Consider the following 267,939-nt stretch of genomic DNA (forward strand, 5'->3'; position numbering starts at 1 on the left):
AGCTATAGGCTTTAATGTGATATAGGCCTATAGCCTAATCATTAGGCTACCTTATGCCCACACATTTATTTAGTTTGCTAGTTGCCGTGTAATAAGCGACATAGTTATATCGGGTCGAACACCGGTGATTATCGCAAAATACAGTGATTTTGTGGTATTAGCCGGCAAAATACATGATCTCTTACATATGCAGTTGTGAAAGTTGATATATTCCGTCGGTACAAAGGAGTGGGTGCTGTGATCTGGACAAACCTGTCTCATCTCGCCCTCATTAATATTCTTTCTTGTATTATGTCTTGTTTTAGTAATTGACTTCAGCGCTACAAAGCGCTTCAGTGACACACACGGCATGCATAAACATGTGATCAAAATACAGTTAAATGCAAATGAATAGCTACTCAGAATGAAGATCACTTTCCCAAATGGTTGTAGGCCCTACAATCATACAGACTGCCCTAGTGGCATATCACTATGAGTATAAGCCTACATTTAAAAATGAACTGCAAAATGTTGTAAGGCTGAAAAATAGGGTTTTTTTCCTCAGAAATCACTGCCTTTTGATACGATTTATTTTATGCATAAAAAAAATTGCTCAGACAACGATAGCTGTGAAGAATTTGGAAAATTATTTCTCCCTGCATTTTCCCTCTCATTCAAATTAACTCTTTTTTTCTCTCTCTCTCAACAACATAGGGAAAACTGGGGTAAAATGAGCCACAAGGTAAGATGACCCCTTGTTTCTATAGGCAGCCAAACACCAAAAGAATGTGAAAGCATTTTCATAAAGAGGCAATAATTTTTATCTGTGAGGGGATTATGTCCAAAAATGTAATTATTTCCTTTCCACATGAGTTCCAGTAATGTTTGGATGATTTGGAGGAAACTTGTAAACATCACATTGCAGTTTAGTTAGACCTTCAAGCTGATAAATAAGTGAGATGATATAGGGAATGCTGTTTGTGGTTCATCCTCCAATTTCTGTCAAAACGAAACTTGCATGAAACTTTCACAGCCACGAAGCTGTATTACATGATAGAATTCTTCTGTGACAAAGTTGTTTTACCCCAAGTGCTCTGGTTTGGGGAAATGCCATCTGCATTAATATTTAAAAAAAAGCACTTTCTGTGTTTTCCCCGAGCGTGTCTTTATACTCAACACTCCTCCCAGGTCCAGCTTCGCTCAGAGAGTATTTATTAATATTTAAGAACCAAAACAAATAAACCTGGCACATTTTTCATGCAGGTTTGTTTAAAAGGGGCCACTCTCAGTACAGCCAAGGGCACAGAAATAATGTGAAGTAACGGATTTATCAATTATTTATACATACTGTAGGCCTATAAAAAAATTTTTTTGAATAGTGGAATGGTCGTAAGTTTGCTTTTTGTTCATAAAGGGTAAAACAAGCAATTTTTGGTCATGTTGCTGTCATGCTCGTTTTACTTTTATTGTCACAACAATAAAAGAGGCTATCGGGATCCCTTAATCTCATTTAAAATAATTTTAACAGTTATATGAGAACATAATCTGGTGCATGAATGTAATTATATGATTGCTTTTATTATTTTACAGATGTGAATGTATTAAGTGCAGGTTAAAGAGAACTGATGTCATTCTGACATTTAACTAAATAACTATGAAAAATAAGGCCTAAACTAAGAGTCACTTGTTCTTTTGTCCACAGATGGCATGCCATGGTGAATAATTTAGCGCAATACCTATCTATTTGTTTTAAAATGATATCACAAGTCTGGCCAAATATAACAATTGGTTTGTATCAAATGTAAGTTTACCAGGCTTAAATTTCTTAACATTGTTTGCAGTTGTTAGTTTATTTTTAAATATACATTTGTATATGTACAGCCTTTACATTTTGACATGTAGCCAAACAGGGCAACAGATTATTGCATAGGGTAGGCCTACCTATAGTTTATTCCTATTTGCCATATTTTATTATTAGCCTATACTATATTAGTCATTCATTGTGATGAATAATGTAAATAACCTCAACCAGTAAGACATTATAATTTGTAGCACTTTATTTCATAGGTTGTTTGCACAAGTATTTAGAATACTGTTCACTTCTCACCTCGCTTTATTCTCCTGCCATCCTTCGATTCTGCGCAAGAGGGCGCTATTAATGTGCTCTATGCTATGAAATATTGCTCTTTAAAAATGTAGGCTACCGGTAACGTTACTTGAAAACTAAACTATTCGCTCGTGTAACCTGCTTAGCCTACTTCTCAACATCAAAACCACGCTCAAACGTCACCAACACGCGCTTTATTAGTTATATACCTGATTATTTACATAATGTCAAAGAAAATGAATAGAATAGCGTCGAACGGGATGGAAATAAACAGCTGAAGTTCATGCGCAGTGAATTATCTTAGCCTACATTGGACTGTCAATTTAGTCTACATTTTGATATTTATTTTATATTTAACTTTTGAACTGTTGATAATATCATACCAGTTTCTATAATTTTATCAGACGGGACATAATGTGTTCATGATTCTTTCATTAAATCCTACTTTGATGTTTTTTCTTTGTGATGTTTTGCACTTGCTTTCGCTCAACAAATGCTCACTTCTTGGAAGGTGAAATCATTAAGGAACAAACTACTTTTAAAAAAAATAAAGAAACGAATGGAATATTTGTTTAAAAAATAATAATTTTCGCGTTAGCCTACGTGGGGGGAAAAATACAACACCTGCTCGAACAGTGAAATTATCTAAGAAAAATAATAACTTTGTTCACTTGTGATCATATAAAACTAAGATAATTTCTATCCAAGTTAAAAATTAAAACTGGGTGTTGTTGTTGTCGTTGTTGTTGTTTTAATCCATAAGGAGGAAATGTTGAAATACTTCATGACAAGATTGACCCGCCCTCGCAGCTTTTGTCCAATGGAATTAAACCTGGTCTGACTAACAGTCCCTAGATTATATCGAGTAAACTTCTTGTTCTCAAGGAAGTTTATTTTCACAGCCGTCCATGCATTTCCACCCTCATCTTTTTCAGGGGGCTCAGGACTGGTGAGTCCAAACAATCAGACCTCTGATACAGAGAGACACATAAAGATGTGCTTCACTGCATGCAGGCGCAGGTGGACCAGAGAGATTTAACCGAGAGAGGAGAACTCTCGACCAACACCTTTACTTTCACCTGCTCAACTTTTTTATATATATTATAGACGTCAACAGCAGCTAAGAACTGAATTTGAAGACGAAGAAGAATAATCTGGGATAATAATATCTTTTCATCAGAAGACAGATTCAAAAAGGTAAACAATGTTTTTCTTTCTTTATTTGAGATTTTAGATAGGCATACATGCTTAAAAAATTTATCTTTATGGTTTAGATTTTAATTTAGATTAGCTATTTATAAAAACTATTTTATAAAAGTTATTTATAAAAGCTTCTTATAAAATTAGAAAACTGTTGTCTAAAATTAATGAAAATAATTAGTGTGTTATAGACATGCAGCAGTTTCACGACGAGAAGCAATAAGAGATTTTGTGAACTTCGCTCCTACTTTTTGTGTCTGGAGTTCATACATCATTATCTGCTTCAAAAATACGATGGTACTATTACGTTTGACTCGGTTTGAGCATTAAATTATGGTAATACCATACTTTTTTTGAATGTACCATGTTGTTTTTTACTTTTATACCATGGTATCATTCTACAGTAATACCATGTTTTTTGGCCATGTTATGTGTTAGTATTAAAAAAAAACTTGTACTAGGCCTACCATGCACTTACCATTGTATATACAACCACTTTACCATGGCACTGTTATAGTTTTTATGTAGGCTAAGACCGCACAGTTTCAGCCTAAATTTTTTTTTTTTTTTAAATCCTCTTTATTTAACCCTCTCACCTGTTGTTGGTCATTCAAAAGATTCATTAATGATTCATTAAATCAGACCTGTGCCGGGATGGTAAATAAGAAAGGATTCTCTTGAGGACACCTGATCCTTACAACTGTATGTGCCTGCGTAGGCACCCCCCTCTCAGAGCGGCCCAGACACTGAAGCTCTTGTGTTTTTCTTTCCAAACCTCTCTTTTTTTTTATCTCAGGCCTTTATTACCATGGTAACCATGCGCAGACAGAGTGCAGCCTTGACTTTTTGCTATAACAAAGGAGAGAAGTTGGGGGAGGCTGGGTAGTAGGTGAACACATAGTAACCAGGCAAACGAAATGGCTTATCTGCCTTTGCTAAGTTCTGAAAGTGTTGTATGCATTCTTCTGTTGTTTTCTACACTACAGTAGATACTAAGACAGAAGACTTTTGAAAGTTCTGTTATTAATTATACTCACCTTCATGTCTTTCCAAACCCATAAGACTTTCGTTCATCTTCGAAACCCAAATGAAGATCTTTTTGATGAAATCTGAGAGATCTCTCCCTTCATTGACAGCTACACAACTACCACTTTTATGAACTTTTTGAAGCGTCAAAGTGTCAGTTGCGTAGCTGTCAATAGAGGGACAGAAAGCTCTCAGATTTCATCAAAAAGATCTTCATTTGTGTTTCGAAGATGAAACGTGAAAGTCTTACGGATTTGGAACGACATGAAGGTCAGTAATTAATAACAGAACTTTAATTTTTGGGTCAACTAACCATTTAAATAAATGATAAATATATTATATTGAAGTCAGTAAAATCATGACATTACAATTTATAACATAAGGCATACGTTTAGAAAACAATACAAGGACTTTCATATCACATCTACAAATAAATCAAAAGGTATAGCAAGAATTTTTCAGGAATTTACATATTAAAACTGAGTATTTGAGTAAGAGTATTTTTTCGAATGCAAAATATCTCACTGTAGATTGTGCTGTATTTAATTAGAAATATGTATCTATCTATGGTAACATGAAACTACAACTAACATTCGACCATAATATAATATAACCTCTGATTATTAGACATATTGTAAGTCCTGTTTGTCTAGTTTTGCCCTGTTTGTGACCTCATCCCTAGACCATATGATTTGAAATTAAACAAACGGCATATTTGGCAGGAATTGAAATCTGTGCATTTCAAAGTCAGTGCTGGACAATGGCTGAGATTGAGTTGAACTCCCACGGTCGGGCCTGTAAACAGTGGCTTTGTGTGGACAGACTCTGATCCCTGGTGCCGATGTCTCCACTCTACTCTCTGTTGTTACCTCACACTGATAAACAGCACAGTGATTTCACGGCTTGTGGTTTTGGATAACGTCATTTTGGCCTCTCCATTAATTGATGTCACTGACGACGTGCTGACCAAAGACATTTAAAGGGACAGTTCACCTATAAACGATAATTCTGTCATTGTTTACTCACAAATAACCGCATACGGGTTTGAAACAAAATGTGTAATTTTTTCCAGAGTACACAAAAGGATAATTACTGTCCATAGTGGCCATGTCTGTCATTTCTGTCAATAATAATAATAATTATATTCAGCAAGGATGATATATTATATTCAGCATTACTTTGATCAATGTTATAATGTTACAAAACATTTCTGTCGAATAAATTGTTCTTTTGAACAGCACAAATGTTTTAACAAGAAATGTTTCTTGAGCAAATCATCATACCAGAATGATTTCTGAAGGATCATGTGACACTGAAGACTGGAGTAATGATGCTGAAAATTCAACTTTGCATCACAGGAATGAATTACATTTTAATATATATTTAAATTGAAAACAGTTATTTTAAATTGTAATAACATTAAACAATATTGCAGTTTTTACTGTATTATTGGTCAAATAAATGCAGCCTTGGTAAGCATAAAAAAAAAAAAAACATTTTAAAAACTGGCCCCAAACTTTAATACATTCTTGTGTAATGTAATTTCATATAATTTATAAAATAATAATATAATTAGATATAATTTAAGTTGTCAGATATTATAAAATTATTTATTTATTATTTGTTTATTTATTTCTATTCATTTTTTAAGGAGTTTCCATGGACTCTTTTCAGTTAATTATTACTTAAATTTCAATCTGTTCCATCCTTACACGAAGCTATTGTATGCCTTAGACTGGAATATAGTGCATTGTTTGAATTGGGCCTTTTATGGTGTTTTTTGTCTTAAACAGTAAATGAATAACCTAATACATTTTCTGTTTGCTTGCAATACCTGAGTGATGCTATTCATATTGACATATTCAATTGCTTCTTTTAGCAAGGTCATCATTGAGAGATGTTTGAGAAACAACCCTACGATAGTCCCCCGATGTACACTCCCCCTTCCAATGGCTTTGGGCCTCCGGGTAGCTTCCATGACCCACGGAGTGAATTTGATCCCTACCCTCCACCTCCAGGATCCTACTATATTGGCGAGGAGGTACCACAGCATTTCTACAAGTGGTTCTCCCCTCCGGGAATTGTAAAGATTATGATGGGGATAGTTATAATCCTCTGTCTAGGAATCTTCGCCTGCGTGGCCTCGACTCTGGTTTGGGACATGCAGTACGGAGTAGGTTACGGATCTGGATATGGAAGCGGGTACGGATACGGAGGCTACGGATATGGAAGTGGTGGATATGGAAGTGGTGGGTATGGAAGTGGTGGATATGGAAGTGGTGGATATGGTTACGGAAGCTACAATTCTTACCCGACCCCTTACTCGGCAAAGACCAGCATGATCGCCGTCGCTGCCATAAACTTCATCATCGCTTTGGGATTCTTTGCAGCCAGCTTCTCCAAAACAAACACGTTCCGGAGCAGGAAGTTCTTTCTGGTGGTGCTTATTGTCGGTTCCATAATGGCAGTGATTCAGGGCATTATAAACATTGTGTACATTGTAGGAGTGAACCCAATGGCCCAAAGCTCCACCAGCTCATACTACAACCCCATGCTTATGATGTGTCAGAACCTCTACGGAAGCAGTGTGACGGGAATGGGGGCCGGCTTTCCTGTCTATAACCAGTACTTGTACCACTACTGCTACGTGGACCCTCAGGAGGTACCATTTAAAGTTACAGGATGTTTGGAAATGTCTTTATTTAATTTGTGTTTTCTTTATAGTCTACAATCAAAGGATTACAACAGACCATAACTTGTCCCTTATTGTGTAGAATCTGGCAGGAAGTGCATGTACACCTACAATGGAAGCCTGATCTAACCCTAACATTGCATTTTGAAGAGCAATGTGTAGTAGACTGTAAAAAAATATTTTTCAAAGTTCGAAGTTTCAGTCTTTCTACTTAAAAATGTCATGTTTAATTCAATGCTATTCGCCGATTCTTTAATTAATTGTGAAATGTACTTGCAATTTGTGAAAAGTACTTCTACATTTTTTTCTCAGTGTATTTAGGTTGATTTAGTGATGTTAAATAGTATTTCTGGCATCATTTATTTACCCTCATGTCGTTCTAAACCCATAAGACTTTTGTTCATCTTCAAAACAGAAATGAAGATATTTTTAATGAAACCTGCCAGATTTGAAAGTCCATGTAAACAAAACTCTGTCTCTGACGAAAGAAATCCATATGAATCGAGCGCTTTAATCCAAGTCTTCTGAAGAGATACGATCTCTTTATATGATGAACAGTTAATTTAGGATTTTATTCACATAAAAACATTGATCAACGCACATACATAGAGCACATCAGATATGGTAAACAGAAGCTCAATTGTTTGCAAAATGAAAGTATAATGCATTTGGAATGACATTGGTGAGTAATTGATGACAACATTTTTCTTTTTGTGTGAACTATTCTTTAATGATACAAAATGGAATATATAGAATTAATTAAATTAATAAATAGATTTCTTTCTTAAAACAATTAAGTTGTTTAATTTAGCACAGGATAAAAAAAAATGCAGTGTATTTCGTAAGTAAAACCATAAATAAAAGTAGTCTTTCATCAAAACAACTATTTTGTTTGAGAACAGTTACGCCTCAAATAAATAAAATGTACATTTTAATGGAAAATTTAATCCAAATGCTTTAAAAATATGAATTGGGATTCCATTGTGAGTGCATTACTGTAAACACTTTTTCTGTTAATTTTAATTTTTGGAAGCTAAGAAAAAAAAAATCAGTGAAGAGTATAATATGTAGTTGTTAATAACCCAGAACTTTCATTTTAATATAGAATATTTAATTATAAGAGGGAGATGATTATTAAGATAATACTTGTAGTATACTAAATTATTATGATAACACTTTACAATAAGGTTTTATTAGTTAACATTAACTAATAATGAACAGCACTTCTACAGAATTTATTAATCTTTGTTAATGTTAATTTCAACATTTACTAATAACATTATTAAAATCAAAAGTTGTATTTTAACATTAGCTAATGCACTGTGAACTAACATGATCAAACAATGATCAACTGTATTTTTATTAACTAACGTTAACAAAGATGAACAAATACAGTAACAAATGTATTGCTCATGGTTAGTTCATGTTAGTTAATACATTGACTTATGTTAACAAATGAAACCTTATTGTAAAGTGTTACCATTATTTTAGCTCAGTATGATAAAAACATTTCTGTATGCATTGGACTTAACGATACAATTTCATCTTTCTCAGGCAGTTGCAATGGTTTGTGGGTTCATGGTTGTGTTGGCACTGGCTGTGGCAGCCTTCTTCTCCTATAGAACCAGAAGTAAAATCTGGCACTACGGGAAGCCAAACATCTACTGGGACCGACCACTGATGGGAGGAACCGAGGGCAGAGATGTGGAGGATTGGGTGAGTTTCCATATTACCACTTAGTCTTCTAGGCTGAGTCGTGCTGCATGAAAGAAGAATCACATGGTCACTAATTAAATGGCACACCCAGATCAAAGTGGCATGAAGTGTCTTGCCTAAGCTGATGAAAATGAAAGGCCAGTGTCAGGCTTATTGCTAGTCTCTAAACTTAAAGCAAACAGTATTCCAATACATTTCAATGTGCAAGTTATCCAGCATCCAAGCTCCAGCATCCCTGTGACCATACATAGGACAAGCGGTTTAATTCTGCTAAATTGTTTGTGATAGTTAATCAAGACCTTTTGTTTAGGCATGGGATCGGTTTAAGGATGTTTTGAAGCCTTTAATAGTTTCAATGGCCTGTGTGACACTGGTGATAATTCAGTCACAAGGTTGAATGAATCGCTGATACGGTCTGTTTGTTAATGGCCAGCCTAGTTTCGCTGTGATTGATCATTAACCAAACTGAAAGAGTCGAGTAGCTTTTAACTTCTTGGGACTGTGAACTGTTCAACTTTTGTAATACCCAGACGGTTTGGAAGCATACTTGAATAAGTATATTTGTTTACAATTCATTGAATAAATAAAATGATGAAGTATACACACATTTTATTAGAAGTGTTTTTAATGGTCAATATTGATGGAGATATTGAAAGAGTGTGGCAGTTTCAAATTAAAAATATATTTCGATTAAACCTTGAAATTCCGAAATACATTACAAAATATACTTCAAGGAGTAGCAGGGACATACATTGCATTTACCCAAAATGTATTTTAAGATTGTCAATCTATCTAGATTGAAAACATATTTATAAAAATATTTAAAATGGATGAAAAATAATAGATAGAAAGTAGCTAAAACTTAACAAAAACAGATTTATTCATCTACATCTATTTTAACAAATTTTTTTGCCATTTTTTTTTCGCCAAAGATTTCTGAAATTAGATGAATACTCATTTACATAGTGTTAGGGGTAAACAGTTAAAGACCCAGAACCAGATATGAAGAATGAAGACCCGGAGTCAGAATTATAATAAATTAAAGAAAAGATTTACTGAAGATAGTTTGCAGTTTCATCAGCAGAAGTCAGCTTCAAGACTCACACAGGAGTTCGTAGGCCCGCCCCCCTTACAGTGACAAAGATCACAGCAATTATACCATTCACCAAGGTCTAAGCTACGTCCTTGCTTCAGGTTGCAGTATCTGATTGGCTAAGAACACATATAGTCTAAGTAATATTCCTCACAATACAGATAGACTGAAGCATCTCTCCATAGATTATGCAGATGACACTCAGACCCTGAAGTTTAGGCACGTCATGACCTTCCAGGTCACAGATTTGGGTTGCTGGGCGCCAACATGTCGAAGAAAACAACTCAGTCAATCTCCCATAATGCCAGTGGTTCCTCAACCTGCAACCAATAAGACTATCACACACACCGACACAGCTTTTCCAAGGTTGGATTAGGCCAGGCTCTAACTATAAACAGGAGAGTCGTCTCAAAACATCAAGATAATGCGTTCCTTCTCTCAAGGATAGCTAGACTTTAGTCTACTGTAACTGGAAAGTAAGGCTTTAACAAAGAAATGGTCCCTTAAACTATTGGCTTCAATGACCCCTATATGTTTTAACACGTTGGGTCAAGGGGCGTGACATTTCAGAAAAACATTCGAAGCGGTTGACCAATCACAACACACTGGTTCAGAACACAGTGTGCTTTCCGGAAGACGGGGCTTCATAGAGACAGGAAATAAACAGGGATGTGTTTCCCAAAAGCATTGTAAGCCTAAGGTTACGTTAAAAACGGAAAACTTTTTATGAATTATGGCCGTTCATTTACACAACAACAGCGTTTTGGGGGCCTGAAAATGCTAAATTTTGAAAACGAGATTCAAAGTGCAAGTTTTTGATAACGATACTGTTATTGTCTTTGTATAAACTACAAAAACGCAAATGTATGAAAGCGGTGACATCATGCACATTACGTGTTCAGTCTATAGGTGCGTAGTGTTTTTACAAAGTGACATCGCCAACTACTGGCCTGGCATGAATAATACAGTGTTTTTAGTCGTTTTCGCAGATTTGTGTGAACAGGGATTGTTTGGACAACCTTGTCGTCCTTTGCTGAAAACGCGAAGGAAAAATTCTCTGCTTTTAGTACATCGTTGTTAGGTAAAACAAACCCTAAGTAGATAGTAGAAACTTTGCCACCAATGGTGTCTACGATCAACTTAGCTCACGATGCTTTTGACAAACACAGCCCAGAGGAAGAGTGCTGCAACAATGTCAAATATAACATTTAAGCATGAAAACCTATTCTAGTAGACCCTAGTACCTAGTCTAGACTCTAGTAAAGGGCGTAATGTGGCCTCTTTAATTGTTTTTCCTAGACAGATTAAATGGAGAGCTAATGGCTACTCAGATTGTCTCCCGAGACCCTAGAAAAATGTCTCCTTTAGCATTTCAGAAGAGATCACACTGTTCTCACTGCTCAGATTTACCAAGATACCAAAGTCTGAGATCTCAGTATAAACTTTTCTGATTACATTTCCAAAACCATCCATAATTCTAAAGCTCTGTACTTTTAATGCAGGTTAAAATGGCCTCATTTGTTTCTATTTTACTTCTGGGAATTTTAGGAGAAATGTCTAAGACAAAGTTGCTACGTGCTATAACTGAAAATCCTCCTGAGCTATAAATGAGCAACTTCTAAGCAATAAATCTTTCGTCCAGTCTGCAGGTTGTTAATGAACCTGTAGCTGCTAGTAGAGGCTCCGTAGGGTGCAGTTTGATTTTGGATTAAGTCCATTGGAAACATAATTACTACAATCTTGAGACTGGTCTGCCTCTCTCTCTGCCCTGGTGCTTTCAGTAGATCTATGAACTCTGACAGCGTTCCACACACTCCCTTTGAATACCTTTCTCTCCTTGCCTTTCTATCTCTCCTTCACCTTTTTTCTGGTGCAAAAGGAGGTCACGGGCATGAAACGACCCTCTTTTTTGTTCTCAAGCATTCTTTCCCTGCTTATGTAGCGTGATCACGGATCAGTGGTTGCAGAAGCTCATGCAGGGAAAGCATTGTTGGAATTCCTGGATGACTTGGGCTCTTCTATACAGTGGCTTTTCCCATTCTCCCCAGCTGCAAGGAAACGCTCCTCCACCCTCTTTCCTGCTGCGTCTTCCCTCCGAACACACACACGTACATTCACATACAACCTCTCCAGAACAAGACAAACAATCCCCCCGACACATACACCTGCTTTCATTGTTATAGCCGTGTACATGCTCGGCATAGTTTTCCCTTATATTCACATGGCCACTCCTTTTTACACCCCTGCATTTTAGAAACAAATATTATAAATAGGGAGTTTTTTTGACACTCATATTGTACCAGACGTCATAACTATAATTGGCATTGTGTGTTTGTCACAAAACTTACATGCCGAGAACATCCTCTGAAATCAAACTTAAACAGGAAGCACTTTTGCTTCTTATTCGCTGCGGACTTTCCTGTACGTTAGCAGAAGGAAAATAAAGTCTAAACAATGGATCCAAAATGGTTTCTGTGTTTGTAATGTTCTGCTCAGAATTCCGTTTAAAAAAACTGCATTCAAGACAGATTTATGATTGAATAATTTAGTATTACATTATAGCAATATACATAACATAGGTAGGCATAAATGATCTTTATGTATTTATTTTAAGTAACTTTTCCAAACCTCCTTAATAATGTTACAAAAGATTTCTATTTCAAATGCTTTTCTTTTGAACTTTATACATCAAAGAATCCAAAAATAAATGCATCATGTTTACCACAAAAATATTAAGCAGTTTTCAACAATGATAATAATACGAAATCAGAACATTAGAATGATTTCTGAAGGATCATGTGACACTGAATACTCTAGTAAAGATGCTGAAGATTAAGCTATAAATAAAACTGATCTTTATTTATTTATTTTATTTAGCCACTATCAAATATTCCTGTTAATCTTAAACAATCTTAATGCTGAAAAACGCAGACCTTTTGCCTGTCATTATCTAAAAAATGTTGCTTCCTGATTTTACGCACGTCAGACTCTCTGTTCAGATATGTATCGAAGTTTGCAGACTTTGTACTAAACAGGAAGTTTGTTCCTTTTTTAGGTCAACCGTGTACAGGATGGACAGAGCGTGCGGGAGGCGTCCATGGTGTTTTCAGAGAAGATGGCTCCTGTTCTGGTTTCTGCCCCCAGTGTCGGCTCCATCCCCTTAAAGACTGGCAGTGTCTTTAGCTCTGAGACCCACAATATTATCGGGTGAGTGAGTGAGTGATCCGGGCCGGCCCTGGCCTAGCTGGAGAATTTAATGCTGAGCTCCATGTAAACAGGCAATATTGCATGACCCTGCTAAGGAAATTTCGGCGCTAACTTTATTGCTTAACCCTTAAACAACATGTACCACGGGATACATACTATTTATTCTCTTGGAGGAGGCACGAGAAAAAATCTTTAATCCAATTCTGTTATCCTTATCATAGTTGAGTCTGTTTGGAGCATGTGGCTCACATGACTTGGTTCAAATCATTTCTCGTTTTATCAGTATGACCTAAAGCCAACACGCTTTCTGGATATTCTGACTTTGTAGAAAGTAGGCATATATTAATCTATCTTAAGCAAAAAATGCAAAACATTGTCTTTGTTGAAAAAGAAAATTAAGCCATATGTTACTCCTTATGTTATTTACTTCATTTTGAGTCTGTATGAGATTACGTAGTCAGATTAGGGTAAGAAAAAAGGATTATCCACAGTATTGACAATGAGTGGTGTCTCAAGATAAACTGGGCCCCCTGTGTATTATTGTGTATTATTACTGTGTTATTGTATTATTGCCAGGGGTGCACGTCACTTTTTTTGGTCTGGTTCTCGAGGGAGCACCTACATGCTGCTTGGCACTCACACTCGGCACACTCACCAGCTGTCGTCATCACTTTCCTCCTGACTGCTCTCCTCTTTTCTATCTTCTTTTCTCTCGAACATGGTAGATGATGTCTTCAGGATTACTTAGAAAATTCTATGTTGTATCATCAATTAATTACATTATATGATTGATTAGGGATGGAGCTAAACATACAAGAAATGTGTATGCCGTAATTTTAGGACGCTTAGACGTGTCATACATGCAGTATATTTTGCATATTACATATTTTTTTGCATCAAATAAATCATAGAAATATTGATGATTTTGACTTTTTTATACTCTAATAGGGCAACGTATCCTGGGAGATACATCTCATAAAATCCAAATTATATCAAACATTTCAAAAAGTCCAGATGATATAAAAAAGTGACATGAAATGATATTTTTGCTGATCATTTTCCACTCTTGCCCATTTAAAGGTTAAAGTCATTTGAAATTGCATTCCAGTTTTTCATACACTGCTGATCAAACGTTTGGGGTCTGTACGGTTTTGAAAAAATGTTTTTGAAAGAAGTCTCATGGTCAGGGCTTAAGTTATTAGATAAGATAATGTTATTAGAATTTAGCTGAATTTTCAGCATCATTACTCCAGTCTTCAGTGTCACATGATCCTTCAGAAATCATTGAAATTTATCAAAGGATTTCACAGAAATCCTTCAGAAATCTATGTCTGCTGGTTTGCTGCTAAAGAGCCCAAACTTTGGAACGATAGTGTACACTTACTACCGAGTCAAACTAGCCTGTGCTGTGGTATTTTTAGACTTTTTTTGTGACTTTTGCTAGATGAAGTTAGGTCAGCAGTGCTATTGTGCTTTTAAATTAGTTTTCCTTATTGTGCCTGATGAAGACCTGATGGTCGAAACGTTGCCTAGCTAATAAATTCTTTGGAGCAGCTTTTTCAGTGTGCGGACTTCACACTTCTTTTTTTCGCTTTTAAATTAGTTATCTTGCCCATTAGTCTGGCTAATGGTCTGGGCCATTAGTTTCATGAAGTCAGGTTAGATTACACCAGATATGACGTGTCTTGGCCTGAGATCAAACTAGCTGCATTTTTTAATCAGATGTTCTTTCACTATAATTTGTTTTTAAATTAAGTCTCTGCCTCTATGTCTGCCTCTGTCTTTCTCTTCGTGGCTCTATGAGCTTTTATGGTATTGATTCAATATAAATGAATGAATTCATATCCTTTTTCTATAGACACTGACAGTGTTGGCAAAGTCCCTGTTAAGATTTAACAAACAGGCAATGTCTCTGTAAAAGATGATTGGCTCTTCATTTCTTTAAATAGTCAACATTTATTGGAAAACAAGCTAAAAAAAATCACAATGAGGTACAATAATAAAAGCTATTTTGCTAAATACTGGGTTGGCTATACTTGTGAGGGCCATGTTTTCTAAAATGTCCTCACGAACACTAATTTATGAGGCCATTTAAAGAATTCCTCAATATTTGAAATGCTTATAAATTGAGCAAATAATATTTTACTACAATATTGCCAACAGGTTTCTGTTAATGCTATATTTAAAAACAGGGTATAGTAGCCTAAATATGAAAAAAAAAGATTTTTTTTTAAAAACCTTCTCATTAATATTGTCCTGATATGCATTTCCTCGTTCAGCTCATTAATTTCCTTATAACTACACAGTTTTAAAACCCCTTTCTTCAGATTGTCATACAGTATTCTGAAGAATATTTTGATTCTTGCCTTGATTCTCTGTTCGGATACAGTAGTAACGTTGTTTTTTCCTCCCACAGTTACCCTGAGCGCTCTTTCAGCCACCCATCTCACTCTACATCCCCGTCAGGAGAAGTGAGCTCCAGCCCCTCCGACCAGACCGACACCATCCGCAAACCGTCCGCCTCCAGGGGCAAGAGACGCAGGAGGAACCCTGAGCTGGACGAGTCCCAGTACGAGACCGAGTACACGACGGGAGGAGAGACGGCCAACGATTTTGATGAGGATCTATGGGCACGGTGAGGAGTTGTTGTAGGCTCAGTTTTAGTAATGCATTCCCTTGGACACTGCATGGAAGTCTTTAGGAGAGAATCATCTCTGCCACGCATGTCCACATGCTAACATAATAGACTAATTTTGGGTTATAGGGTCAAAGGCTGTTGCAAACGTGTGCATGTTTACATGTGTTGTTTGGTTTGAAAAAAAAAACAGACCATGTTGGACCATGAAAGGAAAATATCTTAGCAAACAATAAACCTATGGTCTCATTTGTTTTAATGATACATTTTACAGCATTTATTGACATTTGTTAATGTAAGTTTAATGTTCATTTTAGTTCACTGATGGTAACAGATACAACTGAGTGTTGAGTGCTGAATGTTGAGATTAACATGAACTAAGATTACTAAATGTCATTGTTAGTTCATGTTAACTAATGTTAATAAATAAAAACCTTTTTTGTAGAGTGTTACCCAATATAAAATACTTGTATTCACTGCATTATAACTAATTCTAGACATATTTTCTCACTAGTTTGCTTTTTATTTCCTTTTTTCTTTTTACACAAATAAAGAATATAGAGTTGAAAGTTTGGGTGGCCACATTACTCAGAGAGTAAATTTGCGCAATTTCAGCAAATACTGATATTTCATATTAGCAACATTTCTGCCAATGGTGGTATTTCACTTTAGCGAAATATGTCACATTACCTAAATTTCTGCAAATAGTGGAATTTTACAAAAGTGAAATTTTGGTTAATGGTGAAATTTTACAAAGTGAAATTTTGGCGAATAGCAGAATTTCACATTGGCGAATTTGGCGAATGGTGATATTTTACATAAGCAAAATTGTCTGGGATTGGTGGAATTTTACAAAAGCAAAATTATATTTCAGATTAGAGAAATTTCTTTGAATGTTGATATTTCACTTTAGCAAAATCTTGTAAAATGGTAGAATTTTACAAAAGCTGAATATCAGTGAATGGTAGTATTTCACACTAGCCAAATTTCGGTGAATGTTAGTATTTTACATTAAGTCACATTCATTTATATAGCGCTTTTAACAATATTAGTGAAATTTTGGCGAATGTTGATAGTTCACATTAGCAAAATGTCTCTGAGCAAGGGTAAATGTGTGCTCCTTTACTCTGTTAATGGTGGGTGTTTTTCTGCGTTGTGGCAAATAAAAGGCTGTCAGCTCAAACTCCACAGCAGTTAATCCATTAAATACCATCATTGTTGCCTTGATGATCAAAATGCTTAACTCTAGGTCGCTCCAAAGGGATTGTTGTTAAAAAAAAAGTGGATAACATTTCTTTGGATAAATGTTTATTAAATAACTACCAAATGACTAGTGATCCCCTTTATCGTTTTCTGCATTAAAGCTAAATATACATGTTCCATAAGTGGCAGCAAGTAACATCACAACATCCATGTTAACTGCCTTCTGTTTCATTCCCAATCAGTCTGTATCCAGAGATCACGTCTGATGCCCAGCGACACGAGTATAAGAAAGAGTTTGACTCGGACCTCAGGACCTATAAGGAACTGTGTGCCGAAATGGATGACATCAGCGATCAGATAAACAAGCTCAGCAGAGAGCTGGACACACTTGATGAGGGAACGTCCAAGTACGAGGTGAGTGACTGAAACATTTTGGATTAAAAGTTCAACTCCCTGTTGTTCAAATGCATGACTTTCTTTTTTCTCTCACGTTATAGGCTGTAGCAGAGGAATATAATCGTCTGAAAGACCTAAAACGGGTGAGTCTTGATCATAAAACTAAAGAATGACTAAACATTCGCATTCATAGTAATAGATGCTCTGCTTTTTTGATGTTAATATGAGGCTCTCTTTCCTTTATTCTCTCTGCTTAGATGCCAGATTATCAAAACAAGAAGCACCAATGTCGCAAACTGCGCCACAAGCTTTTCCATATTAAACGAATAGTTAAGATCTACGACCGCGGTCAGTAATAAGCTACCAATGCTCTCCTTTTTCCACATTTTTGCATTTAATTAATCATGGGCTGCCATGACGAAGCCTTTAAATGACTGTGTGACCAAAGCTGCCCGAATCCTAAACTGCTGTAACATTGGCTTCACCCGGTGCTTTTATGATTAACCTGAGCCCTAAAGATGGTTGCCTTGGAAACGAGGTCCTTTCAAAGTCTTTCCATTTCCTGGAACATGTTCTTTCACTGGAAACATCTGCTTGACTTCATATAGCCTGTAAAATGCCATAAAGCATTGAGATATTGTCATTCTGTTGTTTGTTTGTGTGTGTGTGTGTGTGTGTGTGTGTGTGTGTGTGTGATTTGGGTGTGGTTGTGAGTTCTAACCTCAAGGTCAGCTGATTACAGCGGTGCATGAGTTTGTTGCAAAAGAAATGTACTTTGGACAATCCTTTTCGACTGAGTAATTTGCACCTGCATTGACATCAATACAGTCAGTGTCCTTGTGTATGACTGTAGGTGAGTTAAGTGTGTTTTACTGTGAATGCTTGTAATTGTCAAGGTGTAACTGTTGGTCACTGCTTGTTTTCAAGTCAGAAACCATGAAAGTTCTCATTTCCGAGGTGTGCCGGAACACCTTTTTTTAAACAACTGACTGCCTCTGTGAAAGAAGATAATATTTGGAATTTTAAATCACAAAGCGAAACTGGAATTATAAATTCAGTAGTGATAGTAAAAACAGTGCCAGTGGTACACTATGCAAATTTGTACAAATATGCAAGAATTCTGGTCATGTAGCTTTAGATGTTTATGATTCATTTGGGGATATTGTGATTTTCACACTGTTTTTGAAACAAATAATAACTGCTTATTTCTAACTAATCAAATCTATGCAAGATCAAATATTGAAGCTCCATTTGTTTTATGTTGTTATAGACATCAAATAAGTTTTGTTCAGAGGTTTTTTATTTTACCCTTTTGTATGAAAACTGAAAAGATTTAAAAGTGACCTTTATAGGGCATTAATTTTCAGCTGTTAATGAGATAATGCTTTTTTGTTTTTCTCATGTGCATAACAGCATTTATGTTTATCTATATTTTTTGTCCTTTCTATTTTCAATAAAATTTTGTATTTTAAGTTTGATCTGTTTTTGAAGGATAGCTAAAGCTACAGCCAGGTTATTTACTGAGTAAAGTTTTGTTTTCATTTATTAATGCAGAACAATATGAAAATATGCAATAAATAACATCAATAGCAAAGTAGAAATGTAGTAGAGGTTCAAATTTAAGGTACTATAAAATATAATAATTATTTACGTAATTTAAAAAGTGTAAGATGAATTGAATATCAATGTCACATATAAGATTATGTATGTATTTAATAAATAAAGTACATTTTTCAACTTAGGACATGCGTCGAATGTATAAGAGCAAATGGGATCAGAAATGCTAAACAACCGCGCCCTCTGCTGGATGTCTTTTAAATAGCAAGGCCAGAAAAGGCTCTCCATGGCACTCGCCCTAGTTCGGTAATGTTACGAAAATATACGAGGAGTCCTTCGGCTTCGTTCGGAAACTTTACGGAAATACACGATCGATGAACAAGGCTTTTGCTAAAGTACCAAAAAGACGCGAGCGCCTATTGGTCACCACGAGATACAGCACACTCCAATCCTGACTGCTGAGGCGAGGCCATTCGAGATGCTCAAACATGAAATGAGGTTGTGTTGTAGAAAAACTTTCTGAGGATATTTCGAAAGGTTACACAGAAAGGTACGTGACTTTCATCTTAGTACAACTTCTGTCATTAGCAGCGGTGCTTCTGTTATATTTAATGCATTTTATATAGGAGGACCTGCGTAAAATTATGACTGCATTGCGCTTCTCTGAGTTTGAAGAGAATTATGACGTCTTCATTTATTTTATGCTTTCATAAAGAAACATAAGAAATGAATGAGTTTTTATATTATTTCGTTTTTCTAAATGCCCTGACGTCGTATTGATAAATGAGATGCCAAAACGGTTATAATGATAAAAATTATAATAAATTATGGTAACACGTTATTGTATTGTACTTATAGCAATAACAGTAAATCATGCATAATTGCAAGTAGGCTAACTAAACCAAACCCTAACCGTAACTCTATAGTCAGTGCATGTAGTTAATTAATAGCTTGCTCAGTAGGCTACCGGTACTTAATTGAGGAAGTAAGTACAATGTAAATACGACACCTTAAAAGAAGATGTAACCTAAATTATTATTATTATTATATAAAAGAACACTTATTTGTATTAATAAAACGCAAATAAGTGATATTTCCCTTTTAATGACAATGAAAGTGTCTGCCTTTAGCAGCTTTTTAACCTTCATCCAACAGCACACACTCACACTCACATTACACGCAGGGTTCCTGGTTTAATTCGCTTAAAGGATCAGTGGCTCCTTGTGTTCGTTCACGTGGTTTGTGTGTCCGAATCTGTCAAGACCTATAATCTGTCTCTATTCCCGACCTGACACGTGGTGTGATACTGCCAACACTTTGCCAGGCTGAAAACAAGTGCTTAAGTGGTTGAGTGTTATAGGCGGTTACTAGGGTGTTGCTACGTGGTTTCTTGAGTGTTCTGAGTTGCTGTTGTAATAATTAAATAATTAGAAATGGCCAAATTGGACCACTCTGTATGTTGTTAGAATGACAAATAGGGTTCAGAAGTTACATTTTTAGTCTGGTCTGCTTCAGCGGTCTAACAGCGCTCGTCAATGACAATATGATTGAGATGGCCAATCAAATCAAAGTAGGCGGGGTTTACAGTTTACAGAAGCAGAGCGTGAATTCCAGAGACCGTTCCCTGATTGATGTAGTGCATTTTTTAGGGCACCATGTACTGTAAATGTAGGGACTTTCGGCTTCTTTTATTAATCATGTTCATTCGCCTAAGTCAGCAGTTTTAATTCATCATAAATAAATGAAAGTAACTTCATTAGAGCCTAAATAAAACAAGTGCATATTGCACACCAGAGGAACATGATTGTTCAGAGTAGCTGATCATTAATTATATCAGAGTCTGGCTGAGTTGCGTTATTGGCTCCCTAAGGATGTAAGTGGTTCTCGGTGCACCATGTAAATGTAGGCTACAGACTTTAAACTCCATTTATCATGTCAATTCGACAGGTATAGTTAATCATAAATAAATGTGAGTACTCTGAAGTGGTTTTTTCCTCTTGTGTGACATTGCTTTAATGTGCCAAAACAACATAAAATGAAGGACCTTGCCTAATTTTACTGTATTTGTGAAACATACAGTATAGTGTCAATGCTTTTTTCTCAGTGTATCTTGTAAATGTACAAACTTCTTAATTTATAGGAAGCCTGTTTTATTCTTCCTTCATTCTTATTGTCAAAAAATAAATAAAAAATACAGTTAATCTGAAAAATGCATGTTACAGTGATGTCCAGAAGTCTGAACATTGACATTTTAAACCTGGAAATAAACAGTAAGTGGTACATTTTAAAGTCACCATAAAATCAAAATTATTTTTTCGTTTTCTTTTTTTATGGAACATTGCACTATTTATTATGGAAGCAATAAATAATAATAAAAATAATAAAAAGATAATTGCGACGTTTACATCTCACAATTCGGAGTTTTTTCTCACAATTGCGAGATATAAACTCACAATTGTGAGATAAAAATTTGCCTTTTTTATTTAGTGGTGGGAACAAGCTTCCATAATTTAAATCTAAATGATTTATCTGTGTAAATCATCATTTATTTTTAATTTTTTATTCATGTGCCTCATAATCTTTAATTAAAATACCTTCCCCTCCCTCTTGCAGCGACGTCTCTTCTCTTCTCGCCAGACGTGGTTAGTGGCACGAGGGTGGGATCAACCTGTCACTCACATGAGAACAACCAATAGCAAACCACAAACATCCAACCATCCAATCAATTGTTTGAGAAGTCGTTTCACTCTGATATACGTCACTCACAATAGGGAAGAAAAGATATCTCAAATTCTGTTTCATGCCAACTTTAAAACAAAGAAATATTATGACAACATTATGAAGAAATATGTATTATATTGCTCTATTTCTAGGTTACTAATCAAGTGTAAACAAATTAGATCATTCTCAAATCATGCTAAATAACATAATCATCACGTTTCTGTCATTAAAGCAAAAGACAAACCAAATTCTAAGACATCATGAAATGTATGTGTATTTTTTGCACTCAAATTGGCATGCTGTTTATATCATTTGTAATGGAAGAAATGAAGTCTTAAATTAGAGAAATTTGAAATAGAAGCCATTTCACTAGTTGTCTCAGACATTTGGGCTATGTTGCGTGTATATTATAAGCTGCTTTTGAACATTTGGTTTCTGAAGATTTGGGAACGGGCTGGGAGTTGAGGTGCTTTGGCAGGTTGTGTGGGTGTGCTGGAGAAACGCTGAGAAGACGTGCTGATTCGGCACAACCGCATCCCACTCTGTCCCCGAGCTTCCATTAAAAGTGCTCTCGCTGCTTCCGCGGGTCTCTCTGGACCTGCAGGACCCACTGTCGGAACGAGCTAAACAGAGCAGAGCCGCAGAGTGATCAAAAAATATTGCGTCGTTGCAGGTTGAGTCTGTTGAGTTTGCTGAGTTCTGAGAAAAAGGCTTTTTTACAAACCCCTCCCATCTGTCTCAGCTGCTACACTCCCTCATTTACATCATCAGATCCTAAACATCTCAAATCTCTCTTTTCCTCTCTTGCTGTATTCTACACTCCGTTACTTTCAGGTTTCTAACAGGGTCACGTCAGCCTGCCGATATGATGAAAGATTGCCTTCAGTTCCTCATTGAGCCAGCAAAGAAGCTCAAGTTTCGTCTCAAGGTACAGTGTGTCATTCATTCATTCATTTCATCAAAGGGTTTATCAGTAAAATTCATAAAAATCCGGGCTTTTTTTTTTTTTTACAGTGACAGGCACGTGTACAGTATGAGCCAAAAGTGATGTCATTGCTTTTAATGTCCCTATAAGTTCAAGTACCATCCAAATATGAGGAAAATATTTAATATTTTTTAAATTTGAGGGAATAACAAAACATTAAACTTGGTTGAGGTATTTATGTGACAAACTACATTACAGGTTTAATTTTACTATGCAAAAAAAAAAATCTAAAGAAAAACAAAAAGCTCTCAGGAAAAAGCATGCATTGACTACAACATAATCAGTTTTGCATTAAAAACTAGGTTACACTTTATTTTAAGGTGACATAGTTATTGTACTTACTCAAATAAGTATTGAGTAACATGAATTAACTACATGTACTTACTATAGACTTGAGGTATGGTTAGGGTGAGTTGTAATTATCCATGATTTACTTTTTTGTTGTTACTATAGTAGTACATGTACTAATAAAGTGTTACCAAAAATGATGTCCATACAATTTGGCATGTTTTCATTGCGTTATCACATATAAAACAATTGACTCCAAGCACAACTATGCAATATGCTTACAAAATCATTAACACATTTTTTATATATTTGAATAAAGGATGAAGATGTCCATTTTTCTAGTCCGGACATCACTTTTGGCCACTGCTGTATGTCAGATGAGTTGATTTTTATTAAAACTAACTTATTTGTCCATAATTACCACCACCACCATAACAAGTCTGCCTGCTATTAAAGTAATATACTTGTTTTTCAAAGAGATGAGACGTGTACAGTATGTATGTACAGTATGTATTTGGTCAAAACTTATGCTGAAAGTTTAATAATAATATGTTATTACTTATTTACTATGAAAATGTTATTTAATTGTGTGTGAGTAGTAGAGCTGCACGATTCTGGATAAATTGAGAATCACGTTTATTTAAATTTATTATTAATAGAGGAGATCACGATTCTCCCACAATTTTAAACAGACAATTAAACAAACATGTAATTTAGGAGAGGTTCTGACAAAATTTTAATTGCTTGTAAATTCATTTGAAATAGTTATTTTTTAAAAATCGTTTTGAATGAATGAATCAATGACTCAGTCATAAATACTTGTTTCATTACAGTCTGGATGAATCAGTGTTTTTGAACGAATCTCTTGAATGAATGATTCAATGACTCGGTCATAAATACTTGTTTCATTACTGTCTAGATGAATCAGTGTTTTTGAACGAATCTCTTGAATGAATGATTCAATGACTCGGTCATAAATACTTGTTTCATTACTGTCTAGATGAATCAGTGTTTTTGAACGAATCTCTTGAATGAATGATTCAATGACTCGGTCATAAATACTTGTTTCATTACTGTCTAGATGAATCAGTGTTTTTGAACGAATCTCTTGAATGAATGATTCAATGACTCGGTCATAAATACTTGTTTCATTACTGTCTGGATGAATCAGTGTTTTTGAACCAATCTCTTGAATGAATGATTCAATGACTCGGTCATAAATACTTGTTTCATTACTGTCTAGATGAATCAGTGTTTTTGAAGAATCTCTTGAATGAATGATTCAATGACTCGGTCATAAATACTTGTTTCATTACTGTCTGGATGAATCAGTGTTTTTGAACGAATCTCTTGAATGAATGATTCAATGACTCGGTCATAAATACTTGTTTCATTACTGTCTGGATGAATCAGTGTTTTTGAACGAATCTCTTGAATGAATGATTCAATGACTCGGTCATAAATACTTGTTTCATTACTGTCTGGATGAATCAGTGTTTTTGAACGAATCTCTTGAATGAATGATTCAATGACTCAGTCATAAATACTTGTTTCATTACTGTCTGGATGAATCAGTGTTTTTGAAGAATCTCTTGAATGAATGATTCAATGACTCGGTCATAAATACTTGTTTCATTACCGTCCGGATGAATCAGTGTTTTTGAAGAATCTCTTGAATGAATGATTCAATGACTCAGTCATAAATACTTGTTTCATTACTGTCTGGATGAATCAGTGTTTTTGAACGAATCTCTTGAATGAATGATTCAATGACTCGGTCATAAATACTTGTTTCATTACTGTCTGGATGAATCAGTGTTTTTGAACGAATCTCTTGAATGAATGATTCAATGACTCAGTCATAAATACTTGTTTCATTACAGTCTGGACTCTAGATGAATCAGTGTTTTTGAAGAATCTCTTGAATGAATGATTCAATGACTCAGTCATAAATACTTGTTTCATTACCGTCTGGATGAATCAGTGTTTTTGAAGAATCTCTTGAATGAATGATTCAATGACTCGGTCATAAATACTTGTTTCATTACTGTCTGGATGAATCAGTGTTTTTGAACGAATCTCTTGAATGAATGATTCAATGACTCAGTCATAAATACTTGTTTCATTACAGTCTGGACTCTAGATGAATCAGTGTTTTTGAAGAATCTCTTGAATGAATGATTCAATGACTCAGTCATAAATACTTGTTTCATTACCGTCTAGATGAATCAGTGTTTTTGAAGAATCTCTTGAATGAATGATTCAATGACTCAGTCATAAATACTTGTTTCATTACTGTCTGGATGAATCAGTGTTTTTGAACGAATCTCTTGAATGAATGATTCAATGACTCAGTAATAAATAGGCTACTTCACTTGTTTCATTACTGGATATACAATCATTATAATGATACAATCATTATTTGAACCGCCATCTTGATTGTTTCCGTAGACATAAGTTTATATCTGAACTATAAACTTTTATCCCAGTACTTTATCCCTGTTTGTGAAGCTGTTTCATACCTACGTGGCAGCTGCTCTCTGGCTCAGCGGCTGCGCAAACACAGATTTAAATGTTCCACAGTGATTTTTTTAATGAATTGGAATAAGATCGCGTGGGTGTTTGAATTGAGATCGCAATCTTTTAACAATTAGTTTTGCAGCTCTAGTATGGAGGATACATAATGCAGAACAAAGGAGTCGGCAGTTATAATCCAACATGTTTAACTGTCATTTCATGCTATCAGACACAATTGTATTATTTGTGATGTGGTGGAAATGTTCATGACTTTCAGAAAGAAAAGAAAAAAAAGTTCAGCCTGGTGTAGCTTTAGTTTCTCCATAGTTTCCAAATCTCTGTACAGGAGACGCGGAAAAGAGTGAAACACGTAAAGAAAGAGCCATTAACAGAGAGTCAGCTGTTTATAATGGAGCTCGCGCGAGAACTCAACAGGATCTGTCAGGTGAGACAAATACATTATTGCATTGTGCCTGGCTTTTCTTTAGCCAGGATCAACGAAGGAATTCACTGCCATCAACTCAGAGATTTCCAATAGATTTCTACACACATTTTCGAACTCTCTGTTGGAACCTCTTATGCTGATGTCTTTCAGAGGACAGATATTCTGGCTCACATCTGGACCGGAGAGGACGTGTGGCCTCCGCACGCCTGTCGAGAGTTCATTGTGGAGACCGCCAACGTTCTGGAGATGAAGGTTAGAGAACATGAACTCAATCACAGGCAGAGGAATTTACTCAGTTGCACTTTAAAGAAATTCAACACACAACAGGAATTGAATTTGTTCAACACAACACAGATCTATTCTTATGTGTCCTGTTAAAGGTTTCTATCTTCTATCTCTATCTATAAGCTGCTTCATCAAGACTAAAATAGATGACTTATTCTGTCATGGTCCATATAACTGATTACATTTATTCATGTATAACAGACTAGCTGATAATATTATAGAAAGATATTATTGAAATTTGTATTTATTAATTGTAATTTTATACTATAACTATAATTTATACTAAACTATACTATATTTATGTTACTAATATATACTAATTATAATTATATGCACTACCGTTCAAAAGTTTGGGGTCGGTAAGATTTATTTAATGTTTTTGAAAGAAGTCTCTTATGCTCACTAAGGCTACATTTATTTAGTCAAAAATACAGTAAAAACACTAATATTGTAAAATATTATTACAATTTCAAATAACTGTTTTATATTTGAATATATTTTGAAATGTAATTTATTCCTGTGACGGTAAAGCTGAATTTTCAGCTTGATTAATAAATAATTCTAATATGATTATTTGCTGCTCAAGAAACATTTTGATTATTATCAATGTTGAAAACACTTGTGCTACTAATATTTGTTGTGTAAACTGTGATACTTTTTTTCAGGATTCTTTGATGAATAGAAAGTTCAGAAGAACAGAATTTATATGAAATAGAAATATTTTGCAACATTGTAAATGTCTTTAATGTCTCCTTTTATCAATTTAATGTGTCATTGCTGAATAAATATTAATCTCTGTAAATAAAATAAAAAATCTTACTGACCCCAAACTTTTGAATGGTAGTGTATACATAATAAAAGTTTAAAATGAAGTGAAATTTATAATAAAATATAAATGTCCCTTATGTTGTGTGTATAATAATCATACTAAAAATTGTATTATTAATATTTTATTATAATATTTTTATATATTAAAAAAGCAGTTACATTCATTTTAAATGTACTTCCTTAAATTTAAATGATAATTTTTCATCAGATTTTCTACCTAAATTTAAGTTCAGGATATAAATAGAATGGTAACAAACATTCTCAGTTAATTTTTTGAATGGTGCAAAACCCTGTTCCTCAGCAAATAAACTTTCGCATCCGAAAGGAGATACACACGGTTTTTCAGACAGCTGTTATTTCTCAGGATCTGCATGACTTTAATTACAGGCTGATGTTGGTTGGTTAGAACCGTGTGTTATATTTAGATAAAATCCTGCTTTAGACTCAAAGTGCCACCAGTCCCCATAGTAACCAGATAGTCTGTTTATGTCAGGCTGACTGACAGGTCCAGTGGCTTAAGGGTTTAAAATTCTGTGTCAGTTTTCAAAGGATCAAGCTCTAATCGTGGTTTGTTTGTAAGTTATAGTATACTGTAGTCCGCAGCACTTTTGTGTCCTTGAGAAAAGTGTTGAGCTGTAGTTCGCTCCAGGGCGTCCGCCTCTCGGATTTAGTGTACTTTTAAAAAAGCTTGTTGTCAGCACATTTCTTCTGAGAAATCAAAGTAATTGATTTGAGTCAGACACGGGCTGTTTATTAAAAAGTTTACTGCGTCATAAATGTCAGCTCAAGGGGCTGAATAGGCCTCTAGTTTCTGAGGCAATTATTTTCAGAATCACTGATACTGAATCAAACATGTTGCAAAATTGAAATTGACCCTTCACAAAAAAAACCACAACCCCCCACCCCGGGCTTCCGGTGAGGGGTGAATTGCATTAAGGGTACGTTTACATGACAACGATGTACTAAAAACAGAAAAGTTTTTCTATTGGGTTTTTTCTCGTATAGACAAAAGAAGTTGAAAAGAAGTGCCATGACGCCACCGCTTTCACACCAAAAAATCACGTTTTTGTAGTTTACACAGAGATGATAACGGTATCATTTTCAAATGCCGTTGTCGTGTAAATGAACGGCCAAAATGCATTAAAAGTTTTCCGTTTTTAGTTGAAAACAGTGTTGTGTAAATGGCCCCTGAGTTTTGAATCCATCGTCATGTGTATTATGTATAGGCAGTGGCACGTAGTTTTCCTTTACAAATTGACATTGCCAACTACTGGCCTGCATAGTACAATAATACAGCTTTTATTTACATCAGTTTTGCTGATCCGTGTGAACGGGATCGTTTTGACAATGTTGGCGTCTTTTTGCGAAAAACTTTTCCATTTTTAGTACATGGTTGTCATGTAAATGTGCCCTGAATGTCTAAATGGGGTTGCCAAGGTTAAAGGAATAGGTCACCCAAAAATGATAAGCCATTTGACTGATTTTCTTACACAAAAAGATACATTTAAAAAAAAAATTTCACATTTTTCTATACAGATAATAAATGGGGACTGGAGATTTCAATATTCAAATACACCATAAAAGTATCATAAAATTCCAAGTCTTGTGTTTTTTTTACACGCTGTGCAGGAAAATACGGAGAAGCCCATGCAAGTTTATACCGATCTGCATCCCGAAAAGCGGGACTGGAAGAGTCATTTACTGAGCATGCTTGAGCAGGGAGGAGAGCATGACATGGGCTCTTATAAAAGGATCATCATGGACTGGACCAGAGGACAGCGCAACAGACACCCGGTGAGGATCAGAAACATCTGCACATACTCTACCAGCCATTTTCTCAACCTCATGAGGTGCATCCCGGGGTGCTTTTTTAACCGTATTGAAGGAGTACATGTACATGTAACACGTATTTATCTTGCGAAATAAATTCATAGGAGGGCGTAAGTTATATTTGTCTACAAAACTAATTTCAGTTATTTAAGCATAAGCCATTATATCAAAAAGTTTGTTATATCCTGAGAAACATATTCAATCAAGCATGTACAAACTTTTGGCTGGTAATGTTTAGTGGGTCTCTATATAGCAAATACGTTTATATCGGTAAATATATTAATGGTTACAACATTCTGTCTCTTTGTCAGGGGTAATTTGTTTATGAATGTGTAATTTAATATCAATCCATGCTGTAAATGAAGTGTCTGTCTCTCTCTCTCTCTGTCTATGGGTCTTAGTCTTGGGTTGCTCTCTGATTAAGTATTAGGATATTAACCTTGCTATGATCCTCTTGTCCGACTGTGTTGATTACAAACGACCTCGCTGACTGACCTGAGAGAGACATGCACAACCCGTTAAGCTGTATAAATGGAAACTCACCATTGCCTTGTACAGTTTTTCAATTAAAATAATGACAGGTTTGCCAAACACTTCTAGCTTACTGCATAGTGTACACTTTATACTACCTACAATTTTAATAGTATGTAAAACAGTATGCATTATGCAACAATACCTAAATAAATGTAGTGTACTGTGTCATTAATGCTATCCAGCTTACATGAATATGTTCTAAGAACGTTTTGTTAAAGGTCTCATGCAGGGATGACGTCAAACCCCGGGAGACTAATTTGCCACTGGTTCCCTCGAGTAAATTACACACTCCCATATCGAAAACGTCCCATATTTTGAAGCTGTTTAAAAAAAAACGCAAAAAAAAACAAACGTTTCTAATAAGTAACTATATAAGAGCGTTTCAGGTGTGAGTGTGTGCAGTTTACATTTGAGAGCAAGACGTTTAAGTACCATCAAGTTGTTTACCACAGACCTTATTTCTTTCATAAATTGAAAAAACCCACTATAAAAACCCATAGGAACATTTCAAGGGAACCAGTAGCCTGGTTTTGATGGCATCCCTGCATCCTGTCATCATTTACTCACCCTCATGTCGTTCCAAACCTGTATGAGTTTCTTTCGTCTGTTGAACACAAAAGAAGATATTTTGAAGAATTTTGGTAACCAGACAGTTTACGGTAGCCATTGACTTACTATAGAAGTCAACTAACTTTTAGCTCAGCAGCTAAAAACAGCAGCTAAAAACTTTTAACTTTTAGCTGTTAGCTCAACAGAACAAAAAAACTCATACAGGTTTTGAATAACATGAGGGTGAGTAAATGATGACAGGATTTTCATTTTTGGGTGAATTATCCCTTTTCCAGTCTTAGCCACATTGTTTACACTCTTCGAGGAAGTCAACCTTCAAATAGCTAACTAATAGTTGTCACACATTAACCTGGATACGAGAAAGCATTTAAACATCGATAAAATTACACACCTTTAAGTCTATAGGGACATGTATCCTTTCAATATAGCGTCACCTTTCTGATGCCTAATCAATAATTCATTCATCTCTCAGAGTCCTCTTAGGAATCATTTGTGTGTAACTCAATATCTGTAAATACTGTTAGTATCATCTCTCTTTCTCTCATTATGAACAACTCCACTGTGACACATGCACATAAATGAACTTCTGAAAACTTTGGACATTGACAGTTTCTGAAGTGTGTTTTAAAAAGATAATATTTTATGATTTCAGTCATTTATCAGTTTCTCTCTCCAGCACGGTATCTGGCCGGGTGAGGCGGTGTTGATGATGTTGGATGACGTGGAGCTGCAGTGGAAGCGGGGTCACCTGTCACACCTGCAGTCTGCCGTGGAGCTGCTCATTGGCCTCGTTCTTGGGGAACACCTGGACAAGGTGCGATGCCTCTGGAAACATATACAACATTCATAGACTTGCATAAAATTCAAAATCTGCGATTTATATTTTTAACTGATCTAATAACAAGCACCACCATTGACATTGCAGGAGCTCATTCCAAGACTGTGGCTGGTACAAAAACAAAAGACCCAGAAGATCGGTGAGCAGGCAATGACATTAATGCCTTTTTTTGAAGGATAATTACCTACAGCTGCCTAAGTTACCTAAGTGATTTCTGCACCACTAGTGGCACCAAATGGAATTGCAAAAACAAAGCTTATATTGCTTATGTTTATGGTAGTTTCCTTTAAATCACATACACCAGTTTTATTAGATCAGACCTGAATTTCTTTGGATATTGAGAAGATGATTGGCATGTCTTGAATGGGCTTTCTGGTAATCTCTCTCTCTGGTCTTTTTAGATTTCACTGGCTACATTCCACACATTGGTGAGAGAGTAATAGTTTCAGCAATCACACAATTATTATGCAGTATTTAAATGAACTGATATTCAGTGACTCTAGTCACTGAGACCATCAGTGGAATAGTTTCTATTATGTTATGTAGTAACACAGAAGTATTGCTCTTTGTTTCAGTGTGGAACTGGATATGTGATGCTGCAGGTATGTGTCACTGCTTAATATTTTTATTTAAACAAAAATATGATACATTTTGTTCAGGATTCTGAACGTTTAAAAGCATTTATTTGAAAAAGAAATCTTTTGAAACATTATAAATGTCTTGTCTTTACTGTCACTTTTGACCAATTTAATGCAGCCTTGCTGAATAAAAGTATTCATTTATTTTAGAAAATCTGACTTACTTTTGAATGGTGTATAAATATATGCATAAATATATATTACGAAAGCCCTGAACTGTAACGTATAAAACAATAAATCTGAAAAAAAAAAATGAAAAAAAAAAAAGATTATAAAGTCGTATCATTTCGAGAATAAAGTCGAAATATTTTGAGAATAAAGTTGAAATATTTTGAGATTAATGTCGAAACATTGCGAGAATACAGCCTTCCGTAGACGTTCTTTTTTTTTTTGTAAAGAAATGCGCTCGTGAAGTCGGACATGGATCTAAACATAGTAGCTTTTTACTTTTATATGGGCTTTCAACAAAAGGAAATTCTACAGGTGCTAATCTACCAACATGGCATTACCATTTGACTTAGGACGCCTATAGACGAGCACCACAAGTTAACGTGCCACATAAAGTTTGGACCAGGATAGTGGTGCTCATCTATCGCCATCTAGGTCGAGAACACTTAACAGTAATCGTACTGTCTTCCTCTTCACCGTAAATCCATTCTGGATACATTTTAAGTCCATAATTCTGTATCCAATCATTTTATATATATATATCAGAATGACAAATGGTGGACAATATGAGAAAAATAAAGATTTTTTTAAGTAGTGGTAGAAAAATAAAATGGGCAATTTTTCAGAATATTTGTGTCTGTATGCTGTATTTTATACTCATAACTATATTTCATTATTATTTTAGAAATATCCTAGCATCAAACTTTTTTAATTGGCAGTCTGCCATTTTTAAAAAAAAATTTTTTTTAGATGTCTAGCTTTTTTGAAAACCTTCCAAGATAAACCTAAAATCATAAATCTAACCATAGTGTGGCCTTATTTTACAGTGGAGGTGACTTTTGACCCAGAGACGGCCAACCCTGCCCTTGTCCTGTCTGAAGACTGCAAGCGTATGCAGTGTGGTCTGGAGCGGCGCGGGGTCTCCTGCAGTCTGAGGCGCTTCGACGGCTGGTGGTGCTGTTTCGGCTCAGAGGGCTTCTCGGCAGGACGCCGGTACTGGGAGGTAGAAGTGGGCGACCGTGACTGGCGTCTCGGGGTGGCCAAAGAATCAGCCGTCTGCAAGGGCTACAGACCGCTCAACACTCAGAGCGGATACCTCACCCTCAGGCTGGAGCGGGGGTCCGAGCTCAAGGCCCTGACCGCACCGCCTACCTTCTTGCCCCGGTCGCTCATCCCGCGGAGGGTGGGAGTCTACCTGGACTATGAGGAGGGGCAGCTGTCCTTCTATGACATCCAAAGGCGCGCGCACATCTACACATACAGCGAGAGGTTCACAGAGAAGCTTTACCCTGTGTTTGGGACGGTGGAGATGGTGCGTGAGATGGTGATCAGGCCTGCAGATCTGAGGGAGCGATGTCTCTGTAAGGGACAGTGTCTGTTCTTCTAACGTACATGACGAACGCGCATACGAAAAAAATCACACACCATAAAACATTCATACAGTTCATTCATTTGATCAATGCTTGGGGGTGCATAGAAGGTATTTTACATTTTTTAGAGTAGCTAAAGTTGTCATTTCTGCACCACAAGGAATAAAAAAAAAAAAAAAAAAGACTTGTTAGACAGTCTGTGATTGGTCAGACAAACAGATAGTCCCGCCCAAAACTCATGTCTTTCCTGCTGCTGCAGTGATGATGTATTTTTGTAGGTCAACCTGGTTCCCTTGATAGAAACCCAGTAGGATTTTTCCAATGGCTTTTACGAATCGTCAAGGCTTTCCTCAACTGTATCGCAAAAGGGTTTATTAATCGCAGCTTTTGGATTATTGCAGAAAATAAGCTCTGTGACCAACAAAAGTTTATGATTCTTACACATTTTGTTCATTTTCACAAATGAACAACTTTTATGAATTTTGAAGACTATCAATCACCAGAAGTAAAAAGCTAAACGTAGTCTATAAACGAACTACACCACTGTCGCATGACTTCACTGTCAACACCACGTAGCATACAAAGATGCTTTTAGTCTTTTTAAAAAATATTTTCTCTGAAAGTTTGAGTTGAGTTTGCAAGAGCATGATTATAAACACAAGGCTGTAAAAGTAAATGCGGTTTCCTGTTCGGCTCCTGACAGCTTCTTTAGCCTCATTTAGCCACTTGTTTGCAACTGCCTTTTTTAATTAAAGTTGTAAAAAGAAAAACTCATATAAAAATTCATAAGGGGTATTACTGATGTATTTGTAGTTGTAGAATGAAATGTGGAAATATCTTGATCTTGTGTTCACAACAGACCTTATTTCAAGCATTTAACCAAAAACTCATTCAAAGAAACCCATTGACTCCAGGATGATGGAACCGGAAGTGCTAAAATGATCGTTTCCATGGTTTGGCTTACAGAAATACCTCCTGCAGCCAGTGTTGGGGGTGTGCGCTGTGACGGTTACTGTAGACTAAATGTGAACATGCATTTACTCATCTCACTTGCATAAAAGTATTCCTCAAAATGAATAAAAACAATGAAATGCAAATGAAAACCTGCAATAATTAAATATCTTAAATAACACCAATATGCTTTGTTTAACCTTACTTTATTAACCAATTGCTTTGCTGCTAATCCAATTTAACCATACTAAGAAGCAAAAATTGACTAAACATCACGTGTTTGTTTGATTATTATTATTTTTATTGCTGAAAGAGTTTAACTTTCTTCTCCTGCATCCTATTCTTCTGTGATCTAAATGGCAGTGATATAAATATGCAGTGAGAAGTTTTGCATATTACATGCCTACAGCTTGAATATGACGGTGAAATGCAATTATCATATAAAAATCTTTAAAAAGAAAGAATATTTTCTAAGTCAAAAGCTGAAAGGTTTGTTTGAGCTGCGCCCTCTACTGTACAGGAGTGAATTTGCTTTCTCTTAGCCTCTGCCTGAGGCTTATTCATTTCACTTTTGGTGCGAAAGGGCCCTTTAAATTTGGCAAAAAATGTAACTGTTTTTTTTTTTTGTAATTAAAAAAACAAACAAGCAAGCCCAGCCCAGGTGAGTAAAGGTAACACAAAACTGATGCAATGCATATTACTTTCCATAAAAAGTAACTAAGTAATGCAATTATTACTTTTTTCAGGGAGTAACACATTGAAAAATCTCTTCTAATCTACTCGCATTTGATAGAATGTTCAGCATTCAAAAATGTAACCGACAGCGATTGTGTCATTGTAATATTGCATACTGAATTATGATTTATTTGCATCTGTTTACCCATTCATTATATTTACGAGTACAGCCAACAGAAAATGATTATAATTAGCCCAATCCAAGGCCTAAAATCTAACTGTTCTTTTGCTGCCCTGAATGTACCGCTCCCTTAGGAAATGCAAATCTAGTTTTAACAAGAATGGGATGTAATCACATCTTACTCCATGTTTGTTTGTTTTTCAGTTACATAAGAAAGCATATAGAGGGCACTGTCAGCTCGTACTCGTTTATTCAACGTAAAGCATTTCAGTGGGTCCACAGTGTGCTAAAAACAGTTGATTGCACCTAAATCTGTTTCTAATAAACCAAGCTAACACACAATGAGTTGACTGTGGTAGAATGATTTATTGTTTCATTAAGTGCGGTGAACTGAAATGCAGTGAGAAGTTTTGCATACTACATACCTACATACTACAGCTTGAACATGATGGTGAAATGCAATTATCATAAAAATCTTTAAAAAGAAAAAAAAATTCCCCCAAGTCAAAAGTACCGAACAGATTATTAAAGGCAGTAAAAATGTTATTTAAGGGTGCACAAGTGTGATGTCGGTAATCTTTTCTGAATTGCCAGTAGTGTACTAAACTAAAATACAGCTGCAGGCCTAAAGTTGCAACAGCACATCTTGCAACAAGGCAATAAAAAAACAAACCTCAGTAACATATTTACAATCCTAAGAATCGAGTCCATATGCATGCGCTTGGGTTGCAACATTTAATACAACCCTTAACAAGTAAAATTTGATTTAGAAGGAAAATAATAACGAGTTGAAGTGTAAACTCTAAATCATAAGACATGTCACATTTGATGTGAAAAATACATTTAGAAAACCTCTATGCTCAAAAAATGTGATACAACTTGAAAGCAACATCATGATATGAAATCTGCTAAATTCAAACCTTGTCAAAATGAAAGCAATCAAGCTCAAATAAGCAACAGGAGATCTTTAACCTATTCCATGGCGCATACGTCAATAACATTTCTCACAAACACTGTAGGAAACATGGTTTGATGCTAAAAGTCTTACCAAATACCTGTTTGGAAGCGATAACACTAAAAGGTTTTTAAGTATTTACATTCAACTAAATATTTAGGCTTGAAGACTTTGGTCTTGATGAGCAATAATCCAAGGAATCCAAGAGCTCAGCTGTTCTCATCCTCACATAAAAACCATGTGTTGTGCACATTGGTCGGTGAACTTCTCTAGTTAACTTAGTTTCGCTTGAGCGTATATATACACATTCTGTTGAAGGCAAAAGAAAGTTGGATTAGGCTTCGAAGTACTGCCTCTCCAGCTTCTTTGTGACGGTGCTGCTGGACACGACTCCTCTCTGCACCATCTCCACCTGCCGTGTGACGGTGCCGCCCGACTCCGTGATCTGCCTGCTCGACATCAACATCATACCGTCTAAAAAAACACACAAACATTAGACACATGTGCCCATATGGCGGGCAAAAATGACTGTTTTTTTCCTTTTTTTTTTCAATGAAATTAACTATATTTTAGTTTGATGTTTTTAATTTAATATTTTGTATTTTTAGGGGATTTTATGGCACTAAATGATATTTATGCAGTAGTTATAATCCATTTATTGACTTTTTGAGCATTGACCTGAAAATTAACATTTCCAACTAAAATGCAACTTAAGTTTGGTCTCTTTTTAAAGACAGCACTTGGCAGATTATTGCAGAAGTGAAAAACTAATGAAAGAAAGTTTAAAGCATTATTTTTTTTATATATATACATTTTTGTATGAAATATATATTTTCCAACAAACATGTTTAACTCTAAAACTGTGAGAAATCAATGCCATAAATCTAAACAAGTTCTAAAAAAAATAACTATTTAGTTCAGTTACATTTAATAATAATTGTAATAGAATTAGTTTGAGAAAAATGCTAATTTTAGAAAAAAATATTCTACTTATCAAAATAAATAATCATAATTAGTATGAATTATGTAATTATGTTTTGTTGGTTTATATTAAATAATATAAAATAATACCAATTTTTGTGTTAATATTTAATAATAGAAGTACAACTTTATTTTCCCACAGTGGTCTATTTTACTCCAAAGAGTAAATAAATTAAATAAATAAAAATTCAATATTTTATTTTTGTTTTCTGAAAATAATGTGTACATTTTGTGGTGCTGTACTGTAACTGTCCAGTTAAAAACTTTTGATTACGGTGTTAAATGTGACATTATTGTATAGAAATTGGCAGACTTTGTATAGAAATTTGTCTGATTTGATAAAAAAAAAAATCATCAACCCAAAAAAACCTACATATAACAAAATAAATTAGCATAATTCATTATAAAACATCCTGCGGGTCCGATTTAATTGAAATTATGAAGACCGTTCACACCAAGGACAATAATTATAACGATAAAGTACAACTAATATGTACTAACATGTAAATTCATCATTTGATACTGTGAACTTATTGTGTACATGCAAGTTTTTATATTGTACTTATATTTTAAAAACTCCTGCATGTAATTACAGCTGTAATTAATCGTTATCGTTCTTGATAACCCAGCAAGATATGTAGTCGTGTGTCTGTACCTGAAGACACGAAGGGTTCCGAGAACATGGTGTGTGAAGTAATCTCTGTTGGTAGGTTAAACACCTCTCTCTTTGTGACTGACTGACTGCTGTACTGTGACATAGAGCCTGAGGAAGAGGAGGAGGAGAAAAGAAGAAGAGATGATAAAGTTTCAACCATTCATTATCCTCCAAGACAACTTAAAATGCAATGTGATGTATTTCCAAGTAAAACAGAATATTCATCAGACTGAATCATAAAAAGCAGGCTATGATTATTAATTATTAAAACAGTGAAATAACAGTGACACTGTTCTAATGTCCCGCATACCTCCATCTTGGGATTCGATGGTGATGATGCCCTCTCGCTCCGGTCCGAAGCCCTGTGTGGTTTGGGCTTGAACTTTGAATTTGTACGGCATGTTTTCTTTCAGGTCAGACACCGTCAAAGAAGTCGCAGCGTTGCCATTCACCTGGAAGGAGCGAAGATCTCCTGCACGGACACCAAAGATAGAGTCTTACCAAGGAAGCTAAAGAACGGGGCTTGTTTTTGATTAGTGCAGTTGCGGTGATTTTGTATGTCACATGAAAAATAAAGTCAGGTTGGTGTCTGACCTCCACCGTGCAGCTGTTCACAGGTGACCACGTAGCCCAGGATGTCTCCGTTGGGTTTGCGTGGTTTCTCCCAGCTCAGCTGCAGCGTGTCTGGACTCAAAGCTGTGAAGATTAAAGGTCCTGGAGCGCTGGGAGTGCTGAGAGTGAACGGAGATCCTGAACAACAGCACACACACACATATATACATGTTTAAGAACAATTAAATGAGACATACATGCAATATTGTGGTAATATTTAATCAAGATTTCACAATAGTTGCCACTGCTACTGCTGACATTAGCTACCATAAAATAAAATGACATAAAATGAAGCAACTCACCTGGCATTGGGCTCAGGGGGCTCTTGGGGTCGACGGCAGACTCAATGGTAATGACTCCCTCTCTCTCAGGACCCCAGCCCTCTCGACTCTGGGCCTTCACTTTGAAGATGTAGGATTGGTTGGGCAGGAGATCCTGAACCACCACAGAGTTCTGAGCGGGATTGTTCACCTCGATACGCTTTACCTCACCTATAAGAGAAACACAATACAATACAATGGTAAAATAAATAGACATCAAAAAGACAACATCTGTTATCATATGCATCACATATACGAAATTAAATTATTGATTTATAGCATATAGTAAATAATTATTTGCTTAGCTTGTCTATGTATTGTACAATATACTGTATGTATATATATATATACTGTATGTATATATATATGTACGTATGTATGAAATATGATAATTTAGCAATTTATTTGTATATATAAATATATATATACAGTAGTCAACATTTGAAGTGTTGTCAAAAAAGTTGACCAGAACAGGTATTGTTCAAAATTCTTGATGAAGGGTTCTGATCCACTTCAAATGTTGACTACTGTATATATAATTTACATATAAATTGATAAATTATAGTATATAATTGAATAAACTTTAATATATTTATGAATGAATAAGTATGACAACTATGAATGAGAAGAGATGAATCACCTCCATTGATTAGCTGGTAGAGGACGCAGTAACCCAGTACACCGGTCTCACATTGGGGCTCCTGCCAGCTCACTTTCAGGGCCGTGGGCCCCAGGGCAGAGAACACCAGCCTGCTGGGAGTCTCAGGAACACCCGGGTTGAAGCGAGAGTCTGAGGGCACAAGTAGTGCAGATGGTAAAATGTCAAACCACAGAACAGACTTATTTAATTTTGCAGCCACAAATTGTTTTATTGGTTCAGCACTGGGAAAACAGCAGGGAATTGGCCGAGGTGTGTCAGTCTGCAAATGACTATGTTGTTCGCGAGTTGTGTGTCAGGGTTTAATTGGTTGCAGTGTTGGGGAGTAACTAAAGAAAAGTAGAGACGCTACTAACTTGACTACATTTTTCAGTAGTTTTCAAAATAATTTAGCCACTTCAAACAATGACAAGGATGACACACAAAAAATTCAATGCTTTTGCACAAATGAATAAATATAATAATTGTGAACTCTCTCAAAATGCTCAAAATTTATTTTAGTGAATCAGTTCATTCAGACAGTTTAAAGGTAGGGTAGGCAATTTCAGAGTGGCTAGAAATAGCAAGCTAGCTTTGTAAGCATGAGATCCCACCCTCCCTTCAGAGCGTCTCCAAAGCCACGCCTCCTCCAAAACACATGAACGCATACAGCAGGGAGCAAACAAAAGAGCCACGAGAGACGCCTTTAAACCACCTCATGTCTCAAATCACATAACATTACAATAATAATGAACTACAGAGTTCTAGTTACCACCTGACTCCTGCAGAATCATTTTGGCGTTTATAGTGTTGTTATATAGAAATGCAGATGGCTGCTGCTTGTTTGTGGAACTCTGTGAATATCGTTCTCAACTCTGTATAGCCTTAGGGAACGTGCTGATGATGTGTGATGTCAGGTGTGCGGAGGTATGGAAATACATATGTTGACAGGCAGATAGGACATGGTATCATAGCATTCGCACTGAAAGCAATGATTGGACGACCATTTTTTGTTCCCGAGACTTCCACAGAAGATATATGTACATATTTAAATTTTTAGACCACTTCTATTATTGATTGCTATCAGGATGTGAAGAGAGTTTCAACCAATATAATAAAAAGTGTTTATAAAACAAATTGCCTACCCTAGCTTTAACAAGTTCTACATATTTAGTAATAAATGATGGTGTTTTATTAGTTTTATAATTAATTGTAAAATTATATGTTTAATCTCATTTTAAAGTTGTATTGTATGTGCTAAATAAATACTGTTCTAACTGTGAAAAATGAATTACATTATATGTTTATATATATATATGTATGTATATATTATGTAATTATCTATATTATGATATAAAATGATATACTGTATATATTAAAATCTTTTCAAAATTTATTACGCCTTCTAAAAGGTTTTCTTGACTACAACTACTTTACAGTAAATGAAGCTTGTAGCTTGAGAAGCTATGGTTTCAATCAGTCCCCTGACACACTGATGGTTGTTTCCGCGTTCACTCACCCTGAAGAACACTATCCAGGTTCAGCAGTGCATCGTTGATATCTTCAGACTGAGTACGAGCTCTGGAGCTCAAGCTGTAGCTGGTAGTTGTGCTCTGACTGAAGCTAGAGCCCCCTGAGAGAACGCCAAGCCACGGCAGGGTGTGGCGGGAAAGGGTTGGCAGGCAGCCGTCGCATGACGAGAAAACAGTGAGAGAAAAAAAAGTGTAGAAAACAGACAAATGGCATAAGAAAGAGAAAAAGAAGAGCAAGGTTGAAGCGAGAGTCAGCCAAGGATTCTTGCCAAAAGCTGCACCTTGCGAGGCAATATATCAAATTTGATTGGCTTTCACACTATGTGCTGGCAGATCTATCAAGCTCACTTTACCTAAAGTGTCCAAAAATCCTCCAGGAAGGTTTCCCATGACGATAGAATCCCTAACACCATCACTGTCAGTGTAATGCCTGTTCTCCGATCGCTTCCTCAGGATCACTTCCTCTTTGAGAAGCCCGCCATCTCTAAGGTCATATCTATGTGTAGTTGAGCCCCCTGATTGAGAAAAAACAGCAATGATTGATAAATGAGCTATAAAGGCAATTTATTCAACAGTTTGGGTTTTAAAAGCATCTCAATTGAATCAAAGAATGATTCACACAAACTGAAAGGAACATTCTGTCATCATTTACTCACCCACATGTCATTCCAAACCAATTTGACTTTCTTACTATCATGGAATACAAAAATAGATGTTCTGAAGGATATTAAATTCTGCTCTTTTCCATAATGAAGTACGACAGTAAGCAAATACAAAATGAATGGCAAAAAAGTGCCATATAAGTGGTCCAAATGATGTTTGTGCTATTAATTTGTTCGAGTAACAGACTACAATTTACATTCATATTCGCTTAAAGGGATATATTTTCAGTGAATAACAACTTAAATATCAGCCTATTCCTCACACAAAGCTATCACAGCATTTCAGAATGGTTTGGACTACTTTTTTAATGGTATTATTTTATAGTGTATTTGGAGCTCAACAGCCCCTGATCACTCTATGGTGTGTGTTGTATGTCAAAATAATATACATTTAAGAGCAGCTTAAATGTTCGGCATCTCATGCTGTGTTAAACAGAAGAAAGAAGGTCATAAACATTTGGAACAACATGAGGGTGACCAATACTGACAGAATTTTAATTTATAAGGCAGGGGTGGATAGGATAACAAATTGAACTAACAGATATCAACAAACTCTCCCAAACTGAGTAATCACAGTGCATTCAGGACAATTGTTTTATATTACAAATTGTTATGAAATGTTATGCTTAACCCCCCGGTGCTCTTCTGTCATTTTTGACAGAACAATTCTATGCATTTTTTTCTCTTCATTGGAATGGAACGAAACGTGGTAAAAGTTTTGCCACTTACTATGTGAAAAAAAAATCACATTCGAAAATAATCACATTAAAAAAAATCATGGACATGAAAAGGTTAAACGGTCCTGAAAAATATTGTCACACTTGCACTCCTCGTGGTCAAAGTGACCGCATTGGAAATGAATGGGAAATAAATTGCATCTAGTGAAAACATTTGGAACTGCGGCCAAACAAAATCTTACTGAAAGCTAATTTTTTTAAATATCAACCTCAAATTTGGCATTTTTCTTAACAATACACATACAAAAAATCTATAACTTATTGTAAGTTCACTTTTTAAAACTTTATTCACTTCAGCAATAATAAGCCAGGGGTCATCTTTAAAAAGAGACCAAACTTAAGTCTGTGCACCAAAGCATTCAAGACTTACGACAGTTTAAGTTTCATTTCATTTTTTCATTTCATTTTTAAATTTCATTTTCAGGTCAATGTTCAAAAAGTGAATAAATGGATTATAACTACCGCATAAATATAATTTAGTACCATAAAATCCCCTAAAAATACAAAATATTAAAAAACCTTCAGAATATAAATTGGAATAAAACTATAAAGTTTGATGTATGTAAGTGCTGCTGAAGTGGAGATTTTTGCATTTGCATTGCATTTAAAATTTACACAAATAGATAAAGTGCAATAAAATAAACATCTAAATATTAATTATTTTGGATGTTTTGTTTCCACTACTCTGAAAATTGACCAGTACATAAACATTTTTTTTTAAGTTGTTTTGCCAATTAACTATTTCTTTGGGCATTTAATACTCTGATACCTTTGCCAGAAATGTACGTTGTGGAGCTGCTGTGATTGGTCACAGCGGGGCGGGGGGTGGAATGGCTGTACGTGGATGAGGAGGAGCTGACGTTGCGGGAGAGGGAACTGCCTCCTCCAGGGAACAGGAAATTCTGGTCCCACTTTCCATTTACAAACTGATCTGTAAGGACATATGAGAACAAGACGCCGATTTCATGAATTAGCATAGCAACATTAGCGCATTAGAAGTCACAGTTGAAGTTAGCGCTCCAGATTAGCGCTTTGAACTGTGGCCTAGAGGAGGGAATCACCTCAACAGACCCAAACTGCAGAAAGCCTCTCAGTTCAGAAGAAACAATATTTCTATGGTAGAAATGGAATTAGCAATCTACAATAAGCAAGAGAAATGATGCCAGTTAGCACTCTGAGGCTCTTGATGCCAGTTAGCACTCAAGCGACTTTGATAGCACAGCTGTGGGTTGACGTTGGGTGTAGCTGGCATGCTGTCTGCCAGGGACAGGTCTTCACCTTGTGGCAGGGTCTGTGCATGAATATCGCTGGCATCTGTGGCTGGGCTCAGGAGGTAGGGGATGATGTCAGCAGGCAGTTTCCAGGACACTTTACGGAGATCCAGATCCGAACCGACTAGCTGGACATGCTTCCAGCGTGAGCCTTCCGTAATCATGTGGGGAAGCAAGCAAGGCACAGAGGATGTATGGGCTGTCCGTGCTCAATTTAATTCCCCAAAAATGAGAATTCTGTCATTATTTACTCACCCTAATTTCGTTCTAAACCTGTATGACTTTCCTGAACACAAAAACATTAAGTCTACTACGCTTTTTCATATAAAAAAGGTGAATGTAGCTATAAAGCTCCTAATATTACAAAACAAAACATCATAAAACTAGGATAAAAGTAGTTAACTCTTTCCTCGCCATTGACAGAATTTTCCGGCTTTTTCGTGTTTTCACTGTTATACAGTAGGGGGCGCTATTACGCATCTTCTGAAAGAGTACAGAATCTCCTGATCAAAACGCCGGCGAAGAAGCAGCAGAAACAAGCGATAGCATATGTAAGCAGATGTAAAATAACGTGATCATCAGCATTAAATAGAATATGAATCAAATCTGCCTAATTTTACTGAATGAAATATCGAGCCAGGACGAGCTATAGGACTGTGAAGCTTTGGGGGTGTTGATGGACTCGATCTACTCCATCTGTTTTGATCATCGTTCTGAATCCGATCCAGACAAAGTCTTTGACAATTTTGACAGTTTTTGAAAATGATAAAAAATGACAACATGACAAAAACTCTGGAGGGAAAGAGTTAATACAACTATTGTGAAATGTTAATTACAAGTCTATTTGTATTTGATAAAAATGTATATTTCAAGTCTTCTGAAGCCATGTGATAGCTTGTGTGAGGAATAGACTGAAATATAAATCATTATCGGCTGAAGAATCTTGCCCTCTGAAAGTCTGAATAAGTGTGAATGAGATTTAAGAGTTATGGCGGATAGGAAGATATTCAGTGAATATCAACTTATATATTTTTTCTTACACAAAACTATCATTTGGCTTCAAAGCACCATATGGACCATAATCATGGTAGTTTTTATGTAATTTTTGTAGCGTCCATCCCCATTCACTGTCATTTTACAGAAAAGATTTACAGCCTCTGATGATTCTGTGCTCCCTGAAGTTAAAAGTCATACAATTTGCAACAACCTGATGACAGAATTTTCATATTTGGGTGAACTATTCCTTTAATAACTAGAGTTAGGCAAAGAAGGAAAGAAGAAAAGGTGATAAAGCTGATGTCTTCTGAGCCCATCCATGATGCTAGCGATGTTTATTTTAACTAGCAAGGCCAAGTAAATAGTTTGATCATTCTTGCCGAATGAGAGCTGAAGGAGCCCAAACGTTACAGCTGCAACATTCCCTGAAGGCTGCACAAACAATACGTTAAACTTCCATAAAGAGCCCAGTCACCCAGTTCGACAAAGCCAAAAGAAAAGAAAAAGACATTGTTCCAAGGCAAAGGGAAGTTCTTGTGGGGTCTTCAATGCAAAGGGGACTAGAAAGAGCCTTTCGATTTCAACAGGAGTTGCATACGAATGATGTAAGGACATCATTCTGTTACGCCAAAGATGGAGGCAGACCTTGACCATGTCTTCTATTGACCAATAGTTTCTATAGGTCAACGTAGCACACAAACAAAGCTTTCGAATACTTGAAACAATTCCACCAACATGTTCAGGCATGCAATACAGACAAGCATTGACATGTTTCGGAAACTTGTGTGCAAAGTCTTGTTTTAGTTTCCTGCTATCCCTGATGAAAAGACTAGCATTGTTACACCGTGTCAACACCGGACATGACAGCTGTCGTGTGGTGCCGCAACAGCTTGAGGCTGAGTACACTTGATGCGACAACACAACCATTGAAAATCCATTTGTTCTTTGTGTCAGAAGTAGCGAGAGTGCTTGAAGTACGTTAGAATAAGAACAGTGCATCAGTTTACTATCGGGAATTTGTCATGTTGCGTCACGCCACATTCAGTGTAGACAGCATCACTAATTATAATGGGTTCTATCGGCTTTTGTCACGTCACGCCACTCACGTCTGGTGTAGACACGGCATTAGGATGCTAGTGTGCTGGTGTCCCCTTTACCAAGAGTTGCAAGGCCAACCAGCTTGCCCATGCTGCTTGACCACCTTCACCAGCTCAAGTTTTGCTAGTGAACACCATGGCTACACTGGTCCACCAGCTAAACCAGAACAAAACCAGCAGCATAAATCATCCTTGAACGTCATGAAAATACATCCTGGTAATTTCAGAAGGGATGTTGAGCAAATACACTACCGTTCAAAAGTTTGGAGACATTAAGATTTTTTATGTTTTTGAAAGTAGCTAGTCTCTTATGCTCACCACACCTGCATTTATTTGGTTAAAAATACAGTAAAAACAGTAATATTGTGAAATATTATTACAATTTAAAAGGACTGTTTTTTATTTTAGTGTTTATTTTTACTGTGATGGCAAAGCTGAATTTTCAGCATCATTACTCCAGTCACATGATCCTTCAGAAATGATTCTAAAATGCTGATTTGGTGCTCAAGAAACATTTCTTATTACTATCAATGTTTAAAAAAAAACGTGTGCTTCTTAATATTTTTTGGAAACCATTAAACAAGTTTTTCAGGATTCAGAATAGAAAGTTCAAAAGAACAGCATTAATATGAAATAGAAATCTAATATTTTAAATATCTTTAATGTCACTTTTTAGCAATATAATGCATCCTTGTTGAATAAAAGTATACATTTCTTTCTTACTGACCCCAAACGTTTAGGTAGTGTACATTGGCATGACTCCAATGTGTTGCAATAGTGCACCACATCACAAAAGACACCCACCTTCGGACAGATCTGTGACGCTAGGCCTCTGGCTACTTGTTGGGGATCGTAGTACTTCATTACTGTACATCAGATAGCTGTCATAGTCATCACCAGCTTCTGCATCCACAATGGGAATGTCGGGAATGATGGGAACTGTAGGATTGATGTAAATCATAACAAACACAATCAATCCACAGTCAGTACAATGGTTTATTAAACAACTACTTGGTCTGAACTTGAGTTTGATTCCACCCCATTTTTGTGATATGCTTACTTGACATGGGTCTGGTAGGCTGTGATGCCAGGTTGATTGTGGCTTCTCTGTACGGGCCCCAGCCCACCTTATTGCGAGCACGCACTTTGTAACAATAAGTCTGAGAAGGCTGCAGATTCTCGATGAGCAGCATGCGCTTTTTGGCGTTATCAATCATCACCTTCTTAGAAGGTCCTGAAGGCTCTGAACAGAGAAAGAAATATAGACATTTGCAATCAGAGAAGCATTAAACCACAAAAAAAGTCACAATCCTGACACACAGATGCCATAAAGGGTATTTTAGGACTTTTACTTTTGTCCTCGTCGATGGGTATGTAGATGACCTCATATGAAGTGATAACACCATTTGTCTCTGCTGGCTCTGCCCAGCTGACCTGAGTGACAGTCGGGCTGATGACATTGAAAGCCAAGCGACCAGGTTCACCAGGTACTGGAAGGGGTAAAATAATGCAGTTGGACATGTTTGTGAGACAGAAACTTCAAAAAGCAACAACGGGCATGCTAGAAAAGGACAAATGTGAAAAATACGACATGCACGCTTCCCAAAAAACATAAAAAAGACCATTACAATCCCCAATTAGAACAAATACAAAATTTAAAGATTGACTTACCATCCTCCAGAGTCTGGCATTGGATCATGTCGCTGTAATTGCCCTCTCCAAGTGCATTGTAGCCACATATGCGCATCTCGTAATCGCAGTACGGGTAAAGATTAGTCAGCTCGGCTTGAGGAGTCTTCACATCCAGCACCTGAGCTTCAGCCTCAGGATCTCCATATATCCAGTACTTCACCTGGATACAGCAAATCACGGCTCAAATGTCGTATTTAACACCAGCTCCTTAGGTAAGCTAGTGTTTATTGAAATACTAACTACAGAATCAAATAATCCTGAAAAAATGTATTATGGTTTCCACAAAAAAAGCAAGAAGCACAACTGTTTTCAACATTGATAATAATAAAAAATGTTTAGTGAGCACCCAATCAGAATATTAGAATGATTTTTGATGGATCATGTGACACTGAAGATGCTGAAAATTCAGCTTTGCCATTCACAGGAATAAATAACATTTTTAAAAGGTATTAAAACAGAAAAGAGTTAATAATATTTCACAGTTATATTATAATTAAATATTTCATAAGATACTAAACTTTAATTCATATATATTAATCACTGTTTTATATATCATCCCTGTATTTCAATGTGTATACAATAGCACAATCAAAAGCAGAACAATTACATTTATTTCATAAACTATAAATGAAAAAATTCATAAATAAAGTCATATTACAACTTATAAAGCCTAAATGTTCTCCTGCATCTTTAATGTCACATTCCTGGCTTTTGCCACTACAAATTAAGTAAACAAAATCTCATATTGGTTAATGCTGTGTAAATACCGAAGCTTTCGCACATTTTAAACTGTATCTAATCAGTAACAGCATTAGTGGTCTGAAGCAGATGTTTTGAATAACGGCTGTTGCTTAACTGGGCGTCTTCGTTTATGAGTAGTTTTCAATTTTTTTATTTATTAAACTTTACAGAGGTAAACACAAAAAACAGATTATGCATGGTAAATAATACAAAAACTGATTCAATTTTGTAATTTGTTATGGAAGATATCATGTTGCATGACCTACCTTGTAACCATTGGCGTTTGTACAGGGGTTCCAGTTCAGACGGATGTTTTTAGGCCCGGTAGGGACAGCTTTGATGTTGGTTGGGGAGTAGAGGCGTCCTCCAGGAGATGTGGCTGCCTGATTAACAAATTCCATTTTCTGGAAATCCTGGATTTTCCCATCCCCTGAAATCACATCACGCAATCATTATGTGCCATTCAGCAAAAGGTAAACAAAACAATGATTATTTTTGCATTTACAAATGGTTGCAAACATGGACCCCAAACCTGACTCTAAACCCCCTGTTTTCTCACCTCTACCATCGGAGACGTTCACCAGCGTAGTCTTCCTCTCTCCAATGACTGCACTGTTGCTTGGGTCGAATAGTTCCAGTTGGAAGGTCTCGGGTATGATAGGAGATGGATACGCACGAGGATCAATGACAACATTCTTTTCCGTCTCGCCAGGAGCAAATTTGAGAGGACCGGAAAGGTCAAAGCGAGAGGCTTTCTTTGTGCGCCAGTACACAGTGGTCGGACCCTCCTGGTTTCGATTGCGTACCACAGGGATGGAGTATAGAGGATCGGCTGTATTGCAAGTTTGAGTACTCTTCTTAAACATTACGACACTGGGTTCTGTGAGGACAATTCACATTTGGGTTAGGGAATATCAACAAATTATACTTTCAGATCTGTAAACCTGATATGTACCTGGTTTATCAGCGATGGTGATGGTGGTTCGTGGGTAACGGCCTAGTTTAGCCCCTTGCCGTGGGTTACTCAGATCCAGCACAAACTGTTTGACCTGTTTGTCCTCCAGCAGTCCGTCTCCTTCCCCAAGCTCCAAGAGTTTCACTGGGACGGTCTTCTGCGTTTCCCCTGGTCCATAACTCATGTCTCCATCGACTGAGATATAGTCCTGTGAAGAGAGGTTCGAATTAGCAAGAAAGCATTACCACAATCAAACAATGAGAATTACTTCTGCATGTTCTTTCAATCCAGGAGATATTGATATCACTTCAAGAATTACATGTGGTCTTATATAGTTAAATAATAAATGGAGCAATTCCAATAGGGTCCTCCTCACACCATCGGTGCTCGGGCCCTAAATATGATCAAATCGATTTAAATACAATACAAACTATAATGATGAAACTCAAGATGTAAAGTTAGTGTATTTTACCTTCTTGTCTTTGGCAGTGAGGTCACGGGTGCAGTATGTGACCTGTGTCCGTCCATCCTCTATAATCTCACGACTGATCGGGATGTTCGCCACACCGTCCTGACGACTGTATGTGTATGATGGCTGCAGGAAGGTAAAGATGCTCCTAGCTATAGTATAACAAATAAACAAACAAAAATCTAAATGTTTGATCATGCATCACACAATTTAGCTAGATTTATGCTTAAAACAAATTTATATAAATTAACTTAATCTAATTCAAGATGTATTCTATGAAAAATAGTCTTATTATCTTCTGCAATTTTGCTTCTCAAGAAAAAGTTATGTTGTTTTAAGGATGATTAAAGACAAAAATACTCATTAAAAAAGATGTAGCAGTATTTTTTACTTGTAAAACTTCCTACCATGTTCTTTAATCACTGTAATGTTGACATGATCTTTGCCAATCTTTGCAATTCCAACTGGAACATCAACTGCTTGCACAAGCAGCTCCTTCTTTTCATCATCCTCATCTTTGACGAACAGGGGAACCCGGACATCCACTGACTCCACGCCCTCCTGAAACTCCACAGCACCTGCCGCTTCTACAGAGGAGAAGAGGACGTGGAATCAGAACATTTTTAATTTACACAACAAACTTGAAATATTCCAGAATAACAACAACAGACTTTTTTCCCCAAAAAAAACAACAGTATTTTTGTCTTGTTTCCAGTTCAAATATCTAAAAATTCTTAAATCAAGATACATGTACTAGACAAGTAAATGTCATAAGATATTATGTCTTGTTTTCTGAAGAAAAAAAAATCAAAATGAATTGAGTTTTTGCTTAAAACAAGCAAAATGATCTGCCAATGGGGTAAGAAATTTTGTTTCTGTTTGAATTAAGATTAGTTTTCTTAACCCAAATAGCAGATCATTTAGCTTGTTTTAAGCAAAAACTCAATTAATTTTTGTTTTGTTTTCAGAAAACAAGACATAATGGCCCGGTTTCACAGACAGGGCTTAGATTACGCCAGGATTAAGCCTTAGTTCAATTAGGGCATTTAAGTAGCTATAATGAATGTGCTTTAAAAAAAAACATTACTGGTGTGCTACTTAAGATAAAACAATGGCACTGACGTATTTTAAGATATGTCAGTGCAAGTTGCTTTCAGTTAAAACAGCTCAAACATGCATTTTAGTCTGGGACTATTTTAAGACTTGTCTGTGAAACCGGAAGAATATCTTATGCCATTTTACTTATCTAGTAAATGCACCTTGATTTATTTATTTTTTGGATATTTGGACTGGAAACAAGACAAAAATACTAAGTAAGAAAAATTTTTTTTTGCAGTGCAAGCAAAATGTGTTTGGGGAAAATAAGTGTGTTGTGCAAGGTTTGTACCTCTGTCAGTAGCTACGGTGTAGTAGCCTGGAACCACCTTCAGATCGCGGAAGTTTCCAGTTTGAACCTGTTTTTCAGTCAATTTCACAATATCTGGGTAACTGGCCCGAGGGGCAGTTAAAACTGTGTCCACAATTGTGTTGTTCTGTCTGTGGATTAAAATGAGAATTATTATTGCCAGTCTTAAAGTTTTGAGATTCCCTGTACCAATGAGTAAATCTCAAGAAATATTCAGGTTATATTTTACCCCAAAAAGAAAAAAAAAGGATTGCAAAGTCTTGGTAATGCTTTCAAATTAAGCCCGTTTACTGTTCATTGTTAGTTCATGTCCATGATAATTTACTTAATGCGTAATGCTTAATGGAAAAAATTTAATCTTGATGTAAAATGTTATGATTTCATGAGAAATTAAGCACATTAGTCAATCTCTAATGGTTTTTATTAAAAAAAAAAGAATAATAATTTCCCCATTTGATTTTTGGGGTGAATTACACCCCAAATTTAAAATAACAAACGAATTTGTGAGATTCGTCCTAATCAATAAACTCTCAATAGACTTAAATCAACATACAGTATTTCATAAATGTAATCAACTGTAGCTACTGTACCTTTTTCCAGAATTTCTTTGTGTCCTGGGGGAATAGAAAAGCAGTAAAACATTCAGTACATTCAGACACATGTGACTCGTCCAATACTTTAGAAAAATTTGCCCACAAGGCGCAGATTTTTATGAGTCATTGAGAGCTACTTCTCACCTGAACCGAGTCTTTTGCACTCTCTGTGCGCCAGGGATCTGCAGGAACACGTCATTGAGCTGTTTATGAAGAACACAGAGACATTCGCAGTCAGGCATGACCGTTCATGTGCGAGAAGTTGCTTCTTGGTTGTTGTTTTTTTTTAGGAATCATCACACATTCATAAGCACTCACGTTGTCCTCTACTTCTCGTCTGAGCACGTCTGTGTCCCGAGCCTCAAGCTGGGAAAGAGTTTCTGAATATTGTCGGTTTAGACGAAGAGAGACAGGGTACTGGACTATGACAGAGAATAGAGAGGGATGAAAGAATATGAATATGAGCTAAACAAACACGAAAAATGCCTGTGTGGTTTTACATGTTAACATTTGTTTAAAAATTAAAATTCAACCATCATTTACTCAACCTCATGTAATTCCAAACCTGTATGAGTTTCTTTCTTTAGTGTAACAGAAAAAAATAGATATTTTTTAAAGAATTTTTTTTTTTATCCATACAATGAAAATCACCGGAGTCCACTGTTGTTTTGGACCCCACTGACTTTCAATGCATTGACAAAAACAGTTGCAACATTCTTCAAAATATCTTCTTTTGAGTTCCACAAAAGAAAACAAGTTGTACAGGTTTGGAATGACAAGAATTTACATTTTGGGGTGAACATTTTTGGACCCTGGTCACACTAGACGACGTGATGATCTGAATCTCAGTTTAGACTCACTGGTCTCATTGGGGTTGGGTTTGATTTGGTTCTGGGGGTGGTTTGGTCCTCGATGAACATTATCCATCACTTTCCAGCGCACAATGTCTGTGCTCTTGGGTGGGCCGCTGCGCACCATCGGGGTGTCCAAATGATCAGAGGTCAACAAAGACTGACGTAGCATGTAGTGGTCTTCTTTGAATCCCACCATACGACCTGCCAATCACACACACATTGAGAACAATAGAGTATATCTGTTTCAACTGATTTCTCCTTTATGTAACTTAAGTGTAACAGAATGATTACCTTTGCCACAGCATGGGAGAAGAGCAAGACACGCCTGTTGGGGAGAAACCCAAACGTGAGTTAATTGAGATATACAGTAACATCACTATACACGTCCTAACCAGTTCCATCATAAGTTTTAAACAGCAAGTACGGTAACTTGTTTGGTTTCAACACAACAGGATCAAAGCCAATTTTTGATGTGTAATATAGCAACCTGGACAAGCAACAAGGCATTTTATTGGTTTTTATATCATGCTGTCTATCATTGCCTCTAGTAAAATCTCATTGATTGGCAGTCCTGCTCCACTTAATTGTATATTAAACATAAAACGTTCTTATTGGTTGTAATTTTGCTCTTTGTGCAGAATTTTACCGGGAAAAGAAAATAATTTAACACTGGAAACTTGTCATTTGTGTTGTTTGTGTGTATTTTGAGTATGTGAATGTGCATTTGGATTTACTTAGCTATGATTACAAAAAACACCCACAGGTTGGCCAATCACCCCAATCTGACGAAACCTCCTTTTGGGGACTTGTGTACGGAGCCCTTTTGGATTCGCTCGCAAAATATAGTTCTTCACTGAAATATAGTTTTCCCTCCCATCTCATATTATTTCCATCACAAAAGTTTTGTGAGTCAAGGCAAACTCAATGGAACGCTAAAGTTTTGCAAGTGAACTTTTTTTGAGTTTTGCAAGTGGTAAGTCTATAGTAATTATAATTATGCAGTGTACCTACCTCACAAAAATGCTAGAATCTATATTAATATTCTTTGTGTGTTTGTGTATGTGTGTGTGAGTGTGTATGTGTGTGCAGCTACCTGGCAGCAGGAGCAGTATTTCCAGCAGCAGAGCAAAAGCAAACCAAGCAATAGCATCAGAAACATAATGAGAGGAATCAACCACAGGAAACCTGCAGGTGGACAGTCTGACGCACGGAGAAACAAATCAGTTAGTTTAACCCTGACATGTATGACTTTACACACTCTTGTTCACTAGTAGGTACATAACTACAAAACATAGAGCTTTATTTAATATGAAAATCCCTTTTTAAATTTACCTACAGGCCACCCAAATGGAAAAATACTGTATAAAAAAAGGAGATTTAGAATTTTAGAATTAATATTTGTGTTTATTTCACCTTTCTTTTTCTTCACTAGGACTCTGTGTTCTTTGTCTGTGATGTTTGATGGATAATTCACAGTGTAGTGATACGTGCAGTCGTCATCTTCATCACGAAAACTGCACGTCTCTATCACGTTTTTATCTGTGTACACAAATAAATCAATCCTTCATTTGTTCATCCATCCATAAATGAATCCAAGAGTATAGCTATGTCTTAATATAAAGGAAAGATCTGACACCTTACCTTCCTGAAGCTCTTCCACCATGTTGACTTTAAAGGGGCACTCATCGCATTTCCGCCCTTTTCTCTCACCAGTGTTCCAGGCTTGGCACTGAACGCAGCTCCTCTTGGCTTCACACATACCCAATTGTTGCTGCATTATGAGAGATGGTTGGTACCAGGACATTTGTTAACTAATAGTGCTTATTAACATGCAAAGAAAAGGAATACAGACAGACAGACACACATTCACAGACATCACAGTTGTACCTGGAAGTTTGCTTCACAAGTGGGGCTCAGTGGAAGTCCAGAGTGTTCACACTCACAACGACCACATTTACACACACCACGGTCATTGCAGATGCCCTACAAAAGAGAATAACTATTTATATACACAGAGATGTGTTTTACCTGGAACACCTGTGATATTTGGTACAAAAATAGTTTTGGTACAAATTTTGTCCAACACCGTCATGATCATCTAGTTTGCCTTCGGCCTTACAAAGGCAAAATACTGTAACTACATATTTGTCAGAATCAAGTTATGAGCAAAATAAGGTCTCTTAGACAATAATCAGTCCAGTGACAAATAGGTTTTGCTCAACTATACTAGATATATAAGATTCAGAGAGAACAGATTGTGAAAATCAAATCAATTAAATATTTAATTAAATTTAGTAGTTAAAATAAAGTAGTTAATAAATGTTAACTATCAGCATCATTTTTTTGCCTGTTGGCTGTGTAATAAATTACACAAACTAATTAAATAAAATAGTCACTAAATTTTAAAAGTCTTACTGATATAATACATTTTAATATTTTAATTTGTAGGGTACAATGCCCTTTCAGTTTTTATTTTGAATTTTCTTATATATAATTTTACATGCTTCAGGTAAAAAAAAAAAAAGTACATAAATGTAATCATAAAAAAATAATGTATAATCAACAGTTCATTATCACAAAATAAACCCAAACAGGATGATCTTGCATCACCCTGAAGATGTTTTTTGAAGTATTTAGTGATAATGACTGGCTGACTGTACATTATCTAGTTTATAACATGGCTACTCAAATAACTAAATAAATGGACATGAAATAATGATATGAATTGCAATTATATTGTTATGTGAGAAGAAAGAGGCTACAAAGTGATATGAGAGACATTAAAAGGAGATAACAGTAAAATTAATAAAGTCATTCTTAATTATACTTAAATATTTTACCATGACCAGTTAGAGTCCAATAATCCAAAGTGAACTGTATTTAAAAAATAAGTAATATTTAAAAAATGAATATGAATATTGACAAATACCACAGACTTTGTGTAGCTCTAAATATAGCAAGTGAGACTTAAAATAGTATTAAATAAGTTTATTTACACTACCATTCAAAAGCTTGGGGTCGGTAAGATTTTAAAGAAGGCTCTTATGCTCACCAAAGCTGCTTCTGTATTCTTTGATGAATTGAAAGTGTAAAAGAACTGTATATATTTGAAATAGAAATCTATTGAAATATTATAAATATCTTTACTGTCACTTTTGATTACTTTTAAGGCCTCCTTGCAGAATAAACAAAAAACAAGTTACTGACCCCAAACTTTTGACCGATAGTGTACTTGCTTAGTAACTTTTTGTGAGTTTTACCCCTCTGCTGTCCAGGCATGAGTCATTGCTGATGGGACATTCACAGGCATCTCCAGACCAGCCTGGTGTACACACACATCGGCCCATACTGCAGCTTCCACGTTCTGTTGTGGCAAACAAAGGTGAAAGGTCACAAACCTCGAAGCGGTAACTATGGCAACACAACATTTTCAAATAACTGTATTTCCTGTTTTCCTTTCTTCTTGCAAACTAAATTTGGGATATATTTAGGGCTATATTTAACCAGACAGTTGATGGACCCCATTGACTTCTAGAGTAGAAAAAAAAATACTATGGAAGTCAATGGGGTCCATCAACTTTTTGGTTAGCGACATTCTTCAAAATATCTTCTTTTGTGTACAGCAGAAGAAAGAAATTAATACAGGTTTGAAACAACTTGAGGGTGACTAAATAATGCCAGAATTTTCATTTTTAAGAGAACTATTCCTTTAAAGGCTCATTATGGTTTAGTATTCCCCCCAGTATATATTTAAGTAATTAAATTAATATAAATGTGCGATTAGTCGACTAATGGCTTAAATTAACGAGTTGACTAGAAAAATCTTTAGTCGGCAGGACTAAATATATTCAAATCAAAAAATCTTTTTACTAACCATTACAGAGAAATCCACCAAATCTCTGACACTGAGATTTGTCAAACTGGCAGAAGGGCCCTTCAAACTGGTTTGGGTTATAGCACACACAGGTCCCACACATGCAGTCTCCTCTGCCCGAGCACGGCTCGGTCTTCCCAGGTTGGATGCACATGGCAGAGTCTGTGGAGGCCCCCACTGAACAGTTGCAGAAAGGGCCTAACCTATGAGGGGCGGAGCATAGACAAGAGGCGGGGTTATGGACTGCTACATATGTGATCGGCACAAACCAAAAATGTCAAAGGAGATAAATTTCCATCATACCATCCATCAGAACACTGGCATTTCCCACAGACAAGATCACCATGGCCATTACAGCGCAAAGCATTTTTAACCGGGGTCTGATGTTTAAGTAGAAACAGAGGTTTTAGATTTGAAATAAACACACAGAACAAGATGTTTTAAAGAGATGGCAAACCTCACCTTTTCGCAGTCACATGTCTGACAGAGCACTTCAGCATTGATGCTAAGTGCGGAGCTAAAGGTGGTGGGTTTGACTCTCAAGGTTCCCGTCCGGTCAACCTGTTTGGCCTTACACACATGATCCTCTCCCACCTGAGTAAGAGCCTTCAGACGGACTTTAAATTTACCCTAGAAACAGAGAGACATTTGAATCAGTGTCTTTATGACCAGGTTTTCATATTTTAAAGGATCTTAACAGTGTGTTTATAAAATTACAGTGACAACTATCATGACTCTTATTTTCTGTTGGATATGTAATAAATTACATTAATTAATTCGATAAAAAATATGTAAAAATAAACAGACAGACAGATGGATAGATAGATAGATTATGATTTTACTTTTTAATTTGTATTCAATAATTTTATGTTTTTCCTTTATTATTTATTTTCCTTCCTTTTGAAAAACTGAAACTGTGTGAGAGACTACAGTTGTAGTTGTGCATTTAAAATGCAAACACACTCACAATTTGTCCTGGTGTGATTTTGAAACTGCCATATTCAGAAAAAGTGCCAGACTGAGACAGAATCTTGGCTTCCACCGCCTTTGGTCTGTCCTCTGCACGGATACTGATCTTGGAACGAATATTCTGTTCAAAAAATGATGAAGAGTTACATCAAATTTGAAAAGAAATCCTAGCAACGTATTTGGTATGAAAATGTATTTACCTCAAAAGCTTTTTCTAAAATGCTTAAGATGTTGGAGGAATCTTCTTGTAACTGTCCCAGCTCAGCAATAGGGAAGTATTCATGCAGTTTCTAGATTCATGGCATACAAAGGAAAGCGTAACACTTGTTTCACAAAAAGGGCTATATCACATTTTCAATATAATCTTTATTTATATTGTGGTTACTGAGAACTTTTAAATGGAGATGAGATGCACTTATGTCTTATGTTTTTTAAGGCATACACACCTCATAGTATGAGTAGGAATGGTTGGTAATGGCGAAAATTGGGATGATGTTATGTTTCACCAGAAGTCGCACGAGGGTCGGTATAGATGGGTAGTCTTGACGAATGTCATGTGTGTAGTTTCCGTCTGGAGTCAGATGGCATTGCTCATCGTTACGGTCCAAGATGCCCGCAAGCACGTTGGCACCGTCTGCCTCATAATGGAAAGCCGATTCAGTGGAGAAGACAAGCAAGTGGGTGCTGTGTTGCCTCCAGCCAATCTGTTGCTGTGAAAAAAAGAAACAAGTTATACTCAACCAGGAAGAAGCAAGCAATTCATTTAGAGTACTGTAAATGCCAAGCAAGGCATCCAAGTGTATTTTCCACTTCCATCTACCAACATGTCAGTACCTGGCAGACAGCAGTCTGTAAGATGGCATCAAAACCCCCCTCAGGGGCATCCAGGTTGCCAGATATGCGCTCTTGCTGGAGCTTCTGTCTGAAGAAGGTGATGTTGTTGGTGAGAGTGATGACGTTACGGAATGAAAACGGAGGGTCACTGTTGTCCCACGGCTGAGCTAATCTATGGAAAACATATATAAAAGGAAAACATATATAAGGAGCATATGCAGATAAAGTCTAACTGTGTGGTGCTGTAATTCTGTATTGATCTTACTTGGCTGGCCTCATGTCTGTCTGAGGCTCGGTGACTTTGTCCACAAACTTGCCAAATCCGATGGTGTAATCATCAGAGATATGGCCAACAAGCTCAGCTGCATGGGGTGAGAAAATGAATGAATATCGAAACATTGCGAAAATAAACAATGTTGTACACCCAATCATAGTTTGCTCCAGGGATATTAGTTCAAAAATTAACAGTAAGACAAAGTGCAATGAAACAGAACAGATTCAAATAGGGAGTTGAACTGCTTTTAACTTGACCCACCATCTAAATAACAAGATAAAAAAAATAACAACAGCTAATGTAAAAAATTTAAATGCAAAACAAAGTTTAGTAGTAAGTATTCATTCCATTCATTCATTAATTTATTCAGAGTTCATGCATTCACACATAGCTATATAGTTAGCCTAGTTCAAAAATTGCAAGAAGTGATGCATAAAATATTATAAAATACTATATATATGGATTTTTTAAATATAAAAACACATTTTAAACCATTTCAGAGCAAATATATTGATTGATTGATTGATTGATTTGCTCTGAAATGTGCTTTTTTTCCAATCAGAGGAAGCATAATTTCAACTAACAGCCATTGATGAGCAAATTAAGTTAAAAATGTAAATGTTTAAATGTAAAAACTAAAATGTGCTAACAATATAATACATTTTTAATATATGACTCCACCTTCCTCACTCACCCAGCTTATCTCCCATTCTCTTCAGGTTGTCCAGATCGTCAGACATAGAGTTGGAGAAGTCCATGAGGATGTAGAGGTCCAGAGGTCCACGGGCTGGTTCAAACACTTCCATCTCCACCTCCTTCTCCTCCCCGGGCAGAAGCGTCATGCGCATTAGCTGAGGGGACACCTGAGAGTACTGTTTTGACACATCGATTTGCTCGTTCTGAAAAACACACAAAGACACATGAATGCGTAAACACACATGATTCCATGATATGGATTTATACCTAAAGTGAGGGACAGGTCAGTAGAGTCTGATGAAACAAACCTTTTCAATTTTCCTGGTGCTCTCAATTGTTACCATCCGACTACATTTACGGGCCACCAAGTTTTCCTTCAGGTCACAACGCTCATACTCAAAGATCTGATGAGAAAAATTAGATACAAATAAAAGCAATTACATAACTGTTCATACAAAGAGCTACAATAGGCTTTATAAACATACAAATAACTAAACACATTGTTACGGTGTTTGCTGCAAAATAAAATACACTACTGTTCAAAAGTTTGTGGTCAGTAAGATTGTTTTTAAAGAAATTAATACTTTTATTCGGCAATGACACATTCATCTGATCAAAAGTGTCAGTAAAAATATTTATAATGTTACAAAAGATTTCTATTTTAAATAAATGCTGTTTTTTTTTACTTTCTATTCATCAAAGAATCCTTAAACCTGCATCACGGTTTCCACAAAAATTAATAGTTCAGCCATGAAACTATTCACATTCTGATTGGTTTGTTCAATGTAACGTTCTCAGCCAATTGATTTCACGTATGTCATCATGACAGAAATCTTTTGTGAGCACAAAATCAGCATATTAAAATGATTTCTGAAGGATCATGTGAAAATTCAGCTTTGCCATCACAGGAATAAATTACATTTTAAAATATATTAAAATAGAAAACTGCTTTTTAAATTGTAATAATATTTCACAATATTACTGTTAATGTACTTTTATCAAATAAATGTAGCCTTAGTGCACATAAGAGACTTCTTTCAAAAACATTAAAAATCTCACCAACCCTAAAATTTTAAATGTTATTACTAATTGGAGAAGAACTGCTCACTCAAATCACCATTGAATAAGATTGTTGTATGTCATTCGATTGAATTGTGAAATTGATGTTTTGGACATTTATAATCATTTTGTAATGGTTAACATTTCAGTTTAGCTAAAACTATTCTTCAGACCTGATCTCTGGATCAATATGTCATTTTTAATATCTATTTATTTAAGAAAACATGTCAAACACATATACAACATCAGTTCATTCCACAGCATATAAGGATCATTGAATTTTCACCTCATCAGGGCAGTATGCACATCCTGTGCCGATCTGAATACATTCTGAGCAGGTTTTGGTCCTGGCAGCGGTACAGTGGTTCACTATGTAACAAAAAAAAGCATATTTGTTTGCATATAACAAAGAAAATTCTGTCTTCTTCAAATTTGGTTTTAAATGTTCGGAACTCAGTAATTAAGGTCTTCTTAGCGTTACTGTATACATTTGGGTAACACTTCTGAATTTCATTTCATTAGCAAACAAATGTTGCTTTTTAACCAGCTAGTCATTTTTAATGAATGTATGAAGTCAGTTTTTAACTGACTTGGAATTGCTTCCTAAGTAAAAGTGTTTGTAATTGAGATTTGAGGTTCAAGGGGTTTAAGAGTTGATGTTCCCACCCTCATTAGCACGGCTGACTGTCGCAGCAAGCATGAGAATGTAGATCCCCACAGTGAGACGCCGAGCCCATCCTCCCATTTCAGTCTGAAACACAAATTAAACAATAGCCAGATCGTACATATTACATAAAGTTAAACATGGTGAACAGATGTCACACATAAACACCACACACATGGAGATACAAACCAGAACTGATCGTAAGTGAACTGAAAAATTCAATGCATGCAAGACATGTGCCTTGATAAACACCATAAAAGCATGCAGCAAAAACTCCATAATGACGACTTTGATGACCAGACACACTGCAGTGTACAATTATTTTAAATCTACACCATATTTATGTGTGTCCATTAGACTTTTAGAGACTTTTTACAGACCGCTGTCCATATCTAATCTACAGAAAGAGGAATAGCATGCACTTCAGCTGTCATACCGGCGCTTAAATCACTAAAACGGCAGCAGAAATCTGATCCACCTGCTGATATCACTTTCCCTCGCTTTTCACCCACTCCCTTTCTCCCTGAAAACATCAAATGAAAGTTGAGCCCATTTCACCCCCCATAAATCTGAACTCTGACAGTCAAGAGGAGAGACAGACCAATGATTCCTCAGGAATTCCACTCATATCCTCTACAGATGGACACAGAATCCAGGGAAAAGAAAGACAGTGGAAAGTTTGAGAACACCTTTTTATATTTGTGCATTACATTTTGGTCTTTTATTCTCATTTTTCTACAATGAAAAGATAATAAGTGAGTGTTAGGACATTCAATTGATTTTCTTTCTAATTAATACTTTATATTGATATTGATATGTATAATATCAATATTTGCTGAATAAAGTCTAATTAAGGGGGAGAAACAGGACACATAATTGCATGCCGCCAACGCACATAATGCATGCAGACAGACGTTACATCACATCTGACTGTTTTTCTCTAGGTGTTCTTGAACACGTCTGAACATCTCTGTACTCATTCTGTGATGCATGCTCTCTCTAAACGTGGTGAATTTAGTGAAACATGTTGCCTGAGGTAGCAGCCGGTGCTGCAAAGACTGCAGACCTGAGAAAAACATCAAGGTGGTTCTTCAAGTTCAATATCTCCAATGGTACGAAAATCGATAACTATTCAGGGAGCATGATTAAATGTTATTTAATGACATGCTTTTACTTTTTTATAAATAATGATACTAAATAATCATGCTAAATTGAAAGCCTTGGAATTTCCCCAAATACACAAATCAGTTATTTTCCCCAAAAAGAACTGGTGTTGGCACATCCATCAACTTTACATTCACGTATATCTGCTCTGAGTTCATATTTTGACCAACATTGCTGGAATTTCACTCCAGGATGAGAGAAAACTCAATCTCATTTAAATTTCACTGTGCCTGAGACCTAAACAGACCTTAACATGCTATTGTGAACCTGTAATAACCTCACAAATGGGCAGATAAATCAAGCTTAGTCATACACAGAGAAAAACAACATAACCCAGAAGTACCCAATACAAAAATATTAGATATTTTGTCTACTATGATACATGTCATTCCTTTCATGTGAAACTTTTCCAACCAGCAAATCTTTTCCAAGCTAAAAACAAATTCTATTAATGTTATCTGAGAACAATAATGTCATTATAATACCATAAACAAACATGGTCACAATATATACAACACATATGATCCAGACACAAATGTGATTTGATGGGCACAATTGCACAACAACATTCAAATTAAAATGAACAACTGCAAATGAATGGTGGAGCCTTGCAAAAGGCATAACAACCAACAGACAAACGCCTTCTTTACCTCTCATATCTTCATGAGGATTTAGTTCGAAAAAGATTTAAGAAAAGATGAAGAACAAAAAGAGCTGAACAGTAGTGTGCAAACTTCAAAGAACTAAAACAAACTGATTCAAAGATTTCTCTTCTTCATATTGCCAGCGACAAACATCAGCAAACAAAAAGACACAAGCAAGCAAAAAGTAAAGGGGAAGTAGAGAGATAAAAAAAGTCTTACAAAATATATGCAGGACTGTGAGGCTTTACAAAAAGATTGTTGATCTCACAAACCTCTTAGTTAGTTGTTTCCCAATCCAAGTCCCAGAGTCCACACAGAAACAGCAAAGTTCTCTAAAAGAAAATCCTTAATACTCTCCCTGTTGTCCAATGATTAACCGAAAAGGGGAAAAGAACCTGTTTTCCACCTGCGTCTTCACAAATCCAAGCAACAGGCAATCCTCTTGTGCTTGCAGGAAAACGTCCCCCTCCTATCCCACTTTGTGCTGTGCAAAATCGACTGAATATTCCTCCAGATACGACTTGTGTTTAAGAGTGAATGTGTGTCTGGTCCCTCCTCTTTAACTCAAGTTGTTCAGGTGGGTTGCAGGCAACACCCTTCCTTTCTTTCTCTGGCTTTGTGAGGTAACAAGGTTGCTCCACCTTTCCCTCTGTCCTTTGCTAGCTTGCTCTCTGCAAATTCCTTTAGCAGCACCCTCACCTGTGTGGACTTGAGAACGACAGGTCAGAGCTCCTCCCCAAGGGGGAGAGGAAAAGAGAGTGAGAGAGAGAGAGAGAGGGAAAGAGTGAAGAAACCTTGCCCTAACTGACCTTGCACAGGGAGTGGCAGGCAGATATATTGCCTGCAGGGTACAAAGAATCATTGCCGCACTCATTTCTGCACATGGATACTGTGGTACACACACAAACACATGCCCTATCACACTTTAAGACGATGAGGATAGTTTTGAAAGCAACCAACTAAACCCTGAGGTATGCGCGAAAAACAATCCGATAGGCTTCACACACTGAAATGAACTCAACAGCGCTTACTGAGCATTGCCTTTGAAGTCTTGCAAATGTCACTGCCACAAAAATGTGCCCTAATTCAAGAGGGAAAAGAGAAAGTGAGACAGCAAGAGAGGAGGCGAGACATACTGGGACAGCATTCGAAACGGGGAGACAGAGAGAGTAAGTGGTGAAAACAAGCATTCCTGTGCAGCGGGAACAAAGCAACAGTTTTCCATTTACAACTTGACCAGGTCAGTGACCTCGTCCAGATCAGCTTAGAGAGAGAAAGAGTGAGAGAGGTCAGACAGACAGACAGACAGACAGACAGACAGATAGATAGATAGATAGATAGATAGATAGATAGATAGATAGATAGATAGATAGATAGATAGATAGATAGATAGATAGATAGATAGATAGATAGATAGATAGATAGAAAATTATATAAAGGGACAGATAAATGGAGAGACCGATAGAACAATGCATGATGCATCAGGCCAGGTGTCAATTATTCTTTCTAATGCTTACTAAATTCACAAGCTGAAAACACACAGTAAAAGCACATGGACAAACCATGGCAACGAGAAATCATGGGAACCACATTCCCGCAGGGCAGATGCATAACACTAAACACACAATGAGTCAGAAACAAGGTGTGTGCTTCCCCAAGTAACAATCAGACTGCCTGGCACTCAGTGAAACGTTAGAAAGGGATGTGTGTGGTACAGCTGTCCCTCGGGGATGACCTGTGGAAAACCTTAGCTGTTATTGTCATTTCTGACTGCCGGACATCAAGAAAAGTTCCAAGTGCATTTCCTCACACGCTTGAATGTTTCCCTTGGATAATTAATATTTTTAAACATCAAAGTACATTAAGCACAATTTATGGCCTGAAGGAAACATCCAATTCACATTCAGAACTCCTTTTGTTTATAAACACTGAATTCATATTATCATGTTTGCATTCAAAAGAAATTGGCACAAAGATACAAATTAATCAGTTGAAAAGGGAAATTAATTAGACTACCTACCAAATATTAGCCTACAGTTTTGTAAGTCTTGTTTATTGCCCTTGGAACATGTTTTATGTCTGCATATTCTGCCAATTTCGGACACAATTTCCAAAATAAATATTGTTTTCCTCCTTAGCGGTCAAGAGCATCCCTCTCAGGATTTCCCTTCCCCACGAAAAAAAAAAAAAAAAAAAAAAAAATTCATGGTAGTTTACAGTTACTGTTATTTTAACTCTTGCTAACCAAAAATAATAATTAAAAAAAAAAAAAAAAACACACAGAATGCAGCAAGAAAACAAACACAGGCCTTAAGTGTAAGAAGCTTTCAGAATATTTGTCATTGTTTCCTTTATTGCTGACGACAGTGGTGACTAATATCAATTTAACACAGTTTTATTGAAGTAGACTAAGAATATAGTAAAAGAAAGGTAACTCGTGGTTACCACGGTAATCTTTCATAGCAGGATATAGATGTATCTTTCAGCCCTTGAGTATGTGTTTTATTTATTATACCACATTGCACAAGCACAAATATTGTTTCCACCTCAACGGTCACAAACTTTTCTCTCAGGATCCGACCACCTACGAAGCACAAAACTGCTGCAAACAGTTTAAACATAACACTTACAATATTTAACACGACCATGACTTAACGTTACTCAAACAAAAGTAAATTTAACTCACCTCTTCACCGCTGTCGCTTGTCAAAACTCAATGTCAAAACTCATCGAGCTCCTAGAAAACATCTGTGGGCATCATTGGCGGGTTCCGAGTCAGCTCGAATATTGTATCACATTCACAAACATTCATGCATTTATAAAGTCACATTTTCCTTGCACTTGCAAACGCCCTGGACTGCATTACGCACATTTTTGGCAACCGCTCTTTTGCGAGGCAAACGTCTCCATCATTTACATGACAAAAGATTCCCTCAGAATTTATTACTTTCTTTTGTTATTTGTAATCAGGCTGGACAAATGAAAACGGCTAGCTAGCTGTGTCATTGAAAGCAGACCAAAAAGTAGCTACTCAGAAGAGTCAGACTCCAAAGAGAAAAATTCTATAGGCCTTGGCCCCGCAAAAAAGAAAAAAAAAAAAAGAAAAGAAAGAAGTTTATTGTCATCACAAAATTGGAAAAGTCCAGTAGCCCGAGTGAGATGCATGATCTCACAGATATTACCCTTAAAAAGTGCAAGGTCAGTAAGATTTTTAAAGGAAATAATACTTTTTAATTACTTTACAATTAATTTATATCACAAAAGATTTAGATTTGATATATGTTGTTCATCAAAGAATTCAAATATTTAGCAGCACAATTGTTTCCAACAACTGATAATAGGCTAATAATAATAATAAATGTTTCTTGAGCAGCAAATCAGCATATTTTAATGATTTCTGAAGTATCACGTGACACTGAAGACTGGAGTAATGATGCTAATCAATTGCTTTTTAAATTTAAAATATATTTTCACAACATTAGTGTTTTTAATGTATTTTTGATCGATTAAATGCAGTCTTGGTGAGAATAAGAGACTTCTTTCACAGACATTAAAAACCAACCCCATACTTTTAAAAAGGTGTCAAGAATAGTAACTGTAATTTATTTAATGCCATGATGCATGATGCACAAAAAAAAATCTGCAACAATAGTACAACATGAAACTGTCTGTGAGTTCATAGGTTCTTCCTATATTCATGATCCAACACCCCTCCCCCCAATATTCTACTTGCCTTTTGAAAATGAATATAGGCCTATATTTGAATAAGTGCACCAGTGCTATGTATGGGTTTACAATATTGGCAAAAACATATGACTAGTGGGTAGAATTAAATTAGCTCTCACTACAGTAACACAGGAAGGTAAAAAAAAAAATGGTCAAGTTCTAGAACAATCAATGAATCACTATGCATGTTTAAATACTTGGTAACAACATTATAATTATGTGCACTGCATGAGTAAACCTTCGTGGCCGGATTCCACCGTAGATCAGTGGAGTCAGGGCCTGTACCGGGTGTGTCTTCAATCTGAGTCACTCTGACGCACAGTTAGCACATACAGCACTCGCTCAATCCCCATCTCTCAATCTCAGCAGGCAAACTTACTCCTGTGCGTCAACTGATTTACCTGGGGCCATGAAAAAGTCAAATAATAATTAAAAAAACACTCTTTGTTACAACCATAAAGCCTTGCATTTGAACAGAAATAAAGTTTGACAGGCCAATAGGTGAGAGTGGGGTAAGATGTGCCACCATAATTTGCTTTCCTTTAGCCAGGAAGAATTAAGAAGCAGCAAAAACAAAGGCAATTAATTATATTTCTGAATGTCTGCTTAACAACTGAAATGAGAAGAAAGCATTTATAATACAATATAATATAATACGCCTAGACACGACCACAACGCATCCCTGAAGTGTCAGCAGAGGTTGTGTCTACTAGACTCTCCCCTGTAAGGTCTCGTCGACACGACAGCCATCGGCACTGATCCTCTCCATACCGGCGTGACTTTGATCTTCAACCAGATGGAACTGGATAATATTCTGATTGTTCCAATCCAATCTGACTTCTGACCTATAATGCTGCATGAATCATAATCATACACTGTTCGTTCGTTGGCCAGAGGAGAACTGCCCTCCTGACTGAGCCTGGGTTCTCCCAAGGTTTTTTCTCCATCCTGCCACCTGATGGAGTTTGGGTTCCTTGCCACCTTCGCCGTTTTCCACCTTTGTTGCTTTGGCTTTTGGCTTGCTAGTTGGGGACATTAAAATTAACATTTAATTTAATATTCAACAATAATATTGATCTGCCTGTATTGACACCATTATATGAGAACTGAACTGAGCTGGACTATGACTATGGTTTTCTCCAGAGCGGCTACAGTATATATAAATGAACTAAATTAATAACTTTTTTAAAACATAATTAAACATCACTGAACTTACTTAAGCTGGACTCTGACGCTATTTTCTTCTGGAAACAAACTTTGTTGCATTTTCCTGTTATCTCTGTAAAGCAGCTTTGAAAAAAATCTGTATTGTAAAAAGCACTATATAAATAAAGTTGACTTGACTTGATAATACGTTTTGATGAGGTTATACATTTACATTTACATTTAGTCATTTAGCAGACGCTTTTATCCAAAGCGACTTACAACTGAGGACTAAACCAAGCGAGTCATCGTGAAGAGGCAAAAGCAACGCAAGAAGTGCTCAAAATACAAAGTTCAGACATAGCTCGGAGTAGCATAAGCCAGGCAAGCGAGGATTTAGAGGAAAGGATTTTTTTTTTTTTTTTTTTTTTTTTTTTTTTTATTAAGTCAAGTGCTCCCGGAAGAGATGAGTTTTCAGTTGTCTTTTGAATGTTGTCAGGGATTCTGCATTCCGGATGAGGGTGGGGAGATCATTCCACCAGCATGGAACCGTGAATGAGAATGTTCTGGAGAGTGATTTTGTGCCCCGCTGTGATGGTACCACGAGCCGTCGCTCATTGACCGATCGTAGGCTTCTGGTAGGGATGTAGACTTGTAGTAGTGAGTGGAAGTAGGAGGGAGCTGAACCTGTGGTCAATCTGTAAGCAAGCGTCAAAGCCTTGAACTTGATGCGAGCAGCGAGTGGTAGCCAGTGCAGAGAGATGAGCAGAGGAGTGACGTGGGCCCTTTTGGGCTCGTTGAAGACCAGACGAGCTGCAGCATTCTGGATCATTTGTAGAGGTTTAGTTGCACATGATGGAAGTCCAGCCAGAAGAGCATTGCAGTAATCAAGCCTAGAAATGACCAGGGCCTGGACGAGAAGTTGTGTTGCATGCTCAGTTAGGAAAGGCCTGATCTTCCTGATGTTGTGCATAGCAAACCTGCATGATCGAGCTGTCTTTGTAATGTGGTCTGTGAAGGTCAGCTGATCATCAAAGATTACTCCAAGATTTCTGACCGACCTTGATGGGGTGATTGAGGATGGATCTACCTGGATAGTGAGGTCGTGCTGTAGAGACGGATTGGCAGGGAGGACGAGAAGCTCAGTCTTTGCCAGGTTGAGCTGCAGGTGATGTTCCTTCATCCATGCCGAGATGTCCGCCAGACAGCTTGAGATCCGTACAGCTACTGTGGGATCATCTGGTTGAAATGAGAGGTAGAGCTGGGTGTCATCAGCATAGCAATGGTAAGAGAAACCATGTGCCTGTATGATAGGTCCCAGTGATGTGGTGTAAATGGAGAAGAGGAGCGGTCCGAGAACTGAACCCTGAGGAACTCCTGTGGTCAGTTGATGTGCTTTGGATACCTCACCTCTCCATGTGACCTTGAAAGACCTACCTGTGAGATAGGACTCAAACCAGTTGAGGGAGGTTCCAGTGATGCCCAGTGATGAGAGGGCGGACAAGAGGATCTGATGATTCACAGTGTCGAAGGCAGCAGACAGGTCCAGTAGAATGAGAACTGATGATTTGGAAGCAGCTTTTGCGATCCGCAGGGCTTCCGTGACTGACAGCAATGCAGTCTCAGTTGAATGTCCTTTCTTGAAGCCAGATTGGTTGACATCCAGCTGGTTGTTCAGAGACAGGAAGGATGATACTTGGTTAAAAGCAACTCGTTCAAGTGTTTTTGCAATGAATGGTAGGAGAGAGACAGGTCTGTAGTTCTCTAGAAGTGATGTGTTTAATGTTGATTTTTTAAGCAGAGGGGTTACCCGAGCCTGCTTAAATGCTGTAGGGAAAATGCCAGTGTGGAGGGATGAGTTGATAATGTGTGTGAGAGCTGGTAGAAGTGTGGGAGAGATGGCTTGTAGAAGGTGTGAGGGGATGGGGTCTAGAGGGCAGGTAGTAGGATGACTGGAGAGGAGAAGTTTAGATACTTCTTCCTCGGTTAGTGGAGTGAAGGAGGAGAGAAGGTTATTGGCTGTGGGAGAGGTTAGTCTGGGTTCCTGTGCTGAGAACTGACTGCTGATAGTGGTAGTTTTGTTAGTGAAGAAGTTAGCAAAATCATCAGCAGTTAAAGAGTCTATGACTGGATCATTATTGCTGTGATTAATATGTTTCTAGCATGTTATTATTTGTTTGGCAACAGTTATTTTAACCTTAATTGACGGACTGTGTAGCTTTTCATTTCTTAAACAACCGTGTAGGATGACACATCATGGCCATATTCCAGAATGACAAAACCAAGATTCATCAGGGTCAAATTGTGAAAGAATGGTTTAGGAGCATGAAGAATACAAGATCTTGAACAAAAATTGACGCACCACTTGATGGAAATAACATCACATTTATTTTCATCAAGAGGTGCATCAATTTTTGCTCAAAATAAATTGACGAAATAAATGCAGTCCTGGTGAACATGACACTTCTTTCAAAAACAAACAAAAAATTTAAATAAATAGCATAGACCCCAAACTATTGAATAGTAGTGCAAGTTAACCATTATGGTTTTAAAAAAAATGAACATATGTCATATGTTCTACTGTAACATACTAATTTGATCATTTGCACAAGGTTTTACTTTTATCCGAAAGAATAGTCAACTTAGAGCAGTGGTCCTCAACCCTGGTCCTGAACTCAGATAATAAGCAAACTTAAGAAGCTGTAGAGACATTACTCGTCACATCGATGTCACGTGTCTTTATGGGATCTTTATGGGATGTGTGTGAACGCACACACAGATTCCGGAAAACCACTGGCAGCGTGAATGAACCAAAATCAAACAATCCCAGGACACATTATCAGTGTATTTTCCGGAATCTCTGTGAAAGGGGCTTTGAAGTAACCACCACTTAGAGTAAAGTGTCAAGATCAAGGGACGCAAATTTGAACCCACAACCTTCTTATTATCAAGCCCAGATCTTTAACTAGGCTGTACCCCCAACATTCTCAGCAGGTTTTAAATGTTTTAAAGTGCCAGAGTGCCAGAAAATCATCTCATTGCACAGGATTTCTTAGCTTGAACAAAAGCTTGGATGGCTCAAGGTCAGAATGGAAAAGGTATCGCTTAGATATAAATCAGTAATCCATCTAGTAAATGCACACCATCTTTCAATTTCAGAACCCCAAAACACATTCCTCATCCACAAAACATTCTTTAACACTACCCCCATTTCTACAGCTGTTTCTTCATCCCAGAGGCAGATACTTTCAGATTTGAATTAAACACAGCAGAGTTAGAGTCGTTTTAATATTTACATGTTTAAAAAAAAAAACTACTTGCATTGCTAAAATTAAATAAAAGACAAATTACAGAAAAAAAAGTGTAAAAATGAACTTGCACCAAATTATAAGACCACCTTCTGTCTACACAATAATACAGTCAATTAGCCCTGATCAGTTGTAATAAAATGCTGAATGAATACTCCAGTGATGTTTAATTGGTGTTCTGTGTGATGTGACCTATCCAAAACATGAAAATGGAAACAGATAGAAGGCAAACCTGACTGGTCATCTATCAAACAATGAATGATTACTAAAAGGAAAAATAAAAATTACTCGATAAATTGTTGCAAGTTTGAAAGTTTTCATATGTTGGACATGAAAGTTCAGATGACTTGCAATGCATGACAGCTGCAGGATAGTTTTTACATACATGAAATCAATGGAAAACATCTGGGCAAAGACAACCAAGAAGTTTAAATACAAAAAAAGTATCAACCATCGGATGAATGCATTTGAAATAGCTAGTCAAAGTTGAACACAAAATGTGTGGTACAATTATGCCGTTATGAAGATATATCCAAAATATTCTCTTTCTGAAAATGAGATAAAGACCATCTATTCCAGTTGCCAGACAGTTAAAACCGGCTGTTGCTCAAGTAAAACAGCAGGACCTGTTACTTTTCCATGTGACACTACCATTGACTATCAATCTGGCAAACTGATTTTCAACACTTTTTTTTCCATGTCATTGCTTAGCTTTTTTGAGAATGGTTCCCACTGCAGAGATGACAGTGGTCTTGGTGCCGCTGGCTGTTGTGGTCACAGAGACGACTCCAGGGAGGGTGGCAGTGGTGGTGAGGAGGGCGGGTTGTGCCAGGGTCACTGGCACTGCTGAATCCCACTTGCTCTTCCTCTTCTGAGCATCTGCTGGGTCATAGCACTTAGGTTTAATTCAACTAGACTAATGGTAGGTTTAATTCAACTAGACTAATGGTAGGTTTGTTTGCAGTAACACTAACCAACAAAGACTGAATTATAATTCAACATATGTTGGGCTGTCACAATTCCTCAATTAAATTAGAGTACTTGATTTAAAAAAAAAAATCCTCAATTGCAATTTGCCCATGTCAATTAACTGGCAAAACACGGAAGTGGTGCATTCCACGGACGAGAATCCATGAACGGCATTATTAGACCTTTACAAAGGCTGCAGGACATATCAAAACCATTTAAAGGTGCAGTGTGTAATTTTTAGCAGCATCTAGTGGTGAAGTTGCGAATTGCAACCAACAGAAGTTACGGTGGCCGACAGGAAAAGATGTCGTCGTCTGAGACAGCAGAGTATCCAGTTAAGCAATGAGGTTTCTTTACAAAGGTACATTAAGAAATTATGTTTACTTAATTATTTAGTAAAACGATATGTTACTGCGAATATTATTGTTACTTGTTCATCATTGTGTCAGTGTTTTATTCGCTGACTTTAGCAAGCTTCATTGCACAAAGAACAACAGTGACGAAACGCGCTTGTCCGTTTAGGGCTACTGTAGAAACATGGTGGCGCAAAATGGCTATTTCAATGCATGCAAATTACGAGTTTCTTCCAGCGGCTCAGAGAGGCTCCGTTCACAGTAAATGCTGCTATAACGTTCATCTGGGAATGCAACGTGCACCATTTCACCAGATATGTAACGTAAATCATTTATGAACCTTAGCCAACACAGGAGAATACATCAATACGTTTCTAAATACCGTAAAACTTCAAATAATAGCCCGGGCTTTTATTTTCCCAAATCGTCGAACTGCACCGGCTTGTATTTGAGACAGGCGTCTATATGAGACAGGCCTTTGTAATTTAGTGTTGAGATGTTGTTCATTGAGTGTAGGCGTAGAGTCTCTAATCTCTAAAAATCTCCAAATGCTCCACGTGAAACTGCGGTCTTCCGATCTTTTACTATCGTGTCAATTGATTTTGATTAATATGCGCGAGGGAGAGAGAGCAGGACAGCGCTCGTGTTGTTTGAAGACGTGAGAGTGCGCGCCCGGGTCTCTCTCTCTCTCTCTCTCTCTCTCTCTCTCTCTCTCTCTCTCTCTCTCTCTCTGCTCTCCCTGTCAAGCGCAGCAGTCATTCTATTCTACATCACTCACCGATCAAAAAAGGCTTTGGCGGGACAAAAATTTGCTTTGGCAGCCGGCAAAAAGCGGACGATCTGACGGGTTTTAGAAGATTAAAAACAACCGAAACTAAAAAACAGACCCGGCCTCTATTTGAGACCGGCTTTTATTTACCCAAACCTGCAGCCACACCAGGCGTGTAAAAGAGACAGGCGTCTATTTGGGACTCGGCTATTATTTGAAGTTTTACGGTAAGCAAACTGTTGTTCATCGTGATTTTCAATAAAAGTTCAAACCCTCGCTCTGAGTTTGCATGTTTTGATGTCCACATGTTCTTGTTCAAGAAATTACAGTGGCTGTAGCATGTCTATCATAAAGAAGTGGCCAAATATCAAAGATTAAGTGGAGATTTTAATTAAATCTTTTTCGGCCAATTTTAAACAAGGATTTGATCATGCTGTAAAGTGTAACAATAACAATCACCGTCTGGTGCCCTCTGGAGGCATTTATTATAATACATGATGAACATAAGTTGTGTATTTTATCAGTGTTGTTCAATACAACAATATGATTACTTGCTTTTCGAAACTTTGTTTGAACCAATAAGTATTGCCTCATTGTTATTACACCAATGTATTTTAAGTCATTTTAGTGGTTGTTCTTTACTTAGGTCTATTTGTATTACCACAAAAAATGTATCCGATTATTTTGATGATTAATCATGTACCAAAAGAACAAAATAATCGTTAGTGACAGCCCTAAACATTTGCATTTCATTATCATAAAACTAGAAATGGCTTATGCAACTATTATCAAAGTGGCGACACACCAGGAGTAAAGAAATATACAGACTGATTTTCTCTTTTATAAATGCTGAATAATACAGTTAAAAAAAAAAAAAGCATAGAATATATATTTTTAAAATCGTAAAAGCCTTAAACCTTGGTCTTTTAAAAAAAGACCATACTGACTTTGTTACCTAAAAACTATTTTTTTTGCATCATATTTTTGGTAATATATATATTTTTTATTAATAATAATAATAATAATAATAAGTATAATAGGCTGTTATTATACAACAATAACATTGCCTATTTATGTTTCAATTTCATCACTTTACATTTTTAAAGCCCTTATTTTTACATCAAACACTCAATCATGCATTGTACCTGTGGATGAGGCAGTTGTTGCGTTTGTGGCCAGAACTGCTGCATTAGAAGTGGTGCCTTTTTTAGTGCCTGTCACAAATTCAATCTAAAGACACATGGGTAAAACATTGTAACCGTCAGTGAGGTTTTGGCCCATATAGAAGAAAGAAACCTTTTAATATTATTAAAAATAATAATAATAATAATAATAATAATAAGTGGAGTGCCTCAAGGTTTTAACCTTGGTCTTTTCCTTTTTGGCTTTTTCCAGCTTGTCCATCTCTACCTTCTGAGCTTTGGCTGTGGAGAGAATAGCACACAAATGGTTAACAGATGTAATCAATTTAATCCATTTGAGTTGAAAATGTCAAATAAAATTTTAAGCTAAATGTACCTAGTGCCTCATAATACGAATCCTCTGACCAGCCATGGGGGTCAAACATGTCCTATGGAGAAGTAAATAAAAAGTTTTATAAAACAGCAATGTGTGTATACATGGTATTAAAAGGTAAACATTACATACTTTTGGATAATTGGTTCCAAGTTCATCAATTCCACAGAACTGGATTAGCTTCTCATAAATACTATAAACACAAACAGATGGTTAGTTTGAAAACAAATAAAACAGTATCAAAATATAATCTGCTTTAGGTTATGTCTGGTGCATGGTGGGTCATTAAAACTTGTTATCTTCAGACCTTGGGTTGCGAAACTCTTTCTTCATTTGAATATGGCTGTTTGTATCAAAGTCTCCATGAAGCTTCCGCTCGTAAAGTTTAAAGATCTTTTCCTACAAAGAAAAGGTACAACAGTCTTACTATCTAATTCTTTTTCATATCATTATTGATATTAAGTGCATGCATGATCTTGCTAAATAAACAAATTGTCTTTTTTATTTTAAATGCAAGTTCATATAAAATGTGCACTACGAAACAAGAAAAATACTGTTTCCTCTCTCCAAGTGTTTTGAGACACTAGGAATGAATAAAGTCTTTGTACGACTGCGAGTTTCTAGAACTAGAGGGTGATTTTTGACAACCGGACTCCAAGAAGCACTTGGAGATGTGCCATTTTCAGTTTTTCTTCACATTCCAAGAAGTCAAATAAATTTAAAAGTCCTTTGTTGACAGTTAAGACACTGATCTTCATTTGTACAAAATGTACTAAATAAAGTTAGCAAGAAGACCAACTGAGGTGTAAAGGGAATGATGATCATGTCTGAGCAGTGATAAAAGCACAGCCACAAGGACAGGATATTAATCATGATGTGGAAAAGCACAGCCCATCTATCAGTACTAGGCTGTAGAATACTGAGTGTGAAAACCACACCCGGGCACACCTGCCCCAACAGCTCACGAGAGACAGAGCCACAACAGGAAGTGGTATTATCAATAAGAATTTGACAATGAGATTGAAAAATGTGGTTTGTTAATATTTATTCATAATATGTTCAAATATGACCTCATCATCAACATGGTTTTGACATCACTGACCTCAAATGTTTAAATCCCTGGACATGTTCTGACAGGATGCAAGTTGCATGATTTAGGGCAAACTGCCAGTCCTTACCCCCGGGTGAGGCAAAACACCTGAAAGACTGACACCCACAACCTTCCACCCCCTTGAGCTCCCCAGTGCCACACCCTGAGATAAAACATGCCAGCCAGGATCTGAACATGTGCTTTAAAGATGTTGCCAAGAACTAAAACAATGAATTCACATGATCTCTTTTTATGACTGTTGACAAAGTGTAGCAGTCCAACCAAAACAGAGCAGCTGAGAGAATGTTTTTCAGCGGATATACGGAGAAAAAAAAAATCTAATTCTTCGGAAAATTCAGAATTTACCAAGAATGAGAAGCACCAATAATATTGTTTATTTGCATGCATAGTCTATGTTGTTTTAGCCTGTATAATTTTAATTTAAAGGGTTAGTTCACCTAAAAATAAAATTTCTGTCATTAATTACTCACCCTCATGTTGTTCCAAACCTGTAAGACATTTGTTCATCTTCAGAACAAAAACTAAGATATTTTTGATGAAATCCAAGAGCTTTCTGTGCCTCCATATACAGCAACGCAACTACTAATTTTCAAGGCCCAAAAAGGTTTTGTTTTATTTTCTGCGAACAAAATATTCTCGTAGTTTCATAAAATGAAGGTTGAACCACTGTAGTCACATGGATTATGTTAACGTTGTCTTTACTACCTTTCTGGGGCTTGAAAGTGGTAATTGAGTTGCTGTATGTATATGGAGGCACAGAAAGCTCTCGGAATTAATCAATTATTGAAGATGAACGAAGGTCTTACGGGTTTGGAACGACATGAGGGTGAGTAAGTATTTTCATTTTTGGGTGAACTATCCCTTTAATTAAGATACTATTATTAGTATTTTGTATTTATTTTTGTATTTCCTGTTTTCATTTTAATTTCAGTTAAAGGTTTAGTAATTTTGTTGTGCATTTTTGTCAGTTTTATTCGTAAAACTGTATGTCTATATAATTTGCATTATACTATATTTCTGTTTGTTATTTTAGTACATCAAGTTAAATTAAATGAAAATGAGATATTGTCTTATTGTCAGCTGAAAATAAAAAACTTAATTTTTTTAGTTAATGTTTCTTTTATTTGAAGTAATGGAATTTATGGTTTTAGTTTTAGTTAACTATAATAACCCAGACTTTAGCTTCAAGTATTTATGCAAATAAAAGTAACAGACAGTGTTTGTTTATACGGATGATGACTTAATTAAAAACCTATTTCAGCATGAGAATACAATCGGCATAAAGTCAGGTCTACTTTGCAGCATACATCCTAAACTAACAACGAGCGAAATATTTTTTACAGCATGCATAATCCCTTTTATTTGAAAACATTTATTAGTACATGATGAAATTACCTTTACCTAAGGCTATGTTTACACGGAAACGATCTGAAGAGAAAACGCAAAAGTGGCGTTGCGTTATCACTTTTTATTCTGCGTTTAGACGAGCGTTATGTTTTTTGGGACGAGCGTTTTATGGTTGGGAAATCCGCGTGCATATGGTGACGCAAAGTGTGTGAAATTCAATGTAGTATGCACTCCAGGCGGCTAGGTGGCAATGTGAAGCACTGCCACACAACAACACCAATATCTTAGAATATTTTGTACAACTGCTGAAAAGACTCTTGTATGTTTTTCAGAGCTGCTAGGGCAACTTGAAGGTCCGACGTATGGAAATAATCTGACATGTTGGTTGTTATTTTCCTGTACTGGCGCATGCATGTGACGTAAACGCGTACGCGACGAGAGCCACCGTGAGCAGATTTGCGTTTTTACCGTTTAGACGGGAACGCGACGGTTGAGCGTTTTTAAGATTTCCACTCTGGAGGGTGGTTTCACTTTTTTGCATTTTTAAGCCCCCAAAACGCCGTTGCCGTGTAAACGAAAGGCACATCCGATAAAATATTTTTACGTGTTCACCCGGAATCGTTCTCGTGTAAACGGGGCCTAAGACTAGCATAAAAATTCTGTAGTCATGTTAACTAATGTAGTTCATGTAATGAGACGTTATTGTAAAGTGTTACAGAAAAGGCCATCTGACTGACATTTAAATTGACCAACTACTTTTTAACATCGGGTTTATGTACAAATTTGAAATTATTGTACAGCAGCCTATTATCAAAGTCAATAAGCACTCATTCAAATAATCATGCAACAATTTCCGCAAAAGGAGTGGAAAATGTGTTGACTTCTGTCAAAAATTCTGTATGTCCAAAAACCATTGGTTAAGTTCAGATTTCTCACAAATGTAAGTGTCCTTGAGGATCTAATTTATAACGAAAAGGACTTCACTAACATGTGATCAGTGCAGAAGTCTTTAACACAGCTTTGCGTGTAAAAATGTGACTCCTGGAAATTGCATAGCAGCCAACCAATCAGATTATAATAGATTTTGGCCCAGTCTTGTAATTTGTTTGTGCAATATCCATAAGCCTGTGAATGGTCAGCGGACAAGCTACCTGATAGCGGCTGAAACTAGCATCTATCAAAAACAAGTTCTCTCATTGGACCCCATGGCAGCAAGTCAAGAACATCTCAAACAGAACAGAGCAACAATCTCACCTGCAGATGACTGGAACAACGCCCGGCAGGTTCAGGAGGAATTCTGATCTCGTCAGGAGACATGTTCCGAACCTTCTCCGAAAACTGTGCTATAAAGAAGAAGAAAATACTCATTTGAAGAATTAAATACATGAATATTACAATTTACTTCACAGTATAAACAGGTGTGTTGCAATAGAGTAATGACGATCATATGCTCATAAAAACAAACTACATTTTTTCAAGAAAATATAGTTATGCTTGCCCATGCAAACTCTTTGCTAGGATGCCACGGCATTGTTATATCTAGCATGTTGCTAAGGTGTGATGTGTGTGTATATACTGTATTATTATATATATATATATATATATATATATATATATATATATATATATATATAGTCCAAGCTTATTTATAATTATTTAAGTTAAAATTATTCTTTGGTATATTTTTTTAAATAAAAAATATTTCGATAGGCCTGTATATTGTGCAGTTAAATTTTTCTTTGATTTAGATTTTTACATATTTCAAACAAACGAAAATTATTGCCAACTTAAAAAGTGAGCACATACTAAAAACTATAAATAAAAATAAATAAAAATCATGAAGAAAATCCTTCTCCTATCAGCAGTATAAAGTTTCCAAACACACATATTCTGGATTCCGTATGCAACTTTAACCTCAAGCTAAAAAAATGTTCTTCACATTTTTAAAATGACACTAATCCACTACAATTTCGCAAGCATGTGCAAGAACTGTATTCTGTATTTTTTCTTTATTCCTTCAAACTAGAAGTGTCTATCAGCAGTCTGTCAGACATCTCTGGAGCAAATTACGGAGAAATGGAATTTGTGGTTGCGTACACATGCAGCAGTGAACACTATTCAAACCATACTGGTTGGAACAGGCTACTGCCGAATTCCCTTTCACCTCACCTCCTCTCTTCTCAATCCCACACACACTTCCTCCCCCATCTGCCTCTCTCACACCCCCTGGCTGCTGTTCTGGGCAGATCTGAGGCAACGACTGTGGGCCAAAACATGCCTCCGTTTGTTTTAAACACATGACAGACACACACACACACACACACACACACACACACACACACACAGAAGCAGGGAAGGGCTGGGTGGAGCACTCTAGAAGTGGCACACTTCCCAAAGCAATGTACAGACATAAACATGTAGAAACAGGCCTTCTGGCGATGGAAACCTACTCGGAATTTCAGAAAGGTAAAATTATTTTTCATCAGTTGCCTTACGCAAACTGAACATTTGAGAACAACCCTTTGGCAAAACAGGTCATGCACACCTGTAGAGCTACTCTAAAGAGAAAGAATATAACACAGATATAGCATTTAAAATAATCAGATTCATTATTATTATTCCTATATACCTAAACCTCTGGGTAGGAGAGGATCCTTCTTGTCCTTTGTGTTCATCACCTGCCACATTAAGGCACATTTTGACAGGATGTAAGGTGGCTCTTAGCCAAGGTCAGTTTACTTGGCGCCATGACCAAGTACTGCGATGTTTGGCTTTAGCATTGGAAGGCAAGCGTAACATGACCAATAAGTTGCCACCTGTTCTAGCAAAACATTACACGCAGAAGACAATATTCCTCCACCCGGGCGAGCAACCACCAAGAAAAGGTGTTAACACCAATTCTCGCCCAGGACAACTGGAAGCTGCTAGGGACTGGAAGATGCTGGCTGATCTTGATCAACGGCTTATTTTTCCACCTGAGATTGCCACCACTAACCTCCGACCAGATATTGTTTTGTGGTCTGGATCAGCACGCATTGTTCAACTGATAGAGATAACAGTGCCATGGGAGGATGCGGTAGATGAGGCATATGAGAGGAAGAAACTGCGGTATGCTCATCTGGCCGCTGAAGCAGAACAGCGAGGATGGAGAGTCCAGGTTTATCCAGTGGAAGTGGGTTGTCGAGGTTTTGTGGCACACTCTACAACCCGGTTCCTCAGAGACGTCGGATTCAGTGGCCAAGCGTCGCACAGTAAAGAACTTATCTGAAGCAGCAGAGAGGAGCAGCAACTGGCTGTGGTTGAGACGGAAAGATTCTAGCTGGCTGAGTACAGGCCGCCACGCTACGGTTTCGTAGAATTCTTGAAAAACTTGAAGAGTCTGTCGGTTTATTTGTATAGTTTGCATAGTAATTACAGTTATTACGTTCCTGTGTATATTGCGTGAATGAGAGTAGGTGTTTGGGCAGATATTGTGTTTTGCGGTAGGTAGTATGCCATACGGAACCGTTGCCACTGAACCTACTTTAACGAAGACAGTGGGGCTCGACAGCCTTAGTCAAACGGGTTGGCGCGTGTGGTTGGGTTGCGGAGAGATTGTGAGATTGTGGTTAGGTCTCAGCAGCAGGAGGGATGTAGAGGTCAGTAAGCTGGGCTGAGTTGAGTGGGGGACGGAGGGGGGTGACTCTGGGACGCCAGAGTCACTGTCGAGCCCTCTTGAGGTGTCGTGGGCTAGTCGACGAAACACTGAGGACGGAAGATGCCCACTTGAAGACCCTAGAGATGTCCCTTACTCGGCTCAATCCAGACGGTTGTCGTGCTGGTCCACTGGGGAGACCACACTGTAGTTGCAGCCGTTGTGTGTGCTGACGCGCCAAGTACACTGCATCCGTTAACGCCGGACAGAAGGAGATTCACATCACCATATGTAAAGAAGCGTAAATGGATGGAGAGAGAGAAGCATAGGTTACTGTAAAGCTACGTCTTAGTTTGTGCTTATCTTGGCGAAAGCCGAGTACAAATCAGCATGAAGTTTTAACATCTACTCTCGTGTAATGGAAATCATTCCTCATAGTTATGGTTTGGAGTTCCTAAAATCCCTAACCATAAGTATTAAAAGTCGATTCATAACTCCTACATAAATGAAACCTCAAATTATGCAGTTTCTCAAGATGACAGGCTTTAGGACAAGTGATCAGACTTGCCATTTTTCACCTGGCGGATGTTAAAAAAGGGAAAATAAGTCCCATAAGCTTACATTTAAAGGGGAACTTGGCAACTCTAGTCATTTCTTTGCTGATTTTCACTTTTGTTGTCACATGTTTTTGTCATCGAGCTCCCCCTACAGCTGTGCGGCGTAAATTTTCACAACACTGTCATAAAAAAGCTCACTTGCGACTTCCTCCCGCTTTCTACCACTGCTCATGTGCATTTGTTATTATCGGAGCCGGCCAACTTTATCGTGTGGAGCTATGTCTGCCGAGGTGGGTAATACATCATACACAGTATCATAGAATTATGTCGAATTGCCATAAAGCAGTTTGTGTTTCTCGCTCGTTCTCGCTTCTCACGAGACTTCCTATTTCCAACTTACCGGGACGTTAGTCCCCATGTTGCAAGGTTGGTTTTCTGCCTGGAACGCTGGGGGGAGCGGGGAAAGTCACCATTCTTCAGGTTATTGAACCATTCAAATGATTTCTAAACGGTTTTATTAAGTTGAAATAGTTGCCAAGTTCCCCTTTAAGAAGAAACCTGTGTCACAGAGTTCAACAGTGCCATTATGCCTTATTCAGTGACCGCGGTATTTTTCCCTGGTCTTTTAAGGTGAATAACAACATTATAAACTATGATTTGAAGCAAAATCTGACAAAAAGTATATTTGAAAATAAGAGAAAAAGACAAAGGTAGGAGGCTGTCTACTTAAAGGTGCAATGTGTAAAAATTTGGAGTATCTATTAACAGAAATGCAATATAACATCCATAACTATGTTTTCAGAGGTGTATAAAGAACTTACTTAATAAACCGTAATGTTTTTATTACCTTAGAATGAGACATTTATATCTATATAACCGCGGGCACCCCCTTCTATGAAGGTCGACATATTATGACGTCATGTTTCTACCGTAGCCGACAGCAAACAAACAGCGCGTTTCGTCACTACCTTGAAAGAGAAGCCGCAGAAACCTAGAAGCTAGCCATAAACACCGTGAGTAGTGACTTTTCTCTTGTCAGTGGTGTAAAATATGTAGTTGGATTGTTTCATGTAACTTAGTTCTTCTCCCTCGCTGTGTTATGGCTTTGCTATGTGGGGATAAACTACCCAGAACACCCTAGCAACTAGGGCTGGGTATTGACATAAATTTCAGGATTCGATTAAACTTCAATTCACAATCTTGCGATTTGATTCCTATTCAATTTGATTTTGATTATTCTGGATATTGTTTATAAGCCATTTTATTGACGTCTTTCCGCTGTTGAAACCTGATTGAGCGATTACATGAGATACAGATTTCGTTAAGTTGTACTCTTTCTTTTAACATACCTTCTGATGTTCATTCATGTTTATTTCGCGCTGTAGTAGTAAAGCGGAAGAGATGATCCGTCCGTGACACGTGCTGCTGCTTCGCTTGATCTGTGATCTGTCACGCCACATTAAAGGGTGCCAAAATGGTATTGTTTTAATTTCATAAATAAAATGGACAGAATTTGAAATCTGAGACTGTGTTTCATATCAAAAGTAACAAAGCTCATTGCGATTTATTGAACGGTACTGTAGGTGAGCTACAATGTTCTGAAAACAGCATAGACTAAATGATCGATTCTTCGTAATTTAAGAATCGGTTTCGGTTCATAAAAATGAGAATCGATTAAAATCGAAAAATCACAATTTTTTCCCCAAACCTATTAGCAACCGCCATGGCAGCCAACTAGAACAAAGGCAAACACAACTAATACTTTCTTAGAAAGTGTACACACTTTGGTATAAAATTGTCAATTTACAGGACTTTGCGATTTTATGTGTGGCTGTCATGGATTAAACTGTAGTTGGTCTGAAAGCTGTGTTTTATAAAGCATTCACACATGTTTTAATTACAGTGTGATTAGAGTAAATGTGGTAGCAGCAGGCAGCAAGTGCGCACAGGAATGTTGGCAAGACAGGGGTCTTCTATAAACCCCTAAAATCCCCACCGTTGCTCTCAAAGCCAGCTTTCTTATTCCTGATATGATTTAGTGCGACTTTAGCTGATTTTTGAGCAGTAGATCTCTCCCCATTTGTCATTTCCTCTCCATCAGAGTAATCACGCGTTAACTGTACATGACTCATTTCTTAGGCATCTTCAGAGCTCAGTGTTCACCCAAACAAGTGGCACCATCACACACAAAGCCCATACACCAACTCCAGTCTCAGAAAGACTCCAAAAAAGAGAAGGAGGGAAAATTAGAGCCGAATGTAAAGATCTTCTGTCTCCCAACCACAAAGCAAATCTTTGAGTCTCCAGCAAGACCTTCCTTTCTACGGTCTTTTCACATTTTAATGTGAAGAAAAACAAGACAGAGTGGAACGTTCAGTTACTCGTCCAAATGTCTTGTTTACTGTAACTCCCAACAATTGTAAAAGTAGAATATTCTGGCTCTAATTGCATCAGAAAGATATGTGGCATTATAAATACAGTTTTTATACATAAAACACCCAAACTTCTAGTGCAGGTTGCATGTATTACGTTGTCTATAATGTTGCACATTACAATGTTTTTTTCATGAAGAACGTACTCTCTCTACGTTCCAGCTGATGAACGATAAACATTGACAGCCAATCAGAATCCACCCAACTATAAAGAGCTTGAGCATTTAAAGCAGTAAGTGAAAACTGCAGGGCACGCTTATTATAATCAGAACATTTTTATCGTGCATGAAGTGGACACTAATAGTTTTTGTCATAGTTAAGGTTATAGTTATCATTCTTGGTGTGAATGGGCCTTAAGTTGGAAATTAGAATCGCTTCCAGAACAATTTTTTCCCAGCTGTTGAACGATAAAAACATTGACAGCCAATCAGACTTTAAAAAGCTCTAGCGTTTAAAGCGGCAAACAACATAACTGTATTGGGAGCTCATTATAAACAGAACGATATCATCTGTTGATGTGGGCGCTAATAGTCATCGATCTTGGTGTGAATGGGCTTTAAGAGGAAAAAGAAAAATACACTCATAGAAAAATTAAAGGAAAAATCATGACTTTGATAAGCATTAAAATTGAAGTGCTTTATGCATCTTAAGTTACTAATGCTATTAATTTTTAGCCTTTTATTCTTATTACTTGAAAAACTCACAAAATATAATGACAGTCCTAAATCAGATATCACTGATGACTTTAGAAAGTGACGATCCTGATGTGTCACTATAATCAAACTGATATCACACAGAGTTGCCATAAAACAGAACTGAAGCAATCCAACCTGGATCCCTCATTTCCTGGGCACGGCCAAGGTACACAAACACACACCTCAGCAACTTTCTTGCACCATGTTGGCTGGAGCACAAACACACATCAATGCTTTCTACCATCTCTTTGGAAAGATATTTTAATTGAAGATGAGGGAATGCTTGATTAATTTGATACTTACCAACAAGCTCATTGGGGTCTTTAACCTCCACTTCCAGGACATCCTATAATAGAAAAAAAACACATATTGAAAATCAATAATACATTTCATTTCATAAGTGCTTTCAAGTAAGCTTGTACATCATCCACATAAGATGAATTATGATAAACCAAGTGATATATTGTTAAAACCATTTAATCAGATGATATTTGGCCATTTTGGCAATATCAGCATCAAATAATAACTGTGCCTGCTTGTTGATTTAACAAAAGTGTTAGCACCCCCTTGTGTAAGCTCCAAAAACTTCCAACAGAAGAGTCAAAGGATAAACAGTTTTTTTTTATTTTCACGTAAATATAGCGTAATATAAGTGTGCATAAACGCATATCTTTATACACTACTAGCTATTCAGAAGAGAATAGGTTTAATCCTTTGCTGTAGCTTTTAAAACACAAAATGTCTCTCCTGGGAAGCTTAAAAACCAAGGCGTGATGAAATCTGCACCAAAGTGCAAAAGCCCTGAATAGTAAAACTAGGCTGAAAAAATACACTGGGCCTCTATTCACTGTCCTCTTTTACACAATCTCAGATACAGTCACTCAGCAACAGAATGTGCAGATGGAAGAATCGTCTCGTAAAAGCGCCCAAGTAGAAAATATGTCTAGGACAGCACAGAGAGAAAGATATTACTCACTGAGAGAGGAATCTCTTGTAGCCAAAAGCGCAAATCCTAACAACAGTCCTTTCACTTGAAAACTCACTATGGCAAAACAATGTTAGACACAAAAAAAGGACCCATCCATCTCCACTGAGGCAGGGGGCCTGCCTAAAAAGGGGTCTTTTTCATTTAGATTAGCCCAAAAATGGGACAACGGGTTAAAGGACAGGGATTAAAGTGAAAAAAATTCTTCTGACTGAAATTTTTTTCAGGCCAAGTCATATTCCTGTAACTTTATTTAAATAGTCGAGACCAATAGCGTTTTAAGGGAAGATGTTTAAAACCGATCTAATATTGAGTAATTTAAAAGCTATTTTAATCTATGAAAAACAATTACTTATCTTGACAAATAATCAACCATCTACATAACTTTTCAGTGCATGTTTTTATTTATCTTATGAGACCAAACAATGCTAAACTATATTAATATATAGTTTGTGCCATGGCAAATTGTTTTGGCTGAGGGCAAAGTGAAGTTTTATAACTTTATTATGTAGGCTATATTTAACTTTAACTTTGTAGCCTATTACAGAGCTGACTTATGTTTAATTGAATTGTTTGCTTTATTTCTCATTGTATAGCTTATTATAGCCTATCTATTAGGCTACTACTTTTGAACGGGATATTAGCATTAAAACTGACATTTAACAAAAAAGAGACATGGTTGTGTAATTTTATATATTCTAAAATATATAAAATATTATATTACTATGCATTCTCTTCACTGTATGTGTACGCATAATACAATAAAACGATACAACCCTGTCTGTTTGTTAAATGTCAGTTTTAATGATAAATAATGTTTCATATTTTTAAAATGAAAACAAAAAGAAGCAGGTTTGTGTTTTAGCTATATTTCGTGTTGTTATAACTATATGATAAATCAATGTGCGTTGCCTGAACCACATTTGTGTGGCCATTTATATGTTTATGATAATAATTATGTTCATTTATAAAAGAAAAGAGGCACAGTGGTGTTGATGAAAAAAGGCAGAGTTGATAACCGGAGTAGCCGCGTGCTGAGTGACGCGATCAAGAACGCGCTGTTAGCAGCGTCCTCGGGAGTTTGTTCTCCTGAGTCGAACTTGGCAAGTCCGAACTACCAAGGACGCAAGTCCGAAGTTTGCATACTTGGTATTGAGAAACGACCAATATTGACCCGCGTTCTGTTTTCTATCATGGGACCGCAGCAAACGAGCTGTAGCCTCGCCTGACAAGATTGAGTGAACAGGGTCCAGGGAGCAGTTTTTCCGTGAGCGGGAATTGAAAAACCGGAGTGGACCATGAGCAAAGTGATTACAGAATGCTTAGAGTGGAGAGAGGAACGTGCTTTTGCTCCACTCCAGGCTTTATCACATCCCCCCTCAGCAGGGTGAATACGCATCATCTTTCCTTAATTTAAGACCTATTCAAACTAAAATTAAGACATTTATCACACTGTTTGCGAAATGAAAGCCTATTTACGGCCTTAAAATTATGAAAAGTTAATTTAAGACATAAGGACAGACGGGAACCCTGCAATTGACGGATATCCGTCATAGACTCGCTGCAATTAACGGAAATCCGTCGTAGCGACGGAGAACTTTAATCCCTGAAAGGAGCTACCCCTCGCCATTTCATTGTCATGTCCCTGCATGCACTTTAACAACACTGAAGACAAAAAAAAAAAATTCTGAATAATAAAGTTATAAGACACTTAAGCAAGTGAAGATTACAGCCTGCGCTTAAAAGGAATTGTTACCTTCGTGCCATTCCAAACCCAAATGCTGCTTTTTTTTATTTTCCTTTTTTTGTGTGGAAAATAGTTGTAAAAAAGATTCTTTAAAATTCCCCTTTTCGGGCCCTAATGGAAAACAACACCATATGAGTTTGGAACAACAAGAGAGTAAATGAGAATTGTATTTTTTTTGGGATGAAAAACAGTCAAGGACAAACATGAACTGAACCCACATAAAAAGAAAAAGCACTACAACTCTTACATTTGAAAACGTTCTATTAAACAATCATAATTTTCATTACAAAACATGTCTTATATATCATTCAGTGATTATGAAGAACAGCGTTCTCTCTCTGGGGTGTGGCTCTAAATTGATGCAACATCACAAGCTACTATTGTGAAAAAGTCATTTCAGTGCATGAAATAACTTGCCACACATAACTTGCAGTGCTTTGCACATCAGAATTCCTTTAAGATTACTTTAGAATTTAGATTCTAGGTATTCAAACTAATAATGAGAAATACTGGTAATAAAACAGCAACATAAATTTGTTTAAACTATCATGAAAGCACCATGTAAATACCACACTACCATTCCAAAGTTTGGGGTCAGTCAGATGGGTTTTTTTTTTTTTTTAAATGAATACTTTTCTTCAGCAAGAATGTATTAAATAGACAGTCAAATAACAGTCAATACGTTTACATTATATTCAAATAAATGCTGTTCTTTTTAACTTACTATTCAAAGATTCAAATAGAAAGTTTCCACAAAAATATTAAAATATTATTAAAGTTTTAAATAATAAGAAATGTTTCTTGAGCAGCCAGCAAATCAGTATATTAGAATGATTTCTTAAGGATCATGTGACACTGAAGACTGTAGTAATGATGCTGAAAATTCAGCTTTGCCATCACAGGAATAAATTACATTTTAAAATGCAAAAATATTTCACAATATGACTGTATTTACTGTATTTTTAATTAAATATAAAACATTTAAAAACGTTACTGTACCAAACTTGTAAATGGTAGTGTACATTCAGTTATGTTAGTTACTACAGCAACAGTTACTACATTTACAAAACATTAAAAATATTATCATCGAGTACCCATGGTATTATCATTGAATATCATCAAAATATCAAGGTACCAACATAGTACTGTTGTTGTGTAAGGGATAAAAAAAATCAGGGCGAATCTGTAAACTTTAAACACACTGACAACAGCTCCGTACATTTTAAAATGATTGTATAACATAAGTACCTGCAGTGTGCATAAACCTGATGTTTAACAAATAGGCAAAAAATATATATTACGGACATGCTGTATTACTCATACGACCCTTCTATGCAAGTTCAAACACACATGTTCCTCAGATGGAGTGATGCGGTGTTCTCTTGGTTTGAGACCAATCATAACACTGCAGTAAATTTAGGAAGGGTGTGTCTTGAGTTTGATACACAGAACAGGCAATTTAGGTGGGGTCAAATACCTTCACATCATCTTGGGGCCGCCCTGAGTCCGACTCCTCCTCTTCCTATGAAAACAAAAAAGAACAGGGTCACCAAAGTCACATTACCATATTACCAAACCATATCAAGAGCTCCCCCTTCAGGTGTGCAACGTTTCAACCATGGTTCTCAGAGAATGACTGGGAATTCAGTTCTGACTGTGAACTTTTTATGATGAATCCAATAATGACACAGACCTTAGGAAATAGCATCAATCAGATAATCAGAGTTGAATTAGAGGGAAATAAATTAAAACCAGAAGAGGGGCAATATTAAATTTACTTTGATATATTTAAGATAAAAAGCATATATTTGCTAAAAGTACCTATATGCCAGTTTGACAACAAGGCTTAAACCTAGTCCCAGACTAAAATGCATGTTTGAGCTGTCTTAACTGAAAGCAACTTGCACTGACTTATCTGAAAATATGTCAGTGTCATTGTTTTGTCTCAAGATGCACACAAGCAATGTTTTTTTCTAAGGGTGAGTTTATAAAAGCTATTTTAATTTATCTAAGGCCTACTCCTGGCTTAACCTAAGGCCTGACTGTGAAACCAGGCCTTAATGACTAATAATGAGAAAAACTAGACCATAATATTTAATTTAATACAAAATGTCAGAGTGTAGTCATATTATGAAATAGTGTCTAACCTTTATATGGCATTAAATCTATTACCTGTCAGGAATTATGTGCATTTAAAACAAATGGTAATTTGCCTACATTGTAATTATCCACATATATATATATATAGGAAAATGTGACAAGAATTATTGCAAACAAAAATGAACAAATTACTAAGATTACTTGCTTTTCACTTAATTTGAAATATTTATATTTTCCAGTCCATTAATAGGGCTGTCACTTTTGTGAAAAAATCCTGATCGATTTTTGAGACATAAGTGTTCATTGAATTGATTGTAAAATCGATTTTCCATGTCTAAAGACGTTTCTATTTTCAACGCCAAATATAGGCAAATCCACGGACAACTACCAGGCATTAGGACGAACGTAAAGAGTGCGCTTGAGACGCGCACAAGTCAGCAATATTTCTGATGATTTATTGGCGTAAAGTTTTGTGCACAATGACAAACAGGAGTGCAACATTCTCGAAAAACAATAAGCAGAGTGGACTGCCATAACATCAATGAAAAACATTACTGCAGGCTTCAACATGGCTGTGTATACGATTAGAAATGTCAAACAAATTTCACCTACGTAGGCGATTGTAGCCCGTAGCCCTAATCTGTCTGATTACCGGCAGAATTCACATTTCTGTTGTAAAGAGACACATTATGCATAAGTATAATCTGTGTTTGTCAGAGCCTGCAGTTGCTGTGTGACGCGTGTTCTGACGAGCTGGACGCGCTCCGAGAGAAGGCCGTTAAAATCGATTCCCTATTTTCGTTTTCGATACTTGTGTTGGTTGGTCCGTTCGATTGTGCAATCGATTTTCGAACGTAAAGTGACAGCCCTATCCATTACTATATTATATGTATACGTAAATATATATATTTATATATTCTACTAATGATACTGATATAATAATGGACTGAACAATTTTTAATATTTCAAATTAAGTGAGAAATCAAGTAATCTCTTGACTCATTTTTGTTTGCAACAATTTTTGCCACAATTTCCTTTTGTTACAATTGGCTCTAGTCTCCTCTATTTAAAAAAATAATAATAAAAAAGGTCCTATAAATATTGTGAAGGATAATTTTGAGGAAAAGGATTTCATGTGAATGTAATGGTCTGACACTAGAAAAACCCTACACTGAAAAAGATATGGTGAAAACTGACCGAATTTCTAGTGCTGTCCTCATCACTATCCTCATTTTCCGAGGGCTTCTCATCTGCCTCCTCCACACGACTCAAGTCATCCTCTCCGTAACTAGCCGACACCAATCCAAGATGAGATTCTGATTCTGCAGAACAAAAAGTAACCATTTTCAGTTCCACTAAGTCAAGATTTTCACAAGAACCTTGACTTCCATTCCTGATGATAGCAAGGGGTGTTACAACATACTACCAGTTTATCATCACCTTAAAATTAAACACTGAAATGTATTAACATTATATAACATAGAACAGAAAGAGACAAACTGAATAAGAAAATTCATAAATACATAAAGGCAGAAGTATGATTTTCCACATCACATGAAACAAACGATGAGCCAAATACGGTTTAAAAAATTTGGGTTTAATTGGATATAGTTACAACGGTAGGGTAGACTATTCTATAGTTAAAAGTTATTGTTGCTACTGTAAATCCATAATACATTAATATGAGATCTTTTTGATGACAGTATAGGTTAACACCAAGTTACAATCGTTTTACAGTCGTAACAAAGAACGTCACAAGCATAAAATTACTAGTGCTGGGCAACGATTAATCGCATACAAAATAAAAGTTTGTGTTTACATAATATATGTGTGTGTGTGTGTGTGTGTGTACTACTGTGTATAATTATTTTGTATTTATAAATAGAGTATATATTTAAGAATTTGTATTTATTTATAAAGTATTTATATATCATATACATTATGTATAAATGTAAATACAGTATATACACATTTCTTAAATATATACATGCATATTTCTGTATTACAAAATAATTACACAGATATATTATGTAAACACAAACTTTTATTTTGGATTCGAATGCGATTAATCGTTGACCAGCACTAAAAAAATACATAAAGTACCAGAGGAACATAGCATTAAAAAGAAACTTGATCATAAAGTAAATTAAATAGGGAACGAGTCTCTTTATGCGTAGTGCCCTCTACAGCACTCCACGGCCAAGTGTTCGTCGTAATAATAATAATTTCTTACTGGCCAACCATCAAGAAATAGCTAGTTCAGCTCATGACAGTAATATATTTCACAAAATAAGCTATTTACATGTAAATATTGTCTATTTCATCGCATTCGCTGTCATTTGTAGCAGCCCACACGTTAGCCTAACCACAACAACAAAGCCATCAGTGTTGTTACCAACCCCCGGTATTTACATGCTTTTTCTAACATTCATTAGAGCTTATACCTTGATCATCTGTGTCTGGATCTGAATCCTGCTCTGAATCATCCCCATAAGCAGCTAGTGAAGAGAGAAGCGCACTTCTTTTACTGCTCGCCATGTTCAGTGCTGGCGCACATCAGTGACGTTATGGTCTATATTTCATCTGCGCACGCTCGGCGTTGCGAAACGCGCGTCGCGTAGAACACGCAAGCCTGTTTGGTTTCCATAGGTTACCACGACGCTTTTAAAAACTTTGATCAGACATGCAAACTTTTGCATGAATTTACACTGTAAAAGTAATAGAACAATAACTGATTAATTACTTATTGGCAGTATTTTTGACAAGAGGCGCTATATTCAGTGTGTAATTAGTCAGTTAATGAATTTTAAGTTGATATGCCCCCCAAACGGAATAAAAGCATTACTCCGTCTGGAGTAACTCCAACTGGGACTGCTGCTGCTAACAAAAGCTGGGAAACGGCTCTTACTGATGCTGTATTTGACGAGGTAACATTTAACTTAAATTATGCTTAATAAACTGTCATGTTAAAACGTGTTTGAAATTTCTAACGTTACTTAACTGTGCTCAACTTAATGTTGTTGTTGTTCTTCTTCTGTTCTTCTTCTTCTTATATAACTCTGTCCTTTCTCACCATTATGTCCTTTCTCACCATTATGTTGTTAGGCTGAATGACAGTCACAGACACAGTCACTATTCACTTTCATTGTATACAAAAAGGTTCAATGAAGTGAATGGTGACTAAGGGAAGGTTCTTAGTCCCTGACATCCATCTGTTTTTGTGTACATCCCTTTAAACAAAGAAATGCTAAATCTTATAGCAATAGCCAACAAGCCAGTGCACAGCTTGTAAACACTGCAGAATATAGAATTGCTTCATCAGACAAAAAAATAAGTATTTTTTTCCCTCATCGGAATCATCTGTGACTCTAGAATGACTGGAGGGCCAGTCTGTCTATGGTGCAGGCAGAGAGAGCCGAGGACGAACAGCTCATAAACGCCCTCCAGCAGGCCGTCCAACAGCCCCTGCGCAAGCTTTTCAGTGTGCTGTCCTGGGAGGACACTCTGGAAAAGGTTTCTGATCAAATTATATTTCATTAATGAAGTAATGAAATATAAGAAATAAAATAAAAGAAATATTAGAATCAGTCGCGTAAATAAACCAATCTTTGGCATTTTTTGCGTAAATAAACCAATCTTTGGCAAACCAATCTGTGACACAGATCAATGAACTTGGAAATCCAAAGACCAGAAAGACTAAAGATGGTCCCATGTTTTTTGAGGTGGGTATTGTTATTACCATGACAAATTGTAATCTCAGTATAGCGTTAAAAATAATGTATAGATTTGTATTTTAGAATCATAATCATAATTTTCATAATGTCTTGTCTTTTGAGACCTTTAACCAGTTAGAAAGTAAAAATGACAAAATAATGTCAAATTATGTCAGTAATTTGTGCTTCTGTAGGTGACTGAACTTGCAAAGTCTATGATGGATGTTGGAGAGGAAATTACTGTGGACCTGATGGCAAAATTAATCAAGTTCCAGCTTCTGACCATCAAAAACAATGACTTTGCAAGACAGAAGGTGAGAGGTGAGCTTTTGCTGAGCAGAAGGTGAGAGCTTTTCACCATTAGCTAAAGCATGTATTGCAATGTATGTTGACTCATGTCATGGTTATTCTATTATTTCTCTTTATAATAAACAGATTGACACTTGATTTGTGTAATATTGTATACAACTGAAAGCTTTTAAGACTGATAACCAGATTGTGAACAATAATTTATGGAAAAAATACTATATTATGCAGGGGAGAATTACATTTACACTTAATATGTGATGACACAGATTTACTCTGCAAAATTCTAATCAAATATACTATGCAAACATTTTATCATACCTATGTTTTCTGATAAACAGTAACACAGAGTGTGTATTATTTAAGGCTGTAGAGGAGAATGCTCATGTTAAAGCGGGCCTGAATTCTGCCAGCAAGGATCAGGGGGGTAAAGGAGCAGCAAAGGGGAAAAAAGCTGCCGAGCCTCCAGTTCCAACTAAAGACACCAAACTCAAACGCAGAGGGGAAGAGGAAAATACTCTCAAATACATAGGTGAGGCCTGATCACAGTTACTTAAAAGGTTAAAACTAGGAATCCAGTTACCAAAAAAAAAACAAAAAAAAAACATTGCTTCTGGTTGAATATCCTGGAAATAGGTCAGATTTGAAAGTGAAATGGGTTGCAAATAGTGTTTTAATATTGAGTTTAAACATATCTGTCCAGATGATGAGCCTGATGACGGGCCAGAGCACTACATCCTGATAGTGGGATTCTACCAACCTCATCTGATCTCTGCACTGGACTCTCTGGGTATCCATGTGTCCAATGTTATAAAACTGAACTTAGAGAGAGAAGACCAATCAGAGGCAACAACGGAAACAGCGGCAGAGGAGAACCATCACTCACCTGAAGATCAGGGCAAGTTACTAAGAATTTCATTGAACTTATTCCTTTCAAATTATATTACATAGTGTATGTGTAGTGTATACAAAGGGTATACCTATACATCAGGATTTAAAGTCACCAAATTTGAACTTGTCCTGTGTTCAGAAGTTGAGATTCTTAAGCAAAGAAGGCAGCAGGAGCTAGATGTGTTCTGGGAGCAGTTGGATCAAGTCTTGAACAGTGGGAATATGGGATCCAGACTCAGTGATGTGGCCAGGTTGAACTATAGCGTGAAGATCCATTTGCTGCCGCAGGACAAAGACAATGCTGAAGAAATGGTGAACATGTACAATTTCTTATACCACACTGCACTTTACGCAGAATTTTTGTCTTTTTTTTTAGTACAAATATCTAAACATTCTTAAATCAAGATACACTGGAGAAGCAAAATGACTTAAGATATTAAATTTTACTCTCTGAAAAATGTATCCAAATGAAATGAGTTTATGCTTAAAACAAGAAAAAAATATCTGCCAATGGGTTAAAAAAATAAACTTAATTCGAAGGGAAAACAAAATTGTTTTTCTTACCCCAATTGCAGTTTTTTTTCTTGTTTTAAGCAAAAACTTTTTTCTTTTTTAGAAAACAAAACTAAATATCTAATGTCATTATGCTTCTCAAGTAAAGGTGCGCATAAGACCAGTGATTCAGCTTTTATTTAGTGTGCTTACCCCCAGTTTCACAGACATGGTTTAAGCTATCCCAGACTAAAATGCATGTTTGAGCTGTTTTAATTGAAAGCAACTTGCACTTACATATCTTAAAATATGTCAGTGCCATTGTTTTGTCTGCAGAAGTTTGCATATTACATTATAGTACTATCATCCACTACTGTCTGTAGCTGGCGTTTGGAGCTGCTATATTTAAAAGTGTGGCGTGTCTGGTGTATGACAGCCTGGACTGGAGGAGACAGTACAGCCATTATCTCAGCTGCATGAGGTTGATCCAGGTGCCTTTGTCCTGCAGATCCATCCCACAGTCCCGACCGCAGAGCTCCACTGAGGTAGACGACTGCCTTTACTGATAGTAGTGCTGATAATATGCCAAATAAACTAGCCAGTGATAAAAAAAACACTTTTTAATCAGTTAAAGTCCCCCTGTAGTCAATAATTTATCTCTTAAAACTAATCTTTGATCACCAAAATTACATATTTAAAAAAAAAATCCTTGAAAAAAAATCTTCTTGCCCTAAAAATAGCTTGAATGCAACTCTACACTCTTGCCTCGTGGTTCTATGAATATGTAAATTTGCCCCGCCTCCACTTATTCACACCAGCTCAGAGATCCACTGGTTGACGATCACAGGTTGACGTTATTGGTTACAAGGTAGTTTGTGATGTCAGAAATATCAGGGATTTCAAACTGCGTTTTTGAGACTGTCTTTGGTTCACTGCAGTTTTAAGGAGAAAATACTCAGCAATGGTGTTGACTTATGAATTTGCACATGATTTGTCTTAAAAACACCACATAGACATAAACAACATTAAAAGCTTGATTTTCACAGGGGGACTTTAATTTCAGAAGTGTATTGTGGCAGGATGTACATGTTGGTTTCTTGGTGCTGATATTTATCATGGTTTGTGTTTTAGGTTGTACAAACTCCAAGGAAGAAAGTAGTGTCAGAGGAAGACCCTGGTACAAGACATGTTACACTGATTCTGAGCTTTGGTTTTACCAATACATCCTTTACACACACACACACGTTGTGTTTTCATGTTTTATGGGGACTTTCCATAGACATAATGGTTTTTATACTGTACAAACTGTATATTCTATCCACTTACACAAAACCTACCTATTACAGAAAACTTTCAGCATATTTACATTTTCAAATTACTGTTTTCCTCACGGGGACCAAAAAATGTCCCCAGAAGGGGATATAGCCATCTTTGTGGAGACATTTTGGTACGACCGTACGACTGTTTGATTGACGCACTTACAGTCCAATAATTCTAGGTGGTCTTGGAAATGATTGGCTGGAGTTTTTCGAGTCCTACCCGTTCCACAGATGATTAAATTGCTTAATTTTTATTTCAGTGCTTCTAACTCAGTGGCTGTAAGTGGGTTAGGAATAGGATTTCAAGTGATTTTGAAAAAATGGTCAAAAAAGAAAATCACATACCCCACCTTTAATGTATTAACTAACATAAACTAACAATGAGCAATACATTAGTAACAGTATTTATTCATCTTTGTTAATGTTAGTTAAAATACAGTTGTTCAATGTTGTCCAAAGACATGCAGGTTAGGTGGATTGAACATGCCAAATTGGCCCTATGAGTGTGTGTGTGACTGTCCCAGCATTCTCAGTGAAGGAAGTCAGAAAGGGCATCGGGTGTAAAAGCTGTGCCAAATGCAATGTGTGTGTGCAGATAATTCAGATGGAGCGGACCCTGCAAATGAGCGGGACTAACACTAGGAAAATATATTCAAAATAAGAGCACAAAATCCTGTGCTCATTCACACATATTGTTCTCTGTTGTGTCAGTGTGTGCTCCAAAACTGACGTCTTAAACTGACTCTTTGAGTTTCCTCAGCAGAGCCAGAGTCTCCTGTTCAGAGCACAGAGGTTGATATGAGATACTACTGTGACCTACTGGACAGGATTCCTACTGAAATCACATCTGTATCTCTTGTATTACATTGCATGCTGGAGCAGGTGAGGGAACTTTGTAGGATTCAATATAACCTTTAATTTAAAGAGATAGAAGACTGTTAACCTTAAACTGTATTCGTAACATGAGTGAACAGACTAAAGAGACAAAAATTGAAGTGCAGACATTTCTGTAAACAAGCTGTTAAGTTCTTTTAAAATTTGTCAGCTAAATTTGTCTTGTTTCTTCCTGTGTGATGTATAGGTGGTGGCCTCAGAACAGGAAGTCAATGCAGGATCAGTTGATTCAGAGCAGCACTTTGATAGAACAGACCAAGATCTAATCAGTTATATGCTTTCATCTGTGTTGAGTCTGCCACAGGATGAAGAAGACAAGAAGGTAAAATGCCTGCTCACACCAATGGTACAACAACAAAAGTCACTGGGTTTCTAAATCAAAATCAATCTTTATTTGCCATAATCTGTGTTTGTTTGATGGCAGGAACTTATGAAGGATCTTGGGATGCAGAAAAGCCCAATGAATGCAGATCAGAAACACCCTCTCTTGCTCAATCACCATGATGAGAGAGCAAGGAGACTCCTTCAGCTTCCTGTGAGCATGTGAATATGCAAACTGTTTCCCATAAATGCTTGAAAGCACACACAAATGTTTTATTCTGCACATTTGCCCTCTTGGATATATCGATCATGTTTCAAACAAGCACATTTAAGCTTTAAGTCACCTATAAACAGTGTGTAAATACATAAGATGCAACTGACACAACTGTTATAAATAAAATCCTTATTCATATGTTGAATTCAGATCCTGGATGGTTTTGATGTTGTCAAAATTGAAGCGGACATCATGAAGCAAAGCCTTGTGTGGACCAACCTGATGTTCAGACACACTGAGAGCACCACTGTTAGACTGGCCAGATCACAGGAGCTAATGCACTTCTGCACTGATGGTGAGAAATAAGGACAATGACTTGCTGTTTTAATTGGACCTATAGTCCAGTTTTCTTCCTAATGCAATGACTTAATGTGTATCTCCAGAGTCACTGAGCTGGTCTGAGCTACAGAGGCTTCTCCAGCTGTTTGTGTTTGAGAGCATGCTTTTGACTACAGTGGATGAGAACGGCTGTATTAAAAGATCTCAATGGAACCTTTCAAACCCCACACCATGGGACAACCCTGTTGAATTCACCAAACACCTGTATTGGAGCAACAGCAGGACACCAGGTGTGAAACCAGCACAAGATCATTCATTGCAAATTCATTCAATTTCTAAACAAATATTTTTAAAGCAGCGTTGAAGTTTTTAATTGTACACATCAGTTGTTTTATTTTTAAAGGATCAGCAAAAAACAAAGCTGGGACTGACAAACCAACGGTATGATTGAAGTTTTGAAATAAAAAAGCTGAAGTTAAACATTTATCTTGACACTATCATTAACGAGTGATTGGTTTTTAATATCCTAATAACTTATATAGGATAATGAAGTAACTGTAACAGATCTCCAGAAGACCTTGATTCGTCAGCTGGGACACTGGAACTTTGTAGAGAAGCACAGTGCTTCTGTATTTCCCCAGGTACCCACCTTCAAATCTCTGCTTATAATATTTTTGCGATATAATTATAATATAATATTGTAATAATTTCAATATAATATTTTGAAAATCTGAGAAATTTTTATTAAAAAATGACAAATGAGTAATCTCTTCTCATATTCAGGTCCTTCAGTCTGCATCTGAGACTTATAGATGTGTGGACACATTTCACTGTACCAGAGACAATGCCACATATATCATCTGCCACAATCCCATGAGCCCTCAGAGGAGTTGCAAGGAATTCTGGGATACATCACTTCACACAGATGTGGGCTTCAGGTACTTTGTCTCATCTTAAAAGTTTTACATGGTACAATTACCCAAAGCCAATTTATTTCAACATTTATTTGCTTAACATTTTTTTAATAAACATTTTTTTAATAAACATTTTTACACTATCAAAATGTAAAAGATTTATTTATGGATTTCAAGTTTTCCTATATGTTGACAGTACTGGAATGAACTAAGAACAGTGAAATAATTGTATTTAAAAATAATTATATTTTGATATAATATAAAATAGTTTTTTATATTATATTATATTATAATATTCTTGTAGGAATTATTTGGAATATGTGGCAGACTCAATCAGTGAATGGACCAGACAGGAAGAGGAAAAATGGCAGATGGAGCAGGAGAAGAAAGAAGCGGAAAGAACTCCCATCCAAACCCCTTCAGAGGCTGACAGAAATACAGGCAACATATCTAATGTCTAATATATGCGTCTATAAGCAGGATCATGTAGATAACATCAAATATATATTAAAATATGTTACTATGGATATAATGATGTGCATGCTTATAATTGAATTTCTTTCTATTAGACTCTTCAGCGAAGTCCCCAATCTCAGACACATTAGAACCATATATAAGAGAGGATTCTCTCAAAGTGAGCTCAGATGTTGATTGTAACATATAAATATTTTAGTTATACACATTTTCAGATTTCATGATCCTTACACTGGTCCTTTTTCTGATGTATTTAGGCATGGAAAATTGACCAGGAGAGATTAAGGGAGGAGGAGCAATCCAAAAAGACAAAGAAAGAAAAAGGAGGAAAAGCAACACCAAAAGTAGAAGAGAGAATTGACTCAGTAAAGGAGAACAAGAAGACTTCAGTGTCCTCAAGAAAGAGTAGAGACAACATGTCCAAAACACCCAGCTCGGCTACTAAAGACAAAACTAGAGATGTTCCAGAGACGCCTCAAGAACCAGCAAATGAGAGAAAAACAGATGTCTGAAAATATATATAACCACATAAAATGCCCATAGTCTAGAATTGATGATGCTAAGTTTGAAATTAATTGGCTAAATGTTTGTGTATTTCACATAGGTATTCACAGGCTACAGTTTAAATGGGAAACTGGTGCAGGTCACTGGCAAAGTTCAGTCTCTCTATCCCTGTGATGGAGGACAAATAGATGTGGAGAGTTTTCACTTCATACAAGGTTTGAGAAATCAAACATGCCATGCACAATATACATTTGCTATTTTAGAGCTTCTTGTACATCATTTCTGTTATTTTAGATCTTTTATACCTTAATTATATGATTGGTTTCCATCTTAAGGAATGACACAAGTGAAGGTTTGTGTGAAGAAGGATGGCCATCAGTTCTACACAAACATTTCAGAGAGAAAAAAAGAGGACAAACTAAAGGATTTTGACATGTTCACTAAACAAGGTATGTGTTGCAAACATAATGTAACGTAATTTAGCCAATTTCATTCAGTAAAAATCACTTATATATATATTTTAATATTTACACATATTGTTTTGCCCAATTCAGCCACTCTTGGAGTCAAACCAGATTGTGAGATGGAGAAATATGGCTCTTTTTATGCTGTACTGGCCAATGGCATTCGACTCTCCTGCTGTCAGAGCAGCCCGAATAAAACAAAAAGTCAAGCTCTCCAGCTCACTGTGCCTAGTGCCTTCTGTACAGACCAACAGGAACAGGTGATTGGACAAACAATAATAATGGAAAAATGTTGGTTAGTAAGGATTTACATTAGTTAGGTGTAAGCTAGTTTAGCATGCAATTTATTTTAGGCTGATTATCATAACTAAATAGCCATTTTCTCCCTTACTAATGTTTCCTAGGTACCTGAGGTACATTGTGAGCCGATGGACGATTCCTCTCCTCCACCATTCCTGAATCTACATGTATCTCTTCCCAATGGACTTATCCTGCATTTTGATTGTGAGGACTCAGCAGGTGAGATATTTTCATTGATAAAAAGCTTGAGTACATAAAATTCATGCACCATAAGTTTCTTTCGATGCAGTACTTTTTTATGTCTCTAAATTATTTCTTAATACAATGAATAAAAGGAATTTATATTAGTTTTCTTTTATCATAAAATAACATTTTAAATAACTTAATAAAAGACACTGCACAGCAGGAATGACCCATACAAAACATTTTATTTCCAGTCTGTATTAATCATTGCAAAAGATCAATAAAAAAACCCCCACATTTCATGAAAATATATTTTGTAAACTGTCTATAAATGTAGAACCAGCGTTTAAGATTGAAGAATAGGCCTACGCTGTTTCAAGCATAGAGAGCAGCTGTAAGGTCATATCTTTGTTTTTTAGATGGGGAATCTTGTGTCCGATCTCTTCTGATACGACAGAGATTTTATAATGCTGGATCTAGTTCAGACCTGACCCCAGACTTCAGCACACACACTGAGGTCTCAAGGGTCATCACCGGCACAGGGACTGTCATCAAACACAAGAGAGATGGATCTACTGAGGTATTCACATATACACACGATTGCACGTCAAAAATGCACTTTTTTGCTACATAATACAGATAATATAGCACAAAAAGCACACTCCTAATGAAATCATGACTTCAGAGGAAGTATACAGTATATATGTGTGTATGTTTCAGGTCCTGTTTGCAGACGGAACCGTCAGTAAGAGTCCAGACTCTGGACCGGTGTGTGTGATGGTTCTACACATGCCCTTAAAGAAGGCGGAGCCTATCAAAGAGCTGACAGTGGACACCAAAGACACTAAAGACAAGAAAGGTAGCAATTAGCAAACACATGTACACATCTCTTCGAATATTGAAAATCTCTATGCATACTGATTTATTTATTCACACTATGTATGCACTACCATTCAAAAGTTTGTGGTTGTAAGATTTAATTTTTTTTGCCAAAAAACTCTCATGCTCACCAAAGCTGCATTTATTTGATCAAAATATTAAAAACAGTAATATTTGTTAAATATTATTACAATTTAAAATAACTGTTTTATATTTTAATAAATTTTAAAATGTAACTTTATCTGTGTTGGCAAAGCTGAATATTCAGCATCATTACTCCAGTCTTCAGTGTCACACGATCCTTCAGAAATCATTCTAAAATGCTGGTTTGCTGCTCAAGAAACATTTCTTATTATTATCATTGTTGAAAACAATATTTTTATGTAAACCATGATACATTAATGAGCAGAAAGCTGAAAAAGAACAGCATTTATTTGTTTATGTTTATTTATAAATGTCTTTACTGTCACTTTTGATCAATTTAATGGATCCTTGCTAAATAAAAGTATCAATTGCTTTAAAACAATGTCTTTTGTGGTTCACAGGCAAGGCTGATTCTAAGGTAAATATAGAGGATGAGCAACACATCTCTATAGAAAATGAAAAACCAAAAAACTCCGTTGAGATTACTGGAGGCTCTTGGACCACCACCACCCCCTCTGGCCTAAGAGTTGCCACTGTGGCAGGAAAGGAAGTCCAAGTACAGCCGATACTGGCCTATCATGCTACAGATCCCTTTAGTGGGACAGTGAGTGCCTCGTCAATTAGAACTAACATCTTCTGTGTCAATAGATGATTGTTGTAATACAAATGTTTCATGTATAGGTTGTGGTCACAAGAGAGGACAAAATGTTGTCTGTGTTGAAGAAAGATGGAACCGTGATAGTAGATCACGCAGATGGAACACGTATTACCACTTTCTACCAGCAGGGGAAGCTACAACAACAACTGCTCCCAGGTGCAAGAGTCTTCTTCATGCTGTACTATCACAAATAGTTCATACAATCTCGTCAGTAAGTAAGAGTTTAAAATCTGATTTCAGGAGAAAACCTGGTTAGAGTGGAGAAAGCTGATTTTGCAACGGTAATAATGAACTGTGAGGGAAGAACATGTGATGTTTTTTTCGGGGATGGTACTTCAATCACCGCAACTGCTCATGGATCATATAAAGTAAGAAGATGGATGGAAGAATATCTGTGACATATGTGTGAAGTGTGAACATCATTTGTAAATCCTCTCTCTGTCACTTTAATGTAGATTTCTCCTCGTGATGGCGGTGTCCTCCATATTGATAAGGATGGTGGAGCGGTGTACACATCTCATCAGTCTAAAGAGGGACCGGAGAAAGACCCACCAGGCCAATATGTAATGAACCACGGAGCAGATGTCCTCTGTCACGTGACGGACCCCGAGGGGAACTACTTTCAAGTACTTTCCATGATAATGTCTATAGTAAACATAAAAGCCAGGTTTCATTGGCAGGGCTTAGATTAAGCCAGGATTAGGCCTTAGTTCAGTTAGGGCATTTAAGTAGCTTTTATAAACATGCCCTATATAAAATTACTGGTATGCATCTTGAGACAAAACAATGGCACTGACATATTTTAAGATATGCCAGTACAAGTTGCTTTCAGTTGAAACAGCTCAAACATGCATTTTAGTCTGGAAACCGGGGGAAAATGTTTCACATTTTTTATTTTATATCATATTAACAATTTTAGGTTCCGCATGGTCATGAAAAACCTTCAAATTTTAGGTATTACATGACAGGACAGTAAATACACTATATATATATATATATATATATATATATATTAGTTATGGTCAGCGCTAAAATATTTCAGTTGGTTATTTCATCAACTATTTTTGCAAGCACAATCTTTATAAACCTTTTGTGTGTGTGTGTGTGTGTGTGTGTGTGTGTGTGTGTGTGTGTGTGTGTGAGTAAACCCTGTCAATTAAAAGTGTAGCTAACAAAGTCAAGAATATTTGTTTTTTGTGAACATATTGCAATTGATGTTACAGCTAAAATGATTTTTTAAACATTTGAGAGGATGTAAACATGACAGTGTTAAATATTTTGAGTTGGCTTTTATTTTTATATTTTGTTATGTGCTTTTCTAGTATTAACTTTCATCAAGGTTTTTAAGTTAAAGTTTTTCATCTGCTATTTATGTGTTTTTTTATTTCAGCTTCATTTTCAATAATGGGAAACAATTTTTAACAGACTCTTGTATCCTAGTCATTCTGAATAAAAACCCAGAACATGCTAATGCTGTGTGCAGGTTAATGCAGATAGTCAGATCACTGTCACGACTAACGGATCAGAAATGAGAGAGACAGAAACAGAGCTCCAACAGAATGCTGGCTCTAAAACACACCCACCCAGGTAAGTCCCTCAGAAAACACACCCAAGGTCACTTAAAATTAAAGGGATAGTCCACCCAAAAATGATGTTGTAACCAAACATTTTATGGTCTCCACTGATTCCATAGTATTTCTTATACTATGGAAAACAATGGGGACCAGCAACTGTTTGGTTACCAACATAATTTTTGACACTTCATGCAGGTTTAGAGTGTGTAAATTATGACAGGATTTTCGTTTTTTGGTTAACTATCCCGTTAAAGAAAAGCAGATTTTCTTAAGAGATTATTAATGGCTAAAGACATGAAACTAGAAGAGCTGTGTAGGAAATCAGGGACTACAGTTTGAGGTCATTTTAGAAAAATATTGGCTGCAGAATGCAGTGATCGACCAGTCAGAATCGAGTATTACAAGGCGTATTATATTTTGTTATTTTGAATGTTGACTTTTTTAATGTAGTTACATTATGTTATGCTTATGTTGTCACTCACAGATCTGTTGTGCAATCATTGGCTTTTCTTGTCCATAAACAGTACCGTACAAATGTTTTAGGCCACAAGAAAAATATATTTAAAACAGTTACGGCAGATTTTTTTGGAACGAAATTATTGCTTTTATTCAGCAAGGATGCTTTAAATTGGTCCAAAGTGATAGTAAAGACATTTATCATTTCAAATATATTTCTATTTCAAATAAATGCTGTTCTTTTGAACCTTCTGTCCATCAAAGAATACTGAAAAAGTATTCACACATTCCACAAAAATAACTGTTTTCAAAGTTAATAAGAAATGTAATAATATGAAATCAAATCAGCCTATTAGAATGATTTCTGAAGGATCATGTGACACTGAAGACTGTAGTAATGATGCTGAAAATTCAGCTTTGCCATCACAGGAATAAATTACATTCAAAAATATATTTTAAACGGTAATATTTCACATATTACTGTTTTTACTATATTTTGATCAAATAAATGCAGCCTTGTTGAGCATAAGAGAACTTTTGAACATTAGTGTATTTACTTAAACAAATTACATTGCATTTTATTATTTGCATTCCAAGTGAAGAATGAAAAACCGACTTGTTACTTTTTCTTGGGTTGTCATTTTGAGGTTGTTTGTGGTACACGAGGATGGTTCAGCTTCAGAACTGCTGAGAGCACAAGATATGGAAGATCTCCTACAGAAGGCTTACTGTGACTCTTCTATCGCCGTTCTCACTGACCCACTACCAGACTCACAACGTGAGGACAGTTTACATTCATCCTGTGCATATTATAAATGTTGTTTAAGGCAAGTTTGCATAAACGCAGCAAGTAAAATATCGAAATTATTTTTCTCCTGCATTGATTTCTCTTCAGAATCATTTGGCATCACTCTGCTAAGGCCCTGCCCAGAGATCAGCACTCATTGGCTCTCATCCAACCAAGATGATGACATCATTCCCACCAACCTCAAATCCAGGAAATGGGAGTCATTCCCTGCATCTGAAGTAATTCGTAATCTATAGGTGTTCCATCTAAACTTTCTTTTAGTGAATCTTTCTTTGGCACAAACAACCAGTATGTGTTATATTGTCAAAACAAATCCACATTAAATATCCCTTTTTTTAGCCCTCAAACATGTTTGGAAATGCCTATGTGTTTGAGTATGCAGTTTAATGTGAATCATCTATTATTTCATCTCTGGTGCTTAGAAGAAGACTCCAGGCCCCCCTTTTGGGACCACTCTTGGTTGTAGTCTCGAATTAAAGGAGAAACCCTTGAAGTCTTGTTCCATCCGCATTCAAACAGTTTTGGAGTGCCCTGACTTGCTGCTGGTGCGTCAGATTACCCAGCACCCACCTGTCACTGAACCACTGCGCAGGAAACTACAAGACAAAGTCAAGGTGCTCTAATTCCTGTCACAAAGTTAACCTTTTTTAACCTTCCTGTGTTAATATAGTGTGTCGTTAAAACCACAATATTACCAGACCTCACTAGTGTTCTCTTTTCACTTCCCTTCAACCTACTTTGTTTGTCAACTGACCAGTTACTAAATGTAATTCTTTTTTTAAAGTGTACGCAGTGGTTTGATTTAAACATTTATAACCATACCTATTTATATATCACTATTTTCCCATATGGTTAAAAAAAAAAAGTTCTGACCTGAATATATTTCAAACTAATGCTAAATATATGTTGAAAACAGTGTGGCTTAATAAAATCGGTTTTGTTTAAACCTTCAAATGCCAAAATATTTTATAAAATGTACTTTAAGGGTCAAGAAAATACCATTTCCAAATTTTAAAATACATTCAGGGTAAATGCTAAATGTTTATATATATATATATATTGAACGATTTAAATATATTTAAACGGACAATATATAAAATATATATTTATGTAAATATATTTAAAAAAAATATATAGCATATATATATATACTGTATATGTATATTTGCTCTATGGGTTTACTCAAACAGGCATATTTGGAGCAGCTGCTACAGAGAGAGAATGAATGGGAGAAGATGCAGTTGAAGGACCTTCGGACAGCAGTGGAAAAGGTTCATCAGAATGATCTACTGCAGCTTGTACTGGTCAGACAAGATCCAACGTCATATTCTTAAATGAATTACTGAAATTCAGATGTCTGTATTCTAGTCTGGCTTACATACATTTAAACTTTGTTTGTTTTAGTCCCTGTCTGATGCTGTAGATCCTCCGGTTGAAATGGAAATTAAGTCTCTTTCAGGTGAGAACATTTATTTATTAGAACATACATTCTAAATATAATTATAAAATAATATTTATTGTTTAAAAAAGAAGTTAAAGGTATCCACCCAACATAATTTACTCACCCTCAATTTGTTCTAAACCTGTTTGAGTTTCTTTCTTCTGTTGAACACAAAAGAAAATATTTTGAAGAATGCTGGTATCCAAATAGTTCCTTGTCCCCATTGACTTCCATAGTATTTTTTCTCTATACTATGGAAGTCAACGGGGACCAGCAACAGTCTTTATTTATGTTCAACAGAAGAAAGTACTTCATGCAGGTTTGGAACAACTTGAGGGTGAGTAAATTATGACAGGATTTTCATTTTTGGGTGCATCCCTAAAAAATAATAATAATAACACTTTATTTAATCATTCATTAATGGTTTAACCCTCCGATGCACGGATTATTGAATTACAATATTTTAAAACGTATTTTTATATCAAAAATAATAATCATCAAAAATAATCCACAATTTTGTTTAAATTATGAGTTTGGAGAGTGTTAAAGATCTGTGCTCTGCAATATTAAACAGCAGTAAAAAAGTAAATATATGATTTTTAGCTCTGTTAAGCTCTGTCATTGGTCTCACCTTCACAGTTTGTCTGTTTTTGTTCCTGTTCCAGCTGATGTGGCGTCTCTCTATACACAAGCAGTGCGAGCAGCTCAACACCCCCACAAGCTACAGGAAAAGACAGAACAGAAAGTTTTGTTGTAAGTGGTATTGTTCAGTATTTACTCATCTTATCTACACATGTAATATCTGTAAATGTAGACCAGAATGAGAGTTATTAAAAACATGCTTATCGCTCAACATTTTAATGGGTAAATTTGCTCAGCCAATGGATTAGAATTCATAGATAAGATGCGACTGAAAGCGGGAAAGCTTGTGGTGACTAATTGCACTTGTACGGTTTGCTTTCAACTTCTGCTTTAACAGTGTCAGTAAAAAGAAGCAAAAGTCAGTGTGGGAAAAAAGGCTTAACCAGAACAGGTAAACAGTTATTCTGTTTGAACGGTTTCGGTTTGAGAAGCTCAAAGCAGGTAATGCATAGATGTTTTGTTTGTCCAACCTTCAGGCAAGAACTCCAGGAGCAGAAAAGACACCGAAATGCACTCAGACACCATATTGTTACTCCATACTTTCACCCTGAGCTGAAGGAGATTGCACTTTTTACAGATGAGGCTAGTACCACCATATGAATATTTAATCGTAATCATTTTGTCTGATTGTCTTTGTAACTTTTTCTATCAAATACTGTTTATTTAGAGCAGGGATTCCCAAACTTGTTTGCCAGTCGAACCCCTTTGACGTAAAATATTTACTCAAAGTCAAGCAGAAATAAAATTTGAAATGTTGCCTTGGCAATAAAATGAAATGTTTAAGTTGAAGCACTAAAATTATTAACTGGAAATAAATTCAAACTAAAACTGATACAAGAATAAATGAAACCTAACCAATAAAATGACAAAAGCACATAATGAAATTACTACAAATTAAACTAAAATTAACATGAAAACTAAAAATATAAAAATATAATTCAAATTATTAATAAGAAACTATAATAAAAATTCAAATAACGCTGCTTGAAGTTCATCCAGACATTTTAACTTATTTCAGTGCATTTCATATTTTTAAGAGATTTATTTTGAATGTTTGTATTTAAAAGTGATTTATTTAAATTTTTAAGATTGAATTATTAGCTGCCATTAAATGGGTGTGCACGGAAATGCTTAGTAAGCTACATGTGATAACGAATGATTCAGCAGAATAACTGCACATAAAAACTGCACTTGCTGTGCTTTGTAAACAAGTCTGTGTGCTCATGAAGAAGTGCTAATTTTAAAATTGCAATTAAAACCACAAATGATCACCTTTCAGTGATGGCAATATTTTTTTTATATAATCTCAGACTCAGTGGACAAACTTTATGTGGTAAAACATGATTTCTGTAAATGATACACCTGTAGCAGAAAGGCCAGTGTTTGAAACAAGGAAATCCCCTCACTGCTGTAAGTCAGTCCGCTTCGGTTCTTCTATTGCAAGAACACTTCCTCTAAATGAAAGCAGAAGCGGCAAAGTGATTCAAGACTCATACACCAAAGCAAACACACATGCAATGCAGTTGTATAGTGACTGAGAGAGGACAAAGGCTGGTATTGAGATGACTAGTTCCAGGTGGGTCTAGAGAAAGTAAATAGAAGAAAAAAAATAGAAATAGAAGAAACTGGTTCAGCTGGTAGAACAGCATGAAACGTATTTTTCTGTGGACCTGTTTGCTAACACACTGAGGTGATGTGGTAAATATTTAATCAAATCAAACCGAGGATTTTCAACCTTCTCAAGCTACAAATCGGAGGCACAGGAGCGAGTTTGCAAGGTAAGTCACCTTGAACATGTTGTGTTTCTGTCCTACAAGCCACATGAGCGTGATATCCTTTGATGTCCCATAATGCTTGCTTTCATTTCGTAGAAACACCTGTTAGACGTCAGTTCACAGCATGAAAGCTATTGTAAGTTAGCAAGATGTGTTTGAAATTAATAAACAGGAAACATTAAGGAAATGCTTAGCAAACTTCTACTGAAATGCCAAGAAATGTAGAGGCAGTAAGTGTTCATATATATATACAGTAGTCAACATTTAAAGTGGAAAAAATTTTTAATCAAAGTTGTCCTAAGACAAGAACGGGTATTGTTCAAAATTCATGTATAAATTTGATGAAAGGTTTTGATCCACTTCAAATGTTGACTACTGTGTGTGTGTGTGTATATATATATATGTGTGTGTGTTTGCTCTTAGCAGTCTGAACAAGTTTTTATCTGCACAAAAACTCAGATTAAAGGCAATTTATGAAAATTTCACATGCAAAATAAAATATTTGCCTATGTTGCATTTATGGAGAAACTGTCTGTTGAAAGACTTGAGTTTCCGGAGTTACAGGAAGAACTAGTAAAGTAAAAAAAAAAAAAAATGACTGATGCAACGTATTTATTAAAACATAAAAATATATATATAAAAAAGCTTCAAAACTGAGTTTTACTTGTACCACAAGATTCTTTTTATTTCCTATGGTGAGAACAGCTCAAATTCAACAACTTCCTCTTAAAGGGATAGTTCACCCAAAAAATCAAATGCTGTAATTATTTATTCACCCTCAAGTTGTTCTAAATCTGTATGAATTTCTTTCTTGTGCTGAACACAAAAGAAGATATTTTGAAGAACGTTGGTAACCGGACAGTTTCAGGTCCCCATTTATATCTATAGTATTTCTTTTTTTAAATTCCGTATACTATTGAAGTCAATGGGGACCAGAAACTGTTTGGTTACCCACATTCTTCATAATATCTTTCTTTATGTTCAGCAGGAAAAAGAACCTCATGCAGGTTTAGGACAACTTGAGGGTGAGTAATGACAGATTTTTATTTTTGGGTGAAGTATCCCTTTAAGAACACATTTTAGCGTTGATGTACTGGAAGCTCACTGGATAATTTACTTTATGTTGCATGATGCCATTAACATTTTTCAACAATGTTCTTGCTTGCTAGCATATTATCCATATATGAAGGTTGTTACTTTACAGTATCCAAAACTATGGAAAAGAAGAAATAAACATACAGTGACTTTCGTACTTATATTGCCCTCTAGAGGTTGGGGCAACATTGGTTCTGTGTTTTTATTGTTTAGTGAATTGGTCTAAAAAAAGTATAGTCAGTCCCTCTTCTAGACCTGAAAGGTAAGATGTTATTGTAAAATGATCAACTGCCTTGGGGTGTGTTTCCCAAAAGCATCATTGGCCAACTATGATAGCAATTTCCATTGAACTCTATTGGTTACTTACGATGGAACTTGCGACCATAGTTGGCTTTGGGAAACGCACCCCAGGTCATTTTATGACTTGTGTCAAAAGAAAACGAGACTGGGGTGTAATGTAAGAATTATTTCCTGTTATAAGCAGGATCTTTACACAGAGCGCCAAATTTGACCTGTTTTGTCAATGCCGGGCTGAACAACAGCCCTCCTGCAGAAAGGAGAAAGTAACGTTAGGCCTATCATTAAATAATAGCCTGCTTTAAGGTAAGGGTGTGTACCGCACACGTGTCGATGCTTGTCTGTGTAGCTGCTAACGTTACCGCTGCACTCCACAATACATTTAAAGCACTTCTCAAATTCCAATGCAGTTTATGTCATGGTTTATAGTTCGTGCGGAGTAAAATATGTATGTGCATTTACATGCACTTTAAAAGCTCAATATCAGTCTAACTAAAGCAATTATTTACTCGGACCTAAATCGTACCAGTCTGTACTAGTCTGTTTTGTAAACAGGCCTAGAAATTGCACTGGTAGGCTATTAATAGCCTAATATTCTAGTAACTCACCTTCGTCCAGCATGGTGTTCTGCGCATGTTCAGAAAGCAGGATTCAGTTTGAGGATGATCCTCACAAAACTTTTCCTGCAAGCTTTTTTCCAATGTAAATTTAAAAAATTCTTTTTAATAATTCACATTTGTTGTATACAGTGCAATGTGCAACAGAAGAAACTGTGAGGAAAAATAAATGTTACATTTGTTTAGAGCTACAAGTGGCTGCGATACCAATGAACCGGACCACATGGAGATGCCATCAGACCACTAACTTATACCAGCCTTGACCAGACTGCAAATAGATAGTATAGTGATCCGTTCAAGAATTATTAAACACACCAAAACACAAATGAAAAACATTCTGAATGTGTCGAAACTGTCATCAGTGAACAGTTCCTCTGTCAGAGTGAGTGTTCGTGTCTATGCTTCAGTGTTTGATATGTAGGCCTACATAAACACCACTTACGCTCGCAAGCTCATATACGCTTCTTCAGCGAATATCCATTATAAAACATTCATCAGAGATGCGACCATACTGAAAAGTGCTCGTGCAAGTAGCAAGTACACGATGCATTGATAATAACGGACTCACGTGTGCCTAATGTACGACAACTGTATGTCACTTTAATCATTCTTTACCTTGATTACTATCGTCATCCGTCGAAACTTTACAAGTGACACTCACTGATTTGCTTATTATCCAAAAAAAACCTACAGACGACGTCGACGAGTCCGGACTCCGGACTGGAGACTAACCCCCAATTTCCACCAACTGCGGAACGGCTGCGGATCCGCTCCGGAACGGCGGCGGAGTCAATAGGTTTCCATTCAAGTCAATGTGTGTATTTTCACTGACTGCGGAACGGCTGCGTTCCGACTCCGTCCCAGCTCCGGCGACCGCAGCCCTCCAGAGCAGATACGCAAAGTTTCTATTTTTGCCGGATGCCGGAGAGCGCCGCAGGAAGTCGATAAACAAAGATAACAGAACAGAACACAGAAACTAAATAAAACATCCGGTAATTTCCAAAATAAAAATATAGTTTTCCCTTTTCCAACAAGAACGTCTCTGGTTACTCACGTAACCGTAGTTCCCTGAGAGGAGGGAACGAGACATTACGTCTGGGGAAATCCATTTTCCTCGAATCATGAAGTCTGATAGAATAACTCTTTTGCTTGCAAATAGCCAATGGCGGTCCCGCCATCACCTGATTGGCTGACACTGCTCAATATAGGTGACGGCGGGCGCCAAAAACCTCAGAATCTTAGCTGAACGAGAGTAAGGAGACTAAGAGTCCCTCCCACACGGCAGGTTACGTAATGTCTCGTTCCCTCCTCTCAGGGAACTACGGTTACGTGAGTAACCAGAGACGTTCCCTTATCGAGTCGGTCTCTCGACATTACGTATGGGGAACAATAAAACCCCCGCCGCGTGGGAGAAACCCCGCCCAGCTCTCAGGAACAGACACCGGACCTGGTTGAAACATCTATTGGCACAGAGCCAACTCGGCATCTGCACCAACGAAGGCCCCTCCCATCAAGCTAAGCACGCTGAACTGAATGGAGGGAGATTGCAGCAAGTGATTGGTGCTTAGGAAAATACTGCCGGCTATGAATGCGGACATAACAAAGGGCACAATATAGTGAACATGATAGCTATGCTAATAATAACTCGCACTGTCTGACGACTAGTCGAACCGTGGCTAGAGCGCGCCATCGGGGCAGTCTAGCCTAGTCCAACGACAGCTCAGCTTTCTCTCCCTGCACTGACAGAATGAAGGGAATGAAGTGCGAATGAAGGGATATTCAAGTTATAGAATCTCGCGAAGGTATTACGAGACGACCAACCTGCCGCGAAACAAATGTCTTGAATAGACATGCCTTTCGCCCACGCCCATGATGACGCCAAACTCCTAGTGGAGTGGGCGTGCACCCCTATAGGGAAACGGCTTCCCGTGAAGCATAAGCCAGCCAGTGCACAGCCTCCACTATCCAGTGAGATAGCCTCCGTTTCGACAGCGCAGAGCTGCTCTGAAGTTCGAAACTGGCTAGTTCTGTTCACATAAGCACGCAGTGAACGCATGGGGCACAAGCGTACTTCTGAGACTCTGAAACACTGACCTCATCCGGGCAAAATGCTGGAATTGCAACCACCTGGGCTCTGATGAATATACGCAGTAGATAATAGCCCCATAATAGCATAGCACCTCAGTAAACAACAAACACATAGCCGTAGCTACAACTGTGAGTAGACGAGTTAGCACAGAATAGCCAGTTGTACTGAAGGAAACGGGGCAACATAACAGCATAGCACATGTACGTAACAGCATCGGTCGCTGTAGCGCATCCATGCATGTACATAACGCAGCATAAGTCGCCGTAGCGACAGAACTGCGTAGAGACAGAAACTGAGATGTACAGTTCGATCAGGATGGCTAGCTGCACGGAAACGGGGCAGCATTACAACATAACACATGGTAAATTGCACATCCGTGTACGTACATACATTCAGAAACTGTGAGTATGCACAGTAGATTAAGATAGCTAGTTTTGCACTGAAAGAAACAGAGCAACAAAATAGCAACACGCGTCCTTATACGTACATAAGTGCAGTGTAGTCGCTGTAGCGACAAACTGAATATGCAGTTAGATAGGATAGCTGGTTGTTGCACTGAATGATAGAGGGCAACATAACAGCATAACACATCAGTTTGCACATTTTAAACATCTGTGTGTATAATGCAGCTCAAGTTGCTGAAGCGACCGAAACTGAATGAATATGCGTACACAATGGTCCATTACATTGAAGGGAGCATAACGCTTCAATATCTACACAGATGCAATGCAAGTCGCCGTAGCGACGACTGAGACTATGCACAAGCATAGTTACATTTTTGTGTACAAAAAACACAGTGTCAGAGGCATAGCGACATCGACTGTAAATACGTAGTTAATCGGAATAGCCGGCTGCACTGAGGATACAGGGCAACATATAACGGCATAAATCATAGACACATATCAATGTACATAACACAGCGTCTGTGGCATCGCGCAACAACTGTGACTACACAGTAAAAGAGTAGCCAGTTGCACTGAAGGATACAGGGCAATATATAGTGGCGTAATAGTTACACATATCAGTGCGTTGTGTGTACACAGCGTCAGTTGCATCGTACAACAATTGTGAATATGTAGTGATCAGAATAGCCATTTGCACTGAAGGATAGGGCAAAATATGACCGCATAGATCATAACACATATCAGTGTGTAGTGTGCACAAACACAGCGTTAGTTGCATTGCACGACAACTATGAATACGCACTGCGTAGTAATCAGGATAGCCATTTGCACTGAATGACACAGGGCAATATATAATGGCATAAAACATTACACATAACAGAGTGCGGTGTGTACAGCGTCAGTTGCATCGCACGACAACTGTGAATACGTACTGCGTAGTAATCAGAATAGCCATTCCACTGAAGGACACAGGGCAATATACAACGGCAAATTCATATAGTGTGCAGTGTGTACATAAACACAGTGTCAGTTGCATCGCGCAACAACTGTGAATACGTACTGCGTAGTAACCAGAATAGCCATTGCACTGAAGGATACAGGGCAATATATGGCATAAATCATTACACACAACAGTGTGGTGTGTACGTAACACAGCGTCAGTTGCATCGCGCAACAACTGTGAATACTTACGGTGTAATAACCAGAATAGCCATTGCACTGAAGGATACAGGGCAATATATGGCATAAATCATTACACACAACAGTGTGTAGTGAGTACGTAACGCAGCGTCAGTTACATCGCGCAACAACTGTGAATACTTACGGTGTAGTAATCAGAATAGCCATTGCACTGAAGGACACAGGGCAATATATAATGGCATAAATCCTTACACATAACAGTGTGGTGTGTACGTAACACAGCGTCAGTTGCATCGCGCAACAACTGTGAACACGTACTTGCAGTAATCAGAATAGCCATTGCACTGAAGGACACAGGGCAATATATAATGGCATAAATCCTTACAACAGTGTGGTGTGTACGTAACACAGCGTCAGTTGCATCGCGCAACAACCGTGAATACACACTGTGTAGTAATCAGAATCGCCATACAGGGCAATGAATGCTGCGGCGGGGGCTGGGCGCCAGCCACCGGGAAAGCATTGACTGCTATATGAAATGGTATAGCTCGTCCGCGGCATCATGCACGGGGACATAGATAGCCATCTCCTCGGGTTTCCCCGAGCTTCCGCTCTGCGATGCGTCTCCCGTCTATGAGGCGGGTAATAATGTTGGGGAGAGAAGCTCTTTGCTGAGACATGTAATGTACCTTGTTATTGAAACAGAACACAGCGGTTTCAGAAACACATTCTCGTCGAACTCTGGGCGGGAACACGCCCTCTTCGCACGGGTCCGACGAACACGTCCCGCGCTCTTTCCTCCCTGACACGCACATCAGGAGCGCTGTTTTTTTTTTTTTTTTAGCGACTTCCTGAACTGCCTCTCGCTTCAGCTTTACGGCCCGCGCCGAGGCCACCTTTCCGACGGCAGCTCCTTGGGCGCTGTCCACTCCAGCACCATATCTGCCACCGCCTCAGTGAGAATGGCCATAAGCTCCGCATCCAAAGAGGCGAGGGCGCCTTCAGACGGAGACTCGGACCATTGGCGTCGTCATCGTCGTAACCGAACGAGATAATTCCCGTGCTTCCTCAAGAGGGCGGTAAATGGCCTCAAGAGTAACTCACGGGCTCTGCCACGTGAGGATGGCGTGGACCTTGGGCCGACGTCAGCGCCTCAACAGAACCCGCGAATGGAGATCTCTGCCGTCTCCCGGTCCGCGGCTCGAAGGCGGCAGACTGGGGAGAGGCAGGAGACACAAGGTCGTCGCTACGTGTAACGGCCAGCCTTGCACGAAGGATCTGATGGGAAGCTCCTCACAGGCGGGACATCCCGATCCCTCGAGTGCCGCCTCTGCGTGGTCCCGACCCAGGCACAGCACACAAGTTGTGTGCGTCCGGGGATCCGATGGGTCCACCACACGGGCGACAAAGAGACATAATATAATCCACCGGAACGCGAGAGGGGAATTAAAACTCCTTAATATACTCCGCTCTGAATGCGTACATCAACGGTGAAAACAGACTCGAGTGAAGAAAAAAGATTCTGAGGTTTTTGGCGCCCGCCGTCACCTATATTGAGCAGTGTCAGCCAATCAGGTGATGGCGGGACCGCCATTGGCTATTTGCAAGCAAAAGAGTTATTAGGCTTGTTTGAGATGCGCCTTGCCTCGCCTGAAATGTAGTCGAGAGTAGGCGGCTGCAGTGAGAGGATGAGTGAAAAAAGCGCAGGCAAGCCGGACAGATCGCTCTTCTCGCAGTGGATCTGACACCTGTGAGATCAAAGATGGATATCGCGGGATTCACACTCGTGCACGGTGTTGCTAATAAACTGGATGTATTTTAAGTTTTGTTGCTTGAATATGGAAATAAATATAATGAACAAGACACCCAAAGTACTTATTTAATTCCATTTTAAATAGGCCTATATGTTTATGAATCATTTTTTTTCTTTACAGATATGTGTTTTTATTTTTTTTTAAATTACATCACATAGATCGCACTGTCAGAGAGTTTGGGGATATCCACATACATAAAACATGATATCAGAGTTTTAAAATCAAACATTTTAAAAGAGAACAATACATCACGGTTGTTTAAACCAATGAGCATTAAGCTGTGCCGTCAGCAAGTCGTTTCCCATCATGCTTTTGATCAGCGCAGTCGGTGGAGAGCAACTGCGCGCGACTGCAGAATCCGACACGTGCGCCTTGCGGTCGCGAGAGTTTTTTGACACACGTCAGCATGACATCAGAGCAAGGCGGACCGCACTCGGACACATTTCTAACCGGCATGCATCTCGCGCTGATCACCGGTGATCGGTTCTGCGCAGATTTTGCTCATCTCAAACAAGCCTATTCTATCAGACTTCATGATTCGAGGAAAATGGATTTCCCCATACGTAATGTCGAGAGACCGACTCGATAAGGGAACAATAGTTAACTTTATTTACACAGCCTACTACTTTCCCAATACATTCAAAAAGGAACCCAAATAAACATTTAGCATTTTATAAGTTGATTATATTTAATTATAAATATAGTATTAGAATCACAATAATCTCCACAAAAAAGGGAGATCAGCAGGTCAGCACATAGTTGTTTCCCCTGTACTCCTCTGGATGGAAACAAACTGTTGCTGGTTTTGTAGTTCTGTTTATAGAAACTAAATCCTGTTATATCGCGCGATCAAACGTAAATTCGCGAGATATCGTGTGTCCTCGTGACTTCAGCTGTCAGTCATGGCCGCAGCCGTTCCGCAACAAATCCGTATCTGGTAGGTATGAAGGACGGCGGAGCACGGATCCGACACGCAGCGGAGCCAATCCGCAGCCGTTCTGCAGTTGGTGGAAATCCGGGGTGAGAGCCGAGCAGTGGCTCGTTAGATTTAAGGACGCTGATTGGTTAAATTTTATGTCATATCGTGAACATGTTCACAGCATTGGCTAAACTACTACACCGATTTCTCTATCAAAGACTGGTTGAACTTGAGGAATGCAGACAGATGGAAAATCATATTTTGCACAGATGAATTTCATAAATGAATCATATAAGATGATACAAATATCAATGTAGCCTATAGCCTATAATTTATAATAATAATTATTATTTATTATGATTTTGCGTGTGTAAAAATGTTGTTGTTTTTTTACAGTCTGTGGCTCAGTTAGGGCGGCGCCCTCTATTGACCAGCCGGCTGTCATAAAATACAAGTGATAACAAATCCAACTGTCCAAAACATGACCATAAAAGCAGTCTATAATGCGTGTGCCCTGTTTTACTTCCAATCTCACACGAATACTTTAGCAATAATTACCTTGGATGAACAATCCTTTTAACTTCTAAAAGTTCAAACTAATCCTGAAAAGCATTGCCGCCTGCAAGGTACTTCTAAATGAACATGTTATTCCAGTAGGCCTAAGTGTCTTTTTAGGGTCAGAGTGTGTTTTAGGTGTATGAGACATGCGGGAACATTTGTTTGCTAAGTCTTCTTTAAACGAGAATTGCATTCCTCAGAGCTACCGTATTCTTGAGTAAACATTACCTTTCATAAGATGATTTGAATGTTGGGTCAGCCTGATCTGAGGTCAGATCTTATCATTAGTTAATTTTTATGTTGATAAAGAGACAAACAACTGGACAAAAGGTATAGAAGTGTTTTTTGATCAATGTTGACCAGCTAACAAAAATATCTTCTAAGAATGTTTTGCTATTCATTTATGAAAACGTTATTTCTGAATGTTCTCTGAAACCATTTGTAACAAGTAACATTTAAAAAACGTTAGACGAACGTCCAACTAAAATGTTTCAGAAATACGTTCCATGAACATATGAGTAGCGTTTTTGTGCTAACGTTTTGAGAAAGTTATTAAAGTCCAGATAACTTTTAACAAACATTCTATTAACGTTACTGGAAGAATGTTTGTTCATAATTTTTAAGAGATCCTTGCCAAAGTTCTGAGAACGTTCCCTGTTAGCTGGGGCAGAGCTGTAGGATAAAAACAGCTGTGTAGTGTGAAAAGTTCAGATGTCATCTACTGTCCCACCACATTCTTTACATGATGAATGGCCTTTCGTTTTGAATAATGAGAGAGGGAGAATGAGTGGATGATTGATTGATGTTTGAAGAAGGAATCAAGGAAGATGATATGATCCCTTTCTCAGCAATCAGCACAACCCCTGTATATTCAGTTCTGAGCCATAAAGGACAGAAAACCAGGATTCTCTGACACCTTCATTTGTCCAAGCATCATTATTAGGTCAAAAGAGATTTGACAAAGTTCTATTATAAAAGGGGATCTTGGACAAAAAGGTGCATAGAGGAACATTTCTGAACTACACTGAAATTATGGCACCCAACAACAGTGATGTCTGAATCTGAAATAAGATAAATCTAAAGTCCAAATCTACACTAGGTTTGAACAACCACCACATAGAAAAGTCCTGAAGTGCATCCTCAAAATATTCCCACATAACTGCTGAGACGGAGTCATTGGGGCAACAGGAAGACCTACTGCTGACCTGAGGTCATCCTGTGGGGAATACAGTAAGCTATAAACAGACCCGGAGTATACTAACGGCCACGTCTTACACGAAAACATGGCAATAAATGTATGGGAGAGGATGGGGATTCTTTCTGGGAATAAACACGAGCTTTAAAACGACAGAACTTTATACAAAGCAAATGAACTATTTATGAATTAGTCAATTAAATTAACAATATTATTGCAGTGACAATGTTTCAGGCAGTTTTGTAACTATATTTATTAACAATATTGATGATAATGATAAATTATACACCACTGTTCAAAAGTTTAGATTTATTTGAACAAAAATACAGTAAAAACGGTAATATTGTGAAATATTATTTTGCTTTAATATATTTTAAAATGTAATTTATTCCTGTCATCATTTCTCCAGTATTCAGTGTCACATGATCCTTCAGAAATCAGTCTAATATGCTGAAATGTGAAATATTTTCTTTATTCAGGATTCTTTAATGAAAGTTCAAATAAACAGCATTAGTTTGAAATAGAAAATCAAAATCAGGTTGAGGTCAGAAACCAACATCAGTCGGGTTCTGATGTCAACCCGACTTTATTTTCCAAAATGCAACCCCTGCAGCCAAAACCATCCCCTGACTGACGTTACTACTTTCTACTCAAAGACCTTGACAGAATTGTAGTGGAGTAAAAAAGTACGATATTTGTCTTTCAAATGTAGTAAAGTTAAAGTAAAAAGTTTCCAGAAAAAATAATACTCGGTCGGCTACAGATCTCAAAAAGTGTATGTAAGTACAGTACTAAATGTACGTTGTTACTGTTCACCTCTGATTGAATGCATAAGTAAAAAGTAATTATTTTAAATGTAAACTTACATTTATTGCCTGAATAAATGTACAATTATTTTCACTGACAATTAACAATTGAACAGTTTTTTACTGATGTATTTCCCCCAATATAGGTTTTTACTGATTTTTTCTGTTACATTACATTGGTGTACAAACCATTTATATAAAACTATTCTTATGCAGATAGATTGTTTTACCAGTGCAAGTGGCTTCATAGCATGCATGTAGAAAGTCCTATAAAGCCACTGCACACCACAAGTCTGATACTTCCTGTGGTAACGTGGTCTCGAAGTGTGAAAGTGTTGCAGTGTAAGCAAAAGCAGTTACAACTTTCATGTCATTTAATTTTGTTAAGCTTTCTCCTCTACAACTGGTGCATGTTCATGATGTATTTGTGGTGAGCTTTTCATAAAATAGGAATATGGCGTATCTTTTGTCGTCGCGATGGAGCAGGTATGAGGTTAAGCATGTCTGTGATCTCTGCACACCTGCATTAGGGTGTGTTTTAAAGAGTTGCCAAGTTAATATTTACTGAAGGACCCAAAGGACTATGACCTTAGTCCTTGGGAAAATACAATGGAAGTTTCTCACATTTAAGGAACAACGACATTAACATAAGGCACGGTTCTCTATGAAATATTTTTAGCCAAATTGCAACAAATTTTCTTGCTTTATATTAACTGAGATAATAGATAGCTATTGCACTGTGGTAATGAGAAGGAACTTGATGATTAAGTGTGTACATGTTTTTTTTTTTTAGGTGACACAATGACATCATCCAGGAGCTGGATGTTCTCCTCTGTGCGTTCTAAGAGTAAGTAGAGTTTATTTTTATTTTAATAAATCATAATATTCTTCATTTTTTTTTATTAACATGTATGATATGAGCAGTATAAGGTGCTCCAAATATTCTCGCATTACAAGGTCAAGAAAAGATTCCTGATCTTTTCATTTGTTCCTTTGACTGCTATAGCTAGACTGGATGAAGGGGAAAATCCTTTCAGGAGAAGATTATTTTCTTCTTTCAGAGCCGATCGACGTGAACGTGAGTCGCTCAGTTTACACACCTTTCTTTACCTAGCCAAATGTTCTTTGCCTTTGTAAATAGACTGCAAGGCTAAACGAGAAGCGTACAGATGAATTAACACACTTTTAGACACTAGCACAAAGTTCAGCGGTCTGTCTTGGCCTACAGAAAGGTCTGAAGAAGAAGCTGGTGTCGAAATAGATAAGAGACGAAGCTTCTCAGATGGAGGACTTGAGACCAACAAAGGTAAAACTTTCACCTTTTGAAGTTTGACTTTCATGCCAATGCATTTGTTTCATCTTGTCAGCTTGGGGTAAAAAGGGATGTCTACTTTTGATATGTTGCAATAAATCTCTTTTCAGATGTTCATTAAGGCTCCTAATAAGCACTTGTGGTCAATATAGCCTAGTACATAAAATTAGTCTATAACTCCTAATGAGGGGATGGAAAAACATGCCTTAAGAATGTTCTTGTGGATTACTATACCAAAGTATCAATCTAAATGAAGCCATCAGATAAGACAACCAAGTAGCATTAACTTAGTTAGCAACCTTTATTTAACCAAAGACTCACTGAAAGGAAAATCTGTTTTACAAGATACACATGGGAAAGAAGGCAGCAAATGTCTTTTGAATGATGACCGCTGTGTCATTATGTCACACCAATGTCGCCCAAAAGTACCTGCAGTTAAATGTTAAAATAATCCTCCACATAAAATATATTGATATTTCATAAGGACAAAGAAAATAATAAAATAATGTTGAATGTAGGCTATAGTCGGCCATGTTTAAGCCACATAGCCATATGTTTCATAAGCAACGTCTGAGAAGAAACACTGCACACTTTAAAGAACTGTATAATGAACCTATTGAGCAGAGAAAAGAAGCAACTCCCACTAAAGTTCGAACTCTTGATTGAATCGTCAGTGATTCCGATCTGCCCTTGACTTCAGTTCACTGAATCGGTTCGTTCAAACAGTTCAGTTCAATGAATCAGTTAAAATGATTCACTCTTTAGTTTGAGTGTTCTGTAGCTTTTACACATACATCCCCGTCTGGAATTCTTTTTTTCCCCTGGTATTTGTTTAAATTAAGCTACTTATCACTATGTTTTCGATTACGTAAAATTAGGCTTGTTTGTACATCTCTCTAACAGTAGATTGATTCACGAACGCTTGCGAATAGGTTCGAATGAACATCCGTTTTAAAACGGAACAATTGATTCGCAATTCAGGAATCAACAGCAAGCATACATGCAGGCTGCGTGCCGCTCACTCACTCAGTAGTAGCTAACGTTACCGTGTGCTTGCACCGTCCGTGGGAAAGACTGCCGTGAGACCACGACATAAATATTTACGCAAAGAGATTCGAAAATGAACGAAATTAATGTCAAAAGAAGAGGAACGAAGGCAAACTTGCGTAAACACCGGAGTAAGTTCAATCACAATATGCTTTAGTGATTCTGTATAATGAAAATTGTAAGAATTTGTTTAAATTATGTTCTTTTAATCCACATAATGGACCGATAGAAGTTTGCCACCTTTTTCTATAGCCTATTTTATCCTATTGTTTTCTCTTGCTGTAATCTATCTAACTTATCTATGGCTGTACAATGTTGTGTTAGAAGCAAAACGTGATAGTTTTGTCAGTTAGGTTTATCGGGTGCTATTGACTAGTTGAATAGTTGCTGTCACAGTATTGAATCAGGTATATTGATGTTTTACTGTTAATGTGGAAAGCTTCTTAGATGACAACAAAGCAAGTTTAGCAAGACTGTGTTTTTTTGGTGATATCTGGTGAAGAACTTCTAAAAAGAGTAATGTGGGAAAGAATAAATTACATTTGTTGAAATTACAATTTACACTGCAGCTGTGAAAACTAACATATTTGGCTAAAAAAGTGAATAAGCAAATTATTTGTTAGTTATCAGTGCATTTCTGGGAACATATCTGAGCTTTCCCGAATAATTGTGTGTTTGAAATTGATTAATTGTTGTGTTTTGAACTGTCGTTTCTCAGGTGTCTTTCATCCAGGTGAAGATCAACAAGACATGGGAGCCATGAAGAGGTTTAGTACCCTATTTACGTCTTTCCGTGGGAAAGTCAACAAAGACAGTGAGGAAATGTTATTTAAGTATTGCTTTATAATCTTTACAAACACATATCTTGCTACTTTAGCTCCTTCTATTTTTATAAATTTAGTTGTATCTTACTCTATGTATGTTTTAAGTGCCAAAAAGCAGTTTTAATGAATGCACAACAAACGTTGTTATCTTTAGCTGTGGTCATTGGCTTTATATTGCATATAAAAGTAGTTAACCTTGTCAAAACATTTCACCATGACTCATTCTCCGGTCTCGTAGTGTAAGTAGGGCAAAATGCCTAAAAGAAAGTCTTTCGAACTGGTTTTGACTTGATTTGCTTGCAATGTGTTGTTCATTTGAAATTAATTTATGAAGTCACGAGGAAGTTCACAAAGTCAGTCAGTGCACACAATTTACATCTGTTCCTTAGTGCACTTCTTGTCTTTTCAGTTACGAGCTGCAGTTATTGTTCTGTTGTGTATAGAAAGGCACATTGGGGGTTTCTATGGTGAGGCAAGTCAAGCTGGAACAAGACTTTCTGACTTAGTGGACTTCTAAGGTATTCCTGTCAGCTTTGTTTGCTCTCTGTTGGGGGAGGCTGCCAAAAAGCAGGCTCAAAAGGAAATGTTGAGGAAATTCACAGAAGAGCTCCTTCTTTCTCATCTCTTAATTTGTTTGGTTCGGCGTTTCAAGTGCTGTTTCTGAAGAGCCGCATTTTTTAGATCATTCAGAAATCGTACGCTTATAAACAGTTGGTTTTTGTAGTGTTTTCTCTGCAATGACATGAAAACAGCCTCAGTAAATACATCACCGAAGCTAACGTACGTTTGTTTTTCCAGGAACTAGTAAGGAACCAGATCTACCTGCTAGCACAGGGCTCTCTCCCGTGGAAGAAAAGGCAAAGGAGCAGCGCTACGCTAGCGGGCAATTCTTCTTTGAATATCTGGTGGTTGTTCGGCCTAAGAAGACTACAGATGGGATATATGAGCCACAGATCATCTATCAGTTCCCTAAGGTGACACAGACAAACCGAGTGCTCTGCATGCAGACACATGTATATAATGCCTGAAAGAAGAATTTACACTTCAGCTGTGAGAACTAACCCCTCTGGCTAAGAATGTGAATAAGCAATCGTGATTAGTTATCAGTGCATTTCAGAGCTTTCTTACTCTTCAGTACTTTCACAGCATTGTAGTAGCAACTATTTCCATTCAATAACAATTCGATACAATTTTTATGTTTGCATTACATTTATTGTTTTATTAAATATTTAAATCAAAAGTGACATACAAATGAGGAATGTTACAACGGATCACGATCCACATTCCCAGCTAACAGGGAATGTTCCCAGAACTTTGGTTAACTTTGGTTCTGGCAAGGTTTTCGCAAAGTTATGATCAAACATTTTTCCAGTAACATTAATAGAACGTTCCTTCAAAGTTATGTGGTCATTAATAATGTTCTCAAAATGTTAGCACAGAAAATTATTTATACATCGTTTCGGTTGGACTGTTGTCTAATGTTTTTTAAATGTTTCTGAATGTTCAAACATGTTTAAAATTATAAAAATTTAATATTCCTTTATCGTTCGCATAACCAGAAAAACATTAACGGGACATTTTAAATGTTTTCAGAAATAACATTTCATAACCTATTGGGAATGTTAGCAAACTATTCTTAGAACATATACGGTACGTGTTAGCTGGGTTATTAGGGGCCGTTCACATGTGTTTTTGCTTTCCACCGCGCTGCTTTTCCATTGATTTTATTCCGGACCCTGGCTTGGTTCCATCCGGTCCACGGGACACAATTGCGGCATTTTACAGATTCTACAGGTTAAAATGAGCAGTGCGTCAAAACAACGGAGCGGTACACACCACAAGCACTATTATTTAATATGGGTCTAGTTCTTATGAAGGTAAAAAATATATAGTGAAAAATTATAGTGTAAAACCCAGCACAATATAAGCAGGTAAAATTGTATTATAGGATTTTTAATATCTATTTTTATTATATATATTTATATATATATATACACACACACACTTCATTATTTAATATAGGGCTAGCTCTTAAAAAAAAAAAACTATTATAGTGAAGACACTGCCATTAGACATTACAATAAATACTCTTTTTTTTTTTTGATTAAATGACAACTTCAGGGCAGAAATCTGTGAAAATAATATGTTTAAATAGCTCATTCATTGTCATTCTGATATGAATTAGATCTATATGAATTAATGATAAAGAGATGATCATGAAGACGTGGGAAATCCTTGCATTTTCTGTCCCTGATGCATATTAATTTAGTGTTTTTCACTTTGTAATGAGCACAGAAAGATGGAATGGTGCGATTTCAGAGGGAGGAGGAGGAGAAGACGTTAAAGGCGCTCACACTCTTTTGCTTTCCAGAGGGTGTTAACTGGGCACCCCTAACAGAATATCCCAGGTACTGTGACCACACACATTATTTCTCCCAGCATGCCCTGTGGAAGCAGAAACTGCATCTTTCATTTTCTCTCTTTTTCTCTATTTCACAGTGAAACATTCTCTTTCGTGCTTACAGATGTTGATGGGTCGAGGAAGAATGGATACTGTAGGAGGCTGCTGGTAAATGTTGACTGGTCTTATTTATAATAATTTCTCTTATTCTTGCTCATACTTACGGTTAATGATTTGAACAAATCCCTAACCCTGTTCATCCTGTGTAACCCTGTAAGTGCTAAACCTGCATAACAACCGCTAACAACCACCCACATCACTCTAGCAACATAGCAACAGGGAAAGCACCATTTTTCTTGTTTTGTAATGCATGAGAAGACGTAGAAATAAGGTCAAGAAATATATGCATATGCAATTTAAGTGTGTGCTCACTTCTCTTGTTGTTGGTGTTTTCTTGTTTAGCCTTGTGGGAAGGGTGCTCGCCTGCCTGAGGCCTACTGTATCATCAGTAATTTAGCCTGCTTTGGACTCTTTTCCAAGGTAAAACAGTATAATTTAATGCACAGTCAATGTAAATGTCTTTGTACTTCATTGTTTTGATCTGTATTTTAGAAATTAGCCATTTGTTCTGACTACGTACTAATTCAGAGTCTGAAAATGGGTTGTCTAACGTGTTGAGCTGTCCATTGAGCTTAACGCTTCAGTTGATGGAGAATGTTTTGTTTGTTTAAGTTGAACTTTGTGCAGGTACTTTTTTTTCGGGGTGAATGCTCTCTCATGACTGGAAATGAGTGTTTGTTCAGGACAAACATCAAAGACAAGCTAATATGATCTTAAAGAAATGGACATTCCAAATTTGGGTGTTTGTAAAGTAGTTGTTGCTTATACTTCAGAAATATATGGTGTTATTTATATATTTTATCAAAATATATTGTGAAATATTATTACAATTGAATGGTTTTCTATGTCAATATATTTTTAAAATGTAATTAATCCCTGTGATGGCAAAGCTGAATTTTCAGCATCATTACTCCAGTCTTCAGTGTCACATGATCCTTCAGAAATCATTCATGATGATTTTTGTGCTCAATAAATGTAAAAATATATTTTTTCTTATTATTATCAGTTAAAAACCGTTGCGCTGCGTAATGTTTTTGAGAAATAGAAATATTTAGTAACATTCTAAACGTCTTTACTGTCACTTTTAATTAGTTTAATGTATTTAAAAAAAAAAAAAAAATTCTATGAAAACTGATTTCTCTCAGTGAAAAGATATTTTTTGGCTTTTTCTTGAATCCTGCATTCCCTGCATTGTTTAATCTGTCTGCTTATTTTTTTTTAGATTTTTGATGAGGTGGAGCAACGCAGAAAGATCTCCATGGCGATGATTTACCCATTTATGCAGAGCCTGAGGGAGGCGCCTTTTCCTGCCCCTGGACACACTGTTAAAATCAAAAGCTTTATTCCAGAAAGAGGCACAGAGGTAAGAACTAGAGATAAAACTACAATTTGTCTGAATGGCTACTCAGGCTGCATGTTTCTTATGGGATGTTCTTGCATAGAAAAATAGCTGGATAGAGAGGGATCCTTGCGTATATTCATCCCTTTTATTTTTTTATTCTAATAAAATACAAAAACATTTTTTGGTTTTGGTTAAAGGCTTGAAATAAGGTCTGTGGTGAACACAAGCTCAAGATATTTTCATGGTTTATTCTACGATATAAAATACATCAGTAATACCCCCTTATGTTTTTTAAAGCTTTTATGTGTCTTGAAAAGGGCAGTTGCTAACAAGAGTCTAAATGGGACTACAGAGGCTGTCAGGGACATTAAACGTCATCAGCCGAACAGGAAAACTCATTCACTTTTACAGCCTTGTTGTTACGCGTTTATAATCGTGCTCTTGCAAACTGTTATAACTCGAACATTTTCAGGGAAAATGTTTTCGGTAAATAGTAAATGGACTGCATTTATATAGACCCAATGGCCAAGTCATGTGACCGTGGTGTAGTTAGTTTATAGACACTTTCACAGACCCAATGGCCACCAAAGCGCTTTACATATTGCCTCACATTCACCCATTCATACTCTCATTCATACACCGACGGCGGTGTCAGCCATGCAAGGCGCCATCCAGCTCGTCGGGAGCAGCTGGGGTTAGGTGTCTTGCTCATGGACACTTCGACACTTGGTCAGGTGGAACCGGGGATTGAACCACCAAACTTCCGGTTTGTAGACAACCTACATGAACCACTGAGCCACTGTCGCCCCCATTTTTAAACTAAAGCCCCTTTCACACAGCGCTTTGAACCCGGCAAATTGCCAGAGTGCCTTCTGTGTGAACGCAAACACGACCCGGGATTGATGCCGGGATCGATGCCGGGTTGGGGACCTAGTAACATTGCCGTGTTCAGACCCGGAACGCGCGCTGTGTGAACAAAAGTCAGAACCAATGCCGTATAAGGGGTGTGTCGTAGTGAGGATTCTCGAGCCTTTGCAATGACGTAACGTTAGTTATCGTGCGACTCAGTTACTCTAGAAGAAAGTTTGTGTTCGTCATCGATACAAGAATGAACGAAAAAATGTCTGCAAACTGGACTGAAGTAGAGACCCGTCACATCCAACGTCACGCGTCTTTCCGGAACATACACGGGTTGTGTGTGAACACGCTCTCTGATTCCGGCAAATCACTGGCAGTGTGAATGAAGCAAAATCAAACGAAACCGGGTCAAATCCCGGGTCACTTTATCTGTGTATTTTCCGGAATCTCTTTGTGAAAGGGGCTTAAGACTGAAAGAGTCGGTGGAAGCTTAGTGATGGCCGTGATGAAGTCATGTGACCGTGGTGTAGTTAGTAAGTTTATAGCCTACGTTTAACTTTCGACTTCTTCCGATTGTATTTATGCTTTAAAAATTAATTTGTGAAGATTATCACAATGAATAAAATGTGCAAAAATCAGAAGCTTTTGTTAGTGACAGACCTTATTTTCTTGCAGTATCCCAAAAGCCAATGGAAAAATCCTATTGGTTTTTTGTCAAGGAAACCAGGGTGATGTTAACTTCAGCGTTGGCCAACAAAATTATGTAATCACTGCAGCACTCTATTGTACACAAACACCATTTTTTGCCACAATTTTAGTCCTGAAATCATTGACTGAACAATGACTCACACAACCAATATGTTTATTTGCAAGAAATTACATATCGAGGCGAAGTTGGGCAAACCAGCAGCAGCTGCTACACTTTCCATTTCCACAGTATTTACAGCAGTTGGGTCAACAGCAAAGACTGAAAAACTGGTATTTGCCAATCATTTCCAACCAAAAAGGAAGTGGAAATTAAATGAGGGTGTAAAATCGTGCGAGATAATAAAAGTTGGTTTTCCATGTTTTTTCCCAGTAATTATAAACCATTGAGCGTTAATTACAGTACATTAAAAGAGGGGTAAAGTAATACATCTCTAATTCCAAACAAGCAGAGAAGCAGGCAGAGACATGCTATCCACAAACACACACCTCATCTGCTCTGTCAAAGCTGTAGGAAATTAAAGTAAGTGAGGTAATAGTTCAGGGGAAAGGGTCAAAGATGAGCTGTTTCATGCAGGTATGCCCTCATGCCTTGTACAAACTTGACTTGGTTCTGCTTGAATCTTTCCTCCAGCACATTTTCTATGTAACATTCCTATGTAACATTTTCTATGTAACATTGGTATAACACATTTATTTGTGATATATTATTCTGTCGTTCTATCTCTGTCGCTCTGTCTATCTATCTATCTCTCTGTCATTCCGTCCATCCATCCATCGGCAAGAAACTAACTTGAAAAAATTCAGGGTACTCATAATTTGTAAAGGTAGTAATTAAATAACACATCAGACACACATTACTAGACTATGGTTTATTTAAAATTTTGTATTTAGCGCAGCACAAAAACAGTTTGGCTTAAAACATAAAACGTGAACAGTTTACACTATATACAACTAAACTAACCCAATTTATATTACTGTATTGAAAACGGTGACAAAAACATCGTTTAGCAATGATTCGAATGAATCAGTAGATCATTTTGTACCAGTTCATTGGGGTAAACCATCAGAACAAAATAGCTGAAGACGAATTCTTTTTGCCTCAAGTCACAAATACAATGTCACAAAAAATGCTTAATTTAGTAGCATCAATACTTTTACTTATCCCTCAACACTGTTTTTATAATAAAAAACAAAAACTTTAACAAAGTATTGAAGCACACACATTATTCACTTTGCAACATTAATACTTTATAAAGAAAGAATATAACTGCACACTCACGTTTATTTTTGAAAAATACACTTTTAAGTAAGTGCAGTTATATTCTCTCTTTATAATAAAACATCTACCTATAATGAAGTATAAATATATCTCTCTATAGATCATCAGTTTGACTCGTCCGACAGACTCCTGGCTGGAGCATGTAGATTTCAGCGCATTGTTCAGATGCCTGTCAGATGAGGCGGTGCTCAAGGTCTTTGCTGCTGCTGTACTTGAGCGGAGGATCATCTTCATCGCCGAGGAGCTTGGGTACAAAAACAAACATACATGCACACACAAGGTTCAGGTATCGCTTTGATTTATATGTATAACATTGATCAAACCCATACCATGTGTCTGCAGTACATTGTCTCAGGTCATCCATGCAGTTGCTGTTCTCCTGCATCCATTCATCTGGCAGCACACGCTCATTTCCATCGTTCCCGAGATCCTAATTGACGTCATCATGGCACCCACACCATATCTGCTGGGTGTCCAGAAACGCTTCGCAGATCAGGTCACTGACCAGACTGAGGTGAGTGACCAGACTCCTGACACTGGTACAACATTACAAGCGATTTACATTTCAAACCCTGCAAGCTGACATCTGAATTCATCTACTCACCCAGCTGCTTGTTGTTGACTTATCAGAAGGCAGGAAGGAGACATTTATCAAGTGTGTAAGTTCATGTGTACATCTTAGAGGACATCTTTTATTTTGTTGCCATGAAAAGTGACTGATGAATATAGTGTGGGTGACTGTGTTTGAAATGTTTCTCCAAACAGATGGGAGATGAGGACACAATATTACCTCACAAACTCAAAGAGGAAATCAAGCAGGCCCTCAGTGCCAAAAATGAGAAATCAAGTAAGCAACTTTTCTGTATCCTACTTTATATTTAGTGGAGTTTGCTTGGGGAAGCTTTTTTTTCTCTCTCAATGTTTATATGTCACCATGAAGTCAAAATCGACAATTCTTATTTTTGTAGAATGTTGCATTATTTATTATAAATGATTTATCTGTGCACATCTTTATTATTGTTATTATTCATTCATGTGCCTTCATTATCTTTAATCAAAATAACTTCCCCTCCCTCTTACTGGTGCAAGGACGGGTGAACCTGTCACTCACATGACATCAAAGCAATAGCAAACCATTTAATGATCCAATCAATTCCCAATGGACAAAAATCAAGTCCCACCCTACATTTTTTTTCTTGTTCGAGAAGCTGTTTCACTCTGATGTACATCACAATAGGGAAGAAAAGACTCGCAACGTTCGTATCATGTCGACTTTGTCAGCTAAGTATTTGGATGAACCCCTAATAAGACATTGACCATGAGCTCGGATGAAAATGTTTGCTGCATACACACTATCTAGTGGACCGTTCGAGTGCTCAATCACTCGTACATGCGATGGGAAGACTGGATCATTTTACTAACTTGATTTTTGAATCTCACTCAACCAAATAAAGTAATTCCGTTCATTTATGTTATATTTTCAATATAAAATTTCTCCGAACATGTCCAAATACGCAATCTTTGATCTTATTTCAAGTTAGGAAATCATTATAAGATAAATTATGAAGACATGTGTGATTAGTTCAAACCCCAACGGTGCGTCTGGAATTGCGTACTGTCTGAGTAGGTATTTGAATTTGAAGTAGTAGGTCATCCGATGACTTTTCGCCTACTGTTTTTCGAATACTATTGCTGCATCCGAAATCGCATACTTCCCTACTATATAGTAGGCAAAAAACAGTATGTGACAAGAGCAGTATGTCCGAATTCACAGTACTCATAAAAGAGTAGGCAAAAAGTACCCGGATGACCTACTACTTCCAGCGAGATCTGAAGTGTGCATACAGTGGACACTTAACTATTCCATGAGGCCACGGGAGAGGATTTATGAATGGCAGTTAAGCGACGCAACTGAAGCTGGGAGGTCACATGATAATGACAACATGGCGGGTTATAGTATGTCCAGATTTAATTCATACTACACACAATCATACTATATAGAACATACTTTTTTAGCGGATGTGAAGTAATTACTTATTCAAAATAAGTACCTACTCAAGAGAGTTTGCGATTTTGGACAAAGCCTTTGTATTAGGATATAATGCTCAGTTGCCGTACTGTTTTTTGCATACTATATAGAAGGGAAGTCTTCTTCGTTCGCTTGTCATGTGACAGACACAATAAACAAATCAGCGTGGATGGTGGCGCGTAAAATTGACCCACATCGTTTGTGCTATAGACATGAATTATCAAATCTTACCAAATACATTACGGTCTAAAGAGTGTTGCCAGATCTCGCTAGGAAATCCAGCACCCAAGTCTAACAAATAAGCTGAAAATAAGTTACTTACCACATCAAACAAGCCTAAGTTATCCCAAATAAGCCTAAAAACGCAATCCACAACCTGCAATATTTACAAGTGATTTTGTTATGACAAAAATTAGACAATGTTACAAGCGAAAAACAAAACATTATTTAACATTATTATTATTTTATAAACTAATGCTCCATGTATTTGTGTCATTCATCACTTCAGGTCTTGAGGAGTTGAACCGAGTGGTCCCAGAAGCTTTCCTGCCTTTCTTTATCAAGACTGTGGGCCACTTCGCTAAATACATCGTGCGGAATGGCAAAGACAAGCAGGGCGAGTTCCAGCGAACAAATTTCTGTAAAGCTATAGAATCCAAGGGCACGCGGCGGTTTGTAAAGAAGTTCGTACAGACGCAGATGTTTGACCTCTTCGTTCAGGAAATGGAACAGAGGCCCGTCTCTCAGGACGGCACAGGTGAGACCCCTTTGGTTTACTGTTATTAGCAGTGATCAGTAAATTAGTAGTTTGACATGCATGACATGTTATTGATAGTTCTTTTGTAATTATTATACTTTTAATGACCTATTCATTACGAGGCCGCATGGAATATTTGTCACACTGCACGATTCTGGATCAGGATTCTGATTCTGCTAACATCACTATTTCAAACAGAGATCATGATTCTCCCACGATTCTGAACAGACAACTAAACAAAATATAATGTCATTTACTAGAGGTCCTGACATTTTTGCTGCATTCTATTTAAAATGTTTAATTAATCTGAATGAATTATTAATTAAAACGGGTTGAATGAATGATTCAATGACTCTCCGTAAATACGTCACTTTTTTCAATACTGGAAGAATCAGCCTTTTTGAACGAATCTGTTGAATGAATGATCCAGTGACAGATCATTTTTTTAACAGTCACTTGTCACAGAAATAACGATACTGTGTGGTTGAAAAGACTGAGAAGCAGCCGTTTCATACCAAAACACGGGTCATACCTATACATTCTCTGGGTCAGCGGCAGCGCAAACACAGATTTGAATGTTCTGGTGTCATTTTGTCAAATGTTTAATAATAGACACAGCAGAATCGTTGTCATTTTAAGAATGAGATCATGTGGGTGTTTGAATCGAGATCTTTTAATGATTAATCGTGCAGCTCTAACTGCGAGACTGTGGAGGCAATAAGGTGAAAATGGGGATTTTGCTTGAGAAGAGGATGGTTCAAATATAAAATGATCTTGAATAGTAATAAAATATTTAATAATAAAACTATTAACTTAATAGTTATTTTTCCTTTTCTTCCAGGATTTTTTGACAAAAAGATTGCTGAATACCAGAAAAAGATGAGAGAGAAAGTCAAGAAACACTAGTGGAAGCACTCACCAAAGTACCAGCTTGTAAATCTTGTGTGAAATACATCAGTTTGTAGTAAAATAATTTTAAGGAATGTAGATAGAATTAAATGTCCGATTATGTTTTATTTATGTTCTCATGTGTACGTTTTGTCAGACCTTTACTGCTGTTTGTCATTTGTGTTGGGGTCTTGTCGGGTCTCGGGGGGGTAATTATTTTGTGATAAGCTGCTGTATTTATGTATGTAAGGCTTGTTTTAGCTAGAAACGTTTTGATTAGAAGGTTTAATGTTACAGAAACTGAGCCAGTGGAAACATGCTGAATTGAAAAACATGCATTTTGAATGGAAACCACAGATTCAGTCTATGAAATTAAATTGAACATTTCATCTCCATAGATCATCACAAATTACTGTAAAAGCACTGAAAGATGTCCAAATTTGCAATGTGTTTATTCTAAAAATTAAAAGGAAAAAACATTTACTTTAAAGTGATTATTTCGCATTATTAACATTTGTGATGTAACTATGCTGATAAAACTTGTCAAATATTTATACATGGAAAAAGTCTCCCTTGATATTTTCAAAATATTACATAAAAGCATGGCAAGAAAATGTAACATTACAGAAGCTTATCTGGGAATATTCAGATTCGTGAAGTGAATGTCCACTGAATGTCGGCTGCAGTGTTCGATGTCAGACGCAAGACGGAAGAGTGTCTGTCAAATGGTACCAGCCAGTAGAGGAGAGCGTTCTTCATGATGCACATGCTCTCGCTCTTCATAGTGAGGATAATCGTAGAGATGGTTACTCTGAAGTACAGGCTGAACCCTCAGAGTGATTTTCTGGTCAAAAACACGGTTTGTTCAAACTTTACGATAATATAGAGACAAAAATATACAGAATTTAACATACAGTGTGTGTATGTGTTTAAATTGTATGAGAAGATGACTTAAAAAAAACTGGTGAACTGGTGATCATACCTGGAAATCATGCATGTACGTGAAGAAAAAGCAGATGAAGGAGAATGCCAGAGACCACTCTGCTGAAGCACTGACCTGGTGCGGTATAAAACCCTAAAATACAGTACAGTTTACATTTACATCTACGCATATCCATTAGCAATGCTGCAGAGCTGCAGTTTTATACACTCCTGGGCAAAAAAATAAATAAATATATATATATACATGGCAAAATATTTAGTGGTCTTTTAATGGTCTTAACCATTTTAATCACTGATCAGGAAATTAACAAGAATTGCACAGATAATGTAGATAAATGACCTTGGAATAGCCTTCCCCTTTATTTTCTTGAAATGTGTAAGCTGTGTGGGTAAACTTGCAGACAGCTTTTTACAGGAAGTTGTTCAAGAGTGTTGTTCCACCCAATTTTAACGACTTCAAATAGTTCATGAGTAGTTGAAAAATGTCTCCCGGTTCGTTTAAATTTAATTCTGAGCGACCAAATATTCCCTATACGATTCAAGTCTAGGCTCTGACCAGGCCAAAACTTGAGCCTGATTGGTTGATCTTGGTTGTCTTTGCAATTTGGGCAGGAGCGCTGTCTTGTTAAAAAATAACATCTGATCATTCCTCTTTAGATAACTTTTCATTTCTGGGAAGCAAGCCATTCTCCAATATTCTCCTGTACTCCAAACAAAGCATTAAATGAATTTTCACAGTGAAGTTGCTCACCAATACCAGCAGCTAAAAAGGCTCCTCTTCCTCTATCCTTCACTGTGCTAGAGATGCATTTATTATTATATTTCTCACCAGGCTTTCGAAGACACCGCTCTGGAGCATCATCATGCAACACGTGTTTTATTGTGATGGGGTAGTATATTTGAAATATTAAAAGTAAAGCACATCATCTGTCTTACTCTCTCCCAGTGTAACTTATTAGGGACATCCACACCAGGCAGGTCATCATACATTAGCACAAAGGATATGAAAACTGACAGATTTAGTCAAAGAAGCAGAACAGGTGTATAACTACTGGCACAACTGGCTAATAATAAATATAGACAATCATATATTGAGGAAAAGGATACGTGTAATTATGCTAATGAGCGTCCACATTCCCACAGCCATACGCGCCCATAGAATTCCTCTGCCATGGAAACGCGGCTGCATGCGGTATGACATGCCGGTCTGAATCAGGATATACGATGTCCCAGGGCCGAAGGTCAACCCCGCCCCAAAAAGGTGGATGGATATCATATCTGTTTTCTGAAAGAATAAAAAACAAAAACATAACATCTCACAGTTTCAGAGAAAAAAATATTAAACGGATTGACCATAGAATCAAAAGTGTGTGTTTCACCTGGAAGTTGGCCACAACACACATCCCTACAGTGCTGAAGATGCCCATCAGGAGGCCTGTGTAGTTCAGCAGCTGTAAGCCCGACTCAGAGGCCGAAATTAAAGCCTCAACTTGTTTATATCGTACATACATGGTGCCCAACCCTGCAAACACACAAATGGGAGAGCGGGAATTATGTAGTCCTCTACATCCTCCCAAAATATCCGCGCTGACATTTTTTTTTTTTAAATCTTTGGTTTTAGTTTTTGACAAAAAATGAATCAAACATACATAATTCTCAAGTTATCTCCCCTTTAGAAGTTACATATGTTTTATGTGTGTTGCTTTTGGCCTGATTTGGTTGCAAAAAAAAAAGTTTCATTTTGTCTCCATTTTTAAACAAAACATTTAATTTTGTAATCATTTTGTTGAGATTTTTAATTTACAAAGCATGGCTGCAATGAATACATCTGCCTTAATAAATTGTAGTTCATTTTTATCCGACTCCATTAAGTTATAATTGAGCTGTTCATATGTCAAAGATGCTTGAGGCAACATTTCAAAGTAATTAAACTCTCACAGCTGCGATGTTAAGAGAGAGAGACTGAAAAGACGCAGGTAATTCACACACTAATCTCTCATCTCTCTCGATAATGATTTCAAATAAATATAATTCATTCATTCAAATAAATGTAATCTTACGCACTACTTTATCTCTGTGTCTGATTAAAAGCAGGCAGAATGCTAATCTAACCAGTAACTGACAAAACTAACCATCATTTTTACCCTTCTGGTCGCATATTGCGCTGCAAACATCAACACTTCAACTATAGGAACACTATTAAAAGTTATTTCAAAATGTAAAAAAAACAACAAAAAAAACAAGTTAACTTATTATTGAACTAAAACCCTTTGGTAGCAATTTGAAGCAAAAATTCAGAACTCTAGTGGAAAAGATGCGCCGCATTACCTAGGAAAGCTGAGATTGACAGCATGAAGCCAAACACACAGCGTTCAGGAACCTCAGTGCCCGTGTCACTACAAGCAAAATGAGAAATGCAAAGTATGACAGATGGAAATAAAAACAGATTTTGAATCAGTCAACAAAATCTGGAAGAAAGAGGTGGTGTTTCACAGAATGTTTCTGATCTACAGCCATCAAACTCTTAAAAGTGAATACTATAATATAGTGAATACACACAAAATGCAAGATTTTTCACCCCATACATCCATCCCAGGTATTCATTCTAGGATTGTCACGTTACCAAAATTTCAGTAGTAAGTAGGCTACTAATACCAGCCAAATTTCATGGGGATTTTTTTTCGTACTAATTTTTCTTTAAAAAAATGCTAGGTTGCAAATAAGGAAAAACCCACACTTGGGTTAAAAAAATATAGTTAAAACATTGTAACCAATGTTTTTATTGTTTTTTATAGCAAAACAAACTGTAACTGTTTTGTTTTAATAATTTTTTAAAAAACATTTAACAACTTGAAAATAATGTATAGGCCTATTAACTAAATTAAATTAATAAATAATACATTAAAAGGCTGTAATTGTAACATTTTCGTATAGACTTGGTACTGAAGTACAGATACTTGACAACCCTAATTCATTCAATAAGGTTGCTCTCCATAAAATGTTTCTCACTGACCATTTTTAAATCTTAAAGGGATAGTTCACCCAATAATTAAAAATTTTGTCAATCATTTACTGACCCTCCAGTTGTTCCAAACCTGTATGAATTTCTTTCTTCTGCTGAACACAAAAGAAGATATTTTGAAGAATGTTGGCAACCAGACAGTTTACGGTAGCCATAGCTATTTTTTCCCCATACTATGGAAGTCAATACCATTGACCGTTTGGTAACTGACATTCTTCAAAATATATTCTTTTGTGTTCAGCATAAGAAAGTAAATGATTACAGAATTTTCTTTTTTTTTTAGTGAACTATCCCTTAAAATGATGCATGACTGCTCATAGACATCTGGTACTGAAAACTGAAAAAGCAGTAATCTTTCAGGATCTTACCTTATGTATGGAAAGAGCAGGTCAGCATGGCCCAACACGACCGCTGTGGCATAAGAGATGAGGAACGTAGCAGATGACCAGGTCACCAGAGCCACCGGTAGAGCACAAAGCCCCCGCTGAAACCACCACATACTGCCCTCACATAGGGCCGGTCAGAGGAAATTCACTTACTGAGGTCACCAACATGAAGAAGAATCACTAACACATGAAACATGGAGCTTAAAGGTCAAATCAACCCAACAGATAAACAGAGAAAGTTACACACACATTGAGGACAGGATACACATCAAAACTGAACAAAACCAACGCACTTATTTCCTCATGCAAACACAGAAATCAGGGGACGACAGGTCCAAACGAAAAGGAGATGAACATCATCTGATGAAGCTGAATTAGTTACACAGAAGTTATTGTCCACAAACACAGAAACATAGAGAAGAAACATGTTAGTAGTTCAGAGGGGGTTAGTGCCCGTGGAATCTGAAGTCTTACACTGGTCGGGTGTGTTTTTGTGAGATGCTCTCCCTAAAGTCCTGTGACCAAAGTCAGCTGACTACGTCAGCGTGATTTCACTTTCTGCACTCAAGAGAAATGAACACTCACACACACTCACTGTATCCTCTGCACACGGTCACCTCTGAAGGCCGGTGTGTTAACCACACTGGATATAGCTCACATATGCTACACTGACGGCCTAAAGTTTGGAATAATTAAAAAAAAATGTAATGTTTGTGAAAGAAGTCTCTTATGCTCAATCTATTTGATGAAACATACAGTAAAAAAAAGTAATATTGTGAAATGTTTCAGGTTTGTTGAAGGCGATTATATCAACAGTTTTATAGTAGGCCTATTGTAGAATAAGTGCAGGGATTTTATTTTGGATTAAAAAGTCTTCCACTTGGAAAGAGCCACTGTGGTCAGAAAGGCCTCACAAAACACTATAGGTTGGTTAGTGTTTGGGGCAGTAACTGCTCCACAGTGCAGATGATTCATTTGTGAAATACTGTAATTTCTTGAAACACTGTTCATTTACAAAAAGCAGAGTAATACAGAGTTTAATAAAATACCAAAGTGGTTATGAAATTCCAAATACATGCATGACTTAATAAAGAGAATATGAACTGGTTATTTAGAATAAAGGCCCATTCACACAAAGAACGACAACTATAAAGATGGCTATAACGAGGACTATATTAGCGTTCACACCAGCAGACAGCATCGTAGCGCGCGCTGCAGATATGTCGTCTGCCTCTTTAAATGCTCGCGCTCTTAAAGCGGGATGGATTCTGATTTGTTTTTAGCGTTCATCACTCAATTGGAAAAAAAAATGTTCTGAAAGTGATTCCAGCCATACCGTTTCTCTGTGCTGCTATTGTAGTTGTGGTGCGAACTCTGCTATTCTTTTCTATTTAGAACGACTTTTAAAACTGTCTTTGTGGTTACGCTTAGTTATCGTCCTTGGCGTGAACGAGCCTTAAATCTGCACTACGCATATTTAAATATCTTCCCATGTTAAAAATACAGTAGCCTACTTGCCATATCACTACAGCCCTCACCGAATACATACTTCTGCTTTTATATTTACATGATTTTAATGTTTTACCATTTATTTTTACACTATGATGCTCAAAAAAACCAAAACACATTTGCATTGCACTCCAAGGTACTTCAAAGAATACCACAGTACTACTATGGTACAAAAACCATGGAATGTTTTTGCTAGTATAAGAATTATACTAAAACAAACTGAGGCAGTGATCAAGAAATCTGCTAACATAAATATAACAATCTTTATTTCATGACCATTAATCTATTAAAAAGAAAGGTATTTGCCGTAAATCAACAAAACAACAAAATCCTGGTCAAAGTACAAATTAATACAAATATGCAAATGCAGTTGCAGCGACAGACATCATTTTCTTCAACTATGTGTGTCTTGCAACTTTGGTTGACCTCAGCGTGTCCCCGGTGAACGGATGATGCTTAAAAAAAAGGGAGAAGCACAAATACACAGAAACCCACTGACATAAGATTCACAACAGGATTAAAACATTTCCAATCAAAGACTCGCACCCATAGACTAAAATAACATGTACAAGCAACTGCTCAGAGGTAGATGCAAAACAATAACGCGTTTTGAGAAATTTACATTGAGCTTGGCCACTCTGTTCATATTCTACCCTGGGAAGCACCCGATACAGAACTGCAGGGTTTATGTCTATTGTTTTGCAAAAATCCAGTTTCCTCTGAAACAAATTAGCATGAAGGTAGAAAAAATAATATATATAATGACTGATTTAGCTATACGAACTCAATGAAACAAGCAGGTATATGAAATTGCATCTTTGTCGAGTTTGATGCTGTGAACATAATTTACTTGCAAACAAAATACGATTTACACGAGAGGCTAAAAAAATATCAAAATCGCTGAGTCCAACTTTTACTGTGCATAGGAGTATAACGACAGTGACAAATAAAAGGCACAAAAATAATTTAGCACAGGTTATCACATTAACTAAAGTATTTAGTCCACAAACACGATTTTTAGGTTTTAATAATCTATTATTAAAGGTTCACATATGTACAGTGTAACTCATAACCATTCTAGACGTCTTCCTTGGCCCCAGTTATTATTAGGAAAATATGGCACTATCAAAAAACTGTTTCTAATACAGTTTTTATTATTTAGTGACATGGGCATACCTAAGTAATAATAATAGTTCCCTCCAAAACACAACACACACAAAGAAACATATGCATAGAAAGAAAAACTGTATCTATACATAACGTATAAATTAGTTAACCGAATGACATCAGAGAGGCTGAATTAGCATTATGTGAAATTCTTGATGTTTCTGCAATATTGATGGAAACACCTGTGGCTTGTTTTTCATGTCAATGTTATCTCTTACCTCTCTAAAAGCTCTCTGCTCCTCTCAGACAACAGCACAGCTTTGTATTGGCAACAGTGATGTGTACTGGTGTGTAAGTTTGTAAGTAAATGGCCGCAAAGTTCACAATTAATACCTATGGCATTCTGTAATTATTACATAATTACATTCAGATGTATCGTTGGTCGTAAACGGATTAAATTATACACTGCTGGCCAAAAAAAAAAAAAAAAAAAAACACAAAACAAACATTAAAACTGAAAAATATAACAACTTTGGACATTCGTAGTTGTGGCCTCTGTGGCAGATCTTCTATTCTTCGACTTACAAACAAACTGGCAAAACAAAACTGGTCATCTAACATTGCAATACTGGCAACTGAATGGTGTTATAACCGTTGGATGCCTATTCTTTTTAACATTCCCTTTCAGCCTTCAAATATCCTCTCTTCATTACGAGAACAAAGTTTGTAAATGCAGCCATTTGGGCTCGGTCTCTGTGAGTTGTGTTTTACATTCACTGAAGTGCGTGACCTACTGGAGGTGTTTGAGGAGCAGGGGTTAGTGGTGATTTTTGCTGTCTGCCTGAACTCTGGATGGAGATGGAGGCTGGATGCTGAAGACACGGATGTTTAAGTGTGTGGCGATCTGGTTACACACACTCACGCAGTACCGCACCAGATCAAACGCTGACAGCACCTACGAGCAAAAAGGAAAACGTTCAAGCATGGCAAATGCATTTTTGATACTGCAAGATGAAAAATTTTAAAGCAGCAAACCGTTTGAGCTTTTTAAGAGGTATGCTTTTTGAGGTTAAATAAAAGGTGAAGATCATGATCAGAGCCACGATCTACCAGGCTCAGCTACAACTACAGTGTTTGAGGGCGGGTCGAAGTAGACAAACCTCATTCACAATCAATTTTGCTTCTGTATTCAGACATATTTCTAAGTGAAACAAGATGTTCAATGAGAGGTGGAAGTTTTGCATTTGGTGAGCTAATAAAATATGTAAACTCAAATCAATATTTTGTGTAGTTATTTAATTATGTCATCCGGGAGACATTTATTAAGAAAGTAAATAGTGTCAATTTTAGTATCATGTTTGTTTGTTTTTTATGTGATTTTAGTTGACGGTATCTGAATGACCTTTTTTTCAACTTAGTTTCAGTAGACCGTGGAAGTAGCTTTGCGATGTGAAAATTAAAGCATGTCTGCATACTACACTGAGCTCTTTATTTCAAAAGAGCAAGGAGAATCAATGTTTTCGGACAGATCCTGAACGTACCAGAGCGACCCACAGAAGACAGTACTCATTAATGAAACTGTTGAAGTACTGATTCAGAAACAGCAGCGCTGGTCCGGTGAAGGCCAGGTCATTACGCGGCATTTCACTTTTTGTCATATGAGCAACCTGGAAAACAAACCAGATGTGATTTTAGTGACATTTAGATTAACTGATACTAATGCTGACAGATATTTAAAAGATATGAACTACAGACAACAATGTCAATTATTTATGCTAAAATGTGCAGAAAATCTTACTAACTGCAATGTTATGCTTGCGTGCAGCTCAAGGCATAATTCTTCCTACCAGTTATAAAAAGCAAGCTAAGACCAAAAGTTCAGGTAGAGGCAGGGCCTGACATTAACTTTTTTGCTCACCAGCCAGTGTGGCTAGTGGTTTTCCAAAGTCACTAGCCACAATTTTAACATAAATACCATGGAGGAAAATAGGCATTTTTAATATTATCTCAAAATTTGGCAGCAGGGATATTATGCTGCTGTCAGTTTAAGACCTGACGCACAGATCCATTAGCCTGACTACGTCAGACTTCATACTTCCGCTCAATTTCAGTTCGCTTCTGTACTCAGTCTGCGATAGCGACCTATCTCTCAGTTTTCCTCCGGCCTGAAAACAGCCGGCCAATCAACGAACAGAGGGCGGGCTGAGAGCTGTGACGTAGACACTAAGCGCCGAGTTTAAGATTGTATTTTAGGTTAGGGAAATCGAAAACGACCGCGGATATGGAGATACGGGATGAAATTCGCTCTGTTGTGGAGAATATTTCCGGCATTTGCAAACTGAAGCCTGAACAAGAAGAGTGTTTGTTAAACATTTTGAATGGAGGTGATGTTTAAGTTGGAGAGAGAGGTGATTGCGTTATGTGATTGGCTTACGGGTAACCAATGATTTTATACTTCAGACAAGAAAACATTGCACTTATTGTTTCAGATGCCTTTTTAAAAGACTACAATTAAAACATCTCTATATTATATATCAAATTCAACCCGTCAAAGGGGCTAGTTGGAGTGACTGCGTTACACGCCACTGCTGAAATAAACCAGCATTTGGCGGGTGTTAATGTCGAGCCCTGGGTAGAGGTATATCAATAATCTGCCAGTAGTATTCATGTCTTAGGAGCAATTTATTATAGTACTTATTTAGTGAAGCTGAAATAAATACAGTATACTGATGCCATAAACTTACCACCAGTCTGTTGGTGATTTTGGCCGAGACAAACCCAAAAGCTAAGATGTATAGACAGGGATGTCTCTCAAAGAGCTGCACCGATGACTTCTTATAGATCATTAGAGCAAGTGTGATGACCACTCCTATATGGAAGGATGGAGACAAAACGCTTGTTCCCTAATAAAAATAAAATAAAAAAGGTTGTGCCACTAATTTAGACTTCATATAGTAACAAGCTTTTTTTTTTTTAACTCATAACATATGTATTTATAATAAACAATGCAAATGCCTGACACATACTATTTAAAAAATATATATTTATCAAATGTTAATTCAATTTAAAAAACAGGTTACTTGTGGAATTAAACAGAAATAAAATTAAATTAAATAACAGAAAATTATTAAAAGACATTGCCATTTTTATTTTTAATCTTTTTGCATTTTTTTTCACACACCTTAGCTTTAACTTACCGCAATAGTTGATCCATTTTTGCCCATTCCACCTGTGAAAATGACCCGGAAGTAGTTTGTGCAGGAGAAAACGGCACCCAGAAGAGTGAAAATGGCTGGTATTATTTTAGCCTGGATATTCATCACAGGGATCTGAAAGATTAAAAACAAATCCCTGATGTCCTGTTTCATTATAGCAGCATATACTGCAGCATGTGCTAATAAACAGAATGATATCATCCGCTGGTGTGGACAATATAGTTATCGTTCTTGGTGTGACCGGGCCATAAATGTTTAAAATGTAAGGGATTCTGCATTTCCCTCAACACATGCAGCATGCTAGAGATTTCCTGATCATGATATATAGATTAAGCACATTTGTCCTTGAGCATATGCTTTAATCAACTGACAAAAATGTGAAAGAATTAAGATTGATTTAAATTACCACAGACTCCCAAAAAGCTGTTCCTCCAATGGCAGCCAGTAAGTACATGGTTATAATGAAGATTTGTACTTCAGTCACATCAATTCTGCACAAGCAGAGAGCAAAGAGAGATTAAAAGAAGAAATGAAGTTAGTTATGTATTAATCTCATTCTTTCTATATGTAGTGCTTTATCAATAGTACAACAGCTGTCTGAAAACTGGCGGTTTCCCATGAGTAGACCAGACCGTTCAAATATAATATTTGGGTAACACTTTCGATTAGGGAACACATATTCACTAATAACTAGGAGTTTTCCCCTCAATAAACTCCTAATTACTGCTTATTGATAGTAAGTTGTTGTTGTAGTGGTTATGTTTAGGTATGGGGCAGCATTAAGGGATGTAGAACATGGTCGTGCAGAATAAGGCATTATTATGTGCTTTACAAGTACAAATAAACAGCCAATATGCTAGTATAATGCATGCTTATAAGCAACTAGGTAACAGTGAATAGTGTTCCCTAATCTAAATCTTTGTGTACTGAAAGTAAAGGACAGGAGCCATGAATTGTGATTAAAAGGTGAGTTTTCACTCACATGCCAAAGCGCAGTGTTCCAGAAACATACGTCTGCCAGTGGGCACAATAAAACATGAACATGCCCACAAAACAACAGAAAAACATCCAGTCAGGGTGAGTACCCATCTGAACTGCTATACATGTGCCCAGGATCACAAACACTGCATCAGAGAAAGACAGGAAACAACAATACAGGCGTCAGTAAGACATTCGCATGTACATATGGCCATCTATCGAGGGATGCACAGAAATCTTGCCAAAAATATGACCAAAAACGTACTTTAACATTGTATAAGAGATGGAAAACAAAGCAGTGTACATAAGATCCATGCAATCATTGCCTTAACATACTCATTGTTTAGCTAACCAGCATAGCTAACCCCATGATTTGTATTATCTAAGAAGTGTACCTTTCTGGAGATTACATTGAAACAGTCACCTCTGATAACAGATTACTCTTATTTGTAATGTAGAAACATGCATTTTCTGTAAAGCTGCTTTGAAACGATATGTAATGTTATGTGAAAGCGCGATTCAAATAAATGTGAATGTAACTGGATCTAATAGAAATGTCTGATGGAAAAGAATTAGCAAAGTCATTTTTCCACTATATATATATATATATATATATATATAAATAGTCTAGATGTTATTTTAGTAATGCCAAGAAATATATTATAATAGTAGCCGACTGTATTTGCATACACAAACGTGAGCCGACCTGTAGAAAGGGAGTCACAGCCGTGGTCAAACAGCTCGCCGAGTGGCGTGCTGCTATTGGTCCGTCGTGCCTGCTTCCCATCTATGGCATCCAGTGATTGGTAGATGAACAGACCCAAAGCACAGGCTAAGTATGCCCACGTTGGTGCCTGAAAAAGACAGACTAATTTAAATAAAACGGGCTTAAATTTCTGTCGACTTGGATGCTTTTCACAGATTTTGTGAGCCAATGACCAACATTCAACTTCATACTAACAGCCACAAAGGTGGTGGACATTAAAGTTGTTCTTTTATCCCTAATAAATACGAATGGTACTGGAGAGAGAGAGTGTCGTATTGCAGACTTTAGCAATGTGGTTGTTTTTCATAGCAGCAGGACTCATAAGACCGTTATATCTGATAAACAGAGACTGTTACAGCCGACAGAACAAGCTGTCTGACAATACACCGTATCTCATCACGCTGTTTAACAGACCACAGCAATTATCTCCTCAGTAGAGCTCAGAATATAATCAATTATGGCCTTCATAGACTACATGTGAGGCAGGGTAAGATGTAAAACCAAGACTTTATTGCAATCGCATATTCATAATTACATTAGAACTGATATTAAAAGACCACATCCTACTAGTGACTATTTCAATAGCTAGGCTATTAAATATTCATTAGTGGAATTAAACTGATATAAAAATTGACAAAAAGGTCACGTCCTAATTGTGACCCCTAAATCAATTTAAAAATGATAATGAAACTAAAACTAAAACTGACATAAAAGGACAAAAAAAGAGAGAGACAGTGTTCTAATGGTGACCACTGTAACAGAAGTTAAATATTCATAATTAAATAAAACTGATTATAAATCATCAAAAAGGTCTTGTCCTAATGGTAACCACTGTAATAGCCACTAAACAATCTAAACAAACTAAAAAGACCATATTCTCATGGTGACTACAAAAATAGCTTCTAAATATTCATAAGTGGACTGAACTGATATTAAAATCAACAAAAAGACAATGTCGTGATGATGACCACTGCAATAACTATTTAATATTCATAATTATTAGACTGAAAACTATATTACAAAAAACATTTCCTAATGCAATAGCGGGTTGTTAAATATGCATAATTAAAATAAAACCGGTTGAAATCTATTGAAAAAGTCCACATTCTACAATAAAAGCTACTAAATATTCATAAGTAGGCTGAACTGAACAACAACACCAAATGGTTACCACTGCAACAGCTACTAAATATTCATAATTAGATTCAAATCAATTTTAAAATGAACAAAAAGACAATGTCCTGATAATGACCACTGCAATCACTACTAAATATTTAGAATTAGACTAAAACTGATATTAAAACTAGCAAAAGACCAAATGCTACTGGTGACTACTGTAACACCTACTAAATATTCATAACTGATATTAAAATCAACAAAAATGACTAAGACCTAATGGTGACCACTGCAAATGCTGCTAAATAATTAATAATAATTCAAATAACTGCTAAAAATTCTGCTAAACTCCTTTAAACTTAACTATGATGATAGTCTGCATTTTACCGCTGTTAGTAGGTGAAAATAAAATTAATTAGGAGGTGATTTGTAGTTGATTCATCTAACCAATAATGCAATATACTGAAACAGTGATAATTTAAATAAAGCATAAGCATACCTGTTCGGTGGCAGTAGGGCAGTAGTATACCAGTATCAGAGTGGTGATAATATTGGTAGCAAGTCCCACTATAGTGATGAGGTTCGGAGCCATCCAGAGAGGCACTTTGCTCACCAGCCAGCACCAGTATCCCTGCATGAAGGACTCCATGACGGACCGTCCCGCACTGCTGTACTGATGATCCTCCAGCCGTTTCAGCTGCTGCCGGGACAGACGGGATACGGGAAGCTCCATCAGCTTGGTCAGGAGGCCGGAGCACTCTTCTCCAGTTGCCACGGTCAGGTCACGGGCCACAGAGGAACTGGTTTCAGAATCGGGCTGAGCCCGGACAGGTCTCTTGTGTGAGCTCATGCTTCTCTGAGGATCTATGTGGATGTGGTGAGTGCCTAATCCACAATGAGTTTATGGGATTAGATCTATGGGAACACAACCATTAGCATGCAGAAATTAATATGGAACAACTCTGACACCACTGGAAAACAGGAATTGATATTTAACTAAATGTTTTTGTGGGGTGGAGTAATAGGTAACTGCCATTTAGTAAATGATTTCCATACAAAGAACAAGTTGCACTAAGATCTGAAAAAATCTATAGTTAAATGTATTACTCAGGGACAACAGAGAATATCCATTTGGACAAAAACAATCTGCATGAACCAATTCAGTCTGGCTTTCGTCCTCTCCACAGTACAGAGAGTAGTGAAGGACCTCCTCCTCGCCTCTGATACTGGTGTCCTCCGCCTTCTGGTCCTCTTAGACCTGAGTGCAGCTTTTGATATGGTTTGCTATTCTGTACTCCTGTCATCTAAATGCTATCGGTATTACTGGAACTGTCCTTCAGTGGCTAAGCTCATATCTCTGACATGCAACAATTCATTAGCATTAATAAACACAAATCTCGTTCTGTCACAGTTTCCCGTGGAGTGCCTCAAGGATCTGTTCTTGGTCCACTTCTATTTTTAATCTACATGCTTCCTCTGGGTCAGATCATCTGGCATCATGGTCTTAAGTTCCACAGTTATGCTGATGATACACAAATCTATCTAGTCTAATTCTGTTTTTCCTCCCCCTTCAATTACATCTAATTACAATTACAAAACTTCTTAAAACTGAATACTGAAAAAAAAGAGAAAAAAAAACATCCTTTTAGTCGGCCCTAAATCCCTTGTCTCCTCCCAACATGACTTCTCAATTCAAATTGAAGGTGTTATAGTTTATCCTTCACCTACTAGAAGCAATACGGGGGTACAATTTGATTCTAAATGATGCTTTAAACCCCATATCAATCAGCTTGTTAAGTCTTGCTTTTTTCCATCTTCATATTGCCCGTATACGACCTTCGTTAAACCTCAAAGATGTTGAAACTGTTGTCCATGCTTTTATAACCTCACGTCTGGACTATTGCAACTCTTTGTTTTACGGCCTACCCACTAAAGTTTGCAACTAATTCAAAACTCAGCTGCTCGTGCTCTTACATTTAACAAAAAAACAGCTCACATCACTTCCATTCTACAGCAATTGCATTGGCTCTCCGTTATCTTTCGCTTTCAGTTTAAAATACTTGACCTAGTTGTCAAGGCTTGTCGTGGTTTAGCACCTTCTTAACTTTCAGAATGAATACACCCTCATGTCCCTGCCCGTACTCTGAGATCGAGTTCTGAGAACTTGCTTGCAGTACCTAAGTTCAAACTATCTACTGTTGGTGGTAGGGCATTCAGATCACTGTCTGTCTGCCTGTTCATATTGTTGTTTTCTGATTGTATATTTGTATTCATCAACATTATGTAAAGTGTCCTTAGGTTCTTAAAAGAGCTATATAAATATATGTATTTTTTATCAGTCTCTCAGATCATTGTAGATGAATTTTGGCCCACTCTTCTTCACAATGTTGCTTCAGTTCATTGAGGTGTGCTGGCATTTGTTTATACACAATTCTCTCAAGGTTCCCGCCACAGCTTTACATCTGGTTGAGGTCTGGACTTTGACTGGTCCATTGCAACATCTTGATTCTTTTCTTTTTCAGCCATTCTGTTGTAGATTTGCTGGTGTTTGGGATTCATTGTCCTGTTGCATGACCCAATTTCAGCCAAGCTTTAGCTGTCGGACAGATGGCCTCACAATTGATTCTAGAATACTTTGGTACAGAGGAGTTCATGGTCGACTCAATGACTGCAAGGTGCCCAGCAGGCCCTGTGGCTGCAAAACAACCCCAAATCATCACCCTTCCACTACAGTGCTTGACAGTTGGTGAGGTGTTTGCGCTGATATGCTGTGTTTAGTTTTCGCCAAATATGGCGCTGTGCATTTTGGCCAAACATCTCCACTTTGGTCTTGTCTATCCAAAGGACACTGGAGGCGTTCTCCTGGCAACCCTTTCAAACATGCCAAACTTGTCCAGTCTATTTCTAATTGTACTGTCATGAACTTTAACATTTAACATGTTAATCGAGGCCTGTAGAGTTTGAGATGTAGCTCTTGGGTGTTTTGCGATTTCTCTGAACATTGCACGGTCTGACCTTGAGGTGAATTTGCAGGAAAGCCCACTCCTGGGAAGATTTTCCAAGTTTTCCACTTGTGAATAATCCTCACTGTAGAATGATGGACTTCAAATGGTTTAGAAATGGCCCTATAACCCTTCCCAGATTGATGGGCAGCAACAATGGCTTCTCTAAGATCATTGCTGTTGTCTTGAATGCACCAGACCAGCAAACTGCCAAAAACTACAGCTTTTATATAGTTGGTCACGCTTGCTGATGATCAGTTAATCAAAGGCATTTGATTAGCAGCGCCTGACTGCAACTTACCCTCTTAATTCCTATGGAAGGGTGTACTTAGGTTTTCACACATGGCTTCTCCATTTTGGCCTAATTTTTGTTGAATAAATAATGACACAGTGTAATATGTTATGTGTTGTTGTTCATCTGAGGTGGTATTTACCTAACTTTAAGACCTTCCAAGGACTAGATGATTTTTGTTATGTCCTGATTTGAAAACCATAGAATTCAAAAGGTTGTACTTTCTTTTACACATGACTGTGTGTATATATATATACATGCACAATTCAGATTTCATTATAGCAGATGTCCTACCATGCTTTTATACTTTAAGTGAGGCCTCTTAAAATACTAAGCTCAACAACAACAAAAAATGATGTGTAATTTAATATGATCTTCACGGTCAAATTCCCTATCACAGTCCCTATCAAATTTTACATACATTTTTATTTCAGGCAATATAATAAATGTGATATAAATAATTCAACAGTAAACCCATTTTAGAGTCAGTGTGATTAATAAAATTCGGTTGAGCTCAACAATACATGCCACCCCAATACACCTGATACTAAAGAAAAAGGGCAGGACAGAAAGATAAGAGAAATGATTCATTGGGATCTAATAAAACCAAACCCTTGCAATGTGGCATTGATCTGTCTTGTATGTTTTATGAAGTACTCACCACTTGACTGTATTTATGAGATCTGTAACAGCCCATTAAAATCCTTCTACTGGATGATGACGTCAGCTTGATAACAGTATGAGTGACGTCGTCAACTTGATGGCGATCTGTCAAACGTGTCAGGCAATATTAGAAATGTGACATACGTTTATAATTGTAATTACATTAAGCACATGTTTAGAGGCAGCGTTATTAATAAAGTTGTGAGCAACAGTACCTTTGTTTACGTGGTGAAGATGCCTTCTCTTCTCGCAGCATTACCCTGGAGATGCCCGTGTGATGCCAAAAGTTGAATTCTTAAATAAATGATAAATAACTCAGATGAGGAAATGCCAAGACGAACAACCGTTCGCTTGAAGGGGGAGAGGCTTTGGTGAAGGGTCGTTAACCGACGGCAGCGCAAACGGCGTAGATGAGATGCAGAGGCGTGAAAAACGCTTCGATAAAGAAACGACAACACCTTCCGGAAGTAGGCATTTCAAAATAAAAGAAAAATATCAAATTTAAATTAAATTAATCAGATATGTTCATTTTTAAATTTCATAATTTAAATGTGGAATTAAAAAACGAACAGCCATTAATTCGTACAGAAATAAATAGTGTTAGTTAGGTTTCTTATAGATGTCAGCAATGAGTACAAACCATATTGCTTGAAATGAAAGGCTAATAGAAACTAATAGTGAAAATGTGACGGTACTTACACAGTTTGTTCTAGGGCTGTTATTGCTTTTCATACTGCCCTTATTGTTTTATGTACTCTGTATTTGTTTATGTAAATTTTTTTTTTTTACAAAAATAAACTTTTCTTTTAGCTCAGTGTAACTGTAACAGGACCAAATTATAAAACAGCGCCCCCTAGGACAATAACTTCGGAACTGCATCCACTTAAAAGGTATCTAATAACTATCTATCTATGCTTTTTAATTTTAATAATTAACTTAATATTTACATTACTTATTTAGCCTTGATTCACTTTCATTCTCAACCTTATTGGACAAAGTCGCCACAATCTCTTGAATAAAACTATTTTTTACAAAGGAAAAAACAGTAATCAAAAGGAAAGTTAGGAAACAGGATAAAAAGTCTGAATTTTGTTGAATAATTCTTTATTTAGCAACCACTGAGTTGAGAGGTGCCAACACTGAAAACATCAGCAGTGAATAAGTGGTATTCCCTATTTGTTATGAGAATCTTGCTGTAATTTAATACACTTACACATTTTAATAGGCAATTTGAGAATGTTGGGAAGTTTTCAAAGTAAAACACCAAGGGATGAGTGTTTTGGTGGACTGTTAACTTCCTTTCCACAAGGAAACATGATATGGCACAAAAGCATTCTACAGATAAACAGATGAGAGAGACGGCAAAGAGAATATTATGTGGAAAAGGAATAGCGGTCTTTGAGAAACCAACAAACAAACATGACTGCTGAATATTCTCACATTCATTCACATAACCTCAACATTTCCCCCCCAAGTGCATTAAATGCTTCTTTGAGAACGTCTTAAACTTCAATTAGTATGCCTTCAAGAAATGGCAAGCTGAAACGGAGTAAAATGCTGTAACAGCCAATCAACAGAAACCTTCACCGTGCTGAGTAAGGTAAACGGACCCCCCCAAAAAACAAGGTTATTTAAAGTGCAGATGAACCAAGTCAGTCATGCTGGGAACGGAGTGATAATCAGTTGCTGAGTGTTCATGCATGCTATTAAGAACAACTTCGAAGGAAGGATTTCAGTGGTACAAAAAAAAAAAAAAAAAAAAAAAAAAAAAAAGGGTAGAAAATGTGAGTATCAATTGATACAAATCTGTACCCTTAACCTACAATGAAAAAGTAAATAAATAAAATACTAATAAAAAAAAAAAAAATTCTAAAACTTTCCTCAGAATCTTAATCATTCATCAAGGGTTTTAATGACGAGCAAAATCCCCTTATTTATCCTCTGCTGATTTGTAAGAGAACAGAATCACCTAATGCGTTATTTCACATGTGAAAGTAGGAAAGAGTTTCTTCAGAATACTTCTGAATACTATCATGAAGCCTACAAGACTCTTGTATTTGTCGTTCCTCGGCGAGCAAGTTCCAGGCTACAGCGCGCGGGGCCGCTTGGGGTTAATCTGCTTGCTGGCTTGTTCCTCTTCTTGGAGGGTAGAACGGAATGACCTCACTTTATCTGATAATACAAACAGACACACATCCATTAATACTCCATTCCATCAGGAAAACACCAAACTCTTCTGATGAAAGGAAACACTAAAAATTCAACGCATTACCTCGGAGCTCAATGAAGATCTCAATCTTCTGGTCAAGAATCTGCTCGAGCTGAGAGGAGTAGGTGTCCACGTCATAGTCCACCTCCTCAGTCATCTCCAGGAGAACCTTCTCGTCCTCAAGCCACCTGATAGACTCCTGTTAGCACACACAGAGTGAACATCATCATTAGCAATTCCCTTTTTCAGTTTTGGGCCAGAAGCTTATCAGAGAACAGAAAACCAAAAGCTGACATAAAATAGCCTAAAAAGCTCTAGAGTGAAAACAAAGCAAACACCTGAAACACAGCCCTGTGGTCCTCCAAAACCTGCTCCTCCATCTCCACCAGCTGAGACACTGCCTCATGGAACGTGAAGAGCTGAGGGGAGACTTCCTCTTCCTGTCAATATTCAAACACAAGCTTTTATCCCACCTATAATAAGGTGTATGGTCCACAGCATCTAAAAGGAGACTGAGGCAACCAATCGATTGCATGTCTAGTTTCCCTGTTTATGGTTTCAGTCTTATCCTTACAAATGATTAGCAATATTTATCCTTATAAAGCAGGAATACATTGATGACAAATGCAGCCTTTCTAGGCACATACAAAATATATAATAAAATTAAAATGATTTGAGGTGTAATTGGATTTTTTTTTTGTTAAGAGGGCAGGGTTTATCAGCTATAGTCCTTTTACCCCCACCCCCTTTCTGTCTTCCGGTTTGAATTTCCACAGCTTGAAGATAAGATCTTACGGATTTATGAATGAACCGCTCATTTTTAAATCCCTCCGGTCTACTAAAAATTTGTTACGACATCCGCTTCGAACATTACAATAAGTAAATCCACTTCACCAGCTAATTACTCTTGGACAGCAATTCCATATAAATAGAGAGAGCTACCACAAAAACAGAAGTTTTCTAAGTAGAAGTAGAAAGTAGAAACAGAGGAATTCTAAACATGGCTGCGCAGTTGTTTCTCTGGTGCATAAGCTCTATACTGCAGACAGGGGGGGATCAAAATGTTTTGGCTTCTTTTTTTTTAGGACGTGTGAGGCACACTTGCAAGTAGACAGATGGTCACAAAATATACTTCTAAAAAGTATAAAAAGACAACATTGAAGTAGTTGTCATAACAATGTCATCAAGCATGGAGTAAGTAATAGGAAAAGATGTGTTTATACATTCTGTTCACAGAGCAGTTTGAGGTCATCTCTCTGAGGGGAGTTACCCAACTCCCAATCCTCATCCATGATGTCCAGCTGGTTGATGGCGTTGACATTGGGGCGGATTCCCTCCGTCACAGCATTAGGATCCACGGTCAGCTCCTTCACTCTAATTGCACAGATTGACAGCTTTTATGATGATGTTTTTAGAGCAATCATGCTGATCAAATGACCCCATGCACAGGTCACAGGACTGAAAAGCTTCAATATAATCTGGGTACTTACTACACAGAACAAGTAACAAAGTGTAACCTGAAGTCACACTGTGACTGTATACTCTTACCTTATTTAAAACAGAACCTTACATTATTTAGTACAAAAAGTCTAAAGGTTTATACTTTAAACAAGCATGGTATGACAAAATCTACAAACAGGAACAGTTTGTTTTTCTTATTGTATTGTGTCAATACAAATTGTAGCCATTTGTGCAGTTAACGCCAACTGTTTATGGTGTCATCTCATTTTTTCGAATTATGTACAGTGTTTGTGCATTAATATAGGTGTTATTTCTAAAGGAGAAGGAAGGACAAAAGCACCACAGAAATGCCAGACATTCCCAGGGTTATTGAAACTAAATGACAGCAGACCATCAGAGGGGAAATGAAAAATGTTTACACCAAGCACAACCATTAGTGTGAGACGTGAGTGCAGCCAATGTGTCTAAAAATGAATCAGAATGTGGTTATACACATTGCTGTGCATGAATATTTCTTTTCCATGCATCAGTTACAAGCCAACATGGGATGTTGGTTATCTACTGAGCAGTGCTGGGGAAGCTACTTTAAAATTGCCAGACAAGCTACACTCATAATGTAATACATTTAAGATTGTATTTATAATTAAATAACTTTAATTATAATAAATCTATTTGATTATATTATTTTGAATCAGAACAGTATTATTTCTGAGAAGCATTTACTGTAAAAAAAATAATTCACAAACAACTAATAAATCACTCTTATTTATGCAACACATGGATAAGCAGCATTTAACTAAATATATCGATACAAACAAACTGTAAAATTCTATGCAGATACTACTGAGCGGGTCAAATGAATCAGTAAATCATTTTTATGAAGTAGTCACTGAAATTAACAATCTGATCTATGGTTCTCATGAAGCAAAAATTATAGTAGTTGTCGTCGATAGCAATACCAGTGAACTGTGACAATACTTGATACCAATTTTGAGGTAGTGATACTTTTGACATCCCTAAGCAGAACACAGCGATTCGATAAAATTAAAGGCATTTGAGTAATCAATGTAACCTCTTTTATGGTGTTGAGTTTTAGTTATAAGACTGCAATACAATATAGCTAAAAATTATGATTTAGGGGTTTGTTTGTCATTTTTCACTACTTGAGATGGAAAAAATGCTTGTTCATGAAAAAAGCTACATTTTTGAAAACAGTTTGGCAACTATTATGCTACTAAGTTAATAACTTATCACTATTTTTTTTTTTTAGTTACCCCCCAACACTGCTGCAGTGTATCTGACTGAGAACAAGGTGGGAAGCTGCATAGACATGTGCTCATACTCATAGGTAGGAGACGGTTCAGAGCGACTTCCTCCCCCCTGAGAGAAGGGGATGTCAGAGGGGCTAATCCCAAACTCCTTTACTCTGAAGACAGTCAAGAAAGAACAGAGAAAAACAGCAAGAGAGAAAGAGAAGAGCACAGCCAATCAGGAGAGACAAGTTACGACAAGACTTTTTCCCATCAGCAGCATATCAAATCATTGGTAAATACAAAAATATATATTTTTTAAAATACATTTTTAGTGATATTTAAAATATTTTCAAAATGGTTGAAAAAGAAAAAACAGCTAGAAGCTACATTGACGAGAGAGTTGTTTTTCATAAACGCACAACACAGTGCCATGTCCTCACCTGTTGGCATATCTCAGAGTGTTCAGTGTGTTCTCACAGGAGGCCATACCAGGAGAGATGGTGGCGATCTGAGCAGGCAACAGTCACAGTTAGAGCTGTGCAACCAGGCAAAAGTAAACTTAGTCAAATCCCAATGTTTGAGAAAGAGGGCTTAATCAAACTTACCATGCATGTCCTGGAGTTCTCACCGATAAATGAGTCTCTGAGGACCTGTGTTAGTTTGCTCGCTCTGAATGGGGTGTGAGGCTTATTACGGCCCAGAGCTCTGATACATTCCTAATATTTGGGACATGCAAGATCACAATGATTAACTTGAAAATTCAAAATGGCAGCTCTTGACCAAAAGGTTGCCAACCCATGCTCTAGAGTTAGCTCTGGGGTGGTATTTTTAAGGCGCTGACCTTTAGAGCCAACAGACTCTTGTTGATTTCGGCTCCCTCTAAACGAGTTTGCCGATCAGCGCTGGATGTGTCCGCTCCACGCTCGTTACCCGCCAGATCAATGAGTGAGAATTTGCCATGCATCTTGCCCTTCCTTCGAAGTATGATTTGAAAGACGGCGTGGCTACGGGACGAGTGGGCATTGGCTGAGGTCTGACCTGATGTTCTGAAATGGTAAATAGGAAGGAAATTCAAGACCAATTACACACCAAAGGTCATGAATCATATTTTGGAAACGATTCAGAGATATGCATATTTTATACAGCAGCAAATAATTCAGTGTACATGTTAATTGCTTTAGCCATCAAGTATTACCTGCAGCTGTTTCCCATTTCAATGAGTTTGAGGACGTCCTCAGTGCATTTGACCTCACGTTCCTGAAGCCCAACCACTTGCACCTGCTGCTTTCCATCTTCTAGCACACGCAGCTTAGCCTTCTGATTCAACAGATCAAATACCTAAGAAGACAAAGACTTTAAACGAATTGTCCTTTTTAAAAAACGGGCTTTAGTTCGCATCACAGCCTTGAGTCATCAGTTTTCTCCTGATAATCAAAAACAAATCAATGAATGGACATATTTTGTGAAATGGAAATAGTCCAGTCATCTAGCAAATGCGTAAAATTCTTCAAATGGTACACCACATTTTCAATTAACGGAAACCGAATGTAACTCAGAGCCACTTGCCTTTCCACTGTAAATTTCAAAGAACGTTGCGTAAACCTGAAGATCCAGCTTCTTATAGTTTGGTTTCTTCAGCATGAGAAAAACATCTCGAGCTGTGTGTACGACACATATAAAAATTAGTTGTTTGAATGAAATTACAAGATTAAATAAATTACAGGACAAATAAACATCAATTACCAGCTAATGCATAGATTCCTTTAGAGCAATCCTGGTTCTTTCCTGAAAAATCTCCACCCATGGTCTAAAAAAAAAGAAAAACAATCGACGAGCTTTACGTCCAATTATTCTAATATATATATAAAATGAGCAGTACAGGTATTGTGGTATTTTTTTAAGTACAAAAACTAGTAAACTATCCAAACATTATATTAAATAAACACTTCTTACATGAGTTTTTCCACTTCCTGTTTGGCCATAAGCAAAGCATGTGGCCATTCCTCTATCAAATATGGTTTCCACAAGAGGTCTTGCAGTAAACCTTTGGAGAGAGCAGATAGAAGTTACTTTCCTCTGACAATGATCAATTCCTGGCTTCCTTTTTAGAGAAATGTTCTTGTTTAATGAGCAATGAATGATCCTCTACCTGTAAACCATTTCATTTGTTGTGCTGTCATCAAAGGCGAAGTCGAAGCGGAATGTTTGGTTCTCTAGGTATCGAGTCAGGTCCACCTTCTGTTTTGGTTCATGAACCATGACAACATCTTTACTTGGAATAGTGATCACATCTAGGTCCTTTACTGTCAACTCTACAACACAAATGAGAATCAATGTCAATCAAAAATTTAAAAAGGTATATCTTATTTTTTTTAAATGAGTACGCCAATTGTCCTTTCTGAGGCATTACCTTTTTTATTGAGGGGTCGTTTCCTAACACAAACACATATTCTGTGCTCTTCAATCTGTCGAAACATGAATTACGTTTTACTTCTCAAAGTAAAATGTTGTACTTAACATACAAGACTGAATTATAAAATATTGCAGGTTATAGTTTTTTTCTTATTAACAGATTTTTATAATAATATGAAACATTGTAATTTTGTTTTCAGTATTACTGTTATCATCATCATCATCATTAAAATGTGAATCTCAAATACAGCTTGTGGGGTGTCCGGGTAGTATTCCACCCCAAACTCAAATAGAGAAAATTTGCGGAATAAATAATTATCATAATAAAAATAAAACAATGAATAATAAATTAAATAATTACCATAATAAAGAAAATATGGAAAAATATAAGATGGTAATATTTGGTATTTTTTGTATTACATTTCATTTATGCTAAATTATTATAAAAAAAAAAAAAAAAAAAAAAAAAATATTACCCAGATATTTCTTTATTAATACCTACCAAATCTGTCGTGGTTAGTGGTCGATAGTCCAAACTTGCTCTGAAGTCTCTGATCATCTGAAGTATTTCATAGTTTGGAACCGTTGTATCAATCTCCTTCAAAACAAAAGCACATTCACAATAGGAACACCATCAGGTGAACTAATCTATCAGTCAAACCTGAGAAACACATTACAATTAGAAGCTTAGAGACAAGGCAGAGAGATATATTGACAGAGAGATGAGAAGTCTCACCTGTGCTCGCTTCTCTCTCAGTTCCTGTTGCTGTATCCTGCGCCGCTCCCTCTTCTCCTGCAATTTTTCCACTTCCTTCACACAGTTCGACTTCCTCCTTGCTGTTAGAGAGCACAATTCCATTTTAACAAAGGCAACAATCGCCTCCTTTCTTACAACCCGCCCCCTCCCACTGTATCTCCCTCTAATATAAGTGTGTATTTGTGTCGACAGAGTGGCTATAGAGGCAAGCCAGAGCCTCTGGCAGCTGGCACATGGTAGCGCCAACAGCCCTCTCCATCTTAAAGAGCTCTATTCTATGAGCAGGCCTTTCCAAAGTCATTTATCTATGCGCTCTTGCTGTCTACAACATATCTGAAATGACTGCTATTACTTGCAAACAATAGTAGAACATGGAATAAAAGATTAGGCCACATAGTCATTAATATTGATTTAGACTCTAATTTCATCTACATAAAAACAGTGTGCAATTTGAACAGTTTCTCATATTGCAACACTAAACTAAGACTAGGAATTTTTAGACACCTGGGGCCTCATGTACAAAGACTTGCGTTGAATTCATACTAAAACATTGCGTACGGACAAAGCTGTAAATGTGCGTACGCACAAAAAAAAGCAGATGTATGAATCTCTGCGTACGAAGGATCCCACGCATATTCTCTTTGTACATCCCAATTAACGTAAAATTGAGCGCACATGCACGAGCACAACGCCCCACCCAGTCTCCTCCCCCAATTAAATTAATTTAAATATGGTAATTAGTCCAATTTGGCAAAAGAAACCTGCAAGAACATGGCTAAAGCAAGCAAAAAACGAAATTTCACTGAAAATGTCTTCTATGTGAATATATAGTACAGTGTAATTTATTCCTGTGATCAAAGCTGAATTTTCAGCATCATTTCTCCAGTCTTCAGTGTCACATGATCCTTCAGAAATCATTCTAATATGATGATTTGATGATCAAGAAACATTTTTGAGTATTATCAGTGTTGAAAACAGCTGTGCTGCTTCATATTTTCGTGGAAACCGTGATATAGTATTTTCAGGATTCTGTAATGAATAAAAATTTAATTCAAACAGATATAGAAATCTTATAATCTTTTGTAACATTATAAATGCATTTACTCTCACTTTTAAACACATTCAATGTGTCCTTGCTGAATAAAAATATTACTTTCTTTTTTTATCTTTACTGACCGAATTAATGAAGTTTATTTTTTATTCCTAGTTAAGCCAACGCTGCCATTGCTAGACGGGTTGTATCAATTTGGACATGCTTTATATAGCCTATGTTCTTACTTAATTGCATAATATAATATTTTAATAAAACTCGTGTGACAATATGTCAAATAATTTATCAATTACAAATTATAAGCAATATCTGACAGCTGGTGGTGCGATAGAACAATTCGTAGTGTAATGTTTGCCACTTCACTTTATTGCCTCTATGAGTCGCCAACGGACAAAAATCACGACAAATGTACGTACGCCAGACATGAAGTTTACTTGGAGGAACGCACATTCTTACGTTAATTTCACTGTTAGTACATCTGGCCGTGAACGTGAAAGCTGACGTACGCCGTGTTTTTGTGCGTACGCAGTGTTGATACATGAGGCCCCTGATGATTTGACTTAGGCCTAATAGAAATTCGGAGAGTTATGATCCAATTCCAAAATTATTCTCTAAGCCTCTCAATTTTGTATCAACAGCATAGGGGCATAAATATACTAAAATATGACTGAAATAACCTGACAATAGACACTGCATGGATCAGATCAATTCAGAATTGTTTGAGAAAGAATCACAACACATCTGTGAATCAATTTTGCCCTCATCCTCTGCAACAAACAAGCAAAATAATTCAAGCAAGCTTGTAGTTCTGCCCAAAGGATGTGCAGTATCGTACTATCGTGCGGCGCACACAGAAAACAGGTTGAGCATTTTGATTCCAGATTAATTTGGCAGACAGACTCTTGTAAGCTTCATAAATTCCAAGCAAGAGGATTAATCAGGACAGTTCAGAGTCATGTCAAGGCTGCCCGGTCACAGACGGTCACTGACATTCAGAGGGGCGGCTGGGGTGTTCAAACCACACCCCACGAGATTTGAGCCAAGATACAAACAGATGATCAAGGTTAGGTTTACTGCAATGTAAATACTCTAAAAAGGATGCTTTGTCTTTATGCATGACATGCATCCTCTGCAAGAGGCCTCAGTTTGGCTTTCAGAGTTTTCCTATGGGGAAAAGGGGGTTGACATGAACGGACTGAAAAGCACTGAGGAGTGTCATATTACCGTTCTGTTGCTGAATTAGCTGACTTTGGGTCTGGCTTTGTGTGGGCTGAGAGGGTTGTTGTGCAGGTGGAGGGGGTGCTGATTCTGGCTGCTGCTGCTGCTGCTGTTGGGCCGGCCGTGCCCGAGTCGAGCCAACTTTACAACAGAACACATAAGAGTCAGCAAATCACAGTAGACTATGTCTGAAAACTTAACATGAGCACTCAAACATGCCTATGATGCACAAAAATTGCACTCAGGTAGACAGCTTTCCAAATTTTGAAACACAGCCCAGCCGGCATAGTATGGTAGTATGCTGAGACAAGTAATTTAATTTGAATAAAAGTTGACATTTTGATTAAAAATTATGATATGTCAAAATTGTGTTGATTTCACTTTTTTTAATCATTCACAATAAGAGCAATAAAATGTATATAGAAAATAGATAGGGTAAACATAAATTTCATGCCGACTTTAACCCTATAAAGCCAGCCATATCATATTTCTACAGCTAATGGGGTGACCACTTGGCTATTGCTCTGTTGTAGGACAGTAGATGTAATTTTGTGGGACAATGTGGAACACGGGAGTGAGAGATACATTTTCTACTATTAAGAACCGTTCAAATCAAGAGTGATAACTATAAAAATAAAGATACAGTTCTAAAAGTCATTCTAAATATATAAGAATAGCAGAATCCAGACCACAACTATAACGATAACAGCACAGAGGAACACAAAAACAATGACAGCCAATCAGAATCCATCCTACTTTAAAGAGCTTGAGCATTTAAAGCGGCAGACGACAAAACTCAGCATGCACTTATATAATAAACAGAACGTTATCATCTGCTGGTGTGGACACTAATATTGTTATCGTTATCTTTACAGTTATCGTTCTTGGTGTGAACGGGACATTATTTTATAAAAAATGTCCTCATAGCTTCTAGTTTATTTTCCTTCATTAGTCTATGCAAACATTAAGCGCGTTTTTAACGGATTCAATGCATTTTGAACTTTTTTAATTATTTTTTTGTTGGATCTGGCAGGTTTGATTTTCTTATCCAGAATGTGTCTAGATGAAGTCCCGGCTGGTGTAACTATATTTAACAACTTTGATGAGGTCCACACTGATTCTTTTGCTCTGTCCAGTCGACATCAGCAGAAAAATACTTATCTACGTATGCGTTGGTTGGGATTTTTTCCCGCTCTAGCTAGAACATGACGGCTGCGAAAATTGATTTTTAAACGCCAATCGCATTTTTAGTATTATATTACCTATTGTGTGTAAGCTCCCAATTTCAGGACTGTGGTCAACCTAATTCTCAAGCATGTTAAAAACTTTGCTGAAAAACCTATTGTACATAGCAGGTGCACCGCATTGTATGTTTTACCCCCCACAATAAAAACTACACAGCATTGATCATAAAACTAAGCATTAAAATTTCATCGTACTAAGACATATTATTGGAAACAATATGCATTTTATGTAGTAGTCTGCTATACTGTTATAAAGATCACATTGATTTACATTACAAGCTATCAGAATTTCATCTTCCTATTTGCCCATATCAACAACTGCACCAAATTGCATATTTCTGGGCCTCTAAATAAAACTGTTTTTTTTTTCCCTCAAGTATGGGCTCCATATTCTTTTCTATAAAAGCCTGATGCATCAACGATTACACTTAACAAAAAACATATGCAATTTCGATTTTTAAAAATATTTTGCCTAAAGATTCAAACAATAATTATAGGACTGAATATTAGAATTCTGTTATACAAGTAGGGGTGCTCCGATCAGGATTTTTGGGGCCGATCACCGATCGCCGATTACTTGAAGCTGTATCACCCGATACCGATAACCGATTACAGGGTCTATTTGAAGACTTCTTTTTATCATGTAGCATTACTTATTAAACTATATTTAACAACAATGTACATTAAGTATTACATTTAAGAGAAGACAATGCATAATGAATTGACACCTGTGTATTTATTTGCAAGCAACATGCATTAACATAGCAGCTTGGTTATTGGGAGCAGCTTAAGGCTTGACATACAACTTTCCTGTAGAATATAAAATAAAATTAATAAAAGACAGAACATCTGAGTCTTTAAATTTAGCTTTAGACTACTTTAAACTAAAAACAGCAACAAAAAAGGCTAATGTTTTGAGTCAGTCAGCCATCAGTTTTTCTAATACACTTAAAGGACCACAGGTAGTAAAGTGCACAGCAACACACACACACACAAAAAAAAAAAAAAACTAACAACTTCCATATCTGTATCTATAACTTTGCTTTTTTCTGGGATGCTTAGTCAGATTTTGTGGGCATTTAGAGAGGAAGAGAGAGGTAGAGAAACCTGTTGTGTGTGTGTGTGTGTGTGTGTGTGTGTGTGTGTGTGTGTGTGTGTGTGTGTGTGTGTGTGTGTGTGTGTGTGTGTGTGTGTGTGTGTGTGTGTGTGTGTGTGTGTGTGTGTGTGTGTGTGTGTAGAACCCTTGCAAAATTATTTTAAACAGATTAAGAAAGCCACCACTATTGGTCACATCTATGGTTAGATTGATTTTTTTTTTTAGATCCAGTGAAGTCTGTCCCACCATGTACCTAATATAAATAAATAAAACATCTTGAGTTAACTAGCAGATCATTCATTTAGTTTGCTATTAAATAAGAAATCTAGCGCTAAAATGTGTTTTTGAACTCAAGCTGTGCGCTCGTTGCCGCGGCGATCAGTTGCATGGATACAGTGCTCTGTGCCTCGCGCAGTCTTCACTCGGACGCGCGCTTCAATCTATCGCCGTTGCGGACTCTATTCATTCCGGTGTAATCACAAAATAAAACACAAATGTATCCTTGCTAGATATAACTGTAACCGCTGATGAACATCAGTTTTGATGAGAGAAAAAAATATGTACAAGTGATTTGACGGATACATTTTTGTCATTGGTTGTTGCGTTAAATCTTACCCAGATACAATTGTGCTATTTTCTGATTGGCTATTGAGTAGCTCGACGAACAACACTAGAGGAAACGCGCTTGATTCATGCCGGTTCCACAGTGAGAGCGGCGCGGCCAGAGTTTTGGCAGCTGCGGCATATTAAATATATTACAAATAGTTTTTCAGCGTGAGAAATACAATGTGTGGCGGGAGAGCGTGACAAAAGACCGAAATGAGTGACAGTCACGCTCAATGCTTGACACTTGAGAGCCCTGTTGTAGAATTGCCAGACCGGTGAAGCCATTTTTACCAGGGCGTAAAAAAATTGTCTCGCGAGTTTTGCGTCATCTGATCGGCTTTTCTGGATCGGCCTTTATAGAGACCGCCGATCACACATCCCAAAGCAATTATCGGCCGATTATGATCGGCGACCGATCAATCGGAGCACCCTTATATACAAGAGAACCCTGTCAAGATAAAGTTCTTATGGAGTGTGCAATCTTTGAAAACTACAAAGCCTCATTAATAATCGCACATGGGCATACTGCAATTATTTTCAGAAATTATTTTGATTTATTGTGCAGCCCTAATCATGAGTCATATAAGAGCAAATATACCTCTGTTGTCTCTGGATGGGATTTCACTTCTTCCCGGTGCAATAGTTCTACGATTCTACACACAAACAAAAGCGTACAAAAAGGTTCAAAAGATGCAAACAATTAGTGCAAACTCAACATTTAAGTGATCTTCTACAAACCTTAGGGATTTTGTTGACTTTCACAGAGCTGGGTGTAGGAGGCGGTGGTGTAACAGGGCTCAAGGAAATCTCTTCCTCTGCAGCAACATCTGGATTTAGTGAGAATATGCACTCCAAATCAATCTGTTAGAAAAAAGAGAGATTTTTTTCGGATCACTTCTATCCAAAACAGGGTTATTAGTTAACTAAAACTGAAATTAAAACCCTAAAAACACATTTTTGAAATAAAATAAATGTTAACTAAAATAAAATATAAAAAACTGCACCTTCAAAAATGACTACATATTTAACTAGAATGGAAAAGAAATGGAAAATATATAAATAAAAACTGATTCAAAATATTAATAAAAACTATACACTAAAATAACACTGATCATACCAATTACCAAAGCATACAAAATGCCCTAATATTAAAAAAAGGTACAGGCCAGGGTATGATTGCAGAATTCATATTTAAAAGGAACACAGCACGTGTCCACTGACTGAGGGCATACTGCACCCTAACAACACCAGAATGTTGTTCCATCCATAATTAATAATAAAGGCAGCTGAGAGGCTAGACTTACCTCTTTCCCTTTGGTGTCTCCATTTTCTATCCATTCCACAGTAACACTGTCATTATCTTCATTCAAAGAGGTCACCATGGCCTGGTGTATTCGCCCTGTAAGAAATCCAACAGCTCTAAGTGAGAAAGACAAATGAAAAACATTCATTCATATGTTTTGATATTCTAAACAAGTTTGAGTGGATCTTGAAGAGGTCGTGCACAAGATGGCATGAACGCAAAAACCTGCATCAGAAGTTGTGCTCATCAACTACTGAAAAGTCTCTCAGAGCATCACCGAAAACAAACAGCCATGTTTCCGTATCTATTATTCAGAGCTATTCCTACTCGCACGTCTCCATCCCTGCAATTATTCAACAGCGGCATCAGCAGGAAAAAGCACATATTATCCTGCCATAAAACAAGCTATTTAAAACCCCAGCATGCAACATCAGGCCAAAAGAAAAGTCAAGACCCTGCTTTAAGTAAAAGGCACTAGAGTGTTTAAAATGTCACAAGCACTGCTCGTCTTCAGAGAGCAAGTCAACAGTCTCTATTACGCAATACACAAAACTTCCCAAAGAGACAGGAGTGGTTTGTTTAACACGCCAACAGATCCAGGCTCATTTGTTTCTTTGCTACAAACTGAAGTTAAATATAACACAGCCTTCTCAAAGAGATAAAATCATAATCTGTTCTGACAGTCTTCAACATTGTATTGATGCTAATACCAATAAAATGCCACTGAATGCTCACAAGACACAGACAACACTAGGTTTCACTAAATCTACATTTCTGTACTGAGACATCAGCAGAAACTAATTTGATTGTCATTGCAGATTTACTGTCTTAATCTTAATTAAACATCTTAAATGGATTGTATTTTTATGACCAAAAAGATAGATTATTTTTAAGTGTCCATAACAAATATGCAGAACAATTTGTGTTTGGTTTTAACAACATTAAATTTAATTACCTTTAAACTACAATGGAATTGTATTCTTTAATAACAAGAATAATGTAATAGTAGTATATGCAAAGTTGTTTTACTATCTAAAGGGGAAAAAATAGTTATCATCTCTAGGCCTATGTCTTTGGCCACATTTTTAACTTTAAAAATAAATGGCTGTTTAAAAAAAAAAAAAGTTGAGTAGTTATCCAAACAATACATTAAATAGGCAACATGCAAAAGCCTTTATTTGGTTCTATTTGTGAGTGATTGAACTGTGAATATTGGTAAGTAATATATGTATATATATAATCAGTCACTAAATCATCTGTCTGTCTATAATAATGCAACCAGTCCCAAGCTTCTGCTGTCAGCATTTCTTTTGGCCATTAGGATGAGATCAACATCTGAGCCCACATTACATAACTTTTAGGGAACTTGCTTGTCATCTTCAAAGCATGACACTTACGGAGTCATCTGTCCATATTATCATAAATATGTAAACTCTCAGGTGTCATCATAACTTCAAATGAGTGACTGATGTGTGAACTTAAGTGAGCTGAATCAAAACTTGCAGTGAGTTTAAGGCTCAAAACTACCAAGCTAAATCAGCTGGTTTGAGTAAACCCAGCAACTTCCCTCTCCACACTTATTTACACCCAATCTGTAAAACAAAACATTCATTGGCAAATTACTTAAAATGGCTAACCCACCTAAATCCAGAATCACCAGGACTTCCATGATTATATTCCCTACCAATATAAGACATAAATAATTCCCCAATAATCTGCATCATGTAAGTTAAGCCAGTTGTTGAGCTCAAATCAAATACAATTACGGATAACTAAACAAACTCCACCCGGTTTAGCAGGTGGCTAACGTCGTCAACCGACAGTTCCACTGTTGATTGACACAAGCTCGTTAACTACCCCGGCAACCAGCAGCAACAGACCAAACTTAACGCCATATATCGATTTATACCAGGCTCAACCACCTAAACTGTCGTTTCTGTCATGTGTATTTGTGAGGTAACGTTAGCATCCGTTAGCCGAACCGGGGCAACGACTTTAACGGACGGTTACAAGCGACCCAAATATGAACTCACCATCGCTGCGCTTTATCTCCACAAAAATCCCCACGACGATCTTGCCGAAGGTCGCCGCCATGGCTCATTTATGGGACGATGGGAATAGTCAGATAGACGGGCGTGTGGGAACTAAAAACAGTGTTTGTGTTTGAATTTTTCACATTTGTTGTTCCGTGTTGCTCAAAACCGGGAGGCGGCCACAGCGCGAGACATAAAGGGAGAGAGTTCAGGGCGCGTGCGCGGGGGACGTCCGACTTGCGTGGGTTTTTTTACCCACAAGTCCCGCCTTCTGCACTAGGATTGGCTAGAAGCAGCTGGAGCCTGGAGCATAGACTGTAAAAAATAGGCCTGGAGGTTTCCGATCGGACAGTTTACCGGTAGTTAAGAGCTCTGGGTAAGAGGTAACCTCAGCAATCAGTAAGCAGAGAGGAAGCGGAAAGGTTGCTGTGTGGCAAAAATTAAATGTGTTAATGAAACTAGTAGGCACATTGAACTTAGTTTGGGGAAAATATACCTAATCAGTTGAGAAAAAATATATTCCACATATCAAAAAAAAAAAAAAATACTTGTAACAAATCCTTCCCTCCATATTATTTTTTTTAGTCCAGAAAGCTTAGCCTAAATCGTTTTCTTCTTTTTTAAAATATTTTTTCTATTTTTAGCAATTTTTGAAAATATTTTGTTATTTGGGGTTCTGCAAACTGCATCTGCAAACCTATTGATAAATCTTTGTAAATGTGTTCAAATTGTAACCACTTTATCTGTGTGTCATGACTGATTGATTTTTATATGAGATTTAAATGGGAAGGTGTGTGTGTGTGTGTGTGTGTGTGTGTGTGTGTGTGTGTGTGTGTGTGTGTGTGTGTGTGTGTGTGTGTGTGTGTGTGTGTGTGTGTGTGTGTCCCGCGTATGTGCGTGTGTGTGTGTTTTGCATTGGGGATGTTCTAGTCTCATGACTTCATTTGTGTGTGTGTTTGTTCTGGATTGTAGCAGATTTTTGATAGCTATATTTTTGACAAATTAAAAGAAAATTCCACATTTCCCATTCATTGGGGTTTATTCAAAATGACCTGCGAGGTAAGGATTTGTTACTATTTTTATTACAACCACATAAACTCCTCGAATCCAGTCAAATTATTTTTGTGTATTCCAAGTTCAAGTGCGACAAATCTCCCAATGTCTTTGACCACTCCAGCGAACACTCAATTTCTAAAAATCAAACGAAAATGATTTATGGGTCAAAATGACCAGAGGAGAGGATGGGATTAATTCTCTTTTATTGAATTCATGCATTATTTCTTCACATTTTTTAGTATTTCATATAAAGTCACTTAAAACAAGGAGAAAAGGGCAAAGAAAATGGGGTTAATGGCAATGCACAATTGTTTGAATTTGTTTAACTTTATTGATTCTATTAGGTTGATAAGATAAGCATGTTTATGAATAATACATTATTAAATAAATAGGCCTAAAATAAGTAAATAAACTATACAAACTTAAAAATTAAACTACTGGGAACGAGCATCTAATGAGGTCTATATCGATCAGTTTATCATGTATAGTCAATCTTGTTCACAGCAATTGAGAGAAAGGTTGAGTTATGTATGTCTGATTTGTTGTCATATGTGAGGAAAGTGTTTATGATGCTTGCACATACAGTATGTTCTCAGAGTTTCTTTTCTAGATTTGTAGTGGTAGACACACAGTTTTAATAGGATTAATAAGACTTATTTCGGTCGTCAGAATGATTTTTATTTTTAATGAATTTAAAAATATATATTAATGAATTTTTAATGAATCATTAAAGCGAGTGTTTGTTGAAGTCACTGAGATGAATCAAAATCCGCATCGCTATACCAATCATGTGAAATCTGACAGTAGCAGGTTCTGGCGCCTAATTGGTCTACATTGGAAGCTTCTCTTTCTGAATGACCTTGTGGATGCTGAGGGAAAAGTTCTGGTTGCGTAACACTGTACTGTATTCTGTGTTGAGAGGAAGTTCTGACGTTTGCTTCCTTAATTCTTTGTCCGCCCTCTGTCTAAAGAAATTCCAGAATTGCAAAATGTGCTTTTGCTTTCACTAACTTTCAGTAATACCCATTCGAGAATTAAAGCGATTCAGTCTGCAGAGTGAGACGGAGGAGAGATGGCAGACTGTCCGGATGAAACCACCACATTATTAAGAAACAACCCAACCCAAATTAGGTGACTTTTTTTGCTTTGTTGTGTTTTCCTTTATTTTATATATTGTTTAAAAAAATGTCATGTATTGTGTTCATTTGATTGTTTGTACTTTTCAGACATGGAAGGCTCTACCTTGCTGTGTTTTCAGCTGTTTTGGGCAATTTCAATTTTGGATTTGCCTTAGTGTTCCCCTCCCCTGTCATCCCCCAACTTCAAAAGGGTGATGACCCTCGGCTCCAAATGGACATCCATCAGATATCATGGTTTGGTGTAAGATCATTTATGTATATAGAAGATGTTTTCAGGTACATACAGATAATACAGAATCCCGTCTAGCTAGTTTCTCTTCTTTCGTTTAGTCAATTTTCACCCTTGGAGCCGCCGTAGGGGGTCTTAGTGCCATGGTGCTCAATGACCGAGTTGGGAGAAAGATGAGCATCATGTTGTCTGGAGTACCATCTGCTGCAGGTCTCCTTGTGATGGGGTCCGCACAAAATTTCTGGATGTTATTATGGGGCAGATTTCTGACTGGCATCGCTGGTGGTATCACCTCTGGCTCCATTCCTGTAAGTTATCTGTTTTAGTCCATCTTGTTTTTCGATTGATGAACACACCTCTAGTAAATCTACAGTGCCACGGTAACATTTAATAGTATTTTTGTGTTTTTTAGTAAGTTTGCAGTCTGATTTGAATCTGATAAGATAAAAACACTGGGTGGCAAGAAATAATACTCAGACATGAAATATTTAACATGTCTGCTGGCTTCACTCAAAAACACAGTGCAACCATTGATTCACAAATAAATAACTTTTTAATGAATCGGTTGTAGAGACTGCTTACTGATTGGATGTTTGTATGACCACATGTTGTTAAAGGGGTCATGGCATGACAAATCAAATTTGCTTTGATCTTTTGACACATAAGACGTCTGTGTAACATCCTGCAAGTTTCTTAGCTTAAAATGACCTCCTCATTATAAACAAAGCATTTATTTAAAACCGATCCAAAAATGGCTCGTTTGGATATTGTGGGATTTATGACGTCAAACGGGCAAATACATTTGCATATGACTGCCTCCAGAGCAAGACATCAATGAATAGTTATACATCATCGCACCATAGGCCCCACCCACTCGTGTTCAGTCGTTTGCCGACACTGGATGTGAACGTCACGTCGCGTCAAAAGCAAATAGAACCCATTATAATCACTGACTCTGTCTACACTGGATACAGTACACAGATGCACATTCAGTGGTTTCTGACATTGTCCAGGCACTTGAGTGTGCTGAAAACAGGACAAATGGAAGAGTGAAAGAACGTTCGTTTTGACTCATCCTGTGTACAAAGTTTGTTTGCGTCTCTGTACAGACTTCAAAAGGACCTCAGTGGATGGTGGTGGATGGATAAACAAGTGGATGGTTTATTTTTAATTGTTTCCCAGATTGCGTTGGAGGATTATGGGCCCTATCATACACCTGGCGACAAAGCAGCACAAGGTGCGAGTGCGACGCAAGTGTTTTTTGCTAGTTTCAGCCCGACGCTGTTATCATTTTCACATCCGGCGCCACGTTATTTAAATAGCAAATGCATTTGCGCCCATTTCTTCGCCTATGGGCATGCTGGTCTGTGTTCAGGCGCATTGTTGGCTCGTTGCTATTTTGAGGCAACTGAAATAGACTGCGCCATTGACCAACAAAAACCTGGTCTAAAGTCAATGGCGCAATATGTTTTTTGTTATTTAAAGAGCGTGTTAATGTGCGCCTATAGGCGCGGGTCCACAACGCGCGCACACTTTGTCCCGTAGATGGTCTGCTCGCGCACTTTAACCTCGCGCACAAGCAGATCCGTTTCCTCGCTAGAGAAGTGTTCAGTTTTTATGTAAATGTGAATCCGCCATGGCGCGAGCGTAACTGGCTTTTAAAGGGAATGGGAGATGAGACTCTGATTGGTTTATTGCACGTTACACCCAAAACACACCCATTACTCATTAAGAGAATAGAGACAACACTTTTCGACCATGGGCCGACCATTTTTCCGTCGTTAAACTAGCAAAGCGTTTAGAGCGTTTGTCTGCAGATTGTTTTGTAAATGAGGCCCAGCGTAATGGAGAGTAGACACTTTTGTTGAAAGATTAAGCAGCCAACTGTACTGGATCTGATAGCAGCTGCATCACAAAACGTAGGCCTAAGTAAATAATTTCATAATGCTCTGTCTGTAAATTATGGTTTTATATGGATAATGTTTCAAAACACCTACTTGCGTGAAATAGTATCCTGTTTCCTATATGGAATGACGTTAGCCAATCATAACAGTAGCCGTTAACTGACAAGCCTTAAAGGAGCCGCCCCTAAAAAACGGATCATTTCAAACAGAGGGTCAGAATGAGGGCTGGAAATAATCTATTTTCCGCATATATATTTGTTCTTTTTGTGGGAAAATCTTTATTAACATTATAAGTGAACCTCAACATATAAAAATAATTTTAAAAAATCCATGTTATGACCCTTTTAAATATAAACATTAGAGTTTAACTGTAACAAGTGGAATTTGAATTAATGGAATGTCTAATGGGTCTCATTGACATCAGCTGATGTTTTTTGCAAACAGGTGTATGTGTCAGAGATTTCACACCCATCTGTGAGAGGTGCGCTGGGTTCATGTCCTCAGATCACAGCTGTCTTTGGAAGTCTAGCACTCTACGCTCTTGGTAAGAGAGCTCATATTTTTCAGGTTGTTTTGGCTCTATGAAAAACACTTTCTCCAACACTTTCAAGAATTTCCTAGTACGTCCTTTATGAATGATGCTGTTTTATGGTCTCTCTCCAGGCTTGATTTTGCCGTGGAGATGGCTGGCTGTGGCTGGGGAGGTCCCTGTGATTATCATGATGATTTTGCTTTGCTTCATGCCAACCTCCCCACGTTACCTCACGATGAAAGGAAACAGAGAAAAAGCAGTTAAATCGCTAGAATGGCTGAGGGGCCCCAATTCTGATTACTTGACTGAGTTCAGTAAGATCGAGCGCAGTATCAACTCTCAGGTAAAGCACACAGTGGATTACATCATATTATCAGGGCAGTTTTGCCATAAAATAAAAGGTCATGCAAATAGAGTTAATTAGGGAGAATGGGGTCATTCATATATATTGTTCCATTTGTTTAATCACAAACATTAATAATCAGACAGCTTAAAGGATTAGTTCACTTCAGAATTCAAATTTCCTGATAATTTACTCACCCCCACGCCATGCAAGATGTTCATGTCTTTCTTTCTTCAGTCGAAAAGAAATGAAGGTTTTTGAGGAAAACATTCCAGGATTTTTCTCCATATAGCGGACTTCAATGGGGTCCAACGGTTTGAAGGTCCAAATTGCAGTTTCAGTGCAGCTTCAAAGGCTCTACACGATCCCAGCTGAGGAATAAGGGTCTTATCTAGCGAAATGATCTGTTATTTTCTAAAAAAAAACAAAACATTTATATACTTTTCAACCACAAATGCTCATCTGGCACTAGTTCTGCGATGCGCCACGCATTAAGTAATCACGTTGAAAGGTCACGCCTGTTCCGGTTTCCGGTCCAAATTAGTCTTTGCACGTTCACTTTGTACACACTAGGTCGGTACTTCCGCCTATGTCACGCGTGACCTTTCAACGTGATTTCGTGTGGTTAAAAAGTATATATTATATATGAAAATGACCAAACATTTCACTAGATATTCCTAGTATTCCTTATTCTCCTTATTCCTCGTCTGAGATCGCGTAGAGCCTTTGAAGCTGCATTGAAACTGCAATTTGGACCTTCAAACCGTTGGACCCCATTGAAGTCCACTATATGGAGAAAAATCCTGAAATGTTTTCCTCAAAAACCTTCATTTCTTTTCAACTGAAGAAAGAAAGACATGAACATCTTGGATGACGTGGGGGTGAGTAAATTATCAGGAAATGTTTATTCTGAAGTGAACTAATCCTTTAAGGTATAAAAGTTGCTTATATTTTTTATTTGAATTGAATCTCAAAAAGTGCAAATTGTATGATTGAATTGAAAGATTTAATGTTCTTCAAAAGGGGGCTGACAATTATTGTTTGATTTTAAATGACATGCATCTTTTCACCAACAAGGGGGCACAATGGAGTGATCTTAAAACCCCTTTATACTATAAACCAATCCTAATCTCAGTCTTCATGAGATTTCTGCAGCAGATGACTGGTATAACCCCAATTCTGGTATATTTGGAGCCCATCTTCCACATAACAGCTATATCACTGGTATGTCACATAGAGTATGTACATATTTATTACCATGAAAAAAACTGAAAGCACATTTACACACAAAAAAAAGTTAAAAGAAAGTTGTCATTCAGGAACCGAAATATGATGCAGCATTAGTGGGAGCTGTAAGATTGATATCTGTCGCTATTGCAGCCAGTTTGATGGACAAAGCAGGTCGAAAAGCTTTGCTCTTCACTTCAGGTTTGTGTAGAATAAAATATACTTGGTAAATTTGATTAATTGGGAACAGACCAATGAATAAAATATCTAATTTTCTTCCTTTAGGATTTTTGATGTTTATAGCCATGCTTTCAATGACCATGTACACCCACAAAACACCATGCAGCCATAGCAATCTTACCTTAACAGAGGGTTTGAAGAGCGCCTATGGAGGCTCAGCGGGCCCTGCCTTCGATCCAATGACTCTAATTCCTCTCATTAGCACTATGGTCATCATTTTTGGTGAGTTTGCTTAGTTTCAGGTTGTTTGTTCATGTACACTTTGCTTTTACTTACTGTAGAATCTTTTTGTTTAAACTTGTTGATTAGTATGACACTTTAGTTGTTATAGCTTAACATTATTATTTTGAAATGGCTTAAAAGGGACTTTACAGGGAAGCCATTTTGGCAATGGGACTGGATTACATAATTTTCAGAATTAGAATTTATAAAGCCAATTCACAGTGAACTGACAGATGCCAACCAACAGCAACAGACACACTTCATCGGATCAGTGTCGATCCGGTGTCGATCACCATGTCGATTTAGTCACCACTTGTTTTTTGCCGATTGAACGTTCATTTGTCGGGTCATGAAACGTCTGAGAAGTGAGTGACGCACTGTATCTGGTGGTTTGTCTGCATTATTTGGCATCTGTTGCTGCAGTGTGAATTGGCCCGTAGAATTAGTTCTAGTTCTATTTCCTCATAACATGCAGCACAACATTACTGATTACTTTGCCATGCAGGTTATGCCATGGGTTGGGGGCCAATCACATGGCTGCTAATGTCAGAGATCTTACCCTTGGGTGCGCGTGGGATAGCATCTGGTTTGTGTGTTGGTGTTAGCTGGATCACAGCCTTTGTTCTGACGCAACTCTTCATGCATGTGGTGGTGAGATAAATCTATTTATACACACATAGAAACAGGAAATGAAAATATATTTTGAATCTTTAATCTTATCTGAACTTAACAACATCCTTGTTCAAGGTCATTAAAAGATAATACAAGCTGCTCTTGATAATTTACTCATATTATACATGGTTCTTTGTTTCTTATCTGATTTAAAATTTTTATCAGTATAACTGTAAAAGGCAAACTTTTCACATCTTTTCATATAGGAAGCCTATGGACTTTTTGCACCTTTCCTGTTCTTCTGTGTCGTCTCGGTAGTGAATATAATTTTCACTGCTAAATGTGTGCCAGAAACTAAAGGCCGAACTCTGGAGGAAATTGAGAACTATTTCAAGACTGGCCGAAGCTTCACCATTCATGATCCTTAAAATAGCCATATCGTCCCCTTGGAATTATAAGGTTCTATCTGACATTTTTGTCAAAATTTAGTTATTCACATATTCATATTCTGTGACCACTTCTTTACATTATGTGATGATGTTTTTTAAGTTTTGGAACTTTTTATTTAGAAAATAAAAAGGTTCTTTCTACACAGTCAAATGGAATGCAAAAACTTTAAAGTTCAATATCTCAAAACTGCTCAGAACGCAGATAGAACCTTATAATTCCAAGGGGACGATATGCTATTTTTATAACAAATAATGTAAATGTATATATTGCATTGTCTTACCACACACACACACACACACACACACACACACACACACACACACACTTGTTGTGTTTTCATGTTTTATGGGGACTTTCCATAGACATAATGATTTTTATAGTACAAACTGTATATTCTATTCCCTTACACTGCCCCTATCCCTAAACCTACCCATCACAGGAAACATTCTGCATTTTTACATTTTCAAACAACATCACTTAGTATGATTTATAAGCTGATTTCCTCATGGGGACCAAAAAATGTCCCCGCACGAACAAGGATTTCGGATATTGCCATCCTTGTGGGGACATTTTGTCCCCATAACGTAGGGTTTACCAGGCCACACACACACACACACACACACACACACACACACACACACACACACACACACACACACACACACACACACACACACACACACTTGTTGTAAGACAATTCAATATGTGTGTAACTGTTTATCTTTCTGAATGATCCATGATGTAAATACATTAATTTCTCTTAAAAGTGTGTATATAGTGTATATGTATGTATATTACTATAAAGATTACATCTCTATATCCTCTCAGTTTCAATGATAAGAACATGTGACACTGCATTTCCCTTTCACTGTTCCGCATTTGTTTCCATCAGTGTGACCAAACTAAACCTATTGCACAAAATGTGTTTGTCCAGGAACAAAAGTACAGTGATACAGAGAAGTTCAGAAAGAAAGCATGATTTCATCCAGATGGGTGTGGACCACAGACTTGAGCAAGACTTAAATATATATTTATGCATCATTCTATTCTGTAAATTCTACTGGTCTTGGTCATGTGCTGATTTATGAATAAAGATTTTTGTTGTTAATATTATTTACTGAAGTTAATGCTATGCACAAAAATGATTATTTGTTTCTTATTGATTCCTTTTATATGATTTTATTTGTTTGTTATTTATTGTTTGTCCATTCTTCTTTCCCAATTAATTAAATAGATCATTTTTTTTAGGAAGCATATATTTTTCAAACGAAAGCTTTCCGTTTCAGAGAAAACATAAGTTTCTTCTCATTGACAGATTTAATATGATTGCTCTTCCTGCTGATACGGTGCTTCCTGTCAATCAACACCGACTATGTGTTATGCACCACTACATCTGCTAAAAATCTGTCAAAACGCCTACAGGTGGTCAGCAGTGCATTATCTGATAGGCTTATGTACGTCATTCTTGGTTCTCAATCTCTGAAACTGACCTCCTACACCAATGAATGGCAGATTTGGCCACAACCATTATAATAATATCATATTGTTCAATTTTAAAGTCAAATTTTATTTTAAAAATAATAAGAAGAAGAATGTTAACTGTTAATTATTGGGAAATAAAAAAAAGTTAATTAAGATCATTTGATCTGCAGTATCCCAGCATAGGCTAATTCTCTGGCTCTTATCCAAGAGGTAGGTTGCTTAACATGTAAAAAAAAAACAATTTTAAGAAAAAATCATGTGATGAATGTTTTGCTTTAAGCAGCTTTATTGGTGAGTGAAGGGTTGCCAAAAAATCTGTTACATTAGGGTGTTTAACCTTACATTACACAATCAGGAAGGGAGACCTGTCATAGCCTCTTAACATAGCCATTGTATAATTTATTTATTTATTTATGAATGTGTGGATTTTATTTATTTAGCTTTATTTCTTCATAGTAGTCTGAGGAAACATTGTAATTAATTGTGAAACATATCTTTATGGTTTAACAGTCTAATACAAGGCTATATATTTTAGAATCTAAAATCTCATGAAATTCACTCTTCCTTATCTGCTGATGTCCTGGCTTGAATGCACCCCGCGGACACGTTTTTATTCCCGTTGATTTTTACGTAACACCCTAGAAAGTGTCTGCAGCCAGAAGAACATGAAGTCGCCATCAGCACCGTGTTACTTAAGAGAACTGAGGAACCCCTCCAGTGAGTTTCATAATTAGGTTTTGTAAGGGCATGGTGACGTAAGGGCATGTGAGGGCTTTGGAAGCCAGTGGGCTACAAATGCAGTTCCTCGTCGCACTGAAAACATTGTTTAACCCCCCAACTCGGACTGTGAACCAAACATGAAAAATATCAGGGTGAAAGTAATTGGAAGTCAAGTTATTTCAGCCGAACTTGTGGTAGGACTGCTACTCAGCATCGCGTATCGGATGTGTTCCAGTTTGGCTTTTTCCTCAGAGGTGGGTTTTTACTTGCTGTGTGAGTGAAATCATGTTGCCTAATTATATACAGTAATGTGTTTGTAAATGTTAATAAGCGAAAGCAAACTAATATTGTTTTGTATAAAAATTCCTGCAAAATGGCAAACGTTCTGTTTTCTTTAGAATGCCATGGTAGCTAATATCCAATAAAATACCATAGGCTACTGCAGTTTTGAAACTGGAACAAATGAATATTGAAAGTCATAAAGGCAAGTTCACTCAAAACAATTTGAATGAAACAGAACGCACCAGACGCGTCATTACGTGACACGCGCGTTGTAAAAACGCAACGCTCCTCTTTACACAAGAAAAGTTTCTGTGTAGCCTACGCCGCTTGGAAGTTCCAGATTTTATTTTTGTTCTATTGTAATACAGTTAAGTAACTTATTGTGCATCTTTGCTGAAATCATTGTTACTATGGTAATATTTTTGTAAAGCGTTCACGCTCGTGTGTTGCAGGAAAGCGTCAGTGACGGAAGCGCGCAGTTTGAAGTAACGCGCTCACTCGTGTGTGTGTGGGTTGCCAGTAATGTTAAGTTCATTTTCTTTAAAAGCAACAACCATCCACTTTCTCTGTCTGCTCATTCCATATCAAGGCTTGTGGTAAGTGCAATGCACAAGCTCAATATGCATTGTTTAAGAAATATATTGTTTGTCAGCCTAATCTAAAAATATGCTAGGCCTACTAATGTGGTATGATGACTTAGATTAATTTACACCAACATATATTTTAAGGGTTAGGGGAGGATGGCCCTTTAAAATTGTAACAACTGCAAAAAGTGGATGCAAGTATTGTTGTCTCAATTATATATTTGTACTTGATATTGCCTAACACTTAAAATTACATTTGTTGGTGTAACTTAAAGGGATACTCCACCCAAAAAATGAAAAGTATGTCATCATTTAGTCACCCTCAAGTTGTTGCAAACCTGTGTGAGTTTCTTTCTTCTGCTGAACACAAAGGAAAATATTTTGAAGAACGATTGGAACCAAACAGTTGTTTGGCACCATTGACTTCCATATAGTAGAAAAAAAATACTATGGAAGTCAATGGTGCCAATGTTCCAATCGTTCTTCAAAACATCTTCCTTTGTGTTCAGCAGAAGAAAGACACTCATACAGTTTTGCAACTACTTGAGGGTGAGTAAATGATGACAGAATTTTCATTTTTGGGTGGAGTATCCCTTTAATGCTGTCAGGTTAATTCTGTCATATTGTATAATATTTTTTTAACTATACCTGACATTTTTTACAGTGTATTTCTGTAGTATATATTGCCAGGTGTGTTATGTTTATAACAAAGTCAGACAAATACTTTATTCTTCATACATTAGCCTTCAAAAGTTTGGGCTCAGTAGCATAAGTTTTTTTTTATTTTATTTTTATAAATTAGGCCTAATAGGCTACTCAGTTTCAATACTTTTATTCATCAACGATGCATTATATTGATCAAAAGTGATTGCAAGGGCAGTTATTAAAACTATTTATATTTCAGATAAATTCTTTTGAACTTTCTATTCATCAAAGAATACTGAAAACATTTACAACATTGGTAATAATAATAGCAAATGTTCTTGAGCACCAAATCAGCATATAAGAATGATTTCTGAATAATCATGTGACACTGAAGACTGAAGTAATGATGCTGAAAATATATTAAAATAGAAAACAGTTTTCTTACATTGTAATAATATTTCAAATATTACTGTTTTTCCGATTAAGCAAATGCAACCCAAACTTTTGAACTGTAGTGTATATATTTAAATGGCGCATCAATTTAGTATTTATTGTTACATTTAATACATTTAAAAAAAATGAATTAAATACAAATTTTAAATGTCTTTTTATACAGGCTTTCCTTTCATTGTTAGGAGTCTGCAGAGAGGGACGCATTCAAGGAAGAGATCGTAAACATGTATGTTAAATGAAAACTTAATGTGAGCATAATTACTGCAAGTCACTTTGGTATGGTATGCATCTGAAGACGAATGTAAAATGCAGTGCTCTTGACTTTTTCTGTTCTCTCATACTCTCCAGCTTCCCATGGTGGATGTGGCAGTGTTCTTGTTCGTTCTTCTAAGCAGTTTGATTCTTTTGATCTTGGATCACAATCAGCTGCAAGGCTCTTTGAAACGATCTGAACGGCCCAGTAAGCCCCAGAGCTTTTTCCTTCAAATGGATTTTTTTGCCAACTTCATTTTTGGCCTCATGTGGTTGGTTTTTCCAGGATGGCTACTTGGGTCACAGGTAAAAACCTTGGACTATGTTTGATGGAAGTCAAGTCAAGTCACCTTTATTTATATAGCGCTTTATACAGATTGTTTCAAAGCAGCTTTACAGTGATGAACAGGAACATAATGATTTTGTGATGCAAAACAGAGTTCAATTCTGCTGTAAAGCAGCTCTAAAAAGAAAATACTGACAGTGTTTAGCTGAGGTCAGTTCAGCATTGATTCAGTTGCGTTCAATAACTGTGTAAAGTTCATCAAATATGAAATGAGTTCAGTAAATCTGTAAAGCAGCTCTGGAGAAAACAGTGATGTCATCAAGAATAGCACAAAGTTAGGCAGCTAAAGTTTATCTATTATCAATAGATATTAATCATTTGTGTATCAATCCATTGTAGATTAGTGGATCTGAGGATAATCTTCATCTCACACGTGCATTTGGAGCCATGATGGTTGGAGACAGCTTTGTTTCTTTTACCACTCAGAAACAAATGGCAACCAATGAAGTATCAGTCTTCAGCTGCCGAGCTGTGGTAAGTCATATTGTCAGAACATATTGCAGACTTGTTAACATAAGATGATTTCACATATTGCAGACTTGTTAACATAAGATGATTTCACATATTGCAGACTTGTTAACATAAGATGATTTCACACGATTAAGCAAACTGTAACAACTGCAAAAAGTGAAATATCTGTACTTCGTATAAAACTTAAAATTACCTGTGTTGGTGTAATTTAATGCAGTCAGGTTAATTCTGTCATATATATATATATTTTTTAACATTAAGTACATTTTTGCAGTGTAGTATATATTGCCAGGTGTGTTTTGTTAATAATAAAATAAAAAATACACTATAACACAGAAATTAATACTTTTATTTATCAAGGATGCAATAAATTGATCAAAAGTGATGGTAAGGACAGTTATAATGTTACAAAAACAAATCTATTTCAAATAAATGCCCTTCTTTTGAACTTACCATTCATCAGAGAATGCTAAAAATGTATTATGTTTTCCACAAAAATACTGAGCAGAACAACTGTTTTCAACATTGATAATAATAACCGATGTTCTTGAGCACCAAATCAGCATATTAGAATGATTTCTAAACATAATGTTAAGGTATGCACACTTGTTAAGGTTAGGATTTAATTAAATTGATTGCGATAGTCTTTTCTTCCCTAATGTGACGTACTCTATATCCGAGTAAACGGCTTCTGGAATGAGAAAAATGCAGGCGGGATTTGATTTTGTCGTTAACACTTTTCATTAGTTGACTACATTAGTTAACTAATTACATGAACTAATTATGAACTCTACTTCTACAGCTATTTAATAATCTTTGTTAATGTTAATTTCAACATTTAGTATAACAATTACAACTTTAGGATTTAATAATGTATAAGTCCCCCTGTAGTCAATAATTTTATCAACCTTATAACTCAACCTTGATCACCAAAATTATATATTTAAACTTTTTTTTTCTTTTCTTCATGCCTTAAAATAGCTTGAATGTAACTCTACACCCTTGCTACATTTACTATATTCGGTTCTAATAATATGGAAATTAGCCCCGCCTCCACTAACTCACACCAGCTCAGAGAACCACTGGTTGACGAGCACACGTTGATCTGATTGGTTACAAGGTAGTTTGTGATGTCAGAAACGCCAGCGATTTCAAACCGTGTTTTTGAGACTGTCTTTGGTTCACTGCAGTTTTAAGGAGAAAATACTCAGCAATGGTGTTGACTTATGAATTTCCACATGGTTTGTCTTAAAGCATATTAAAAAGTTGACCGAGTGGATCTCTGAGCTGGTGCGAGTGAATGGAGGCGGGGCTAATTTGAATATTCATGAATGTTCCGCGTATACTAATTTGAGTTCCATTCAAGCTACTTTAAGGCATGAAGAATTTTTTTCACAGGAAAAAACAATTAAATATATAATTTTGGTGATCAAAGATTTGTTTTAAGGGATACAATTATTGACTACAGGGGGACTTCAGTAATAAACACTGCAACATTCGGTAGAAATGTCAACAATCAAGAAATGTCCATTTTGATTTCATGGTGACTTTAAACACATATAAATCTGTATCCATTTAGGGGACTTTGGCAGTTGTCGTCTTCTTGATCCACACCCAGCTCACCACATCGGCATGGAAAACCCCACATCTCTGTTTCTGCCTAGTAGGGGTCAGTCTCTGGGCTGTTAACTCCATCCTTGGCTACCTGAGCTCCAAAGACACGAGGACAGAGTCAGTGAATGATATATATTGGCGTGCTGTACAGAAAAACGACAGAAGACTTTATATACGATAGATTTTGTCTGCAGACATCATTCGGTGCATTTTGATGATGTTTTATGATGTTTATGACAAACTGTTTATACTGTAAATATAGTGTTATTGTGTTTATAAATAATAAATAGATGTATTTCTTTGTACATAATTGTTCTTTTTAATTTATACGTATGAATATTGTAATTAAATTGAAAATAATCAAATATACATATGCATTTAAAGACAAACTTGTCATGTTGTGAGTGCAGGTGATGAGTAGAGCACTTCATAAAAAGTAAAAACATTTAGTCAGCTGTCTGTGACCTGCCTTTCACACTCTCAGGCGTCGAGTCATTCTCCTGCAATATTCACTGAACCATTTGTTTTGTGACTTAGGATCCAACAACCGAGGTTTCCACAAGCACAAAACTGCAAATATACTGCATGAACTGTGCTAAAATACTTTCTTTCTTTCGTCTCTGGCTACATCTCCTGTCTTGTGTTGATTGTCATTGGCAGCTTAATGCGTATGTTGGTCTCTTTGGCAAGACCTGTGCGAACAGCAACACGGGCCTTAATTGAACTTTGTTCTTCCAGCAAAGGCCATGATGTAGTCTAACTTATCAAGAGCCTGCAAAGCCCAAATAAACAGCTTTACCGTGCAGCAGAGACCTATTAACACCTCCATCAACCTGTGCCAGAGCTTTGCACAAGAAATCTGATTCAACAGCTCAGTTACTGCATAGTGTGTGTTTTAAATATGGCCACTTGATGGCGCTCCATACACAGAGATTACAGTCTCTGGCGCTCCTTCATCAAATAATAGACAGACAGTGCTGGTAAATTTGCCATGAACTGTTGTTATTAAAATGCCATTTCTAAATGACATTTAGATAATCAGACCTGAAACTACTGTTGGATGTGGCACAATTATCCTAATAAGCTCTTTATCTTGTAAAATTAAGCAGTAAGATGACAGACTTGGTTCAAGATGGCTATTTCATTCAGTCCCTCTTTTTCCTCATGCACATAAGGGGTTAAAATGAAAATTCTGTCATCATTTTGATCCCATTGTTTTCTGAGGAACACAATAGGAACAAATTCTAAAGAAGTGTACTGGTTGCTCTTTCCCAAGCAATTACAATGAATGACAACTGAAGGTTTCAATCTTCAAAGTGCACAAAAGCACTGTAAAAGTATCATAAAAGTAGTTCATATGACTCGTGCACTATATTCCAAGTTTTTTAAAGCCTTATAATAGCTTGTGTGAAAACAGGCCAAAATTGGTCAAAAACGATATGCACACATACAAACTGACAGTTTTTTAAATATTCAAATGTACTGCATAAAAAAAAAAAAAAGGAACATCCACTCAAAGCAACGGACCAATGAAATTATTTCAAATTCACACACTATTGATTCCCATATTTATATTTATTAATATATATTTTAAATATATCTTTACATAATTAAATACTATATATTTTATTAATGATGAACTTTTTTTTTTTTTTACAAAAACAAGCCCCTTTAAGATTAATTACATTACGTAACTGAGCCCATGCATCACATCTTCACCAAATCACAGCGGGTTCCCACAAATCTATATTTGTGCCACAGCTCCAAATTCCTGCCTGATTTGTGTTTAACCATTTATAGGCAATTCTGGAGAGGCTAGCAATAGCAAGCTAGCTTTGAAAGCATGAGGTCCCACCTTCCCTTCCGAGTGCTTCAAAACACATGAACGCCGCTGATCTATTATGTTAAAGGGGACATTGCCCCCTCAGATCTGATTTGTGCCCCCTCAGTTTAAGTTTTAACAAGTTTTAAAGGTACACTCAGACTGCAGGCAAATCTGAATAATTGCAAATTTGCAAGTGATCAAATAAGATTATAGCTGCGTCCCAAATGACGCACTATACACTATGCACTTATACACTATGTACTTATGCACGATGTACTCAACCGAACCGTGTAGTGTATGAACTTTATAACTTTATTTTGTCTTTCAACATCAGTCTGATAGCCCCTCCCCCTCTGCTACGTAATTGTACGTAAGCTGCGATAGTTGAGTGCATGAACTGTCCAACGTTCCACACTTCGTTTTTTCGAACTTAAAGTGCACTTTTTCTTTTTAGAATTTTCAGTGTGAACGCACTACTCGCACTATTTATACTACAAAATGACGTAGAATGGTGCACAAGTATGCGATTTGGGACTCACCTTTTGTGTTTTTTACAGTCTATGGTCCAGACATAACCAACCTATCTGCATGGGTTGCTTGGTAATGACGTAGGCGTACCCATGTATGTGACAAGGCTTTTAAAACGGATGCAGGAAAAATGGAGGTGCATAATTTCGCTCACCAAATAAGTGCCCTGTCGAGTCGCGGTCCAGAATTGGTATTGTGATGTTCCGTGATGTCCAAACCAAAATGTGGTTTGAATTAGATTTGATGTCCGGCCTATTAATCCCATTTGGATAAAATCTGGAAATTCAAAAAAATGCTGGCAGTCTGAGAATAGCCTATGCAACTTTTGGTCCTCTAGCGGTTAAAAAACAAAACTGCATGAAGAACATTGTTTTGGTTGTGCTTCTGTAACGAACTTAGGCCAGTAAGAGCTGTGTGCGTAAACCTCACTCCCCTGATCTCAAGAGGTGCATTAGCGATTGAAGCTAGAGGCTGTGGTCTTTAGCATCTTTGTTAGCGCACCCACCTTTATTGAACAGATAAATTGCCTTATGTAGCTCTCTAACAGAGTTCATTGTAAAGTATAATTTATTGTGAAGGGTCATTTCATTATAGTTGACCCAGCATTATAGCGCTGTGCTGGAATTTATTTTCAAGGAAGTACCATGTCTATTAATGGGTATAGCTAGAGTTACGTCTTCAGCTAGTTAGCTTGCTTATCATCTGCTTATATCTTTTAAGCCTACAGTGAATGTTTTATGAGCAGTGTAACCATAAATCAGGTTAAGACGAAAACATTTTGGAAGGAAGATTGATGATGTATTGACTCGTTTAAATTTTGTTAATTTTGATTTTTTTTTTTACATTGTACCTTTAAGTCCACTGTGCAGCATCTCCATTTGAATTGACACATGGTTTATTTGATATTCGTCCATAATTCAAAATACTGTAATTTGGTGATAGAAACAGGGACTCAACCACAAGCTGTCTGTTTGGACAGTGTGGCCGTGGACCCAGTCAGCACAGCCATAGCTAAACGTCACGATGAGAACAACAAAATGACTTTGGCTGGAGAGTCAAATCTCTATCAGATTAAAGGCTTCACTGTAACTGCTGAGCTCAGAAAAGGATTCATAAAGTCCAGCCAAAGGTGACGTGAAGAAGTAAGAATTGGAACAGTAGGCCTACTTCAGTGTGTTTATTTCAGTGTGTTTTGGATAGACTTTTGGAATTTTGTTAAAATGAATTCATCCACAAGCTTGTGCATGAGCCAAAAATTTGTTTTTAGGTGACTTTGAAAACAGACCCCTTTCATATCAAGTTTATACTTATTTTATTACTGTTCCTTGATGAAATAATGAAAATAAAAAACCTTTTTTATTTACAAGAAAGATGTTGATATATATTTTGAATTCTATAATGCTTATAATTCTATTATGCTTGTAAAACTTCTATGGTATAATATGCTTCTTATAAGATAGCCTAATATAATTAGCGCATTTCCTATTGTATTCCTACAGTGTATTGTTCTTTTGCTTGTAATTGTTTTGTCGCCATAAAAGAGGAAACATTTTACAATAAGGTTCAATTTACTAATTAACAAATGAGACCTTATTGTAAAGCATTTCCAAAGAAAAAACAGTACTTCAGTCAATGTGTTGTTTATTTTGATCAACAGAGGGCGCTGCTCAACAAACCAGCTTTATCGTGATATCATTTATCTTCCGCTACTAATTCGCGCTATTTTGGCTTTGTCAGTTGGACAGGAACTAAACGACACAAGAATAACATGATTGTATAAGGTAAGACATCGTTATTCAGCTTCCCTAATGTACCTAACCAACCTTATACTGAAATGATTTGCAATGCTATTTTCCGCTTTTCGTTGGTTTAAGTGATGACAGAGAAAGTGCGTTGGAACTGAAAGTTCTCTTACGAGAGGTTCTCTCGTATTGCGTAAGCTAGCTTACGCTGCGGGAGAGATTAATCTTTTCTGAGAAATTGAAGCCAAAAATTATCCTATAATTTTGTATCTATTGTCAACGCAGTTCAGCTGCAGCAGACCATGAGCGGGCTAGCTAGCAGCTCATTGGCTCGCTCACAGGGAACTGCTTAAGCCTATGAGGAGACACGAATGAACTCTCGGCCAATGAGAGTCTGACCTGCTCTCATTGCGTCAGAGCCCGCCGAAACGGGCGTGGTCAGAGAGTATAAATTCGCCTCTCAGGCTGTAAACTCTGATTTTCATCTCTTCAGCGAGGCTACACGCATCTGCTGATCCTGAGAGAAGCCGCCGTCGTGGAAAAGGCACCTTCTAGCGAGCATCTGGGAGACTGAGGAGGCCGGCCGTCTTCGCCACCTTTAGCCGTCCTGCAAGCTAGCGCCATCCGACGGATTCATATCCTTTAATCAAAAGCTTCTTGTTTTGTGTGTGTGTGTATCTAAAAGAGCCGAGCGTCTTTGTAAAGATGTCTCGTTTTTCCTCCTGCGGTTCTTGCCGCGCTCCCCTCGAGACTGGAGACCGCCACGTCATCTGCGCTCTCTGCCTTGGATTGGAGCACGCCGAGCTCGCCCTCGCCGATGGCGGCTGCGATCTCTGCGAGGAGATGCCGTTGTCGACCCTGGGGGCTCGACTTCAGGCCACAAAAGCTGCTTCCGCGCCGCCTTCGACTTCGCCGCGTAAGAAGAAACGCCGCTCGCAAAGGCCGCCGGAACCCCAGCCAGAAGCGTTCATCCCGCCGGAGCCTGTCGCCTCCCGCTCTCCTTCTCCGCCGCTTCCGGACATACAGTTGCCGCCGAGTGGCCGCTCTGTCGCCTCCGACGACGCCGCGGACATCAAGGAGACATGTTCGCTTCTCGCTTCAGACAGTGAGGATTGCTCCGGTTCTCACGCCTCTTCGGCCCGAGAATCCTCTGGGACCCGCGCTGGAATTGAGGAGGAACTAGTGCGCCTCCTCTCACAGGCCGTCGAACGCCTCGGGCTCGATTGGTCTCCTCCCCCCGAGCAGACCATCAACCGTATGGACGGCAGCTATTTCCGCCAGCGCTCGACTCCCGTCACTAAACGGGCCGCGCCCTTCTTGCCCGAACTGCACGCGGAACTCACAAAGTCCTGGAATGCCCCGCTCTCTGCCAGAACTCGCTCCGACTCTTCCGCCCCGCTTCGCGTTGTGGATGGAGCCGCAGAAAAGGGCTATCTTTCCATTCCCCCTGTAGAGGACCTGGTCGCCGCACATCTGTGCCCGCCCTCCACGAGATGGCGCTCATCACCTGTGCTTCCTTCTAAAGCCTGCAGAGCGACTTCGAGCTTCCACGCGCGCGCTTACTCAGCCGCCGGCCAAGCAGCCTCTGCACTTCACTCCATGACCGTCCTCCAGATTCTACAGGGTGATTTACTGCGTGAGTGGGAAGAGAGCGGAAAAAGTTGCTGTCACGGGTATCGTTGACCGTTTCTCCGAAGTGCAGAAAGCCTCCCAGGCCATGAATCTTTTTCTGCCTCGTCGCGCTAGCTCCTCTGCAGGCCACTCACGTGACCAGCCTCCTGCACGAGCCCCACCCCAGCGCCCAGCTCAGCACAGTCAGACTTCTCAGCGACGCCAGGGCGGCCGCCCTCGTTCTCGCTCCGACAGCCGCCACAGACCGCCGCCTCCCCGTGGGCCTCGGTCCAGGATCACGCTGAAACCTGATCACTCTAAGTCTGCCTAGCACAGCTGAGAAAAAGACGGCGCTCTCCCGCCGAGGCCGGACCGCCGTCAAAGTTTCGCCCTCTGTTAGTCCCCGCTCACGCGGCTACTACAGCAGTGTACCCCGCCATTACCAAGCTGGTTCCCTTTCCCGCTTGCATGAGCACAAACGCCGTTTTCACGGCGACCCAGAGAAATCTCAAAAAGAGCATAAAAGCCTCACGTGTAGAAAATGTGCCCACAACACTGTGTTCACTCATACACAAAAGCATTTCAGTTCCCGTGTGTCTCACAGAGCCCACTCTCATAAAGCGGTTCCTACCCGCTCGAGTGTCAGAGTACATAAGCGCGCACACGGGCTCGCGCTTATCTCAAATCTAGACATGGTTATGTCCCAAAAGCGATTGGTACCCCATTCAGGGCACAAGTTATTTCTCTATCGGCTCTGCCTGCATCCGATAGCGAATCTGACTCTAATCTCCTGTGTCCGGTCAGGGCCCTGAGATTATACTTTACTCGCACTGCTCCGGTCAGACGAGCTGAGCAGCTTTTTGTTTCGTTCGGTGGGCGCACCAAGGGGTTGGCCGCCTCGAAACAGTCTCTGTCCAGATGGATAGTTGATGCCATTGCAGCCGCATACGTGTCAAAAGACCTGCCATGCCCTCTGGGCATCAGGGCCCATTCCACTAGAGGCATGGCCTCATCGTGGGCTTGGTCCAGCGGAATTTCCATTCATGATATTTGTGTGGCAGCGGGATGGGCTTCCCCCTCCACCTTTATCAGATTTTACAATCTGGAAGTTCCCGCCTTGCAGGCTAAACTACTAGCAGTCTAGTATGTTACAGCTCTTCTGGTTGAGCTGCACTATAGGGAGTTATTCACGCAGACCGGTCTCGTTCTGTCCCTCCTTATCATGTGCTTATGTACTTCACAAATCCCCGGCCCGCTCCGCTGGCCTTTGTCACATGTACATATTTTAATCCCACTCATAAGGGTTCCCCGGGGTCCCCCCTGGGACTCATAGTGGATGCTTAGCACGCACGGCGTTGACCAGGTGTTCCCGTAGCGTAAGCTAGCTTACGCAATACGAGAGAACCTCTCGTAAGAGAACGAATCGGTTACCTAACGTAACCTCGGTTCTCTCTAGATGAGGGAACGAGTATTGGGTTCCTGGCCGTGCTTGTGCTACTAGCGTTCTCGCTTCATTCTATGAAAACCAGAGTTTACAGCCTGAGAGGCGAATTTATACTCTCTGACCACGCCCGTTTCGGCGGGCTCTGACACAATGAGAGCAGGTCAGACTCTCATTGGCCGAGAGTTCATTCGTGTCTCCTCATAGGCTTAAGCAGTTCCCTGTGAGCGAGCCAATGAGCTGCTAGCTAGCCTGCTCATGCTCTGCTGCAGCTGAACTGCGTTGACAATAGATACAAAATTATAGGATAATTTTTGGCTTCAATTTCTCAGAAAAGATAAATCTTTCCCGCAGCGTAAGCTAGCTTACGCAATACTCGTTCCCTCATCTAGAGAGAACCGAGGTTACGTTAGGTAACCGATTCGTTCTCACAGGACGTTTCTTGCTTTTGGCCGTTTGCTTCTAGGCTTTTTCTTTTTGCGTCTTTCTCTATGAGACGTTTATTATTAAAATATCACAAAACCCGTTAGGATGTGTTTGTTAACTTACATCCCTTTGCGCTCCATTTAATAACTGTTTTCGAACTAAAAACGTGAGCCTTCAGTTATAAATGTAAGGTAATAATATGCTCTGCATAGAAGTTATACTGATAAAATTTTTATTATAACTTATTAATATTAACCAAATTTAAAAATGCTTATCAGATAAAATTACATTGAAATACATTCAGATATTTATGAACGTAAATGAATGTTTTGTTAATTTAATGCAATTTTGCCTGGTTGTGCATTATTTTATTGTGTCACAGCCTATGCAACATCATGTCATAATGTTGCAGTCCTTTTTTACTACTTTGTTACCACAACATTTATAACTGTTAAAGAACATAAATTATGTATATGTAAGGCAGTTTGACAGCTAAAGGTTCACAGTCATGTTTAAAAAAAAAAAAAAAAAAGTTTTTACTAGAAAAATGTTTTGTGTTTGTTCTAATTAAGTATCAAGACTGAGTGTTTTGCCACACATTTGAATACAATTTTTGTTTATTTTCACCTAAATCAGCTTTGCCCAAATAGTTTTTCAAGATGTTATTTCTGTTTCACCGCTGGTCATTTTCTGACTCGGGAAGTAGGAAAACCATTCAAAATTGGCCCATCATTTTTCAGTGAATTGCTCTTTAGAGTGGCAACCTTTGTTGTTTTTTACGCCCTCTGAAAAATGAATGAAAATCAAGCATCAATGTGCCAACAAAGTGGTCACCCACAACAAGGTCGATTTTTGTGACAGTATGTTTCTAATTGATCTCTGGTGATTTGCACTCTGCCCATCTATTCATGTCCTTTCAATCTGATGAGTTAGTGTGCACCGTTCTATCACAACTGTGGATGTCCAGTGACGCATGAATCCGATTCAGCAGTTTTCTTGTAAGATTGCAGGTAGTGGTGGTAAAGGCCATAAAATTAGAATCGCACAGTTGCCCTATATTATTCGACCTTGTGGCAGTACAAAAATCGAGAGTGGGAAATGTTTTTCAGTAGACTATTCATTGTCAATAATGATCGACTTTGTATTTCCAAAATGGCAGATTATTAATTTAATATGCATATAGTGTATCCTAGGCCTGTTATGATTAATAATTCATTTTATGATTGTGGTTATTCTATCTAATAGCAATTATTTGAGATAACCGCAATAATTGAGCAGTTTAATTTTCAATTAAATTTTGCCATCCAAATAAAAGAAATTGAAGCGCTTGAAAGCATCAAATGTGCGATATGTCTTCCTGTCTGGTGTGGTAGGGAGAAGCAGGGGAGTCATAAGCTGGTAGGGAGTAAAGAAAAAAAAAACTGTTAGAAAGTTTTTTTGACAATTAATTGTCAGCACAAAATTCATGATCATGAGAAGCCTACACTGTTAAAAATTGCTGTAAAAATACAGCCAATTTCCAACAGTAAAATACTGTTATTTCAATAAACAGTTTTATCCTGTAAATTTACAGCCTATGTTCCATAAATTAATTGCTTGCTGTAAATTTACAGCATTTATGTGTAAACCAATTTGTTCCTGGAAAAAACAGTCTTGGACTGTAAAAAATAGCACGTGTGGGCGGGGCATCTTCAACGCGGTCTCTTTTCGAACAGAAAGCAGTCAAAGAACAAAATGGTTTCGCAACACTCCTGCTGTCTTAAAGAAGGCCACTGTTCAAGGTAAGTTTATTTCTTTGCTGTTATTCTATTATGTTGCTCCAGAGTACCTGTAAAATCGCCTTTTTCATGAGGTATTTTTTTTAACTGCTTACTGAGCGCGAATCGCGTTTTGAAGACAGCTCGACGGTTGAGACATTTCGCCTAGCTGCTAATGAACGCTCTCTGAGCTCCGATTACTAACGTAAATCTATGCGATTATTACTGCGAATTCTTTGCTTGGCTAAAGTTGTTACCATTTAGAAATTAGTTGGGCTTTCTTTTGTAGTAGCCTAACCCTTAACTCGATTTATATGAATTTGTGATTCAGTAACGTTACACGGTGCGAATTACCAGATGCATCAATTCGCATAATATCATGCACATAAGATGGAGAATAATTACAAAACAACTCGAAATATCCAGATCCAATGTTGTAATTAAAATGTAGTGGTCAATTTGTTTAGTTTCCATGCAAATAATATTAAAATTCCCAAAGCAAATTAGATATGTATTTTGTTTTTTTCGATTTAGTGATGCAAGTACCTGCGTTTTTGTGAGATTCACATGTAAGTTAGGCCTAACGTTATAGTATTAAGTCAAAGAGGTTGTGTTTGAAAGACGAGAGACGGATATTCTTTGCGGCGCGAAACACGTTTTTGCAGACAGACAGTTATCAACAGCTGAGGCATTTCACTATTCAATGTTCTCCGCACTCTGACGTCGATTTTCTTTGCTTGGTTAAAGATTTCGAAATAATTATATTCTTTTTTTTCCCTAGGAATCCTTCACTTGATGTAAATGTTTTACTGAGACAGTTTGCCCTAATCTTTGGTGAGTTTAACTTTCACGCCATGTATAACTTACTTGCAAACTTTGTGCACAATCATGCAGTAACCTTAACATTTTTGCATTTGATATTCCAGAAGTAACACAGAAGCAAGGATGACCGACACATGAGCTTCACAATTCTCTCTCACGTCACCATGTCCCTGGTGAACACTCTTATGGCAGTAGATCGTAAGTAATGATTTATAGTTCATTTAGTATTTATTTTATTTTTGTTTTTCTTACACGAAAATAAAATGAGTTAAAACGATTAATATTTTTATTACACACATCTATCGTTTGGCTTCAGATTTAGAAGACATTGATTCATCCACGGTGGCCTTGTGAATTAATGTTACGATCGTGGTGTTGTTTTTTAAGTGACAAAAGAATTAAGATTAGTTAAGTACATTAACATGATCATTTTATGTTTCTTTTAAAAGTGTTTGCAGAGTATGTGATCACTTTTTGCAGAGTATGTGATCACTTTTTGCAGAGTATGTGATCACTTTTTGCAATGTGCTTTATTTTAGCACTAAGATTTTCTTGATTTTCTTTACTCTCAGACCTGGATTTCCTCTCAGACCAGATCTGTCAAAAGCTGATGTGGGACGTATTGGCTGTTTTTTGCCTCTTTCTACATTTCTTCACCCATTGGTTCTCGTGATTATGTCCTCTCAGATCTGGACTTCCTCTCAGGCCAGATCATTCAAAAGCAGGTTTGGGATATTTTGGCAGTGTTTTTTTTTTTTTTTTTTTTTTCTATCAAGGATTTTTTTTATCCATTGGTTCTCAATGTTTTCCTCTCAGACCCAGACTTAATCTCTGGCCTGGTTGCTGATGTGACATTTTGGCTGGTTTTAGTGTTTTGTTTGTTCGGGGTTTTTTTTGCCTCTTTGTAATGTTTCTGTGTTTGCCTACTGGTTCCTCTCATTGAATTTTAAAATGTATTTTCTGTGACTTTTTTTCCTTAAATACTGTTAATGTATTGTTAAAACCTGTTACTTATTTTAAATAAATGGCAAACAATGTACTAATACATAATCTATTTTGTCTTTATTTTTTCCATTGAGTAAAAAGTCTGTTTGGAATGTCTGTATACATTATGCTACATATAGGGATGTTAATAGATATCAGACAATAGAGTAAATAAAAAACAGTATTTATATTCTTACTTTAGGCTGCCAGTACTTTGTGAAATTACAGCACAGCCTTAAAATTAAAAACTGTAAAATTACGGTAAAGGGCTGGAACCACAGCTGCCAGTACTTTACTGTGAAATTACAGCATTGTTGAAACCGTAAAATTACGGTAAAGGGCTGGAACCACAGCTGCCAGTACTTTACTGTAAAATTACAGCATTGTTGGAACCGTAAAATTACGGTAAAGGGCTGGAACCACAGCTGCCAGTACTTTACTGTAAAATTACAGCATTGTTGAAACCGTAAAATTACGGTAAAGGGCTGGAACCACAGCTGCCAGTTCTTTACTGTAAATATACGGGTGAATTTTTTACAGTGTATGCATCCATAAATATGACATCATGTAATGCACTTCAGATCACAGCACATTCTAAAGTACAAGTTTAATAAAAAAGAGTTACTTGTATTAAACATCACAAGTCTTTCTGTTTTTACGTTGTGTCATCTTGTTCACTCTGTGCCAGACCCCTTCTGTTTTTGGCTCCACATCAAATAAACTTCCTTTAAAGGGTTTATTGACTGATCATTCTCACCAAGGAACACATTTCCTGTAAAGCTGCTTCTCGCAGGGGTACATCCATGTCCTCCTTTGCAAGCAATAGCCCACAAATAACAACAACAACAACAAAAAACAGTGAATGGGTGATGCTTTTTTACTAGAGATAAGAAATGAGTTATGTCTTTTTTTTTTTGGTCTGTGAAAGAAGACTCCCCTGAGTCAAGATGTGCTTTTCTTGATAACATCCGTTATAGTGTTCGCCTCGCGTATCTCCAGATGTCATCTAACAATACAGTTTAAATTGTGATCAAATCACAATACAGAACTTCATGAAACATGAGCAAGACAAATTTCTACACTGTAAAAAAATAATTATTAGATTAAAGTTGCAATGTGTAATGTTTAGGAGGATCTGTTGACAGAAATGCAATATTATATACATAACTATGTTTACAGTGGTGTATAAAGACCTTACTTAATGAACCGTTATGTTTTTATTACCTTAGAATGAGCCATTTCTATCTATCCCTTACATTGAAATGCGCCACCATGTTTCTACAGTAGCCCTAAACGGACAAGCGCGTTTCGTCACTATGTTGTTCTTCATGCAATGAAGCTTGCTAAAGTCAGCGAATAAAACACTGACACAATGATGAACAAGTAACAATAATATTCGCAGTAACATATCGTTTTACTGAATAATTAAGTAAACCTAATTTCTTAATTTACCTTTGTAAAGAAACCTCATTGCTTAACTGGATACTCTGTTGTCTCAGACGACGACATATTTTCCTGTCGGCCACCATAACTTCTGTTGGTTGCAATTCACAACCTCACCACTAGATGCTGTTAAAAATTACACACTGCACCTTTAAGTAAATAATGCTGTAGCTTTTCTTTCACAATGGATTTTTTAAAGCCGACAAACATACATTGCATGCAAACTGGGTTAATGTTTTTTTTTTAATATTAAATGGGCCTATAAAAATGGTTTTGTGATTCAGTCACATTTGCCTTCTTTCCCAGCATGCACTGGGGCATGGATAATTATGGTTGCTATGTTTAACTCTTTGCCAGTTTTGTTTACAATTTGTTGTCATGTTTACACTAAATGAATTGTAGGGATGCACAATATATCGGCCACCATATCGGTATCGGCCGATGTTCATTTTTAATGTTATCATTATCGGCCCGAGAAAATTTGGCCGATATATTTAAGCTGATAAATAATGGATTATTTCCTTCAGCTGAGACACTTCAGATTCGCATGAGAATTTTTAATTGATTGAAATATGATTGGAGGAATCACTTCAAAAACGAAAAATACAGTTAAGTGCAACATTGTGTGCTTTTAATGATGTGGCTTTTAATGATGAGACTTGTTTTTGTAATCAAGCTCTCAAAAAAATTAGGATTTAGATTTATCGGCCAATATATCGGTTATCAGCTTTCAAATATAAAGAATTATCGGTTATCGGTAACGGACAAAATGTTCATCTCAGTGCATCCCGTTATGAATTCCACCAAATCCAGCTTAACGTAAGTGCCTTAAAGGGATAGTTCACTTTGAAATTAATTTTTGATATGTTTTAGCTTACCTCAAGGGCATCCAAGATGTAGGTGTCTTTGTTTCCGCAGTAGTTTCAATTTTTATATTTTTAGGTCAAACCGTTCTTGTCTGTCAGTCATATAATGCAGGTCTATGGTCACCACCTCAAAGAGCATGCACAGAGAAGTCCAAATTAAACATGATTTAATGACTCGTAAATGTAAGTACACATTGATGGCCTAAGACACGAAACGAGCGATTTGTGTGAGAAAACGAACAGTATTTATATCGTTTTAACCTCTTGTAAACACAGCCACGTCCAAGTGATCTGAGGTCGCCGGCGCTTCGGTCTTTTCCGGAAAGCGCCGGAAGTGATCTCTCGCGCGTGTACGTCACTCATTGTTTACACAGAACAGAGATTGTAGGTAAGACGACTAATTAAAATGGTACTAATTTGCGCTTATACGGGATGTTTAAACCGTCGTAAAAAAAAACAATAAAAAAAAAAAAAAAAAAAAACTATTGTATGAGTGACGTACACGCACGAGAGATCACTTCCGGCGCTTTCCGGAAAAGACCGAAGCGCCGGCGACCTCAGATCACTTGGACGTGGCTGTGTTTACAAGAGGTAAAAACGATATAAATACTGTTCGTTTTCTCACACAAACCGCTCGTTTCGTATAGGCCATCAATGTGTACTTACATTTATGAGTCATTAAATCATGTTTAATTTGGACTTCTCTGTGCATGCTCTTTGAGGTGGTGACCATAGACCTGCATTATATGACTGACAGACAAGAACGGTTTGACCTAAAAATATAAAAATTGAAACTACTGCGGAAACAAAGACACCTACATCTTGGATGCCCTTGAGGTAAGCTAAAACATACCAAAAATTTATTTCAAAGTGAACTATCCCTTTAAATTAAGAATAATCAAATTGACTGTACAACTCATTTTTTAATCTTGTCTAGTTGAATCTCGTATAACTTTAAATTAATTTTGTTGAGTTAAAGTAATAAAAAAAAAAATATTACCAAGACTTTTTTTTTATCTTTTTTTTTCTTCTTTTTTTTTTACAAGGTAACCAGGTTACCTTTTTACAAGGCATAGAGCTCTTATAAGGTGATAAAACTGTCAAAGTTTAACGGTTGGAGATTTTGGTGACGGCATCTTATTCTTTGCATTTTAAGATCAGTGAAAACATTTACTATTAATAGTTCAATTCGTTTAATTAGTTAAACCTACAGGCAAACAGTTACCTTTATACTTTTACGTTCTATGCAAACATCTGTTTACCATTCTTACATAAATTGTTGCATTTAATTTAATATGACATTATGAAGCTTTTACAAATTTACACAAAATTCGCACTGCTCGAGTCGAATGAGGCCCTCAAACTTTATATAAAAATAAAATGTATTCACGTCGTGTACAGAAACAGACAGGGTCTTTCAATAATGTTTTTTATGAGAAACAAAACAAGCTGCTTATTTTTAAATGCCAATTGCGAATGCAACTTAACCAATGGCCACAATCACTGCCTGTGTCCAAAACAATGCCTACAGATTAGCCTTTAACAGTCATTAGGCTTTGTTGGCACTTGAAAGCCCTAGTGTGTTATGGGATTGCATGTGACTGCCGAGAGTTTTCCCAGTGTCAGCAGAAGGGGGGGCAGTTTTTTGTAAGCAGAACAACAGTAAACAGATTATATGGCAGACAAACAATGGAAAGTGTTCCTAACTGATCACCTCATTACAGCGGAATAACAAGGCCAGCTAAGATTAGCAGCAGGGGAATAAGAACTTGATTGAAGTGGTATTACAGAGGTCCCTTAAACCGTACCGCTTATTAGCCACAGGTTGAACCATTCCTGTGTGGGTTTTAAATGGAGTCGGGCTCCTCCTGTAGGCAGGCTGTAGACATTCCCTCAGTGGGATCGCATTAACCCTCGCTGTGAGCAGCATGGCTGCCCTACAGAGCTCTGGAAGTAGGACTGCTAATTTAGCTTATTATAATTCAAAGACGTATTTCAGCGGTTGCTTGGTTACCGGGAGAGCTCACTGCATGACCAAGACCTCGGTTTATTTAAATCAACATTCGTGCACTTTGGGCCATTTATTTCAGGCACCACAAAAGAAAGGATATTGACTTTTTTCCTGCAATAAGTGTTTAATGTTATTGATGTCGCTGAATGGATCATTTAGGCTCATTAGCCTGTGTCGGAATCAGTAACTATTTCAAAATGATTGAAACCGCATTTCATCTGGAAAACCTGCATGTGAAAAACACATTTGTTGCACTCCTTTGGCCCACATGCACTAATTTATATCATCCTGTGCAGATGGTGTTGCCTGTTGCAATCGATACTTTTATAACATGTGGTGGCGAATCTTTGCTAAACAGCATCACAACAAATTGAATCTCACAAAAACATGTCCAGGTGATATTAATACTTTGTATAATAAAAAGATAGCATGTTTTTACCACCACAGTTATTAAAGCACAGACTGTTGCTGTTTATTTGCTTTTTTTATTTGTTTACATTGTGACATTTAAAAGGCAAACGCATTTCTTCCTCACATTATCATTACTATAATACATAAAATAAACCCTAACAAAACCATCATAAAATATTACCATAATATAAAATAACTTATGTGTACAGATATTTCATTTTTGAGTTTCTTTTAAATATGTTATTTTGTATTTCCTATTGTTCTCATTAGCTTCTCATTTCTGTAATAAAGTACTGTTTTTTTTATTTAAAAAATACTGTAATGCAATGGTTTTTTTTTAATTAACAGAAATTAAAGGTAGTGCAACAAGTACTACTAAACTTCTATTTGAAATAATACATAATTCTGCTTGTATTTGCATTAAAGTAATAAATTAGATTTAGCATTTTGGCATTTTTGTAAAAATATGAATGATTTTAATACGGTAGGCATCATTTTCTTTAACCCTTTCCCCGCCATTGGCAAGGTTTTCCATCAATTCGTGTTTTCACTGTTATATGCTAGAGAGTGCTGTTACAGATCTTCTGAAATCTCCAGATCCAAAAACAAGCGAAAGAGAAAATAGAAGGTTGCACAAGTAAGCTAAGGTGATCAAACATTCAATAGCATTACCAAGAAAAATTTGAACCTAAGTAGAGAAAAAATAACCTTGACAAAAATGCGAGTTTCTCAGCTTTTTAATTAAATTGACCCACATTCAATTGTTGATTAAACAAAATAGATAATATAGGCTATTTTTTGTTTAAAAACAGAGGCTATATTCTTTATTTTAATATGTAGACTGTTTAAAAAGTCACAACAAAATATTCTGGGGGCCATGAAAGTTTTACGAATATGATCAAACAGGCTGGCAACTTTTTTAGCAAACGCTGTTAGGGAAAGAGTTAAGAAAAAAAAAAAGTCCCGTTATTGTAGATATTGAAATCATCTTATTTTTGATATTTGGGGTAAAGTGTGAACATGTTCTTGGTAGGGTTTTAAAAGATTCATCCAAGAAAAAAAACATCAGCCACAGTCATTTTCTGTTTGCTCTATTTTTGGCAAATCTTCTAGTTTACTGCTTAATATAAAATCCATCCAAGACAGTGAGTAACATGTTTTCACGCACACTTACTCCTCTCCTTGACCACTCAGAGACAAATAACCTTTGGTTTGGAAACATGACAGAAACCAGGGTGGAACAGATTTCCTGAGGAATCTGTCACAGTAGAGGTCTGTATTAATCACTTGCTCACTTGAGCCCCGTCACACCCGGTGTGTAGGTTACTAATGTGTCTCTGCCGCTCTTCTGGACAGCAGCCACTTCCAGTTGTCTGAATGTCTGCTGCTGTTCGGAGGCTTCTTGCCACAAGAGATACTTACAACCGTCTTAGTAAATTGCATAGTTGTCTAAGGGAGTGCCAAGAAAATCATGGTGTAAACTAAGACAGTCATCCCGATTCTATTTTTTTTATATTGTATGGCAGGCAGCACAGTCATAGATAGTCCGACCTCAAATATGTCCAGCTTTTGTCATCCAAACTCAATGAATTTGAATGCAGACCTCATCTGTGTCATGGTAAAATGTGTGCATACTGGTCCTCTGCACCCAGGGATTAGTCAAAGAATATTAAGTATGGATGCAATTCCCATTACAAACCTCATGAAATATGCATAAATGATATGAATTATAAAGAGAAAGACTTCTGAATGTATCACAGAGCAGGACTGGAGGTCATTATGGTGTCTGTTAACGTGTTTCATACCAGCGCTTAAAGTTGTATTTGAACTTTGAGTTCCCCCCCTCCTCCTCCTCCTCCTCCTCCTCCTCCTCCTCCAGAGCCCTGTCAGTGTGTTTGGCAGCCGTCGCTTAGCCGGCACAGCTGTCTGCAGTCAAGCCTCTGTTAGCGTTTGGCATATGGACATCAGTAATGGCTGAAGAAAAATGGAAAATGACATTTACTGTGAAATGCGTAGCCATGCAAAGTTGGGGTTTAACAGAGGGGAGCCAGAGGTCTGACAGCTCGCTGTTAATATAAGATATCAAACTGTGATTTCAGTACAGTGAAGAAGTACAACAGATACATGTCAGAATTTTGGTAACCCTTCTTTTCACCTCCAAAAAGAGTTCCTATTGCATCTCTGACTGTTTCTTGTTTCTGTTTTTTCCCCAGTGAAACGCAGAAAATGAAAAATAGTTTGTAGCCTCCCATCATGTAGTGTCGTTGTGGAGTTTTTAGTGACCGCTATCCTATGTGTCTTTTGGTTTTGCTTCTTTTTATTGTGAAAAGTGTTTTAGTTGTTCTTTCCATTTCCTGTTCTTCTGCGTATTGCTTCATGTGTTAATTCGCCTTTGGCTAAGCCCCGCCCCCCTTAGTTACTGTTGCTATGTCCGACAAACAAACTTCATCTGGGCTCTGGTATCAACATGGCTTATGCTGTGACAGCTCTTCCTGCTAAAATTTTATCAAACTTTTATACAGCAGCAAATAAAGTGTCCGATAGAAGTAGGCAAAAAGGGCTGCAATATACGCTCGAAGGCTATATTCACGACATACAGGTGAAACGCAAGGAACAAGAAGTCATCCAAATAGAGGCAAAAGCATACCGGTCACAGTCAAAAAATGAACCACCGCATATCCTACTAATCGAGACGGAGGCTGGGACTAACAATATCAAGAGCAACACTGTTCATGCAAAGCTGGGTAAGTCTCTATTCACTTCTATAATCGTTATTACAAAGCAAACGGACTACGCGAGTATAACGTTGTATTTATTAGCAGCGTGTGCTAGACGACACTTGTCAGGATTTGACTTCGGTTTTGGGAAGGGAAAAAAACGGACACCCCCCTCCAACCTCTCTAGGAAACGCGTATCTGTGTTACAAATTCCCCAGGCACAACGTTTAACCATATTTTTGATAAAACTACGACGGTAATAGCCTGTCGAGACCAAAAATATGAGACGCCTGTGTTAAAGTCAATGGAGCGCTGTGAAAAAGTGTCGGACCCCTGTGGGAACTCGTTCTTGGCTGCGCTGTGATTGGTCAATCTACATTCTAGGGTGTGGCTTAGCCAAAGGCGAATTACAAGAAAGTGTATCTTAGTACACTCATTATCTTGTATAGAAATTGTACAAACAAAAACAAACCATGATTACAAAATATCCCAATAGGTGGCAATATTAACATAGAATGAAAATTGAAGAGGAAATTACTTGGTCCAGTTTTGATTATTTTGAAGAGTTCTGATGTTTTTTTTATCTTGCCCTTGGTTTAGTGTGTTAGATGCTGTCCTAATTATTTGTCAGATTTAATGAAAATCACTTTTGTGATATTAACTCTCCATTTGTCAAATTGTCACACATAACTTTGATATACTATATATATATGTATATTTTCCATTTTTTTATTTGATTTATTTATACATTTTATTATTAATTAGTCACACATTAAATGTAATAATATAATATATTAATATTTATTTATTTATTATAAATTTTAATTTATGCTACATTCACAATCCATGATCTGTTACTTGCTATAGCATAATTTTTTATTGAAAAAGTACACCTGAAACTGCTTTGCGACAGAAAAATAGTTTCCCTGTACTGGTTTTAGGAATACAATACAATTGAGGGCCAGTGATGTGTGATAGACATCAGACATTAATTCAATGTCTCTCTTAACACCACAGCGGGATTTGATCCCTGATACCACCCTCGCTGTGACAAGCAACATTGGGCTGCCTTGAATTCCAAAAGATGATTTTTTTCCCCCCAGCAGACATTTTCGAATGCAAGAGAGACAGTGAGTCAAAGGGAGCGAGATAAAGAGATAAAAATACAAAAAGAGGGAAATGGCGAGAGGGACGTTTGCGTGTCTGTGCCTTGCAGAGCCGTTCAGATATTTCGCTCTCCGTCTCTTTCCTATTTAGGTCCTCTAGATTTGGCGAAGGTGACGTGTCAGTCACCCGTGGTGATGTGATGTGACGCTCCATCGCCGCAGGTGCCGGTGCACTTGTCACAGCCTCAGCTGGCTCGCCCCATTAGTGTCCTCCAGATCTTGAATTCTGCCGTCCCACCTTTCAGACCAGTCGTGCCTCATTCGCCCCAACTTAAGCCCGAGGCAGAGCGCTGCCTGTGTGCACCTCATCTGATGGACACCAAAGCTGTCTGCTGTTATAGTCGCCGTTTACAGAACAGTGCACAAGGGCACAGTGCCGTCTGCGGAGTCGGGCTGAAGAAAGACAATAAGGATAAACCTGACCTCGAGCTTTTTCCACATTTATCCTTTTTCCCCTGTGTGGCCTTTACAATAATCCAAAATTAATTTTTCTCTCAGGGCACAAAGCAGAAAACATAGGCGCACTGAAAAATTAAATATTTTTGTTGCTTATTGAATTCAATTCATTCTAAATGGATTTTAATAGACTAAATCACGCAGTTTAGTCTAATCTACCAGACTACATCACGTCATAGTGTATGCGTGCACTCATTTTGTTTTTGTTTGGTTTTTGTAATGTGAGGGACATACTCGATAATATCAGATCGTTAAATCAACAATTTCAATATCATAGACGATTTATATCGCACACCCCTACTACAGTAGTCAATAAACTCACCAACCATCCATGATCTCTCCTGTCTCCACACACGACTTCCCCACTGCTTTTACACCTGGTACTCTTACTGATTTTGCCCCCCCAACCCCTGTTTATATCTCCCCAACCCCTGCTTATATCTCTGAGCTAATCAACAAAGCAAACGCATCTTCCTGTCATCTTGATCCCGCTCCTACTGCTTTACTTAAAAAATGTGCACCTGTTATTTCACTGACGCTTTCAATTCTCAACTCCCAACTACTAAGTACTGGTGCTGTTGTTGGGAAACCTGTCCTAAAGAAACCTGGCCTCGACCTGACATGGCCAATTACAGACCAATCTCAAATCTACCATTTCTTTCGAAACTGCTTGAGAAAGTGGTCACTGCTCAACTTCAAACACATTTGTCATCTAACAACCACTATGAATGTTTTCAATCCTAGTTTCGCACCCTCCACAGCACTGAGACAGCACTTCTTAGAGTTGTCAATGATCTCCTTATGGCCCCTGACTCCACCAGTATTCTAATTCTTCTAGACATTTCCTCTGCATTCGACACAATCTCTCACAGTATTCTCATCTCACGACTCTCTGCTCTTGGCATTTCTGGAACTGCCCTATCCTGGTTCACCTCCTACCTGTCTGGTCGCCAGAATTACATCTCTATCCGCCAGGCTAAGTCCACTACTGCCTCTGTCCCACACGGTGTTCCCCAGGGTTCTGTTCTTGGGCCTCTTCTCTTCATCATCTACATGCTCCCATTAGGTAACATCATCTGTCATCACGGCTTTAAATTTCATTGGTACGCAGATGACACCCAACTATACATCCATTCTCAACGCAATGCTCCTTTCCCCACAAATTCCAAATCAGCTTGTATTGATGACATAATGCTTGGATGACCAGTAATTTCCTCAAACTCAACACTAATAAAACAGATCTACTTCTAATTGGTTCACCACAAATTACATCCCGTTTCTGTGTTGACAGTGTTAATATTGCTGGAGTTTTGGTTCAACCTTCCACCACTGTCAAAAACCTTAGTATAATCTTTGATTCCTCTCTTTCCTTCCTTCCACACATCTCCTTGCTCACTAAGTCTGCCTTTTTTCACCTTCATAAAATCGCGCGCTTACATCCATTTCTGAATATCAGCGATGCTGAGACCCTAGTTCACGCTTTCATCACTTCACGGCTTGACTACTGCAATTCTCTTTTCTATGGCTTACCCAACTCATCTATAAATAAGATCCAATATATTCAGAACTCCACAGCTAGGGTCCTCACATATACAAAGAAATCTTCCCACATTACTCCGATTTTACGCAGACTTCATTGGCTACCCGTTCGCTTTTGTATTCAATACAAGATACTCCTTATCACATTCAAAGCACTCCATGGTCTTGCCCCCAACTATATTTCTGATCTCATCCATACCTACTCCCCAGTTCACACACATAGATCTTCCGATACCGGTCTGTTGACGATCCGTAGGCACAAACTATCATCGTTTGGTGGAAGGGCTTTTTGTACCGCTGCCCCAACTCTTTGGAATTCTATTCCCCAACACATCCGCGACCTTTCATCATTATACGATTTCAAAACCCACCTTAAAACATATCTTTTTGCTACTTTTCCCTGACCCCTGACTCTATGATCTGATTTTTATGTATATGTACCTCTATCTATTATGTTATCCATCTGTTTATTTGTATAGTTTCTATGTCATGTTTCTATGTCATGTTTATTTGTACTTTATTGTAAAGCAACCTTGAGTTTTCTGAAAGGCGCTATATAAAATAAACGTATTATTATTATTATTACAGCACTGGCCCGATAGGGCAAGTAACAGTTCCCTCAACTGTCCTGAGCGTCGTTCACACTGGCCCCGGGCCATCATTACTCTTATTGTTGAGCCCTGCAATGGTGGTTTTTTGTTTGTGTTTGATTACTTTATTCAATTTCTGTATAGTAGGATATTATTAGTAGTAGGCTAAATTGTTCATTTCAATTATTTTGTTGTATTTGTCCTATTGTTTTTATTTATTTTTATTGTATTACTGAACGTTTCAACTCACTGTTGTTGGTTGACAGTGAAACTGCTCTGAAAGAACACATTAAGGGGTTGGGGTAATTTTGGGTTCCCTTTCGAGGGAACTCGCGATGCGTCACTTGACGCTTTGGGAACGCCCCCAGCGTAAATGCGTCTGAGCATCAATGTCAACTAGTCCAATGGAAAGAATGAGCGTCACGGGCGGGTGACGTCATGACCAGGAAGGCATAAGAGCACATCCGGTGAAACGCGGTATTAGCTTCTGTGTCTCAGCAAGCGATCTGTGTTACTCTGTCTCTGTCTATTTATTGTTGTCTGTTCGATATTATTGGGAAGAGTTATGGCGAAACAACTTTACAAACTCTGTGCTTCTCCCTGCCCGCGTTATTTAACGGGTGGGGACACACACGAGCTTTGTGTAGTTTGTTTGGGAGTGGAGCATGCGGTATCAGCCTCCGAGGGGGCTGATTGCAACATTGTGAGAAGATTTCGCTTCGCATGCTCCACTCCCGCCTGTCACTTTTCGAGGAAAGTGGCCAGGCTCGCGATCCTCGGGGTGCAGGACACGCGTCTGCCGAGGCAGCGCGGAGAATGCATTCCTGTGGATCGCGAATAGGATCTCGTTACGGGGTTGGAGACGGGTCCGCGGATCTTATCTCCTCCCTTTCCACGAGGGATCCAGTGCTCTCTCTCCGGTCTCGGAAGCCCGCGCTGCGGTCTCTTCCGCCCGGGGAGAGAAATCAATGCTTCAGTGCTCTACCTCCGAGGAGGTAGATGTGCTGGGCATTGAAAGTGTACACAATCATGGGAGAAGTGGATTTGCCATCTCTTCCCCAGCGTATGAGAATTATATATAGCCTATATATATATATATATATATGATAGTTTATGATATGATAGTAAGAGAGTATGGCTATGGGGCAATACCCCGGGTAGAACAGACACTTGCGAGCTATGTCTCCCGGTTCAGCATCGTCCCTGAAGGCGTCGGCTTCTCTCACTAAACCATTAAAGAAAACTATTTTTTAATCTAGTGGGAAAAGCATATATGACAGTGGGTCTAGCACGAGCCTGCTTGCACACTATAGCAGTGCTGCAAGCATATCAGGCTGACCTGCTGTGGTATTTGGACAGAAGTGAGGGAGTTTGGCCCGATGGGGTTTGAGAACTCCGTCGGGCCTCAGATTGATCTCTCAGGGATGGCAGCCAAAGAAATGTGGTCACTGAGAGACACCTCTGGCTCAATTTGATGGGAATCATGGAGAAAGATACAAGATAATCTCTCCCTCGCTATGTCCAACCCACTGGGGCTGCTGGGCGTGAGCAGCTCCAGCCGGCTAGTTTCTCATACACAACACAGCAGCCAAAGCCTTCAAAGCAGAAGCCGGATCCGAGGACCGTTCTTCATGCTGAGAAGGCTGCCGCTCAAAAGAAAAGGTCTGGCGCCACGGCGTCAGACCGGTGAGGGCAGCCCCAACCGGGGTGGAATGGTGTACACCTCATTATACGGTGCCCTTTCCATCTCTGTGCCCTCAGGGGACCGTTCTGCCAACCCCGCCACCCTTGGTGCTTCGGGGCGCAGCGTTCTCCAGCGAGCTTCTGGCGCAGCGTCAACTCGACATTGCGTCGGACTCGCGCCCTCTGAGGGGGGTTCGAAAACAGTCAACAGCGCGGAAGCTACTGCCAAATATATCTCTATGGGTAATGGTAATCTCTCTGGTAATGGAGCAAGGGGTAAAGGCCCTGTTAGCAAAGAAAGCTATAGAGCAGGTGTACTCACCCGACATTGCGTCGGGTCTTTACAGTCGTTATCTCATTGTTCCAAAAAAGGATGGAGAGCAGCGTCACATACTAGATCTTCGTCTGTTGGAGTGTTTGGTGCTGGAACTCAAGTCCAAGATGCTGACACTCAAACAGATCGTGACTCAAATCAGATCCGAGGACTGGTTTGTCACGATAGATCTAAAAGACGTATACTTCCATATATCCATCCTCCCTCAGCACAGGAGGTTCCTGAGGTTTTCTTTGGGGCAAAGAACACCAGTATCAGGCACTTCCTTTCGGTCTAGCTCTATCACCCCGCACGTTCACGAAGTGTATAGACGCAGCTCTGGCCCCGCCAGGCTGCAGTGTATACGCATTCTGAATTGCATAGATGACTGGCTGATTCTAGCGGAATCAGAACAGTTAGCGGTTCGGCACCGAGGTGTCGTTCTCGCTCATATGCAGATGTTGGGGTTGAGGCTCAATGCCAAGAAGAGTGTGCTTTCTCCAGTACAGAGAACCACTTTCCTTGGTGTGGTATGGGATTCAGTGACGATGCGGGCCACTCTGTCGCCCGTTCGTGTAGCTGCTATCCTAACAGCCACAAAAGAGCCGAGGCTAGGCCAGTCACACACTGTAAAACAGTTCGAGAGACTGTTGGGTCTTGTGGCAGTAGCGTCCAACGTGATACCTTTTGGCCTGCTGTACATGAGACCTTTGCAGTGGTGGCGCAGGACCAGATGGTTCTCCCCGAGGGGAAACCCACTTCGTATGATCAAGATCACGCGGCCGTGCCTTCGTGCCTTGGTTATATGGAGGAAACACTGGTTCTTAACCCAGGGTTCGGTGTTGGGAGCTCTTTGCCATCGAGTTGCTATCTCGACAGATGCTTCCCTCACCGGCTGGGGAGCGGTATTGGAAGGCCGCTCAGCTCAGGGCTTGGGAGGAGTCATCATCTCGCTTGGCACATGAATTGCCTAGAGATGATGGTCGTCTTCAATGCGTTGAGACATCTCCTCCCAGACCTGAGGGGCCATCATGTGTTGTTCTGAAACAGTGACTGTTAGGCCTCAGGGCAGCAGCGTTCAATGTGATACCCTTTGACCTGCTGTACGTGAGACCTTTACAGTGGTGGCTCAGGACCAGAGGGTTCTCCCTGAGGGGAAACCCACTCCGTACGATCAAGATCACGCGGCAGTATCCCCGCGCCTTGGTTATATGGAGGAAACTCTGGTTCTTGACCCACAGACAACACGTTGGTGGCCTATTATTTTGGTCCCTCAGGAAATTACGCTGTCTGAGGGCAGTGTATATTCCAGGGGGGCCAGAATATTGGAGCAGACACCCTGTCGAGGCAGGGGCTGAGGCCAGGGGACTCCACCCCGAGGCGGTGGAGCAAATATGGGAGTTTTATGGCCAGGCAGAAGTGGATTTGTTCTCGTCTCAGCATACGACGCACTGTCCACTCTGGTCATCCCTCACTCAAACAGTCCCCACGGGGCTGGTTGCTATGGTGCAGACGTGGCTGAGGCTACGTCTGTACGCATTTCCCCCTGTTGCTCTGCTCCCAGGAGTTCTGGAGTGATTCCGCCAGGATGGAATAAGCCTATTTAGTAGCACCACCCTGGCCGAGCTGAATTTGGTTTGCGGACCTAATTTTTCTCCTCGACGGACCTCCCTTGGAGGTCCCGATCAGGAGAGACCTTCCGTCTCAGGCAGGGGATGCAATATTGCACCCCCGGCAGGGGATTTGGAAACTGTGGGTTTGGCCTCTGAGGGGGCCCAACTCATAGAGAGTGGTCTCTCAACCGAGGTTGTTGAGACCATTCTAAGCTCCAGAGCTCCCGCTACGAGGAAACTATATTCACTATTTCGAGAGTTTTTCACTTCTTGGTGTTACCAGCGTTAGTGGGATCCGGTTAACTGTTCAGTAAACACAGTATTCGAGTTTCTGCAAGAACGCTTTGTATCAGGTCTATGTCCTTCCACGGTTAAGGTATACGTGGCGGCCATTGCGGCTTTCCACGCCCTGGTGGGTAGAACATTTTTGGGTCGAGACCCCCTGATCACTCGTTTCCTTCGTGGCACTTTGAGGCTGAGGCCTGCAACTTGCACTAGGGTGCTGGCTTGGGACCTTGCAATAGTTCTAGAAGGCCTATCTGGGGCTCCCTTCGAGCCCTTAGATTTGGTCTCAGAGAAGTTCCTTTCTTTTAAGACTATTTTCTGCTAGCTATTTCGTCCCTATTAGAGTCAGACCTTCAGGCCCTTTCGGTCCCCACCTGCCTTGAGTGCACCGGGGATGGCCAAGGCATTCTTACCCGAAACATGGATATGTTCCAAAGGTGCCTACCATTATTCCGAGGCCTATTGTGCTGCAGGTTTCTGTCCTCCTTTTACATCTGCGGACCAGGAAAGGCTGAACCTCTTGTGTCCAGTGCGAGCACTGGATACTTATGTTCATCGGACATCTTCAATGAGGAAGTCCGACCAGTTATTTATTTGCTTTGGATCACCTAAGAAGGGTCTTCCTGCTTCTAAACAGACGGTTAGTAAGTGGATAGTTGAGGCTATTTCACTTGCATACGAGTACTCTGACCAGCCGTGTCCTTTGGTGGTCAGAGCTCACTCTACGAGGGGTATGGCGGCCTCTAAAGCCTTATTATTTGGAGTTTCTCTTCAAGACGTATGTGATGCGGCAGGCTGGTCCTCACCGCTCACGTTCGTCAGGTTTTACAGTTTGGACCTGGATGCTGCCCCAGGTTCTCAGGTGCTTAGTGCTTAGTTCCAACAGACTAACACTCAGGTACTTGGAATTCTGGCGTTTTGGGTATTCTCGTTCCCAAAGCGTCAAGTGACGCATCGCGAGTTCCCTCGAAAGGGAACGTCTCAGGTTACTACTGTAACCATAGTTCCCTGAGAAAGGGAACGAGACGATGCGTCACCCTGCCATACTTCCTGCATCCCTGTGATCGGCTTGCTTCGACTTTTTGAAGCTAATGCCGCGTTTCACCGGATGTGCTCTTATGCCTTCCTGGTCATGACGTCACCCGCCCGTGACGCTCATTCTTTCCATTGGACTAGTTGACATTGATGCTCAGACGCATTCACGCTGGGGGCGTTCCCAAAGCGTCAAGTGACGCATCGTCTCGTTCCCTTTCTCAGGGAACTATGGTTACAGTAGTAACCTGAGACGGTTTTTATGAACGCACTGATGGGGCCCTCGGACAAAGTTTTGCTTTGGGCCCCTAGAAGTCTAGGACCAGCACTGATATCAGTAAATACATTTTTCCATATACAATCTCATACAGTCTTTTTTTTGTAGCACTTATCTTGTTGGTGCACAAAATCCCTGTTCTTTTGAAACAGTATGAACTTGGTCAATGCTACATGGTTTTTGAAGCAGTGTTTTTAATGTGCCCATCACTAATGATTAAATTCAAAGCATTTTTACCAGTGCGGAAGGCAATGGTTTCTTGCGTTGTGTACATGCTAACAAGATGGCCCTCTTGTTTTCTTACTGTGCGTTTAGCCTCAATTGAAGCAGTCTTAGCACCTTATTTCTATGTAAAATGAATTAGAACAGATGCTGTTAGGGATAACTATGTTACGTGGGAGAAACTCAGTGGCCTGAATGTAATTTGGCCTTGGCCACTACCCTATAGTGCAGACAAGTCATTATGTAAACTTAATCTGACAGCGTTCTAGATGGCTTTCGAAGAAGCAAGAAAAGCGTACCTTTTTTTAGGGATGGTTTGTTGCTCCGCTCGCGTTGAAGCTCGTTACGTACGCGCTGCCAAGCTTCCTCCTCCAGAGGGCCGGAGGCGGCATCTCTGAGGCAATTCTCAGAGTTCATTGCAGACGGCAGTTGAGATCAAGACCATTTATTGGTCCCTTTGGTATGCCCAGATCTTCTGTAATACAGTTTTTTTTGTATCTCATATGGTGGTAATTTACTCAACTCCCAGGCCCCGGCGTCCCCTGCCAGTTGAGTGTTGATGTTGCGCTCGGCTGTGTTAAAACAAAACCACCGCTGGATATTAACAGATGAGAAGCAATTTGCTGAATGAGTAAATCATTAAAAAAGTGATTAAATAAACATACACACAAGCTCTGTTCTGTAATCTAGAGATGCCTCATTGCTCACTTAGGCAGCTCCCTACCAAGGCAGCATCCTAAAAGACATGGAAACTCATAAGCGATCAATTCAGAACTTTTCAGAAAAATTCTAAAAATACTAATATTCACTATCGATTGATTTCAATAGCTTAATGTTTGCATGTTGCTAGGCCAACAATTTGATATAATGTAATATAGTATTGGCTAATATAATAATGGATACTATTAGTAGTAAAAAATATATTTTTTAATTAACAACATAAGACACTATAGGCAACCTAAAAATAAAACCAATTGTTTTAAATTCTATATGTGAATTTATATTTAGCAAAATTATAAAGGCAGATATTCATTCTGAAGTTTGCAAAAACATTTTTTTTATAATATTGTGAATTAAATTATTAATGTTGTTAAAGATTAAGTGAGTGTTAGGTGCATGCAAAAATACTCACAATCATTTTTAACTACACCAAAAATAATATCAGTTGAAATATCTACTTTTTTCCCCCCATATATCTTCTATCAATCGCATTTTTGGTTGCATTTTGGGATTGCTTTCTCTGCCAAGGATATTTGCAATACTGCTGAAGAAATTTGCAAGGTATCTTAGTTGTCATAATTAAGATTTCTTACCTTCTGGAACAGCTTTTTGCCTGTGACGCATTGAAATGCTCACTCTGTAGGCAGCCCACTAGGTTTTTGAAACAGAGCAATGATCTTCCAAGTTTAGTTGGCTCAATGCTAATATTTGTTTGGAAAGCTTCGAGGAAAGAGTGATGACAAATGTGGCATGTGGTAAATTCAGCTACGTGTGCTATTTTGCGGTCAGTCGCAGGAAAATGGATTCATATTTTTACAGCATTCTCTTTGGTCTTTTCACTGAGTTTTAAAGGCTGAACAAAATATCTGAATGGCTTTGTGTCAATTATTGATATCTTTGAAGGGACCAAATGTCCCCACAAATGTAGTAAAACCTGTTAAATCATGTCTATATATATATATATATATATATATATAGAAGACCTCCGATGCAAAAGCCTCTAAAAGCCACCTCTGTCAAAAATGAGATAATAATATTGAGTGAATGCTGTTCGCACATAGTATACGCACATCAAATACTTTCACTTCAAACTCACTAAATCCCAGCCTCAGCTCAGCCTATTCAGAAATGCCGGTAAAATGTAAAATGCCTGATAAAAATGTTAATATTAAACAAAAACTTTAGACGGACTTAGAGGCTTTTGCATCTGAAGTCTTCAATATATATATATATATATATATATATATATATATTTAACAATTCAGAATATTGGATCACCATCTGTGTCTTGAAGCAAACCAGTTGAAAAACATTTTGAATTTTTTTTTTTGCACTTTTAAAAAAGTTTTCTCTTAGGGCTTTAGTTTGGGTTAGTCTGCAGTAATTAATTGGCTTTATATATAAAAGAAGTCTATGGTATGCCCTCATTTAGATAATGTCTTTGATAAACATGCGTGTGCTCGTTTACCTTGACTTCCTCCTCTGGAATATGAATGAAAAGATGTTTTTTAATGGAAAATGGCTTTATGAGCCAGCCAGACTCATTTAACCAGGTGTTGTGATGTTATAAATGATCTCTGCCAAGGCAAACTTAAGATACATGCAGTTGTTGGAGCGCTAATGGGGTAGAAATCCATTTTGCTGATAAGGAGGTATTGTAATTACCTGATAACTGATTTAAAAAGTCACATAAATTAGCAAAGGAGCAGGGCAATTACTCAGTGTATCTGTCTAACTGAGAGCCATGTTTAAATTTTGCCTGCAGTGCTGTGTGGTGAAATGACAACCAAGAAACTGTGAAATAAACTGTGATTTTTCAGGTTTCATCTACATTTTAAATCAGTCTTTTATTAAGTATATTATGCATGCATGAGCATAACAGGGGAGCAGAACCTAAGCATGTGTTGTCATACTTATTCAGTTTCGTAAGTGAGTCACAAGGCTTATTGGAAATTTCTGTTTAAAAAAACAAATGCTTGTCTAAATCTACTTTTAATTACTTCAAGAAAAATGTCTGGAAAGTCACAGAGAAAGCTACAGAGTAACAAAGTAAGAGAGGAACTGTGGAGAAAATAAATACTCTACTGAATAATAAAGATAAATATTTTTTAATTTACTTGGTTATACAAAAGAAAGACATTTTATGTGGATATAATTTAACTTATATTTATATAATTTAATATGATATAATTTATAATGAATGTTGTATTAATGTTGCATTGTCACCTGGGGTCTCAGTCTTTTGGACCCCTATATGTGCAATAATTACAAAATGACCTAAAGAGAATGTGTTTATATAGCTTGTGTTCCTAACACTACATCTCATCACTCATCTTTTGCACTTGAAATAAAATCATATTAATTTTGAAGGTGACAAAGTGGTAGGCGAGGAGAGTTACAGGACGTTTTCAAATGGGCAGTATTTGGCATTGATTAGAACTGGCACTTGTAATTTCCCAGCCTGCAAATGTAATTAAAAGACATGCTTCACTTGCACTGCAAGAACTACAAAAACAAGTTAGTCATACTATTTGAGTTCTGAAAAAAGAATTATATTACCAAGAAGTCTTCAGGCAAATGAATAGTGCAGAAAGACTGGCATCATGATTTGATAATATATGCAAATCCGCATACAGTAACGTGTGAAAAGATTTGCATGCGGTCGACTTGTTTGATGCGAGTCCCCTGTACAGATTAATGTGAATATAAATACACAATGATATTTACATTTAATGTTTCCTTGTGAAAATGATATGGGACAGTTTTATGTATGTCCATACTTTTTATTCAAATCAAGTCATATCAAAGTCATCAAGGCATTATTAAATATTTTTTAATTACTTCAAAAATAACCAATATACAGTAATAAAACAGCAAAAACGTCATATTTCAGATTAGTCCCCTTTTCAGACCAGAGTCAAGTCATCATATATCCTGGGAAAACACTGATGGTGTCATGATGTCACAGGTTTGGAGGTGCAGCTGTAATTTAACTGAGTTGAGAGGTTGTTATAACAAGTTCTATTTAAAAAAAGTTGTGATATTTATTTGAGTGGGTGACTTGTTTACTTTGTAATTAGTCTGTGCATTTTCATCGGTTTAATCCATGCTTGTGGATTTGCACGCTGGTTGTGAACATGACATCTTTTTTGGGCATTATCACAATATGGCGAAGGAATCAGCCAAACACTGTGACGTGGAGGTACTGTCTTGACTCAAATGAAGAAGGGTTATATGAATGACCAGGCAAGAGCTTTAGAAAAGCTTTGAAATAACCTGTTAAAGGTGCTCTTCCAGGTTCTATGTCAGAACACCGGCTAATGCGTCATGCCTCGTGGTGCCACTCTTGCATTGTGTATTCGGGCATTTTAGGGGCGAAGCAATGAAGGGAGGGGTGTGTTTGTTTTGGGTTGATTTACACGTATCATCAGTGTTTCTAAGAAATCGATTCCTACACCTTTGTTACATCTGTCAGCTGCAGGTGCCATCATGTGCCAACTGATGGCATCCTAGTCCCTCATCGTTTACATTAGACTCTGTTTTTCCCGGACTTCATTTCCCAGAATTCTTTGCTCATTATTAGTTTATCTGTTTCAGCTGAGTCTTGTTTCATTTGATCATCACCCTGTCTATTTAAATGCCTTTTGCCTTCATTCAGTATGAAGTCTTGTTTGTTTGCTGGTTTGGTTTACACTCTGTCAGTATTTTGAGCAGTTCCTGGTTTCTTTATATTTTCCTGAGTTTTGGATTTCTTGTTCCCGTCTGCCTCAGTGGATTGTATTTGTGTTTGATCTGATTACAAGTGCTTGACCCTCTGTATGGACTATGACCTTGGATTATATTTGTTAATAAACTGCGTTTGGATTCTCACTCTCTCTGCTGAATGCTGTCTTACCACCACAACCAAATCATTACAACCTTTAAGAGGTTATTTCAATTCTTTTCCAGTGATATTTTCCCCCCAAAAATTTATTCAAACAAAATTAATGGCCTAATTAAAACTAAATTCATAAAATTATCTCATGATGGGAACCCCTAAGGTTCTATATATCAAGCACCTGACAGAACCTTTTCTTCTAATGCCGAGTTCAGACTGCACGATTTTAGCTCCGATTTTGGCTCGCCGACAGGTTTTGAGAAATCGCCAACAAATGCCCAAAATCACAGGCAAATCGGTGCTCGTTCACGCGAGTGACAATCACGCAGTGTGAATGAGCAAAGACGCGATCTGAGAGAATCGCCGACGAGTCGCCGACGCCCGTGAGATATTTGGCATGCTAAATATCTGGACCTGTCGGCGATTCACAATCCTGCTGTGTGAATGTGTTCTGACTGAAAACTACATCGGCGATGACCGACAGCCAATGAGAGAGCAAGATACAGGGAGGAGGAGGAGGAGTTATAGACCAGAACATGACCAGAAGAATATTTTAATAGATAGGCTTATATTTACAATTATATCAAACAGAAACAAAGCACAAACATTTGCATGACCAGCAGCAACAGCAGGACATTTGCAAAATTATTTATTTACCCGCAACTCTCTTTGCAAAACACAGTCCTTGCTCCCCTCGTCTTCCCAACCATTTCCTGCATAAACTGTTTATTATTTTTTTCATTTTCGCTACAAATCAGTGCACAGACAATTTGTAGGCTATCATTTTTAATAATAAATTCAGTGTCGCGCGAGAACTCCGGTCTCACGCACGCGTGATCTTCCGTTATTTCCTATCACTTCTCGCGTTTGTTTGGTTGTGAAACGTAGTTTGCGGACCAGGCAGAAGTTGTCGGCGATTCTTTCTTTTGTAAAGTCATGCAGTGTGAAACCTCCTGTCGCCGATCCATCGTGCAGTGTGAACACAGCAGCAACTGAACGTTACCCCAGATAGTCATGCAGTGTGAAAACAACAGTGACCCGATTATTTTGAAAATCGTGCAGTCTGAACTCGGCATAAGAGTGATTATAGGTCGAATTTGGCTATATTTTAATTGACGTGGTTACATGATAACCTTTCATTCAGACTGGGCTACTATTTAGATTTAGGGATGGGCAAGAGTACTCGAGTACTCGTACGTGACAGCGACAATTGATCATGAAAACGATGATCGCCTTGAAGAATATTTCTCTTTTTTTCTGATTGGATATTGCTGCATTTGGGGCGGTTCCTGAGGTCTGATTTGTTAAGTGTTAGACAGCACGCCTGCCAGACCGGCGAAATAAAGTGAAAATGGATTTGAAAGCACGCACTGCAGTTAATTGCAAGATGTGCAGCGTCAATCTATCATTATAGATATACCCCCGCCCCGAGTACTTGAGTATTCATTTTTGAGACCTGTCAATGATCGAAATGAGAAATTGACAAAAAGGCCCATCCCTAAAAAAACTGATTGTTAGGGTGAATGTAAACGCAGCTAGTTTCTGAAATATCAAGAATTGTGAATTATGGGGAGTCTCAGTACAATACATCCAATTGAGGCATAATTTCATCTGTCAAATCTTAATTAACATAATGACTTCATTTTTTTGTACAAGTAGGCCTATGTATGAAGTGCATATAGTATTTTTGCTTTGTTGATTTAGGTTTCTCATCTGGTTTTTGGCTCTTCAGGGGTAATCGGCCTTGGTACAGATTTTGAGGGAGAGATTTTTCTGTTCGTGTTTGATGTATCATCATGTATCTTGGAGTATTTTGAAACAACAATACATGTTGCCATCTCTAGAACAGTTTGCACTGCGATTCCCCTGTCTTCTTTCCGCCTGACCCTATCTGTACAAAACACTTTTCTGATGGTTTATTTAAACATATGGAGGCTGCCTTTGCCAACGAAGTTCTGTTTGGGCTTTTTCAGTCGGCGTGGCATCAGTGAAAGGTACTTGTGATCTTTTTTTAATGTTTATTGTCTATCCAGACCTTGGCACTGATACATCACAACATGCCTGCCAATGCCACGAGGCAGATAGACATCTCAGTCAAATAGCTGTATTCTATAAAAAAATCAAACATTTTCATGTGTCTACTGTTAAGCTTCAAGTATAGCGAGGATGATAGTGTTTTCAGAGATGATTTTTCCTGAATTTCATTACCATCAGGCTGAGTGTGTCAACCACAGTAACTCTTTGTTCTGGAAGTGAACCTCAACTGACAATATAAAACACTCTCTCCATTGAGGACCAACTGCAGAGAGAAATAACGGGGCGAATTCACCAAACAATTGTGCCACATCATTTTTTTGTGCTTTACCCTCAAAATAGTTTTCTATTGATTGTAGCTGTTATTGTAGCTGTTATTCATGGAGACGAGTGTTATAATGGGCAAATCATGAGATTTTTACCAAATATGCATTTAATTATTTTTTTGGTCAATCATGGTGAACTATGAACTATAATCAAATAATCAACACTTTCAGTGGGCACACTTTAGTCTTCCTACCCACATGTTTTAATTTAAAGTTGACATGAAATCAAAACAGCAGCCATATCACCCTGTAGCCCAAGACTGGTTGCCCACTGAAGCTAAGCAGGATTGAGCCTGGTTTAGTACTTGGATGGAAGACCTCCTGAGAAAACCAAGTTGCTGCTGGAAGAGGTGTTAGTGAGGTCAGCAGGGGGTGCTCACCCTGTGGTCTGTGTGGGTCCTAACGCCCCAGTATAGTGATGGGGACACTATACTGTCAAAGAGCACCGTACTTCGGATGAGACGTTTAACCGAGGTCCTGACTCTGTGGTCATTAAAAATCCCAAATTTGCCCTTTGGCCTCTGTCCATCATGGCCTCCTAATCATCCCCATACTGATTGGCTTCATCACTGTCTCCTCTCCACCAGTAAGCTGGTGTGTGGTGGGCGTTCTGGCGCACTATGGCTGCCGTCGCATCATCCAGGTGGATGCTGCACATTGGTGGTGGTTGAGGAGATTCCCCCTTCTATGTAAAGCGCTTTGAGTGCCCAGAAAAGCGCTATATAAATGTAACGAATTGTTATTATTGATATTATTAAAACAGACTTTCTTTGCTTTCTTACATATTGGTCTTATTGTGAACTATTCATCAGTGCACATTATTCTTAATAAAATAAAATGGTTGACTCATTTTTCAGCATTACCATTATGAAAGTGACATTGCTTGCAAACTGCATTTCATGTTGGCTTTAGGTGTTTCTGTGTGTTTTCACCAAAAGCACACCGAGATCAAGTAATATATAACATTATAATTATAATAGATGCATAAATTCAAAGCAGGCCTGGCTCATTAATATGATAATTTAATTGTTTTGAGGTCAGCAAACAAGTGTAGCTTTTATTTTTATAATTATGTATGCCATAATTTAATACATCCTCTCCTTCACCAATAGGCCTACTACTTCAATACAGTAACTACCGCTACAACTTGCCACTATCACTACCGCAATTAAAATAATATTTAAAGGTCCACTTAATAGTTTTTTTTTCTAGACCATATAGCAGCAGAAATGAACTTAAGTGGATTTTAAATGGCCATATTTAACATGCTAATTAATTAAACAGAATGGATTTGTCTCTCCAACACATTGCTTGCTCTCTCATGCATTTTGAACACTGGCCGTGGTTTTGCATTCAAACAATCCCCCTGTTACTAACTAAATGGATTGTTATATCTATTAAATAACATTTATGGGTTTGCTTCTTGGACATATAGCCTGATGCTGTCAAGCTCCAAAAAGCACCTAAAAAGTGGACCATGTAACTTGTTTGCTTTATTCCAATGGGTTACGAGAGAGCTGCTCTGATTGAAAGGTGTTTTTATGGGTCTTATTTGACATTTTTGGAAATCCACAGCTAATAAAAGCAATTAATTAGGATTATTTTTTTCAATACAAGTGGTTTGATCATGTGTAAGTGGTTTGATTTCTGTTGTGATCCTGGGGAGGGACACTTTATCCCTGCTATAGTCTCAGTCAAGAGGACCCAGTGAAAACAGAAAACAAGATATGTCCCCCATAATTCTCTGTATCTGTGTTTAAGGTTCCTCCTTCAGAGATCCAGGAATTACGAGCTGTCAGTCAACACTAGCTCAGGACTGGTCTTTTGGAAGACAAGCAGCACAGAGTGTCAGGGTAGCTGGAGGTAATGCATCGATCTGAGCTTTCCTTCGCTCATTAAAGAGCAGAACAGATAATCACTGCTCCCAAATCTCAGTGAGGAATAAACAGCCTCTGTAAATGAAATCTAGCACTGCTACAATCTTGATATTTTAACAATATTTTGTGTTTACAAAACTCTTACAAAGCTATCTATATATAGACACACTGCCTGGCCAAAAAAAGTCACTGTTTAGATTTGAATAGGCAAATACTTAAAGGATTAGTTCACCTCAAAATGAAAATTTCCTGATAATTTACTCACCCAAATGCCATCCAAGATGTTCATGTCTTTCTTTCTTTAGTGGAAAAGAAATTAAGTTTTTTGAGGAAAACATTTCAGGATTTTTCTCCACACAATGGACTTCAATTGCAACCGGCGTCGCCGACCAGCACAAGACGAACAATTGTGGTTAAAAGTATATAAATGTTTTTTTTTTTTTTTTTAATGACCGATCGTTTCGCTAGATAAGACCCTATTCCTCAGCTGGGATTGTGCAGAGCCCTTTGAAGCTCTTCATAACCCATGAAACGGCATTGATTTGGACTTCAACATGTTGGTTGCAATTGAAGTCCATTGTGTGGAGAAAAATCCTGAAATGTTTTCCTCAAAAAACTTAATTTCTTTTCCACTAAAGAAAGAAAGACATGAACATCTTGGATGGCATTAGGGGTAAGTAAATTATCAGGAAATTTTCATTTTGAGGTGAACTAATCCTTTAAGAGTCTATGATTGGATCATTATTGCTGTGATTATTATGTTTCTAGCATGTTATTTGTTTGGCAACATTTCTTCTAACCCTAACTTATGGAGTGTGTAGCTTTTCATTTCTTAAACAACCATGTAGGAAGACACATCATGGCCATATTCCAGAATGACAAAGCCATGATTCATCAGGGTCAAATTGTGAAAGAATGGTTTGGAGGGAGCGTAAAGAATACAAGATCTTGACCAAAAATGTATGAACCTCTTGATGGAAATAACATCACAACATTTATTTCCATCAACAGGTGCATACATTTTTGGTCAAGATCTTGAATTGAAAATGCAAGAGTCGAGCGCTCTGTAAAGTCTCCTCCAGCACATCCCAAAGACTTTCAATGAATTTAAGGTCTGGACTCAATTCATGTGTGAAAATTATTCTTTATTCTCCCTCCAAACCGTTCTTCCACAATTTGAGCCTGATGAATCCCGGACTGACCCTTCCGGTGTAAGTGTGTGGATTTTGTCTAGAAGAATTTAAAAAGTCTGGCTACACCCTAGCAGGACTTCAACAAACCTCAAATCTTTTCAAGATGAGTCAAGGTTTGACTTAGAATAAACCAGTCAAAAGCTCACTCTGATGCATACTTTTTATTTTTTCAGATCCCTGTTTCAATCAAAACTGTACCTTGTCACTTTGGCAAATACAGTTCATACACATTCCCCAAACACAAGTTGAATCTGGGTATCATTTCATGTATTGTTCATCTGACAGCTTCTTCTTTTCTTTCTCTTTTCTCACTGCCAGTGTTTACATTGCCTGACTCAGAGGATCAGCAGGAAGTAAGAACACAGACAGAAGAATATTAGGTACAAAGCTGTGTAATGTTGTTTGATAGCATGAACTGAACCATCTATTATACCCTGTTTATGGGAGTGAATGAATTATGGGTTTATTTTATTCCATTTCAGGTCTGTGTTTGAATGGGAATGCCTGCCTCAGGATATAAATGTTGCACTCCTGCTTTTTTTTAAATTGGTTATTTTTAAACTTTCATTGTTCGTTTTAATATTTAGTAGTTTTTGGCGTAATGAGTTTGTTTCACCTGAGCACAGTATCACAAATTCTGCAACTTTTTGAGGAGAGGCTATCAGACTTATGATTTTTGATGATATAACAGTCTTAGATTAGACTTGAGGGGAGGACTCTTTTGACCTGGGCCAGTGAGCAGCCATCTATATTACCCTAGCAACTGCATGGCAACAGGCTAAAAATCATTCTAAACAGTTTAGTCACCTCATAGCAACACCCTGAAAACTGTGTAGCAACACGTTAAACACTGTGAACACTTTAGCATCTGCATAACAACACCCTGACAACTGCATAGCAAAAGCCAACAATCACTCCAAACAGTTTAGTACACTGAAAACACTTTAGTAACTGCATAACAACACCCTGGCAACCACCCTTAGCACCCTAGCTTCGTAACTGCTACTTTTGGACAGGTAAGCTCCATTGTAAAATGTAAAATATAGCTGCCATGTTACTGTGTCTGATATACATGTAGGTATTGCTGTTTCAACAAGTGAATCTTCTGCTTTGAAGCTTTAGCTTCTTTCCTTTTGGCCTTAAGGGGACATGCTGTATGAACAAGCACAAGGGGTTTCTCACGTTGATAAAGGTAAACAAGCTCTGATGCCAACAAGTCCTTCACTTGGTCCTCACAAACTGCTTCGAGCCAGATACTACACTTCTTTGATATCGCTGACCTCTTAATTACTGACTAGGCATTTGGCCCGTTTCATCTCCACAAGACTCTGAGTTCTACATGACATCCGCTTGCTGTCCTTTGGGGCTTTTTGAGAGGGGTTCTCCCAGCGCGTAATTGTAGCCTCTGGCTTTCGGGGATAAACTAGCTTTTTATTCCACGCTAGTTCTCACTGTCTGTTGAGGCAATGCATGCAGTCAGCTCTGACAGGCGTTTTTGAGTTGACTCTGGCTTTCTCCTGAGTTGATTCCAACTTATACGAGTACTATCAAAGGGTCATAGTATGTTTTTGAGAAGAGAAAAAAAATCTTAATGACACTCTTTATCTCTAACAAAGTCACAACTGACATTATTATTTGCTGAGGAGTGCAGTACTTTCAGTATGGTTATAAAGTCGTATTAAAAAGTCGTATTAAAAGTTGCTGTTAATGCAACATTTGAATACCGAAGGTATTCACACTAAAAAAGTGTCTGTTAATGTTAAATCTGTTAGGTTTTTTTTGTGTTCTTATATCAATAATTATATATTATATTTATGTATACATTTTATATTTTTATTATTTATTTTGTATTGTTGTGAGAACAAAAATATTGATTTAGTAGTTAAATAATGAATATTGTAAATATAGTGTATAATATAGTAACAATTCATCCCATAATGGGATATTTGGGATGAATTTTTACTACACTATATTTACAATATTCATTATTTAACTAAATACTAAATCAGTATTTTTGTTCCCATCCCACATAGTAAAAATTCATCCCATAAAGTACTGCAAATGAATCGTAGTCATTTATTATAATTTTAATTTAATAACAAATACTTATTGTAAAATATTCAGAGACAATAGAAGTGAAATTTTAATTCACAATGTTTAATGGGGTGGTTGCTGCTGAGCATTTTCTGAGTTTTTTTATCGACTTCTGATTGGTAAATCTTCATTATTATTTGTAGTGTAGTTCGTCACAGATTCTTAGACATGGTTTATGATGATGATGATTATTATCTAACGAGTTGAATTCACACTGAATGAAATCTTATATGATAAAGCCATACTAATATTAGTTTTAAAACACTACTAACGCAACTAAATCTAAATTTTTGTATGCCTTGGTGAGAATGATTTAAATGAGGAATATTGTGACATGTTCGTTCCCAGAAGAAAACTCAAGACTACAATCAGGCGTTTCAGGGAGTTCAGAAACAGTGCGCACTGATATAATAGATAGCTCCTTTTGGAGTGACTTTGTGCTTTGTAAATTTTGCAGACCTTTTTCATGTTCAAACAGCAACATTACACACCAAAGAGAGTTGAAAATGTAAAAAAGCATAATTTTTAAGTGCTTTACAGCTGAGGTCACCATTCATTTTCATTGTATGGAAAAGAGCAGCTTGGATATTTTATTATAAATATTTTTTTTTGTGTTACACAGAAAAGTAACAGGTTTTGAAGGATATTAGGGTTGGTAAATAATTACAGAAATACACATTTTTTGGTGAACTATCCCTTTATCAGTTTACCAGATGACCCTCGTCTTTATTTAAATTCCCAGTCACTTCAATACAAACTGATGCCTGATTGCACAGCATATCTGATGGCTGTTTAATAAATGCATGGACCTCTCAGAGACACAGAGAGAGAAAGACACTGAAGGATGTTTGATGTCCTTAGCAAGCTGGCCCATCCTTGCCCCTGTGACCTCGCTACATTATAAATGCACTGAATTCATAAGCAGAGAACATAAAATGGCCAAGGCTACAAGAGTCTTTTGGTACCGACACAGAACTGCCAGATGAGGGACTGCTGAGTGCTCATTGGTATTTTCAATGGAGGCGACCTTTGACCTGCGGGATGTAAATGCTATGCTGAGTGCCATGATACTTGTATTATTTATTTATTTATTTATTAAAAGCTGGAATTGCTTCTTTCACACACACAATTTATAATAAATGCAGTGTGATATTTAAATTATATTTTCGAGTTGTCCTGCTTAAGCAATCAATAGAAGCATCTGTTAATATAATGTGTTTTTCCATCACCTCCACTGGTGTCACTAAATAGATCATTATTATCCACAATTATGGTCTAAACCACTTTATAAAGTACGATGATGAAGTATTTATAGGATGCCATATTTAATAGTGTGAAAAACCACAACTAGATAATGATGGATAGAAAAGTACATCCAAATTATCACTGGTGGTATTAATATTGAAAAAACCTGTTAATAAAACCCCAAAATAAATATTCTGTCATCATTATCTCATCCTTTTGTCATTGTGAACTCATATGATTCGGACAACTTCCACCTTATATTCCACATGCAATAAATTAATATACTAACTTTGATAATATGATAATGGTTGTTAAACAGACTGAAATATAATTTGTTATTCACAGATGATCTTTCCCACCACCAATGAGCTGTTAATTGAAGAACCACTGCAATCAGATCTTTGAGACAGCGAGTTAATCTCTCATGAATGAATCAGTCAGATTCATAAACTGGATCAAATGTTTCATTGAAAAGAACCAACTTAAATAGGATTTATTCACCGATCTGGTTTTCAAAATCAACTCATTGACTCAATGCAGGGATTCTCTAAATTTGGGCTTTACAGGAAAATAATTGTTTTGTAAATGTGAAAGATTTAAAAAAAAACTGTCATTGAACGCTTTATTTTGGCTAAATAAAGAGATCTAGTTGCCTATAGTTCACAACAATTCCCTTTGTAGATCAAAGCTTGAAAAGATGCCCTCTCGTGTATTTTTTTACACCCAAACATTCAGTCATTTTAGGGCAAAAAGTATTCACAACAGTTCATTTTTCATTTCAACCCACATCCAATTTCTCTGTCATTTTGCAATGTTTTTGTAATTTTCCACACAGATTGTTTCTCTGCCATGCTCTGCAACCTTATGAATAACAACGCAGTTTTATTTTACTAGACTACGATGTGGAATACAGTTGAAAAGCTCATTACAGAGCTGTGTTATGGAAAAGGATGCTTTCCCACTGAGCCAGCTGCTGATGGCTGCTGGAATCCTCCTAAATAGTTTGAATGACCGGAGTGGAAGCTGCCTCTCTAGTCTCTACCCTGAACCTGCAATCAGAGTAAGACTTTTGATTAGCAACTTGATGCTTATTGTGGCCAAGAACCACCCATTTAGATATGAAGGGGTTATGCAACTGGCATGTAAAAATACACAATTTTTTATGTGACATTTAGGGGTGGGTATATCTGAAATCGATGTTAACATAATAACAAGACTGGCTTGCAACACAGTGGCAGCTCATATAAACGATATTACTGAGGTCTTTGTGAAAGGCTGTACTAACAACATAGACAGAGTGGAAAATGTTGTAACAAGTTCTGATTATATCAATGACTTTTGAAAACAAAGAAAAGTGTACAGTTACTTATGTGCTAGAAATCTCTGGATAGTTTTGTTGCCACAAACCGGAAAAAAATACCATTTCCTTTTCTGAACAGCCTGCTGTTCCAAATATAGCCACAAATGGCGAAATGATGTTGTAGATGAAAAAGACTAAATGATGTGGATGCTGTAACATTATAAATGTCTTTACTAGCTATGTTTCCATCACCCTGTTTTTATGCGCATTTTGAAGTATCGCATCAGAGTGATGGGAATTAAGGGGAAAAAATCCCTTAATTCGCAAAAAAGTTTTTATGCTCGCTTGAGGTGGTGTTTGACTTGTGCGATAAAGAGTGGATGCAAATAATGGGAGATGGAAAGTCATTTGGTAAATAAATTCTGACGTAGCAAACATTAAACTCACGTTATCGTCTGTTTCCGCTGATGGTGTTTTATTTACTGTTGGTTACTAGGTTACCAATACCACAATCACCCGCTTGAATAATTCGCCTTTGGCTAAGCCACACCCTAGAATGTAGATTGACCAATCACAGCGCAGCCAAGAACGAGCTCCCACAGAGGTCCGACACTTTTTCACAGCGCTCCATTGACTTTAACACAGGCGTCTCATATTTTTGGTCTCAGCAGGCTATTACCGTCGTAGTTTTATCTAAAATATGATTAAACGTTGTGCCTGGGGCATTTGTAACACAGATACGCGTTTCCCAGAGAAGTTTGAGGGGGGTGTGCGTTTTTTTCCCCTTCCCAAACCGAAGTCAAATCCTGACAAGTGTCGTCTAGCACACGCTGCTAATAAATACAACGTTATACTCACGTAGTCCGTTTGCTTTGTAATAACGATTATAGAAGTGAATAGAGACCTACCCAGCTTTGTATGAACAGTGTTGCTCCTTGATATTGTTAGTCCCAGCCTCCGTCTCGATTAGTAGGATATGCGGTGGTTCATTTTTTGACTGACCGGTATGCTTTTGCCACTATTTGGATGCCTTGTTGTTCCTTGCGTTTCACCTGTATGTCATGAATATAGCCTTCGAACGTATATTGCAGCCCCTTTTGACTACTTCTATCGGACACTTTATTTGCTGCTTTATAAAAGTTTGATAAAATTTCAGCAGGAAGAGCTGTCACAGCATAAGCCATGTTGATACCAGAGCCCAGATGAAGTTTGTTTGTCGGACGTAGCAACAGTAACTAAGGGGGGCGGGGCTTAGCCAAAGGCGAATTGAGAAGCTGCTCACTGCAGAGAAAATGGGTGGGGCTTACGTGTAGCTCCTCCTCACTAGAGTTCCAGCGAGGAGGAGCAAATGTAATCTGGGCATAATGGGTGGAGCTAGAATATTTTAGAATATGTCTTTTGACTCTGCAGTGAGTACCACTTGGAATAACTTGATGGAAACACACTGTCACGGTATGTAGCGAACTGGAATACGAAGATGATGAAGGAACAGGAGTATTTTAATACAAGTCTCAGGCAACAGGAACACAGAAAACATCTACATAGCATTAACTAGGCAGGACAAACTGAACAGAAACGGAGAACTTACTGGTGGTGGTAATAAGGTGAACACAGCTGAACCAAATGACAAATCAATTAATAACCATGACAACAACTGAGGGAAACACTGCAAACTGAAAACAAAGTCCAAAACAGTGTGTGAGTGTGACACACGTTTTTTGTGTGAACTTTGAAAAGATTCGCTTCACATTTGGATGGAAACCCAGCTACTGTCACTTTTGCTTAATTGAATGTATCATTGCTGAAAAAAAAGTGTTTTGCATCTTATTTTGGGATTTCACAGTGTTCAGTTGAGAGAAATGTGTGTGACAGCTGTGTGCAGGGTCAGCGCTCCGTGCCGAACATTGCTGCCATGTGTCGCCTGTGATCACGTCTGGCACTGACTAGAGCAGAGGATAACTTAATGTAAGTTATTTAACAAACTTTGCGGTTTTTCACAAATGGTAGAAAGAGGATTCAGAGGGAAATAAGCTAAGAGATCTTACTGCAGTTACTGAAAAGAGAGTGTATAATTACTGATTTTTTGGGGGGGGCTGCAAAAGACATTTGTCCATACAGTAAATAGGGTCTACAACACTCATTAACAAACATGTGTCAGGTGACCAAGCTCCTGCGTCAGTTGCTCCAAGGACATGGTTCAAGGAAACACTGAATGTGGCTGCTGCTTCTATCTACACATTCACGCCTGTCTTTGTTGCTGAATCCGAGTCAGCCGTGAATCAAAGACATCACAGCATGGCTCTTTTTCCATCTGTCAGATTTGCATTGACAATGCAGCTGTTTCATGGTACAGAAAGAAAGAATAAAGATTTGCCTTTTGAACCATAGCATAGCAAAGGGAGGAATGATAAGCTTTAGGACCGTGCCTTTGAATCTTTAGGACACAATGACTCACTATTATTATCTTGGTAATTTGAATGCACAGCCACAGGAACTGAAATGACTGGCTAATGCTAGTGTTTGTAAAGTCTCCCTTGAGAGTTTATTTGCAGCTTATTTAGTGTTTATGAATTATTTCCATGTGCTAAGTGTCATTCCATCATATAATGGCACAATTAAATGACTATACAATTTAAATAAATTCAGTTAATTTATTGTATTTAGTCTAATTACCCATTTTATCTGGAAAGATCACAAATTTCAGGTTGTCGGTAGCTATTTACTCAACTAAGTTGCTGATTTGTTTAATGCGACAAATCGGAATATTACAAAAATTATTTGTGAATAAACCAGTGTTTGCATCTCACATGCTTAGAAATCAATAAGAGAACAAAATCGGTTCTTCCAAAGAAATGTGTTAACATTAATGCATTAGCTAATATAAACTAACAGTGAGCAATATGGTTTTTTAAAGCATTTGTTAAAGTCTTTATTTTTTTAATTTTTTTTTTATTACATATAAGAGGTCTTTGTATCATTAAAACATCCTGCTAGTTTCATAGCTTAAAAGGTCCTCGTAAACAAAGCATTTATTTGATCAAGCTCCAAAAATGGCTTGTTTTGATATTGTGGGATCTGTGATGTCACACGGGCAAATGTATTTGCATGACTCCAGAGCAAGACATCGACGAATAGTTATACATCATTGCACCATAGGCCCCGCCCACTGGCGTTCCGTTCGCTTAACGGCTGACATTTGCCTACACTGGATGTGAGCGTTGCGTCACATCAAAAGCAAGTAGAACCCATTATAATCACTGACTCTGTCTACACTGGATACTGGATACAGATGCACATTCAGTTTCTGACATACTCCACACGCTTGAGTCTAATGACAACTGAAAGAGTAAAAGAACACAGCGTCTCTCAAGTTCAGAAGGATCTCAGTGTCGAAAACAAGTTGATGGTTTATTTTAATGACGTCCCTTATCGCTTCAGAGGGTTACGTTTGTTCATTTTGTTTTGTAAACTAGACACAGTATAATGGAGAGTTCGCAAAGTAACTTTTGTTGAAAGATGAAGCAACAACTGATCTGATTGGAGCTGCATCACAAACCGTAAGTAAATGATTTCATAATGCTTTGTCTGTAAATTATGGTTTTATGGATAATGTTTTCAAAACACTTGCAATACCGGGTGGCCGTTAATACAGATTCTTATGCAATGACGTTAGCCAAACATAACAGTGGCAGTTTACTGAGGCCTTAAAGGAGACACTCCTTAAAAATGGATTGTTTCAGACAGAAGGTCAGAATGAAGATTGGAAATAAAAAAATTTGCGCACAAAAAGTATTCTCGTCGCTTGATAAACTTAAGATTGAGCCACTGTAGTCACTTGGACTATTTTAACAATGTCTTTAATAACTTTTCGAGGCCGGCAAGTTCAATCCCTGAAGAAGCATGGACTAGTATGGAGGAGTGATCCAGCTGTCAGATTTCATCAAAAATATCTTAATTCGTGTTCCGAAGATGAACGAAGGTCTTACGGGGTTGGAACAACATGAGGGTGAGTAAATACTGACAGAATTTTCATTTTTGGGTGAACTAACCCTTTAACCTTAGTAAAAAATCGAATTGTTCATTGTTTGTTCATGTAAGTTCACAGTGCATTAACAAATTTGATCAAATACAACTTTGTATTGTAATACTGTATTAGTAATGTTACCATTCTCTATGATTAATAAATGCTGTATAATTAATGTTCATTGTTAGTTCATGTTAACTAATATGGTTAAGTAATGTTAACAAATGAAACCTTATTGTATAGTGTTACCAAGCATTAGCATTTAGATATATTGTGATACTACATAAAAAATGTTTTATGTGATATCCAAAGATTTGCATAAAAATATGTGGATGAAAACCCAGTGATGCTGCAAACTATTAAAACACTTCCAAATAGAGTTATAAACTTTGGAATAATAGATACATCTCTCTATTCTCCATAGTTTTAATTTGATTACATCATATATTACTTATTTTGAAACAAAGCATGCTTTTCTCAACCAAATGTTTTTGGATTGGCACAGATTCTTTGTTGTTGAAAGCACCTTGTAAAACCTCTAAGCGATCAATTATGAGCTGCTGATTAGAGAATGAGAAAGCATTGTGCTTGTTGTGAACTAATTAGATAATAATAATAATGAATTAACACTGATATCATCTGGTCTAAGGATAGTTTCAAGAAATGTGGATTCATTATCGCCTTCCTTCGTTAGCACATTGTCTGATTCAACATAGCTATTAAATCTAAACTGCCACTAGTATATCTATTGATTTGATCTTGACTGATATGTAATGGAGGTGGGGTGGAAGCGATTCAATAAATTAAAGCAAACGCACACTGGGGACAATTAGTCAATAGATGTGAGGCTGGGGAATATACACATGAAAATAGCTGTACTGTTCATACCATCAGTGGGCAAAAACCAATTAAATTACTTGCACAATCCAAGCAGAAGAAAAACAAATAAGGGAAGGAGATGGTGGGGATTTAGCAAGGATTTCCCTTCTCAGAGCTATAAATATGAGAGCCAGGGGGGGCATAACTGGACAGTTGTAGAGACGTCTGTGAATTTATGTTTTTCAAACATGGAAGATAAGAGTTTATGTAGTAGATATTTTCCTTTCCATAATGCCACAGGGCCATGGTCAGATGTCTCAACTCAAGATCTTATTTAGCCGTCCATGAATGCATGCTATTTTATAACATTACATTTCTCAGAATATTAGGTTTGAATTGTTAGAAATAAAAGAGAAATCACTCACAATTGGATGCTTTAGCTATCTGTACTTGTCTAGACAGCACAATTATTTCCACATAATGCTACGAAATACTCAAGCTTGCTTGAATTCATTAACAATTGCACGTTGTTTGAATTTCAGCGGTCAAAAACACAATATCCTACTTTTATGGTTACTGTATTTGTTGCCTGATGTGAAATGATTTAGCCTAAATATGTACTGTACTGCTGTACCATTGAAAAATTTGGGATTGGTAAGATATTTTTTAATGATTTTGTAGTCTGCAATGCTCAACAAGGCTACATTTATTTGATCAAAATACAGTAAAAAAAATAATAAAAACAATTAAAAAAAAAAAATGTTTTCTATTTGAATATGTTTTAAAATGAAATGTATTCCTGTGATGGCAAAACTGAATTTTCAGCATCAGTCTTCATGGTCACATGATCCTTCAGAAATCATTCTAATATGCTGATTTAGTGCTCAAGAAGCATTTATTCAAAATATAATTTTTTTTGTAACAATGTGGAAGTCTTTACTGTCCCCTCTGATCAATTTAATGCATCCTCACAGAATAAAAGAAATAATAATAATAAAAAAATACTGACCCCAAACTTTTGAACGGTTAGTGTATTGTATATAGAATTATAATATTACATTAGCATTTTAATGAAATGTGGGACTGCAGTGCCTGGACTAGGAATGTTTTGTAGATAATTCCTTAAGCATATTGGGTACAAAAATAAAATGCAGACAATATGCGCAAATAAACAACGCTATCAGAAGCCCCAGATCATTCTTAGTGAGTTTCAGAAAGAAAGCTCTCCTCCAAGAAAGGAGTCCTCGAAATGTCTCGAAAGAACCTCCTTGGCTGCTTCTGGCTTAAGGAGGGTTGGGATTCAATTATCCGCAGAATTAACTAATTAGCCCGATATGAAAAAGAGCAGTTCTGGAGCAGCCTCTGAAAGCGAGCAGGTGAGAGACTCTTTCTCTCTCTCTCTCTCTCTCTCTCTCTCTTTCTGAGAATGCCCTTCATGCAAATGACTTCTGATTTGTCAGACATGGCTGATTCCGACTCCGCATGGCACTTCTTAATCAATTGGCAAATGGCCACTGTGATCTTTCGGATGCTACAGATCATTACAGTTCAATTATATTAGCCTGAAACTTTTAACCTAGAGACAATAGCACACATGGCCTGGAATCACAAAAGCGCTCGGATTTACCATACCATAGTACCGAGACAGCTCTCATTAGAGTCACAAATGATTTGCTCTTATCATCCGATCGTGGTTGTATCTCGCTATTGGTGTTACTCGATCTTAGTTCTCCATTTGATACTATTGACCACAACATTCTTTTAAATAGACTCGAAAATTATGTTGGCATTAGTGGAATTGCATTAGCATGGTTTAAATCATACTTATCTGACCGTTATCAGTTTGTTGCAGTAAATGAAGAGATGTCTTATCGATCACAAGTTCAGTATGGCGTACCACAAGGCTCAGTACTGGGACCGCTGCTGTTCACTCTGTACATGCTACCCTTAGGAGATATCATTAGGAAGCATGGGCATTAGTTTTCACTGTTATGCTGATGATACTCATCTCTATATTTCTTCACGCCCTGACGAAACTTACCAATTCACAAAATTAACGGAATGCATAGCTGATATAAAAAATTGGATGACTAGTAATTTCCAACTACTTAATTCTGAAAAAACAGATATTCGAATTATTGGTTAAAAAACGTCCTCACGCAATAACTTAGAATACGGTTTAACACTTGATGGCTGCTCTTTCAAGTCTTCGTCGTCTGTTAGGAACCTGGGTGTGCTCTTTGATAGCAATCTTTCATTTGAAAGTCACGTGAATAGTATCTGTAAAACCGCATTTTTTCATCTTAAAAATATATCTAAATTACGTCATATGCTCTCACTGACAAATTTGGAACAATTAATGCGTTCATGACCTCAACGCTAGATTACTGTAATGCTATTATGGGTGGTTGCCCTGCACGCTTAATAAACAAACTACAGCTGGTCCAAAACACAGCAGCTCGAGTTCTTACCAGAACCAGGAAGTATGACCATATTAGCCTGGTTCTGTCAACACTGCATTGGCTCCCTATTAAACATTGTATAAATTTTAAAATATTGCTGATTACTTACAAAGCACTAAATGGTTTATCTCCGCAGTACCTGAGCGAGCTCCTAACGCATTATAGTCCTTCACGTCTATTGCGATCTCAAAATTACGGCCAGTTGATGATACCTAGAATATCAAAATCGACTGTTGGCGGTAGATCCTTTTCCTATTTAGCACAAAAACTTTGGAACCGTCTTCCTAACATTGTCTGGGAAGCAGACACACTGGCCCTCATTTATCATTCTTGCGTAGAAACGGGCGTATATGTTGGCGTAAGATTATGCTTACACTCCTCTCACCGCCTGATTTATGAAGCTGTGCGTACCTTTGAAATCCAGGTGTACGCAATACCTGCCCTTGATAAATCCCGCGGCTGAAAACGATCGTCATTAGAATAACACGCCCCTATATATTCAAGTCTCCGCTTCCCCCACGCCCTCATTTTACGCCATGGACACACGGAAGACGGCACAGAAGAGAAACTTCTCTGACGTGGAGCCGAAAAAACCTATCACAATGTATTATTTTACAGCACGTCTTTTGAATTAGCATTCAATTTCGAATCACGTCACATGTATTGGGGTGTACAATAGTGATGATGTGATGTGGAGTACCATTCATTCACATTAATAATTGCATGACAATTTGTAATATTCTTATTATTATTATGATTTTTATTATTAATGACGCTTATTGTTATTTAGAAGAACGTCATTATTATTTTTTTGTATTATTATTATTATTTAAAAGAAGAAGAATGTATTTTTTAATATTTTGTCAGTCTGAATTATTTTTTGGTCATTGAAAGCCTTTCATTACCGAACCCAGTCTGTGCGCACCTGCCGGCCTAACCATGAAACGTCAGGGTAAAGCGCACAGGCTCGCAACTGAAGGAATACATATGGCTACAAATCAAATGCTTTGGTAAAGTCACACAAATTAAACATTGAAGTCCATGTTGCACAAAAATAAACACTGAAGTTTATAATTACTATGTTGTTGTAGTTGTTGGTCATAATACTATATCATATCTTTTAGTTTGTCAGTGCGTTTTGTGGTGTTAGGAATTGTTTTTCTGCGCATTTCCGCACTAACTCAAAACGTGCGTACACCACCTCCTGAGCTGGCGTAGGATTTAAGCGTCCCGTACGCCAACGTCCATATTGATAAATCTCAAAGTCACCGTGGGTTTGGGTGTACGCCAGGTGTACGCTGGAAATTTGGTGTACGCACTTTTGATAAATGAGGGCCACTGTCAGTTCAAATCTAGACTAAAAACACATATCTTTGACCTAGCATACACATAACACACTATAGACGTCTATAATTCAATTTAGGCTGCATAGATTAGGTCAGCCGGAACCAGGAACACTTCCCATAAATCCTGATGTACTCGTTACATCATAAGAAGAATGGCATCTACGCTAATATTAGTCTATTATCCCGAGGTTTACCGCAGTCCGCCGGATCCAGGCCGTATCCAGATCTGATGAAGGACCTGATTTTGGATGCGATGACAATGCAGTCCTGAAGTGTCTACTAGTCCCTCCCCTGTGAAGGCCTCCCTCCCATTCCTTACCTCTCTACAGATAAAGCGTTGTCGGGATAGGTCCAGTTCGCGTGGCTACGCCGAAGCAATAACAATTCTGTATTATACATTTTAGGCCAGACAAGTAGTTTGTTGAGGGTTGGTTTTTTAGGGAAGGACTACATGCCTGCGCATATATATTCAAACTCGCATACCTGTGGAGTGGGCTCTTAATACGCGTGTGTGCGCCATTGGCGTTCTCACGGGTTCGCGTTTTTGAAGTTTGAGTAAAGAGAACTTAAGAGTTTTCTGTTAAAACGGTGTCGTGTTAGAGGCCCCCAAGTTAATAACTAATGATCGTTGCAACGGAAGTGAATCAATCAAAACTTTAGCTGGAAAATAACTTTATTCTAGAGCTGCTATAAAACCAAAACAAGCTCTGTTACTTTAATTTCCTATTATCACTGTAAAGCCGCTTTGGAACAATCCTTTGTTAAAAGTGCAATATAAATGAAGATGACTTGACTAGGACAAACCTAATGAGCTGCCTTGTTGCCTTGTATGCTCTCTTTTAAATGAAATGAAACCTCGTAAGTGACTGTTTTTAAGCATTTCTACATAGGCACGAGTCATCATGATGACTCACAATAGAGTGCAACCGTCGGGTTCTGAAAGGAAAAACTCATCTCAGATGATCCATAGACAGTGGAAATGTGTGCTGTGCTCAGATATGTTTCAGCTTGTTTTTTGCTAAAAACTGACTTATAATTGAGTTCTAGTCCCTATAAGACAAAAAGGACCATCCAGATTCCAGACTTTCATCAGTGACAGGTGCAAAAGCAAACATCTGTCATGGTATAGGGGTGCATCAGTGCAAACAGCATGGGTGACTTTCATGTGTGTGAAGGTATTGAAATTGGAGGCGTATATTGGGATTTTAAAGAGACACATAATGGCATCAAGATGACATCTTTCCTGGGAAGCAAGACAATGCCAGGCCTCATTCCGCGTGTGCTAAAACAGAGTGGTTTCTAGACACTCTAGTCTACACCGTAGAGTCGATGTGCCTGACTGCAGTCTCTCATTGAAAATGTATGGCCCATCATGAAAAGGAGAATCAGACAACGACGACCACAGACTGTTGAGCAGATGTATTGTATTAGGGAGGATTGGGCAAAAATTCCACTTGGAAAACTTCAACAGTCAGTATCCTCAATTCCCAAACATTTGTAATTAAAAGGAAAGGTGATGTGACTCAGTTGTAAACATGCCTCTGTCCCAACTTTTTTGGAGTGTGTAGCAGCCATCAACAATTCTTTTAAATTATTTTATTTGATATACAGTCATATTTTTGTTATTATTATGTGCAATTATATTTCAGACACATTTATTCATTTAAATTATTTTTAGTGTTGAGTCAAATGTAAGTGTATATTTTAATAATCAACATTTCTCTCACCATAATTAGGTTACTTACCTTTTGAAACAACCTTCATGTCAGGAGCGCACATGACGTCTACAGAGGCAGCTCACACAGTTTTGGGAGAGAGTAACGCAAAATAAGGTAAAAGTTTTTTTTTTTGCACTTATTTGGGTAACTGTTGTATTTTTTTGCAATATTTTTTACGTTTTTTTTTTTTTTTACAATATCTCAAAAGAGGAAGAAAAACAAACTCTCAAATATAATAAAAATGGACGTGTGACACTTCTGACTATAATTTCTGCATTCAGAAAGAGTTATAAATCTCTTTCCTCCTAGTCTGCGTACTTTTCTCTCTCTCTGTCTTCAAACAGTCGGATGTGCATTTTCCTATTAAATCAGATGAATGTATTATGAAGGACAGCTTTGGCTATTATGCTGTGAAGAATTAGTCTGTCAGTTTAAAGAATAGTCTCCTAGGCTTGAGGGTAAAAATGGATTTTGATGCCAGAGTAGCTTACTCAGCTGTCTGTAGAGAGAACGGTCCAGCATGATTTGGATTTTATAACCAAATTTGTCAACAGTGACTTGACTTTGCTGTCCTGACCTCAGAAACTATTGGCCTGCTTGCCACAGTGAAACAGCTGGATGATTCTTTTAGAAATTTCAAATCTTATTTGAGGCAGCGCATCTCAACTGGTGGGTCAAGACCTAAAAATGCATCGCAGGTCTGTACTTTTGCAGCAGGACAGCAGGGAAGGAGCAATGCGGAATGCAACAAACAAAATGAAACTGAGATGCATGATATATCGGTACCATATCAGGTATCGGCCGATATTCAAACGATTGCATTTATCCTCATTTGCCAATATCGAATATATAATTGTGCATGCTCATTTTCCCTATTTTTGCATGTATATTACTTTTGCTGTCATCTAACATTCAAAGTTAATCTTTTTAATAACACTCTTAAATTCATTCTTAAGCAAATCTCAAAATGAATATCCATTTTTTTTATACTGTGCATTGTGATACCTAAATTCACTTGTTGCATTTACAATGATTGATTTTAGTTTTTATTGTTTATTTTATTTAGGTAAAATAGTATAGAATGAGTATCAGCCATTTATTGGTTATTGTCCATAACATTAAAATGATTATCAACTTATCGGTATCAGACAGAAATGTAATACCGGTGCTTCCCTAAATTTAAGTTAAAAAAAATTTGTGCAAAGTTAGGATAGCAAAATAAACAGGCGTATAAAATATTTAAATGCTTGCCATATGATTTGTTGTTGATGCCAATCAAAGGCGTCTGTCGTTTGGTAGAAGCTAGCCATGGTAAAAGAAAATGCAACCAATATTACATCATAAAACAGGTTCAGTATCTAGTCTGGTAACTCAAACTTCTTGTCTGTGTTGTTTATACAACAGTGTACATTTTACTCTTTGGAATAATTTACATTTTTTGGCCTATGCTGTTCAGAGTAATATCAACATTTCAACGTTCCATTTTTAAGTTTATTTTTGTTTATTTTCGTATGATGAATAATTTTTGATTTGTGTTGGGTCGTCACTTGATGCCCAATGTGAATGTAGGTCCTGAAGCAAAACCAGTTGGGAACCACTGATTTAAGGCTAATTTTGTGTGTCATTTAAAAGATCAGAGAGAAATCCTTCTAGGAAGCCTTAAATGACTTTGCTATTTGCCTGTGAGGAGAGAGAGAGAGAGAGAGATACAGAGAGAAAGAAAGCAGGAGACTGTTTGTTTACAGACCCATCTCCCTCCCACATGCAGAGAGCGCTCCAAAATGCGGGGGTGCCAGGTCCCAGAGCTCCCTACCCTGGACCGAGGGCACCGAGCAGAAGCCCGTCTGGGGCACAGGAGGGGTTGTGGGCTATCGATCCAATAAAGAACTAGCAGGCAGCTCATAAGTGAACTCAGGCTCCCATGACATTGCATTAAAGTTGGCGTTTTATGGGAACAGCATCCCACAGGTAAAGCGGCGGAGGTTTTATTATTGTAATTACTCGTGGCAGGTTGCTCGCTACGACAAAAAAAACCCCAACAATGTTGGCTTGGCTGAAAAATATCTCTGCGTTATTTCAGTTCAAGGCTGTGAACCGCCTGTAAATATAGCAAACATCAACATGAGGTCATATTTGTAAGCATGTAGATAATTGTAGGGTGCTTTCAGAGTAGAACACTTTTATTATGCACTTCTCATAGCCGCTTGTCTTCAAATAAATTGCACATTAATGTTATAAATGAGACTAAAAGTACGCATCCAGCAGTCCAAAAGCTCAATGTTGTGCTCAACCACAAAAAAGAAAAAGTTGGCACACCATAGCTCCAAAATAGAAAACTAATTTATAGCATGTTATCACCAAATGTGACGTTTTGAGTTTGATGAAGAGCCATATGGCTCAAAACGTCTCATTTGATGATAACATGGAATAAATACGTTTTTTATTTTTGAGCTGTGGTGTGCCAACTTTTTCTCTCTTTTTGACAATAATGGTAAATCACGTTTTTTTGGCTATTGTTAGCAGGAAATTACCTATTAAAATTACTTTTATATATATATATTTTTTTTAGATCATTTAGCTATTTTTAGATCATACTTTACCAACGAAAGGTTCTTTTTTCTTTTTATTTGCTGCCTGATGGATGCACACCAAAACATATACATACTTCACGAAACATAAGTTAAAGATGTGAAACAGTGAAAATAATATTATAAAGCAGAATTTCATTCAAAGTCCTTTTAAAATAGCTCACATACGCACATCTGTGACAGCATACCAGTAACATTTTCTATAAACACTAATTATGATAACTCTGTTGACCTGTCTCGCTCTGTATTTGTGCGTCACTCTGTGTTTCTTTGTTGTTCTCAAGTGTAAATGCACATAAAGCGGTCCTGTCTGCTGTCATACAAATATATCAAATATACTGTTTGACATGACATACTGTATACCGCCAAGCCCTACTAAATAGGGTGATTCATATAAAACACAATTATGCATTAAACCACATGCTCAACAAGCATATGGTAAGCATCGACAAAGCCCAGATCATATCATCCTGTTCTCAAATGAGTTGTATATTCAAAAATCAGCATATGGCACCAGCAGCTGTCATGACCCTCAGATAAAGTTTTACCAACTGCACCAGCGGTCTGTCAGTTCCGCACTCTCAGTTCGACCCAAAAACAGCATCGTACAGCTGATGTGATTAAATGTTATACCAGCGAGTCTTCCAGAACCCAAATTGTTCTAATATGGCATGAAATTTGAATGATCCAACTTTGAGGGAGCTTAAAGCTTGTTTTCTGCATGACTCTGATATGCTTGAAACAGTTTCTTTATCATCAGCAGCCAATATATTTTTTTCTTCTCAATTTTCGCCCAAGTACGCCACGTCCTGTTATATAAGTGCCAAGGCTGAGCATCAGGGATGAACACTTACCCACAGACTAACAGCTTGTATATTTATAGAAATAAAGAATCTTGCTAAAGTACTGTATTATAGATAAGAGTTTATTGAAAAGAAGTCAGAACACATGTAATTAAATTTATCTGTAAGAACACATGTCCCTGTGTAGTTCCAGGGCTTTACTGGTACAGAGGATAAACACTGCATACAAATAGCATTAAAAAAAGTATCAGACAGACAGCATTTATAACTTAGTTGAAGCATGTGTATGTTTCCGTACTGATGTGGATAGTATCATTTGTTATAAATAATCATAATATTTTGTTTTGTGTGTGCTCTGGTAAACCCTACATTATGAGGAAAAAATGTCTCCACAAAGATGGCAATATCCGAAATACTTGACCTTGTGGGGACATTTTTTGGTCACCGTGAGGAAAACAGCTGATCAATCATACTAAGTGATTGAAAATGTAGAAAGTTTTCTGTGATGGGTAGGGTTAGTGTAAGGTTATAGAATATACAGTTTTTACAGTATAAAAATCATTATGTCTATGGAAAGTCCCCATAAAACATGAAAACACAACGTGTGTACGTATTTATAGATATATAACAGAAATGGAAAATTGTGGCAATACCAAAAGTAGCAGTCAGTATGGTGTGGCCACCAGATACAGTTAAGTACCACAGTGGCTACATGTGGTCAGCTGTCCTTCCTGTCTCCCTGTAGCACCGTCTTAGGCCTTGTCCATGCACACTAATACATTTTCGTTTTGAAAACGCATCTTTTTCTCTCAGTTTTGGCCTACCGTCCACAATGAGGCGGCGTTTTTATTAATGAAAACGCTCCCCAAAGTGGATAAATTTGAAAACGCCGTTTTCGCGCTGTAGTGTGGACTGTCAAAACGGAGGTATTTAAAAACAATGACGTAAGTTTAATCATGTTACGCATATTGTACCAAATACTGGTATTGTGCCTGACCTGTTATGTGCTATAAGCCTATTCACTTTCCCACTGTTGCTAACTTGTTCACTTTCACACTGTTGCTAAAATATGTTACTTTGCACACTCTTCATATCACAGTCCTGCAAAGATGACAGAAAATGTACTCACATTTGCTGTCCTGCGGCAAAATATGAGAGCAGTTGCGTTTTAGACCAAAGATATAGGCCTAATGGTGAGTGAGTGCGACCTGGACGCAATGGTGAGATATTTTGCTAAATAAAATTATCCTGCCAGGTTGCGCGATAACTTTATTATTTATTTTTCCGTCTGTATCATCTCAGTGAGGTTTTACGCGTGAAAACGCTGTTTTCAAATGTATTCGGATCAATGTAGACCAGCCTTGGGTGTCTTTTACACTACGGACATTGCAGTTTATTGCTATGTTCATATCGGCAGTCCTCTTGCTTTCCTGCAGCAGGACTATGGCATGTTCACACAGGTTAACAGGAACCCTATGATTCTTTCTCCCGGCTTTTTTTCAGAGTCAGTAAAGGTCTCTTTAGTGTCGTAAGTTATTGGAACTGTGACTTTAATTGTCTACCGCCTGTAGACCGTCAGTTCGTTAAATTCGCTTTTCCCAATACACATCGTTTCAAAGCACATTGCAATTGAGAGTGATCTCTCAGATCTGTTATCAGAGGTAACTGTCTAAAGTTATGTATTTCAGAAATGTCCATATACAAATCACACAGTTAGCTAAAAATGTATTAATTTAAACAATGTAGGGTAGACTGGGTACAGTTGAGACACTTTTTGCGTTTAGATTTTTCACACAAAAATAGATGCTGAAAAGACGTGAATTTCCACATGAAATGCCACATGACATTTCATGAGCTTGTAGACTAAGATATTATCAATCAATATTACTCATAAGTAGTTTATATTTTCCACAATTAGGTCATAAAAATAAGGTACTTTTTGTCTCAACTTTGTCTCAACTGTACCCATATGTGGTACAGTTGAGACAGTACCATGGTACAGTTGAGCCACCCATTTTTAATGATGTAAAGGTAACTAATCGTTCATTGAAAATATAATAAATAAAGACAAATAAAAAAATAACAATTGGGCAACATGTTTGTTTATTCATCCATTCAAATTCATTAATGTTATTTAAATTAGCACTGGTTAAATTTTATAAAACAGAAACAATATATTTTATATATTCATTAATAATACACAGTTTAATTATCACAAATACCAAATTTTTATTTCATTTGCAGCTTATGCTGGCTAATTATGACATTTAACCTGTTATCATAACACTGAACAACTAAACAGTGTTTCCAGAACTCTATCGCGGGTACAGTTAAGACAGTGTGTCTCAACTGTACCCTGATGGCCACCTCGCGCATTTCTCTAGATTTTGCAATGACCATGCCTGAAACAATCCCATGAAATATGCCCGTTTTTAGGGCACAGAATAACGTTTGTGATTATACCAGTTACGTTTAACAGTCACATAAGGATAATAAGCTATTCATTGTGGAGTGTGCATGGTGAAGTGAACGTCTTACCTTAAAAAAAAAACTTTTGCCGATATCTTCGGAGCGGAGATGCGTCCATTGATCAAATTTCCCACGATCAAAGAGGACACTAATACGCATGTGCACAGCAAAAATCACAACGTGTGCTGGCTGCGCACGCAAGTTATTTAAGGTGTCTCAACTGTACCTATGTCTCAACTGTACCCAGTCTACCCTAATAAGTTAAGGCAGAAACAATGAGCACATTGAAGTAATGAATACTTTTTTTTTGTTAACAAATGATTTTGACATAATAGAAACATGTTGATTCAGAGTTTGCGTCATCTGAAGTCTTCGTGGGAGTTGGCGTTGTCTCTTCATAGGTGTTGGTCATCTGAAGTTTTCATAAGAGGCTGGATCATACCTGGAGCTAAAATACTCTCTAGTTACATCAGGATGGGCATCCCAAGATAAAACAGAGAAGGAAATAGAAAATAATTAGCGTAGCTGCTGTTCCTTAAGCATTTAGTGTCTTAAGGACTGTCCCACAGGTGCATGTGTAAATATTGTTCATGGTTCATTAACAATTATGTAAAACATTGTTTAAACTCTTTGCAATAAAGATCTGTAAAGCTTAATACATTTTTTTTTTTTTTTACTATATCCTGAAAAAGAGATTTTTGGCTGATAAATCTAGTTAATTTTTTTTTATCGATTGACACCACTAATATATTTATATTTACATACATACATATATGATACTATCCACATCATCTACCATAGATAGCCTATATAAAATGCATGTGTAATATACATTTTTTTTAAATGAGATGTGAATTAAAAAATTACTATTATGAACATTTTAAATGATTAAATTCTGCAGCTGATAGAGTACATTGTTGAACACATGTTGGAACTGCAGAGCAACACGTGTGATGACTCAAGGATGGGGACACAGAGACCCATTTGAGTGTCGTAATCAAAACCCAGCAATATCTGTAGTCAGATCTAAATTATAAAATACAGATGTGATATAACATTTCTATACGATTTACAGCATATATATATATATATATATATATATATATATATATATATATATATATATATATATATATATATATATATATATACATTATATATGAATTATATATTTTTTTAAATGTGTTAACAGAGTTTGACACTGGTGTGAACAAATTTCCTTACACCGTATTTTTGTCATGTTACCCAGTACAAATATCTAAACATTCTTAAATCAAGAAACAATTACTTAAGAAGGATATACAGTCAAACCAACATTTATTCAGACACCTTCAACATTTCTCACATTATCACAGTTTATTCGCTATAGTTTAGAAAAGGGTAATAAAATATGACAAGAACTCAAGAGTTATCAAATCAGCTGATATTTCACTGGTTTTGTCCATCCTTCCTTTAGACTGTCTCACAAATGAATTAAATTTAACAGCTGACAGCTATTCAATCTAAGTACACACTTAGATAATACCGATTTAGGTCAACCAATTACATAGCAATGCTTAATTTTGTGTATTTTGTCTGTGGTGTAAAAAGGTCGCATTAGCAATTAAAGAAAAAACACAAATTCTGTGTTACTAATTCTGTAAAAAACAATGGAAAGCGCTAATAAAATAGGACATTTTGTGCTCTTCTTGACGTGTTGATTTCTCTTACAGTATCAGTAGAGTTGATCCTGACATAAATCTGTGACTTAAACACCTTTGGTGGACGCTATCCTGCTCTGATTTTAGAGCCGGAGATCTCCCATGTAATCCTCTCACATGATTAGCCTTTGACCTATTTGACGCTTTAGGTGTGCTAAAACTCAAACGCACATACACACAACACTGACACAAACTGCAGTGACTGTATTGCTAACCAGCTTGGCGTGAGTGGGTGTACCTCAAAACGTAATGTGCTGCTTATCTAGACAGCATTTTTGGGCGTCATTTGATATTGGAATGTTCTAACAGACATATGATGCCCAAAAATTCTGTTCATTGTGTTTGTTTTAGTTTAATACACCCACATTAGCATTTGAGCACGACAAATATGTCATGATTGTTGTGATACAACGTGTATTTGCTATAGCTAATAATGGCTTGTTTCTTAAATTAGAGATGCAGGTTTTCAGGTCCTCAAACGCGAGCGTTTAATCATCCTGTCAAATTGTGTTACACATTTAATCTTGCTATAGCGTGGCCTTTTCCACTAATCATTTTAATATATTTTCTGGATAAGCATTAAAAGCTTCAGCAGTAAACATCATATATTCCTGGATCTATCTCTTCACATTTTTTCCATTTGAGCAATTTACTGGCACGCTACAGGCAGGGCCATTTTTCTGCTAGTGCTTTAATAAAATGAGCTTCAACTTGGAAAGTGTCAGTAATTCATGCTCTAAAGCAACTCTAAAGTTTCTCTTATGGACAATTTTGGTCTCAAATTGGAGTCGTAAAGAATAAAACCCACTTTGCACCTGAAACGTGTACTGATTTACCACTACAAATGGATTCCAAGCCCAAGTTTTAACCACCCTGATTAAAATTCATAGTCTCATTTTGTTTATTGCTCGGTTTCATCTCGGAGACTCGCTTTCTCTCTTCGGACCGATTTGTTTAAACCCTGTCAGTTGTGTTTCAGCACAATTTGTGGGTCTCTGTGGTTGGCTGATTGAAAAATTAAACATTTTCTGAAAAGAAACATGGTGTGATAATGAGGAGAAAGTGAATGGTGTCAGTTTGGATTCTTTCCTGAACTCTTGCCCAGAATCCGTGCGGCCCCTGGGGGCTTTGTCCTAGAAATTCCACTCCAGTCACTGGTGATTTCTCCATTGCAGATTACGAGTCTTAATCAGAATCCTTCTTAGAAGTGCCACTAAAGCTTCTATGTCCTGTGCTCAAACACAGATAATTACTCTGACAGCTGTGGAGCCAAATGTGAGTAAAGACGTCCCGCGTTCGTGCCAGCCACTCCGAGTCTTAAGACACTCTGCTGGACGCGAGCTTTGCGAGGCCAGGCTAATGGCTTTCACACCTGGCTGTGGCCGAGGCCCGTCGGCAGGTTGGCACGACAGAGGGACGAGTGTCTAAATTGGTCCAGAGAGGATCTGGGCTGTCAGGTTCAGTTTTAAACAAGGGATTTAATCAAAGATGTGGGTTTTACACGGGGATTTGTCTATAAAGCCTTATTAATTAATGCTGCGCACATGCTTCTAATCTTCAGCGTCTGCCAAGACTGATGGGGACCATAGGTCAGTGAATCAAACATGCTGTCCGTATGGCAGCAAAGCCCGGAACGCTCCAAGGATGTCTTGCTTTACTGATGACCTCGAGCCCCCTGCGGCAACTGGGGATCAACTTAATGTTGTCGTATGCATAAGCCGGGATTTCGGTCACGCTCAAAATTTATTTATGCTTTTTGGAAACAGTAAGAAGGATAACTCCCTTGCTCCCTTTCAGTCTATCTATATCTATCTGTCTGTCCACTGTAAAAAGTGATCAGTTGACTTAACTTAAAAAAGTGAGGAAACCCGTTACCTTAAAATTAAGTAAACTTCATGCAAAATTGAAAAAATTAAGTTATGTGGAACTTATTTTATTTCGATTACGCATGAGGTTATTTACTTAATAGTTTTAAGGCAACAGGTTTCCTCACTTTTTTAAGATGTCAAGTTTTTTTTTTTACAATATTTTATATTCATTTAATATTTATTTTATTTAACATTTTATTACTTTTGTTTAATTTGTGGAATGGAAATGACACTTCACCTATCTGCTTAATATCTGCTAAGTTAGTAGAATGTCTAAAGTGGAGCATAGAAATAAAGTGTAACCATCATTTATTTATTACATTTGTTTTATTTGCAGAACAGAAACGACATACTTCACCTACGTGTGTACACATACATTATACAGTAAATATGTATATATATACTTATATATTGTATGTATGTATACACACATAGGTGAAATATGTCGTTTCTGTTCTGCAAATAAAACAAATGTAATAAATAAATGATGGTTACACTTTATTTCTATGCTCCACTTTAGACATTCTACTAACTTAGCAGATATTAAGCAGACAGTCTACTATTATTCTAATGACTGGTAGTAAACATGTAGATGCAAAGGTACTTATAGTCAGTAGAATGTCTAAAGTGGACCATCGAAATAAAAAGTGTTACCGTATGTGTGTGTGTATGTACTATTTATATAATATTTTTACTTGAATAAATGTAAATGCATTCACATACACGCACAAAATCTATACAAAACACGTATTTGTGCATAACATTATTGTGTCTATTCCAAGCTCTCCCATGTGTGGTGGATTTGACACTTCTATAACATGATTATCATCTTATGCTGTTTTAGCAGTCTGAGTAATGCTCAAGTGCAAATGTATATGCTGTACATTTTTCAACAATTATATTTTACCAAAAAAAAAAAAATATATATATATATATATATATATATATATATATATATAAAGAATAGCTAATGTCTTTGACTAGCCAATGAATGCTTTTTATTTTTATTTTTACTTAACCTATTGCCAGGAGCCAAATACAGCTGCTGAATTATTCAGCACTCTCTGCGTCGATATAGAGGAGTATTTATTCCTCTAACACGCAGAAGCCTAAGACAAACTAATTAGTCAAGATTACTCTTGAATTCATGATACAGCAGAAATGCAGGAAGATAATTAATTCTGCACTCGCACATTTTCATTCCATGCATTCAATTATTCAATAAAAACCTCATGCAATACTGTGAAACAGTTTGTTTTGTGTATTCCGTGCCTGGAGTGTATGACCTTTCCCCCTCTGGCTCGGTAGCGTAGTATGTTTTACGTGTCGGTACGGTCAGCACACAGGGAACTATCGCTTGATCAAAGAGAAAGGGAGATGTGGAAGGGACCTCGGGGAGCGCAGCAGGTGTCTGCTGCTCTGCCTGGGTCTAATTACCGTGTCCCTCACATTCCAAATTTAGCTTGTCGTGTTTATTTGTTCCATTTCAACAGTGTTTTGATGATGCTTGCTTTGTCACATATCTAAAACAATGAAATATGTTATGAAGCCTGTGGTGTGGGATATCTTCGGTCACAGCCTTTGGGCAACATCTACATAAACACAATGATTTCTGAAGGATCATGTGACACTGAAGACTGGAGTAATGACTGATGAACATTCAGCTTTGCCATCACATGAATAAATTACATTAAAATATATTACAGTGGAAAACAGTCATGACAGCTCTTGGAGTGTTTGGCATGGAAATGGATATGACGATGTTGATATGTTTGGTCTTGACAGAATAGATCTGGTACGCTGCTGCTGTACATATACATTAATTACCCGTAGCAGATCTATACAGGTGGAGCTGGGGAAGGTTGAGGGTTTCTGAATGCATGCTGCAAATACTTAAGTCCCCGATATATTTCAAGGGAAATCGAAGAACGAACTGATGTTATGTCATTTCGAACAAAATCAGTTCGTTTAGGGAGTTTGAAACGATTGGTCCATGGCTATTACGTAATAGGTATGCTCCTGTTGAGTCTGTAGGTGTTAGACGTCTGCGAAACTGATGAGTTGATTCTCAGTGAAGTGAGCCATCACATGCAAAATGATCCATTCAGTGATCAAAATCTATGTTATATTCCATAAATATTTATGACATGGAATGTTTGTAATGTTTGCTAAATTGGAAAATGAAAAAATAAAATAAATATATATATTGCTGACAGCACAATCACCACCATTTTTGAACAAGGAAGAACATCACAACATTATTTTTTTTTATTTTTTTGTAGAAATGTGTTGCATGTAAATGAAAAATCTTGTCCTGGAAGAGCAATAGGTAAGAAGATATGTATGTGTTAGAGAAAGACATAATAGTGTAAAAATGAACAAGCAACTGAGAATTTTCAGTTTACATGTAACACATTTCTGCGAAAAAGAAAGTACTGTAAATGTTCATTTTGTTTTTGTGTACTACAGTATTGACTTTTGACTGTCTGAATCTGTTTATAAAATGCTCAGTGTGATACACAGACAAAACTGGCATTATTGTATAGTATAGGAAGAAGTTAGTCAACAAAACAGTATAAAAAAAAACATGAAATTTGTATTTAACAAATATTTCCATTGTGAAAAAAAACATTTAGGGGCCTTTAGGGGCCTTTAGGGGGCTGTCGTGGTCTAATGGTTAGAGAGTCAGACTGGTTCGATTCTCAATACCGACAGGTAACCCCCAATCGCTCCCCACAGCAAAATGGCTGCCACTTCTTCGGGTGTGTGTGTCCACGGTTTGTGTGTGTGTGTGTTCACTACTCACTGCTCCTAATGTGTTTAACCCATTTACTTGGATGGGTTAAATGCAGAGGACAAATTCTGATTATGGTTTAATGTCACTTAATCAAGTATTTGAAGGTTGAGTAGCGAGCTCATTGGCTACTGATAGAGCAGGAACCAATCAGCTGTGCCCTATAGAGAACGATGTGATTGCAAGCAGAATGAGTTAAGGAACTATTAGCCCACGCCATCTGGAGTTTCATAACATAACTTTGTATTTCTTTTATATTGTAATAATATTTACAGTATTACTGTTTTTACTGTATTTTGATCAAATAAATGCAGACTTGGAGAGCATAAGAGACTTTTTCAAAAACATAAAAAAAATGTTAATTTCAAACTTTTGATTGGAAGTGTAGATGTGGCACTGAAACCGTAGACAAAAAAAAATGCATTATTAATTTGACAGTGAGATTGGCATTGAGATGGCGATGCACCTGCATCATTATGCAGGAGTATAAAAGCGCACAATTATAGGCCGTTTGCACGTTACTTGCCAACCAAATAACCAGCAGCAGAGAACCATGCAAGAGTAAATGTGCAGCATCGACAGGTCACAACATATAGAGTCGCTTCACACACAATATGCATTCAGATATACCAAAGTCCGGATATACTGATTGTCAGGTCAAACGCAAGAGAAATCTCAATCGGTTAACTCTAAATGCTTATCTAAAATTTTGATTGGTTCTTTATGTTTATACTTCTTGGTTGGCTCCATTTGGCAAATCAATGTGGTTGATGAGTCAAATGATTCTTGCATGCATGTGCATGAATTATTCAAACCCGATACTCTAAAGAGGTAAACAAAGGCCCGTTCCATTTGATGGAGAGTCTCACCCTGAATGACCCAAACAAAATGCCATTGCTTTGTTCCAGGTTTGCTTTGCCAAAGCTTTTTAGACATCAAAATTCTTCTTATGCAGCGCAGAGGATGAGATACCAGAATGCAAAGTGGTTTAAGCTTCGCACATCATCTTGGTTTCATTTAACCTCAGTGATACACTCCATTAATGCTAAATTTAGCTGCTCTCGTGTTCGCCGCGGATAGACCCTGTATATGTATTTTTATTAACTACAACCTTATATTAAGATATGCGTGTGCACCTTTTTGTAATTATCTCTGTGTCCTCGTGTTACATTATGCTGTCCTATTTGCATTTGCATTAACATTTAAGTCATTTAGCAGATGCTCTTGTTCGTACTTTCTTAGTGTTGTATATGAGGAAAAGTACTTTTTTCTTGACACAGTGTGTGACTGCATGGTCAACAAATGGCTAGCATCCAATTGTGAAAGTTATCTGCTTGGATGCATTTGCAATTATGATGATGTCAGGAAATGTTAGTGGGGAACAAGCTTGGTCACATATTAGCCTTTACACTCATATGACTGGATAAATGTGATGGGGAAGATTCTATGAGGTCAGTTCGACATAAAATACAAGTTGATAGACGGGTTTAGCGATAGGGTTAGAAACGTTTGTGCTTTAGCCAGTATCCCACTGATAGCATATGTATATTATTGAGACATCCGTTTAGCGTGAATGTGTTTATCTTGAAGATGTTATTATGAGGACGCACTGTATTGTTTGTTATTCCTTAACGTTCTGATTAGGGGGGGTTTCTAAATCCCAAATTTTAAACTTTTTCAATTACTTCAGCCAATCCGCTTAATGTACGGACTCAATTCAAACTGTTTTGTAGATCATCCAGATCTAATTTTGCCTTTTGCAAACTTTATTTTGTAAACCTCGGAATTATATTTTGAAGATTTTATATTCACCTTTCAAAATTTAACTGACATCGGTGACATCACTGATATTTTGCATACTGCGTTCCAATTGGTCTTTTTCATTGAAATCTCATCGTATGTTTGCAACACTTTCATAATTTTTTTTTTGATTTAGCAGGATTTATGATCTATTTAGTGGCGTAATTATGTTTTGAACATTCTAGGAGGCACTCAGTCACATTTAAGTTTATATTTGTTTGTTCATACACTGATATAATATTCATTAGTATTCATTTTGATGTTCGTTTATTTGCTGTGATAAATGCGGATATTTAACTGACTCCATTATTGATTTAATGTACACAACCGTTCAAAAGTTTGGGGTCGGTAATATTGTTAATACTTTTCTCTTATGCTCACCATGATTAATTAATTAATAAATAAAAAAACAGTAATATTGTGAAATATAATTACAATTTAAACAAACTATTTCTATTTGAAAATATTTTTTAAATGTAATTTATCCCTGATGGCAAAGTTGAATTTTCAGCAGTCATTACTCCAGGTTTAGAATGATAAATATCCTGTTTATAAATGTCAGAAACCTTGAAATAAATTCTTTGCTTTTCCAGATTATGTGCACTTCATTGTAATGCAGCAAAAGACTGCATTGAATGTATCTGATGTCTGAATACACAAGAGGAAAAGGACATATACTGTATATATATTTTAACAAAAAAGGCAGAGAAAAATATTATTGAACAAAGAGAAATATTGCATTTTCACTCATTAAAGATTCATGCCCATAAGCACAGTAAAAGCACCGTGCAACATTGAGGGTTTTCGTTCAGACAGACGAGTCCTACCAGGCAAACATCTTAAGTGCACCACGAGGATCAAGATATTTCTTACTGTCAGTGCCATTAGTGTCTCTGAATTGAGTTTTAGTGTCTTTTAGATTCACTCGTTATGTAATTTCATACGTCTTCATTGATTTTCCATGGGGTATCATTCACAGCTGTATTTAAAGAGGGGTCATATCATGAAAAATCTAATTCTCTTATCTTTTAAGATAAAAGAGCTCAATAACATGAAAACATACTGTAACTTTCAGAACTCAAATCTGCATTTCTAGTCCAAAAGCTATTTATTGAAACTCGATGTTGTAACGGCAGAGAAGGAGAACTTATGTTTACCGGGACAATTTGATCTTAAAAATGTATTAGTAGATTTTGAGATTAACATTAACTAAGATAAATAAATGCGGCAGAAGTATTGTTCCTTGTTAATTCATGTTAACTATTGAAACCTTATTGTAGTTGAACTATTCCTTGAACACTTTTGTCTGTAATCCTTTTCCTTATTCAGGCTCAAAGAAATGTCGTGCCTTTTGGCCCCTGAACCTCACTCGATTTAACTTTGTTGACACCACAGTAATGCATTTTCTCCATCATCTTAAAAGTGTGACCGTGCTCTGTCTAAAAGAGGCCCCGTGAACCCTGCTGATGATTGGTTGATCTTGAAAGCCCTGGTCTTATGGTCAAATATCTCCCTCCTGGGAAAAGCTCTTACAAATGGACCACTTGGAGACCACCGCTGAGAGAGACTTCTTGGGCGAGCATGCACGCAACTCGAGTGTGTGTGTGTGTGTGCTCGTGCATGTTCCCCCTGGAGTCCGGCCCACTGCTGGGAGCGCCATGTGGCCGATTGTCAACCTCCACTCTCTCTCCATCACGTAGCTGCGGGACGCCCTGAAACGCTTCCAATCCAAGCAGATTATTCCGAGATAAAGACTCGGCGACAAGAGCTCTCCGAGGGACACTCGGTATTCCATTTGCAGCTGTATTATTCCAGCACTCCGTGGCATCTGCGTGACTCTTTCCTGCGCTCTGCTTCCCACTGGCACAAATAGATGAACAGATTTCCGTCTCATAAACAAGGGTCTGGTTCCACTGAGTGATTGTGTATGAATTGCACTTAATCAGCTCCTGTGTTCAAATAGCATCTCTGGCTGCCAAGCATTGGGTCTGCTTATACACTCATTAGGTAGATGATAACAATAACAGCAGAGTGTGTCGTTTTGTATTTGCGATGTCATTGTTATTAGACTGCATCAACCTGTTAATGTGCGGTTTGGTGTCAGACACAGCCATTAAAACCCTTAGCGGTGGTGATGTAACACTGAAACTCTTTGCTACTGTCTGTGTGCGGACTCATAAAAGTGTATAATGTTTTCTTTTCCTCTCTTTGTCATTTTAGTAGCTCCCTCCCTCTCTCCTCCCAGACCACCACGTCGACATCTAAACCGAATTACGCAGCTTATCCTGAACCGACTGTTTTCGAAACAAATCATGAGAATTATCAGCTCCTGTCCGAGGTAAGGCAACCTGAGAAACTAAGTGTTGCTCCCATCTGACTTCTGTGAAGGATGTAAATACAGCAGAGCGCTCACACCTCAAGGCAGAGAAAGACGTTGAAGGTCATTTGAAGGGCTGAAGCTGTTTTATGCTGCAGGAATGCTTGACAGCGTGTATGAATAAGACCTGTGATTTTTGCATTATGCCCGATACCACTTTTTTTTTTTTCACTATTCAAATAATATAATACCAACCGTGAGTAAAGTAATACTTCTTTTGAATACATATTTTTTTGAAACACAATCTTGCATTAATAGATAGACAGAGAGATATGACAAAGTACATTTAGATACATTTAATAAATACAATTTGATCATTTATTAAACATTATTACAAATGTTATATGTTATATTATATTTGAAAATACATTTAGTTACAAATGATCTATTAACTAAAAACATATTATAGTAAATCATGTTTGATAAATACAATGTATACATCTTTAATAAAAATATAAATAAAAGGTTGGTTGGTTGGATATGTATGTATGTATGTATGTATGGATGTATGGATGTATGGATGTATGGATGTATGGATGGATGGATGGATGGATGGATGGATGGATGGATGGATGGATGGATGGATGGATGGATGGTAGATAGATAGATATTCATTTCAGTTGATGTAACAAGATTAATTTATACATTTTAATGAAAAATGTATTAAATAATTAGATTATTTATAATATATAATATTATTTATAATACATTTTATTTATCAAATTATTTATTATACATTTTAGTTTTGATGGACCGGTTTGCTTGCATCATCCTTTTCTCCATCATTAAAGCAAATAACATTATTGACTCAATCTTACATATCCTCTTTCACCATCCTATTTATATTTTTCACAGCAGTGAAAATCAAAAGCTCATATGTTGTTCGGTGTTTACCATGGATTCACATAAGCCTCTATTCTTCAGATGAATACAGCATCTTGTCATCATACTGTAGAGTTTGAATATGTAGAACGGAGCCCTGGCTGCTGTCTGTGCCTGTGATTATGAGGGAAAAAATGAATAATACTCCCTCTTCAATGACCTCTGACTCCAACGGCCCTCATTTCTGGCCCCTGGGCATTTAGTTGAAACAGAATGACTCCAAATCACGCTAAATATACAAGCCGGGTCTACAAGGACTTGGGTTATATATGCCGAAATGTGTGGGAGAGAGCATCTCACTCTAACAAGTTTAAACCATGCGTAACAATCTGTCAGAGAGACGCGAATATCATTTCAAAAGCTGACATCTTAATAGGAAAGCACCTTATTTAGGGACATATATGGATTTCTTTATTTTTACCACTTCTAAGAAGAATCATTATAATAATACTGCCGCACTCTCACCAGGAACAATTATAGATGAAATGTTTTCTGTCTCTATTTAATTAAAAAATATTAGAAACTCCCTGCTTACAGCCCCTTTAACCTGACAGCATGACGTTAGCAGCGAGAGGGCAAAGTTTCCGTGTTTCCCGGGTTCAGAAAAAGCAATTATTCTAATTGTTTTGCAATAAATCATTCAGCAGGCAGAATTTAATGAGCTTACGTGCAAGGTATTTTCCAAGATTTGTATCAGTGTCTTTATTAGCATTTCGTGAGGACCACTATTGTTGTTTTTGTTGCTATGCCAAGCAAACTTACATGGAAAAGCAATTACAAATGATATTTTAGCATGTTTTAGCAACTTTCCTGTTTAGTATGTATATGTAATCTGTGTCACTTTCCAGTAGTGGCCTGAAAGCTGTTTGATTGTGGCTAATTTTAGTTTAAGTTTTGATTTTATTAAGATCAGTATGATGTGTATCCAGAAGTGAAAATTTGATACAGGAGATACCAGATCATTTTAATGCAGCGCTCAGCCATTTCTCACTAATGGGAAAACAGAATAATGATGCTAGCATCTTAATCTTTTTTGTTAATTCATTTTTAATGCATTATCATTTCAAATGGCACATAATAACAACAGGTGACGTCATAAGAATGTGACAGGAACGTTTATTCAATGTTTTGACAACTTCTAAATGCATTTCCCTGTTTAAGTGGTAAAAATTCAGGACCAGATTCATCGGATTTGCATTTTGTTAACCACACATCAGTTTATTTGTCCATTTGTCCAGTGCCATCATGTAATTATTGATTATTATTATTGAATTATTGATGTAAGGCTATAAAGCAAGTCATTTTTCTTGGTGGCCATCTTGGTGACATCCATAGACAGCTATTATCTATTAACGAAATTGGGAATGTGCATGTGCATTTCAATCCCGTCCCATATTCCACCATGAGACTAATGCATCCTCTCTAATGACAACATATTGAATGGACAGGAACTGAAAGGCAACCAGAAAGAATGTTTTGTAATATTATAGAGTGATATCACCAGTAGTTCGTCAGAATGATGTCATGCTGTGTGTGTGTGTGTGCGCCAGTGCCCTGTGCTCTGTTAAAACATGACCCTCTCATGTCCACACTTTCATGATTTCGAACATGTGAGGACAGCCTCTACCCATTATGGAAAGGCCTGTCATTATTTTGAGATACTCTGCCTAATGTTGCGGTGTCACCTCTTCACATCATGTCTTCCAGAGTCATATTATCTCACACTCGCCATCGGGTGACACAAAATGCTCTCCCTCCTGCTGAAATGTCCAGTCCAGAGCAGAGAAGCTCCATCTGGGGCACCATCTGCTAGTTTGCTTTCATTACATGTAGGGGGTTGAAAGTCCAACGCTCCCAGTGTTCTATCAACAGGTAAGCAGCTTTAAAATCTCATCCTTTATGAACTGGAAACAACGCTGCTTCTTTTATTAAAACATTTTTTGCGTGCATTCTGTATTTCAATGCATTTCTTTACTTCAAAAAGAAGTAAAGTAAACACAGAATCTCTAATTCAATCTGTGAAATCAAAATATAATTATGGCCACCCATGCTCTCTGCCAGGCATCCTGAGATTCACGGTTGAATCCAAGCCATACATGTGAAATAAGCATCAGATGCTGTGTTTCTCCACCCACATCCACTGGCCCTAAATTACAGGTCAGTGTTTGTTGGTCCTGAGAGCTGTGTGTGGGTTTCGTGTACCGCTGTCATTCTTATCCAGTCCTTTTTATCCCATGCGATTATGTCTCAAACTGATATTCATGGATATTAGAGTTCTGTGAGAGCGAGCAATTGTCCTCTGTCATTTACTGGTGTCAGAAGTCTTGACTTAAAATACATATTTGCAAGACAATTTCCTTCTTTTTTCACGCTGTTTTTGATAGGGCACCAGTGGAATACATTTACAGACAGCGGCACCAGCTTTTCTCAGTGACATATGGACCCTTGAATCATATTTTCTCACCGTCATGTGGGTTTAAACTCGTGTGCTGATATTCTCGGTGTAACAGCTACACCACAGTTTTTTTTTTTTTTGCACGATTTGAGCTAAACATGACAATTTTTGTCTGATTTTATTGCTATTTATAGCTTAGCCAACACTTTTGGAGATTTCACTCATTCCCAATTTGGTTAATAGATAATAGCTGTCTATGGATGTCACCAAGATGGCCAACGAGAGAAATGACTTGCTTTATTGCCTTACATCAATAATTCAATAATAATAATCAATAATTACATGATGGCACTGGAAAAATGGACAAACAAACTGATGCGTGGTTAACAAAATGCAAATCCGATGAATCTAGTCTTGAATTTTTACCACTTAAACAGGGAAATGCATTTAGAAGTTTAAAAACATTGAGTAAACGTTCCTGTCACATTCTTATGACGTCACCTGTTGTTATTATGTACCATTTGAATTGATAATGCATTAAAAATGAATTAACAAAAAAGATTAAGATGCTAGCATCATTTACAGTACATCCTTTTTTTCCTCTACTACAACAATTATGGGTTTAAAACATTTGTTATCATTAATATTATCATTACGTGGTTTTAAACTCGTAACATCAACATTTACATTTGTGCTTTTTAAACAAAGCGACTTACTCTGCATTACATTCAGACTACAATTTTTTTTCAGTTTATGCATTTCCTGGGAATCGAACCCTTGACCTTTGCGTTGCTAGTGCTATTGTTGTACTGTTTGTGCTATAGAAACGTCTATTTCCTGTTGCCAAGTCATATTTTATTTGCGAGCCAAAGAGGAAATGAAGCTTATTCATATTTTGTCAAACATTATGACGACAATAAAGTGTAAATAGTATTTTGCATGGCAACTAAATAATAAAAAAACAATAAAATAATAAGATAACACTTTATTTCAATAGTGCACTTTAGATATTCTACTAATTGTAACTTTGCAAGTACATGTCAACTTATTCCTACTAACCCTAACCTACAGTAACAGTCTACTAATACTCTAATAAGATTTAGTTGACATGCAGTTGACATGCTACGGATAGTTAGTAGAAAGTCTAAAGTGGACTTTTTAAATAGATATAAAATAAAAAAATTAAAAAACAATCTTTGTGAAGATTTCTTAAAAACCCTTGTTTTGAATAATGTGTGGATTTGGTGTGAAGGTTCGATCACGCCATGTCAGAATTACTGTATTACGAGATTCCAACTTGCAAAAAGCATTCACGTCCTTGTAGAACTCATAATTACACATTGAAAACTCTTTTCTGAGATCTCCAACTTGTACACCACATGAGCACGATACCACCTGACCACCGCAGATTCATTTAGGCGTTGTTGGTGTAGAAAAGCATATTCTGAGGATGGGAACAGCTCTGAGTATAAAATCATGTTGTCATTTCATAAATACGGTAATTACGACATGATATGAAGCAGCACGAGTACATAATGACAGAATTTTCATTTTTGGGTGAACTATCCCTTTAAGAAATGCAAGGGTTCCTTGCATGAGTTTGCAGTTCAGACATTATTTTTTTTTATTTTAACCAAAAATATCTTTGATATTGCCTGCAATAATCTCCCCCTCACAGGAACACAATGTAATCTACGGACAACAAGTGCTTTGTGCCAAACAGAGCTGTGTTTTCCAATGATTTTGCTAAATCATTTCCTGTCCGATATCTGTTGTGACCTTTAACATCTCTGCGTTTAACTTTTAAAGCGCAGACTTTAATGCCGTGAATACCAGCCAGGCCATTAATCTCCTGAAGTTTTTCCTATTGGTTTACAGACAGCTGTGATTTTGCACTGGTAAGCTTTTCCGCGATTTGTTTGACAAAGATGCTGAAGATGATCATTTTCACCACATCCAGTGGCGCAATCCAATGCTTAATCTCCATTGCAGCATGACCCAATGCAGTCTGGGGCTTTCAGTGAATGCGCGTCAAAGGGAAGCTGTGAGTGATTTGATACATTTCCTTTGTGAGGTATTCTGGTTGAAGTGATCTGAAGACAGACACTGAAATGTGATGATAAAACCAAAGCAGACCGGGATGCGAATGCACGCAAACATCCGGAATCCCTGCCTCGTGCGATAATGAGAGTTTGAGCAGGTCTTAATTCTCACAGATGGGATCTGTCGATAGCAGATTAATGGAAACTAGGTTTGTGTGTTAGTAATGCATGGCCAGCAAAACCCATGAGGGATAAGAACGAGACATGTTGAGTCTGGCATAACTGGCCAAAAGTAGCCATGCTACAACCTTAGCAGCGTTTTTTTCAGTAGCATGTAGTGTAGCTTTTCCAGTAATCATGTAATTTTTGTAATTTTCTTCCACAATGTCATTGTGGTCAGTGTCATGTATTTAAAGGCATTCTGTGATGGAAATGACAGTGATGGAATTGACATTTTAAACACTTTTGGAATCAAACAGCTGATTTTACAGTATATCTATATTTTATGTATCATAAATACACGTAACTACATTTTCACACTTTTTGCATAATTTGACAAATTCAGTGGGAATCACACACAAACAATACAATTATAATTTATTATTTTTACAACTTTATAATTTCATAGTCCTAAATACACATAATTAAATAATATAAATGTTTTTTTTTGGCATCAGTAGATGCAAAATGCATTTTGATTGAAAATGCCAAAATAAAAATGTGAAATTTGCACTGATACTGTTGTCTCCTTTTAGGGGATAAAAAACATTACTGGGACAAAATACTAAATAAAATATACACTACCATTCAATAATTTGGGTTCATTATTTATTTGTATTTTTCTTAATTAATACTTATTTTATATTGTTTCATACGTCCAGATTGGACTATTGTAATTCATTTGATATGATGGTATTTCTCATGCATCACTTTCACGTCTGCAGTTGGTTGAAAATGCGGCTGTTAGGCTTTTAACCGGGACTGGGAATATGAGAGTATAACACCTGTACTAGCATCCCTTCATTGGCTTCCAGTCAAATTTAGGATTAAGTAAGATGTTATTATTTGTTTTTAAGGGCTTAAATGGGATGGCACCAAGTTACATTAGTGAACTTCTTCAGCAACATACATCCTCTAGCCCTTTAAGATCTGTACAAAGGTTTCAGTCTCGACTAAAATCAAAAGGAGACAGGGCCTTCTCTGTTGCAGCTCCTTGTTTATGGAACAGTTTACCCCTCCATGTTAGATTTTGTGCCACCCTTAATGCATTTAAATCTCATTTAAAGACTCTTTTCTCGTGCATTTGATCGTAATTCATTTTTGTAATTGAATCAGCACTTTGGCCAACGTGTGTTGTTTTTAAATACAAATAAATGTGATTGATTGATTGATTGATAAGGTTTCTAAACAAAAAATATATAAATGCTGTTATTTTAGAATGTTCTATTTATCAAAAAAAAATCAGATAATCAGAAATGTTTCTTGAGAAATCAGCATATTAGAATGATTTCTGAAGGATCATGTGACACTGAAGACTGGAGTAATGATGCTGAAAATTCAGCTTTGCATCACAGGAATAAGTTACATTTTAAAATATATTCAAATAGAAAACATTTTAAATGGCAATAATATTTCAGAATATTAGATTTTACTGTATATATGATCAAACCGACCCCAAACCTTTGAACGCAAGTGATGTTTACCTTGATTTTTCAGTTTTTTCTTCACACATCATGCGTCTCATTCATCTCAAGCACGGTGTTTGCTCAGCTCTTTTCCTAAAAGTGTCAGCTTTTCCAGTAACAAGCTATATTGCTGTTAATAGATTCACTGTTGTTACTTACATAGCTTGTAATGCAGCTAACTGCATTTGAAAAAGGTTTTTAAATAGCTTGTAGCTTTGGTGACACACATTCTTTGGTTGTGTGCCATGTACCCCTCATAAACGCATCATTGCTCGGTGAGATTAGCACAAGCACTCCTTTAGATATCTATTCAAGCCTCTGACTGAGGTGAAGCCAATGTGAGACTCGGGTCATTATGATGTCTCAGAACATCACACCAACTGCATGACATTCCTCTATTAATACACTCGATAAACTCAATGCAGCTGTCAATGTGAAAATCTTTGGCTCTGTCTGCTTTCGGAAATAATTGCCTATTTACAAACCCACTGAAGTGTTTCGGCACAAATAGAGTATAAAATGCAAGCCTGATGAGGCGGTGTCAACCCTGTCAGTATTGCAGCGAGCCCGGCAGCGTCCTCCTTCGCCACCCTATTTGAGATTTCTGTCACCCCGCACGCTTGTCACACAACTGTCGCATTAAGCTGTCCCTCTCTTGTCTTCCTGCTTGTCACCTTTGGGATATTAGAGGGCGTAATTTGTGCCATTGAATTTAAACTGTGAAAAATAGTTTGAGGCCCAGATTCAATCAACCCCAAATTGAAACGAAACTTTTCGTGGAAACCGTCATTGCAAAAGACTATGGAAGAGAACTATTGCAAACGAATATGTGTGAAGATGCGATTTGTTTGAAACATTTTTTGCAATAAAATAGCCAACACAAACAGTTAAAGAAAATATTTTCAGACTTTTTCCATTATTTGACAAAATGCAGCTTGATTTGGAAATGACATTGACTCTGTGTGTGTGTGTGTAATAATATTTTATGATACATTTCTTTATTTAAGATTGAAAGTATAGTTCTGGAGAAGGTTGAAACCATACAATTGATTCTATGGAAAAGAGCAGCTCTGTCATTTTTATAATAACTCTTTTTGTGTTCCACAGGGAACAATTTCAGTGAGTTTGGAGCGATATGAGTGTCTGCGATGACAGAATTTTCAGTTTAATGCCTGCTACAGACTGTGCCATCTCTGCAATCCTATAAGATCATTACAAGTCACACTGTGGATCTAATAAACTTGGGTACACTGTACGCTGATGACACCTATTGAATTGTAGGCTACGTACATTAATATAAAAGAATAAAATGTCATCAGCATGCGCTAGTGGTTAACAAATAGAGCATGATGAATCGCACTTTAGCAATTGTGGTTTTTAACGTGCACTGAAAAAAAGAGGAGGAAGCGAACGAGGAGAATATGGACATGGTCATTGCTAGGGAAAAGAGGCCAACTGGTCAAGTCAAGTAATTTTAAATAGCGCTTTTCACAATACAGATTGTATCAAAGCTGCTTCACAGTATCAATCAAAACAACTTAACAGTGTTTGTTTATTACTGGAAAAAGACATCCAAGTTTGGTAGAGCTGATCAGTGGTAGAGCCCGACCGATATATCGGCGGGCGGATATTATCGGCCGATATTAGGCATTTTCCTAACTATCGGTATCTGCATTTATAATGGCCGATAAATGAATATTTTAAAAAATGCGGGTGCGGTGATTCATGTAAGGGTGGCGCTGCCAATAAAGCACCTAAAAGCTGTCACAAAGAACTGGCAAAAGTAATGATGCTTGGCCATGACAATTTTGCAAATGGAGCTTGGTAAGTAGTTTTAAGTTTTAGCGCCATGCTGTGATGATCAATATGTCATTTCATGCTGCATTTTTATTGGCTAGTCAGCAATCAGACTGTGAGATAAGCATGCAAAATTTTTGACACTGTCAGAAAATGATCGCAAGCTGTCTTTTGTCGCAAGACCGTCAACATCTTTGAACCTCTCTCTCTGTACGACGTAAGACCACCGTTTAGGACCACAGAAACCGCCACGATTGGTCTTTGGTCTTTTAATCTTTCTTCTGGGACTGCCCAAAATCATACAATGTGTATCGGACATAAAGCAAATAATCAGCGGAAGGTGCAGCTCGATTGGATTGACCAACAATAATGTGGTTGAGTCATTATTGTCAGTAATTTACACCAAATTTTTTTTTTACCTACATTAATTATGCATCTTAAAAAGATACAACAGATGTTATCCCCCAACATAATTCGGGGGTAGGCCTACATGTCTGTTCCTGGAAGCTGTTCAAGCAAATGGAAGGTTTCCTCTCAGCATAAATGACGGGGAAACAGCCCAAATGCATTTCCAGCTACTATCACTGCTCCCTGCTTACTGAGTTCTCCCCTCGTCACGAGCGATTAACCCAAATCTCCTCTTTTTTGTTGGAAATATCTGCAACAGCCTCCCTAATGCAATATTACTGCTTTCATTTGCCTATTTGTCTTCGCTCATTTGCAATTTGCACTTTTATTTACACAGTCATTTTTTTGTGTGTGAAGAAGTCTGCAGACTCTGTGTCAGAAGCACATCATTTTTCAAAATTAAATGTTTAATGGTTCATGCATTAATTGGCCATGATTTAGCTCTGATAACTTCTGCAGGAAGCACTCTAAAAGATCTATTATACTCATTGCTTGAGTATCCTCTGAATAATCCGGTGGCTCTGCTCTAAAACCCACCCATGTCGATCCTGTAATTTTTGCTTTATTATGTCCTCTCTACCTGTACCTCTCTCCAGCGCTCCTTAAGCCTTTCTCGTTCCCTGGCAGATAAACGTAGGGACATGACAGATGGGCATTTTCACAATTTGGCTGTTTTCTGAACCTCCTACCTGAAGCAGAAACGCAGAACCATTATGATATTCCCAGGTGGCGGCACAACAGGCTGGCGGTGCAGGACTGTCTGTTGCTTTGGTCACTCTACCGTCGCCTAATGCGGTAAATAAGTGAACATTTTTGGTCCTCTTTACTCAAAAAACACACTTTTGACACTAATGACAAAACATATGATTTGGCCAGCTACAACTTAATCTTTCTTCCATTCCTTCCATTTCTTATACAGCCACTCATATATTTACACCTGGCATTAACATTGGTCAATTGGTGGACAGCGCTAAATACAGATGTCTTGGAAACGCATCTGATCACTGAAACAGCATTTGGAGGTTGTCATGGACATATCACATATGTTATATGTTATATGTTATATGCTAATGTGCCTCAGGCAGTATTGAAGGACCCCCAGGTCATGCAACATGTAATAATTGTGCCAGGTTCTGCTGTAATACAAAACTACTCATATATATGCAATGTAAAACAATTCTGACTTTTTTCTCGCAATTGCGACTCTAAATCTTTTTTATTCTCAGAATTGGTAGATATGAAATTATATATATATCCCTTAAACGCATACCTCAAGTCTTTAGTGACCCGGGACGTCATTCGTACCCTCCTCCTCATTGATCTTTTAAATTTAGACATCAACCTTCTTAGAATTCCTCAATCAATTCATAATAAGCAATAGCCTGGTTAAAACCAGACCATTCTCAGTTGTAACTGAGTTATGGTCTGGCAAAGCGTCATAGACAAATCATTTCCAGAGGGGCGTCACCAACGGACGTCGCGGATAGACCTAAAACCAATCAGAGCGATGAAGATGATGACGCATGCAGAGCGGTGGAGACACATCTCCGAGTGTTGTTCTTTGCTCGGTTTTTAACAAAAAGGAAACTTTCAAATCGCTTAAAACAGACGCGATAGCTGATTCGAACGAGTGATGTTCGACGGCGGCATCCATCTTTGTAATGTAGGCTACAAAATCTGCTTCAAAATCCCAGCGCTGTCTTCATCGTGTAAAGCCCGCCCCAACGTTTCTGATTGGTGCCTCGATTTCGGCGGATTGGAAATGAGCTTGAATGAGCTCTCTGCCAGACTAACTTTCAGAGCAAATCTAAAATTGCCGGAAGTTGTCTGGGTTTTCCCAGGCTAAATAAGCAATATAACAATCATTTATATATTTATATATATATATAAAATAATGCCTGTTTTCCCATTCATTTTTGGTTAACATTTTATAGGGTTGCTAACGTTAAGGTGTAATAGTGTAAGTATATTTTTTCTGCACAACTATAATTTAATCTTTGGTGGCTGAAAAAGTGCAATTCACTTTTATTCCACAAGGTGGCAATGTCTGATACACAATGGTGAAGTGACGTTTCACTCATAGTTACCGCAGGCAGAAAACAAAAGGAAGCATCATCAGCAAAAGCTGAAATGTCTCAGTAATTTACTGCAGAGCAAGTACTGAATGCAATCAAATATTATTGTCACTGTCACTTGATGGTGGATCTGGTGAAGAAGCTGTTAGCGATCAAAATATTGATTTTGAAGATGAATGATAGTTTTGAGAATATGTTTGAGATCTCGAATATGAGCCAGATGCTGAATATACTGGGAAATGAGCTCTGACGAGGTCAGTGACGATGGTATAAAACATCTGCTCAAACTGAACCTTTCCAAGCTCCAAAAGGTTATTCTTCTGTAATTGTTACTTTAACATCAGGAGAGTTTTAAATGATCACGACAGGTAGAGATCCATCTGTGTTCGATATAGATCCGGGTTGCGCTAAAGTCCTGAATATGTAATAATGATTGGCGAAACATTCATGCATTTAAGGGAGATATATATATCGACTGATACATACTGTATATACTGTATATACACCATCCTGGCCACCCCTGAGGTATCTTGAGCTATATTACAGAGCCAAAGGCAACAGATACGTTCATTCATTAATTATGAATAGCAAATTGCAACAGCAGTAATTTGTTGTGTGTCCTAAAGCACATTTACTTTGTATTAAGTTTCAAGAAGGATATTAGTGCCACTGAGATCCCTTGTTTCACCTTGAACTCAATGGCTAATCCATTTCACGATATAACATCATGTGAAGATAAATCCGTGTTAAGGCTGATGACATGATCGGCCATTATTATCGCTCTAAGGTTATAATTTACTACCGAAATCCAACATCCTCATGTTTACTGCTATTCAGAGTAAAATAACCTTGCAGTAAATGTTATGTATTGGAAGGTTAAAGATGTGGATCTAAGAAAAATGGCAAGTAATTGCCAATCACGCTGTCAACATCTGACGTCTAGACTGCGGAGGAGCGACTCAAGTGCAAACCGAACACTGAATCTGTAATATAAGGCCTAAAAGAAGTGAAACCTGTGATGTGGATAGATAGATGGAGGTGAAAGAGGAGGAGAAAAAGACTCTGATGACAGCGGCAAGTAGTTGACTGATGAATGTGAGGTAAATGTACAGGTAGCCAAACAACTTATTGACAAAGCGGTTGGTCTATTGATTGACTGCTTGATTGATTGATTGTGGTTTTTTGAGCTATAGTTTTCCCGAGTTTCCCATTGTTGCTTTGCCAGCTCTGAGTTTTACCCACACCCCTTGAGGACTTTTGATAAATTAAGACTATAATTTGGTTATTTCTGGAGTAGAAGCTCATTTTTCGTCTGCCTTCAGCTCTCAAAAAATGAATTTGGCCTTAAGTAAGTTTGCTCTTTTGATTAATTTTAATCATGTTTTTCATTTTACTAAAAAATAATGAGCGGTTTTGATATGTATTCTTTGTGTTTTGAACAAAACTATGTCAATTAATTAAACCCAATCAGAAAAAAATGGTGTTGTTCCGGGCTGAGGTCCTACCTCTTGGATCTGAATATTTCATATGCTCTGGAAAGTAATGGATGCTTATGAGGACTGTAAATAGTTATCTGTGTTTATAGTTCTATCCCTATAAGGCAAATCCATTCAATGTGTAAGAACCTTTATCTTTAACATGCACCAATGCTACAATTTTCATAATCATTTGTTAACAAACAACTATTCATTACTTCAATGAGCTCATTGTTATTACATTGTTTAAATTAGTACATTTTTAGCTAACTGTGATTTGTATACTGCATGTACATTTCTGAAATAACTAAGACAGTCACCTCTGATAACAGATCACTCTGAATTCTAATGTGGACTCATGCGTTTTCTGTAAAGCTGCTTTGAAATGATGTGTATTGTGAAAAGCGCTATACAAATAAATGTGAATTTAATTTAATTTAAGTGCAAGAACAAAAAAACAAAAACAAAAAAAATCCGCTTTTTTTCTAGTTGTTAGTGAGGATGCATCTTGTTGTCGCCTATTTTACCAAGTTGCTGTTGGTGGCTTCACTATTTTTAGTATCTTATTCAGAGTCTCTTTATTTGGCAGAAGGCTGCTTTTTGACAGAGGGCATTTCTCTGTGGCTCGTGTTTCCAGCTCTGCAAACTCGCTGGTTTGACAACCTCACACATAAAGGAGTCAGATTGAGCTGGTTACGGTTCCTTTTTTCTGCTCTGCACGCATAGCTGGGGGGAAAAAAGCTTCATTTTCTACAGGAACGTTGACAATTGTCAATCTGCCACTTTAAATGCTTGTCCTCTTAATGCAGGATATATTCTGATTGGCTGTCAATATTTTTGTGTTCATCAGCTGGAAAAAGTGATGAAGTGATTAACAACGATTATTGTTTCTCTGTACCATTATCGCTAAAGTTGTGGTGTGGACTTTGCTATTCTTTTATATTTAGAATGATTTTTTTCTAACTATGTCTTTATCGTTATAATTATAATCCTTGATTGTGAACGGGTTGAGGGGGAATGATTATAATATAGGCAACATAAACACTGGACCTTGTCACTATTATTATAGTTGGAGGACAGTTTATAGGATGTTTTAGCTGTTTACAATTCTTTTTGACTGAAAATTCAATAGTGCAAGTAGCTGAAAACCATTTTTGGAAAGCTCATGGGTGCACATACTTACTGTAGCTGCAGTGCAAAGGAAGGACAAACTGAGTTTTCTGCACACCTCCTGGCATAGTTTTCACAGCACAAATGTCAACTTGTTTACCAGCTGACAGAATAGTTGCTCTCATTTTTTTTAAACTACCTGAAGTGAATTTCTCAAACAAACCTGCCTGTTAAAGACTTGACATCCAAACAAGTTGCATTTTGGTGGCTTGTCTGTTAACTCCGTACTGGTAACATTGTCATACTGACTCACAAAATTTCTTAATACCCTTACAAAGCACTGTGGTACTGTGGTAGGAGAGAATTGCAAAAATATTGTTTAAAGTCGGCATCAAACGGATGTTGCGATTAGTATTTTTCCCCCCTATTGTGACGTATAATTCTGTCATGACAACTCTCGGAGTGTATTTGGTTTTGGCTAGATCTGCTACACTGCTGCTGCTGCAGAGCAAGTACAGAGACTTGCTACTGCCAATACATTCACAGACATGCTGCCGTGAACAAGTAAGACATGCTTCTGCTGCACATACTGTATAACATACATGAAATAACCCCTGTAGCAGATCTAAACAGGTGGAGCTGGGGAAGGTGGAGGGTTTCTGAAGGGCGCTGCAGACTGCTAACAGAAAACAATGCTAAGTATTTGAATGATGACCTGCAAGCTCATTGGCTGCTGATGCCACAGCAACCAATCAGCTGCGCTATGTAGGTAACGATGTGATCGCTAACAAATTGAGTTAAAGGTGCTGATTTGACTGTCTAAATAATAAAAATACCTTAATAAGTTTGCAGATATTTAGGAAACATTCTAAGTTTACATACTAATTTCTCTGAAAAACGACGCTACAGGCAGATATTTTACTTTGAAATGTGCGTTCCATGTTGGAATGTCTGTTTTTGTTTTGGTCTGTGTAATCCCGCTCACTGCCAAAGTACCGTAATAGTATTTTGACACCACTGGTTGCCAGTTGGCGGAAAACGCAGCGTATTGCATCCATGGAAGCCAGCAAACAAACTGGGTCAGAGATTGCAGATTCTACTCGACCTAAAAAGCCTCAGGATCCATCTAAAAATCTCTATGAACGGATGCATATTAAAACGCGGATAAAGCAACTCGTTAACTTAGTGTGTAAGTCTCCCGCCTTCCATTGTCAACTGCGCTCGCTCCTCCTGTTGCGTGTCCTCAATCTGGAAACCCGCATGAGCGTCAAGTCTGAGGAGGAAGGGGCGGGGGAAAGAACACTTTTCAATATTTTGAATTTGGATTGCAGTACCCATTTCAACCACCAGCTGTCAATATTACATACTGCACCTTTAAGGACCCGCCTGCCCTGCACCATCTAGAGTTTCATGACAGAACTTTATATTAAATCAGAGTGAAACGGCTTCTCGAGCTAGAAAATAATTTAGGGGGACTAGATTGGTAATTTAATCAATTAATTGGATTATTGGATCGTGATTCGCTAGAGTGGTGTAGGGATGACGTAAAATTTGTAGGCCAACCCGGAAGTTCACTCATGGTTCCCTCGAAAAAAACCCAATAGGATTTTTCCATAGGCTTTTGGATTCTCGCAAAAAAAAAAAAAGCAAAAAAAAAAGCACTGTGATCAACAAAAGTATTATGATGCTTACACATTTTGTCCACCAAGATAATTTTCACAAATTAACACAACTTTACGAATTTTGAAGCCTAAATACAATCGGCAGAAGTAAAAAGCTAAGCTATAAATGAACTACACCACAGTATCACGATTCCAACGTCAGACTCACCACCACTAAGCTTCCGACAACTCTTTCAGTTTTTATCTAAAAAACATTTCCACTGCCATTTTTGAGTTAGTGTAAGAGCGCGATTAAAAGCACAATGCTAAAAGTATTGCTCTTACCTGTTCGACTGATGATGTTTAATGTCCCTGACCCCCTCTGTAGTCCTATTTAGCCACTTGTTAGCAACCGCCTTTTTCAAGACACGTAACATAAATCATGAGTGGGGTCTTTTATGTCGTAAAATAAAAGGTAAAAGTATCTCGAGCTAGTGTTCACCACAGACCTTATTTCAAACCCATTGACTTCGGGACGATTGAACCGGAAGTGCTTAAATGCTAACTCGTTTCTGGGTTTTGGCCTCCAAAAATGCGTCAGCACTCAATTGCTGTGATGGCACTGACAGGCTGTCCCGCACTCACGACAGTAAACAAGTCGCTGCAAGAGGGAGGATAAGTTATTTTGATTAAAGATTACAAGGGCACATTAAAAAAAAAATGTGCATGGATAAATCTTTCATAATAAATACTGCAATATTCCCTAAAAACAAGAATTGTCAATTTTTGTTTCATGGTGACTAAAGATTGTGATAACTGTATGAAAACAGTGTGGATGCGCAGTTGCACTGACTTTAAACAAACTCTTTTTCAAACAGAGATGCTGCTTTTTTGATAAACAACAGCAGAACACAATGACCTCAAAATAACCCTCAGATTGTTTTTTTGTTTTTTTTTGGATGATACAATCACATCTGTACTCTACATCTGTAAATCTCAATGACATGAAATGGTGTGTAGCTGTAAAATACATGGGTCAGACAAGTGCGTGTGAGCATTCTGTTCCAGAACAGTAAACACTTTATTAATCAGACTGTAGAGGTTTATCCATAGCTACAGTATAAGAAAAAAGGCAAGCGCAAATATGCTGTTATATTTTAAAGCAGCTGAATGATGTCACACGTTGTGTGTACACAATTGATAAAGTAAAAAAAAATTGCAATTGCATTTTAAGTTTGACCACGATATGCTTTCCAGTTGTCTTTAGTGGGATAGATTTCGCAGTCGCGCTAGTGTGTGTGCACTTCTCTGTGTGGGTCTTGATGACCATACAGGGTCTTTTGATCAAACCTGTATAATTCCAGGTGCACTTTGCTTTTCTCCATGTCAAGTTAATGTTATGCTAATATTATGCTAAAATCTGATAATGTTAAATTTTCTGTTAAAGTCCCCATGAAATCAAAATTTTAGTTTTTTGGCTTTTAGTATGAATATGTTAGACTTTCTGTTACAAGCTAGTGTGCTCCAAAACAATGACAAAATTCACATTCAGAAGATATAAGATGTCAAAACTTACAGTCTCTCACTTCCGCCAACATGGATCAATGATTTTGATGACCTCACTCTAAACTTCAGCTTCTCATCAGATTTTCTGTCCAATCACATGCTTTGTAGAATCTGAAGTGTCCCGCTCCCTACATTATAAATAGACTGCGGCTAAAATAAGTCACTTGTTCACACAATTACTATTTTCTATTCTTTAATGGTGAATGGTATATAATGCACTATATAGCCTAGACTAGTGGGTGATTCAGACAGTGTAAAAAAGCTTTCCATTTGGGCGAATGAAGTTTGGTTTCACATTAGGTTCACGCGAACTCGCACACTGCTCCGGACGCTCAACGGCACATATTAGAAAACATATCGGACCCATTTTAATTCTGCAAAGAATAAAGTGATATGGAGGAGATTTATGTGGAGAAATGGCTAGAGATTAGGAGGAAACTGCAGCATTACCGAGCTCAACGGCTCTGGCTAAGCTGTGATAAACTAAACACTATTGGCTATTTAAAAAAAAAAAAAAAAGAGAGCCTGTTTCAGTGGAAATTGTCAACACACTGAATATCTAATGCTTTGCGTTATGGCCTATAATAAATAATTGTGTTTATTGTAATTTAATATGTAAATTCAATTGAGTTTGTAGCAACCACGATTAGCTAAAGTCATAAAACGTAATCTATACGTACAATGAACAATAGG

The 267,939-nt window shown here is 37.4% G+C and overlaps 11 protein-coding genes across 22 annotated transcripts; 6 read left to right on the top strand and 5 right to left on the bottom strand.

The window, feature by feature from the left end:
- Positions 1-6,182: 6,182 nt before the first annotated feature.
- si:ch73-61d6.3 (occludin) lies at positions 6,183-17,897 on the top strand. Its single transcript, XM_056259682.1, has 7 exons — positions 6,183-6,974; positions 8,559-8,720; positions 12,869-13,020; positions 15,437-15,655; positions 17,101-17,272; positions 17,356-17,397; positions 17,512-17,897. Exons 1-7 carry the CDS (start codon positions 6,210-6,212, stop codon positions 17,608-17,610), a joined length of 1,611 nt encoding a protein of 536 aa, XP_056115657.1. The 5' UTR covers positions 6,183-6,209; the 3' UTR covers positions 17,611-17,897.
- A 1,293-nt stretch (positions 17,898-19,190) lies between these two features.
- Positions 19,191-33,000, top strand: zgc:194990 (uncharacterized protein LOC568410 homolog). The gene is made up of 10 exons (XM_056259683.1): positions 19,191-19,361; positions 22,367-22,460; positions 25,669-25,767; positions 25,918-26,019; positions 28,510-28,674; positions 30,491-30,628; positions 30,740-30,791; positions 31,054-31,080; positions 31,228-31,254; positions 32,286-33,000. The coding sequence occupies exons 2-10, from the start codon at positions 22,398-22,400 to the stop codon at positions 32,843-32,845; spliced, it is 1,233 nt and encodes a 410-aa protein (XP_056115658.1). The 5' UTR covers positions 19,191-19,361; positions 22,367-22,397; the 3' UTR covers positions 32,846-33,000.
- Positions 33,001-34,983: 1,983 nt separating this feature from the next.
- Positions 34,984-64,941, bottom strand: itgb4 (integrin, beta 4). 4 transcript variants are annotated; one of them, XM_056259685.1, is made up of 43 exons: positions 62,384-62,709; positions 62,250-62,309; positions 60,172-60,256; positions 59,792-59,874; positions 58,755-58,850; positions 58,445-58,649; positions 57,742-57,838; positions 57,477-57,648; positions 57,089-57,352; positions 56,843-56,932; positions 56,641-56,763; positions 56,136-56,303; positions 55,977-56,053; positions 55,674-55,876; positions 55,060-55,163; positions 53,687-53,782; positions 53,441-53,570; positions 53,213-53,338; positions 52,893-52,999; positions 52,091-52,124; positions 51,806-52,000; positions 51,264-51,367; positions 51,090-51,148; positions 50,943-50,966; positions 50,335-50,483; positions 49,355-49,534; positions 48,951-49,099; positions 48,479-48,686; positions 48,083-48,403; positions 47,790-47,953; positions 46,762-46,942; positions 46,443-46,580; positions 46,151-46,333; positions 45,895-46,029; positions 42,496-42,657; positions 40,681-40,842; positions 40,315-40,428; positions 38,799-38,948; positions 38,141-38,329; positions 37,821-37,976; positions 37,537-37,698; positions 37,227-37,334; positions 34,984-36,064 (listed from the first exon to the last, which is right to left on the bottom strand). In XM_056259685.1, exons 3-43 carry the CDS (start codon positions 60,248-60,250, stop codon positions 35,925-35,927), a joined length of 5,787 nt encoding a protein of 1,928 aa, XP_056115660.1. In that variant the 5' UTR covers positions 60,251-60,256; positions 62,250-62,309; positions 62,384-62,709; the 3' UTR covers positions 34,984-35,924. The 4 variants fall into 4 exon arrangements, with proteins under 4 accessions (XP_056115660.1, XP_056115661.1, XP_056115659.1 ...); XM_056259686.1 differs by lacking the exons at positions 62,250-62,309; positions 62,384-62,709 and adding an exon at positions 64,664-64,941; XM_056259684.1 differs by having other exon boundaries at positions 62,250-62,709.
- A 5,883-nt stretch (positions 64,942-70,824) lies between these two features.
- Positions 70,825-90,968, bottom strand: sap30bp (SAP30 binding protein). The gene is made up of 11 exons (XM_056259692.1): positions 90,813-90,968; positions 89,566-89,690; positions 87,746-87,790; positions 83,840-83,882; positions 77,473-77,561; positions 74,068-74,159; positions 73,893-73,953; positions 73,764-73,815; positions 73,611-73,669; positions 73,391-73,475; positions 70,825-71,033 (listed from the first exon to the last, which is right to left on the bottom strand). The coding sequence occupies exons 1-11, from the start codon at positions 90,904-90,906 to the stop codon at positions 70,855-70,857; spliced, it is 924 nt and encodes a 307-aa protein (XP_056115667.1). The 5' UTR covers positions 90,907-90,968; the 3' UTR covers positions 70,825-70,854.
- A 118-nt stretch (positions 90,969-91,086) lies between these two features.
- spag17 (sperm associated antigen 17) lies at positions 91,087-107,574 on the top strand. The gene is made up of 40 exons (XM_056259530.1): positions 91,087-91,295; positions 91,741-91,881; positions 92,031-92,090; positions 92,276-92,395; positions 92,739-92,919; positions 93,091-93,285; positions 93,418-93,590; positions 94,154-94,315; positions 94,902-94,947; positions 95,853-95,971; positions 96,171-96,305; positions 96,408-96,518; positions 96,729-96,873; positions 96,962-97,216; positions 97,261-97,298; positions 97,400-97,498; positions 97,641-97,795; positions 98,076-98,226; positions 98,355-98,405; positions 98,503-98,751; positions 98,850-98,964; positions 99,085-99,198; positions 99,304-99,473; positions 99,618-99,732; positions 100,116-100,276; positions 100,417-100,555; positions 101,121-101,323; positions 101,401-101,533; positions 101,618-101,745; positions 101,833-102,003; positions 102,861-102,964; positions 104,055-104,185; positions 104,303-104,433; positions 104,638-104,829; positions 105,406-105,519; positions 105,620-105,674; positions 106,322-106,409; positions 106,636-106,689; positions 106,775-106,984; positions 107,028-107,574. The coding sequence occupies exons 1-39, from the start codon at positions 91,185-91,187 to the stop codon at positions 106,896-106,898; spliced, it is 5,139 nt and encodes a 1,712-aa protein (XP_056115505.1). The 5' UTR covers positions 91,087-91,184; the 3' UTR covers positions 106,899-106,984; positions 107,028-107,574.
- Positions 107,575-107,768: 194 nt separating this feature from the next.
- dennd2da (DENN/MADD domain containing 2Da) lies at positions 107,769-132,700 on the top strand. 3 transcript variants are annotated; one of them, XM_056259690.1, is made up of 17 exons: positions 107,769-108,076; positions 109,062-109,098; positions 119,801-119,854; positions 120,014-120,085; positions 120,236-120,313; positions 122,085-122,180; positions 122,989-123,164; positions 124,486-124,598; positions 124,690-124,759; positions 125,054-125,131; positions 125,934-126,074; positions 128,999-129,147; positions 129,241-129,412; positions 129,507-129,557; positions 129,664-129,745; positions 131,436-131,684; positions 132,526-132,700. In XM_056259690.1, the coding sequence occupies exons 3-17, from the start codon at positions 119,809-119,811 to the stop codon at positions 132,588-132,590; spliced, it is 1,638 nt and encodes a 545-aa protein (XP_056115665.1). In that variant the 5' UTR covers positions 107,769-108,076; positions 109,062-109,098; positions 119,801-119,808; the 3' UTR covers positions 132,591-132,700. The 3 variants fall into 3 exon arrangements, with proteins under 3 accessions (XP_056115665.1, XP_056115664.1, XP_056115666.1); XM_056259689.1 differs by lacking the exon at positions 109,062-109,098; XM_056259691.1 differs by lacking the exons at positions 107,769-108,076; positions 109,062-109,098; positions 119,801-119,854; positions 120,014-120,085; positions 120,236-120,313 and adding an exon at positions 121,355-121,497.
- A 509-nt stretch (positions 132,701-133,209) lies between these two features.
- LOC130091672 (DNA damage-regulated autophagy modulator protein 2) lies at positions 133,210-140,472 on the bottom strand. 2 transcript variants are annotated; one of them, XM_056259696.1, is made up of 8 exons: positions 140,333-140,472; positions 136,905-137,102; positions 135,843-135,910; positions 134,894-135,036; positions 134,622-134,799; positions 134,451-134,524; positions 133,555-133,647; positions 133,210-133,416 (listed from the first exon to the last, which is right to left on the bottom strand). In XM_056259696.1, exons 2-8 carry the CDS (start codon positions 137,033-137,035, stop codon positions 133,294-133,296), a joined length of 810 nt encoding a protein of 269 aa, XP_056115671.1. In that variant the 5' UTR covers positions 137,036-137,102; positions 140,333-140,472; the 3' UTR covers positions 133,210-133,293. The 2 variants fall into 2 exon arrangements, with proteins under 2 accessions (XP_056115671.1, XP_056115670.1); XM_056259695.1 differs by lacking the exon at positions 140,333-140,472 and adding an exon at positions 137,397-137,742.
- On the bottom strand, positions 139,861-150,017 carry cept1a (choline/ethanolamine phosphotransferase 1a). Of its 2 annotated transcripts, none has more exons than XM_056259694.1 (10): positions 149,786-150,017; positions 149,569-149,675; positions 146,113-146,498; positions 144,438-144,585; positions 143,736-143,877; positions 143,160-143,244; positions 142,736-142,867; positions 142,283-142,441; positions 141,080-141,205; positions 139,861-140,493 (listed from the first exon to the last, which is right to left on the bottom strand). In XM_056259694.1, the coding sequence occupies exons 3-10, from the start codon at positions 146,461-146,463 to the stop codon at positions 140,356-140,358; spliced, it is 1,281 nt and encodes a 426-aa protein (XP_056115669.1). In that variant the 5' UTR covers positions 146,464-146,498; positions 149,569-149,675; positions 149,786-150,017; the 3' UTR covers positions 139,861-140,355. The 2 variants fall into 2 exon arrangements, with proteins under 2 accessions (XP_056115669.1, XP_056115668.1); XM_056259693.1 differs by having other exon boundaries at positions 146,113-146,528.
- A 1,023-nt stretch (positions 150,018-151,040) lies between these two features.
- Positions 151,041-166,428, bottom strand: kif2a (kinesin family member 2a). 3 transcript variants are annotated; one of them, XM_056259697.1, is made up of 21 exons: positions 166,214-166,428; positions 164,182-164,276; positions 163,616-163,738; positions 163,476-163,530; positions 159,938-160,072; positions 157,642-157,742; positions 157,408-157,503; positions 156,904-156,958; positions 156,643-156,805; positions 156,447-156,537; positions 156,237-156,300; positions 156,060-156,151; positions 155,689-155,831; positions 155,335-155,539; positions 155,099-155,209; positions 154,934-155,001; positions 154,583-154,666; positions 153,003-153,153; positions 152,118-152,219; positions 151,843-151,978; positions 151,041-151,742 (listed from the first exon to the last, which is right to left on the bottom strand). In XM_056259697.1, the coding sequence occupies exons 1-21, from the start codon at positions 166,272-166,274 to the stop codon at positions 151,657-151,659; spliced, it is 2,217 nt and encodes a 738-aa protein (XP_056115672.1). In that variant the 5' UTR covers positions 166,275-166,428; the 3' UTR covers positions 151,041-151,656. The 3 variants fall into 3 exon arrangements, with proteins under 3 accessions (XP_056115672.1, XP_056115673.1, XP_056115674.1); XM_056259698.1 differs by having other exon boundaries at positions 164,182-164,296; positions 166,214-166,425; XM_056259699.1 differs by lacking the exon at positions 154,583-154,666 and having other exon boundaries at positions 166,214-166,427.
- A 1,836-nt stretch (positions 166,429-168,264) lies between these two features.
- slc2a6 (solute carrier family 2 member 6) lies at positions 168,265-174,150 on the top strand. Its single transcript, XM_056259701.1, has 10 exons — positions 168,265-168,400; positions 168,496-168,649; positions 168,739-168,945; positions 170,986-171,085; positions 171,205-171,416; positions 172,494-172,640; positions 172,736-172,844; positions 172,929-173,105; positions 173,611-173,756; positions 173,984-174,150. Exons 1-10 carry the CDS (start codon positions 168,342-168,344, stop codon positions 174,143-174,145), a joined length of 1,473 nt encoding a protein of 490 aa, XP_056115676.1. The 5' UTR covers positions 168,265-168,341; the 3' UTR covers positions 174,146-174,150.
- Positions 174,151-176,288: 2,138 nt separating this feature from the next.
- On the top strand, positions 176,289-181,369 carry LOC130091582 (uncharacterized). 3 transcript variants are annotated; one of them, XR_008807828.1, is made up of 6 exons: positions 176,289-176,623; positions 177,104-177,247; positions 178,497-178,581; positions 178,682-178,891; positions 179,271-179,405; positions 180,982-181,369. XR_008807828.1 is itself a non-coding variant. In XM_056259524.1 (6 exons), the coding sequence occupies exons 1-6, from the start codon at positions 176,507-176,509 to the stop codon at positions 181,195-181,197; spliced, it is 885 nt and encodes a 294-aa protein (XP_056115499.1). In that variant the 5' UTR covers positions 176,290-176,506; the 3' UTR covers positions 181,198-181,369. The 3 variants fall into 3 exon arrangements, 2 of the variants coding, with proteins under 2 accessions (XP_056115500.1, XP_056115499.1); XM_056259524.1 differs by having other exon boundaries at positions 176,290-176,623; positions 178,497-178,559; XM_056259525.1 differs by lacking the exon at positions 177,104-177,247 and having other exon boundaries at positions 178,497-178,559.
- Positions 181,370-267,939: the final 86,570 nt, after the last annotated feature.

This window comes from Rhinichthys klamathensis, unplaced genomic scaffold (assembly GCF_029890125.1).
Source record: "Rhinichthys klamathensis goyatoka isolate OS25496 unplaced genomic scaffold, OSU_Roscu_1.1 h1tg000169l_1, whole genome shotgun sequence".
NCBI lineage: Eukaryota > Metazoa > Chordata > Actinopteri > Cypriniformes > Leuciscidae > Rhinichthys > Rhinichthys klamathensis.

Bases quoted from the DNA above. Each gene is read 5' to 3' on its own strand.
- si:ch73-61d6.3 (XM_056259682.1), top strand. From the start codon at position 6,210: ATGTTTGAGAAACAACCCTACGATAGTCCCCCGATGTACACTCCCCCT. The intron at 15,656-17,100 runs GTGAGGAGTTGT...ATTCCCAATCAG, and splicing joins GATGAGGATCTATGGGCACG to TCTGTATCCAGAGATCACGT. The intron at 17,273-17,355 runs GTGAGTGACTGA...CTCACGTTATAG, and splicing joins AGGGAACGTCCAAGTACGAG to GCTGTAGCAGAGGAATATAA.
- zgc:194990 (XM_056259683.1), top strand. From the start codon at position 22,398: ATGATGAAAGATTGCCTTCAGTTCCTCATTGAGCCAGCAAAGAAGCTC. The intron at 30,629-30,739 runs GTGCGATGCCTC...TTGACATTGCAG, and splicing joins TTGGGGAACACCTGGACAAG to GAGCTCATTCCAAGACTGTG. The intron at 30,792-31,053 runs GTGAGCAGGCAA...TGGTCTTTTTAG, and splicing joins ACAAAAGACCCAGAAGATCG to ATTTCACTGGCTACATTCCA.
- itgb4 (XM_056259686.1), bottom strand. From the start codon at position 60,250: ATGGGAGGATGGGCTCGGCGTCTCACTGTGGGGATCTACATTCTCATG. The intron at 53,000-53,212 runs GTGAAATAAACA...TCCGTGCGTCAG, and splicing joins CCTAGTGAAGAAAAAGAAAG to ACTGTCCACCTGCAGGTTTC. The intron at 38,330-38,798 runs GTGATTCATCTC...TTTCTCTTATAG, and splicing joins CTACCAGCTAATCAATGGAG to GTGAGGTAAAGCGTATCGAG.
- sap30bp (XM_056259692.1), bottom strand. From the start codon at position 90,906: ATGGCGAGCAGTAAAAGAAGTGCGCTTCTCTCTTCACTAGCTGCTTAT. The intron at 87,791-89,565 runs GTCAGTTTTCAC...TTGTTTTCATAG, and splicing joins AGGACAGCACTAGAAATTCG to GAAGAGGAGGAGTCGGACTC. The intron at 77,562-83,839 runs GTAAGTATCAAA...TCTTCTTTATAG, and splicing joins AGACCCCAATGAGCTTGTTG to CACAGTTTTCGGAGAAGGTT.
- spag17 (XM_056259530.1), top strand. From the start codon at position 91,185: ATGCCCCCCAAACGGAATAAAAGCATTACTCCGTCTGGAGTAACTCCA. The intron at 98,965-99,084 runs GTTTGAGAAATC...TTCCATCTTAAG, and splicing joins GAGTTTTCACTTCATACAAG to GAATGACACAAGTGAAGGTT. The intron at 105,520-105,619 runs GTCAGACAAGAT...TGTTTGTTTTAG, and splicing joins ATCTACTGCAGCTTGTACTG to TCCCTGTCTGATGCTGTAGA.
- dennd2da (XM_056259690.1), top strand. From the start codon at position 119,809: ATGACATCATCCAGGAGCTGGATGTTCTCCTCTGTGCGTTCTAAGA. The intron at 119,855-120,013 runs GTAAGTAGAGTT...TGACTGCTATAG, and splicing joins CTCCTCTGTGCGTTCTAAGA to CTAGACTGGATGAAGGGGAA. The intron at 120,086-120,235 runs GTGAGTCGCTCA...CTTGGCCTACAG, and splicing joins CAGAGCCGATCGACGTGAAC to AAAGGTCTGAAGAAGAAGCT.
- LOC130091672 (XM_056259696.1), bottom strand. From the start codon at position 137,035: ATGTGGTGGTTTCAGCGGGGGCTTTGTGCTCTACCGGTGGCTCTGGTG. The intron at 135,911-136,904 runs GTAAGATCCTGA...TTTTGCTTGTAG, and splicing joins CTGCTCTTTCCATACATAAG to TGACACGGGCACTGAGGTTC. The intron at 133,648-134,450 runs GTAAGACAGATG...ACTGTATTTTAG, and splicing joins ATAAGTTACACTGGGAGAGA to GGTTTTATACCGCACCAGGT.
- cept1a (XM_056259694.1), bottom strand. From the start codon at position 146,463: ATGAGCTCACACAAGAGACCTGTCCGGGCTCAGCCCGATTCTGAAACC. The intron at 143,878-144,437 runs GTCGGCTCACGT...TCTCTGATGCAG, and splicing joins CTGTGACTCCCTTTCTACAG to TGTTTGTGATCCTGGGCACA. The intron at 143,245-143,735 runs GTGAGTGAAAAC...CTGCTTGTGCAG, and splicing joins GGAACACTGCGCTTTGGCAT to AATTGATGTGACTGAAGTAC.
- kif2a (XM_056259697.1), bottom strand. From the start codon at position 166,274: ATGGCGGCGACCTTCGGCAAGATCGTCGTGGGGATTTTTGTGGAGATA. The intron at 155,210-155,334 runs GTCAGCGCCTTA...CCCAAATATTAG, and splicing joins AGAGTCTGTTGGCTCTAAAG to GAATGTATCAGAGCTCTGGG. The intron at 151,743-151,842 runs GTAATGCGTTGA...TTGTATTATCAG, and splicing joins GATCTTCATTGAGCTCCGAG to ATAAAGTGAGGTCATTCCGT.
- slc2a6 (XM_056259701.1), top strand. From the start codon at position 168,342: ATGGCAGACTGTCCGGATGAAACCACCACATTATTAAGAAACAACCCA. The intron at 168,650-168,738 runs GTAAGATCATTT...TCTTTCGTTTAG, and splicing joins ATCAGATATCATGGTTTGGT to TCAATTTTCACCCTTGGAGC. The intron at 171,086-171,204 runs GTAAGAGAGCTC...GTCTCTCTCCAG, and splicing joins TCTAGCACTCTACGCTCTTG to GCTTGATTTTGCCGTGGAGA.
- LOC130091582 (XM_056259524.1), top strand. From the start codon at position 176,507: ATGAAAAATATCAGGGTGAAAGTAATTGGAAGTCAAGTTATTTCAGCC. The intron at 177,248-178,496 runs GTAAGTGCAATG...CTTTTTATACAG, and splicing joins ATTCCATATCAAGGCTTGTG to GCTTTCCTTTCATTGTTAGG. The intron at 178,560-178,681 runs GTATGTTAAATG...CATACTCTCCAG, and splicing joins AAGGAAGAGATCGTAAACAT to CTTCCCATGGTGGATGTGGC.